Raw genomic sequence first — 288358 nt, forward strand, 5'->3', positions numbered from 1 at the left:
GTGCTTCAGTGGAGTGTTACAGTCCTTACAGTTTCTTACTTGTTAAACTAAAGCTGTCCAATAAATGTAGTGGAGTAGAAAGTACAAGTATTTCCGTCTGAAATGTAGGACTGGATGTACAAAGCAGCATAAAATGGAAATACTCAAGTAAAATACAAGTGCCTCAAAACTGTAAAACTGTACTTAAGTAAAGTACTTAGAGTAAATGTTTAATTAATTACCTTCCACCACTGCTAATACAATTACTGAGCCTTCAGCACACATGTATTTTAATACTGTAAAATCACCCAAAAGGGTGAAAGAGAGGAGCTGTCTATTACAGATGCTATTATCAAAAAGGTGAAACACTGACTAAACCACAGACACACACAAGACATGAAATAATAAACTATATGTATTGATCTCAAAACGTATCTCTACAACAACTAATCCTCCACTGTCTCACTGCTCATGACTGAGCACCAGTGTTTGCCAACATTAGAGCATGTATGACATTTTATATTGGTCGTGAAATGACAAGACAACACTGGGCGCACTATCAGCTAGTGTTGATTATATTAGCTAAAGTTGGGACACTAAAATGTAAATAAAAACAATACAATGATTTACAAATTATGTAAACCCACATTTAATTGAAAATAGAACAAAGACAACATATCAAATGTTGAAATGCTGAAATTTAATTGTTTTATGAAAAATATCTGCTCAATTTGAATTTGATGGCAGCAACACAATTTAAGAAAGTTGGGACAGGGGCAACAAAAGACTGGAAAAGTGGTGTAATGCTTAAAAAAAACACCTGGTAAAATATCTCACAACTAGGTAAATTGGCAACAGGTCAGAAGATTGATTGGGAATAAAAAGAGCCTCTCAGAGAGGCAGAGGCTCTGTGCAGTGAAGACGGGGAGAGGTTCACCACTCTGTGAAAGACTGTGGGCAAATAGTGCAGCAACTGAAGGATAATGTTCCTCACTGTTCAGCATCTATGGTTCGAAATATCATTAGAAGATTCAGAGAATCCAGAGAAATGTCTGTAGGCAAAGGGACAAAACCTTTGACCTCCAACAGAACCAGGCTCAGGGTGGGGGGGTCTGCCTCGACCAATTGGGTTTGAGAGGAAAATGAGTGGGTGGGGGGAGGAGAGAGAGAGAGAGAATAACAGTAATAATAACGTAATAACGAGTGTTGTAGTGGCAGATCTGGATCATGCTCCATACATAGGCATACCTGCAGAGTGAGGAGAGGGAGAGGGAGAGAGAGAGAGAGGAGACACACAAACTCTTGGGAGAGAGAAAATACAAAGTGAGATGACTTCACTCTGTCTTTTTAGAATCCAACTGAAATGTCCTTAAGCCAGAATTCATTTCCCCTGAAGCATCTCTGCAGAAGTTTTCTACTCAACTTTCAATAACAAGTAGAAATGCAACAATGTAACAACAGGTCATTACAGCAGCAAGGCTGCTTATCACTTATTATTATGATTATTACAATTGTCATTATAATAATATAAAGAGTCAATCACATTATCATCCGACAGGAAGAAATGTCCACTTAGTGTCACTTAATTATTCAGAAGACACTAGACAGTGCACATTTGGGAGTTTGAGGTTAGATAAAAGTACAGGGTTAAAACTTGTTTAATGCAGCTTCCAGTAATGTCATCGTGACTTTCAAGGAATCAAATAACATGTATGATCACGTTTGGCGAATTATTAAATTGCTCTCTAACTTAGTGAAATTAGGTGTAAAATAAGAAACTTTATTGTGCACAACAGCTGATAATGATCCTTACCAGACCACTGTGAAGCCCAGTGCTGGGGTTAACCACTGTAATTTTGGTATATTTACATGGACAATCCCAGAAGCTTCTAGAGTCAGAGAAAACATTCATTCATTCAAATCAGTCATTTGTGTTTGCTTTGAAGGACATGCTGACTGTCACCGTAACACACAACTGTGTAAGGGTTCCAGTTTTAGCCTTCATCCTCTATCTCTTCTCAAACCAGAGTTCTGGTTGATTCTGGGTTACATCAGCCTCCCCACTCGTGTCCACATAAACTCTGCAGTGGAGCTCACTGATAATGAAAGAGCATTTAGAGAACATGCTGCATTTACTGCTCACTCTGTAAAATTCTGTTCATGGTTGATGTAGGTGACGGACTGAGGTCAACCTATGCTGGAGTGAAATGTTTCTCTCAGGTTGTACAGACGCTGCAGACACAGATCTAGGAGCTTCACTCAGCTTGTTTTGTGTTCCTGAACTGCATCACAAGCTTGCCTGTGATGGAGGGAGGGGAGGAGCTCAGAAAAACCCCAGGTGCTAATGGGTAACACCTGAAGTCATCAACCCTGGGAAGCCTTCCTTGGTCCCAGATCTTCAGGACCTCCTGCTGAGGTGGAGCTTTTCCCCCAGACATGTAACACAAAGATCATCACACTGTACAAGAACGAGGGAGACTGCAGTAACTACCACAGCATCTCTGCTCAGGTCTCCATCAGGTGGAGACACTACAGAAGAAGCAGAGGCCCAGCTCAGTAGCATTAGCATTACTGTGATGTAAAAACAATGTGTTCAGGTAAAGATCCAGTCAAATGAACCAGAATCAACAACTTAGAAACTATGGTTTTATTTAAGAAAGAAAAAAGAGTTACCACGTAGACAACATCCGGACATCTCCTGACTGGACAAATCAAAACAAGACTCATGCTTTCACACAGTGGTGCTGGTCCGCTGGGGGGCACAACAGACACAGTCCAATTTGTACAGACACTATCTCAGGCCCAGTTTCTTCTTCTCCTTCTGTTTCTTGCGAACCACCTCCATGTTGCGGTCCTTCCACATGCTCTTCCTCAGTTTGATGGGACGACTGCCGACATACTTCCCTGGACATAGAGGATAGAGAGGAGTCACAGAAGCTGCATTTAATGTACATGTAAAGACAAACGATGGAAGGAAGAGTCAATCAGTTAACTGTAAAATGTTACAGGTCCACATCAAAGATCATTTTGCAAACAGAAAGCAGGAAGTGATAATGAGAGCAGGTGACAGGTTGAGACTGACCGTTCATCTCTCTCATGGCTCTGACGTAGTCGTTTGGATCTTTGAAGCTGACGAAGCCATAGCCTTTGGTCTTTCCTGTACGTTTGTCCCTCACCACCTGAAAACAACAGTTTGTCAGTATTTCACACACAAACACACACACACAGACACACACAAACACACAGGGCTGTGACTATAACAGCATAACTGTGGTCATGTGATGCCTACCACAGGTTTGAGCTCATTTCTGCAATTGTTTGTATTTCAAGTTTTTGCTGGTGAAGGTTACAGGAGTTCATGTGGTGTGTGATGTTAAACATTACCCAAATACTGCTGTCTGCTGCCTCATGGTTGTAGATGGTTTAGTGAAATTAATTTTTATTGATGCACTGTGATGGGATTTAGCTGAATTAGCAAGTATTGTCTCAAATGATCAGGTCAAACTCTTAGCCTGGATATTATGATGTCATTAATGTAAAACCTAATACATAAACATATGTTATACTCGCCCTGATTCATGAGACAGGTAAGTGAAATGTTGTGGGAGCTGATGATGACGAAAACCACCAGGGTTGTGATTACAGGAGGTGAGCAGAGCAGAAACACAGGAAATCAAACCAACCTTGGCTTTGAGGAAAGATGGGTATCTGCTGAAGGCTCGGGCCAGTATGTCGTCATTCACCTCATTACCAAGATCACCACAGAATATACGGAAGTCATCTGCAACAGGGAGAAAACAGGATTCAGCAGTGTTAGCTTCATCCTGCAGCAGGTCAGCAATGACAAAAAAAACATTAAAACAAACACATCTCATCTTATCGTTTTTAGTTATAGTCTTTTAATCTTGTAAACATTCAGTTGAGCTCAGTGATATCCAACATGTGTAGTGTGAGAACTGCAGTTAGTCAAAATCAAAAACAAAACAGAGTGAGACACTGCAGTGTGCTGACATGTAATTGTTAGTGACTCTAGAAGAACAGTTTATGTTAAATGATGTTTATCAGGGGCCTGAAGCTGTGTGAACTTCTGGCCCCTGCGGCAGTTAGTACCTGACTCCCATTCCAAAAGACTGGGGTCCTCCCAGCTGATCCCGGCTGCAGTTCGGATACACTTCTTCACCTTCTCCACCCTTGCTTTCTTTTTGTCCTCTGACGCACTCTCCACAGGCTGAAACAAACACATGCACATGTCATGTGATTCTTTACTGACATATCATTGGTGAAAAGTGTAACAACATTTTCACAAACAATTATGGAGTAGTTTTGTTTTTCCCTGCAACATTTTTTGATCCACAGAAACTGTCAGTGTGTTGGTCCAGACCAGTTCTGTGACCGGCTACAGCTGCTCCAGGTAACATTAGCCTGAGGCCACAGTGCTTCATCAGGTATGACAGGTGTGTTAGCTGCACATCACAGGAGGAATGAAGCAGCTTCAGAACTGAGCTGAACATTTGAAACAGTGAAATAATAAAACAGACTTTTTGACGTGAAATCATACAGTGGAGGTGCAATTTGCAGCAAACCACCAACTATCACTTATGGCTATATTCATGTGTCCACATACTTTTGGCAACATAGTGCAACATAGTGCACTTTCCATCCTCACTAAATCCTCTCTAAAGCTACAGTAGTTTATGCAGCTTCAGGATCGACAGCAGGAAGTAGACTGCTGCTTACTTGTACCTCAGTGTGGGGGGGCTCGGGCTCAGGCATGCTGGGACCAATGACGGCGCTGCTGTCATCACTCTCCTTCTTGTCCAGTAGACCTGCCGCCATCACTGCTGCCTGCTGCTCCGCAACCCGCGCTGCCAGCTCCTCCTGAAACATCCACATCAGACACATGAACCTGACGCTACAGCAGCAGCCCACACTGTCTCTGATACAGTGTTACACACTGACCCCCCCCCCCACAAAAGTTCTAGTGTTCAGGACTGACTCCTCTGACAGCTCTGACACACTCTGAGAGGTCAGTGAAGATGCTCGTACCATCCTGGCTTGTCTCTGAGCTCTAACATCGACTCTTTTATGACCAACAGGAGCAGGAGGAGCGGAGTACACAGTCGGCGCTGCCTGGATGATCGACTGTGACGGTTTGACGGGAGGCAGGGCTCCCTGTCTCGTGTTCGGAGCTGACACCATTGAGACCATGCCACCAACCTGAGAGAGACGCACCAACAGACACAAGAGTTCAAGATACAGGGGGCATCACAAGAATACTATGTGGAAAATAATCAGCAGTGGTGAGAATTGAAGTTTGCCCCAGTGTCACTGCTCTGTATCAGAACAGTAACTGCTGATAACGTCTCAGTAAGACAGAGTGACAACATTCACATAGACTGATGTGGTGAAAAATGTCCTTCTGCTGCTTTGAGCTCTGACCTGAGGAGCAGCACTCATGTGCTGGATGGGCTGAGAAGCACCCTGAGGTGTCTGGCCCTGCAGGGAAGGAGGGAGCATCATGGGAGGAGGTGGAGGAGGCCGGGGCAGAGGAGGTGCCATTGAAGGACCACGCATCATCGGAAGCCTCTGACCACCTGACAACACAGCATGAGGATGTAAACATCAATGAGGTACCAGAGAAGAGCAAAGGTCATCTGAACAGAGTCGCTAGTTTCCAACGCACTGTGTGAATGAATGAATGAGTCTTTAACCTACGACCTTTGACCTCACCCTTAATCTGTACAAGTCTTGGGCAGTGTGTTGATCCTATAGGTAAGTGAAAGATGATGTTATAGCCAAGAAATAAGACGACGCATAGGAACAAGTAACACTAGGAATATTTTAGAAAAATTATATTGACATTGACTGACATGTTTGATGTGACTTTAGGCTGTTTATCACAGTTCAGACATAATGTTGCACTGACAGTGAAGGACGTTTGATCAGGAATCAAACAGCTTTCTGAATAAATTATGAAATGAACAAACCAACCTGTGTATGTTTATGTGTGTGTGTGTGTGTGTATTATTCAGTCACATCAGAAGAATCTGGCCACATGTAAATGTTCACTGGACAGCACGACCACATACACATACATTCATTCATATAGTTTTAGTGCACATGCATTTGCGCACACACACACACACACACACACACGTATCACTGACATATTAACTAATAACATCATAACATTTCTGCCTAAGCAATTAAAATTGGAAATATTTCTGGTAATGAATAAGCTAGTAAAGAATAAACCTGTAAACTAGTAGTCTACTGGTAACCTTACCTGGTCTCTGCAGGATGTGGGGGACAAAGGCTGGTCTCATCATGGGAGGAGGGGGAGGACGTACTGGAGGAACTGGGAGAGACACACGTGACAGTGAGTGTAAATAAGTGTGTAACTACAGTGTGAACATATGAGGAGCACAGTGTAACAGCCACAAGACATGAGTGTGTATATACAGTAAATTATCATATATGCATCATGGGAGGAGGTGCTATCAGAGGACCACGCATCATCAGCAACCTCTGACCACCTGACAGTGTCAGGATATAAACATCGATATGAACCCATTTTGTGAATAGGAAGCAGCCTCAGACTGTTGGACCTCACTGAAGCCTTTGAGTTATTTTCACTTCTGTATAAATTTGTTTTAAATATGATCAGATCTTCATTTAAAGTTACAATCATGAACAAACACAAATCATCGTGTTGCTCTGGTTCAGTCATTCACAGTGAATCTGAAACAGTGTGTGAACCTTGGAGTCAGGATCAGACCTGGACTCAGACCAGACCAGACTGGAAGTGGTGGGTCAGAGACACTGTGGTTCATAAAGACAAACATCAGCTGATGTGAACCAAGCCTCACAACAATGACCTCAGAGACTGAGGATGAAGAAGAGCTGCTGCTGATGATGAGTTCAGATCTTCATCTGTCCACAATCAAACTGTCTCTAGATGGAGATGGTTCAGGTCTAGAAGAGGACTAAGTCCAGCTGAGAGACTCCAACAGCTCAACACAGAGGATCAGATCTCTGTTCATGAGTCCACATCATGGAGGATGGAGTCCTGTTGCCATCAAGACCACAGAGGAAGCTGCCCACAGGTGGAGCAGGTGGAGGAGCATCAGGATCTGGACCTGGACAGCTCCACATCATGGTTTATCAAGGTCTCTTCAGGATCATGTGAGGGTGTCTGTCCACTTGCTGGAGGTCAGGAGAAGCTGCTGATGACCCTGAACGTCAGGGTAAATCCACCTTCTGGAGTGGGTTAGTGGGACTGAGACCAGACCTCCTGAGAGTCTGTCTGAGCTGAAGCAGCACTGTAAGAGGACTGGACCAGACCTCCTTCTGAACATGGAGCAGGTCTGATCAGATCTGGTTTCAGGTTCAACACTTTTTATATCCAAGGTTCACCGACTGTTTCCAATGAAGGTTTGATGACTGAGTTCAATAAAGACACAAAGATTATAACTGTGTGATATTAGAGCCAAACCCTCGTTTGTCTACGTGTCTCAGAGTTTATGTTCACCTGGTCCAACAAAGGCTGGTGGTGGAGGACCAACAAAACTAGCAGCTCTGGCCTCTAATGTCTGCTGGACCTAGAGAGATGAGAGAGACAGAGAGTGACAGAGATTTAGCTTGAGCTGCTAAAGTCAAGGACCTTTAATTAATAAATATCATCTCAGCCATTAACACAAACAGTTTATTTGTTTCTATAAAGTTATAACTCTACAACAAGAAGTGTGGATATTACATTACAACCCACATACTACTAGAAGAGTACAAACCTGTCTGTAGGTGTTGGTGCCTATGATGGGTCGCACCACTGGAACAGCTGGGACAGCCAGGGCCACAGGTACTGCCTCCATAACAGGTGGGCTTCCTGATACTTGGACTGGGCCACCAAGAACCTCCTGCTCAAAACTGCAGCAAAAAGAGTGTGTGTGTGTATGTATGTATATATATATATATATATATATATAAAATATATATATAAAAATAACAGGGGTATAACGAGCAGTTTTATTTTAGAGTACAGCTGTCACTAATGACTATTTTTCTATTGATTAATCTATTGTCTATTTTATCAATTAGTCGATTAATCTAAACCATTAATTTTCCTCCAGAAAATCTAACTGTCGGTCAGTTGATGTAGAATAATCCCAGATCCTGGTTTAAGCATTCTTATTTTAAAAAGCCTATAATAAAAGATGCTTTGCAGAACTTTGCAGACAACAAAAGCTAAGTGTTAATTCCCTGAGGGATTGAACAGTGAATGGAAGTGAGGGACTCCATATTGCTTATAGTGAATCCACTCAGTAAAGTGGAGCTGTGCAGCGACCCACTTACCACCAAGACCAGCTGCAGAAAATACTACAGAGGCTGGCAAGTCATTTTCTGTTGACTGACAAACACATTAAGAAATGTATTATTTCAGCACTAATTCTACGACATCAAAATGACATTACTCTTAAATTCACAAACTTTTTTTAATGTTCTGTAGATTCTGTGACTACTGAACATAAAACATTTCATGTGTTTGTGTCTTTTTTACCCTTTTATAATAATTCTACTTCTGAATGGCTTCAGTAACATGTAGTGAAACCTTCAGGACCTGATCTGTCCTCCTCCCTTTGGCCCAGCAGCTGCTCAGAGCAGAAGAAGAGGAGTTAAGCAAGCTAAAGTTTAGGCCTCATGTTTAACTTAATATTTTTCCTACAACAAGAAAATGTTCAGAGTCGTGACACAGTCAGTCAGTAAGTAGACAGATGTGGATTCTAATTCAGCTGCAGATCAACCTTCCAGCACAAAGTTAACCCCCGGTGGCTTCTTTCCCAAAATGAATGGTGTCCTACTGACCCTGATGACATAAGAGACTATATTGGGATATTTAGAAAACCTGCCACTCAGATAAAACCTTACATCAGAGTATCAGTGGTGACACACTGACTAAACTGGACTGAAATGAATCATGTTAGTGCAGTCATCACAGGTCATCTACATTCTCCATGTAGATGTGTGTGTTTGTATGTCGTTATTTGTTTGGCAGCTGAACCACGGAGCTCCACTGTTGTGTTGTTTGTGTGGACTCTGGGTGAACAGACCCTTGACAGCAGTTGTACTCACAGAGCCATCTCCGCCTCCATCTCTTTCAGACGCTCCTCTCCTGACTTTAGCGCCATGCTGTGAGACAGAAACACTGATCAGAGACCAGCCAAACAAAGCTCTATCTGGGTCAGGGACAAAAACAGTGTAACAGCTGAATTCGTAGACACACTAGATACAATACCGTCATAGTAAAAGGCTCCACAATTGTCATTGGGCTAAAAAATGAGGCAACATTATAGAGCTGAGCTGATTTAGACTGTGAGGTGACATCAACAGTGGTCTGCAGTTGTTCTTCTAACGGACAATCAACAGGAACTTTCCTTTATCTAACATGTTCACATAGGAACATTATCAGTCACGACACTTACCTTCATCTATCGTAGACTCTTCCGATATGAATGGTTACCTCTCGCTGGCCAAGTTTACCTCACACGCCGTCCTTTTAACCTAAGCTTAGTAACGTTAGCTAGCACACCACAAGCTAGCTAAGCTAGCAGTTAACCTAGCTCTACTGTATCAACCAGCTAACCGCTAACATGAACGCAAACCGCTGTGAAATTCACTTACTGGGTTCAATGCTAACTACCCAGGCCACATACTAAGAATAAACGTGGAGAATTTTTAAATAATTATTCACAAGCTACTGTCCGAGCTGTGTACACATTAGCTTAGCGATAGGCTGTAGCGGTTTTGGTAGCAACACTGGTGGCTCCGACTTCTTCTTCGCAAGTCAACGTCACTGCCGCCTGCTGGACCGGAGCGGAAGGCCAGCGTTCCTCTGAAGTGCTGTTCACCGGTCTCAGTCTCTCTTGACACCACGGCTGACCCCTCAGTCCACGGAGGACAGTGAGCGCTGAAGAGCGGCCGCAGTAGTGACAGGGCAACGTGGCAGATAAAGAGCAATTCTCTTCCAGTCATCGGCTGGATCCTCTGTGCATCTGGGAAAAAAAGAAAAGGACAAACTCACTGAAAAGTCATTCAAGAGTAGGATTTTATTCAGTTATTTATTTATTTCACCATTCCCAAACTTAAACGCACTTCATTGAAATAGTCTGTAGTGACATTTGAGACATTTGTGCCAGCGGACGAATGATCCACAGAGGTCTCCTCTCCATAACAAACAGACCAGACCTATCCATAGCACCAGCCGACCCCGCCGCTGCAGAGATATGTGGATTTTTGAATGGGGATGAGCAGGTGGGAGATGGTGTGGAATGTGACTCAGGGCAGAAACGGCTTCTATTCATACAGTGGGTGAGGGCGAACTGGTGACGTCACCAGGTGAGTATCTTTGCTTAACTGTATTTCCATCCTGATCTCTGCTGCCCCTGGACCCCAGACAGTGGTTCTGTAACTGATTTCAATGTAAACTGTTTAAGATGCCTTCTGATGGGTGGCGGGAGTGTTAGTGCAGACGAAGCTGTTTTTAATGTAGGCTAATTGTGGTGTGACTTATATTTTACTTTGTGACTATAATTTATACAATTTTAATTTTACATTTGTCCATTCACGAACAGCACGGGATCAGGACTCAGTTGAAAACACCACGTTTGTATTGTATATAGAAAGAAATTCTTCTATAAGTGGGACTGAATGAAAACACACCTGGTCTGTTGTTGACCTGGACAGGAGTGAGAACCAAGGGTGTAGGTTTACTTAAGGATGGAGGACATAACTGTCTCTACCAATATTTAATTGAACTCTATGTTTGGAGTGAAGTCATATTAGATAAATCTGGTGTATCCTCCCACAGGCTACGTCTTCCAGACAACTGATTTAGGCGTCACTCCCTTTGGCGGTGATGCCACGAAAATCATTGTAAACTCCACAACCACCATGGCCTTTCCTACAAGAAAAGAAAATACAAAAATAAGATCTGCTAAAGTTCCACTTGGCAGTCGCCCACAGTTTGGGCACAAGTCAACAAGCCAGCATCCAAAGTTGGCTGACCACGATCCTCCTCTCCACCACAGATATCATCTCAGAAGAAACGCTACACCCCAAGACCCTCAGAAGCAAGACCAGATGTGCGTTATGACAACTGCAGACATTTGCCACTTTACTCTTGATAAGCAGGGGTGGTGCAACGTCTGTCCAAAGGGTGTACCAAGATGGAAATGCCAGAAACGCAATGTTTTCCTATGTTTGAATGCAAAGCAGGAATGCTTCACAGTGTATCACCAGAAATAGAGTAGATCTAATGGCAAAAAAATAAAAATAGCTTCAAGTGCTGTTGCACCACTGACCAAATTGCAATTGCCAAAAAAAATGTGTGCTGTTGTACTGCCACAGAGATGAGCAAGTTCAAACAGGGGGTTAGTACAAACAGGTCAGAAATCAGTTATTAAGAGCTGATTTGTTTCTGTGAGAAAAAGAAAAAGAAAAGAAAAGACAGCTACATTTTCCTCTGGGTGGTGCTCATGTTACTGTCAAAATGTCAGAGTTGCTTTAAGAGTGTCCATGGAACAGTCATATGCTCACAGCTTGGACTGCTTGTGAGCATATGCTATACTGCAAACTTCTAAATAACTAGTTAACTAAGCTCTTACATCGTGAAGACCCTGGAGAGACTTGGCCTGATCATGGGCTCCAGCACACTTGGACCCCCTCTAGTTTTTCTCCCAGCCATGACTGAGAGTTGATGGTGCCATCATCTGCTTATTGAACTACATCCACACCCACCTGGACAAGCCAGCGAGCACTGTGAGGGTCATGTTTTTTGACTTCTCTCACCTCCTGGCCTGCTCTGCTGGGTTAGAGGATAACAGAGATGGAGGTGGATCCCCACCAGTGTCCTGGATCATGAACTACCTGACTGCACTTTCAACACTGTGTGTCTGACAGTGTGATCAGCAACACTGGAGCCCTGCAAGGGACAGTCCTGTCTCCCTTCCTCTTCACCCAATACACCATGGACTTCAACTACCAGACAGAGTCATCAGTTTTCTGATGACTCTGCACCAGTGTATGTATCAGAGGTGAGGAGACTGAACACAGGTTTGTGGTGGATAACTTTATCACATGGTGTGAGCAATCTGCAGCTCAATGGGACAAAAACAAAGGAGCTGGTGGTGGACCTGAGGAGGAGCAAGGCACCAGTGACCCCTGTTTCCATCCAGGGGGTCAGTGTGGACACGGTGGAGGCTAAGAACACTGAAGCCCTCTTTAAGAAGGGCCAAAGCCGTCTCTATTTTCTGAGGAGGATGAAGTCCTCCAACATCTGCAGGAAAATACTGAGGATATTTTATGAGTCTGCGGTGTCTGGTTTGCAGTTGTGTGCTGGGGCAGCAGGTTGAGGGTGGCAGACACTAACAGACTCAACAAATTGATCTGTAAGGCCGGTGATGTTGTAGGGATGGAGCTGGACTCGCAGGTGGCAAGTTGTGCTGGTCAAGCACAGGACCAAATTCAGTGTTAGACTAATTCCATCATGATGCACCACAGAGCGCCACTGGAAGGAATGACTTCCTGCGACCATCAAACTTTACAACTTGTCCCTCAGAGTGTCAGACACTCAGAGTCCATAGACTGACCCTTGGACTTATTTCACCCCGGCCAGCAGACCTTAGTCCATAATTTATTTGTGATTTATTTATTTATAATCAGATATAGCTTCAATACTTCTGTTCTCTGTGCAGTTCCAAGTGGAATTATTCTACTGCTGTTTTGACAAGTGCAATTTTAAACTGTGCAATGACACCATATATTGTTGCATTTCTATGTATATATTTCAATAATAGTAGCAGACATCCTTACATATTTCTTTACGTATTTCTTTACATATTTCTATTTTTATTTAAATACCATAGTATAAGACATAGTTTTACATTCTATGTTATATTTTATCTGTATTGTTTTATCTTGATAATCTTATTTCTTATTCTCCATTCTTCGCTGTTACATTTCCATTGTTGAGGGAGCAACTGTAATGTAACTTAATTTCCCCCTGGAGATCAATAATGTGCTCTCATTCTGACCTCTCTGCTCCGGTTGCCAGCATCACCTCTCTCTCTCTCTGTCCTTCTCTCTCTCTCTCTCTGTCCTTCTCTCTCTCTCTCTCTCTCCTTCTCTCTCTCTCTCTCTCTCTCTCTCTCTCTCTCTGTCCTTCTCTCGCTCTCTCTCTCCTTCTCTTGCTCTCTCTCTCTCTCTGTCCTTCTCTCTGTCTCTCTCTTTCTCTCTCTATCCTCTCTCTCCTTCTCTCTCTATCCTCTCTTTCCTTCTCTCTCTCTATCTAGCTCTCTCTTTTTGTCTAAACTTCTCAAACTTACTGCAGATCACACACATAGATGATAAATCAGTATAATTTGAAGTTTAGTTTAAAGTTTAGTTTCCATACACGACTGTGCATGCGTATAATGCTGCAATATCATAACTGATCCCACTGATAACTGAGCTCTTAGTCTATATAACTATAGCTACAAGAGCTGTACTCAAGCTAACTTCAGAGACAACACTCTGCTGCCACCACCAGATGGCAGTTAATTACATGATGAATACAAACATGCATCAGATCCTTTATGGGACAGAAAGCTGTTCTGAGATCAGATGTAAGGAGAGATATCAATTCACTTCCCTATCATTCTGATTTTAGCTTTGAAATTATAATCTGTAACTTTTCCATAATAAAATGTCTAAAAACAACTACCTATTTTAAATATTTTTGGAGTTGTGTTCTTACATTATCCATAATGTTTCCAGCAAGTCTCAAACCTAAAGAAATACACAATTTTATTATTAATGGTGCATTTCATTTGGTTGCCTGTCAATGACTTCACATTCCACATACTCATGAAATGGTGTTGTGGTTGCTTGCCAGAAGCTCAAAATTGACTTGTATCCAGTTTAAAGCCACATTTTTAAGATACATTTTTTACACCTTGGTTGTTTTCAACTATATATTTTTACTGGTTTAAGGATTTTAGTCATCGGACGCCTGGATCTTAAATTATCAGAGAAAAAATACAGGCAGATGTTTGGCACCTCAGCTCCCCTGAGACAACCTGTGTTCGCAAACAGCATTTGCGAATCATTCATTTTAAAGTGCAACTAATTTATTTGTTGTTTCTATAGGTTTTAATCAGCTGGTCCCTTTGTTGTGGAGAGGAAGAGACCTCTGCACATAATTCGGCTGCAGGTAAAAACCTCCTGAGCATCTGACTTTGAACAAATCCAAACAAGGAGACACATCAATGATGGTAAATACAACAACTGCCCTGAGTCCATGCTGTTTCATGTTGTCAGCCAATGCCGTCCTTTGTTTTTGTTTTGATTGAGAGACCCCTGGAGGCAGAACTTACTGACTGCGTGTTTAACTGGTCAAACACTGTTTGTCTTGATTTTCCTGACGCCACTGAGCTGAATACTGAAACTTTAATGTACAAATGGATTTAAGTGAGTTTGACACTTGAAGACTGTTCTTCTATTCATCTCCTGAAAGTGATAAGTTTCTCTGAAATTAAATATATTTATAGATTCTGATTAATTGATACATGATAACATGATGCATCTTAAAACATGTATTTTTTATTTTTTTACCCAGTTTTTTTCTTATCAGAAAGTCAAGTTATTTATTTGTACACATCACATTACTCAATGTGCTTTGTGCCCTAAAATGTCTCCTGAAACTGAAGGCCAAACAGCCTTCGGGACTAAAATGACGACATTCCAAGCCTGGTCTCCAGCCTGTCATTATTAGACTGTTAATACTGATGCATCACTGGATTAACAGCATTTTACTGTTGTGGCTGGTCAAGGAGCTATTTTAATTTTGTGAAACAAGGAAAAAAGGGAACTGCAACACTGGTATGTTATAAACATGTTGATGCTGGATACAAAAATATTATTTTTTACATTAACAAGTAATTTCCTAAAGTTTACTTTTGGTCTTTGATCTGTTTCTGTGTATGGTTTTATTGAGATGTAAGTACAGATCCTGTATCTCAGGAAAGATTCAGCTGACAGCATTAAAAAGTCCTCTTCGTTGAGGAATTGTGGTGGGGTCATTTTGTCCCCACCAATGTTGAAATAAAACCTACATCTTTGTTAAAAATGTCATATTTAATAATTTGGAATAAAGAGAGAGTCAGGTGGGAGTGAAGTGCTGCAGGGGGAGATTATAATTTATACATTTCCAGAAAACAGCAGGTGAGTGTGAGTCACAGCGTAGGGGTGGGGAAAGGGTCTAATCACATCCACATTCTTAATGAGTAAGGTAAAACATGATGTAGCAGTTCAGTATTCATTTGATCTGAGACCAGCAGTTTGTAAACACTGCTGTGTGAGCAGTCTGTTTGTTGTTTCTACTTCACCTGGCCTCAACCGGACAGGTAACAGGACAGACAGACACCATGTGACACTGTTACTAACAGCCAGTACCTTGTGTTAGAGTCACCAACACTCACTCATTTCTCACTTTCTCCCTCAGTAACTCAGTAATTCTGATGATCATTTCTCTAATCTGAGCATTTTCTGTTTAGTAAAGGGAATTTTCTTTTTTCTGCAGAGAAATCTGAAGTCACTGCTCAGGTCTCTGAGAAACTGAGGTGGGCTCCTGGTTATTTGTATCAAACATTAATGTGTGATCTATGTAATCACCTCTCTAATTGCATTTTGGCATCAGCAGTTACCACATAAGGTCCTAGTTAATGCAAATATCAAACAATAATGTTCGTGTGCAAAAGTGACTGACAGCGTTTGTCTGTTTGTGCATCCATAAAGATAAAGTATATCAGATCAGATCAGATCAGTGAGAGCTGAGAAATATGCAAAACAACAACAGATGTGACGACGGCTGCTTCTGCTGAACAGTGACTCACCTGTTGTCAATCAGGAAACAGTGGGCAGGGCTGCAGGGGAGAATTTGAGATCAGTGAAGCAAGAGGGAATTTTCTTTAAGCCGCATGAAGATGCTTTAAAAGGAGAGTATCAGTGTGTTGGAGGAGAAACACCACAGACCAGGACGAGGAGCTGAGACCCAGTACAGAGAGACAGTACAGAGGGCAGGACCATGGCCTGGACTGCTCACCTCACACTTCTGCTTATGATCCTGGAGACAGGACACGCTGCTGCTGAAGCCGACACCAGAGCACTGGCAGCTACAGCCCCAGGAGACATCATCATCGGAGGAATGTTCCCCGTTCATAGGAATGTAGAGAAGAGGAACAACGACTCTTATGCACCTCAGATTCAGCCGTGTATCAGGTGAGATCAATCAAACTGATGTAACACATGATTAACAGCTGATCCTCCTCTGTCAGCAGTCACAGTTTAGTCCCATGAGTCAAAACATCCTGATATTCAGTATCTGTAGTAACAAATAATCAAATAAAAGTAATAACAGCACTATTTAAAAATACCCCATCACAAATCAAAGTTAAAGTCCTGCACTCAACTACAAATGTATCTAAAGTGTAAAAGGAGTAAAATGTTATAGTGTTAACTGTAAAACAAAAATAAAATAAAATAAAACAGTTCAGAACAGAAACAATTAAAATCCAGATTAAACAAATCGTTCTAAGACTCAGTGCATCAGTAACTGATGATACTTTTGTTCATAAGGTAAAAACTATAACTGTCAGATAAATGTAGTGGAGTAAAAAGTATAATATTTCCCCCTGGAAGGTAATGAAAAGACAGAAAGCAGAAAAAATTTTACAAAACAGCATGGGTGATTTTCACTACACAGTTATCAAAGCCAAAAGAATTCATGATAACAATATAATGATAATAATAATGATGATAATTAAAGAAAATAAACTGCTGAGGTTTGAAATGATTTTATTAGTGATTTTATTATTTTTATTAGAAGCTTATATTATGAAATTTAAATAGCCTCTCTGCCTTCCTGTCCCTGTATGTCTCCTATCACATGTACTGTAGTTATTATTGGTGCTGTAGTTATTATTAGTAGTACTGTAGTTATTATTAATTGGTGCTGTAGTTATTATTATTGGTGCTGTAGTTATTATTATTGGTAGCCTACTATAGTTATTATTGGTAGCCTACTATAGTTATTATTGGTGCTGCAGTTATTATTGGTGCTGTAGTTATTATTGGTGCTGTAGTTATTATTATTGGTACTATAGTTATAATTATTGTTGCTGTAGTTATTATTATTGGTATTTTAGTTATTATTGGTACTTTAGTTATTATTGGTGCTGTAGTTATTATTGGTGCTGTAGTTATTATTATTGGTACTATAGTTATAATTATTGTTGCTGTAGTTATTACTGGTACTATAGTTATTATTATTGGTACTTTAGTTATTATTGGTACTTTAGTTATTATTGGTGCTGTAGTTATTATTATTGGTACTATAGTTATTATTATTGGTACTTTAGTTATTATTGGTGCTGTAGTTATTATTATTGGTACTATAGTTATTATTATTGGTATTTTAGTTATTATTGGTACTTTAGTTATTATTGGTGCTGTAGTTATTATTGGTGCTGTAGTTATTATTATTGGTACTTTAGTTATTATTGGTGCTGTAGTTATTATTATTGGTACTATAGTTATTATTATTGGTATTTTAGTTATTATTGGTACTTTAGTTATTATTGGTGCTGTAGTTATTATTGGTGCTGTAGTTATTATTATTGGTACTATAGTTATAATTATTGTTGCTGTAGTTATTACTGGTACTATAGTTATTATTATTGGTACTTAAGTTATTATTGGTACTTTAGTTATTATTGGTACTATAGTTATTATTATTGGTACTTTAGTTATTATTGGTACTTTAGTTATTATTGGTGCTGTAGTTATTATTGGTGCTGTAGTTATTATTGGTGCTGTAGTTATTATTATTGGTACTATAGTTATTATTATTGGTACTTTAGTTATTATTGGTGCTGTAGTTATTATTGGTGCTGTAGTTAGTATTGGTGCTGTAGTTATTATTATTGGTACTATAGTTATTATTATTGGTACTTTAGTTATTATTGGTACTATAGTTATTATTGGTGCTGTAGTTATTATTGGTACTATAGTTATTATTATTGGTACTATAGTTATTATTATTGTTGCTGTAGTTATTATTGGTACTATAGTTATTATTGGTGCTGCAGTTATTATTGATGCTGTAGTTATTATCTGTCCTGTTCACTCAGGTTTAATGAGAAAGCCCTGGCTGCCGTTCTGATGATGATCAACGCTATAGAGGTGATGAATAAATCCCCTCCACTGACAGAGGTGAATGTCACTTTGGGATACCGGATCCTGGACTCCTGCTCTGATGTCAGTACAGCTCTGAGAGCAACTGCAGACTTCATGCAGCAGGTCGACTGCCACGCAAGAAGCAACGCCTCCACCTGTGGACAGCCAATCATGTCTGTTATAGGTGCCTCCAACTCCGAAACATCCATCGCCATCGCCAGGCAACTGACGCTCAGGATGATTCCTCAGGTAAGAGACAGGACCAGGCTGCTGATTCAGCAGGTTTGACACAGAGTTCACTGAAGCACCCAAACAGGTTTACAGCTGCTGCAGCTGATAAATGTCAGACAGATTTATTATGACCATAAACTGTCAGCTGATGCATGATTGACAGTCATTAGAGAACACAGGTGAGGACACTTTCAAGGTGAGGCGCCACAGATGCTGCAGATGCTGCTCTGTCCCACCCATTGAACACCTTCAATCCACAGCCTCATCAGAGCCTCCCCACTGAGAAGGAGAGGAGATAATGTCTGTGCAGAAAGTCTACAGATGTGTCTCCAGCTGGTTTTATGAAGAAAAGTATCTAAATGGTTTAAAAGTCACCAAATCTAGAAGGAAAAGTAACCAACATGGCTCAGTAAGAAACCTTTTTAAAGGGTCTTACAATGTGACAACATTTACATTATTTTGTTTTATTTCAGCAATTTTTTTGCATAGGGCCCCAGCAGACTTTGGAATCACCACTGCTTCCTGATCCCTGGTCCTGAAGTCTCTGGATTTTATAAATGTGTTTTTGGTCAGATGACTGAAATAATGTCTGTGTTTCACACCAGCTAAAGACATTTTCACTACGACATAAAACCTGTCAGTAAATCTCTCAGTTCTGATTCTTGAATCTTTTCCATCTATTAAAAAAGGCCGGTTGCTAACAAGTGTCTAAATGAGACGACTGAGGTTGTCGGGGACATTAAACGTCATCAGTCCAACATGAAAACCGATCTCCTCACCAGTCCACCTTTACAGCCTGGTTGTGTTTCTACTCGCTCTTACAAACTGTTACTGACTTTGTCAGAGGAAAGGTTTTGTAGAAGAGCTCAGAGCTAAATATAACTACAAGTTGAAGTTTAGTGGTGGTGACGGAGAAGTCATGTGACTGTGGTGTAGTTAGTTTATAGCCTAACATGAGCTTTTTACTGCTGCTGATTGTATTTAGGCTTCAAACGTCATAAAGTGGTGTCATTAGTGAAGATTATCCTGCTGAACCAAACCTGTCAGGATCAGAAACTGATGCTGATTTTCTGTAATAATCCTAAAGACAATGGAGAAATCCTATTGGCTGTTTGTGGGGGGAACCAGGTGATGATGACTTCAGGGTTGGTCTACAAAAAATACGTTATCCCTGCAGCGCTCTCTAAATGATGAGGAAAGGAGCTTCGGTGCCTCCTATCTTCTTAACAAATGTATAAAAAAGTCAGAAGTCCATATAACCTACTTATGTCTGAAAATAATTTATTCTGGCTCCTACTCGGTTGCTTATTTCTATGAAGTCATCATTTTAATAGCTCAACTCTTCCTACTCTCTTTCTTCATTTAGGTAATTGAAGTAGCAGTAGCTAACTATCTAGCTTGTTTAATACTCTTCATTACCTTTTGAGTTTCTGAATTAGACTGTGTCAAGTATTTATGGATGAATGCAAATGTTAGCTAGTTTCTAACTTTAGCATTAAGTTACAGTGAGTAGTTAGCTTACTAATGTTAGCTATTTTCTAACTTTAACCTGAAGTTACAGGTTAGCTAATTAATGTTAGCTAGTTTCTAACTTGAGTGTTAAGTTACAATTTAGCTAACTAATGTAAGTTAGTTTCTAACTTTAGCGTTAAGCTACAATTTAGCTAACTAATGTTAGCTAGTTTCTAACTTTATCCGTAATTACAGTTTAGCTAACTAAAGTTAGCTATCTGATGGCACTGAGCACCAGTGCCATCAGATAGTGTCATCAGTCATGAGCAGTGAGACAGTGGAGGATTAGTTGTTGTAGAGATACGTTTTGAGATCAATATAGAGTTTATTATTTCATTTTAATAGTCTTTGTGTGGCTGTGGTTCAAATTAGTCTTTTTGCCTTTTGATATTAACTTCAATAATAGACACCTGATTTGTTTTCACTCAGGAATTCAGGAGTTTTACCTTATTGGTCATTGAACAATATTAAAATCAATACATGCTGAAAGCTTAGTAATTGTATTCGTGGTTGTACATTTACTCTAAGTACTGTGCTTAAGTATAACTTTGAGGTAGCCTACTTGTACTTTACTTTTATGCTATTTTATAATCCCTAACTCGAAGGAAACTCTAAGGACTGTAACACTTCACTGAAGCACCTGCACTGTACTGGGTTCCCTCCCCTTCCCCACCCCCCTGCATTCAGAGCTTTAGTGACTGCTGGATCAGTGACATTCTGAGACCCCCCAATACATCTGAGCCATCATTAGTGTTATTAGCAGCACATGTGCCTTCCCTGCTAAGACATGTCAGAATGTCTGTTTTTATTTGAATGTCCTGTGGCCTCCCTCAGGACAGGCTTCACAGTTTTATCCTCTTTCATGATCTATGATCAGCTTGTCTCAGAGTTTACAGGTCCTGAAAAACAAGTCATTGCAGAAACGCTTCACAATGGTGTTTTAGGAGAAAAATGTAGACTTGAACACTCTTCTACACACTGTGACTGTGACTCAGGCAGACCGCCAGTTAGACTACAAAACCCACAATGCATTCTGACGTATTACAGGTGGAGCAGGAACAAACCTGTGACCAAACAAAACTGTTTGACAGTTTAGCACACAAACATCAGAGCTCAGCAGAGATGAGACTGGATCATTAAGAGCAGATCATCAGGTCAGTTCATCAGGCTGATTCTTCTCCACCTGGTAAAACTGGGCTGAATAAACAGCAGCTTTTTGTGTCCAGTAGTGGACTTCAGACTACTGGACAGCCAATAGCAGAGAGCTGACAGACAAAGGAGGGAGATGTGGTCTGACATGGATCATGTTTGGCACCTTAACCTCTGGACCACCAAGCCCCATGTTTTGATATTTTGATGAACTTTTCCATTCACCTAGAAACATCACATCTTTGTCTTCTGTTCTCCAGATAAGTTATTCATCTACCGCTGTGATTCTGAGTGATAAGACTCGCTATCCTGCCTTCATGAGGACTGTCCCTAATGACGAGCACCAGACAGCTGCCATGGTCCGTCTCCTCTGCAACAACAACTGGAACTGGGTGGGCATCGTTATCACAGATGGAGAGTATGGCCGGTCAGCTCTTGAGCACTTTGAGTCCAAGGCCTCAGAAAATGGGATCTGTGTGGCCTTCAAATCAGTTTTGTCAGATCAGTCTGTGAACAGTCACGCTATCACGCAGGCTGCCAAAACCATCTACAACAATTCCAAGGCGAGGGTCATCGTGTCATTTGCCAGGTCTAATCACATGAGGAACCTTTACCAGGAGCTGAAGGACCAGGCGCTGAGAGAGGGAAAAACTGTGGAGTCAATGAAACGAGTCTGGTTGGCCAGTGACAGTTGGTCCTCCTCCAGCTCTGTGACAGGAAACTTAACTCTGAAGGACATAGGACACGTTGTGGGCTTCACCTTCAAAAATGGAAATTCGTCATCATTCAATGAGTACCTTAGCAGGCTGGAAGCAGCTGGATATCAACGCACAAGGAATAACTCCTTCCTGCAGAAGTTCTACATCCAGCTAAATGCCAGTAAAGACTCCACAGAGGCCGAGCTGGTGTCTGAGGCATTGAAGACCCTCAAAAAACACATTGATGATGACACTGTCCTGGGTCTTGAGATGGCTGTGAGCGCCGTGGCTTATGCTGTGGCATCTGTCTGCAGGAGCACAGACTGCAAAACACCAGGCAAAGTGCAGCCCTGGGAGGTAGTCACACACCTGTGTGTGTGTGTGTGTGTGTGTGTGCGTGCGTGCGTGCGTGCGTGCGTGCGTGCGTGCGTGCTTGTGTGTATGTGTGGTATAAGTAAATTTTAGGCTGAGGATCAGGGTTCAGGTTTACAGGCAGCTAAGATTAGGACTAAGTCTGGATTCAGGTTACATCTGAGGATCAGGTCCTGGCTGTTGAGATCATTGTCACATTAAATATGACACCTTGGTTTACATACCATAAACACATGGTTGGCACAATTGGCAGCCTGTTTCTCACACTGTGGAACTGTTGGTGTTTTTCTATATTAAGACCATATTTCAAACTGTCAGAGGTCCAGGGGGTCCAGAGGGTTTATATTGTAGGAAAACATGGCTGTACAGTCACCCAGAGGTCTCTGTTTCTCTGGCAGGAAGCTGAGCTGAGCTGAAGTGCAACAAACAGGCACAGTCAAACATGAAAGGCTGAGAGTCTCTGAAGAGGCTGTTTGTCCTTGTCATGTGGAAATATTGTGGTTTGATAGACTGATCCAGGGAAGTGAGCTGATCATGATAATAATACCTGATCTGGTCCTGTAGGTACTGAAGGCTCTGAGGACACAGGAGTTTAAACTTGGAGGAAAGAGCTACAAGTTTAACATCAACGGGGACGTCAACCAGGGCTACAACGTGAACTTGTGGAGGTCAGATGGAAGAGAAATCCACTGCCATGAAATTGTGGCTGAGTACGACCTACTCACTAACAACTTCACTCACACCAACCACAGCAGCACCCAGCAGTTCAAGGACCTGAAGGTAGGCCCACACCCTGCTGCCCTTAGGTCATTTTATACACACACACACACACACACACACACACACACACTGCAGTGTGTGTTGACTAACAACATGCAAACTGTTACAGCTGACTGAACAACACTAACAGCATCTCAGTGTAAATACACAGGACATCCAGTCTGAGTCACCTGACAAAGAAAAAGCTGTGAAGGGAACAATAAAAGAAAATACAGAAATAAATCAGGAACAATGGAACAGAGAGTCGAGTGCTCAGAGATCAGGATCTGAGATCATGGTCTGAGATCATGGTTCAAGATTGTGGTTTCTGATCATGGTTTCTACTCTGTGATCATGGTATCTGGTCTGTGATTCTAGTTTCTGGATTCTGATCCTGGTCTGTGCTCTGTGATCATGGTATCTGGTCTCTGATCCTGGTCTCTGGACTCTGATCCTGTTCTGTGCTCTGTGATCATGGTATCTGGTCTCTGATCCTGGTCTCTGGACTCTGATCCTGGTCTCTGTTGTCCTCAGAACATCACGTCTAGATGCTCTAACAGCTGTAAACCTGGAGAGTTCAAGAAGACAGCTGAGGGTCAACACACCTGCTGTTATGAGTGCGCCAAATGTTCTGAGAACCAATACTCTAATGAGACAGGTAAGACACACACACACACTCTCTCTCTCTCTCTCTCTCTCTCTCTCCCTCTCTCTCTCTGGTTAAAAGTCAGATTCACCTGTTGACATGAAGCCCCTCTTCACCTGTCACCAAGGTTTGTGCGCTCTAAGAAACCAGGTGTGGTCACATTCAAGGTGCTGTGAGGAAGCACTGTGATCCAATCACATTGTGACACACAGGAAGTAGTAGGTCTCATGTTTCAGCCACAGTATGAACAGTTTGTCTCCAAACTGATTGATCTGAACAGTGTTTATTGGTTATTGATTCCTGCTGCAACAACCCTGAATCAAACAGCCTGTTCAGTTCTACTCTGAGCTCTCTGGATTGGTTCTCCCTCACTTGCTTGGTCTCTCTTCCTCGTTTGCTCACACGTCATCTCTTCATCTCACCTTTAACAAGTTTTCAGTGTAATTTGCATCAGTGAACATATCTCTGAGCACATCTGTGTAAACAGAGCCGCTGCAGTGTCCCTGCCCAGAGTACCACCAGCCCTTCAGTGTGTGAGGCTTGTGTTGTGCCAGCAGCTTTATACTACACAACAACAAACAGCAGGAGTCACTGGGTGTTACCCCCCCCCAGAGCAGAGACTCTCAGGTCCTGTGGGCAGAGGGCAGGTAGAGCTCCTGAGTTCTGCTGTGGTGGAGAACAACTTCCTGTCCCCAGGTACACCTCCCTTCTCTCTGAATCACCTGAATCTTTAACCAACTGATGTGGCGGTTGCTGTAAGGATGTTCAGGCATCCAGAGGACAGGGTGGTTATATTCAATGACAGAGGTGGTGGAGCTGCTCAGTGACAACAGACAGGAGTTACTACTAAAACACATTTATTATCAACAGCAGGCACCACAATGAAAATGCTCTGCTCTTTTACAGACACATAATAATTCACAATAACACACTGACACAAAAGAAAAGAAAAGTTCATTCTGCTGGTACCCTTTAGAGAAACGGGCCACAAAGTATGAACCAGTGTGAACTTGTTCGCTGCTCTTGTCTTCATGTGACTCTAATGACCCCCACATGAAGTCATGTGACCCTCACAACTGAAATGTGACCTCACAGCCTCCATCTGACATCAGGATGAGAATGACCCATAAAGGTCTGAAAGCCTTAGAATCTTCTGAAACAATAAGTCCAGTAAATCCAGTCTCTGACTCCTCACCGGTCCAGTTATGACCAGTTGACCCAGAACCAGGTTTGCTGAACAACCAGGTCAGGGTTGGAATTCTATGTGCAGTAGGATCAGGTCTTTGTGAGCTGGTGTGTTAATGTGTACCTGTGCTCCCTCCTCCCTCAGACATGGACCAGTGTCTGAGCTGCAACACAAGCAAAGAGTGGTCTGCAAACGGCAGCTCCAGCTGCACCCCCAAAACCACAAGTTACTTCTCCTGGCACGATGGCTTCGCTGTGGTGCTCCTGGCCTTCGCTGCCCTGGGCATTGTCCTGGTTCTGATGGTGTCGGCTCTGTTCTTGCACCAGCGTGACACTCCGGTAGTGAAGGCTGCTGGGGGGCCCCTGAGCCAGGTCATCCTCTTCTCTCTGGTCATCAGCTACATCAGTGCCATTCTGTTTGTGGGCCGGCCCAACTCTTTCCAGTGTAAGGCTCGACAGGTGCTGTTTGGCATCAGCTTTACTGTGTGTGTCTCCTGCATCTTGGTCAAGACCCTAAAGATCCTGTTGGCCTTCCAGTTCAACCCTGAGCTGCAGGAGGTTCTGCGGAGGCTCTACCAGCCGTATGTCATTGTCAGCATCATCGTGGCCTTGCAGGTAGTTACCTGCATCTGCTGGCTGGTCCTCGGAAGCCCATCTGAAGACATTGTCTCGCAGCCCAGGATTCTGCTGGAGCAATGTCACGAGGGCTCAAACGTGGCCTTTGGGGTGATGTTGGGCTACATAGCCGTCCTAGCTTTTGTGTGTTTTGTCTGCGCCTTCAAAGGACGCAGACTTCCACAACACTACAACGAGGCAAAGTTCATCACCTTCAGCATGCTGCTCTACCTCATCTCCTGGCTGCTCTTTATCCCTGTCCACGTCACCACTCCAGGAGTGTACCGGTCGGCAGTGGAGATGGTCGTCATCCTCATCTCTAACTACGGCATCCTCAGCTGCCATTTCTTCCCAAAGTGCTACACAATCCTCTTTAAGAAGGAAAAAAACACAGAGAGTGCATTCAGGAAGAAACTCTACGAGTATTCCTACAAAACCAGCGACCCTGTCTCTGTGTCTGGATGTTCAGGGTCAGAGCAACAGTCCAGCTGTCAGCAGGTCACCATCAGTGCTCTGTCCCTCTCTGTGCCTGCAGATCATCCTCTCAAACCTGCTGTTGTGACAGACTGCAGAGACACAACCAGCTGCACAAGTCTGCACAGAGGCTCAGAGACACGGCACCGCCTCAGGAGAAGCACTAGCATGTGACTGACGTTAGAAATATTCACTCTAAAGATTTTACATTTGAAGATCTGAGGTGAGAGGTCAGAGGTATTTATAACCTGAGGATGCTCTGTGAGGACTGGATTCCTGTAAATTGTTTGTCATGTCAGCAGACATCAGTGCCAACACAGACATGAGAGTCTGCAGACTGTTACAGCTGATAGAGTTTGTCTGTGGACTCCACCTGATCACCCTGAGCCTTCAGGACCGTCACAGTGAAGTCGGGTGTAGCTGTGGTCAGCTGCCATCCTGGGACATTTTCTACAGCACTGAGGGTGTCTGACCACAGCTGCCATCCAGCACCAGTCATGTCTGTGTTCAGTTAGTCAGTTATTTGACCCTGCAGTAAGTAAAGACTGAGAACACATGGAAGAACACGTTACAGAGCCTAAACATTAATGTGAAATGTTAACATTTCATGAAAACAATTCCAACTGAAGTTATAATATGTAACTTTTCCACATTGAAATGTCTAAGATTGTTTCATTTGGTCTCCTGTCAGCGACATCATATCCTGTACACATTATGGTTCCTCTTGATGTTTTTCAATAAAAAAAAGTATTACGGCTGCTCCCTAGAAGCTCAAAATTGACTTTTATCCTGTTTTTACATTTTACACTGTTACAGACCTGGCTCCCGGTTTGTAACAAAAGAGTAGCTGAAGGTTGAGAGAAATAACTTTTTAAAATGTGGGATCAGTGGTGTAGTGCATGTATAAATGAGAGAAAGTATGTGGGAAAATGAAGAAAAAATAAATGTAGCTAATGGGGATGGTGTCCTGGATGTTTGGCAGTTGGAAGAGAGAAAGAAGCTCCAGGCAAGCAGCTCTTTCACCTTTGGCCACTCCCTCTCAGGATGCAGCCAACCATCTTGGACAGGCTTCCTCACTCAGGCACTCCTGGAAACAACCAACAGAAATAACATAGTACAGAGACCATCACACCCCCTCCCATAAAGAGAAGGACACACAAACAAACAAAATAGAAAACATGTAATACACAAAATGTAAGGACATTTTAATAACTTCTGTCTGTTACATAATGATCCGATTGCCCTTAAAACCACCTGCTCTACCCACTCAACAACTTTGGTATCTTGAAGCAAATTAAGAGGAGGAGACAAACAGGTTACCGGAAGAAATGAACCATTATATAGACCTTTACTGAGGCAGTGCACATGACAGAGCATCAGCCACAACATTCTCAGAACCTTTTATATGGCGAATGTTTAAGCTTAACACTTGAAGAAATAGACCACCAGACTTTTGACATTTTCAAAAGCACACTGACACTGAGGGGACCAATCACACATGACCTTGGAACTCAACAGGGAAGTAAGACGTGCAAGTACAGTGGAGAAATTTCTACAAAACCCTCTGTAGTACCCCACCAACAATGCATAAGTTAGTTCTTAGTGGTCGGAGGTGGAAATTGATCATTACCAAGAACTTTTGCTCTACCGGGGCGAACTTGACCCTGGCCATCCACCCTCCCCAGATAAGTGAAAGTAACTTGGGCAAACTCACATTTCCCAGAAGTGGTCATGTTCACACACGACTAAGTGAAAACCTGGTGTTGAATTCTGTGTTGGGATTTGTGGAATTTTGTGTTGGGATTTTGGGGATAACTTTGTGTTTAATATACATTTGTGGTAATTGAATTGTGCTTGTGTTTGTGTATTTCTTCATGGGGGGGGGGGGGGGGGGGGGGGGGGGGTACAGGGTACATCCTTTGTGAGGTTGGGTTAAAATGAAATAATAAAGATAACAAACTAAAGTAACTATAGACACACTGACTATTGACAAAGACCTACTATCCTAAATGCCAAGGGGGAGACCTGGCTGGCAGCCCTTTAAAAAAAAAAAAAGAAAACTGAACCGAAAACATATAAAATTAACAAAGCTCTAAACCCCAAACTGTCACAACATCACTGTGAAGAGATAAATACTACCAAAGTTGGACGTGGGCAGTGGGCCATCACAGTCATTTAGCAAATGCTCAAAAGGTTGGCCAACTGCTGGAATGAGATTCAAAGGAATGTCCTGAAATGTCCTTTTTTAGTTTTAGTCATTTAGCAGACGCTTTTATGGACGCTTTTATCCAAAGCGACTTACAGAAGGGGGGATAGGGCCGCTCGGAGCATTATACAGATAATTGTGGAACTTGTCAGTGATTGCCCATTTTAAAGCCAGGAATTCTAGCTCCCCTGCGTGGAGGTGGTAGTTATTTTCAGCTGCTGTTAATGTGCGAGAGCCATAGGTAATAACTCTAAGCTTGCCATCTTTTTGATACAATACCACTCCCAGACCTTGGTGTGATGCATTAGTGTGTACAATGAATGGCTGAATGAAATCAGGGAAACCTAGCACTGGTGGATGCAGCAAGCAGTCAGTTAGCTGTTCAAGCACCTGTTGGTGCTGGTCTGTCCACATGATGGGCTTGTTTGAGGGCACAAAATGGCTCACTTTCTTTACCTTTGTATTTGTTTTTGTGTTGTTGTCAGGAGCTTCCTTTGAGTCTGCTTTCAGGAGCTCGTACAGACAGCTAGCTTTCCATGAAAATTCTTTGATGTACTGCCTGTAGTAGGTGAGTAGACCAAGCATTTTTCTGAATTGGCCCACAGTCTGAGGTCAGGTGTCTTTTAGTGCTATAAACAGCTTCAAAGGATCACCTTTACTGCCTTCTGCAGACATTATTCTGCCCAGATAGTGCACCTCTGGTTTAAACTTGGCTTGAGTTTAATGCCGTACTCTCTGAGACATTGCAGCACTTTTTGTACATTGCTCACATGGTTGTCAAAGGTTTTGCTGAAGACCAGTGTGTCATCGAGATAAGGGATGCAAATGTTATCTCGAAGCCCTTCCAAACATTCTTCCATATAACACTGGAAGGTTGCAGGGGCATTCATTTCTTCACTAAACTCATAACCAGTAGTCCAGGTCCCATCTCAAACCATCCTCAGACAACATCACTCCTCAGAGGACTCCTTCACCAAGAGCCAGCCAGAAATCCTCATTGCCTTCCTCTTACTGCCGACTTGTTCTCGACATGCCTCCACCATCATTCATTCAGGGGCCAAATGGAATGCAAATCCACTCATATAACCCCAATGGTGTAACAAATGCTGTCAATGGTCTGCCTTCTTCCGCCATTAATCCTTGGTGGTAAGCTTTTCCCTGATCAAGGAGAGAAAATCAGGATTTACCACCTAGACTGTCCATAATATCCAAGGGATAGGCTGGCAGTCAGGAATGGTCTTTCTGTTGAGGTCTCTGTAATCAAAGCACAAACGGAGGCTGTCCTCTTTTTTTCTAACGCACACAACAGAAGAAGAGTATGAGGATTTTGACTTCCTGACCCAGCCCTGTGCTATTAGATCATGGAGGTAACCCTTCATTTCCTGGTACAAAGGGCTAGGTACTGATATGTATGTGCATTTGACTGGCTCAGTGTCTTTGAGGGAAATGGTCTTCTACAACTTATCAATACGGCCAATATTGCTGTCTGACCTTGAGAAGGAATGACACTCTTCCTTTAGCATCTGTTTCACTACCTGTCTGATTCTCACTAAGGTGACTTAAATCTACAGGTGGATCCCACTGTTCACTGGTATTACCTGTGTGTTTCATGCTGGTGTGACTTACTGTGACTGGGGTTGTCACTTCCTAAAAAATCTGGGTGGGCAAAACTGTCAAACAAACAGTTTGTACTGTGCCAATTACAGTACGCCCTGGCAAAACAATGTCATGGTCAGTGGGGTTAGAAAAATCAATGGTGATGATTGGGAATACACCTTTCCTGACTTTGACAAGTATGTCATAAAACTCAAGACTGTTTGGCCACTGTGGGTTCAGGTCTGACTGAAACAGCATTGTCATGTCCTCTTTAACGGGCTGTGCGGCTACACAACAGTTAATTCAAATGCTGATGGGTTTTAGAACTACAACCTCCTCTTTCTGTGTTTTCACTGCATATTCATATTAATGCTCTGCATTAACTGCCTGTATAAAAGCTTTTACCTTGTTTCTTTTGAGACTTCAGAAAGCCTTCCTCACTAGGTTGTATTGTTAAAGTCTTTTCAGTCTTTATCAGGATATGTGTCAGAGTTCTGCATGGACCTTAGCCTGCTCCCCAGTTTTTTTATCCTTGTATCTTCTTTCTGTGTGTCTCCCCCTCCCTTGTGTATGTGTATATGTGTGTGTCTGCACTCCCTCTCTCTCCAAGCAGGAGCATGGCTACAGCACTGGTAGCCTGACACACCTGCAGCTCATCGCTCAGTCAAGCCTACTGAAAAGCTCTGGTTGCTCAATCACTCTCTGCCAGATTGTTCTGCTTCCCAATGTGGTAACGCTCCAGGCCTCTGAAACTCTTGAAATCTCTGATACTTTTGGATATATCATTTGTTGTGATTTTTGTCCCTACCTGATTCTCCATCTCATTCCAGAAACTATCTTCTATTATTACACCTGCTTGTTAGTATAAGAATCTGCTCTGGGGTCCAAGCCTGAAATTAGTACAAATCGTAACAATATGCTCAATAACACTGAAGTTAATGATGGGGTGAGACAGGTGCTGGCCTTTCATTACAAGAACTGGAATGATCAGTTCTTCTGCTTGGTCAATGTCAGAAGCTAGATTAGATTTGGCTTCAACCCATCCCAAGTATGGCATTTCTGTCCCGTTTGCAAATCATCAGGTGAAACAAGAAGCTCTGAAACATCTCTCAGTTGTGCAGGTGGTAAATATTCCTCTTTCCATCAATCATCAATTACTGAAACCTGAGATCCTGTGTCTCATAGAGCTTGCAGGTGGTGGCCGTTCAGGTGACATTCAACAAGTTACTGCCTTCCCACCAGTGAGGTGTCACTGTGAGGTTGGCTAACATGGGCTGGGGTGGTGGAATGTTAGTGTTTTTCTCTTTACAGGAGACCTTCTCACTGGCATTTCTCTTAGGTTCAGTCCAGTTTTGTTTTTGACATGCTCTGGAGCAAGAAAATGTCTCTTTACAGGATGAGCATTGATTTAGTTTATCAGGTGAGCCTGCACGGCATGGGGCTGTGACTGAAACCTTGTCTGCTGTAGAGTCTCCTTAATTGGAGTTTCTCTTCAACATCTGTTATTCACTCACCTGATATGTCCAGAAAGTCACAAACTCTGAGCAAACTGTCTTTCATCAGGGTGTGTGGCACTCTTATTACCTCATCTTGTCACTCTACCAAAGCAGTTGCCATGTTGACATGCCTGGAGAAACTTTTACTGTAAAGGATGTAATTCTGAACTGCATGGCCTTTAATGTCGCTCATTATCTCTGGCTGGCCTCAGATAACATGCGCCACCAGCTTTCAGCTCTCCTTGCACAGCAACACCGTCCTCACTGCCAACTGCCTCGGTTATACTGTGGGGGATTTAGCTGCCTCAGAATTCAGCTGCCAGTTTTGGTCAATAGACATCTGAAGAGCAATCCCAGCAGTGCCACCAAAATGTTACACCCGTCAGGAAAATGGGTAGAAAAACAGTAAAAAACATGCACAAAGATGGAGTTTCCACAGCAAGCGTTTCATTTCAACAACACAAGCTAGCACTAATTTTTTCCCACCTGGCCCGGGCAGAAACAAACAGCAACACAGATCCAAGACTTTTAAAATAAGACTTCTTTTTGGATCACACATAATACTGTATGGTGGTATTAACTTTTAATTCTCAAGAATGAGATAAACAATGAATACATTACTGACTTTTTAACATTTTAGCATTTTAACACCTTTTTTAACAGAATGACTTTCTACTGTTATTAAACAGAGTTTAATCACACCTCATGAATTATTTCTCATTTCTCATGACCACAATACCTTGTTACTCTTGTTAGACTATGTATTCATTGTATGTTTTTAAACTTGTAACAGACTATTACTATTACTACTCTTTTTTTTTTTTTAGATATTTTTTTGGGCTTTTTGTGCCTTTATTTGATAGGACAGTAGAGATTGACAGGAAAGGGGCAGAGAGAGGGGATGACATGCAGGAAAGAGTTGGGCCAGTTGGGAGTCAAACCGGAGACTCACCTGCGAAGAGCATTTGCACTCATGTGGTATGCGCCCTAACCATTCAGCTATTGGGTTGCCCCTACTATACTACTCTTTTAACTTCACGTCACATTATCAGAGAAAACACCCAGGAAAATGTTAGACAGCTCGGGTCCCATCTATTCATGGATGTCCATGCATCCACTCTAAGATGCCATGTGTCTGCTGAGGAGCGTTGGCAAATCAGTGATTTTTAAAGTGAAACTTCTTTATTCAGTGTTTCTTCTAATCCCCTGAGGGATCAGCAGGGTACGTTTGAAAGATTTATTGAAAAGATTGATGAAGGTTGTTCTTGTGGTTCTTCGAGAGAACGAAGGAGAGGAAACCAGGAAAATAGGGTGGGGGGTGGGGCACAGAATACGAGAGTGAAAGAGGAAAGAGGGTTAATTTGGTATTTATGAGATTGCCAGAAGAGGTGCGGTTTAGGTATGGCCCTGCTCCTGAAACTTCGCTAGATAAACTTCAATTCAAAAATAGCAAGGACTGTAAACAGGGTACATTTGAAAGGTTCATTGAAGAATTGATGAAGGTTGTTCTTGTGGTTTCTTTCTTGATTTTGGATGTGGTGTGGGGAGACATCATGGGGAATCCATTGTAGCACCCTGGCAACAGCCAACTCCCCAAAACATCCATTTACTTAAAATTTTCTTGGGTGGCTCTGAGATCTTTAAGGTTCGAATGGATGTAGTGATGATATGCATGGGAGGACCATCAACTCATGATTTGAATGAAATGTTCTGGAACGCCATTGCGGGAAGCTGAAGTGGCAGCTCCAATTTTGAAAGATTGTCAGGAGTAATGAACAGGAGATATGCCAGACAAGTAAAGTAGGTCACAGAATTGGTGGAGGAACCAGAATTGAGGGATGACTTGTCCAGATTTGGAGATGAAAAGAAGATCCATTGCTGTTGATGGTGGAGGCATGTCGAGAGCAAGTCGGCAGTAAGAGGAAGGCAAATGAGGATTTCTGGCTGGCTCTTGGTGAAGGAGTCCTCTAAGGAGTGATGTTGGCTGAGGATGGTTTGAGATGGGACCTGGACTACTGGTTATGAGTTTAGTGAAGAAAGTGACGCTGCAAAGATACATTTTAATGGTATGTGTTATAATCGCCATTATGGAATGGGCATTGGTAACGAAACAAGTCAGGGATATGGACAATGGAGGAGACAGAGCCAGCTAGGGTTGCTTGCATCCTGGATGGCATTTGGACCACAGAGAGTGGGGTAATGGACACAGAGGCAGGGATGTTGGCTGGATCAGATAACATGTAGTGATGGAAACTTTAGAGTTGGTCATCCTGATTCTATCCAGAAAAGATTGTCATCCAATGGGGATTAGGAAACAAAGTCCAAGCTCTGGATGAGGTGAGTAGATGGATTATTTAACTCACATGGTTTAGCTTTGTTGATTGAGTTTCGTTCTTGGGTCTGGTCCAAAAAGAGAGCAAAAGAGGAGAAGAGGGTTAAGTTGGTATTTATGAGTTTGCTGGAATAGGTGTGGTCCTGCTCCTGAAACTTTGCTAGCTTCAATAAAACCAGTAAAGAATGACAGAGAGAAGGGGAATGGCATGCAGTCCTGGCTAACATTTGCCTACTTGGAGGATTAGCTCTTACATGGTGGGCATCCTAACCACTTGGCTAATGGATCACCTCTCTAATAGATTTAATCATTTGGACCATTTGTTATGGAGAGGAGGACTTCTCTGTGGGCAATTCAGCTGCCTGTAAAAACATCCTGAACATCTGGTTCATAGGTTATCAAACAAACAAGGATGAGGAGTCTCAGGTCCATTTAAGCCATTCCAAGACGACCTGTGTCTGCTGAAAAGCAGGGTTTCAACCAGTTTTAATCCCCTGGTCCATTTGTTATCGAGAGGAGGACACCTCTGCAGATTAATTTGGTTCATCATCTGGTTAGCAGTTAGTTAGATTAGCTCCTGACCCTTCCCTGATGTCCTGTGTTCACCGCACAGCGTGGGCAAAAACCTCACTTAATAGGTGAAACTGATTTCAGTGCTTTTAACAGTTATAATAACTGCGTCTGTTTATTGCGGAGAGGAAGAGATCTCTGTAGATAATTAAGCTCCAGGGAAAAACCTCCTGAACCACTGAAACTGATAACATACAAACTGGGAGAAGCTTACAGCAATGGTGGTGAAGACAACAAATCCCATGAGCCCACGCTATTTCATGACATCACCCAATGCCAGCTTTTGTTACTATTTTGATTGAGAGACCCCTAGAGGCAGAAGTTACATACTATGCGTTTAACATTATGACATCTGGGAATCAACACTTCATTTAATCAGGTAAATATAACAGTACATTAAAAAGAAAATGAAAATAAATACAATTGAATAAATGGAAAGACAAAGAAATCCCAAAGCTCTCTCACATATTTTCTAGTAACTGATTTAAAACATAAAGGTCTAAGTGAAGATGAAGTGAAGATTTAAATTACATCACTCCACAGCTGCTGTTAAAAAGAATATTCCCACTGACAAACTGAGCACTGACACACACAAATTTTAACCACAATTTGTTCCATAAAAATACAGTCAAACATTTTTACAAAATATGAAATGCACCATCGACTCATTTAAGATCTGTGCTATGAAATGAATCAGGGGCCTCCTTACATGGGAGGAAGATACTTCCTGGAGTGACATGGAACAACTCAATACTATTTAAAATACTCTGTCACACTCCATCACAGCTGTACTGAATGGGTTACAGGATGATGGTAAATGTATAAAGTGTGGTGCTGCTGAAGGAGCTCTGCTCCATCTGCTGTGGAGCTGCATCAAAATTAAAGAACACTACACACTACACTACACTAACACTAACACTACAGCAGCAGCACTAGTACAAACACTCACACCTCAAACATTTACATAACATCAGCAGAGTTCCCTCAGAGAATAAAAGTATCTTTTTCTCATTGTCAGTAGTCACAAAGAAGGTCATTATGAACACCTGGATTTCCTCAAACACACCAACACAGACAGAGTGGAGCACTGAAGCAACAGAAATCATGAAGGTGGAAAAGGTAGCTTTCAGAATAATGAGCCAGAATATGATGTAATGTGTGCTGCAGTGCAAAGGAACCAGCTTTGCAATATAATCAATATAAAGGAGGAGGGAAGCAGGAAAAGAGGAGAGACCACCATTTTCGTTTTATTTTAATATTTGTATTGCTGTTGCTGTTATGATTTTATTTTCTCTTATGATGAAGAGAAGACTGGAGACGGTTGCAACTCTTGTTGCATTTCTCTCACTTACTCAGAGACTATTTGGACCAGACCAACCAAACCTTCATATATTAAACTTACATCAGTCTGCTAATTACCCATATCATTTAAAGATGATTATATATGAGATATCATTCACAATATTTATTTGAATGGAAGAATCCAGATGTTGCAACTGACCTAAACTCTGAGAACAGTTGCAACATAGATCAGAAACAGTTGCATCACATTTAATTTCAGGACAGTTTGACAAAAATACAGCTAATGACAAATAATACTGTCACCTGTTTGTTCAATTATTACTAATATTATGTAACTTTTGTCTTTTCTGTTTGTATTTTGTGAACTAATAAAGAGAAAAAAGTAATGTCTGTGTTCATACATCTGTAACAAACAAGGGCATAGTATTAGAGATGTGTTTCCACTAATATTTAAATTACCTTGTTTGCACTATGTTTGGGGTGAAGTTATGTTATATTATTCCTATCATTCCTACGGCTACGTCTCCAAGACAACTGATTTGGGCATGGTAGCATTTGACTGAGCACTTGAAAGGGCAGGGACTATCTCGATTCTCACGTCATGTACAAATATCATACTTGACTGTAGACAGGAGGAGGTGAGAACTGATTAGTGTGCTGTCAGTTATCAGTGCTGTCAGTCCAAACAGCACAATAGTATTTCAGATGACTCCCTGTCCTCTGTTGCCTGAACTGCACTGCACACTTATTTCATTTTGTACTTCATAGATATCTTGCCACCAAAGCAGCCACAGTGATTTAAAATGAAAAATATGCAATCACTAGTTACCTAACATCACCAGCCTTACATTATTCAATCATTATGCATCAGTAATTTAGCAGCATTTTACTGTTGTAGCTGGTCAAGGCGGAGCCAGTTTTAAATGTGAAATCAAAAAGGGGAACATCAACATTGGAAGGACAACTGACTATAAACATGTTGAATGGATGAATAAATGCAACAATATTGTTTGTTTGTTTTTCTCTATTTCCTGTTAACAGGTAATTTCCTAAAGTTTACTTTCTTTAAGCTTTTGATCTGTCACTGTTTATAGTTTTTATTTAAATGTAAATACAGATTTTATATGTTAATATAGAGGGAGGGGTTGTTGTGTCCCTAACAATGTTGAGACCAAACCTTTGCCCTTGGTGACAGAGGCTGTGAAACATTGCTCTGTGTGATGGTGATGATGCTGTCATGTAGGAATGAGGAAGATCTGGCCACATTCTAGACTAACAGTCAGTGGTAGGTTTACGAAGGCCACAGCAGTTTTAAAGGATCAGTCCTCCAACAAACAAACACATGTTCTTATCTAACTTTGGACACAGGTTCAATTATATGAGACTGCTGAGATAAATGCCTCTGACATGTCTTCTCTTCCTCCAGCCTCCACCACCCTAACACCATGATGGTCAGAGGAACTTTTTCTCTGCTGCTCATAATATTGAATCTTTAGTTGATGCTCTTTCAGTTGTTGATTTATTTCCTTTAAGTTTGACTTTTTATTTATTCTTCTTTCTTTTTTCATTTTTATTTTGTATCTCAGTTTCTTTTCTGTCTTTCTTGGTGATTCAGATCTTTGTGTTTTACTTGGTTGTACTGTAAATGAGGTCTCTCCCTCAGTGTGTTTCACAGTTTAAATAAGGGTTGAATTAATGAAAATAAATTCAGCTTCAACAAGCCATAAAACAGTGTTCAGTCTGGAGAATCCACAGAAGCATAAAGAGTATTTCTCTGGTTATTAGTAGTTTATAGCAGGGATTAATATCACTCATGTTGTGGGGACTTTACTTCCTTTTGAGGCAAAAACTAATGTAAAAGTGTTATGGTGAAGAACTGGTTTAAGGTTTAGAGGGTTCATGCAAGTCTCCAGGAAATCAATGCAAGTTCATGTAATGTCCTCTGAAGTCAAGGAAATACAACTGTGGGTGTGTTTGTGGGTGTGTGTGTGTGTGTGTGATGATGTGTTCAATTTACCTTGGAAGTTGGATGTTGGAACTAAGAATGTTCAACATATTCCAGGAAAAGTCAGAAGCTTGTTTTTGTTTTCTTATGTCATTGTTAATGTTAACAATACCAGTCACAATGTTATGCAACAGGTGTTATTATGTGCAAACAAACACCGTAGCGACATGTCCACAGATAGAGGTTCTGTGTGTATGACTGGTTAATGAGACAGAAATAAGACAGAGATGCTAAGAAATAGTTTATTAATACAGCTGTCACTAATGTTGATGCACAGAGTAGCCATCATAGTAACCTGAAATCAAAGAGGTCTATGAGCAGCGCTGGTTATACATACTGGGGGTTGGCAGGGGGATGAACTTTTATGTCAATTTTAAAATGCAAGACCTTCCACAAGATAAACCGACCCCTTCTTCAATATACCAAAATGCAGTACAACTCATTTCACTAGTAAACATGACCAGGTTAAAGCCACAGACTGCAAATAAAGATGGGCGTAGCCTCCATTACATCAACAACAGGTTTCTGGAGAGCAGTTTTGAAGCACAGAGTGAGCAGCTGCATCGTTGCCAACTTGCCAGTGGCTGACTCCGCCTAAATCCCATCTTAACCATTCAAAGAAGTGAGGCATGGTTAGAGCCGAGACTTCAGTGCATGACGATTTGTGGTATGCATATGCTCACCCACCTGTCACTCAAAGCGGGCACACCCTGAATCATTATAACTTTAGTCCTTAATATAATGTAAACAGGTGAGTTCTATAAAATTCAGCCCATACAGTTGTCATGAAGGAGGAAATTAGCTCTGGAGATCAGAACAGTTTTTGTACCAGGCTGTAAACATGTTTATTTCTGCTGTAAAGTTGGACATTATAACATAAGAGTCTATAGGGACTGACTCACTGCTGGAGCCAGACTCTAGTGGTCAGTAGAGGAACTGCAGCTTTTAGCTCTTCATTGTTGATGTTTGGTCAAAACCTCGTATAAGCCTTTGACAGGACCACACATGGTCAATGTGGGAAACTGAGGACATATATGAAAACTGTTGTTGAACTGTAAACAACGGACATAATTCTGTCCTATTATCAACCAGCCTAGTGTCAACTGATTTCAGTCTAGTATCAGCTGGTTTCAGTCTAGTGTCAGCACAGTACTGTCCACAGGAAATACAATGCAGTCTCTTAGAAGGACAGAGATACAGCTGACTGTTACAGGGTTACAAACCATCTATCTCCTGAAAGAAGAGACTCTTTTTCATCTTAAAGTAAAAAGAAATAGAGTAGAGTTTGTTCAATTCAGTAAAAGTTGGTCTGGTACGACAAGTAGCTCATGGTGGCTAATGCTAGCTAGTTTTAGCAAGCTTAAGATAACTATTGCTCAACAGCAAATAGCACTGAGTCAGTTACTTATGCTTGAAGCTTTTCCGTCTGTTAAAAAAGGCCGGTTGCTAACAAGTCTTCACACATGCAAATGAACCACATTGGTCTGAATGACGTTTCGTCATCTTCCGGTGGAAATAAGCGCCAATTTGAACTTTCACAATGGAGCGACACATTCGCACACTGTTTCTTGCGCTGGTCCTTGCTTTTTATATCGTCAATATTACCCATTCTGGCAAAATATCCAGTCCCGGAATGAGTCGCGGCTGCAGCTGGAGAACAATCTTCGGATGTACTGGATCCGTGTCATTTCAGGGAGAGGAGACGCGCTATTTTCACCAATGCTGTCCTGCTGATGATGAAACAAGCACCTTTCCGAAGACCCACAGGGTAGGCTATCGTCTGTAGCCTGACAAGCCAGCCAGCTTTTACTGTAGAATCTGTTCTGCTGTAGGTTAATACAGGGCAATCTGAATTTCCCACTGACAGAATGCTGACAGAGCTGGAGCACGATGCCGCTGTTTACAGGACATTATAATGATCACATTGTGTAGATGCTCACATCATTATCTTTATAGTTATAGTTATTAAAATAGTTACTATTCTTAGTGTGGGCAGCCTTTTACATTATATCCAGTGTAGACACACCCCACTTTTCAATGAAAAAATGTGCGTATTATACACCGGTTTTAACAGTAGCCTATGTTGTAATAACACAGGAATGGGTTTAAATGTGTAACGGGAAATTTTGGTATAACTCATGTGTGCCTATTCAAAACTGTGTAACCAATGACTGTGTGGATAGTTCTAATGAAGTTTTTGAACCTAACCTTCGTACATCCTTTATGGTTGTGTGAAAGATCTCTGTGTGAACTGATGAAGAACACATGTAGACAATATATGTGGATGTTGTGATAAGAGTGTTGTTCATACATTGCGTTGGGGGAGAGGCAAGCAGGTGAAGACTCAGCACAGAGACAATCCCGTGAGAGAGAGTATCGTATTCTGTCTTTTTCCCATGAGAGAGAGTATCGTATTTTGTCTTTGTGGAATGTGTTTTTGGAACTATAAGACTGTGGCCCTGGGTAACATCTTCAGCCCACTCACTCACTGACTGTACTGCTGTTCGGTTGTGTTTGTGTGACTCCATTCATGAATGTTTATTAAACTCAAGAAAGACAGCTGACGTGTGAAGATCTTCTTTTTCAATTATTGAACAAGGTAAAACATTTTTGCCACCACAAATGTTTTGTTGTTAAACAATAATAATAATAATAATAAATAACATGTACAATAAATAATAAATAACAATAATCAAATGCAGAGGCTGTAATTCAATATGTTAATGAGTAGTTACATGTGGCCTGGAGTGAAAATCAGTTTGACTGGCCTAGACTGTTTGAGACATTAAAAATTAAATGATCAATATCCAGCTGTATTGTCTACCTATCCTGTGTATTATTTAACCTACTTCATTTATTAGCTAGGCATACTCCATCTGAATTATTAGGCCACAATGTTAGCATCATTGTAGAAAAATAGAGCTGTGCGCCGGTAAAACACAACACAGCTGATCAACTAACAGCACACTATGGAAAAAAACACACACAAAAAAACACTCGCAGCCTTGCAAGCGGAGCAGTGCAGAGCAGATTTGGTTTAACTGAGTGGCTTAGGAATCACCAAATGATTTACTTTAACGAATTTTGTTAGTTTATTTTATGAAGATTTGTAAAATATCACTTTTATGAGGATCACAGTCAGAAAAAAAATTACACATAGCCTAATTATGTTAGTAGCAGCTGCATCAGAACAATATCCGTGCAGCACGCAAATTAAGCTTTAGCCTATAACCTATTCATTTATGGACATAAATTGTGTTATTTTGCCTTAATAATAATGAACAAAAGCGGGAAAAATGACTCACCATCCTCAACATCTGGGTCAGATGTGCGGGACACGTCGGATGAGGCGGTAGGTGACAAAGGCCTCTGATCAGCATGACGGTCTTCATTCTCCACCACATCCACTGGATCGACTACTGGCTTTGTTCCTAATATTTGGTCGACTTGGTCGAACCAAATGAATTTTTCCTTCTCTTTCCCGCTACTTCCCGTTTTCATGAGTGCGTCTCGGACCTGGATGTATTTCTGGCGAAGCTTCTTCACCTTTATCCGGCATTGCTCCGTTAACCTGTCATATCCTCATTCCCTCAGCTGTTTGCTAAAAATAGCAAAGATTTCGCTGTTCTTATGCGTCGATGATAGCTGTTCATTTATGTGTTCATCTGCCCAGATGTTGAGGAGGGCTTGAACCTCTGGGTTAGCCCACGTTTGGCCACGGTTGGCTGTGCGCGGCATGTTTACTCCTTCCTTCCTCCCGTGATGCATTTCGAATAGTTCGTTTAGACCTGAGTTGGTCCAGGTTCGCGTTCTCACCAGAGGAACCGCACCAGAAGTTGGCATTTGGTGCAGAATCAAGCAGACCGAGACCACCTCTTTTTGGAGGTCTCAGTCCGCTTGATTTAGTGCGCAGCCGAGTGCAATTGAAACGAATCGAACTAAGAGCTTTTGGTTCGAATGGACTGTTTAGTGCGCACCAACTGCTGTTGGTGTGAAAGCACCCTAAATGTCGTCAGACTAACATGAAAACCGACTACTCGCTCTTACAAACTGTTACTGACTTTGTCAGAGGAAAGGTTTTGTAGAAGAGCTCAGAGCTAAATATAACTACAAGTTGAAGTTTAGTGGTGGTGACGGAGAAGTCATGTGACCATGGTGCAGTTGGTTTATAGCCTGACATGAGCTTTTTACTGCTGCTGATTGTATTGAGGGGCAGCATGGTGGCGCAGTGGTTAGCGCTGTCGCCCCACAGCAAGGGTTTGACCCCTGGGCCTGGGGCCTTTCTGTGTGGAGTTTGCATGTTCTCCCTGTGTCTGCGTGGGTCATCTCTGGGTACTTCAGCTTCCTCCCACAGTCCAAAGACATGCACTTTAGGTCAACTGGTGACTCTAAATTGCTCATAGGTGTGTGAGTGAGTGTCTGTGTGGTTGTTTGTCTCTATGTGTCAGTCCTGCGATGGACTGGCAACCTGTCCAGGGTTGCCCAATGTCAGCTGGGATTGGCTCCCCCCACCCCAACCCAGTTCGGATAAGTGTTATAGATAATGGATGGATGATTGTATTTAGGCTTCAAACATCATAAAGTGGTGTCATTAGTGAAGATTAGTGAACCTGTCAGGATCAGAAACTGTTGCTGATTTTCTCTAATCATCCAAAACACAACACAATGGAGAAATCCTATTGGCTGTTTGTGGAGGGAACCCTGCAACTCTGTATTAGGAAACCCCAAGACCTGATCTGGACCTGTTTTGTGTCTTTTAACTCTTCACTTCATACAGGTGCTTAGAGCCAGGGGCCCATGACCTCTTTGGCCCCAGGGCCTGTGTGTGGTAGACCTGTTCACTAATCCATCCAAGGTTATAACCAGCAGACTTTATTTAAGTAACACACTGACATGGAGGCTTTAATCATATGACAGAAAACAACATTTCTCCTCTGCTGCACAGTTCTTTATTACAAATTTATAAATGCTTTATTAACATTAAGTTATCATTCATTAGTGGATGAGTTAATAACCATTATTAAGTATCAGCCCTTTATAAAAAGTGTTGCATCAGAAATTGATACCAAAACCATGAAAACAGGAATGTTTGTCAGTATAAAAGAATTATGTCAAATAAATAATGTTGTAAATAAAAACAATAAGTTATTGAACATAATTGTGTCTTTTAAGAGGACAAGAATGTTCACATGTAGACTGTGAATGTTTAATACATGAATATAAATATATATATAGTTTTGAGTCCTGGTCTCTCTGCACATGATGAGCCAATGAAAACCTGTCAGACTGTTGACTGTGATCATGTCCCCCAGTGTCACACAGAATGGATTACTGTGGAGTTTCACATCACTTATATCCCATTACAGTGTGGACTGGAGTTCACATTCCTCTCAGCTGAGACCAGGTCTCCAGTTTCTCCTGTTCTGCCTGCAGCCTTTAAATCAGGATCATAATGATCCTGGAGCCTTTGTGGGACTACTTTCTCTTCCTTATCGACCCAGCCTCTTAACAGAACAAGGATACTGACACAGTGAGGAGGATTTTGGTGGCGCTGCTGTCTCCTCCCACCTTCCTATTTGATGTTGCTGAACCGGACAGACAGGTTCAGAGCTGGAGACTTTCAGACTGAAACCCGATGATGAGCAGCACCAGGCTGTTTACCTTCCCAATAATCTGTTATATAATGGTTTAGTATCGTCTGTGCCAGCATGATGACACATGATCAGCTGTCTGTTCACACATGTGGCAGCAGAGTCAATAACAGATAAAACTCATTTTACTAAGAAAACAAACTCAGATCAGGTCTCACAGCCGTTTGTCGAGCTGTCAAAGCATCAAACTGTGACACAACCAGGACAACAGGATCCTAACTCAAAGTGTCTGGATTCAAGTACATAACCAAAAATATGAAGACATTACCTCCTGCTTCCTGCCTCTGTAGTGGGTATACACTCACCAGCCACTTTATTAGGTACATCTTGCTAGCACAGGGTCCCTTTTTGCCTTCAGAACTGCCTTAATTCTTCGTGGCATAGATTCCTCAAGGTGCCGGAAACATTCCTCATGGATTTTGGTCCATATTGACATGATAGCATCACACAGTTGCTTCAGATTTGTCGGCTGCACATCCATGATTCGAAACTCCCATTCCACCACATCTTAAAGGTGCTCTATTGGATTGAGATCTGCTGACTGTGGAGGCCATTTGAGTACAGTGAACTCATTGTCATATTTAAGAAACCAGTTTGAGATGATTTGAGCTTTGTGACATGGTGCGTTATCTTGCTGGAAGCAGCATCAGAAGATGGTACACTGTGGTCATAAAGGGATGGGCATGGTCAGCAACAATACTCAGGTAGGCTGTGGAGTGTAAATGATGCTTAGTTGGTACCAAAATATCCCCCACTCCATTACACCACCACCTGCCTGAAGCCTTGGTACAAGGCAGGATGGATCCATGCTTTCATGTTGTTGACCAATGACCCTAGAATCCGAATGTTGCAACAGAAATCGAGACTCATCAGACCAGGCAACGTTTTTCCAGTCTTCTATTGTCCAGTTTTGTTTATCCTGTTCTTAGCTGACAGGAGTGGCCCCCGGTGTGGTCTTCTACTGCTGTAGCACATCTTCTTCAAGGTTCAATGTGTTGTGCGTTCAAAAATGCTCTTCTGCAAACCTTGGTTGTAACGAGTGGTTCCTTCCTATCAGCTCAAAGCAGTCTGGCCATTCTCCTCTGACCTCTGGCATCAACAAGGCATTTTCTCCCAGAGAACTCACACTCACTCTATATTCTTTTGTTTTTGGACCATTCTCTGTAAAGCCTAGAGATGGTTGTGAGAGAAAATCCCAGTAGATCAGCATTTTGTGAAATACTCAGACCAGCCCGTCTGACACCAACAACCATGCCACGTTCAAAGTCACTTTAATCACCTTTGTTCCCCATCCTGATGCTCGGTTTGAACTTCAGCAGGTCGTCTTGACCATGTCTACATTCTGGGTGATTAGATATTTGCCTAATAAAGTGGCCAATGAGTGTATATACAGAGTATAAAGTATACAGAGTAATGCACTTATATCATGTTATGCACAATATGCACGTTCATGACGTTTACTGTTATTATTCTATTTAGATGTTAACAGAAAGGGGGGATTAACTATGTGATGTCACTTCAGTTATGTAGCCTCTAGGGGGAGCTCTAGGTCTGTGTCAGGGTCATTAAATACACTGACTTCAGACCAGAACAGTTGCTGTTGTTTTAACTAACTGTATGGAGGCATGCAGACTCTGAACGGTCTGGCAGAAGAAACCAGCCTGTATCCATCACTGAGCAAACAGCATCCATCAGTCCATGAACTGATTGTGTCTGGTCAATGTGTGAAACTGAAGTTGTAGATGACTGTAAACAATTTAGTTAGAAGAGACACAATATCTCTGTCACAGAGCAGAGCCTCTGTTTGGGATTCTCTGCTATGGAGAGTAGCTAAGGTTTGTCCAGACACTCTCTGGATCTGTCACTAGAAGCTTTTTGATAAAAAGTCTCTAGATCTAACAATCAAGTCTCTAAGTTGTCAACACTGCTGCTGTGAATGCTCACTAATAGAAACAGTTTGTGCCAATTCATTTTTAAAGAATAACAGACAATGAGGAAACGCCAACACTCAGCTGGCCGACCAATGGTGAAAGACTCAGTCACGTGGCATTTGACTGACCAATGGTTTGGTCACTCAACTCTATCATTTAGTCAGTCAGACTCATTCACTCACCTAGGCCCTGTTCAGACCTGGTATTAACATCTGTCTTGGGTGATCACAAGTGGACAGCTCTACAGGTGTGGACACACCCAAGACACATTCAGGACGCATTTGAAATATAATCACTCATACCCAAGTGACAGCCTACTGTGATGTCACCCACTGGTTTGTGAGCTGCCATTCTAAAGCCTTCAATTTGTCTGTTGCTATCGTGGTTTTTTGAAACCAGTAGAAACTATATTTGGAGGAGAGGGTGGAGCTGAGGAGAAAGGGGCGGATCTGACCTGCCCTGTACTCTATCCTGATTGTCAGGTACAGTCTGTCAATCACATGGTAGCTCTGCCCTAATGCATCCCCTGCTTTATGGTCTATTTTCCTCTAAATGGAGCATAATTTAAAAAATGAACATCATATTGTATTGGCACGGTGGTGCAGAGGTCAGTGCTGTGGCCTCACAGCAAGAAGATTCTGGGTTCAAACCCCAGGTCTGGGGCCTTTCTGTGTGGAGTTTGCATGTTCTCCTGTGTCTGTGTGGGTTCCCTCCGGGTACACTGGCTTCCTCCCACATGTACATTAGCTTGCCTAATTGCCTATAGGTGTGAGTGTGTTTGGTTGTTTGACTCAATACAATCAGACTTCTTTTTACCACCAGTGGAGTCGCCCCCTGATGCTCATTAGAGAGAATGAAGCTTTAAGGCTCTTCAGCATTGGCTTCACTGTTCAGACCCAGAGTCTACGTCCAGGTTTATATAAAGCTCAGACCACATTCAGAGGTGGCCACAATCTTTTAGCAGATCCATAATGCACCAAAAATATTTCACAATTTCTAATGGATAAAACTTTATTTCACTGTAGAGCTGTGAGCAGGGCGGTCACTCAACCCCACCGTACCGCTCTTTCATTCTCACTCACTCACACACACGCACACACAAGCACACTGACAATGGACCGGGTATCAGATCAGATAAAAACAACAATGCTTACCTGTTTACTTGAATATAAAGTTGGGAAGTGAGATCTGACCACTTGTGATCAGATCCAGGTCTGAACAGGGTCAAAGCCACTCACTTAAAACATATCTAAAAATATGTGTCTACAAACATGGCTGCAGCAGCTGTGTTTGTGTGTTTGAAAGCAGGTTCAACTAACTGTGACTCAGTGAACTGACTAAACTATAAAACCGGCACTGTCCTCAAACTGTACTGAACCTGAGGACTTTATCCTTCTGCTCCACTTATCTGACAGCTTTAGTTCATAGTTACTCTGCTGTGGTTTGAATGACCAATAGTAGAACTGAAATAATTATTGATAAAAATGAACTGATATATGATGAAACATGATAACATGATAAACATGCTCCCAGCTTCTCAAATCTGACAGTTTGTTGCTTTGTCTTTACTTTATTTTAATGATTTTCTTTTTCAAAATTCATTTTGTGTGGAAATATTAAATGCCATTTTAATTTTCAAATTGTTAGAAAATTTCATTATCATTTGGCCTGTGACTCGAATATTTCTTCAATCCATGATGTGACATTTTCTGGGTCATTTTGGACGTGCGTATCCTTCAGTAAGTCCTCCCTCCTTCATTCCCGCTCTCTGACACTTGATGGCACTGTTGTCTTGTTTGTGAATTTCTCTTGATTTCTCCAATAAAGTTGGTGTGAAAAAGATCTGCTGTTGCCGTGTGTGCTCTTTTACACCCAAACAACGGATATGAGAGGAATTTCACACTGAAGCTGATGGACAAGCACTGAATAAAGGAGAAATACATACAGTTTTACTCCCACAGGTTCAGACTGCAGTAGTTCCCCCACATCAAAATGTACACAGATGACTACACCTGTATCAGACCACAAAGTCATCTCAATGATCACTATCATCCAAGTGCAACACCTGGACACTGATGACAGTGGCCAGTTAGAGGAAGAACTGATGGAGGGAAACATCTTGTTTGTATCAATGATGCAGAAACACAAGAGCAGATGTGAATACTGCTGATGAATCTGCTCTGAGTCTGACACCAGTGACAAAAGGGACCATTGGCAGTGATCATTATCCAATTTCACTTTCAAGACAACAGAGCAGCAGTGGTGAGCATACAGTGAAAATAACTAAGATGGCATCTGCCAGGCAGCGTCTCATGGCATAAAGTAAACATGACATGTCTAGAAAGGTAACCAGCCACTCCAATCCTGTCATGTCATAGACTGCTGTAAATGAAGTGAAAATAAAAATGGACTATGTGAGTGAAAGAAACATGAGTAAAAGACTTTATAAACCCCTCTTTATATGAAGGAGAAACTGATACAGGGAAACAACATGCAAGTGAAGCATCCTATGTGCCCACTCAGCCAAAGTTAGCAAACACTAGGCCCTTTATTGAAGCTGAAGGGGAACGCTACTGCTTCTAAGACTGTGGACGACCCCACACACTAGCCCAAGCTTATGACATTGCCCACTGCAATGAAACCACAAAGTGGGCAGCATCATCAGCCTCATGCATTCAGGGGCACACAACATGCCAGAGTCGAGGCCTCCTGCTGCTGTGGTCAGCCATCAGCTACAAACCAAAATCCCCTGAGCCTCATCCTACATCAACCCCACGGAAAAGCAATAGGGACATTAAGTGGGAGGAAATTTGCTATCATAACTGCTCTGGAATTAGTCACAAGAAGAGAAATTGCATTTTGCCTAGAAAAACAACTAGAATTCAAGCACCAACAGTCATCCATGAGAGCCCAGAGTCTACTGTGATTTACTTTAAAGAGCACGAATAAGAAATAAGCATTCATATGCTGTGTATGAACTAAACATCTGTGCTGTTCTGGACAGTGGGCATGGAAAAGTGTGTTGCCTCTGCAGAACTATAACGCCCTTCACCCAGATCACCCAGTCAGCCATTGACTGTAAAGACTCTGCTGGGTGTTGGGCCTGCCAATGTTCCTGTGGTTGGGGAGGCCCAGGTTCCTGTCCAAATCAACCGCCGGTAAGTGAATGTACATTTCCTAATTGCTGACATCTCTGGCGACTAGGCCATCCTAGACCATCCATTCCTCAGCCAAGCCCAAACTGCGAGGATGAAGAGCAGAAGAGGAGCATCAGAGAAGCATTTCTGAAGATCAGAGTGAACTTCCTGAGGAGAATGAAGCAGGAGGAGCTGGCTGACTGTCAACATAAATTATCATCTCTTAACATGCCATTTTCCTTGGGGTCCAGAAGCATCAGTTGAGGATTTTATTGTTGGTAAATTGTTCCAGCTGGAATTAATTTCATTCCATTGTTGTTGTTGTTGTCCTCTACCAGGCCAATTAAAGAGCTCAGGTGCACTGGTATCACTGATGAGGCTGTAAAAGTTTGATGCCCCACCTTTATAAGGCAAAATAAATTTTGAAATTTTGAATATCAGTGATCGGGTTAGGGCCGGATCTTAGAACTGAAAGGGGGCAATGTCTAAGTTGGAGATATTTCCAGAAGTCTATTTGACAGATTATACTATTGTATCAGGTATTCAAACTACACCATGTGACCATCTTCATATAGGTCTCCCAAATGCAGGATTCCTGCTTTAGCCTGCTGACACCGGCAGATTGGTTTTCTTGCTATTCTCATTTTAGAATTAAACCATACTTTTTGCAATGCAAGTATTGCCAGGTGCTGTGACAGCCAGCTTGTATCCTTCACTTGCTGAAAAATATTTTAGTCATTATGTAAAAGATTAATAATAACATAGACATTGTATTTGTAGTACATGGTTATGACCAGAATTGTTGTTAAAAACTGAAAGTGTGTTTTCTGTGAACTCACCTTCACTTTGTTTGTAAGTCCCCAAGGTCCAAGGACTCTGCTGCGGCTTTCAGAACAGCTGTTCTGTTGGCGCTGTTATGAAAATAAAGATGGAGCTGGTTCAAATGGTCCCTGAAGGTAGGTAGTAATCAAATCAAGACATGCAATATCCAATTCATGTTCAGGCCTTTGAGCAACTTTTAAAAACAAAATCACGCAACAAACAAAAATCATTTGACTTGTGGGGAACAAGTTCTTACCAGTCATTGCAGCAGTGCCGTCCGTTCCTAACCCACACAGCTTTTGGGTTGGAACTTGCTTTTTGTGCAGCACTTCCTTTACAGGTGTCATGATGGTAGCAGCCTTCCCATCAGTGACATTCACCAGGTCTAGGAACTGGCTTAAGAGCTGCCCTTCATTGTCCATATGTAACGGTTGTGGGTCAGGTATAGACAAAGATGGCTCGAGGATTGTTTTCCTGCATTTATTTGCTCCTGTAGAAGACAACAAAACACATGTAGTTGTATTCTGGACTTTTTCTGCACCTCCATTCCTAAACAGGAAAAATAACAATTTACATGAGGAAATGAATGCTAAAAAGGCTGAAGTCTCTGCCGCGCTACCTGGGTTATGTGACGCAGACAGCCCACTGTAATACAAATGGTGCCAACAAAGTTTTGTGAAAACATCTACCAAACTTACATTTACGGTTAAAACAACACAAAACAGCTATGCAACAACAACAACGAGAAAAACATGATTATACTGGACACATCTTTATTGATTAAAATTACCACCTAACTAATTGAAGGAACTTTACCTTGTTCCAGTAAGGCATGTGACTTCACACTTTGTTTGCGGTGTTCTGTTGCCTTAAACTTGTCTAAGTAATCAACTCTGTAGAGTTGGTGGCCTGTCTCAATGAATGGCTGCTTGGAGCCTCCTCTCTTTGGTGCCTGCTTATGTCGCCGACATTAGTGGCAGAACATTCCTGTAGAGACAGACAGATGAAAGTGTCATTGTTGGTCATGGTTAATACAATATTACATTGAAGAGCACAGAATTGCATGTTATTGTGTAATAAGAAAAGATAAGATAAGATAAACTTTATTGTCCCAAAGGAAATTTGTTTTGGGCTAAAAATGCAGAATACAGCTGCATAATACAACAAGCATGACAATCAGAGGACACAACAAACAACCAAAACAGCCACGACACATTCAAACAACCAAAATCCTAATTGTGGTCGTAGTGATATGCTTTCACAGTGTACACAATTGGAGTCGTGTATTGCAGATTGTATATTGCTCAACTTGTACTGCAAATGGGTCAGGCTTGTTAAAACACAATAAGATAAATAAAACTACATTAAAACAATGAATAAGACCAATAAAAAGGGATTCTAAAAAATCTAAAAACAATAACAGTAAATAAAATGAAATTCAAGATAGAAGCTAAAACTAAAGTGATGCCTGCGGGTCAAGCTGAGGGATGCTATGACTGTGGCTGCTTCTTTAGAAGTGTAATGGATGACAGGATGAATGAGAGTTTGTAGCGGTTGCTTATCTGCTGGCTCTAGACTGTTCTCCTGATGGTAAGAGTTCATATTCTTGATAGAGGATGTGTGTTGCGTCATTGATGATCAGGTGTGCCTGTTTTATTACTTTTCCATTGTAGATGGATTGAAGCGATGGCTGACGTTTGTGTCCAGTGATGTCCAATAACGCTGAGTACTCTCCATGATGTGGTAGAGCTATGAGCAGGACCTTGTCTTGTCCCAGCCTGAGAGCCTGTGCTTAGTTTTGTTTTTATGGCAGCTCTCCTCTTCTCCTCCACTCTCCTCTCTTTCTGCCCTCTCTCCTGTTAAACTCTTCTGCTTCACTCTGGTCTCCTCCACTCACCTCCATTACTCTTGCCTGTCTGCTTCTGTCACCTGTCTAATTATGTATTTCCCTCACTATTCCCTAATTACAAATATTTGATCAAGCAACCAGTAATAACATTAAAATATTGTAGTAACCACCACTAACAGTAAATAGCTTGTTGTAAAACCAGGAGGTGTAGCCTAGCTTTCCCTTCAAAAACTTAATCAGCCCCCCCAATCTTAATCTTAAAATTAACTTACCTGGTTGTTATATTCATCATCAGGTGTCTTCTTGGAGAAATATTTTAAGTCATCTGAAACTGAAATCAGGAGTAATAGCTATAAACATCATTGGTGATGATTAGGCCAATTATACTGATTAAACTAACATTATGACTCTGAGTTTGCTAACACTGACATTAAAGGAGAATTCTGGAACAGGACAGTTTGAACATAAAGCTAACTCGATACTGCACGTTTGTTTTTTTGTTTTTTTTTTATCATAGTGTCCCTAATGAAAGAAGACAACTTCAAGACTCTCTATTCCAATGAGCTATTGGCCATAAAGCATGTTGTTAACAGAAAAACTGCTGGCAAAAAATTAACATAACAACTCATTGTAAATGGTCAGTAACTGTAAACAAGTGGACACTATCTACATAAAATAAGGTATTCCATAGACTATATAACTATCAGTTCTGAAATTAGTGCTTTTCCGTGTAATTTAACACAACTTATTCACTTAATCATCACTACTTCCATGACTACATCTGTAGATTACTTCAATTTCTTACCTTTTTAGTGTTTTCCAGATGTAGGCTTTTAACTGCGAGTTGTCTCTTCAGGACTGATGATGTGACAGGTTGAGCATTGTCCAACCAGAACAAACCCAACAAGGAAATGTTTCTGGTGGATAAACTAGCTGCAGAAATATGCGTCATGGAGTAAAACGGGAGGGGTCCTAATAACTTCTGATTAGTGTTGCTGTTTATTGTCAAACTGTGATTTCAGTGCAGGCCAGTGGGGGAAGATTTTCAGAGGTTTGAATAGCTAGGCTGTTTCTATCTGCATGAGGTTGCACTCACCGGTCTGAGAGGGGCGGTGGTCTCATCAACCCGTGTTTGAAAGGAGTGGAAGTTGAGGAGTCTTTCTAATAACTAAAAAAAACAAAACACAATTCTCGGCCATTACAGACAAGAAAAATACTATCAAACAACATCTGCTCACAACTACAGTGCAGACATTTCCAAACATGTAGGCTACACGGATTACGGATGACATACAAGGCAACGTTATGTGTAAAAACAAAGTTAGCTACACTATCTACTAAAATAGCTGATGTTGCTAATATCTAATGTCGGATTTGGTTAATACATAAAACACACGTTGGTCTATATTGAAACAGCTGAAGCTACCTACATTAGTATAACACTGCCCCTTCCCAAAACCAAACACACCAGAAATACAGGCATCATCGCGTCGCTTTTTAGCTTGTGTGACCCGGAGCGCCCCGGACACACGGACAGTGGAACAGACAGGTGGGTCAGCCGTGTTCTCTGTTAAACATCAACTTTTATGTTTTATCTTTTGTCACTTTTGGATAAAATGGAAAAACAGAGAAAATTTCAGTGAAACATTTCTAAATGAGCTCCCCCTTTAACCCATAAATAACACACAGAGCGAGCTGAGTGCTTCAGGTGCTTTTATTCTGAAAATAAGAAATCTCAGATTACAAACAGATTCTTTATGATTACATGACATCAAGTGGAGAATGCAAGTTTTCTTTACTCAGTAGTGTTTATTCATTGTTTTGATTTAGTGGGGATGTAAATGTGAAGTCTGTGCATTAACACAGTCCTCAGTGTGATTCCTCCTGCTGCAGCAGGTTTGTTCTGAGCATGTGTGACGGAAGCAGCAGATTCACTCAGGGCAGTCTTCAGTCTGACGTCTCCTCTCAGCTGTTTCCTGTCCACAGCTGCACAGGTCTAAGAATTCTTCTGTGGTACCTTGATGGTCACCTGACAACAGACAGACACAAGGCGCAGGCTCAAGATTTAACATGGAAAGAATTTTTCACCAGCAGAGACGTCCTGATGACGGGTTTTCCTTCCTGATACTGATCCTGTTCGTGAATCCCAGGAAATCTTTTTTTTTTTTTAAATCTAATATGACTGTCAGTCATGAAAAAATAAATACTGAAATGAGTAACACTTCCTTACACTAGTGCCACTGCTCCAAATTAAAGCCTTGCATACTGTACTCTGTGCTTTTTTACTGGTGGGACTTTTCAGTGTTGTTGAGATTTTGTTAACAGCTAACTTTACAGTATTTACAGGAAATCAATTACACACAGCTCAACTGCTCACAGCAGTGAACAAGAACTGATTTCTGTTAAGGTACCATGTTGTTCCTGGTGCCTTGTGTCTTTTCCTTCTCCTGCCTCCCCTCTAGCTCCACCCAGGCTGTTGACAATCAAGCCTCCATAAGGTGCACCTGGCCAGTGAAGCTTTAAAAGCTCTGATGCAAACATCAGGAGACAGAGGTCTAGCATGGGAACTGCTGTTTTGCTGCTTCTCAGGGTTTTGGTCTGAATTTAAATGAATTTATCTTAAAACAGCAACATAACAACATGTGACACAGTGACGGAGTGTGAACACTTTCTGAATGAACTGTGTGTGTGCGTGTGTGTATATTTGTAGTTCTCACCGTTTTGACCTCTGTGTAGTTGTCCAGACCGTACTCTCCCAGCTCTCTGCCGTTACCTGAGGCCTTGTAACCTCCAAACGGAGCCTGAGCACCAAACACGTCATAGCAGTTGATCCTACACACACACACACACACACACACAAGCGCGCACACAAGCGCGCACACACACACACACACACACACACACACACACACAATTAATAATAAATCCACATACTGTCGGAAAATCTTTAGGTCACAGACTTTATCTTTAAATATTTTTAAATTTTATTCAGTTTTATTTGTTGAGAACCAAATCATAATGTAACATAGGCTCTTTACAGGGTCAGGTCAAGATGTTACAATATTATAGAGACAGTATGATCTCTCCTCCTGACAGTGGTGCCGAAAAACATCTGTCTGACACTCAGCAGCTGCAGATGTTGCAACAGACCACCTCCTCTTATCCAGCTGTGTGATTGCACCACAGCAGCCTGCAGCAGAGTGACTCCTTCATCTGATCTGGAATTCAGTTTTTCAGATGTAAATGTAAAACTGTGCCTCAGGTCACACAAACCTGAGACCTGAGCAGTGACAGTAAAACCCATAAACAATTGTGGGAATATTCCTGAGAGCCTCCAGGTGAAGACGACCTCTCACCAGACTGTGCCGGCACGCAGCCCGTTGGAGACGTAGTTGGCCTTATCAATGTCCTTGGTGAACACAGCGGCAGCTAGACCATATTTAGTGTCATTGGCTCTCGTCACCACCTCCTCCAGGGATTTAAACTTCAGGATCTGCATCACTGGACCAAAGATCTGCAGGAGAGAACATGATAGACAAGAAAACAATCTATGAATAATCAATATAAGACTTGTGAACAAACATGTTCATTAAAAGGACCATTCAAATCTATTTTAATTGTATAGCACCAATTCATAACAGATGTTATCTCAAGGCACTTGGTCTCCACCTTCTCTTTATAATATTATTTACTGATACAACAAGAGCCCACCACCTAGAGCAGGTCAACCTGCAACTCCACCACTAGACAACACTACATCCTTCACACTGGTCCCTCAACAAACAACAAACATCTTTACTTTCCCTCCTCCACCTGTCACAGGTCACACATGAAACAAACAAGACAGACAAAAAAAAAACAAAAACAAAACATCACACAACATCGTCAGAGGAAACTCACATCTGGTCTGTAAGGATTAGATTAGTTAAGATTAAATTAGACTAGATGTACCCTTGTTGATCTCCCATAGAGGAAATTCAAATCGACACAGATGCACAAAACAGTATCAGCGCAAGAAGAATTAAATTAAGACTGAAACAGAATCTAAGATGAATATGATAAAAATAGAAATACCATGTACACAGCTGGACTGAGGTGACCTCAGGATGTTAAGAGCTTTTGTTGAGAGAAGGAAAGTTTCGGCAGAGATTCTGAACTACCACTAAATAATTGATAGATTACTGATGGAGTGAACACACGGTTCTCTTGAGTGACAACACAACTGACGACAACATGACATCGGAGCTCGTTTTAATTAAATTTTAGGAACTCCCTCCTAAAATTCACATGTCTCTCTTCCTACTTTTAGGACAAGGAGTACAAGTGTTTTACAGCGTCCTTCATTATTCACTGAGAAGATGTGTGCAGACAGTCTACAGATGTGTCTCCAGCTGCTTTTATTATTTTTTCCAGGTTTTTATGCCTTTATTTATAGGTACAGTGAGAGAGAGAGAGACAGGAAAGTTGAGGGGAGAGAGAGAGGGGATGACATGCAGTAGAGGGCCATGGGTCAGATTCAAACCCTGGGCCACTGCAGTTAGGACCAAACCTTAATGGTACGCACTCTACCAGGTGGGCCACCGAGGCGCCCCTCTAGCTGCTTGTATGAAGAAAAGTATCTAAAGAGTTTAAACAGTCCCCAAATGTACAGAGAAAATCAGAGTTACCAACATGGCTCAGTAGTAAACCCCCTTAAAGATGCTTCATGTGTTGATGAGCATTAATTTTACAAGATTTTTCATGTTCTTTGTGTGCATAATTTGAAAATTCTACTCATGTGAACATTTGGAATAAATAAATGTTTAGGTTTTCATTGATGTCAAATTATTTATTACATAATAGTGATGAACTCTGATTGGAGGGGCCCAACAAACACTATACCTTGCAGTTTTCTGCGTAATGATGACACAGTAAATTAATTCATAAAAAGGAAACATAATGATAATATATTTATAACCACCTGTATTTCACTTTATTTCTGTGTTTGATTTCTTTCTATTTTGAAATGTTTCAGCTTCAGTCGTGTCCTACCTCCTCCCTGGCGATGGTCATGTTGTCCTGGACGTCTCCAAACACCGTGGGCTGGATGAAGTATCCTCTGTCTGCAGCCACTCCTCCTCCACACATCAGCTTGGCTCCCTCTCTCTTCCCGCTGCTGATGTAGCCCAGAATCTTGTTGAACTGCTCCTGGTCTACCTGGACAGGCATCACACAGGGAGCAGCGTCCACTGTGAGTGTGAGTGCTTCTCTCTCTACAGGAGTCCAACACTGAATATTCTCCTCGACACCTTTTATGTTTTGCGATAGTTTTTATATCAACAATGAATGAAATGATGTCAAAAAAACTGTTTGTAGTGAAATGAGGAATCTTCCCTTGAGTTTTATGAAACTTTTGTCATCTTTTAGCTCATGACAGGTGTGTACAAACATATATGAGTGTACATAGATAAACATTTTTCTCCTTTGTTTCTGTTTTTCTTGCTTTAAAGGTTCTGTAAACAAGACTTTAAACATTAATACAGCAATAAACAAATATTTTCCATGAACGGATACTGCGGATAAATCCACGGCTGAACTCAGCCTTTCCCAGTCGCACTGCAGTTGGATCCTGTTCGGACAGTGGACCATCAAAACCACAAAGTTTTTAAAAGTTTACGCCAGCTCCATCAGTGTCTTTGGATGTTTTGACGAACCACCGGCTGACCAGGATTTGAGTGAGCTGTACCCATGTCCAGTAGGCCTGTGCTCTGTTCTCATCTCTTTCTTTGTCTGAGCCTTTTTAGATGAAAAAGTGGAGCGGTTTTTCAGTGGAGGAAATTCTGGAAGGTCGCTTTCACCTGAATGCTGCGTACTGCACTGTCAGCTCACATGTGGATGGATCCTGGGTGTTTAAATGTGGGGAAGGCCGAGAGTTTAACAGGAGGGGCTAAAACACATGATCATCCCACTATCTCAGAGCAGTTACCAAAACAGAGAACAGAGAAACACAGATTACAATACACTATGTCTGTGCTGATGGACGATGTTGTGTGTGGGAGCTGCACTGTGATTAAATAGACTGGAGGAGATCGACAGACAGAACATGTTTAAAATCTTGTTTACAGAACCTTTAAATGTTTTTTCTTTGTTTATCCCTAAATGCAAAAATCAATAAAATATTATTGAGCAACCAGGAGCAACATTGATCCAGTTGCTCCTGGTCATGATATAAACAACAGTTTTATAACAGAGTTACGATGTGTGAAGAGACATAAAAGAGTTCACTTCAGTAAGGGTATGCATGATGTTGTTGATAGTGTGTGCGCGTGTGTGTGGTTGAGCGTGTATTACCTGAGGTCCCTGCTCGGTCTTTAAGTCAAAGGGGTTTCCCACCACTCGTCTCTTAGCTCGCTCCACGCTCCGCTCCACAAACTCGTCATAGATGTCAGCCTGGACGTAGGTCCGAGAGCCGGCGCAGCAGCACTGACCCTGGTTGAAAAACAGAGCGAAGTGCGACTGTTCCACAGCATCTTCCACTGAAAGAGGGAGGGACAGAGACAGTGAGCACATTCTCCATCTCTAAACAATACTCAGTGACGTCAGTCTGTGACAGATTAACTGGCAGCAGGTGAAAGTGTACGTGTGACAGGACACTGATAACTGTCAGGTGTGTTTACAGGTGCAGCACAGCACATTTTCAACCACACACAGTAGTGTAGGGACACAGCCACACCCTCTACATGAAGTGAGAGGCAACATGTTGCTGCAGGAACTCTGTTCAATCAATAATCATTTATGTGAAGTAAATGTTCCTCCATAGACATAAACCTGCTCAATAACTGAGAGGTTGAGAGGAAATTTGACATTAACAGTGGTTTTAACGAGTTTCTGCAGATCTGATCTAAGCTGAGACTTCCGTGCATGACAGTTTATTGCAAGCATACGCTCCCACCTGTCACTCAAAGAGGCCACACCCTCAATTATACATAACTGTTAAGTCTTAACAAAATGTAATAAAATGTATGTATTTGAAGGATGTGGCCCTGAATTGAGACACAGCTGAGGCCCCACAGTGAACCAGCTTTTTAAGGGGCCAGTATACAGGTAATACAGCAGCAGGTTGCAGACAGAGAACATACTGTTGGCGTCAGACAGGATGATGTTCGGGCTCTTCCCTCCCAGCTCTAGAGTGACCTTCTTCAGGTTACTGCTGCCTGATGCCTGCTGGATGAGATGACCCACCTGATAGACAGAGACAGAGGAGGTGACTCCTTCACTTCAGATGGAGTTAAGTTAGTAAAATACTGCTACAGCTTATTTAAGAGGGAGAGTTAGAAACCAGACATTATTCTGTAGAGAAGCATCATGGAGGGCTGCAGTTAGTCTGGATGTTATTATTGTCTAATATGGCCAATAGTCAGTTTTTCTGTGTTTGTTTGTATAATCTAATCCAAAAATTGGCAAAGAGGTGGGGCTTCTTTTAATGTTGATCTCCATCAGAAGATATATTTGTGGTTTTAAGAACCAAAAACCTCAGTGTAGTTTTACATCTCCTCTCTCAGGCTTCTTTCTGGAGCTCTAGTAACAACAGGTCAGTCAACCAATCAGAGGCTCTGAGTCTCTGAGCTCTGAGGCTCTCTTCTGATTGGCTGACTGTTTTCTGAGTGATCCAATAAAAATATAGCAGATTTCAGGAAAACACGCAGAGAAACCAAATCCTGCAAGGTTGGATGGTGGGTCCCGATGGGTGGGGCTTGGGGCATGGCTGAGGGTGGTGACTGCTTTGTTGTGACATCACAAAGTTCCAGAAGTCCTGACGGCTGGTTTTAAGGCTCAGTTTCTGAATACAGGCTGTGTGCATTTCTCTGTGGACTGAGGCTTTGATACTTTCACAGTATTAATATAGAACCTAGAGCTGCTTTATAATCAGAAACACATGGACTGAACTGAATGTGGACTCTGGCCTGTGCAGGTTGTTGCATCAGTTATCAGTGACTCTGATCTCTGAACAGTCAACAGTTCAAAGACAAATGATGTAGTGAATGTATCTACAGTCCACTTACAATCACTGAGCCATGACTCCATGAGGTCTGAGGGCCTGTAATCAGACTTGACATTAACCAGGTTACTACAGGTCATGTCAACATACTGACTGACACACACTCAGTATCCTCCTGTACAGTTACTATTATGTGTAACAGCAGTGATGTTGTGTTGATGTGATTACTGTTGGTTTGACTGTGAGGACGTGTGTAACTGCGAGGTGCTGACTCCTGCAGAGGAAGTTTGCAGGATGTGCACATAGTTATTTTAGAAAACAATCACTGTAACACATCGAGTACGAAGCCAGAGTCAAACAGAAAACCACATCTGTCTGTTGCATGAGAACAACCACAGGTGGGCACAGACCATGATGCTATAACCACAATTGCAGAGTGTTTCTCTTACCTGTTCCCCAACATAATCTCCAGACCCCTCTCACCTCCCCTTTCTATATGAAAGTAAACCTTAAATTAAAGCTGAGACTTTACTTTAGTGTCATCTCTATTATTCTGTTTCAAACTTAAGAGATGGTAACTTTAAGGTCTGCATCAGTCTCCTCACATTTTCCAGACCAGGTCAACATGGACTGACCTCAGAGGACACAGTGTCTGTCTGTATGACCTGACCCCTGATTCTCCACCAGCAGCTACACAGCGACATGTCTGACGGACTGTATGCAAAATGACCAGTGGTGTAAGTATGAGTGTGTTTCTGCTGTGTATCGTTGTTCAGGTGTCCCTGAACACATCAGTGAACCTCTGTCACACAGTTTGTGTTAATGTGTGTAACTTCCAGGAGATGAAGCATTAACCTCCATCTGAACTCTTCAGCTCCAGTCTGTCAGTGTCTTACCTCTGTGGACCCAGTGAATGCCACCTTGTCCACATCCATGTGCTTCGCTATGGCAGCACCAGCTGACGGCCCCATGCCGGGCAGGATGTTCACGACACCTTCAGGGAACCCCACCTGAAAACACAACCACGTCAATTATTCATCTTTATTTTGTATCACATATATAAGATAAGATAAGACACATCTCCCCTCCCTCACACCCACCCGCCATGGCCTCTGACCTCTGAGCTGTCAATCTTTAGATAGAAACAATAATGACACTTAACCAAATAATGACAATAAATATTTTTACCTTCAGATATAAAAAGTAAATGAAAAAGAAAAGATGCTGTTAATATTCCTTTATGATCATTTTAAATGTTCTGCTATGGTCACATTAACTGATGGAGTGAAGAGTCAGTGGTACCTCTTTAATGAGACTGGCCACATAGAGCGCTGTGAGCGGAGTCTGCTCTGCTACTTTCATCACCACCGTGTTACCGGTCGCCAGAGCTGGGCCGAGCTTCCAGGCCTGCATCAACAGAGGGAAGTTCCACTGTGGAGAGGAGGCGGGAGGAGGGGGAGAGAGGAGAGAGGAGACAGGAGGAGGGGGAGGGGGAGAAAGGAGAGAGGAGGAGTAAAGTCCTGCTCACGTTACATTTATCATCCTCTAATATTCTCTGTTTCACATTGACCTCTGTTGAAGCCTTTGTGAGGAACAAACTCAAGCATTTCCTGTTTGTCTGCTCTCCAGCTGCTGATTCACAGAGGGCAGAGGTCAGAGGTCAGAGGTCACCTCTGTACAGCTTTGAGCAGATGTGCTCAGTCGTCCAATAGAAACACTGCTCCACCATGTCTGGAAAGTTACTATTACAGCCTTTTACTGCAGCTCCTCCAATGACCACTAGAGTCTGGCTCCAGCAGTGAGTCAGTCCCCATAGACTCCCATGTTCAAATGTCCAACTTTACAGCAGAAATAAACATGTTTACAGCCTGGTGCAAAAACTGTTCTGGTCTCTAGAGATAATTTCCTCCTTCATGACAACTGTACGGGCTGAATTTTATAGAACTCACCTGTTTACATTTTATTAAGGACTAAAGTTATGATTATTTGAGGGTGTGGCCTCTTTGAGTGACAGGTGGGTGAGTGTATGCTTGATACAAACTGGTATTGACCTAAGTCTCAGCTCCACACATGCCCCACCTCTTTGCCCATATTTGGATTAGCTGGGAGTGGAGTCAAGCACTGCGAAGATGGTGACAGTGGAGCAGCTCACTCTGTACTTGACAGACCCCCACCCACATGTGTTTTAACCCAGGACTGTCTTCAGTCTGAAGTGAATGACTTCACAGACATGATTAAAGGTTTCTGTTGTGTCAGAGATCATGAGCTCAGCGAGTTTCTCTCTCCTCCTGTCTCATGCTCACTCTTCTATCTTTGAACTGGACCGTTTCCCAGACCCTCGGGTTTAGAATGACATGACTTTAAATGACCCCTCCTCTCCTCTTCCATCTGTGCTCCAGTGTGTTACACACAACAAGAAGCCACCACAATTAAATCTCGATTTTCTTCCGTGTTCTGGACGTTTTACGATTCTAAATCGATTTTGTTCTGCCTACATGAAGTCAAGAGAAAACATTGCTCCCATTCCATCGGATGCTTTTGTCTCAGTTCTTGGAATAGGTTTGTTGTGCTGCCACTTTTTGTTTTAACAGCACTTTTACAAACTCTGCACAGCAAGGTGGTCTGTTCCAGGTCAGACCTTGCAAAACCAAACCATGTCCATATGACTGAAGTAACATGACTACCTTCTTTCGGTATTATTTCGTCGTCTTTTGCAGCTGCCATGGCTCACGCCCACGTTTGTTTACCCAGGGGACCTCTGACACAAAGGTGTGTCTGGTAAAAATTGCAACCCTACACACTGTGGTGACTCCAGGGAACTACTCGTGCTGGCTCATAAGTGACAGAGGAAGCATTAATCTCAATTCTGAAATTAAAGCTTAAAAATTAAAGACATTTTCTAATCACACTGAAGTCGTCTTTCTCTCACATTGTGTCCATAAGTGTTTAAATCTGTGTCAGTGAGATTTTCTCCTTCACTAAGATCATCCGTCCACCTGACAGGTGTGACATATCAAGACCTGAATACATGGATCAGAAAATGAGTCAGTATCTGGTGTGATCACCATCTGCCTCATGCAGTGCGACACACGTGCTTTGCACAGAGTAGATCAGGTTGTTGATTGTTGGACAGCTCCTCTTCAGTGGCTGTGTGAAGCTGCTGGATTTTGGCAGGAAGGGGATCATAGTGTCACTCACACAGATCCAGAGCCTCCCTGAGTGTCCAGCTCAGGTCACGCCTGAGCATTCATCATGCTGTGTAAGCAGATCTGGATCTGGATCACACCTGTCAGGTGGATGGATGATCTTGACCAAATAAATGTGCTCATTAACATAAATTTAACAATGAACAAAATCTAACAGAAATTAGCCTCTGTGAGTTTTTATTTTATTATTTTATTTATTTTAAACTAAAACTTTTATTTTCTTTTTGAAAAATGGGAGTTAAGTAAAAGTGTTTGTTTCTGTTCAGTGAACATCACAACAGTCCAGTGCAGACTCAGGCCCTGCTCAGACCTGGTATTAACATGTTGTCTTCAGTGATCCAATCACAGGTGGTCAGCTCTAAGTTCATCTGGTCACACCTGCTTTAACAGGCTTCTCCACATGCATCTCCAGTGACCACCTGTGATCAGATCACTGAAGACAACATGTTAATACCTGGTCTGAACAGGGCCGAACTGCAGACTGAGCAGCAGACCAGAAAAACAGGTGAGTCTGTTCTCTTGTCAGACACTTTAATATTTGTAACTTTCTTTAGTCTGACTGCAGCTTTGCGGTGGTTCAGCTTCTGTCTCTCTCTCTCTGTTTATGTGATAACACTTTATGAAATTTCATCTGTGTTAGGCAGCAAAGACCAGTAATCCTCAGTACATGTAAATATTCCTCAAGATGCAAAATTAACAAACACATTTTATCTTTGTCTCCCCACCCCCACTCCCTCCCACCCCTCTCACCGGTATGATCTGTCCACACACTCCAATGGGTTCATGTCTGGTGTAGCAGAAATAATCTCCATCGATGGGGATGGTCTTTCCCTCCCATTTGTCAGCCCAGCCTGCGTAGTACCTGAACACAACACAGCTGCTTTAAACACATGTCAGTACAACAGCTACAGGTCATTCAGACAGGATCAGACCCGTCACTGTGTCACATGTCATGTTGAAGTTTTAAGATAATATCTTTTAAATGAATTTCTCCCTCATCAGTCTGCTCTCAATACTCCAAGATGACAAAGTGAAAACACTGACATAAGTATTCAGACACTTTACTATGACACTACAGGTTCCTCCAGTTCTGTGGATCATCTCTGAGATGTTTCTACACCTTGACTGGAGTCACCTGAGGTAAATCTAGAGCTGGACCTGGACTAAGGCTTCAAGCTTACATTACTTCACACGGAAAAATCTAGTAACTAAAGCTACTTGAAAAAGTCAAAATTATAACAAAATAAACAAAAAAAAGTCACATGGCAGAAAAAAAAATGCCACTCAGTTGAGTTTATTGTAAAAAAAAATTTAAAAAGTAAAAAAAAAGTTCTGGAAAGTCACATTTGGTTTTGTAGCCGTGTCATAATTCAGAGACAGACAGACTGTGACACAGCGACAGTGACAACGAAGGAAGGTGGATCCTTCGTGGACCAACATATCCCAGGATTCATTGTGCACCAGTGATAAAAGCAAACAGCACAGACAGAGTCTGAGGATCACACTGTTAAATGTCAGTATTATGTTTCAGCTCAGTTCAACAGTAACAGTACAACTGTTAAAACCAAGGACCTTAAAACCTCGAGTTACTGTGAAGAAAAGTGATATGTTGTCCAGGTTGCTAGGCAACAGGAGCTGCGCTTTGGGACAAAATGGTAAGGGAGGGCACAGCTGGTGACACAAAGTAAAAATCCTCTGTAGACCCGGCCGTCTAGTTTCAGTTCGGCCTTCATGGTCTATGACGGCTATGAAGGGCCACACCTTTGTAGACCGGGTCCTCTTGCGGCCCCTGAGGTGGTGCTGCTTCAGGAGGGTCATGGTGACTCTTTATGGTGTTGCGGCTGTGTGACCACGGAGCAACACCTTTTTGCACATGAACTACACAAAGATCAGGTGTGTGTGGGGGCGGCCCGAGAGCGGAGTGGTTAGGGCGCGTACCACATGAGCAGGATGAAAGAGAGAAGCAATGGTAAAAATAAAAAAATATATATTTCTTTCCTTTTATGGCCCAAAAATTACAAAAAAAAAAATACTTAACTTCTTGAATCACTGTGAACATATGAATGTAGCTGAACTACCAGCACGTTACTGGAGAATATAGTTAAACTACTGGTTTAATGACATTAGTTGAGTAGTTCACCACTCCCCAACACTGCTGGTCAAAGAGGAGACCAAGAACCTGACTGAGCTACAGACATCCTGGGTTGAGAATAAGAAACTTCCAGAGGAAGTCTAGTTTCCTCCCAACATGACACCAAAACACAACAAAGCTTTAAAATACCATTAAACTGTGTTGAGTGTTTGTTACCTGAGACACTTCACCACGTTGGGCAGATCCACGGAGTAGGCAACAGCGTACGGCTTCCCATTGTCCAGGGTCTCCAGCTCCTGTGGCAGCAACACAACATCGGTTTACATGTGATTTACAGGACAACAATACTTCATGATACGATGTGTTTCCAAATATAAGAAGCAGTAGAACAGACATGTCTTCATCAGAAGTTTTATCTGAGCATCAAAAGTGAAACAGGCGGAGCAACGACATCACACAACTAAAGACCTGATTGGTTGTGTTCAGACTTTTAGTGATGACTCACAGCAAGGTAAGCAGCATCCCTCTCTATGGCATCGGCCAATCGGTTGAGTAACAGGCCACGATGAGAGGCGTCCATCCGTCGCCATGGTGACCCCAGCCTGAAGGCATTGCGTGCTGCTTTCACTGCCTTGTCTACATCTGCCTGGAGACACGAATTCCAAAACATGGTTAATGTGAAAGTGTGTCCCTGAAAAGGTTAAAGAAATTTACCAAGAGTCAAAACATCAAACTGTTTCAAAACTATAAATCACTTCTGCTGATTCAAGTCAACATCCATCAATAATCAGTGTGTTACCCGCTGACCCTGAACACATCAGCTCGTCACTCTGTCAGTGAGTCTGTTCCTGCTGCTTCTCTAAACTGATCTGAATCTACTGCAGTAACACACTGACTGTACATGACCACCTCACACAACCCCACATCACATGACCACAACTATCACTTCAACCTTCTGACCTCTGAAACAGACCCCTCTCTGCTGCAGGACCAAACTCACTCAACACCAACCTTTCTCAAAGACTGGTTCGTGGTCCACCAGGGGTCGCTTATGGACCACTGGTGGTCCACTAGTAAATTAGGTAAAATATCATGTTTTAAAATTAGTGTTGCCCAAACTGTCTGACTGACCACAGAGCCAGTGGTGAGGAGTGTATATGTGTTGTTTTCAATATTAAATGAACTCAAATGTAAATTCAACCATTATTTGACTTGTCTGTTTTACAGTGTTGTTGTTTTCACTGTAACCGACTGTTTTGTGACACTCTCGATTCTCGTAACTTCACCAGTTTATAGTTTATGTTTTATGATTTACATCAAAAATGATCAGTGTGACATTTGAGAGGAAATGTGGATGAAGCTAAGAGTTAGCCTGCCGTGGGACTGAGCTAAATTTCACCAGTTATCAGCCTGTTAACTATAAAACAACAGACCAGATCATGGACCGGAGGATTAAGACTGGATCAGTTAAAGAAAATCAAGTGAAACCTCTCACACAACAGGACCATGTGAAGTTTTACTAGTAATCTAGTGACCACAACTGAGACTCAGAGTGTTTGATGAGATCCAGCCAGTGTTCATATATGTGTGATCATTCTGATGTCGCATAAATAACAGCAGTATGTAAAGCTGATAATTAAAATCTGTACAGGAAGGAGCCAAGTGGTTAGGGCCCGTACCACTCCAGTGCAAGTGGTCAGAGCAGAGTCCTCGGGTCAACGCCCGGCCTGTCAGGTTTTTTTACTGAGAGTCATTCCCCTCCTCCAAGACCCTTTAGGGTTGGGGATGTTTGTGGAGGTGGTCCATGAGTTTTAATTCAGCAGTTAAATGGTCCTACCCAGTTCACCCACTTTACTTCCAGCTTAATGTTATCATCCAGTGCCAGTAAATGACCCCCACCCCCCCTCACCTCATCAGCCTCTGCAACTTGACAGATAACTTCCCCGGTTGCTGGGTTGATGGTGGGGAAGGTTTTCCCGCTCGTTGCATCCCGCCACTCATTGTTGATGAACAGCTGGAAAATAAAAAATTAAAGAGAAAATTTACACCAAGACAAACAGTTGATTCACTGCGACAGATCTCTTCTCTTGTAACTGCTCCTCTTACAAGAGATGAGTCAATTTTAAAAAATCAATAAGACATCACATCTGTTTCTGTATCTGTTTCCTCTTCTGTCTGTTTCCCCTCGCAGATCCATAAAGTTTTATCTTTTTGTAACTGTCAGCCTGGCCTGTTGACACATGCATGGTAACATACAGTCAGAGGTAACTGACAGGAGATCCAGGTGAACTGGCCCTTTACGCTTCATGTGTGCACACAAAATCCTTCAGCTGGAAAACGAATAAAACTTCTGACACCATCAGTTAAGTTTTCTCCTCTGTCCAATCAGCAGTCAGAAACTTAAATCCGTAGGTAAAGAGGAAGAGCAGGTGTACTGTCTCTCTCATTACCACTCAGGTGCATTCAGACCTAAACCGTTCTCGTGGTGTGGACGTCACATGACCTCACCCACCTGTGGAGATCACAGTGGAGGATCCACATCTCTGTAGACCAGAGCCTCTGGATCCTCTGTATGTGACTGTGGACGACTGTTGTTGCTGACTCAGTGTGATCACGTCCTGCAGTCACATCCTCAGTCACCTGAGGAAGAGCTGCTCTTCTCTTTTTCTTACACATCACAGTCAGACTCTCTTTAATGACTGTGCCATAGATCTAAATGCAGATGTCACTTTAGTCTCTGTTACTATTGAAACTCCAGACAGTTGAGCGTCTGTGACTGAAGCTCCAACACGGACCCCTCTTTAAAGTCACTCTTCCTCTTGACAGAATCTGAATGAGCTTGTCAGCATTTTTACACCTGCCACACAGCATGACGGGATGTTAACTGTGTCATTCCACCTGTACTCTCTGTATTCAGGTTTTTCCTTTAATCTGTCACCTGCCTGTAAAAAGACCCTTGTTCATTATCCCATTAAGAATCACGAGGACTCACTGTTAATGATTATGTAACCTCAGCCCACCACGTGAAACTTATCTCTTCCTGGTGAGGATTTCACAACAGGACTCCGGATTCCTCTCTGCACAGAGACTCCCTGTTACCTTTCTAGAGTGACCTCCCTGCGCAGTGTGCTGCAGGCTGCTCTAACTGAGCAGCTGCACCTCGTTTCAACAACGGGAACCAAAGCAAATCAGAGCAAACCTCCAGCAGACGGGCGCAGTTACTTGCTGGCAGCAGTGACACCCTCTGTCACAGCGGTCTGTCCACGCACTTGTTGATTACGCAGTTGGCCGGTGTCCAACATCATGTCATGCACCTCAGATTTTCACGGCTAACTGTTGCTCTACCTTGTTGTAGTGGACCTCGGGCTGGGTGCTGGGTGCTGGGATGGCGGCAGCAGAGTAGTGACACACCGACAGTCGACTCAGTCCGGGCAGGGCCCGGGAAAACACGGTCCGGAGCATGACGCCTCTTCCAGCACAGACTCACTGCAAGTGAACTCCAGGCCGCGGCTCGACGGACTGCCGGGGTCGGCAGTGCTGGACCTCCAGCCCCGCCCACACTCTTGCGTCATCAACCTACGTCGAAAGACATGCGTGCAAACAGTTTTTTTTCAATGTTTCTTTAGTTAAATAAAGGCGTCTCCATTTACAACAACGGGGACGTTTTGTACCAAAAATGTTATTTTCTTTTGACTTTGCCAAATTAAGTTGGTCAAAAAAAAGGGGGGGTCGAAAAGCTAAAGGGTCAAGTGCTTCGAATCGTTGAAGCAGGAGATTTCTACTGTTTTCTACTGGGAACAGCAAGATTTACCAGAAAACCAGTTATCATGTTAAAATCTTTCAGACTTTCAGATACCAATATTAATATCGATCCATCCATTAAATTCGGTGCTGCTTTGCAGGCTGCTACATAAAAGGCCCTGATTCATTCAAACATGCTGACGTTTATGCTGATGTCTCATCCACTGTGACAAGCAGGGAAATGCTATCATCCATAACTTCAGTAGGCGACTAGGAAACAAACACTATGCTCTTAATCATTAATTTTTTTTCATAAATCAGCTATGAAACAGCGAAATGTTCAGACGAATCTTTTTCACTGTATTTACAATATATATGAGAAAACAGTTATAATATATGATTCATAAAATTAAAAAAATACAAACATTTTTCATATATTGACTTTTGCAGTGTCAGGATTTTTTCCTGGTCTGACTTGAGATGAATTTATCAAACCAGTCAAAATAATTCATTGTTGACATTTGGGTTTTATTGTGGTAGAGAACTTTTAGTCTTCAGACCCAGTTTTATTGTCCAAAACCAAAGAATAAACACTTACATTCAAACAGCTCTGTGTCAGTGGTGTTTTACTGAAAAGTTAGAGCCTACCCTAGAGCAGTGGAAAATTTAAAGGTTCAGGCTGAATGATTTAATTTGTTAAGTTATTATTTATTAGAATTGGTGAAATAATGTTATATATAAATAAAGGACCTTTTTTTGAACTGAGTTAACTTTCTTTCAACAGGGTTTCATGATTACACAGCTCAAAACGTATGTCATGAATCACTTATCACACATCAGTCCACAGATATGACTGTGTACAGTATAAACATGCACTGACAGGAAGGTGAGTGTTTCCTGAGCCTGACATGTTACACACCTGGGCTGCTGTGTTCATATGTGGGCTGAGCTCAACTCATATTTACCTGGATTTTTTTGTCTCTGGAGGAAAGTTTCCTGCTCAAGTCTTGGTTCATTGATGAGAAGAGCTGCTGTGATTGGCTTTATTGACACGTCCTGTAGCTCCACCTTCTGCTGTCACATGTGTCCGATCAATAAGGAAATTTAATCTCTGATTAATGAGAGACTTATCGTTATATGGTCTGGTACTATTATCTGAAGAGGAAGGAATATCCAGATCTGTATATATTGCTTTGTCACTTGATGTTCCACTGAATGTTATTAAGGACATAGAAAAGGTGCTTTACAACTTCATTTGGAGGAATAAGTCTCACTATTTAAAAAAGAAGTACTGTGTGACACCAAAGGTTTTAGATTTTAGCTATCTCAATAATTCATTTAACATTAGGTGGATTATAAAATATTTAAAAACAAGAAGAGCATTTTTAAATATTTTATCCAATAATCTATTTGATCCAGTTGGTGATATCAATTTTCTACTAAACTGTGAATCCTCTGTTGATAAAATCCACATTGAATTGGCAGAATTTCATCAACAAGCACCGACAGCTTAGTTATTAGCTTCAAAACATAACTTTTGGCCTCATAGATGCCTCATATGGAACAATAAAGACATCTGGTATAAAAATAAGACTATCAAGAGAAATACAGGGGTGCTCTCAGTCATGTTGTAGTAAATCTCCAGGTAAATGCAAGTTGCTCTTGAAGTTGAAATGGTTATCATAGCCGAAAGGAAGCTGCTGAGCTTACTTCAGGCACGCTCACACAGAGCCAAGGACAAACTTAAAATGCCTTTATTGTGTTAGGGCATATCAGAGTAAAAGATATAACAAAAAAATCACAAAAAGGGGGAATCAAAACACAGACCAGTTTCGACCACCACAAGGTCCTCCTCAGGGCGTGGTTAGAAAAAGTGAACCAGAGTCGTGATTCCTTTGAGGGGGTGAGCCAGTTTACAAGAAAGGTCTGACATTCTTTTCCTCAGTAAGACCTGGATACAGGTGAAGGCCGTTTCTAGTCTCTCTTTTAGTCTCACACACCAACGTCTCAGCTGCAGGACCCGGAGCCCTTGACGTGTGGCGTACAAACTATCCATCGGCTGGGGACTCTTGATGAGGGCCCCTGCCGGTAGGCAGCACAGCACAGCATGGTGCTCTGACCTTGTAGGGAGCCCCGGGACGTTTCATGGTGGCCTGGGGGTTGCTTTGGCCTGTGCCAAAGCACAGGCTTCAAGTTAGTCCTCCATTCTGAGGCCTTGCTGACTTGTGGCTGTCTGCAGGTCCTCAGCATCCAAAGCTCCTCACAGCAACAGAGCACACACTCTGACAAAAATAACAGTCACACTGCCTGACTGGTGAGACAGCAACACCATTGTTTATCTGTTGTGTAGCTTCATCTGCACTGCTGCCTTTACAATCTAATATCCAATAAAAGTGCCGCTGTCTCTCTCACACTCACACTCACACTCACACTCACACACACAGCTCTAAAATTGTTCTACAATAAGCACGACAAGAAGCAGAGATGATACACAGACAGACTGATGTGTTTATTTCATGGTGAAGATATAAAAACTGATCATTCATCTGATTGTCAGACTTTGTGCTGATAGTTAAGTTTAAACAAAATACAACACACAAGTGTTAAAGGATAAATCTGGAGTTCTTTTATATTTGTCTCATTGTCAACAAATTAAAGAGCAATTCTGACTTTCTTTGGCAAATCATAAGCTAAATGAGGTACTCAACTGTTCAACTGCCAATCATCACAATAGAGGAAAACATAACTATCACCATGGTAAAGTCCTGTATCGTGGTCTCATAAATAGCTGATAAGTCTTATGATTTAAAATCTATGAGTCAAACTGAAATCAGTTTGTGTGCATGAAAACATGTTTTAACACAGAGCTGTTTGAACACAGGGAGCTCTGCAGCACTGAGCAACAAGACGCATCAGGCTCAAGGTCAACTTTTGATTATGATCAATTCATTGTTGGTTTTCATGGGATTTGTTTACAATAAGAAAAAAACAGTATCATCAGCTTTATCCTTTAAGAAGTGATGAGTGCTTCCATCAGAGGGAGGGAACCAGCTGCATGTATTTTTCCTATAGATGTAAAGCAGGACAGTGTGTGTGTTTGTGTGTTCAGTTTGAGGCTGACCACCACATCAGGGCTGCTTCATTACACAGAATGCACAGTGGCATCATCAGCAGTAAGGGCTCAGTCACTGGAGCCGTTTCCTCCTCAGTATTGGAGCAGAAATTAGCTGCTGTTTTGTTATTAGCAGCATGAAGGAAATACAAGCTACAATAAATCTGAGTCTGAGGACTTTAACAGTCACTAATTCAATAACGAAACTTTCTGCATACATGTCTTTCATTACAGATCGATTTGCCTGTGAACTATAACAACCTCTGGACTCTGTGGTAACTGTCATATCAACGACTGAAGGACTCACTGTGTTTATCATTGGTCTATCATTGATTCATGAAGGTTTCTATCAGTGATCATAGACTCATCAATCTTATTTGGGTAAAGGGTGAATCTCAGTGAGTCAGCATCATTGACTGACCTCACCAGTCTCCCACCATGTGAACGTCCAGTGTCTGTGTTAAAGGCCTGTTTTCATGTCTGACCTCAGTCCTCAGGAGAGTCGCAGTGGAGGTGAGAGCCGTGTCCAGTCAGAGTCGAGAACAGAGGGGATTTCTGGGGGGTAACAGTAGTTAGTGTTCCAGTACTCAGGGAGTGTCAGGGGCCTGGTTGCTAGGTTACCCAGAGGGCAGATCCCCTGCAGAGTCACTCTCATCAGAGCCCCTCGCTGTGCCAACATCCTGCAGGCCGACCAGCGACATGTCCAGCTGAACCTCCTCCTCGTCTGACTGCACCAGAGGTTCATCACTCTCCTCGCTGGCCACCTCCTCCTCTGGCTGCCATACTGCGTCCTGCTTGGGTGGCTGGTCTTTTGTGGGAGGGGCTTGGTTCGTTTGGCTTCTCAAAGACTCAGAAGAGCAGGACTCCAGGTCTGGACCTGTTAAAGAAGACAGCTCTAATTTCACTGAGGCCCAGGCCATACCTCCTACCAGTGCTGCTGCTGCTGCTGCTGCTGCTGCTGCTGCCCTGTCCTTCTGCAATCACTGCCTTTGATTATGGCCATCAATAATCAAATGTTTGATTTCATTTTATTATACATTTAATTTATATTCAGTTTAGAGACTAACTGATCCTGCCATAGTTGAAGCCCAGAGAGAAGATTTGTTCTGCTGAGTGGCCGATGTTCACAGCCAAAGATCTTGTAGCTAAAGAGCCAGAGAGGTGGTCAGTTAAACAGAAACATGCTAACGTTACTTCATGTGAACACACACATTAGCCACAGCTACTGGAGAAATCAGCCAGGAAGGTGATCGATGCAGCTTTATAAACTTTGGCATCATAAAATATCTGAGCAGCTGCTGTTTGTCTTCTTCAGGCTGTGGAGGACCTGGAGGAATTGAGGTTACCTGAGGTCAGTGATGATCCATGACTCATGTCATCACCAGAAGAGTTCAGGAAGTCGTCCAGAGCCTCCTCGTCTGATACGTTAGTCACCGTCATCTCATCCAGAACACACACATCAGCTCCTGTTGGCTCTACACACACGCACACATGCATGCACGCACGCATGCACGCACGCACGCACGCACGCACGCACGCACACACACACACACACACACACAGACAGATATTTATAGGCTGTAGGAATCAGATGACAAACATGGCTCCTCCTGGCTGTAGACAGGTGTGTCCCACATGTGAAAAATGTAACCATGATGCCCACTTATCTAAATACTGCTTTGGGGCAGTATTTAGAGCTGAGTGTATGCCACAATTCACCAGGGTTTCTGCACAACATGAGTCCAGCTGTCAGCTAACGCTAACGCTGATTTAACCCAGAGGCAGGAAGTTACTGACCTCACAACAGAAACACCAGATGTCTGATGACCTTTAAACAGCAGCGATGAAGAAGATCAGAGTCACTAACCACACATAACATGTTTCGGACTCCTTCAGGATTTTCTTGACGAGGGGAGTTTACACTGACATCACTAGCGTAAACCTCATCACTTCAAATCTACTTTTATCAGGGGTTTTCATCCTACAACCTTTTTTTTAATAAAACCCCACTAAACTCTATTAATAAAAGTAATCACCTCGTACGCTCTTCAGTCAGGAGATCTGTTCAGTCCGTGGAACTTTAACTTCTCGTAAACGTCTGTTTCCCCTGATGATGTGGGGAGTAATATTTACAGCAGGTGAGACGAACCTGCTGTAAATGATAGAGCCTCACCTCTGTGCAGCAGGTATCCAGTGGACAGGTACTGCTCCAAGTCCTGGTTGAAGGCTTCCTCGTAGACTTTCTGCCGTTCTCTCAGTTTCTGCTGCCTGGTCTGCTCCAGCTCTGCCACCTTCTGAGCATGCTCAGAGCTCAGCTCCGCTGCGAAGAAGAAGACACGTTACTTCAGCGCTCGCTCTGAGCACGACAGTGATTCACATCACACCATCAACAGCAGCATCAGGCTGCATGTCTGCTGCTCACTCAACACTGAGATGAACAGATTTACAGTGGTGTGACTGAAGGTGGAAACTGCTGTGGTGATGTGGGTGTTGGAAAACAAACACTGTGTGTTCACTTTGTCTCATGTTACATTTTGACTGAACCATTTGATACAAAGTCAGAGAGAAATTACTGTAGGAGCTATTTGTGAAGTTAGTCTTAGTTGTAAGTTTAATTTGCTAATTATGAGTAATCTTGTATGATTAACTTAAGTGTTTGTTTTATTTATATTCGATTTTTTACTTATATTATTTGTTTAGGATATGTAGATTTGCATGGTTAGTATTTTGGTTTATTTATTTTTTGGTAAATGGATCACACTGCACTTGAGGTTATTTGGGTAGGTAGGCACCTTGAGTACCAGCATGCACCTGGGTGGGCCTATGGTTTTTTACCAGACAAAGGAGGCAGCAGGAGCCATGATTTCCTTTGTTCTTTTGTTTGTTTTATTATTTTGAAATAAATCATCACAAAACGCAAGGATTGAGTTTGGACATTCATCTTCTTTTGCCTGCGTTAAACCACATTCCTATGGTGCATCAGTGGCCTTTTGATTTTGGTTGGTTTAAAGATTAATTCGTTTTTTTTTTTTATGGACAAATGGCCACTACAATTACAGAACAGGTTCATAGTCTTCCACAGCACTGTAATAAGCATAATGCAATATGCTGATTCTAGAGTCGCTGGGGCCTTGGGCAAAAAATTGCCAGGGTCCCCTCCAAACAGGATTCATCACCAATATGTAATAAATAATCAATAAAATGTTTGAAATATAAACATTTTTTAAACATAAAGAACAATAAAAACCAAAATAAATAACTCAACAACGTAAATGTTGTCACATCATAAATAACCCACATTGTAAGACCCTTTAAAAAGGTTTCTTACTGAGCCATGTTGGTTACTTTTCCTTCTAGATTTGGTGACTTTTAAACCATTTAGATACTTTTCTTCGTAAAACCAGCTGGAGACACATCTGTAGACTTTCTGCACAGACGTTATCTCCTCTCCTTCTCAGTGGGGAGGCTCTGATGAGGCTGTGGACTGATGGTGTTCAGAGGGTGGGACAGAGCAGCAGCACATTCAGTCGACCAATCACAAGCCAGACAGAGGTGTCAATGAGCTGTGAATGGATGTACTGAACAACCAAGTGTTTTTATTCTGAATGACTTAACTTTACTGTCTAAGTTTCATTTCGTTAACAACAGTAAATTAATCCATGTTTTCATGACAGTGGCACAGTCTGAGCAACAGCCTGAGTGAAATAGCATTTTAATATTAGAGTGTGAGATTTAGACGAACTGCTTGAAAAATTGCTCATCATGTAGTTAGTTACAGTCAGTTTAGTTTCATTGAACTATATTTAGATTTTAAATAAAATTTGTGTGTGTGTGTGTAACTTTACTGAAAATATTTGGCGACACTGCCTCTGAGAAGATGTTGCCTGTTGACAAACTGAAACTGTGTCTCTGGTAAAAAGGCAGTGATGTGGTCGGTACTGTACAGCTCACCTTCCAGCGCCTCCAACTCCTTCCTGTCACAAGACAAATATCAGACCCATTAAAACACATCATCATCATGCTTCTCTGACTTAAGAAAAAACACAGAAGGTCATGTCCCCTGTGGGAGGAAGGAGAGAAGGAGCGAATGTTACACTCTGACAGTGAGACACATAGTGAGAGCAAATTTGATTTGTTTCAAGATCATTTCCAGGACAATAATAATGAGAGAGATTTTCTACCTTTTTCTTTACTAAAATAAAAGAAAGTTAACTTGAGTTTTGTATAAGAGCATTATAAAGTTAATGAATTATGACTTGAAACAAAACATCTGACTAAACAGTCGATGGCAGCTTCACTGATTCGCACTGTTTCTGCACTGTGTGAAGACACAAGACACAAGAATTGAGGATCAATAATAAACTCTACTCAAACATCTGCTGTCATGTCTCACATTTAAAACTTGAAAACATAATTCAGTGTTAGTGAAGAAGAAGTTTCATCTCGTACCTCTTCTTCTTCTTATAAGCCTCCAGCTGGTTCATATGATGCTGTTTGAGCGTCTGTTGTTCACACTGACAGCACAGAGTCTCCAGGTACACCAGCCTGCTCTCCATCTCCTCAAAGTCTCCCTCCAAATGAGCTGGATGGATGGATGGACGGACGGACGGACACACACACACACACATACATACACACAATTATTGAATTATTGATTATAATTAAACTCTTTCCAACTGTCCATACGTTCAAATTGAGTTTAACACTATCACCCAACATTTTCACTGAACTGAAAGAAAACACCCACTTCACTCAGTGACTGGTCGGCTTTATGGGGGGTGAGGAAGAAGAAGAGCTTGAACTTCTCTCTCTAACTCAACTGTTTCTGTCACTTTTCATGTGAACGATATTAGTGCATCTTTATCTCCATATTTAAACACTCAGCTGCCTTACAGCTACAGTGTAGCACAGTGAGCCCTGCAGGTGCACTTGTGCGTGGGAAAATATTCCAAATGAAGCAAACATTTAAACACATATTGGATTGTATCACTTTAAAGGTACCCTGCCCAAAAGCCCAGTTGGCTCTGATTAGTTCGATATTTTTTGGGCCTGCCCCACCAGGTCCACCCGCTCCTCTGTGTTCTTCTGAACCATATCAACAAAAACTGAAATAACCAGAATTACCACCTTGCAGCTGTATCCCTCTGCCTGTTGGACTAGCATCAGGTCACATTCCTGTTTTGTGAACGTCTGTGCCAAATGTGAAGAAATTCCCTCCTTCTACCTGACAGCCAGTGGTGCAGTTCAAACACATAGGGGTGTTTGCTTTGAACGTACATTTAAAAGCACATTTAAAAGCACATTGCATAGTGACAAAAAGTTGTGGTGTGATGACGACTCTGTGGTGGACTGTGTGGTGGTTGTGTGCTGTGTGTGTTGGGCTCCAGCTCTGCCTTCGTGTCCTTGTCCATCCATGACTGAAGAATTAATAAAGCTACACCATCTGTTACTGTTGGTGCTGCTGCCCGGCCTCATTAGACAGACAGAAACGTACCTATGTTAGCAGTGATGGCATCCAGCTCACTGATGAAGGCTGGCAGGCTCTGCAGTTGTTCCTGTAGCTGAGTCAGAGCTGTTCTTCTTCTCTCCCAGTGAGCTGACAGCATCACTATGTCTCCATCTACTGCCTGACACACACACACACACACACACACACACACACACACACACACACACACACACACACACACACACACACACACACACACAGAGAAGTGGAAGTCATACAGAGCAGATAGAGCAACTGCAGCAACACAAACTCACTGTTCAGTCATGTGCTATCAGTTTAACCCCCTGGTTTCCACCTGCCAATGAGAGTGAGTCTTCTTCTTGTGAAGCAGCTACAGTTTTCTATATCGCCAGGACTTCTGGAACTTTGTGATGTCACAACAAAACAGTCACTGCCCTCAGCCATTCCCCAAGCCCCACCCACCTGGACCCACCATCCAACCTGGCAGGATTTGGTTTCTCTGAGTGTTTACCTGAAATCTGCTATATTTTTATTGGATCACTCAGAAGAAGAGGCTCAGATCCTCTCTTCTGATTGGCTGACTGACCTGTTGTTACTAGCGCTCCAGAGAGAAGCGAAGAGAGGAGATGTAAAACTACACTGAGATGGTTTTTGGTTTTTAAAACCACAAATATATGGGGCACCTCGGTGGCTCACCTGGTAGAGTGTGTACCATTAACTGCAGTGGCCTGGGGTTCAAGTCCAACCTGCAGCCCTTTGCTGCATGTCATCCCTTCTCTCTCTCCCTGACTCTCCTGACACTCTCTCACTGTACCTATCTAATAAAAGGTGCTAAAAAGGCCAAAAAAAAAAAAAAAACCTCAAAAAACAACACAAACATATCTTCTGATGGAGATCAACACTTCGGATAAAACACTGGAGAAGTTAAAACATGGATCTTTAATATTTGAGTCTAAATCCAAGTGTCTCCATCACTTCACTGTGGAACATCTGACTGTGGTGTTGCTGAAAATATCATGAACACAGGTACACCGCCCACCCCAGTATCATTGATGGTGTCTGACAGTGCTGGTCCTACCTCTGCAGCCTGAGCACAGTCTTTAGTTCTTTTATGGAGCAGAAACCAGTTCTCCTCATACCTACAGAGACAAAGTTCACAGACATAAATAAACCTTTTACATCCTTATACATCAGAGCTGTTTGGAAACTGACTGTGTGTTTGTGTGTGCAGAGACCTGCTGAGGATTTCCAGTCCAGCGCTGAAATGAGGAAGACTCTCTTCAAACCTGGACAACAAACAGGAGAATCACTCATTGTTCCTGGAGCCGCTGTTGATAATTAGGAGTGTGACCTCTTCTGAACAATGTGAGCACTGATACAGTTCAGAAGGAGTCACAACTTTGCAACTGATGCAGCGGAGACATAGTCAGGGAAACTTTTTAAACACAGGTGGTACCCCCCCACTCCCAGAGGTTAGTAAACCATGGAGGCAGCTGCTGAGTGTTGAGCCCAGATGGTCACAGCAGCAGTGAATGAAGCCGTCAGGCTCAAGGACACGTGAGAATGAACACCCAGAATGCACCTGCTCTGGTCACCAAAACAAAAGGTTCAGGTGGAGAGCAGATGAGATTTCATTTTGTTTGAAAAAACCTTTAAAGGAGCTATATGTAAGTTTTTACTATCGCTACGTAGATAAGATCAGCATTAACAGCTGTTTTCAAGAAACGTTGCGAGTTCAGCATCAACTAACTAGTGATAGCTTTATATCACAATCAACACACACAGTTTTCTGCTAACCTGGTTCTTCTCTTGATTTTGGTGTCTCTTGATTTGTCTCCAAGGGTCTTTAAGCTGCAGGGATGGAAGGAGGAGAGAGAAGTTGTCAGCTCAGCAACAACTTAGAACAAGTGCAACAAAGCCTTTTCACACCAAATTAAAACACACTGTATACCAATGCACTGGTGGATGGACGGTTATGCAACGCTTCTACTAAAAGTGCTTTACAATATGCCTCTCACTCATTCAACCGCACACACATATGACAGTGAGCCTCTATGGCCTGGCCATCAGGAGGGAGTGGAGTTTGATATGTTGCTCAAGGACAGTTGACATGTAGACAGGAGGAGCTGGGGATTGAAAACACACAGTGTGTTTGCACATTGGCAGGACTGGGTTTGGATGGATGGAATATATTCCTAACAGCAGGCTGTTGTATAAACATCTGGAGCAGCTGGTTTGTGCCTTTGGATCCACACAGTGAGCAAGGAGTAAATGAGTAAATGTCATCAGTGTCAGTGAGCCAATAAACATGCAGCATGCTTGGACCAATATCTAACCAGCTATCTTCCAGTTTTTGGAGGGAAAACAGAGAGTATTATCAGACTGACCTTGTACTGGGTTGATCAGATATTAAGCTAGCAGATAAAAAATGAGTGGCAAAATAAGGTGCAAATGTGTACTGTATCTGTTGTTGTATTATTTGTATTGTATTGTTGTTATTTTTTGACATTAAGAAGCAATCACAACCACGCCCGCTCAGGAGGCAGAAAGTGTATTCCATTTCATACCACTGGTGCTGCTTGTAATGCACCATCTTTGTTATAGAGCATCTTTGGTTAAACTCTAACATTTGTTCTGTAGTGTCTATTATAATTTCCTTTTTGTTAAAATCAATTTGATACAATTGGCACTGAAAAAAGTATTGTTAAGAATCTGTATTGAAGTCAAGGTTTCGGTTATCAGCTCAGTTGTCGAACATTTTTGATAGCAGCTGTTTCAGGCACTTCCCAGACAGCACAATAAATCCGGCTCATACTTGGGCCACATGCTTGTACTCTTCTGGCCCAGTATACACCTGGTTCCACTGCTTGAATATGGCCTATGACTGTGAGATGCTACTTTCACATCTGGACCAATTCTCCTGCACACACTGACAATCCTCTGTCTGTCAGTCAGGAGCGGAGGACAACAGCTGGACCCTGCCCAGATGTGGAAATGTATGGGCCAGACTCGGGCCGAGGACGCAGGTGTATGTTGGGCCAGAAGTTTCCTTTCCTTATCTCAGTCATGTGAGCATCAGGACACTGTTGTAAGGAGTCCTGTTGTAAGGAGTCCTGAGCCTTCACAAAGATGACACAGACAGAAAATGATCTTTAATCCACAGATGAATTCGTCTCTAAATGTCACCTGTGGTGGCTGACAGGACAGAGATGGACGGAGCGGCGGGTTCGTGTACCCTCCGTCCTCCATTATCAGCCTGATGAAAAACACCTCATCACATGATCGTCAGCTGAAAGCAATGAGCAGGAACTGAGAGGACCGAGCCGGACTGAGGGCTGTTAGCTTTAGCCGCTGTAGCTAGTGTTTCATTATTACATGGACGTGTTATGCTACATGACGAGATCTGACACACACATTGAAGCTAACTGTGCAGGTGTGTGAGGTGGGCGCTTAGCCACAGCCGACTATCGCTAGCTAAAGCAGCGGTTAATAAGTGTGAACGGCGTCGGACTGAAGACCCACCCGGTTGTGAAGTCCTGCTGGACCATGTGGAGTCTTTCTCTGAAGTTTTCGAACATGGTTGCTCTCAGTGTCGGGGCTTCCTCATCCAGGACACCAGCTTTCAGCGACTATCAACAACTGTTTCACTCCACGGCTGTTTGCTCTGTTACCCTACTGGTCTGTGCTCAAAGTCTGGGCCTCGTTTTGCCCTGAACTAGACTCCCAGGCAGACCAGCAGCCCTCCACACAGACTCCTCCTCCGAGCCCGGTCACCCGGGCGGCCCCTCCACAGCGGGCTCGGCACACGGTGTAGGCCACAGAGGGCGGGGTTGTGTCAGCTTCACGCAGCCTGAACGCGTCTGCCTGACAGGAGGAGCTCAGGGTACTAATAACAAGGGTTATCTTCTTTTCTTTTTCTTCTTCTTCTTCTTCAGCAGATTAGAAACGTTTGATGTACTGTGCGCTACCGCTCTCCTCTGGCTCTGTTAGTGTTGTATAACATGTATTTGGACACACTTTGCCAAGACGTGTCACATTTTGTGTTTCATTTATTTGTTTGAGGAAACAAAGTCCTGACGCTTAACTGTCCACTGGTCCTGTCGTCCACAGTGAGTCTGGACAGAAAACCATCATTTAAAACTGTTTTTAAGAAGATCTTTAAAGGTCCATATTTTAACTTGCTGTGTTGATCTCCATCAGAAGATATATTTGTGGTTTTAAGAACCAAAAACCATCTCAGTGTAGTTTTACATCTCCTCTCTCAGGCTTCTCTCTGGAGCTCTAGTAACAACAGGTCAGTCAGCCAATCAGAAGAGAGGATCTGAGTCTGTTTTCTGGCCGAGAAGCATCAATGATGATGATTCATATAAATGTCATTATTATCTGTAGTCCTCTTTCACTGCTCACTAAAGAGTGGTGTTCGTTTAGAGTGAAATCATTTTAATTCAAACACAGCATCAATAGAAAATTATCAACTGTAAGCTTCAATATAGGACAGGCTATGTGTGATGTCATCAGACTGAGCGGGAAAAGAGGATTTTAAAGGACCAGTTCAACATTTTTGACAAAAATGAATGTTAATATGAGCAGAGTGTAAAGACATGAATGGAAACCACTAGAAGAACTGCAACGTTTACACTATTACACTAACAAACTTCAAGCTAAAGGGTAACAAAAGGCAGTAACTGTATGTTAAGAGTTAGCGTTAGCATTTTCAGGACGGCATTGTTTTCACTCAGCACTTGTGCGGTGTTTGCAAATAACCCCAGTTTAAATGAGGTAAACACACCTGGCAGATAAATATACAAAGGGATTTTATTGCAAATTCAAATCATTGAAATCATTCACATTTATAGATACTTTTTACAGTTAGCTTAGATGTTGCTGCACAAATATTTGTCATTATACTCATCTTACCAAAAAGCCATGAATACATATTTGACAGAGATATAACAAAACAACAAATGCAATAACACTTTCAAGTTGAATTAGATAACAAAAAAAATCATACAGTCAAGAATAAAGGCATGGAATCATTGATGTGATGAGAATCCACAGCTGTCAAGAAAGTAGATGAGAAACTGGAGACTTTGTGATCATGAAGTCAAACAAATGAAGCTAGTGTGAGGTCCTCAATGTGAACGGACATGTTCATGTTTTTCAAATGGACTTGAAACCACTGACTTTGTGTCCCTGATGAAAAGCAGCACAGCCAACTGTCTGCAATGATGAAGACAGACTACAGCTACACAACATCACAGTTAGCTCTGCAACACACCTACTCTTTCAAAACACCAGTCAGGAGGAAGAAACACATCTGTTCAGTTTGAAAAGGAAGCATTGTTTTAATATTTCGTGTTTTATGATACCTACAACAAAGCTGCTGTTTTTGGCACATGACTGCATTAGTTTCATGTCATAATAACTGTAGTCAATAATTCATTTTATGCATTGGTTTCCAACCTGTGGGCTGGGACGCACTGGTGAACTACGAAGGTATTGCAAGTGTGCTGACAAATCATTTGCAACATAGTGCAACTTTGGTGAAAAAAGACAGTAGTTTAAAAAAAAAAAATACAAATAATGTTTCTCTGTTTTAAAACGAATGATCTTTAAAAACATTAATAATGTTACTGCTTTACTTGTTTCATTGTTGTTCCACTGTGATAAGCCGATGATATGAACCGGATAGGTCTGGCCAGACGCCTTTGTTGCCTGACCATATTGTATACTCATTTGCTATCTCAGTCCAATTGCGTGCAAAAAGATTAGATCCATGGCAACAACTGGAGAATCAAAGCAGGTAGCTGGTTAGCAACAGCAAGAATTAAAAGAAAGAGTCAAGAGACAGATGGTGAATCGACAAGTGATCTCTCCCCCGTCAAACAAAAAAAATATTTTATTCGTTAAGATAAAAAGTGCTTTGGGAGGCCATTATTTGGCCTCTGTAATGTTACGAGGCCGGATGTGGGCCACCAACATTTTAAAGATTTTCAAGCGGGCCATGAGTTGGAAAAGATTGCGAACTGCTGGGTTCATGTTAACTAACATTAACAATTAATGTCAGGACATGTTTTATTAAAGTTCAGAATATGAAATTGATTCATGCCTTTATTCATAGCTTAGTTTAACATGTTGGCCTTAAGTTAAGACAATCACCAGTGATTTAGACTGATAAAATATATCATAGCAACAGAGTATAAATAACTCATTTACAATTAAAGCCCCTGTGTGTGGAAATATCGGGATTACAGCAACTTAAAATACAGTGTCCACTGCTGTCCCCACAGCCGTCTTCTGAGTCACCAAAGTCAGTATTTCTTTTTTTTTTTAAAACACATCAGGTCTTTACAATGAGGAAATGTGCAATATTAATTAAGGTGTTAACTCATTTTATTTAATACATACATACAGTTTTACGACTCTTCTCCCAAACCTCCCAAAAATAAGATGATGAGCACGCTAATAGCACCTGATAGCACCTGATGTGATCCTAGAACCTTCTGACATTTCAGGAAAATCAACAATATCAAGGGGTTTTATACAGTCATTTATCATGTAACGGCCATTTTAACAGTGAAGGTCAAAGCACACGTGTTAATTTAATGTCTGCTGTCCAGCCGCCTCACAAAACACACATCCTTCTGTATCTACAAATGTATCATAGTCAACACATGGCCCCACCTCTTCTGAAAGGATGAGTTTTTTTCTCTTGTGAAGCATAAATAAAACACTACTGCAGACTGAGGTGCAGACAGTACGGACATAAAGACTTCAGCAGTAAGGAAAATGAATAAATAAAAACAGCAGATTTGTTCTGGTGTACTTCACCTGTAACCTACCGGAAAACAAATTCTGTCAATTAAACAGACCAGGCCAATAGACTGGTAGGTCTGTCTGATAAATACATAGGCTGTTGGGCTGGTGACTGTGCAGCTGGTTTTACACAACTGGTTCTGGTGGCCATAGCGGAGGTCAGGGTCGGTGTGGTAAGAGTAAATGGATGTTTCCATTGTTGACTTCTTAAAGGATGTGTGCAAATTTTTCAAGTCAGTCTCATATGAGCAGGGAAAGAGGCTATGCTTGCTAAGATCATTCCTCCTGTTTAAACTGAAGAACCTTTATTAATCTGAATTCAATGCAAGTGATAAAAACATCCACGCTCTGTACAAAGACAGAAGTTTAGATGACTGTCCTGTAACAAATGAGCCCACAGGTCGACAGCAGGTTATTATGACCCATAGGTTTTGTTGCTAGGCGACATCTAGTGGTCATAGTAATGAAGACAGGAGCAAAGCAGTGCGGTGATGTAGTTTACAGAGCGACAAAGTCCATGTCAGGAGGAGGTTGTGGTGGATGGATGGGTCAACAAAACACAGGAATATAACACAGGAGAGCCGTGTTCGATTCCCATGTGAAAGTAGCAGTTTATGTTTCTGTTATTCATGAGCGTTCGCTGTTATTATTGTAACCATGACAACAAAGATCGTCTAATGTTGAGGAAGTACTTATTTTAACCCAAATCACCATCTTTTCTTTGACATAACCATGCCATGACTGTTAGTACAGTTATCATGGCAATGAAGGTAGGTACAACGCTCTCGGAACAGTCTGCTTAGGTTTGTTATTTAAAGTTTATTGTTGTAACCATGACGACCAAGATCCAGTTTGCCTGCTGCCCTAGGGGCGCTATTTCAGGAGAAAAGTTAACATGAAGCTTCAGCAGTCTGACTTAGACACAGCTATTCTGCACAGAACTTTGGATTTTGTTCTCCATCACTTACACTAAAGTCAATTTAGGAAAGGACAGTGTGAACAGTCGATTACCGCAAATAAAACCTGTTTCTATGTTCATATAAGCATTTGATTATTGTTTTTTAAGACAGACTTGAACAAATTTGAACCTATCCATTAATTTTTGTGAGAAGTTCAGGTGAGAAACCTTTATACAACCTTGAACAGATTATTCCTGTTTAACTTAAGTGGCAGTAGGTAGGTTGATTCTACTGACTGTAACCTGACTGCCAGAGACTGCCAAAAAGCACCGGAGCAAAGGCATGTAGCCGACAGCTTTCTCTAGGTGAGCTACTGAAAACTGTTCAGCAGACTGACCCAAGTTAATGTATGTGCTTTGATAAAAACCAGTGTCTTCTCCTTGTAAGTATAATAATACAAAAATATGAAGCTACTGCTTCAGATAGAGCAGGGAAGCATCAGAAATCACTATAAATTCCACTATACAACATGTCAGTGTCTTCTAATGATTTACTTGACTTTATTTAAAATGAGGCTAACCCTAACCCGAACCCACAACCACTGACAGATGTTGAGAACAAGCCATGGTCACTACGTCACTATCCAACCAGCCAACCATCGTTATGCAGTTCCTATTATCAACAGTATCCAATGTCGTTTTGTCCTCGAGATGAATTCTCAGTGTAGTGACGGTGAATCTGTGAACCTTTCAGATGAAGCTCAGCTGTTCATTAGCGCTTCAAAAGGATTCTAGGGCTGGTCCTGGTCTTGATAGCTGAGGTAGTAGACTTGGTCTGGGTAAGGCCCTTTGTCGAGCCCTTGGAAGTGCTAGAATAGCTACTGACAGGTATACTGTCCTTAGTAGTGTCCTCAGTGGTACCATTAGAAGAGTCTTTTGCAGCACCTTTGGAATTATGGGTAGAGTAACTGCTGGCTGGTGAAGTACACTTGGTAATGTCCTTGCTCGTACCTTTGTTAGTTCCCTTATCTGTGTACTTGGCAGAATAACTGCCTGGTGGGTAAGTGTGTACGTCTGTAGATGTCACTGAGTTGATAGCAGCTTTAGTTACTGTAGTCCTAGCAGTAGCAGTTCTGGCAACAGTCCTGGAATCAGCAGGTCTGGTAACTGGCTTGGGGATTGTTGATGAATTGGGTTGATTTCTCTGGAGCCTTTTGTCTCTCACGTGTCTGCATATGACCTCGCTGACAGGGCTGAGGTCATAGTCTGTGATGACGTTGGTGAAGCTGACCCTTTCTTGAGAGGGCTCCAGGGCAGTGAGGCTCGCCAAACTCACCTTCCCAACATTGACCTTGTCCTGTAGATCTTGACTGATACAACTACTGCTCTCAAGTCTCATCTCTCCAACATGGTCACATCCGTCTCGTCTAAGTTCTTCAATGTGGCTTCCAGTGGGTTTACCCATATGGCTAACGTACTCCTCTCTAACATCATCACCACTGGCCTGCTCCTGTCGGATCTCACCAATATGGCAGTGACTCTCCAGTGAGAAATCACCATTGTTGTAGTGCAGTGCTTTGCTCCTCTTTGATGAGTTGTTGTCCAGAGGACCTCGGTTCTGAGGGGCTGGGCTGGTGTCTGGTGGGAGGCCTCTCCTCCTCCTGGACAACCTCAGGACCCCAGGGTTCTCGTTTAGCTGTCTGATGGCTGAGCCATTAGTCAATGGTATTTGAGCTGGAGTCCTGCCCGAATTTCTCCCTGAGTTCTGGAGACCGCTGAGGGTCTTGGGGTTGCTATAGTAGTTAGAGACTGTTCGGTGGTGGAGAGGAAGGTGCTGATTGCGAGGCAGCTGGTGGTTGCTATGCCGGGAGAGGTGTTTATTGTTGGTTTCCTGGGGTCTGCTTTGGGGATGGCCTCTTGTTTTACAGGTATTGCTAGGCTTTGTGCAGGGCCTGGAGGATCGTCTGCTGCCAACCGCTGCATTCGGCTTTAAGGAAGGGACTGACCTGACACAGGAGGTTCTTTGTTGAGCCAGTCCAGTCACCATGGCAACCTGCAACAGAAAGAGATAATGACAGCTCATATCACAGCCTGGGAATGATTATATTAACAGAAAACAGTTATGCACACAACTCAACCAATCGATGACCTCTTGTTCTTTAGAGGCCCAGTGAAATGATTTATATTTTATGATTCATGAGAGAGACAGGTTTCGTTTGAGCACGCAAAGGCAAGCATGACAACTCTTCTTCATTACTGCCCATCAGAACTCAGAATACCATCAGAAACCCCTCCACCTACACTTTTCCAACGTCCAACTGAGGGGACCTGTGTCCAACCTTTTCTCTTACTTTCTCAAACCAGTAATCTGAGATATAGAACCATGTCATGATTGGTCAGCTGTGCAGAGGTGAGGTAGGAGCTGGGGTTTGAACTTCCCTTTCTACCTCCAACTATTTCTGTCACTTTTCATGTGACCAACTCAGTGCAAACCCAGGAATGTCTGAAAGGGGAGACTGTCTGAAAATGTGAAAGGCGGCTCTTTGCTTTTGCCTTCAAGTATGGCTGTTCGTAACAACTATAAACACATTGATTTCCAAAAACATTTTCTATATCCATGATGCATATTTCTTCTGCTGTTTTTGCACTTCCTATTAACAGCAGTTGGAAGTTAACATACCAACAACAAATGTGCTAGTAAAAGTGATATAGCTTTATTAAAACCAGAAAACAGAATTAAACTCATAATTAAATGGCCAACAATCATTAAACAGGTGTTAAGAAGCTACAGAGATTAAATACCCTAACACTTCTTATACAATCAGCAGCAGAAAAAAAGCATCACCAGGGAAAACAATAAACAGGGCTCTATTTCAATCACACAAACACAACAATCAGTGAGAAAGAAGTGCATCTTAGGCAAACAGACTGTGTGGGTGTTTCCACACCACCTGCTGTTTTGGTTTATGTATATGCAGAAATTCTTTCTCAAATTATACTGTAGTTGTTTGAGCTGAACTGAATCTGATTCCTCACATTTATCACAGATAACACTGACTCTTCCCAGATGACTGACGCCTTCAGAGGCCCACTGATCAATAAGACTGCAGCAGGGTTCTAGCAGAGTGACCACTGGTCACTTATCTGTTTGCCATTATAGGGCCAGGATTCAGAGTAATCACTTAGTCTTCAGAGGATGTTATAGTCACATGACTTGCATAATTGATTTAGGAACAAAATCTGAGATCAGATTTATAAACTTTATAATAAAAATGTTACTAAATTTGACACAAATCTAAAGATGATCAAATTATTAAAATCAAATACTGGACTAAATCAACTCAGGATGCTGCAGCAGAGGGGAGAACCTTTATTACCCTTCTCTAGAAGTGTGTCATTTTGCTCAATGTAACCTCACACTTTAGTGTTGACTTGGAGCGACTGGGTCACAGCAACCCAGGCAACCTACTGAAAAAATAATATAGAGGCAATCCTAATATCCACTAAAAAAAACACACTGATGGTATTTTGGTAAAAGTAAATTTCTATAAAATGCCGTGTTGACTGCAGCCAACACACACACACACACACACACACACACACACACTTGTACTTCCATCTTTGTGCCTAACGCTGACCCTGACCCTAACCTTAACCTAAACCTAACTCTAAAACCAAGTCTTAACCCTCAAAATGTGATTTGAAGGTGTCTCAAAAAGTGAGGACCGGCCAAAATGTCCTCACTTTCCCAAAACACACACACACACACACACACAATGTAGAGTGGGTACAGTTTCTGTTCATGTAACACAGCACAAACAAACACAACAGGATGTTGCTGTGCAACACATGATTGTTGACATCCTCCTCTGAGGACGAAGCTGCAACCTAACACTGAGTGCTGCACTGTGCAGGACAAGGTTTATTAAAATGCAGTTCATTCTGCTTTATTTGCCACACTCTGCTCTTCAAATTGTTCACATTAACAATATTAATGTTTCTGAGCTTTGAGAGTGAGTGATTAGCAGCTGCAAGTGTGACAGGGATTATAAAACATGAGCTTCTTAGGCAAACCTACTGTAGTGTGCACAATCTGAGTCACTCAGCGGAGGTTGTAATAGTTAAGGTAGATAGCCTTTATTAACCTACGGTGAAGTATAATAAAGCTAATCTTAGCCCAGAATGCTGACAACTTTAATTTTCCTCCTCCACTGTCCCGTTTAGTTTTTACTGTGGATACTCTGTAGTCTTACACTTGTAATCAATAAGATAAATACAGCGTAACAACATGTGTATCAGTGTTAAATTCAGTCTTCATAATACTGATGATACAAGCAGAAAGATTTCAGACAGAAAAGCAACTAGAAAGGATTATCAGACCTTGTTACTCCTCCTGACCTGTAGGGAGAGCTGGCGAGGTCTCAGGAGGTGTCTCTCTGCTCCCTCCTTCTTGTCCTCCTCCATCCTCTCTCTCCTCCTCCTCCTCCTCTGCTGTTCCTCTTCTCTCCCCTCTCTCTCCCTCCTGCCCTGTGCTCGGGCAGTTAGAGGGCAGAAAGAGGTGACTGCTGCAGAGCCTCCAGGCCTCCCTCTCAAAGACCGAGAGTCCCGTTGCACTGTGGGACGCAGGTACAAAGACACACAGGTGGATATTTATTTACAGCTCCTCACAGACAGATACACAGACATGTCCATAGATGAGTACCTGTTGTTCTACTGAATATGCTCATGTTCTTTCCTTCAGCTGCAGTCCTGTGATTGGTGGAAAGACAGGAAGTAAGATGCCGAGTGTCAGCTGGCTCCTTCTCTCGTCCACTTGCTAAGAATGCCATGTTGCTAGGCAACGCTGCTGAGCCTGAAGTGAAAGAGCAAATACCTTTAGTAATTTTGGGGAGTGTGTGTGTGTGTGTGTGTGTGTGTGTGTGGGTGGTTGGGTGGTTGGGTGGGTGGGTAGGGGGGGCTACATTAAACTTAACTCAAGCCACTGTTTCTCTTTGGGATGACACCTCACTGCTTTCCTTTACTTCACTTACTGTCTCCAGGCAACACCGCCGAATAAACTAGTGTCAGAAAAACTTTATTGATCCCCACAGGGAAACTGCTGTGTTACAGCTGCACACACAGGTAGGAGAGAGGAAGTAAATCTTTTAAAAAGTTAAAAAGTAACAAGACACATGGAGGGTGATCATACACAACAAAAGGTTAAATGTTAATTTAATTTTTTCGCCATTGTTGGTCATTTTAACATGGGGATCGACTCACTTTTGGAGCTAGCCTGTAGTGGTCATTAGAGGAACTGTAGTTCAGTGTTGGCTTCACTTTTTAGCCCCGGAGGTTGTTGCTTGAATTTAATGTGCCAGAATTAAATCCCCCTTCAGTACCATGGATAGCTCCACTTGGCCAAAAAATCTATTTGTAAACTTCAATATTTAATAGAAAACGATCTCAAAATGAACAGACAGTTAATGTCTGTTTCTGATTTTATTGTTATTTAGACTATAGACTGTTCTGTGATTGGACTGGTCATCAGGAGTACCAGTAGAAATCCTGGTGGACCAGTCAAAAAATCAGAAACACCAGCAACCAGAAAAGAGAGAAGCTGTACAACAATAAAAGCCCTGTTAAGAAATAAAGGGTTTCTGTCCACTGAAATGATGAGGGCTTTTAATATGAAACAGTTACAAGGAGTGTTGAGTTTGTATTAATGTGTAATGAAGTAACTTTAACACAGCAAACAGGAGTGGATCAAAACAAGGGATTGTACTAAATTACATAATAAAATGTATACATATCAAACAGAGGGAGTTAAAATAAGCAGAGGCAGAATCTCCAGGCCTCTTAACGTTAGCATACAGTAGGTCCATGATCCTGGCTTCTCTGGCAGTGCGTCCACAATCTGAGTGACAGTGGGGAGAATCTCGTCTGGTTGAAGTCCCAGAGATCATGAAGAGAGCTCTGGAGTCTGGGGTCTCACAGTAACAGGGTGGTTGATGACACACATGGTTGCTAGGTTAGCAATGGAAAGCTATGGAAAGTAGCTAAGGTTTGTCCAAAACATCACCAGTTTTCTTGCTGGTGCTTTTGGTTCCTCTGTAAACACCCCTTGATGATGTAATAGAAAGGTTTTCACCAAATCATTTAGAAGGAGCAACAATTAATGGGAAAAGTCTAACACTCAGCTGACCAATGGTGAAACGTCATCACAAATTCAACTCATTCACTCACTCACTCACTCACAGATGTAGGGGCCACATCCTTCAGAGGCTGCCTTTGAAACCGATTGTGTTACGGCGGCGCAACTAGACTGTCCTGTTTCAAAGCCTCCTTCACATGTGGCCAAGAAGTGCATCCTTCTTTGTAGACCGCGTCCTCCGAAGGATGTTGCCCCTGAACTGGGACACAGCTAAAATCAATACTACCACCTCTTGGGTATAATCAGTGTCTGAGCCTGCAGCTTACCTCTCAAACAGAGGAAAGACAAGAAGTCCTCAGTCTTGGGTCGACGTCTGGTCAGACAGGTGACGACGGCCAGGTTGTGGCTGTGGTTATTCCGTGCTGATGTCATCAACACTGGTGGTCCTGGAGAGCTGGGAGGGGACTGGGCAAACTTCCTCTGTGCTTGCAGCCTTGGTCTGCGTTCGCACGCACGCACGCACGCACGCACGCACGCACGCACGCGCACGCACACACACACACACACACACACACACACACACACATCAGCGTGATCGTAGCTGGTCTCTCTTTGTCGTTCCTGTACTGACTGAGTTACCTGAGCAGGTGAGGATGATTGCATTTACTGCTCAGCTTGATTTACCTTTGTCATCTAATCACTCCATCAACGCATTTATCCTTTTACTGAATACCGCCAGAGTAAGCACCTGTTCACATCAGACACTAGACATTAGTCCCTACAGCTTATTCTGGTTTCTCAGCACCATGACATGATGTTCACATGTGCAAACCCACAACCAAAACACCAAAAAACCCACAATGACGTCAATGTAAACAGCAGAATAATAAGTAAATCAAAGTTTGATTATATTAATATCACTGTTTAAAGCAGATCAGGTTTAAGGGCCAGTTCTGGGGCTCAGTACACCTTTTCTCCCCGGTCATGCACACAGGTAAAACACACGTGGGCAGCTGACCTCTTGCTGGTGGGGTCGTCCTTGTCCCGGTGAATGCTGGCAGGGCGGCGCTGTGGAGGGCGGGTCTGTAAAGGCCAGCTCCAACTGGGACTGGCTGACAGGAGGGACTGACAGCGTCTGATGCCGTTAACCAGGGAGCCTGAGGAGGACACACACAACTTTACATGAAGCAGTGTCACTCCCGACAGCGTCAGACAAATCACAGCATGTGACACATGTCAGCTGCAGCTGTGAAGGTTTATTAAACACAAGCAGTCAGAGGAGCAGACGAGTCAGAAACAAACATATCTGGAGGAGAAGACAAAGGTGAAAAGTGAAAAGAATTAAAACCTCCATCACAGCTCACAGACCCACTTCATGCTTCAACTTCAGTCACTGTAGTTGTACACACACAGTTTTCCTGTGCAGTGAGTGAAGCTCCAGCTCCACTCGGTGTCAGTTCAACCTCCAGATAAAGTGCTTCAATCATCTGTTTCCTTCCTGTCTGATCGTCTGACTGTTCCCACATCTCAACTATGAACTTAGAGAGAAGGATCTTTTTATTTCTGATGGAGCACGGACTGACAGCTGTGACTGAGGCTTCGTCCACACTGATGTTCACTTTAAAACTAAGATAATCTCCAGCCACACTAACACACCTGAGAGAGGTTCAACAGTAACAGTACAACTGTTAAAACCAAGGTGATGGTACTGACCGCTGAGGCTTGTGGGAGTGTGTGACCTCAGAGTCCGGACTGGGGCCAGCGTCCTCAGCAGCGGCTGTGTGTGCCCAGGTGTGCAGGTGTTTTTCACTGAGTGTCTGCGCTGAGCACCGTGTGTGTGTTTTTCAGTGTCTGTGTGTTTGGAGTTCGGCAGCGATGCTGTGTTGTGTGTTTTATGTGAACGTAGAGTCCTGGTCGACACAGAGCTCTTCTGGAGCGTGTGGCTATTATCTTGAGTGTCTGTTTGCTGTGTGTTGTGTGTTGTTTTCCCTGTACACGCTTTTGACTGTGTGTGTGTGCTGTGCAGTGTGTAGGTACATTTACTTTTTGGAGTGTGTGAGTCCTGAGACAAGTTGTTTTTTTGCCCTTTGTTGGTGCGTTCATAACGATGTGTGTGTTCTGAAATGTGCACATTTTGTGAACTGTGTGTGTTTTTCTGTGTGTGTGTGTTTGGCGGTCTGTCTGTGACTCTTTGTTGTGACGTGTGTGCACTCTGTCTTGTGCGTGCATTCTTCTGTGTGTGTGTGTTAGGTATGTGTGCCTTTCGCGGAGTGTGTAGGAGTGTGTTTTTCGACATGCGTTTGTGTGCGCGTGTGTGTATGTGTGAGTGTTTATGCGTGGCACGGTGTGTGTCTCTGAATTCCCTGAGGGAGAGGAACAGAACTTTGCGGACCAGACGTTCTTCACACCACGGCATCCCGTCACTGATGTCCTGCACAGTCACAGACACAGATGCTGTCAGCTGACCATGACATCACATCAACTCCATCAAACTATAATAAACATATAATACATATATTATCATACATCCATGCAAGTGCATCCCGGCTGGTTCATCACTTCTTAGCGTCCCCTGGAAACACTTCTATTGTGTTGTGAGTATTTACAGCTCATTTTTGTCATATTGTTGAACATGTTTATTCAATTTGTACATTTCACAGCGTTGAGCTCTCATGGCCACCGTAGTCCTCACTTTTTTTTTGACATTTGCAATCACTGTGTGGACTCCAGTGTCTCACTGTATGTTTCATCTGTCCTCAACACATCACACTATGATAGAAAAACACACACACACTGGTCTGGTGTGTGTGAGCTGAACACAGTCATCTTTGACAAAAAACAGTGTCAATGTAAGAAGAAAGGAAGCATTTACACATCTGGCTGCAGCTGTTTAGTGAGGTCACATTGTCTCTGTGCAGCCTGAGCAGGTGAGGAAACTCTGCAGTGTAAAACTGTCAGAGATGCATCCCCGAAAAACTGTGATCTATGCTTCTTATGAATTCAGATCAGCGTGTAGAGATTCATTTGTGATTTAAAATGAACTGTTTCTTTTGTTTGCTATGAAAAATCCTGAGTTGAAAATGTGACAGTGAATCCAGCACAGACAGGCAGGAAGTTGCACTTACATATTTCTTCTTGATGATGTTCCGTTTGGGTCGGTCTGTACTCATCTTGCCCAGCAGACACTGAAGGGCACATGAATCACAGAAGCCTCTTTTCCTTGACCTTTGACCCCCTGTGTTTTCTCTACAGGTGTAGAAATTCCACCACTCTGTCCTGCAAAAGAGGAAATGTAATGTAACAATAACAACAATAATAATACAAATAAGCCCTTTTCCCCTTGTTATTTCCCTGTTATTGTGACCTGATATGATCATAAAAAAAGACACCAATAATTTCTAAATGAAAACATGCAGCCAAACACAGGGGCGGACTCTGTTGTGTGTTGTTACATTCATGTTATTCAGGCTGGTTAAAAGAAATTAAATCCTGAACCATGTTTCAGTTTTTACAGGCTCTGGACATTTCTAATTGTAAATCTTAAAAATAAAATCTGCATAAATAAAAAATGATCAATGTTCTATCTGGTGAGAGATGTGATGCTTCCTACAAACTGAAAAGAAGAATCATCACAAGCCTCACTGAGGAAACAACAGTAAATGGACTGTACTTATATAGCGACCACTCAAAGTGCTTTACAATGGAAAATTCATTCACCCATTCACACACACTCACTCAAAGTTGATGTGATTGAACCAAACTCCCGCTGCTGGCAGTTTGCTCAGTCGTTGTGAGACGTGGCTGAAAGCTCTGGACAAAGTCAGTAAATGGACCAACATTAGCTAACCTGAACTAGCTGCCAGTTTGTTTCCTTGCTTTCCTTTGTTTCCTTTTCATTCAGTAAAAGCAGAATTGCAAACATCTGAGAAATTGGGCTTATTTTGTTAAATTAAAAAAAAGACTTTTGCATACTTCATACCTCAAACTGAGGTGTTGTTTAGTATCAGTGAAGTCAGTAGATTAATCAAATTAATTAAACTGATTTTCAATTGGAAATACAAACATTAGTTATGAGAATATTTCTCAGCTCTAGTGTTTTGATCCATGCACATTTCACTGAATCATTAAATCCTGAGTATAACTGCATTTTCCAGCATCTGAGGCCTGGACTCCTCCATGGTCTCCATGCTCCTGCACCAACCTACACACAGTCATTAAGCTCCTCCACCTTCACAGTGGGAGATGCCCTGCACAACCAGCCTTGCTCAAGGGCACTAAGATGGAAACTGAGGATATGGGGCAGCAGTAACAATCTGTGATGATAAGGTATCAGAAAGAATCAAAGACATTTCAGGTAAACGTCTGCAGCACGGCTGCAACAGTGCTGCAGCTTAAAGAAGATGGGAGCAGCTTGTTCTCTGTTGGTTCACTGCTTCATGGTGACAACAGACCTCAGTCTGCTCTGAGCACCTGTCAGTGTGACAGTGGAGAGGTCAGTACACACAGCGGACAGGTGAGCTCCAGTCATGTCACAGACAGCTGATGTAAAACAATGAGTGTCCGTCCACCTGCAGCAGGATCACCGGCCTGCAGCCGCTCATAAACACTGAAACCAGCCTGTGTCAGTACGCGGTGTGCCGGTGCCGGTGGACGACAGCCAGCTGCATGTCTCTGCACACCGACCAGACTCCACCGCGGTCACCTCCGCTCTCATCTGATCAGTTACACCGAGAACATATGAAGCGACAATAATCGATCACCCACCTCCAGCAGGATTACCGGCCTACATCCCGAGCACAGCGACAACCTGAGGGAACGGACCCACACACACACACACACACACACACACACACATCCTCCAACACACCCTCCTCACGCAACGCGTCACATTAGAGGACCCCCCCGGCTCCGGTGAACCGTTATTCACCTTACGGAGCCGCTGGGCTCGGTGTACGGGAGTCGGCCCCGGCGCAGCTCCTCGGCGCTGCAGGCTGCACCACTGCGGTCACGTGGGCCGCCGTTTCCGAACCAAGGCCGGCCCCGGTTATATGTCGGTGCGCCCGTACTGCTGTAACTACGGCCGGTTAGCGGCTCCTATTCCGCTCATTGTGCGTCTGCAGCATCGGCCGAGGTCCGAGTCTCTGACCTTTTCCACATTTCGTCGTTCGTCACCCCTCGATCCGGGACTGACCCCGAAACCAGTCCGCTTTCTAACCAGGATCACTGCAGTTGACGGTTAGATTGTCCTGCGCCTCTATTCCTGAAATTAAGGTACAGGTGCCGTGAGCAGCCAAAAAGCTCGAATGCTAAATCACACACAGACGTCTATACATGTTGTACATTTTGTAAACATGATTAAGAGACAATCTCTCGGCTGTCTGATGAGTATGAAATATTCCAAAAGATTTGGAGAGATCTATACGCTTTTTCGAGGCTGCTCTACTCCTTTAACCTTAAAACTATTATTTATTACTATGTTGAATATCTGCTAAACTTCACTATTCTAAATGCTATTTTTTTTATCCACAGACTGAAATTAGTCAAAAATGTCTAATAATTTTCCTAATTTTCCTCTTTTTTCCTCATTTTCACCTTTTCACTTCTTCACTGCCTTTTTTTTATTTTATTTACTTATTTTTCCTCTCTTTCTTTTTCTCCTTGTTTCTTTTTTATATTCGCCTTTTGTATGTATGTCATTTTTAGGTTTTATGTGCTGTTGTCACCTGAATTACTGTTCTGAAAGTAAAAAACAAAACAAAACAAAAAAACGACAGCACACATGTTTTTGTGGGGACAGACAGGAGCCCTGACTCTGAGGACACAGAGCACAAGGTGGAATATAAGGTTAAAGCAGATCAGGTGAACAGATGAATGAGGAGGTCATTAAATCACCCTAAAGTCTGATCTGATGGACAGGGAGCTAGTGAAGATAAACTGGTATCGTGGTCACATTTTCTGGATTTAGTTAAAATTCTTGCTGCAGCATCTGAACCAACTGAAGAGTTTAACTACGAGCACCTGACCAGAAAACATCACAATAATCAAGTCTGAATGAAACCAAGGTGTGAATCGGGATTTGTTTGGTCTCTGTCTTTAATGTGCTCATCGAAGGAGAGGGTAGGTTCAAATGTGACACCCAGATTGTCAGCCTCTGAGAAATCACACAGTTGACGAGTGGCTGTAACTTGGTCAAACTGGTGTCTATGTGGAATCAATGACCAGTATCTGAATTTAGCAGCAGGAAATTTTGAGGCATTTTTAACAGCAGACAGACAGACCTTTCACTTTCTGAGAAGAGTGGTCTGCCTCTATAGACACATAAAGCTGAGCATCATCAGCGAAACTTCAGAAATGAATCCCATACTGCAAATGATTTGACAAAGAAGTGAAATATATAGAGAGAGCAGAGGGACAGGAACAGAGTATTCAGAGGATGTTCTGATGAATGTCTTGATTTAAATTTTGAATTTTTCACTAAGGCTTGCGTTTGGGGTTTTCACATGATTCCAGAGAGAGAAAGAGAGAAAGTCAACATACATGCTGTCAGGATCATCAGCCTCTCTGAGTTCATTTAGCAACAGGTGACTGAGGAAAATAACCGGTCACAGCAGTGACAAATGAAGGTCCTTATCTCTTTACCTGCTGCATGAGTCCAATCAGCAGGCAGCAGGTGTGATAATGACGCGGAGACTTGAGGAAACCACACTCTCCACTGGCCGCCACTTGGACTCCAGCTCCCGCTGCTGTCGCTCACATTATGCTGCTGTTGGCGTGGCTTCTATGGACGTTGCTCCGCGGTACTCTGGGGGGTCCGGTTCAGGGCGCAGCACCATGGGAAGGAATACATCCGGTATCCACGAAGCAGGACAGGGGTCCGCCCCCCTCCTTCTTACACCTGCCCGTGTTCCAGCAGGCGCCGGGGCCGCTGGTGGCCCGGGAGCTCTTTCGGCCGGTCCCCCACCGGCGGCCGCTCCCCGCCGGGCTCACCGCGCTGCTGTTCCCGCCGGCGGGACAGTTCCCGCCGGCGGGACAGCAGCAGGCAGTCCGGGAGATGGGGGCAGGCGCAGTGGAGGTATGGTGCGGATACGATAAAATCTCAGTGCGCGTGGACCGCTTCCGGCTGCGTGGCTGGAGCATGCCCGCCACGCTCCGACTGGGCACGTGCGAGGCCAGCAGGGTGACCCGCCGCCACGTGTACTTCCACCGAGGACTGACGGAGTGCGGCGGAGAGGCTCAGGTGGGACACGCACACACCGACTCCCGCACTTCCTGTCCGGCCGTGATGGACCACCAGTCCACCATCAGCAGACAAGAGGGTTGATGTCTAGAAACTGAAACATGGGTCATGTGAAAGTTGTAACCTACAGATATAGGCTACAGAAACTGATATGATTCAGTAAGTTAGCATCACCCTGGTTTCCTCCACAAACAGCCAATGGGATAGTAACAGTTTATAAGAGCAGGGGAATAAACACAATGAGGCTGTAAAGGTGGACTGGTGAGTATAGATGTGGAGTGATGCTGTGTAACATCCCCAACAACCCCTGTACTCTCCTTTAGACACAGCCTATGGTTAAAAACCTTGACATATTTTATGTCAGAGGACAAAACATGAAAATGTCTTAAGCCTGTGCTAAACGCAGACGTTATTTCAGTCATCAACTAAAAACAGTTCAAACAACCAGAGACTTTGGGGTTAGTAAAGAGGAAGGGCTAAAATGCTAACTAATTTCTGGTTTTTAGGACTCATTCCTGCAGCTCTCCAAGTTGGCCTGATGTTAGACTGCTTGCAGCATCAACTAAATTGCTTTGATCATATTGAGTCAGAGTTTTTTAAGATCTGTTAATATTTTCTTTTACGTTATATTTGTGGCAATATCAGAATGCTCAAAGATGACATTTAATGAAAACTTAAAGATGCTACAAGTAAGTTTTTGTTATTGCTACATAGCTAATGTTAGCATTAATGGCTGTTTATTTACCAGTCCAGAAGTTACAAGTTCAGCATCAAACTTCATTTCTTTACTTACTAACAGCTGTCTCCAGAGGTGGAAAGCAACAGTGATGTTAACTTTTGATTTGCTTCTATTTCTATCACCTCATTTCATCTTCATTCATGCTAACCAGTTAGCCCCAGCTCCACCTGTTTTAACATACTACTTTGTGATAGTGAATCACTGGAGCTCAGTTCAACGTGAGAGGATGAAGCAGTAGCTGCTCAGAGGGCGTATTATAACCTCTTGTCTTGTAAACACAACAATGGCTGCAGCTTTTGACAAACGACCACCACCAGCTCCTGGTAAGAAACCACATTCGGCAGCAGAGAAAACTTACATATAGCACCTTAGTCTTTGCAGTATGCGGCTGCTGCATTCTTTGTTATTTTTCAGGCAATAAAAAGCCAGACAGTGGAAGCCAGCTCGATCCCAACAGTTTAAAATTTAGATGGATTAGAAAATGTCTTCATATTAAAAATGTCTAATTCCTGTCTCTCAGGTTGTTGGTGGTCAGCTGGTGTATACCTATTCACTGTGTTATACTCCACCTCCACAAGGCTACGTCATCAGAGTTGCACCTCTAAACCTTCCCATCCACTGCCGTTACAACAGGTAATTAATAACACCTCCCATCCACTGTCTGTCAGGCTTTTCAGCAGCATTTACCTAAGTATGCTTTCTTCAGAATCAGACAGAGGTCTGCCATCATTCAGACTGTACGTAAATGTGTGTCAGGAGATGAGAAGGTTTCTTTCTTTTGTTCTGATGTGACAGAAAGAACAATGCAACCAACTCAGCTGATAATACTTGCTCAGGTCCATTATTTTCACCTAGATGATGAATCAGTGTTTTGTGTGTAGGTGTGATTTATTATTTTTTTCTCATCATTGTTGTTTATTCTTTCCCCTTTAATCTGTATCATGGATAACATTATAGATATTATTATAAAGAGCAGGAGACTCTGAGGGCATTTCCATGTAGTGACATGAAGCACGTCAGGTAGAAACTATGAGATATTTCTGTCATTTCACTGATAGTGAGTTCAGTGAACTTCAGTGGCCTCCCCTGCCTCTTCTCACCTGGATCCAGTCGAACACCTTTGGGATGTGGTAAAACAGGAGATTGCCAGCATGAATGTGATGTAGTCAAGTCAACATGGAGCAGAGTCTCAGAGGAAAGTTTCCAACATCTGTGGATCCATGACATGAAGAATTGAGGCTGTTTGAGAGCAAAGGAGGAACCACTCAGTGTTAGTGTCCTAATAAAGTGCTCAGTCAGTATTTACACAAAGAGAAACCTTAAACTAACAAAGGTTACCCCGGAGCTGTGAAATCCAGCTGAAAGATAATTCGGCTGTGATGCCGTCATCTGAGATGGAAGCTGCTTCAGATCACGGTTCAGGAGAAGGGATGAGTTGTCTCTCTAAAAACATGTTTACTTGAGTATTCTCCCCTCAGATCTTCCATCTCTCCTAACTCCTCCTACAGCAGTATTTTTCAGACAATTTCAGACCAAGGACCATTGGTCAGAACCTTTAAAATAAGACACACAGACCAGCAAACATTCCCAAAACCAATTGTGGTGAACATGTGTGGAAGAATGTCAGCTGGGACAGAATTTTAAATATCAACAATGATAATAAATCCATGTTGTAAAGTGCTTTACACAAAGCAGCAGAATAACACATGCAGGTCATATAAGGCAACAGAGTTAAACAAGCAAATCAGAAATACAAGGAAAGTGTCTTACAGTGACAATAAAGCAGAGGCAGTGTCGCCAGCAGGAGGGCGATCAGTAAAAATTAATAAAACCATAAAAATAACTGAGACAATAACAACGGAATCAAATACAATTTCACCAGTAACAATGCAAACTGATAAAATCTATGAAGGCGAGAAAATTCTACCTATCTATTCAATAAAATTAAGTAAAATTAGGAAAAGCTCCATGATAAAAAATATATTTTAAGAGATTTAAAAAGTCAAGTCGTTGCACCTTGTCAGTTGTATCAGAGGTTTTTTCTCTGAACTGATCCGGTCTTAATCCCCCCGGTCCATGATCTGGTCTGTTGTTTTATAGTTAACAGGCTGATAACTGGTGAAATTTAGCTCAGTCCCATGGCAGGCTAACTCTTAGTTTCATCCACATTTCCTTTCAAATTTCACACTGATTATTTTTGATGTAAATCATAAAACATAAACTGTAAACTGGTGAAGCTATGAGAGTTGACAGTGTCACAAAACAGTTGCTTATAGTGAAACAACACCGTAAAACAGACAACAGCAGCCTAGTCTAGAGGATATAAGACTTTTATATGAACTTTTCTAAGTCACAAAATGAGAGGAAGGGTTTTATTTTGGTGACAGCATGAAGCTGAAATAAAATCTACTCAGAGACCACAAGAGGTCGCTTGTGGACCATTGATGGTCCATGGACCACTTCTTGAGACAGGCGGGTCTGAAGTTATATGTTATGGGTGTGAAGGTGTTCATGAAACAGCTGGATCTTATCAGTCTTTTGATTTGATATTGATTGTGCTCTTTACATGTTCATTTATTTCATTGCACCTCTTTTAACCACTGAGCAGGAACAGATATTTAATCCATGTGTATTAAGTTGATTTGGTTTTTGTTCTGTTGGTTCAGTCTTTCTGAAGTCATTTATTGCCCCTGCTGATCTGCTGTATTGACGTAGCATCTCTGTATCTCAAGCACAAATGTCCAGTAAGTGTGTTGAAGAAACTTCCATTTGACTCAGGCTTTACTTCCGTCATGTGAAAACCCTTCTTTCTGCCTCAGGTTTCATTACTCGTACCAAGTTGGCTTCAGACCTCAGGTTCAGCACACAACCTTTATGAAGACCGTCAGGAGTAAACTGAGCTTCAGCCTCACTGTCTGCAATGGTAACACACCAGCTATATCTGAGACAAGCTTCTGTTTCACTGCCATTTGTTCCAGACGACGAGTCAACTGTGAACATCTGAGATGATCTGTGTAAAACTGGCTTCATGAGCCTGAATCCCGACATTGTTTTTTAATTGATCTAAAACACTGAGGTCTGTCTGTGTCATCTGTGTGGGTACAAGGTGAACACATCCCTGTAGGCGGTCTGCCACTGACATCATTAGACATTGATATTTGGTTGAATAAAGGTTGTGACGTCATGAGACAAGAATTCATTGTCAGGAAAGTGACTAACAATAACGGCAGTTTGACAAAAAAGACTGACAACAGCTGCCAATTATTAATTTATTGGTTCGAAGTTGTGGTGTTAAACGGAGGTGGAGGATGTGAGTCACATGACTTGACTTAGTGAGGCTTAAGTCACAAATCTGAGGACTTGAGACCTGCTGGACCAATAAAAGATGGGACTTGACTTTGACTTGGTTTCATGACTTTGACTTGAGACAGATGACTTAGTTTGTTGTCACGTTGATGTTTGGTGCTGCTGGGTTGAATCCAGGCTGTTGTACAGTAAAATCCTCCAATGTAGTTTGCTTGTATACATTAAATACAAATGCATTCACTTTGTGTCCTTTAATGTGTGTTTGTGTGTTAACAGCCCAGTGGGAACCCCTCCCTCCAGGCCACTGGTTCTTTTTAGGGGAGCCAGTGCATTTTGTGGCCCAGACGAGAGTTCTCTTGGCTGGGGAGAGGCTTTATGTGGACTCCTGCTACACCACAAGCTCCACAGACCCGAACAGCACACCCAGAGTGGATATTATCACTAACTATGGGTGTGTCTCTTGTAAGAACAATTTCATACAAATTTTGCCAGTTTGTCACTTTTCATGTCTTAAGAGTTTTCACTCAGATTTAATTTTTTTATTTATTTTTTTTTTATTTCAGCTGTATGACAGACAGCAAGAGGGAGGGCAGCAGCTCCAGGTTCCTGTCAACAGGGGGCAGTGTGCTTAAATTTTCTGTGGATGCCTTTCTCTTCAGAGCAGTTTCACAAGTAAGATCAAAATCATTTTCATATCTGACAAAAACCTCAAGGGCCATGCACACCACGAGGTCCAGATTTTACACTTCTGTGTTTTATTTGAAGTGTTGAAATCTATAAGAAGATATATTTGAGGTTTTAGGAACGTAAGTACGTCTCCTCTCTTCTTCTCTACTTCTCCCTGGAGCTCTAGTAACAACAGGTTAGTGAGCCAATCAGAAGAGAGGCTCAGAACAAGACCCTGAGATACTTCAACTCCTTCACCTGGGACAGTACCTCACCCTCAAACTGGAGGGAGCAGTCCATTGTTTGCCAGTTTAGAACCACCACTCCAGTCTGCCACTCCACAGGTACTGTACCTGTATTCCACGTGACATTGAAGAGGTGTGTGAGCCATGACAGACCAACAATATCTAAAGCCTTCAGCATCTCAGGGCATATCTGATCTACACCAGGTACCTTGCCACCAAGGACCTTCTTAACTACCTCAGCAACCTCTGCCAGGGCTATGGTTGAGACTTTCCCTGAGTCTTCCGACTCTGCCTCCTCCATGGAGGACATTTCAGTCGGGTTAAGGAGTCCTCAAAGTATTCCTTCCACTGCCCAATGACATCTCCAGTCCGGGAGAGTAGGTCTCCCCATCAGAATACAGCCTGGGTCAAACCCTGCTTCCTTTTCCTGAGTCACCGGACAGTTTGCCAGAATTTCCTTGAGGCCAAACGAAAGTCATCCTCCATAGCCTCCCTGAATTCCCCCCACACCCGAGTTTTTGCTTCTGCATCGACTGAGCCTGCAGCCCTTCTGGCCATCTGGTACCCCTCTGCTGCTTCTGGAGACCTCCTTATTCAGCTTGCTAACCTCCCTCACCTCTGATGTCCACCAGCAGGCACCGAGAACCTTGGGGCAATAGCTCCCAGCTGCCACTTCTGCAATGGAGGTTTTCAACATGGCCCACTCAAACTCCATGTCCCCAAACTCCCCCAGGGTGCATGAGAAATTCTTTCTACACGTTTGGGTTTACCAGCTGTCAAGCAGCCTTCCCCGCCATATGATCCAACTCACCACAAAGGTAGTGATCAGTTGACAGTTCTGCCCCTCTCTTTACTCGAGTGTCCAAAATGTATGGCTGCTGATCTGATGACATGATCACAAAGTCGGTCATTGATCTTTTGGCCTAAGGTGCTCTGGTACCAAGTACACTTATGAACTACCTTATGTTTGAATGTGGTGTTTATGGCCAAACTAATACTAGCACAGAAGTCCAATAACATAGAACTATAGAGTCCTAAGGTGGAACCCCTTCTAGGACACCAATCAGAGACTCCAAGAAGGCCTGATGCTTTAGCTGCTGTTTGGTGCATAGGCACACACAACAGTCAGAGCCTTCCCCTCAGCAACCCTCAGTTGCAGATTGGCGACCCGCTTGTGTGCCGAGGAAAATACCTCACACAACATCTGCAACACTCCAACAAAATTTCACCCAACCCCAAATTCTGTCACTATTTATTCATGCATTTGATTTCATATTATTGATTTAAAAATGATTCCATTAAATTCATATATTTTTGTCACATTTAGTGTTTGATAACACATGAGTTTATACACTCAGCAGTGGATCATGGCTGCTGGTCTGCTGCTTGTGTCTGTGTGCAGGTGCTGTACCTCCACTGTTCGATGTCAGTCGGACTCTCTGCTTCCTCCACTGCAAAGTCCTGCAACTATAACAAGGCTGCTGGCAGGTAAGAAACCAGAGCTACTGAATCAGCCTTCTCTCCAGAAGTTTAACAAAGCCGGTATAAGGAGAAAGACAAGATTATAAAGTCAGATGAAAAGGAATAAAGATTTAAAACGAAAGACTTGATACTTACATTTTGAATGAGCAGATCTGGTACATCTGCACAACCATGGATGGGGGGGGGCAGGCATCCTCCTGTGAGAAACAAGCCCATTGGTCATCTGTCAGCAGGTTATTAAGACCCATAGTTAGGTTTTGTTGTTAGGCGACATCTAGTGGTCGTAGGCCTTTTGTAGAAAGGCTAAGAGCAAAATCAAACTTCAAGTTGAAGTTTAGTGGTGGTGACGGTGCAGTCATGTGACTGTGGTGTAGTTAGTTTATAGCCTAACATGAGCTTTTTACTGCTGCTGATTGTATTTAGGCTTCAAACGTCATAAAGTGGTGTCATTAGTGAAGATTATCCTGCTGAACCAAACCTGTCAGGATCAGAAACTGTTGCTGATTTTCTGTAATAATCCAAAAGACAATGGAGAAATCCTATTGGCTGTTTGTGGATGGAACCAGGTTGATAATAACTTAAGAGTTGGTCTACAAAAATAAATCACTACTCTGTTTTCTCTTGCGTGTAGGTGGGAGGAGCTGGAAGCCCCACCCTCAGTCTGCTCCTGCTGTGACTCCATGTGCACAGACACACAGGCCTGTAAGTTCTTCTCTAAAGCACAGCAGATGGTAACTGAGAAATAAACATATGACAATAACAATAAATTATAAGAGTAACCCTGGTTATATACCACAAATACAATTACATGCTTTATCTTTGACAATGATAAGATCACAGTGCAGGCAGTTCTGTAATGTATTGATATTGATACTGACATTTGCATTTTTTTCTCTTGCACTGTTCACTTTGCTGCTGTAATACTGCAAATTTCCCCATTGTAAGACTAATAAAGACTACCATGATCTTAATCTTAACACAGAATCTGCTCCAACCATCTCCAGTCTATGCATCGATTTACAGGAAGACTCTGGCTTTAAATGAGACTTCTCATCACTGTCTCTTTTCTCCTCAGCTGTCAGGAACACTGTGAGCAGTCCAGGCTGGATCATTGGCCAGAAGGATGAGTGGAAACCCAGGATGAGGGCGATGTCTTTTCAAGCAGAGGAGGGAAGAGAGTGGCCAGATCAGGAGGAGAACAGGGAAGAAAGACTAGATGAGCACTTTAAAAAAGTCCTGACTTCTCCACCAGAGGTAGAGCTCGACCACGAGGAGGAAAAAGAAGAGTCTGATCCTGAGAAGCCGTCAGTGCTCCCTGCTGAGAGAGAGGAGAGCAGGCGCACTGCTGCAATCAGCCCGCAGGGACAGAAGGAGGAAGAGGTGGGGGAGGAGGTGGCTGTTGAGAAGGCAGACAGCCAGGTGAGAGATGACATCATCGTGTCAAACCAGACCAGACCCGGGGGAAATGAGACTGCTGGGGCTGGGGAGGCGGCACCTGGAACCAAAAGTGGTTTATCCAGAGACAACAGTAGAACCAATGCGTCCTCCATGGTCACTACAGTAAACTCCAGTTTTATTGATGATGATTATTCACATCATCACGGTTCTGCTGAAAATATTTCCACAGCTGTAATCCCCATGGTTCATCTCTGTCCTGGTGGTGATGAGATGAGCTGCAGTGACACTGATGGTGGTAGTAACACTGCTACACATAGTCCTGCTGTTAGTCCAGAGACCTTCACCTCTAATGTTGGAGCTACATCTGGTACCAGTAGATCTGGCTCTGCTCAGGATTCAAGTGTCCACGTGGCTCAGTTTGACAGCAGACTGGAGACATTAGCTGGGACATGGTCTTCCACCAGTACCTCTGAATTTGACCCTCCTGGTTTTCTTGATTTCAGAAAGTCAGGACGGAGCCGGCTGGAGTCTGAGGAGCTGGACCTGCTCCTGAGATCAGAAACGCTCACGTCTGTTCATAAATCAGTGGACACCAAGTCTGACAGGATGCCAGGGCAAGCAGATGATGATGGCGATATGCTTCATAGTCTACAGATCAGAGGGTTAGAATCAGACCAGTCCGCTCAACCAGCTGGGCTCCAGGACCTGGTCTCTGTAGAGGAGTCTGGTTCTGACTCTGGAGATGAAGAAGATGAAGCTCTTCACCTGAGTCCGTTTACTGGAGCAATGAAGACAGAGTCAGAAGGACAGGGAGTCTCTGGAACCATCACGATGCCTCACAGTGTCAGACCTGGTTCTGTAGGTTCAGAGCATCATGACCCCCCCATTCATTCTGCTCTGGTGATAGTTACCTCCACCCTGCAGGGGTCACAGAGCAGCCAGGTGGCTGACAGTGAGTGGGCTGAGGTGGTGCCAGGATGGGGCGTGCAGAGGTGGGATTTGTGGTAAAGCAGCTGCCTGAAGTGGAGCTGAGCCATCAGCTGACAGAGGACTTCTCTGGAACAACAGGATCGGTCTTGGAGAGTTGATGTTCCCACAAATATCTAATCTAATTCAACAGCCCCCCAATAAATTCAGTTTTAATGAATCTCATCAAAGTCCATTTTTGTTGCCTTCTGCTTACAAATGACAAAATATTAGAAACACCTTTCTCTGTGATCCAGAACGACATCGCCACAAACCAGAGGTTAGAAAACTCGAGTGTGACCCTCTTTTGGCTGGTTGTGTTGGGTTTCACCAGGTCGTACAAGTGTTCAGTTCTTCTGGTATTTTAAAGAGGATGAGGGGCAGACATGGCTTACTGTGGGGCCATGACCTGAATTCATGCAAGCAGCATCAGAGGGAGGAAGTGAGGCCGTTTCAGTCTCAACTGATTAAAACTACGTTAACAAACCCTGGATCCTACTTGAAATATTAGAAACTTTAAATCTCAAGGATCACAAACAGCTGTAGAGCCTTCAAATAAAAACCTTGACCCAGGGCAGACTCAGGGAAAATCTGGTCTGGACTGGAGAACCTGGTGTTCACTTGCTGTATTCATGTTGACATGCTGCTGAACAATAAATTCCTCTGACCTCGAACCTGCCTGTGCCCTTTTTTCATTAATAATATGGTTCAAATTATGACACAATTTACAGACATGGAGAAAGCTTCTACTCAAGTTAATGTATTCACATAGCAGCCTAATGAATGTCTGTGACTGCTGGTTAAAGGTATCAGAGCACTGACAGTATCTTCTTGGTCAATACTGAATCACTGTGTGTGTGAGGATCCAACAGAAACATAAGGGTCTGTATGGTTGTGTATGTCTCCAGCTTTGAGGTGGGTCATGGATGGAACTGCTGGGAGCAGTTACAACTTTCAGTTTGTGTGTATAAGAAAAGTTCTGCATCGCTGTTGCACATCAGAAACTTTTCCTCTGTTCTGTGCAAAACTGCTGCAGCTTGGTAAAACTTCAAGAGGCAACTTTAAAGTCCTATGGGATGGAGGTCTGGGGTCTGTCTCATAAAGCAGGATTACCATATCCTCTGCAGGATAGGGCCCAAAGCAAGGTTAAAACACACACACACACACACACACACACACACACACACACACACACACACACACACACACACACACACACACACACACTTCCATCTTTGTGAGGACACTCATTGACATAATGCATTCCCCTAGCCCCTTACCCTAACCTTAACCATCACACGAGTGCCTAACCCTAACCTTAACCTAAACCGTATTTTCCGCACTATAGGGCGCACTGGATTATAAGGCGAACTGTCAATGAATGGTCTATTTTCGAACTTTTTTCATATATAAAGCGCACCGGACTAGAAGGCGCATTAAGCGAAACAAAACAGTCAGATAAGTCAGTCAAACTGTATTAAACGCGTTCACAATAACTCTCAACCTTGTTCAGTTGTAACACGTAAAAAAAAACACAGTCTGATACCACTAAATCAAACGTTAGCGTATTCACAATAACTCCTTATAGGTCCTTATACACACACACTGTAATATTATGGTGAAGCACAGTATGTATTACTCCGCGACGCTCCTGACTACGATACCCGTAATGCTGCAAGCGGTGCGGCTTTGTAGTTTACCAAAGTCGTACTAGAACATTTTGACAGAGCGCCGTGAGCGCCGTGTACCACACAAAATCGCTTCGAGGTCAGTAAACACAACCAGAATTAATCCATATATAAGGCGCTCCGGATTATAAGGCGCACTGTCGTTTTTTGAGAAAATTAAAGGCTTTTAAGTGCGCCTTATAGTCCGGAAAATACGGTAATTCTAACCATAACCCTCAAAATGTGATTTGAAGGTGTCTCAAAAAGTGAGGACCAGCCAAAATGTCCTCACTTTCCCAAAAAATCCTCACTCTGTTAGTAAAATACTTTTTTTGGTCCTTACTATGTAGCAAGTACAAGTACACACACACACACACACACACACACACACACACACACACACAGATTTTAGCTCAGCTTTTAAACACAGTCTATAACGTCTGCCTCCAGGGGTCTCTCAGTCAAAACAATAACTAAAGACTGTGTTGGGTAACATCATGACATACAGTGCATCCAGAAAGTATTCACAGCGCTTCACTTTTTCCACATTTTGTTATGTTACTTATTCCAAAATGGATTAAATTCATTTTTTACCTCAAAATTCTACACAAAATACCCCATAATGACAAAGTGAAAAAAGTTTGCTTGAAACTTTTGCAAAGTCATTAAAAAATAAACAAAAATATAACATGTACATAAGTATTCACAGCCTTTACTCAATACTTTGTTGAAGCCCCTTTGGCAGCACTTACAGCCTCAAGTCTTTTTGAGTATGATGCTACAAGCTTGGCACACCTATTTTTGGGCAGTTTCTCCCATTCTTCTTTGCAGAACCTCTCAAGCTCCATCAGGTTGGATGGGGAGCGTCGGTGCACAGCCGTTTTCAGATCTCTCCAGAGATGTTCAATCAGGTTCAAGTCTGGGCTCTGGATGGGCCACTCGAGGACATTCACAGAGTTGTCCTGAAGCCACTCCTTTGTTATCTTGGCTGTGTGCTTGGGGTCGTTGTCCTGTTGGAAGATGAACCTTCGCCCCAGTCCGAGGTCCAGAGCGCTCTGGAGCAGGTTATCATCAAGGATGTCTCTGTACATCGCTGCATTCATCTTTCACTCGACCCTGACTAGTCTCCCAGTTCCTGCTGACGAAAAACATCCCCACAGCATGATGCTGCCACCACCATGCCTCACTGTAGGGATGGTATTGGCCAGGTGATGAGCGGTGCCTGCTTTCCTCCAGACATGACGCTTGGCATTCAGGCCAAAGAGTTCAATCTTTGTTTCATCAGACCAGAGAATTTTGTTTCTCATGATCTGAGAGTCCTTCAGGTGCCTTTTGGCAAACTCCAGGTGGGCTGTCATGTGCCTTTTACTGAGGAGTGGCTTCTGTCTGGCCACTCTACCATATAGGCCTGATTGGTGGAGTGCTGCAGAAATGGTTGTCCTTCTGGAAGGTTCTCCTCTTTCCACAGAGCAACTGTGGAGCACTGTCAGAGTGACCATAGGGTTCTTGGTCACCTCCCTGACTAAGGCCCTTCTGCCGGATCGCTCAAATTGGCCGGGCGGCCAGCTCTAGGAAGAGTCCTGGTGGTTCCAAACTTCTTCCATTTACAGATGATGGAGGCCACTGTGCTAATTGAGACCTTCAATACTGCAGAAATGTTTCTGTACCCTTCCCCAGATCTGTGCCTCGATACAATCCTGTCTCAGAGGTCTAAAGACAATTCCTTGAACTTCATGGCTTGTTTTGTGCTCTGACATGCACTGTCAACTATGGGACCTTATATAGACAGGTGTGTGCCTTTCCAAATCATGTCCAGTCAACTGAATTTACCACAGGTGGACATCAATCAAGTTGTAGAAACATCTGAAGGATGATCAATGGAAACAGGATGCACCTGAGCTCAATTTTGAGTGTCATTGCAAAGGCTGTGAATACTTATGTGCATATGATGTTTTTTGGTTTTTATTTTTAATAAATTTGCAAAAATTTCAAGCAAACTTTTCTCACTTTGTCATTATGGGGTGTTGTGTGTAGAATGTTGAGGTAAAAAATGAATTAAATCTATTTTGGAATAAGGCTGTAACATAACAAAATTGAGTTTTTTGCCTGGAGCTGAATAATCTGCAGAGGTCTCCTCCTCTCCACAGACGTCTGATGATTGAAATCCTTCATCCGGTTAAAATATATAGTGAAAAAAGACCAAGGTGTGAAAAAAATGGATCTTAAATGTGGCTGAAAACAGGAGAAAAGTCAATTTTGACCCTGTGGAAAGTAACTGCAACACTTTTCTTAAATCTTTATTGAATAACATTCAGGGGAACCACTACATAACACAAAAAAATATATATAACAAAGCTCTAGTTGTTTTAATGAAGAAAAGTTACACATCACAACTTGATTTTTGTTTTTTTTCTCTCACATTGTTAACACGTGATTAAAAAGCAGTGATTTTACTCTGTTCCTCACTAACTAACAACATTTTGATTCATGTTCTGTGTTTGACTGATAACCAGTGAGCTCTATTGTCACCTCTAATCTTATGAAGTGTGACTGTTCCTATGTGTCTAACCTGCTACGTCAGTATTCATCAGGTAAAAGACAATAGGTTTATTAAAATATAGGTGTAAAAAACTACAAACCAATTATCACAAATCATAAACAAATCAGTCAACTGTGAGGTACTGTAAAAGAAAAAGTCAGTTAACTGTAAAACAAGTTCATACTGTATTTTCCATGAACAGCATCAAACTGTACATTTTAGTGTCAGTAAAAGTGTTAATTTTCCACCAATATAACCGAAACTCTGCTTCCAGCTGTTTCCTGTTGTGTTCCAGACTCTGCTGACAGGTCAGGGCCATGGACAGCTCTTCTTCATGTGTGTGAACTCTGCTCTGGACCTGGAGTCAGAAGTGACCACACTGATTCATGTGATGGTTTCAGCTCCACGGTGCATGTTGTCATGGTTGTGTGTGACAGAATACTGTGGTGCAACATATTCTTACAGAGAGAGTGTGTAGCCCGACAACATTCCGGGATATTGGCTGATTATTGATTTTCAGGTGAGACCTAACTTGTGATTTTCACCGTTGTTTTGTGATTGACTCTGAGGTTTTTATTATTAAGGATGAGAAACTCAGTAACGGGATGATAAAGTCTGTTTTTATGAAAAGAAGCTTTTATCATTGAGAAGCCTTCAATGCTGCAGCGGCGCTTTATTTTCCTGTCACCAGATACCGCTGGAGGCCGCCACCGGATGACGTCACCTTTGTAAAACTCAAACACCTCCTGGACTGAAGGGTCTCCCGCCGGGAGCGGTGGCGCGCACCTGTAATCCCAGTTTCCGGGAGGCTGAGGCTGGTGGATCGTTTGAGCTCAGGGGTTCTGAGCTGCAGCGGGCTATGTAGATGGGGTGTCCGCACTAAGCGCGGTATGGATATGGCGCTCCTGGGGGAGCCCGGGACCACCAGGTCTCCTAAGGAGGGGTGCACCGGCCCAGGTCGGAGACGGAGCAGGTCAAAGCCCCCGTGCCGCTCAGTAGTGGGATCGCGCCCGTGAATAGACGCTGTGGTGCAGCCTGAGTAACACAGCGGGACCCAGGCTTTTTACACTGTCCACTGGTCAACAAACAAGAGGGACAACACACCCCCCGAACACCACGTCTTCACACCGTCCATCAGCTCCATCACTGTTCCTGTTTCTTCTTGTTTCCATGGAAACCCTCAGAAATCAGAGCCGTGTGTTGGTCCTACACCGCCTCCACCTGGAGGAGAGGAGCCATGACAACCACAATCAACCACACAACCATACACACACACACACACACACACACGCCCCATGACCATCCGTGACTGAATAACGCTGGTGGAGAGAACAGAAACTTCAGACCATTGTTCACTTCTCTGAGTTCATCAGGATCACAAGCATTTAACTTTGACATTTATCTTTTTGTAAAGTTGATGTTCTTAGTGTGTGTGTGTGTGTGTGTGTATTTGTGTGTGATAGCTGCACTTTTATTGGATGTTAGGTTGTAAAGGCGGTGATGTAGAAGAAGCTGAGGCTGCTTCAGAGCTACACAACAGATAAACGGTGGTGCTGCTGTCTCAGCAGGCAGGGCTTTTAGAATTGAAAGAAACACCTTCATCAACACTTCCACATCATTAATAAACCTCACAGATCAGTAATAAGACATTTAGGAGCAGTTGAAATGGTTGCTCCTCCCACCTTCAAAGGTCAGTTTGAGGGTTCAGACTTGGTTTAAAGGTCGCTGTTAGAATCTTGTTTAGGTTAGGATTAGGGTTACTGGGTTATGGGTTTACAGTGAGGTTAGGAGGTTAGGAGGTCATTTTCCTTGCAGTACTAGTATAATTCAAGCAACAACTTATTATCAACTATCAAAATGAACAATATATTATTTACATCTTTAGTAGTTAAGTCGTTCTTCGTGCAGATCTACATCAAGATGGTGAACAGGGCACGTTATGGTTTTGTGCCTCTGTAGACAGCAAATGATTATTGGTGTTACTCCTATCCTGACAGAAATATCCAAATCAAGCAAAGCTAGTGCTAACAGTGTTAGCAGTTTGAGCACAAGACGTCCACTGAATGAAAGTCCAACTAAGCTCCCACAAGCTGAGAAGATGGCAACATAACCTGAGGCCTATTTGCTGGTGTTTGAGTCGGCACAAGAAGTCTGAATAACAAAGAGGAATCACTGGATCAAATCCAAAATGAAAGCGCTGGAAGAAAAGACCTGGAGAAAGAAAATGCCCAACTAAAAGAAAGAGTAGTAGGTACAAAGATACAAACGCTGCTGGAAGTTGAGAATCTCAGGCCTCAAAGAACAAGAAGGAGAAAACATGAGATAAAAATGTGCTTTAAACAAAAACTTAGCTGGTATCTGAAACGCTGTCAAGTGTGTCTACCTTTATGAAATCGTTCATTTACTCGACTCTATAGTTCTGAGTCTGGTGAGACTTCATACTACATTATATCCTAAAAGGGCTAAATGGTGACGTAGTGGTCAGTGATACAGTGTTCTTGTCCGTCTGGATTTGGATGGTGACACAATGAGAGGTGTTGATGTGTTGTGAAAAGACAAAGTCTTGGTAAAATACAGTCAAACATTATCTGCTGGTTATTCAAATGCAAGTATTCAGTACTTGATGACTCTTATTATTTTGGGCCCCTGTCACTGGGGTACCACTAACAGGTTGATTGATTTGGTTTGTAATTAAGTCAGTCATGCTGTGAGCTGACTCTCCACCAGTAACCAACCTATTCTTGTTGTCCCAGACATGCAGGATGCAAGACGCATCTCTCAGATGCACTAGGATGCATCCTCAGTGATGTTCCTGGGGTCATAGGGGGTTTCCGGTCCTGCAACATCAGACCCCTTGCACAGCTGACCCAGCTGGGGTTGATCAGGTCCCGACTTGCATCCCAGCAGCAACGATCGACGGGCTTGCCCTCTCCATCCAAAGCCACCTGGTGGCTCTCTCTGCAGCTTCAGTGATGGATCATATGGCTCCCTTCTCTGCTGCTCTGGAGATCCCTACCCCAGTCAGAGCTTTACAGAGTGCAACTTAGCACATTTGTTTTGAAAATGTGTTATGATGATGTGAATCATATACTTTGACCTTAAAAGATCTCAGTCCTTCTTCTGCTCTGCAGTCTCTGTGAGCTTGGTGTAGCAGTGTATGTTCTCCACCAGAACAGAGCAGGAAATGCTGTCACCAGCTGCAGACAGTGGAGATACAGTGCGCCCACGGGACGACAAGGCTGCAGGACGAGCCAGGGCGAGCTGGTTAGCAGCGACAAAACGTTGAATCAAAACACTTACATACAGCACCTCAAAGAAATAACAGTGCTGACAGCACGAATAGTCCCTGTGAACTACGCAAAAAGTGTGACTGGTTGTGACACATTTTGTACACAGAAGCAACATTGTGCTTGAAAAGTTCTAGAAACGTCACTATGGCGAAAAGACACAGATACAACTTCCAGTCAGGACTTTCACAATAAAAATAGGATGTAAATCATGATTCTGTTTGCGATTTTACCCAAAAAGATGATTTGGAGGTCAGATACTTGAAGTTCCATCTGATTCAATTACATTTGGATTTCAGATTTAATGTTGTCCAAAAAAAAATGAGGCCACCCTCACTGTACTTATTCATTAACACTGTTTTTTTACATAATTAGTGCAGTTTTTCCAAACTCAAATAAAATTTAGTCTATGGTTTTAAAAGTATGATTATCAAGCAAACGGTGCAGCATAACCCTTCAGTCTTTAATGGTAAAATCCTACCTCCTACGCCATGATTCAATTTCTTTTTATTTATTTCAAGGGGTTTAAGTTATTTGGAAATCTCTGAGACTCATTCTCCAATCTCCACTGTCTTTAGAGCTTTTATTGTTGTTCTGCATGCACCAGGTTGCCAGATGGTCAAACCACAGTCAAGCCCCTGTACACAAAGTGCACATTACATATACCACTACAGACATATATTTTTCAATGTATCCTGCATTTTAGACAAAAAAATGTATATGACTGGAATGAAATGATGAATGAACATTCACATAAAAGTATTTATGTAAACCATTGTGTCTCACTGAAGCACACGTGTCTGTGTGTGTGTGTCCTATGTATAGTTGTTGGGCATTCGGTTGTGCATTGTACATACATTATTTCTAAGAAAAGTCACCTTGTTGTCTAAGATGGTGAAGACAAATTAAAAAAACACTACTGTGGTGCAGAAACATTGCCAATAGCAGATTGAGTCATTCTTGTTAATGAAACTGTTAAATGAATCAAATACTTGCAGAGCATGTATGTATTATTTAATGAATTTATTTTATTGATTAAGTATTGTGGGGAAACCAGAGCACCTGGTGAAAACCCACAAGAAAATACGGGAAATTTAGAGTGGCCAGTTAACCTAACCTGCATGTCTTTGGAAAGTGGGAGGAAACCAGAGCACCTGGAGGAAACCCACGAAGGCATGAGGAGAACATGCAGACTCCACACAGAAAGAGCCCTCTCTTACTGTGAGGCAACAGTGCTAACCACTGCACCTTCATGCCCCCCCGTGTGTGTTTCTGGGAAGGGTGAAAGGGGGGCCTATCACCCTTCCCAGAAACACACTTGTAAACCCCTTTCCACACCGTACACAGGCAACACCCCTCCATAGTGTTTATGGAAGGGTGTTGCTTGTGTAGGGTGCTCCCTGTGAATGGTTGTACGGTGTGTTAATATGTTCCCCGGCTGAATCTTGATGAGCTCTTTGTGGTGTTGGTGCGGCCTGTGGGGGGCGCCGTCTGAGGCGGCTGTGGCTTAAACTGAGTCTGGCTATTTGTGAACTGAACCTTTCCAGAGATGGGTGGTAAGCGAAGATGCTTTACTCTGTGTTCAGATCCATGCATCACTGTACTAGCAGATCTCTGTGTGAGTGGTGATCTCTTGGTAGCCTCAGTGCAGCCTGTGGTGAGCCCAGTCTGAGGTGGCTGTGGCTTAAACTGAGTCTGGCTATGTGTGAACTGAACCTTTCCAGAGATGGGTGGTAAGCTGCTTGGGTGCTTTGTTCTGTGTTCAGACCCCTGCTCCGCTGTACTAGACGAACTCTGTGTGTGCAGCGACCTCTTGGTAGCCTCAGTGCAGCCTCTCATGAGTGGGGTCTGAGGCGGCTGTGGCTTAAACTGAGTCTGGCTGTGTGTGAACTGAACCTTTCCAGAGATGGGTGGTAAGCGAAGATGCTTTACTCTGTTTTCAGATCCATGCATCACTGTACTAGCAGATCTCTGTGTGAGTGGTGATCTCTTGGTAGCCTCAGTACAGCCTCTCATGAGTGGGGTCTGAGGTGGCTGTGGCTTCAACTGAGACTGGCTATGTGAAAGCTCATCCTTTCCAGAGATGGGTGGTAAGCGTAGATTCTTTGCTCTGTGTTCAGACCCCTGCTCCACTGTACTAGTCGATCTCTGACTGTGTGACGAGCTCTTGGTAGCTTCAGTACAGCCTGTGGTGAGTGGGGTCTTAGGCGGCTGCGGCTTAAACTGAGTCTGGCTGTGTGTGAACTGAACCTTTCTAGAGATGGGTGGTAAGCTTGGGTGCTTTGTCCTGTGTTCAGACCCCTGCTCCACTGCACTAGACGATCTCAGACTGTGTGACGAGCTCTTGGTAGCCTCAGTGCAGCCTGCGGTGAGTGGGGTCTGAGCTGGCTGTGGTTTAAACTGAGTCTGGCTGTGTGTGAACTGAACCTTTCTAGAGATGGGTGGTAAGCTTGGGTGCTTTGTCCTGTGTTCAGACCCCTGCTCCACTGTACTAGACGATCTCCGACTGTGTGACAAGCTCTTGGTAGCCTCAGTGCAGCCTGCGGTGAGTGGGGTCTGAGCCGGCTGTGGCTTGGGGTGATTTGGATGAGCCCTTTCATAGATGAAATCCTTTGGTGGACATGGTGGGGGGGCACTGGGTTTGAGCACAAGTCGTCCGTAATTGGATCTAGTCCATTTCAAATATGGGGGTGCTGTCTGAGGAGAGCTTTGTTTAGGGTCAGTGCCACCTCTAATTAGCGTGGTCTGACTAGAGTGTAACCTGGACTGGGTCTGGCTATGTGTGATCTGAACTTTTTCAGAGATGGGTGGAAAACATCCATGCTTTTTTGTGTCTTCAGATCCCTGCTCGTCCGCATCGCTGTCTTCCTCCTGTAAACTGACGCCCATGTCTATGTCGTTGGCAATTTTATCTAATTTAGCAAGGGCACGTTCTGACAACTTGCGCGTCGCTTTGACTTTGGCATAAAATTCAGCATGAGTTCTTATTGGTGGAAACTCCTGCTGAACTGCGGTTGCCTCGTCAATTCTCTCAAAGAGGTCTTGAAAATTAGGTAGTGGTGATATAGGTGGCGATGGTGGTGGAGACTCAAGGAAAGGCATTTCAGTGATTCCTGTGTCTGCTGTGCGGGGTCTTTCTGCCTGTTCCTGGTCAGCATTCTCCTCAGGGCAGAATGGTGTAGAATCCCATTGGTCTCTCCCGAAGACGCCAATGCAGCTGCCTGTGTCCGTCCATAGCCGGACATTGTTGTCCAGACCTGCAGTAATTATGTTTTTACAAGTGGGATCCGATATAACACTCACCACCCCTTTACTGTGAGCTTGCCAGGAGCCCAACAGTGGAGGTGGACACAGTGATACCTGCCTCCCATTTGTATTCTCAAATGGTCCTTTGTCTGCCTGTGTTTTAATCCCAAATCGCTGAATGTCCCACAGATAAATCCTTCCGGTATTGTCCCCCGTCAATAGTATCTGTTCACTGACATCGGTTGACATGGTGGTAATGACTGCACCTTCATCATTCACAGCCCTGAACTTTCCTATCAAACCTCCCTTGCTAATAACAGACCAGGCATAGATGTAGCCATCTGCAGAGGTCAGCAGTGTGGCTGTGCCAAGAGAGACCACCCTGGTCCTCAGACATTTAATAAGAGGACTGGTACACACAGTAGTCTTTGCCCCTGTCAGACATGTCGATTTTTTATGTAGAGGAATTCTTTCAGCATCTATGATATTTTTTGGCTTCTTCAGATCAGCAGGGATCCCAGTCCGTCCTTGAGCACGTTTGTCTGGCCAGTTTGTTCGTGGGCTCACGCTGCCATTAATCCAGTAGAGGACCTTGGCAGTGTCGGCATCCCAGATTACGATATTTCCATTGCTGGAGGCAGTAATCAGTGTGTTTTCATGTACATCCAAGGAGGAAACGTCATCTAAATATTTGTGCTCCAAAAATCGGTGCGCATCTCCCTCCATATCTAGGTCAAAAATGATCTTGGAATTCCTTGCTGACACAAACATCCTATTGTTTATGCAGACAATAGCTGTCACCTCCCTTGGCACAGTCACAGGAAGAACAGCAAGCTCCGTTCCACTGTTAAAGTTCCACAGTCTCACTTTCCCATCCTGGGAAACTGTGATCAGTCTGCGCTGCGCTTCATCAAATGACATGGCAGTGAGCCCCATGTGCTTATCCCGGCTGACCTTGAACTGCATGACGGTCTTTCCTGTTAAGATATCCCACACTCTCACCACACCATTCTGGCAAACAGAGATGACCTGTTTGAAAATGCTGTGATAGAGTGCAGAACACACAGGCTTGTCATGGGATGTTAGCATGTTTTGGAAAATATCAGTTCCTCTGCCAATACATTTTCCTATATTTGAATTTGCAAAGATTAACTCATTGTTATGTGTGTTATAACACACACTGGAGATTGGGGCCCGTCCCATACCACTCACCTGGAAACTTTGCCTACACATCCAGCCTTCTTCTGACCAGACGCGTGCATTCATGTCTGCAGATAAACTGACAAATATTTTGTCACTATGATTAAACATAATGTGGGTGATAGCTTTGGCATGTCCTTTTAACACAAGTTTGCAGCGTGTGGTGTTGTGGGGCACCCACAGCCGCAGTAAGCCATCTGTACCCCCAGTAATGAGACGTTCAGTCGAAGTGGAGTATTCAACGCACGTGAAAAAGTCCTGATCTCCCTTGCTCTGAAAGAGTTTTAGGGCTTTGATTTTTGATTTGGCCTTAGTGAGTTGACCTTGTGGCCTGTGGAGGGCAGCAAGGGCCATAGTCCTGGATGAACTTCCACAGATGGCGAATGAGGCAATCGATGGAAAGTATCGGATCTGATCGCATATATCATTAAAGAGGGGAACTCTGAAACATAGACAGTCTTCAGAGGGGTTCTTTAACAGATCAGAAACATAAACTCTTGTATAGTTGTTCGCAAAGGTTTCCCCGCACGATGGATTGAAGAGGCCATATTTGCATACATTCTTGGAAATAAAAACATACAAATCGCCTTTTGTATCACCAAAGGAAAAAACTGCTTGAGTGCCATTGGACCAGTAGTTCATGGCATTTACTATGGTGTCCTCTACGATTAAAGAGTTAGTGACTACAAACATGTCAGGGAACTCATTGCAATTATAGAATGACAGTTCCCTGTCAGTAGTGGAGATAGCCACCTGTTTGAGTTCTTCCAGGTACACCATGTCAGTAACATGCATTTTCTTGTTGTGAGCAAGAGGTTGGTTTGACTTGTTCAGTGGAATTGTGACGATGGTGCCAAAGCTTTCAGTCCAGAAGTTGAAGATACCATCTGAGCTAATGGAGAGGTATTGACCTTTCTGGTAAGCCCTGGTTTGTGTTCTCGAAGCATTCGAACTATGATCAGGTTCCTTGCCATCCCCGAAGGGACGGAATAACAGACGAACGATTTCTTTGTGGTGATCCACAGGTATAATTTTGAAAGGTAAGGGAAAGGGTTGATTTTTAAAATCTAAACGATCTGATGCTGTCTTTCTATCCAACAGGAAGTTTAGGAGCTCACCAATGTCCACAGTTTCGTCACAGTTTGCATCAATCTGCATGTGGAGGACCTCAAGCTCGTCCTTATTCACAGAACCATAAAACTGCTTCATTGCTACACTAAATTCCTCCATGTCCAGCCCTCCAGAGCCATCAGCATCAGCCTCTTCAAATATCCTCACAATCTCTGGAATATCTTCAGCAGAAAACATTTTATTTCCGCTTATGGGTTCAGTTCTGCTCTCCATAGAGACCTTCCTAAATTGGTCTTCCACGATGTCTGTGTGTTTCTCCATTATTACGCCTATGCGTTGTCAAAATGTTGTCAAAACGTTGTCAAAACGATTTAACCAGTTACGATTTAAATCAGTTTGTTTGTATCACAAACTCTGGAAACGTGTTCCTGGAACGCAGAATGTTTGTTGCTTTGCGCTGTCTAACAGTTTCTTGCACTAGTGTGATTCTAGTTTGCATGCAGTTTTAGAATAATGCCAACATTCTCTAGGTGATTAAAGCCACAGAATATGATGACATCACACATCAAAGCCAGAGGAAATGATGTCATGGGTCAAGCTGCAAATGATCTCATTTCAAAAGAAAACATGGTTACCATGGTAACAGGAAGTCTAGTCTGACAAGCCCAGAGTTTGAATATCTGCTTTCTTTTCTACATGGATTGTGTTCTGAAAAGTGCAGCTGAATAGCACAAATCTGTCAGAAAGAGTAAAGGTTAATGTAAAGATGAAGTCACTGCTTTTAACTTGGTTTCTGAGTTGGAATAAAGTCATGCAAAACAGAAATAGACTTCAAACAAAAGTTTTGAAATGTTGTTGTGGTGTCATGCAGTACATTTAACATAGTTTCTCTTCAATAACATATTTGAGGACAAATTTGGTGCACAATACCATCTACCCTCTCCACAACATCTAGCAAATGATGAATAATTAGAGGTGCTGGTTCGCAGAATTTGCTACCTTTGGACAGAGCCAGTCTTAATGCCATCTTTATGCTAAACTAAGCAGCTGCTGATTGTAGCTTCATAGTTAACAGTCACACATGCTGGTAGGCGTAAGCGATCTGATGAACTTTTATCGCGGACAACCTTACTTTGGCATATGATCTACATTTTGGATCAATAGTACAGATTGCAGATTGTTCTCAAAACTTGGAAACTGGTTCCAGAAGATCATTTATTGTGTTCTTGTTTACATATATAGAATCAGAATTTTACCTTTCCTGTGATGATATGTTGTTATCCTTATTCATTTTTAAAATGAAATAAAAAATGAGTGTATTTATAGTTTCTCTAAGTATTCTGATTCTCTGAAATTGTCTGTTTAATTACTTTCTATATTTGCCATGCTGTTTATCAGTTATTGGCCATTACTTGCCATTACTTTCCTAGTTTGTTTTTGAGAAAATTGTTTACAATGCATTATTATTAATTTCCCAGGGGGGCTGGTTTGTTGTGTGTAACATGAGCGTCCTCCACTGGGCCCCTGCAGACTTGAGTGAGATGCAAACTGTTTTTACCAGTTTGATGTAGACTTTCGTTTTGGTGAGTTGACTTGTGATAAGCTCTGCTAAAATACTTTAATAAGTTTGTTTTATTTGTAAGTGTGAGTATAAGTGTTATTTCTGCAAGTGGTGTATTCAAGAGGGTTTTCAAATTCAATGAAATGCTTTTGAGATGAAATTGGGTTGCTGTAGTGTAATTTGTTTAACTCACTACATTATCTGTGACCTTGCTAGCTTCATTGTAATGAAACTGCTGACCAACAATCCCTTTCCTGTTGCAGTAGCGGTTTGTGGAGCTTATTACTACAGAATGTAAATCTGTTGTTTTCAGAATAAATTACTAGTTGGTGCTTTCAACAGTGACAATTGTACCTGATTCATCAGACAACACGAGAGAGAATACACAACTACGACACTGAGATTCCTGTCCTAATCCTGTGAAGAATTTTAACAAACCCACAACAGCTTTTGACAACAAGTCAACACTAAATGTGAACATGCATACATTGCAGCACGTAAACACACATTCATGTAACACTGCAATTATCAATAACCATCATGAACTGTAGGGTACAGTAGGCTAGCTGTATGGTAGCGATTGCTAGCCAGGCTTACTGAAGTTGCTCACGTCACACTTGACAACAAAATGATTATTTTATGTCCTCTTGGCTCTTATTTTGAATTTTTTATGCTTCACTTCCTCTTCCTGTCTGTCCACCATTTTACTATTTTTGCCAAATGAAAAAATGAATTTGCAAAAACCATAAACTGGACCGTTTCATGAATTTGGTTTTGTTGCTTTTATTAGGACACAAAAAACTAATAGATCCCGTGATTTCATTTTTGTTTCTGGTTCAGAATCAAAAATCAAATCAAACCACATAAATTCTGTTTTAAGTTTCAAACTAAATAATGATTAAACAAATTACCAAAAAAACGAAAACAGACAATTTCTGATTGACGAGAAAAAAGTCATAATATTTTGAGAAAAAAAGTAACATCATGACATGAACAATTTTTAGAATTATTACAAGCAACCAGTCAAACGGGTGAAAGCACAGTCACTTGCAAACTGAGCTGTTTCTGTCGTGCGTCAGTCAACAGGTAACTTTACTTTACCATCTTACCATTAAATGTTTGATTAATGCAGTTTAGCTTGTTGAGCAACACAGGTTTACAGTTTCGGTCCTGATTATTTCACGTTACATCCAAATACATGAACTAAATCGTGCTTATTTGTGGCGGCTAACATCAACATTAGATATTAGTCTATTACAGTTACATCAAATATATGACATATGTGAGACATGAGCTCAGGCTACAGTCAATGTTTGTAGTCATTGTTTGACAAAATGACCCGAACCATGATTCTGCAGGTGATGTGTGAGTTATGCTAGTTTGTTGAAAAACGTCTCCATTCACACAACATTTTTGTTGAAAGGCTCTTTTGCCATGGCCCATTTCTATACAGGCTGACAGATGTTTAGTATGTCTCTCTGTCTCCCTCCCTCAGGCCAGGGAGCCTCAGAAGCAGATTTATTTTTATCAGAAGCCCAAGCAAACAGAGGACGGGAGGAAAGGAGCAGACAAGGTAAGATACTGTAAGACAGAGCCCAGAGAGCTGGCCCGTGTTGTCTCGTTTTAACTTGATTGTCAGGCACTAATTTTCTTTGTTTTGAGTATGCTTCTTGGCAGGAGTGCAGAATTACCTAGAAACTAATATCAAACTGAATTATATTTCTCCCCACCTGTCCTGTCTCCAGTGGTGGCAGGCACCTGCTACAAAGTGCCAAAAGAAGAAGAGGAGACGCTGCATTGAGATTGTTATAGGTAGGCATCAAGGATAGGTCTACTGGTCACGTGATTATGACACAGATTATCACACTTGACAACAAAATGATTATTTTATGTCCTCTTGGCTCTTATTTTGAATTTTTTTACGCTTCACTTCCTCTTCCTGTCTGTCCACCATTTTACTATTTTTGCCAAATGAAAAAATGAATTTGCAAAAACCATAAACTGGACCGTTTCTTGAATTTGGTTTTGTTGCTTTTGTTAGGACACAAAAAAAGAATAGATCACATTTTTGTTTAGAATCAAAAATCAAATCAAACCACATAAATTCTGTTTTTGGTTTCAAACTAAATAATGATTAAACGAATTGCCAAAAACCAAAAGGAGACCAGTTTTTTTTCTTTTTTTTCTTTCTTCTGACACCAAAAACGTTTCTTCTGTTTTGGTTTTAAAACAAATAACAGACTTACGTATTTTTCGTTTTTAAATTACCAAAGAATTACAGATGCGATTATACTCAGACCATAAGTCATAATTTTGACAATAAAATCATAATATTTTTTAAAAAGTCATAATATTGGAAATATGGAAATACAGATCTGAATTTTATGAGAAAAAAGACATAATATTTTGAGAAAAAAGTAATATTATGAGAAAAAAAAGATGATATTTCGAGAAAAAAAGTATTATAAGAACAAAGTCGTTATATTAGGAGAATTAAAAAAGTAACATTTCAAGAAAAAAAACAAAAAAACAATTTTTAGAATTATTACAAGCAACCAGTCAAAGGGGTGAAAGCACAGTCACTTACAAACTGGGCTGTTTCTGTCGTGCGTCAGTCAACAGGTAACACACAGATTATGACACAGATTATGACTGATCATTCTGTCTTCTCGTCACCGAAATAAATATTGAATCAATTTTTCCCAAGCCACAGATCTTCTGAACATTCTGACATCAAAATGTCATTTTTCAGGGGGGCGCTAGTGAGCACGGATCCATCATTTCCACCTGAAGGAGAAGATACTACAACTGGCCCGCCAGCAGTTTCCTCTGTGCTACAATGGTCAAGCGGTGATGTTCTTGTTCGATTTCATTTGTTCTTCCTGTCTTTGTTATTATTCAACCAGGGCATTATGTTTGTACACTGCTACAATGCAAAATCCTTTTGTATCCTAGTATACCTACCCCAGGTGGTGGCATCACCTTTACTAGTTGGAATGTGCGTGGGCTGGGTCATGTGCTCAAGCGAGCTAAGGTGTTTTCTCACTTAAAATCTCTCTCTGCTGATATAGTGTATTTGCAAGAAACGCATATTAGACCCACAAAGGAAAAGTTACTTAGATGTAGCTGGGCCAATCAGATTTTTCAGTCCACGTTTTCCAGTAAAGCCCGGGGAGTGGCAATTTTGATCCGTAAGACTGTTCCTTTCAGGCGTGTTTCTACTGTGAGGGATCCAAATGGCCGGTTTATTTTGGTAATTGGCTACATTTACTCATTTCATGTCACGCTCCTTAATGTATATGGTCCAAACTTTGATGATCCGGCTTTTTTCCGTAAGATATTTGGCTCGCTGCCTGACCTCTCAGATACACATTTAATTATAGGTGGTGACTTTAACTGTGTGCTTGATAGTCGTTTGGATAGGTCGGCCCAGTCAAAACATTCGTCTACCTCCTCCATGGTTTTGAATGACTTAATGTTTTCTATGAATCTAGTTGATATCTGGAGGCTTGGGCATCCTACAGATAGAGATTATTCTTTTTTCTCACAAATGCACAATTCCTTTTCAAGAATAGATTATTTTTTAATTGACTCCAAATTGATGTCAAATGTGACTGCTTCAAGATATCATAATATTTTAATTTCTGACCACTCCCCAACCTCATTGGTCCTTGATCTTAATCATAAAAAACAGCAGTTTACCTGGTGTCTCCACCCATCATTGTTTTCCGATGTAAAATTCTGTCAATATATTTCTGCTAAAATCTCAGATTTTCTGGAGAGTAATGACAATTCGGAAGTCACAGACTCCACTCTATGGGAAACTTTTAAAGCTGTCATTCGGGGTCACGTAATCTCTTTTGAATCTTCTCTGAAAAAGGGAAGGCGGAAGCGACTGTCAGAAATTGAAATTGAATTATCGCAGTTGGAACTTGCCTATAGGACTTCTTCCACCCCTTCGACCTTACGAAATATTCTTAAACTTAAATATGAATATAACACTATCCTATCTAGTCAGGTATGCAATCAATTGTTTAAGATCAGGCAGAAACACTTTGAGTTGGGGGATAAGCCCCATAAATTACGGGCCCGACAGTTAAAAGGTTTGCGAGCCAGTAGAGCTATCCACAAGATTAAATCAAAGACTGGAGAACTAGTTATTGATCCTAAATGTATAAACGATCATTTCAGGGAATTTTATGCTGAGTTGTACATGTCAAAAGCGAAAGGGAATGTTTCTGATTGGCTGGGGCGTCTAAGACTCCCTAAATTAAGTGAAGCTGCTTGTGATGCTTTGAATTCTGACATTACCACTCAAGAGATTCTGGATGCGATAAAATCATTTCCCAATGGCAAGGCCGTGGGCCCAGATGGTTTCGGGATTGAACTGTATAAAAAATATTCTCTGAAGATTGCTCCCCTTCTTTTGAGGATGTTCAATCATTCATTTGAAACTCAGAAGTTTCCGCCCACATTATACGAAGCCAATATCTCATTATTATTAAAAGAAGGTAGGGATGAAACTGAGCCTTTGTCTTTTCGTCCTATCGCACTACTGAACTCAGACATGAAAATTTTTACCAAATTATTAGCAAATAGGTTAAACAAACACATATCATCCATCATTCACACTGATCAAACTGGCTTTGTCCCTAATAGATTTTCCTTTTTTAATGTCAGAAGATTGATGAATATTATGTATCATAAGTATAGTAAGGGCTCGAGGGTGGCTGCCCTCTGCCTAGATGCGGAAAAGGCATTCGATCAAGTGGAATGGGCATATATGATAAAGGCTTTGGAGAAGTTCGGATTTGGCAGTCAATTTGTATCATGGATCACAATGTTATATGCTCATCCATCTTCCTCCATTCTCACAAACCAAGAAAGATCAGTGCCATTCCAATTACACCGCGGGACACGCCAGGGCTGCCCCCTCAGCCCACTGCTTTTTGCCATTGCTATTGAGCCTCTTGCCTTCAGTATCAGGAATCACCCTTCTATTGAACCCGTCCGGTTGGGTAATGTGGACCACCATATTTCCCTATATGCGGACGATGTTGTTCTTTTCATATCACAACCAGAGAAATCAGTTCCTGTTTTGCTGGATCTTATTAGAACATTTGGAGAAGTTTCGGGATACTCAATTAACTGGCAGAAGAGTGAATTCATGTCATTGGGCGCGGATCTTAACATTGACTTTTTGCATAATCTCCCGTTTAAAATTACAGACAGGCTGAAGTATCTTGGGGTAGTTTTGCCAAAAGACCCTAAACTAATTTTTAAGCTGAACTTTCTTTTAACAGTTGGAGGATAAAGGGTTTGGTTACTCTGAAAGATCTGTATATTAATAAACATTTTGCCACATTTGCTCAGCTACAAAACAAGTTTTCTCTTCCCACAACACATTTTTTCCGATATTTGCAGATTAGGAATTATGTCCGTCAATGTGTGCCTAACTTCGAGTCTCTTCCAGAAGATAAAATTATTTATAAGCTTCTGTTGGGCCCACCTGAATCTAGAAAATTGGTCTCTGCCTTTGTAAATATATTCTTTGAACAAACGGTTTGTGCCTCATACTCTTTGAAGAACTCCTGGGAGGAGGAGCTGGAAATGCAGATAGGAGATGATGTTTGAAAGGAGGGTCTTGGTAGGACCCGATCTTGCTCTATTAACACCAGGCACCAGTTAATCCAATTTAAGGTGATGCACAGGCTTCATTATTCAAAAACTAAACTGCACAGAATCTTTCCCACCATTTCTCCACTATGTGACCGATGTAAATCTGCAGAGGGCTCTCTGACTCACCTCTTTTGGTCATGTCCGAAACTGTATAATTTTTGGCGTAACATATTTAAGTGGTTTTCTGACATGTACAGCTGTGTGTTCGAACCTGACCCAATGATTGCATTGTTTGGGGTTTCTCCTTCTCTACTTAAACATAGAGTTTCAGTGCAAAGCACAATTATGTATGGAATGGTGATTGCAAAGAAAATGATTTTAAAACTCTGGAAGTCAGATACTGTGCCTCAGTTTAAGCTCTGGTTAGGTGAGCTCACTGGTATATTGCATATGGAGAAGGTTCGATATACTATGATGGACAGTCTTCATAAATTTTCAGAAATATGGCAGCCATTTCTGACTCACCTTGATAAATATAACACTGATCTTGACCAGCAAGGGAGTTCATAGGGTGCCATCCACCTTTACCATCTTTGTTTTGTATTTTTGTTAAGATTCTAATGTCAGTGATGCAGCAGTGTACTTAATTATTGTTTTTAAATATGCCCTGTGTTTTGTTTTTGTTTGCTTTTTGTTGTTGTTGTTTGTTTGTTTGTTTTGTTTTGTTTTTTTTTTTTGTGTTCTGTTTTGCTTGCTGTCTTTTTTCTGTAACTTATCTTATACAAAATTCTAATAAAAATATATAAAAAAAAAAAATGTCATTTTTCAGACAATTAACTTTATTGGAGACTGTCTCTGTCTCAGAAATATACTCTCGCAAGATCTCGCAACACAGATCTCTTCTCTGTCGGTTCTGCTCTGGTTTCACTGCTGCAGACGTGGCTTTCCAATGGCAGAAGTTTCGAGAAGTTATACATGAAACCATGAATTAAAAGTTAAAACATGAATAAAACGTAAACTTAAAAAAAAAACAAAAAACTTAAATGTACTTTTTTGCTCAATAATACCATGATTGTTACTATGATTTGACTGTTTTTGGAGGGAAAACAGAGAGTAGGATTAGACTGAAGTGATCTTGTACTGGGTTGACCACACATTAAGCTAGTGGATAAAATACATACAAAATACATAATACTGTAAGGCAACGATCACTAGCCAATCAGAGGCAGAATAGGGCAGGTCATGTCAGCTCTGTGGTAGGATTCATAAATTTGCATCCTGCTGCTGGAGCATAGATAGCTAGTCGAAGGAATGGTGCAAAAACACTTTCTAGTTTTTTTGGCAAACCACCAACTAAAAGGAGCACAGCTGAAGTCCAGCCTGCTCAGGAAGCAGTTGTCCCGCCGGCGACAGCACCAGCCGCAGTAACCGCGCCACCACCGCCGTCACTGAGGAGCCTGCTGCTACCAGGTGTCCAGCTAAGAATGACTTGGCAGCATTTGTGGAGCCTTTCCTGCCATCCAACTTCAATTTTCCTTCCAGACGCTTTGGGAAATAAACTTTCAGCCATGCATGTACACTAACTTGGTTTGCTAAATGGAAGTGGCTTCATTAGTGTGTAGTGTTTTGAGATCTGACTGATGAAGACAGTTGCTGGCCTGCAGCTCAAGGTAAGATATTTGGTTTATTATAAGCTGCCGCCGAGCAGTTCAATCGTCAGTTGTCAATAACTTTTAAAATCACACTGATACCTTTGGTGAAAAATGTGCATATTTGGATATGTTCTTGTGTGCTGTGCGCAATGGGTCGTTGGACACGTGTATTGCAATGTAATGGCATTATTGTGAGCTATTATTGTGCAATAGCATTTGTATTACTGATTTTCTGTTTTACAGACATGGCTGCTGCTGCTGCTGCTGCTGCTGCTGCTGTTTTGGTCTGTGTTGTAGTAGATTCGTTGTAGGCTTATGTTGAATTTGTATGGAGGGACACACAATATGGAGTTTTATAAAATAAGCTCCTCCCATTACAGCAGCCCCAACATAAAACGTCTTCCTGCAGCCCTGTCTGTCACCTGGGTTTACTAAATTGAAAGTGTCCTGTTCAGTTAACTCTGCAGGTCCATGATGGCAGAGAAATTGTCAGATATTGTGACTTTCTTGAAAGGTTGAAGAAACAATCAGTTTGACTGATGGTACTGTTCTGAATAAATGATGAACCTGTCACTCAGTCAGTGTCCTTGTAACTCTGATAGGATCTCTGATAGGATCTTTTAAAGTTTCATTGTCTTGGCCATTATTAGTAACCAAATTATTCTGGGTAGCACTTGATAGCCATTCTTGACTGAGACAGAATGCATGTTAATTTTCTTTACAGCAATTTATGCATGTCCCTTTTTACTGTCGTTTAGCCCCTCTTTGAAAAAAAACCCCAACTAACTTCTTAACTGCTGGTGTGTTAAAATGTGTTACTACTGATGTCACATCTCATGCCTGTTTATCTTATTATTAGCTTCTTCAGCTAAAGCTATCTTCCTGATAGGTAGAAGAAATGAGCAGCATGGAAGTGTTAGTGATCATCCATCCATCCATCCATCCATTTTCTATACTGGGTCGCGGGGGCTAGTGATCATTACTGGCCTATTTAGTTTGATTGCCTATACATTTTTTTCTTGGCCCTGCAATAAGCAGTGTCACACCTCCGTTTGAGTCCAAGATGCTTTTGTTTTTATTGCTCCATCATTTTACCAGATGAAAAATTATGAATATCTTGTCCATCATTTATACTAATTTCATGGAGGAATGGCCTTGTTGTGTTTTTGGAACAATTGAGATTTTGGATAGAGGTTAGAGTAAATGACACGTTCATATGGTGCTTGTGTACACAGTATTTATAAAGGTGGGCCTGCCAAAGGGTCTTTTAGGACTGAGGTGTCATTGTGGAATCCTACAGAAAACAAGTGCACATTGTCAAGAGCTATTTACATATTTTCAAGTATCTCATTTCGTAATGCTGAATACAGCTCTACAGCACTATGTGCATCCACAGGAGGGCTCCAACCATTTTCACCTTGTAGAAGAATGCAGAGCTCAAAACCAGTCTCATCACAGGGATACTGTCCTTTAGGGGAGCACTCCTCCTTGCAAACAGCAACCTCCTCGGGGAGAACAGACCTGAGTTTGTCCTCTGCAGCTCCATAGAGAACATGAGATGATCCTCTAGCTGCTGTACTTACACAGGAGTAATAATCAGAACTTCAACAGCAGATCATTTAACCTACATTATCTAGGACCAAGGACTATTGTAACACAGACAAACTGCACAGAAGGTCTGTTTAACAAATACAATTATATTGCTTCATGAAAGTGGCTCTGAGGCTTCTTCTTCTTTAATTATGTGAATCAAAAATGTAAAATGAGATCACTAGATTTCAGTGATCTAATTTTCCATAATAATTCAGGAACAACTGAGGAACAATTATGTTAATATTTTTTGTAAAGGCAGACAAACCTAAAAACCTGTCACTGAATCATAAGAAACTTTCAGAGTGACATAAAAAAAATGTTGTTTTTACCTCTTTTGGGGGGGTTCAAGCCTTAATCAGGGGGGTCAGATCCACCTAATTATCCAGTAATTCAAAACTTTGGTTTTGATTTGATTTATATTTTTTTGTGTCTGGCTAATCAGTCTGATTGTCCAAATAATGAATAATAAAAACTGAAAACTGCAGGTCAGGTTCAGTCTATGAATAGTGTAATTAAGATGTGCAATTTAGTTTTAGATTTAAACATTTTTAGAAAAAAGGAAAATTTAAAAAATTGAAAAGTTGAGAAATCTTTTATTCCTGTTAATAACATGAAAGGTAACATCTGACTGTGTGGTTTGTTGACGACAACAAGCTCGGTAAAGTGATCAGAAAATGGCTGACATGCCCAAGGAAAGAACGAGTCCAGACTTGCCTCCTTTGACCAATGTGGGAGTGGATTACTTTGGACCCAGTGAGGTCAAGAGAGGACATGCTATGGTCAAAAGATATGGAGTAATCTTTATTGCATGGCTTGCAGAGCTGTACATTTGGAGATTGCTGATTGCTTACTCTCTGAACACTGACTCCTGTATTAATGCCATAAGAAGATTCATGTGTCGCAGAGGCCAAGTGTGTCATTTGAGGTCAGACAATGGTTTTTTGTAGGAGCAGAGCGAGACTTTAGAGAGGCCCGGGCTGCTCTAGATCACAGCAAGACTCAAAGTGCTCTCCTGCAAAAGGGGATGGATTGGACCTTTAACCCCCCTGCTGCCTCCCATCACGGCGGTGTATGGGAGGGACTCATCAGAGTGGTCCGAAAGTTGAATCTCCAGGTGAAAACAAAGCTCGACAAGTGGTTTCACCATGAGGAGGAGTGTTTTTTTCTTGTTTGAGCACTGGCCAGTACGACAAATAACACATTAAATAGTTCTTATTGGTGAATATTTATATTTCAGAAAGCTGAAGCACCTGAAGCCAAATCATCATTACGTCAGCCACTATCCAGAGCTCATAATCCACTTCAGACCACTTATTCATTTGTGGACATTAAGATTTGAGAGCAAGCACACTTACTTCAAAAAGTGTGCAAAACGTCATCATTTTAAAAACTTGTGCTGAACTCTTGCAGAGAGGCATCAGCTCCTCCAGGCGAATCTTAATCAAGCTGTGATTTTGCTGCATGACACAACTGTGAAAGGCACAAAATACAAAAAAAAACCCCAACAAAAACATGCTGGTTGTTGTAGATGAGAGTTGTGAGGCCTGCTGCTTGGAAAGCACCACTGTTACCTGTCATTATTATTGATAACACCATTACCGACACAGCTGTTCCTGGTCTCTCTCTCTCTCTTCTCTCCTCTCTCCTCCCCCCACCCCCTCTTTCTATCTCCTCCTAAACCCAACCGGTCGAGGCAGACGGCCCCCACCCTGAGCCCGGTTCTGTTGGAGGTTTCTTCCTGTTAAAGGGAGTTTTTCCTCCCCCCTGTTGCCAAGTGTTTGCTCTTTGTGGGAACTGTTGGGTTTTTCTCTGTAACAAAGTAAGGTCTTGACCTTACCCTGTAAAGTGCCTTGAGATAATGTATATTATGATTTGGCGCTATACAAATAAAATTGAATTGAATTGAATTGAAAGATTCAGCGGTGAATAATAGCACTGAACACCGTAAGGCTCTGTTTCTCCATGACGTAGGTGTTTATGGCTTCACCCCAGCTCAGAGAGGCTACTGTTGTGTTCAACAGGATGACCTAGGTGATTATTACCTTTTACCAGAGTATGCATTCAGGTCTTCACCTGCTGCACCACGGCAGATGGTGAGACAGACGAGATGAGGAAGTACGAGCTAAGCCAAAATGATCACAGTGTCTCATGGTTTGCAAAAAAAAACAAAAACATTGTCAATACCCAAACAGTTTTGCTGATCAACTTGACAACGGTCAGCGTTTAGGAAGGAGATACACATCACTCCTAATCCAGGTTAAAAAAATCTGATCAAACACCTGAACAGCACCAGCAGATTGCGACAGCATCATTCATCCAGCCATGGAGAAAAGTGAGAAGAGGACCCACTGACATGTATGGCTGCACCAGATTCCAGCACAGCCTCCCACCAGAGGAGACTGGATGGTATAAATGGGACTGAGAGAGCAAAGGTAAAGCAGCAAAACCATGTGGCCACACCTGTTCACCCAGAAAAGACTGTTCTCACTTTGAGTCTCTCACTGATGTCCCTGTGTTCTGTGCACATGAGCTTGTAATGGAGGAGTATGGTACAGCCACTGTGGAACTCTTCAACACTGAACCCACCAGTGCAGGAGTCAGTGAAATTCTGTGTGGGTGAAGATGTGGTGCTGTAATTTTGTTTTGATGGATTCTCAGAATCTATTATAGGACTAATCCTTTTTGGCCACTCACCACAATTAATTTCAAACATGGACTAAAAAAGCCATACATTTGAGAGAGGTTTCAGGTGAGACTGTGTGAGGCTGCACTCAGTCCTGGGTGGTCAGCCTTGAGGGCCACATCATATGTGAGGGGGTCCCGCTGACATTCAAGTGGTTGGCTAGTTCATGGACGACAGTATTTTGAATAGGCTGCATTCCGTTTTGTTTGGCAATGCTGTGAACGCACCCTTAAGTCACATGACAAGCTGCAGGTTGGATGATTTAAACTCTGAAGAATGTGAGTTACATTGTCCTTTAAAGGTCTGTAAGTCATCGTTGCCTGCTAACTGAGATTTTATCAGGTTTACAGATGAACTTGTTTTAAACTGTTGCATGATGGGTAGGCATGTTTGGTTCCGGTGCTTGCTAGCTTGTTTAGCTTGTGGCTAAAGGTTTAAGGTTTGTGATTCAAATGGAACAAAGGTTTCAGATGTGTTGGTTCATTGCTGAGATCATAAATGTGTCTCAGGAGGTTTAAGTACCATATCACATTAATACACAAGTCCAGCTCTGCAGATTAATGGATCATAGCTTGATGGATGTTCCAGTTCCTCCATCTTCACGTCATTATCAGTCATTATACAACATGCCTGTCCTTGCTGGATGCTGCATCCTGCTCTGCCCTACTGTCATGTTGTTGTCAGTCTGCATGTCTAACTGCCTACAACTGAGAAGTCGTTGTGCTCAGTAATGAGCATCTAAGTCCATCGTTTGAATTTTTAAATGAAGTAAATGATGTGAATACTCGTCAATCACAGACACAAGAGACGGTTATGATGCTGAAACACTTTTAATGATCATTGGAGCAGAGTGAAGAGCACTGTACAGGTTGCTGCATGAACAGTGTATGTGGGAGGGAAAGAGGAGGATGAAACTAAGTGTTACTATGATCCAACCACAGTTACAACAGACAAGTTAAAGTCTTCATTTGTTTCACAAAAACTGGTGATTCTGTGATACATAGAAAAAAATGTGTAATTTTATTTTGGATACTAAGATACTAAGTCATTTTCTGATTGGCTGACAGTGAAAAACAATCACAACACATCTGGATATATTCTCCCTAAAAAATGGACTTAAATCAGAGAAGATGCATGCAGACATTTTTTGTGGTTCTATCATTTTTTCCCATGATTGACGACGATCACGGGAAGCTTGCTGACACAAGCCCACTCTCCCTTCACCACTCCACATTTGCTGTGCCACTTGCAGGGTCTTTTCGAACAGGTCACCGTCCCTGCATGACACAAGCAGAGCTGCTGACAGCCAGAGTCGGCGTAGAATGTCTTTCTAGGCTCCCTGTACTGACCGTTGTAGTGGCAGCCGCACGAAGCCAGCAGATCACAGCGACCCTAGAACCAAGAGTCATAAGTCAGGATGCATTTTTGTCAACATGAGCTTTTGTTTGAATTAATCAAAACTTAATTAATTAACATTGTTGTGTTGACCTCTCAGTCACATGGTTAGCATGTGTCAGTGTGTCACATGAGTCAACTGAGCAGCCAGATCGCAACAGACACACAACAGTGTTTCAAGAGTTTAGTTCAAAACAGAGAAAATATGCTACTAATTTTGTTCCATAGCTCAATAGATAAAACAGTAACTGATCATTTTAACACATAAGAGAAAACAAACAAGGTATTGTGTGAATTATTTTGTTAGCCTCTCATGGTCTGATAATAATTTACCTGTTCTGTTCATAATGAAAAAAAAATGCTTATTTTGACTCAGGGTAGATTCTATGTTCTACACAAAACAAAACTCAACAACTATATATAACCATTATATATATAAATCCATCAGAATGAAGAGGTGCTCTGCTTTGGAGAACATGACCGTATGAAGTTTTGTTCCCAAGCACAATGAAGGAGGTTCGGATAAAAAACAACGCATGGACAAAGGCGTCTGACATCATCAAGTGAGCTCAAGAGGTGTAATCATGACTTGAGTCATAGCATTTAAAACACTATTCTGAACAAACTTGCTAGCATCAGGTCATCTGCCTCAGATCGCCCACGGACTTCAACAACTTTGTGCTCTGTAAGGTGCTGAGCCTGTAGGGGCCTCAGGATCCAGCTCTCCTGAGCATTTTGTTGTATTAAATACAGTTAACAATGTGACCAAGGCTACATCCACACTACCACGTTTTAAAATGAAAACTCCATATCAGAAATGATCTGTGTCCATACTAACACATCTGAAAACGCATACATGTGTGACCATTCACAGACACTGAGCATGCAGGAAGCAGATTGTCTACTCTCAGCAGCTGCTAGAAAAGACAACAAGGTCAGTAACACTTGTGATTCATGTTTTCACCAACGGTAGCCGAGGCTGATAAGAGCCAATTTCCAAAGGTCTCTGTTTTTGTCTGTCCAGACTACAACACAACCCTGGAGTTTTAGATTAAAACGGGTCCAGCAGCGTTTCTGAAACTCCGGAGTAGTACGGACGGGAGGTGAAAACGCAGCCTAAAGACGCAGGATTCACTGCTGTTGAAGTTACTGAACAACAGGTGATCAGGTGGACTGACTCAGGACATCTCTAAATAAAAGAATTGCTTAAATAGCACTGGAGAACAATTTGAAAAAAAAATTCTGTTGAGTTAGATTTTTATGCTGATTACAACTAAAATTGGCATGCTGATTCCAAAATTGCAGTCAGTTTTTTTCTAGCACGTCAAGTTTTTTCTCCACAGCTTACCCTCCAGATAAGCAAAGTTCCACTGATCAGCTGTAGTAAGACTTGCCAGCTGATTACGATTGGACTCATCAACAGCTACGTGGCAACTCGTTTGTGCAGTCACAATGAGACAGTGCGGTGAGAGGAGTGTGCAGCTCCCAATAGGTCAGTACCAATGTTCCCTCTAATGTTTCATGTGTCTGGGCACACACAAGCTCCCTGAGCACACTGAGGACCATTGTGAGCAACATCAGAGGTGCCCGCTGTGGCCACACACCAGTATCACACCTGATCAACACCTGGGATCATAGCAAGTTAGATGGCTTATTAAAAGAATCAAATTACAGCAGCAATTTCCATTCGTTTACTTTTAATATAAGTGATTTGGCCCACTTAAAATGAAATGCACTGTTGTTAGCTAGCTAACTTGCACGGCGCCACGGCGCGTATGGGAAGGGCACCTACGCAAGCAATGTCAATGCTGTGATTGGCTGCGTAGCGTAAATGAACCGTATCGTATCATTGGCTGGACATCTGTCACTCACTGTGTTACACTGCAAAAAGTTACAGAAAAAAAATGTTATTGCTCTAATTAATTCACAGTTTATGTTGAATTTTATTTTATGCGCTGTCAGACCTAACTCAACAAAAATTGTGTTCCCCAGTGTAGTAGCAGGAGTAAAGCTCATGTTAGCTGAGGAGGATTACCTGATTCATCAGGTAACCTTGGTGACACACACAGCCCTCACTGGGTGGAGCTTTACACTGAACAGGTGCAGACAGAGAGTTGCAGCTGACAGGACAACCAGGAGCAGAGACACTGTACACACTGTTGGCTGGACACTGCATCCCTGAGAGACACACACACACACACACACACACACACACACACACACACACACACACACACACACAGAATATTAGATTACACACAGAAATACAACTTGATAATAGTGAAATATGATGTTGGCACAGTGACTCAGGAGGAGAGGAAGTGAGCAGGGTCTGAGCGTCTCCACCTCCTGTACGACTCTTGGCCTTGACTGCAGCCATCTGAACATGGTCACTTACTACAAACTGGCTCTTTTCTTTTTAATGTTTGGAAATTCAGCAACTTGCTGGAAACCAGTCAACATACTGTTTAAAAGTAAAGTCACATGCAGCATAAAGCTCTGGGTAGATAACAAGTGGCCTCCTCTGTCTTCACTGTGCGATGTTCAGTTAATCATCTGAATCTGTTCTACTTAATTAATACATGTTATTTTTGCTGGGGAAATAACAAGAACCAGAGCAAGTCTGACCCGACGTAATGGATATAAAGTTGTAGAGGTGTATTATGTAAAAATGTGATGGGTGTATGTGTGTGTATGTGAGTTTGCATGGGGAGAGTGAAGAATAAAGTATAGTAATGAAACCTGAATATAAGTGTAGAAAAAAATGTAATATAGAACTAGATAATATAATTAATAATTAATAATTATATAATAATTCTTTATATCATTTAGTGTTTATCCAATTGAGTGATGCTGTTACAACCATTATATACAATGTGATATATAGTATATAATATGTATTATTTATATAATTTTTTACAATTATCCTAAATATACCATTAAATAGTATAATATATACTATTATATTACTTAATATTTTTTTATTTATATAATAACATTATGTTATAATACGACAATAATAAACCCCCCAAACACACATCTTGTGCCATGTTTTAATTAAGTCCGTCAATGAAAACTAAACTGTCTCCATGACAACTGAGCAGACTGCATCTACAGAGGAAGGCCATGTTGTTGAAAGCCTGGGTTTTCAGGAGTTAGAGGTTGTTTGTGTTGTAGAGAACGATCTGTTACTTACAGCAGAACTTCTCTGTCCTCCATGGCTTCACACGGCCGCCATTTCTCTGACACTCCTCCACGTAGTCACTGATGATGTCACAGGCTGATTCCTGTTTCCCGTTATTCAGCACCATGTCGTAGATACAGTCTTCTCGGTACAGCTTGGACTCTGCTCGGGCCACACAGTCGGCCAGCGGCCCGTCCTTTGCCGTGATGACGTTGCAGGCTGATGTGTAGCTGGGCGGTGTGAAGTCAGGGGGGAAGGGCTTAGCACAGTCCTTACCTGGCAGCAGAAAACCATCGACAGCACCAGATTGTACATTACACAGACACGTTTGATGTTACACACAAATTACTGTAAGTGCTTAAACAGCATGTACTGTACATGTAATTTTACCCACAGCAGATGCTGCTGGGTTTAAAGTTTAAATAGCAGGTGATTCACTGACACTGAGTTAGAAACGACTGAAACATCTGATATTTGATCTTCAGCAGTACAAACTTCAACCAGTCCAACAGTGACCCCTGTGTTGACATTGCTCTGCTAATAATAAAAAACATCTAATAATTGTGATGAGTATGATGTGTATTTGCAGACTGCTCTTTCAGCTTATAACCAATCCAGACATTGGTTACATTGTAATGCAGCTTCAAACTGTCCTGTTTAGTAAAGCTTATAGTTAGGGCTGGCTCGGGTATGTCCTGGCCCATCCCTTAGTTATGCTGCTATAGAGCTAGACTGCTGGGGAATTCCCATGATTCACTGGGCGCTCTCTCTCTATTTCTGTCTCTCTCTCTCTCTCGATGACCTCATGCCATTAACTTTGTATTTTTTTTCTCTCCCGTAGTTTGTGCTTCTCCTCTCTCTCCCTCTCTCTGTCCTCATTCTGCAGGTCTCTCTGCCTCTGGAGCAGCAGGATCCAGATCCACCACTACTCATCTTTACTGTTAACCACTGTTACCTGTCATTATTATTGATAACACCATTACCTACACAGCTGTTCCTGGTCTCTCTCTCTCTCTTTTCTCCTCTCTCCTTCCGCCACCCCCCCTTTTTTCCTCCTAAACCCAACCGGTCGAGGCAGACGGCCGCCCACCCTGAGCCCGGTTCTGTTGGAGGTTTCTTCCTGTTAAAAGGGAGTTTTTCCTCCCCCCTGTCGCCAAGCGCTTGCTCTTTGTGGGAACTGTTGGGTTTTTCTCTGTAACAAAGTAAGGTCTTGACCTTACCCTGTAAAGTGCCTTGAGATAATGTATATTATGATTTGGCGCTATACAAATAAAATTGAATTGAATTGAATTGAATAGTCTCAGCCTCAGTTTATTGTGTGATATTAATAAATCAGATGTGACGAACCTGTTTCATGCTGTTTGTGATGAAAGGTGCTGCCGTGTAGGAATTACATGAGGTCACCAGCAAGCTGTATCCTGCTTTACCTAAGGTTGTGTTTGTGTGTTTGTGTGTTGTTGTTGTTGTAATTCACTGACACAGGCTTGACATAGATGGCCGAGGAGGAAATGCATGGTTCTGAAATTGTTTGATGCTGCAGCTTCGAGACTTGTTTCATGTTTATGGATCACTGATTATTGATTGATGAGCAGGAAAATCCAATGTGTCTGTTTAGAAATAAAACTAGAAAACAACAAAGTGGACTGCAACAGCAGGGCCAGCCCCAAAACCTCAAATGTCTGACTGACTGATCATATTTCCACCACTAGTCAGCTTTATGTCTCCTCACAGAGTTGTAGTTTCTGGATCCATCAGGTTCTTTCAGGGTGTGTTCAGAGCCGCAGTGTTAATAACTCAGCTCATTAGCTCTAGCTCTAGAGACTTGTTTCCAAAAAGACTGGATATAAACCTGGTCCTGGTCTGGACCATGTCTGGATGCCGACCGGGGGCTCAGGTCTACACCTCTTGTTCCAGGGGGAGCTTCAATACACTGAGCCCCGCTTTCATGACAGCAAATGAACTACTGTGATTACATGAATCATTATTACTAAAGGAGAGAGAGAGAGAGAGAGAGAGAGAGAGAGAGAAGTCATCACTAACGAGGCTCTGTACTAAAATCCAGCTGTGACCAGTTCTAGAGATCAAACAGAGGAGTCAGACATAAAGAGCTGCCTCTGATAAAAGTCTGTTACATTCTGGAGTCCAGGTCAATGAAGTGTTGTGGATCCAGACACAGACAGAGAGACAATAAGAACGATAGCCTGTGTATACTGGGCGCTCCAGTAGCTCTCCTGGTAAAGAGCATGACTTTTGGGCTTAGTCCTCGCCACTGCGGCGGCTTGGATTCGAGTCTGGCCTGTGGCCCTTTGCTGCGTATCATCCTCATTCTCTCACTATGACTGTAATAAAGGCAAAAGCCTTAAAAAATAACTTAAAATAAGAAAGACACTGTGTCTCTTTTAACTTTCTCTCTGATCATTTTACAGTTAATCAGCCTAACACAGCTCAGTCTTTAACTGATGTGTTTGGTGATTTTGTCAGACCACGTTGTGGTTATAAAATCAGGATTTGATTATAGGCGGTCCAGACTTACTGGGTTTTGATGTAGTCTTGTTTATATTTTATTGTAAATGTTTTTTGTAAAAATGTTCTATTTTTATTCAACCCCCCTGACCTGCAGTACTCACTTTGCTTTATCTTCTTTATATTTCTTCTTCTTCTATGTTTATCGTCATGAAAACCGTCTGGGCAACAAACCTGATTCTGATTCTGATCAGTGACGTTGTGACGTTCATGTAAAGTGACTCAGGTGTTAATGTAGATGTGAGCCCGACATGTAAAACTGACATCACATGTATGTAACAGGTGTGTGAGATGAAGATGAGTAGCTCTTCATCAGCTGCTCACACTCATGAGAGCAGCCCTCCACGTTGGCCAGCCACTGGCTGACCCCAAACTCGTTGCCGTCAGACGTCAGCTTCCCACTGGGCAGCTTCAGATCATCAGCGGGGTTACTGTTGAAGTTCCCACAGAGACCACAGGTCACATCATGGTAAGTGGTGGCCAGCTCCACCCTCACTGCGCTCGCAAAGTCAAAGGAGACCTTTAATGATGTGGGATATAAAGGAGAAGTCACATACATGAGTTATACACCAACACAGTGAATGACTTTTCTGCCATGTGTTCGTCGTAGTTTAGCTTAGCATATTTTAGCTTAGCACAGGGAAATTATCCTCCAAAGCTTTGGCATTGTGTGCATGTGTGCACATTTAACACGGGTTCATGTGGCTAAATGAGCAGTTAACTCATTATACATCAGAGCCGTTTGCTGAACAACAGCAGCTGTAGATTTTTTTAAGAAATCAAAAACAGTTAAATGCTGAGATCCAACCTGAGCCTCAGGTGTAAACACTGAGGCCTGTTCCACACTTCAAACAGATATTTCATGGTCAGGACTTCACTTTAAATGTTAAAGGTTTGTATTTTACTCTTTGTTGATATCCATAAGAAGATATATGTGTGGTTTTAAGAACCCAAAACCAAAAACAGACGTTCTTAGTACTTAATACGTAATACAATAATCCAATAAAAATATAGCAGATTTCAGGTAAACACTCAGAGAAACCAAATCCTGCAAGGTTGGATGGTGGGTCCAGGTGGGCGGGGCTTTGGGCATTGCTGAGGGCAGTTACTGCTTTGTTGTGACATCACAAAGTTCCAGATGTCCTGACGGCTGGTTTTAAGGCTCAGTTTCTGAATACAGGCTGTGTGCATTTCTCTGTGGACTGAGGCTTTGATACTTTCACAGTATTAATATAGAACCTAGACCTGCTTTAGAATCACAAACACATGGACATCTACCTTTAGACTGGATGGACCTTTAAACATCGCTGAGGTTTAGGTCAGCTTATTCATCTCTACAGAAATTTAATTTTCCAGGCATCAGATTCATGTGTTATGGGACATTTATTTAAATAGCAGCAAGAAATCCAATGTGAAAATAAACATCCCTATGTGACCACTGGAGGCTCTGTTGCACTTAATTGTAAGAGGGGATCATATAATATCCAGCAGGAACAGGAGGGATGATCACAGCAAACATGACCTGCTTCACTTTTCACAGACAGCAGGCTGTTTGAGGAGAATCTCCCTCGTCACCTACAACTGGCTCGTTCACACAGTCACATAGTTTGCTTTCAACAGGAGTATTACAGAAATGTTACAAGGTCCAACCTATAAGACTGAGGAGGAGCTCAGGATGTGTGGTTTTAACTGTTGGAAAGGCAGGAGGTCAGGGAGGAACTTGACTGAACTGCAGGAGGGATTTTCCTCTTGAGTGGCAAAGACTGAAAACACTTATCAAAAAGGTAAATATCAGGTCCAGGTTCAGACCCAGGCTGATGTGAGAGGTCTGAGAAGGGATGTCTATTAATGTGGTGTGGTCTTAATTATAAATACTGAATAATTGTGCATGTGTGATTGTGTGTGTCTGTACCTTCAGAAAGTGTGTCTCGATGACAGCCAGTCTGTGTCTGCGATAAACCTGGACCAGGGACTGATTGTTTGAAACTGGCAGGGAGTTTTTCACCCCGTTCACCTGTGGAACACACACACACACACGCACAGGTCGTTTTGGTTGTGTTTTTAAACCAGGGCTTGGAGTGTTAATGGTGAACCTGTGTCAACCAGCCTGAGTGAGTCTTATCAAACACACTGCTTTTAGGGAAGTTGCCCTTATATGGGATATGATGTCATGCAATCTGGCGGGAATCCTTAGATTCATCTCTCTACACCGAGAAGCTGGTCACAAACACTGATACACACTGAGAAAAATACAGACTCACTGTTGTAAAGCTACAATAAGACACAAGTTACAATGAATATAATGCCATAGTCCAGAAATATAACAACACATGAAACATCATGAGTAACGTCGGGAAGAATCGTCATATGGATGTGAAGTGAGTGTTTGCTCCAGGTCGGTGTGCGGATGTGATAAACTCTTTAACTCTGAGCCTGATGATGTTTCTGTATCAGTGTGTTTTTATCACGGACATGACCTCATTGATGTGATGTGAAAATGAGTGATAGAAAACAGATTGTGCAAGTGTTACCTTTTTTTTGTGTAGCTACACTACATTGGGCCATCCCTAGTACAGGGCTGTGTGTGTGTGTGTATGTGTGTGTGCGTGTCTCACCAGCACGCTGCCTGGATAATCCACGGACAGTGTGTATGTGACACCATAGACTTTAACAGTCACCACTTTAGCATACGACACTCTTCTGTTGCCACGGTTGTTGTTCTCCAAGCTGACCTTCAATCACCAACAGAAGAAGAAGAGGGAGGGTAGAGAGGAGGAGAGGGGACGAGAGGACGGGATGGAGGAGGACAGAGGAGGATGAACGTGACAAATAAAACATATGATTCACTCAGGATCCATTTGTTGTTTGACACAGACACAGGCCTGACTCAGGGAGGTGTATCAGTGGAGGAGAACAAGTATCAGTAACACAAAGAAAACATGATCCAGCTTCACTGAAGTAACAGAACAAAAGTATCATCAAAGGTATCAAAAACAAAGCAAAGAATTATTATAGTGACAGTAAGAGAGCTCCGTGTCCTGACTGACAGGTCACTGTGCTGATTTCAGCCCTGGTCATGAGCTGAAATCACGTGTCAGTGATTCTCATCCAAACAAACATGTAGTTATGGTTTTCAGTGACTGTGTTGATTCTATCAGTGTAACATGGCTGTACAGTGGACATGGTGTCTGGATGAGAGCTGCTCTTCTCCCCCGCTCACCTCAAAGTGCTGCAGACCTTTAGTTTTTCCACACACACTGGCCAGGTTGTAGACACAGTTGCCCTGGAAGTCGAACTTGCGCCCGTCGAAGGTGGTGAAGTGCGGGTCTCCGCGTGCAGAGCAGGTTTTAAAGCTGATTGGGAAACAGTCTCTGACACCGTCCACAATGCTGCAGGCCTCTCCAGTTTTACACTTAGTCTGCTCACACTTCACCTTTTGAGTCGCTGCGACACACACACACCTCTGCTCGCACCGTGAGTCAGCCCAGAACTCCTCACCTGGCAGGTAATAATGGCCGTCGTAGTCACAGCCACAGCCCTTCACCTTGTGGACACACCTGAGGAAAAACAGCAAGAACCGCTAAACAACAAACTCTCAGTCGGGATGAAAACTGCTGCTGCTCGGGTGTGTCAGGACTCCTTCAAAATAAAACACATCACTGCTTCAGATCTGTGCATGCTTTGCTGGACATCTTAGGACGGAGAGCTGTCGGCCTGTGTACTGACCAGCTGGGACCGGACTGAGCTACAGCAGCTTTCTGACCCATGGACCTTCTCGTCCTCACTTGGTCTTGGTGTCATGGACTCTTGTTTCTGACCTTAGTCCACTTGTGGACATAACTGACATTCAATAACTGTACAGACTGACATGCATATGTGCACTGTATTTCATTTTGTGCATTTGTTTTTGTTTTGTGGGTGTGTTGTGAATAAGAAAAATTTCATAAATAAATAATTAAATAACTAAAAAAAAAAAAAAAACAAAAAAAAAACAATGTCACACAACCACACCTATCTCAACATAGTGCTGTTCACAGGAATATTACAGATGAACAGTCACAGCCAGAAAAGACTGTTGGAGGTGATTAAGAACCACAGAGGCACAGTGAGCAAAGTTATAATAATACCTGTTTGCAAGGAGGTGAAAAGAAAACTGGACCCAGTGACATTTATTATATGAATGACAGAGGTTTAAAGACATGGGTGAAACCGTTGTACTAACTCTTTTCCACTGCGCACGTATCCATCGTCACAGACACAGCCCTCCACACAGGCCTTATGGCACACCTCTGGCTGCGGGCCACAGCTGGCTGGACAGGCTGAGCCACACACCTTGTAGTGGCTGTGGGGGGGACACTCAACAGCTGGAGGCAAAACAAGAGTGAGGGACAGGTGAGACCAGAGAGAGAGGACAGGACCGGTCTGCTGTACAGACTCTAATGAACCTCTGTCTCAGAGTAGACGAGAACTGTCCTCTCAGGTGTAAGTGACAGTGTAAGGTAATGAGCTGAACGTACGTGTGTGGAAACTAAACCTGCACATGAAGTGTTCAGAGGCAGCAGTAGAAAGAAAATGAGTAAATTACACAGATTTGTCATCTCTTAGCAGCGTAGCTGTGAACGTAGCAGTGTAATGTTTGTTGACTTTAAGCTACGACTAAGACTGAAGTTCCTGTGTCTCTGAGCTTCAGCTACAGTCCAGACGAGGAACCAGGAAGATTAACAACACTGAGGTGGGAAAATACAGGATTCTACATTGTCTCTGTGTCAGTGAATGGTAAATATGTTGAAGATTAACAGAGAAGAGATTTTAGGATATTTTTCCTCTTTACTGCACATTGGATCAGTTTAGTGTCAGTTCAGAAGAATAATCCTAAAACTTGTTCAGACAGAAGGAGAAAGGTGAGGATGTCCAGACAGAGAGCAGAGGATGGAGGAGAGAGACAGACAGCACAACACCATGAGACAGGACAGGACCTGGACGCCCGGTGGGGGATGAAGGCTCTGTAAGAATCACAGCACACCACAGATCTACATTATGTAACTCACGGCAGTCAATCAGATGTCTCCATGGTGGCATGGACACTCCAGCTTCCTGGCACTCTGCCAGGTAACTGCTCAGGGCTTCACACAACACCTCGTGCCGTCCTTCGTTGATGCAGACATCATACAAACAGTCTGACACAAACTCTGCGACTGGCAATCGGCTGTGGCAGGCGGCGAATGGCCCCTTCTTATCGCTCAGGATCCCACAGAACTTTGGACCAGTGTACCTGGGGAGGGACAGAGGAGATGATTACTGTCAGATCATATACAAATATATCTGATAACTGGGCATCTGTTTTTAACACCCGTGTCGGTCGGTCGGTCCACCACGTTTGTCCTGAACATCTCACCAGCTACAGGAGAGCTCATTCAGACCTGAGGCTGAATCCCTCTGACTGTGGTGACCCCCACACCTTCCCTCTGATACACCTGTCACCAGGTCTGGGGTTCAGAGTGAAATGTGCTCTTACAGGGATGAGGCACCTTACAACACACACTTGGTTTAAGTGTAGAAGCCCCTGTCTAAACCCCCAGCCACCCTCCTCCCTCCCAACTCAGTTCCCTTTAGGAAACTTGACAGTGAAATAGTAGCATCAGTGATTGACCTGTTACCACCCCAGAATCTCCACTAGTCCACCTGTGTCTCCAGACAAGTGAATTAAGCAAAAGCCGTCACTCAGAGCCGGAGCCTGACCTCGCTCCACGGGGGTCCAGTTTATCTGTGACCCTGCAGCTGAGGAAGGGGAAGATCTGCTGGTCCAGAGAACATGAGGATGAGTCTCAGCAGTCAGAGCAGACATCCCACCATGCCTCCCACCCATTCATTACACCAGTGAAGGTTGGTACCCTCTCCCCCCAAACACAGGTAGAGGCTCTGATGCAGGGTGAGACTGGGACTGCTCTGCTGGACCGGACAACCAGCACATTGAAGATGATCATATCACGGAACGAGGCTCAGGTGTGACCTTAGCTTCCAAAACCTTCCAGAGCACAGGGGACGATTTCTTTAGAGGGGGAGTAACATGAGGCTGTGGTTAGAAAAGCCAGGGGTGATACCTACTATCACTCCAGGACATAGTGCAGCATGTTACATTTCATTTCCATTAGTCTGGGCCTGTGATTTGTTTTAGTGCTAATTAGCAAATGTTAGCTAGCATGCTAAAGTAGAAGCTAAGTTAAAATTTAATTTTGTTTTTTGCCACAAACTCGTCCTTCAAAAACCACATTCATCGTATAATCCTCTAAATTATGTTTCATAATCAGTTAAACTCAACCTGAACGTTACCTTTGACGGTCCTCATCAGAGCACTTAGGACACACCCCCTCACAGTGATGGTAGCAGAACGGGTCACCGTCGGGGATGCTCCACGTCCCCGCCCACTGCGTCACATTAACAGCTTTGCTGCCTCCGGCCGTCGTCAGCTCATCCTCCTTGTTGCCGTTGTAGTTTCCGCAGAGACCGCCGACACTACCATAGTAACTGCTGCTGATGGACACCATGACAAGTGTGGACCAATCAAAAGTGACCGCAACGCCAATATCACTCTCCAGTGTTCCTCTTATTCCAGACTGTGTTATGGAGATGCTGCCTTGTTCCAGAATGAGGGGGAGTTCTGTCCTAATGCCATCCACCTAAAAGGGGGGGGGGGGGGGGGTGATTCAGAGCTAATTTCATCCACAAAAGAAGAACTTAAACAAAATTTGGAGCTGTTAGGAATATTGTCCCTGAATGTAAATGTCAATAAAACTTGTAAACAGCGATGACGCTGCATGTTATTTGAATGTGTCAGATTCAGATTTGATCAACACCTCTCAGCTCCAGGTAAATCTCTGTAAACACAGGTAGCTCAGGTGAGATGGAGCCCTCAGACTGCTGCAGGGGGTTATCTATCTACAGGACAGGTTGGTTTAACAGATATATTTCTATTTTAAATTGTGGTTTCTTTATACATAGTTTGACTGTCTGACCTCTTGTGCAGCTGCACTTGGTTCTTACAACATAAATTTCATCAGAATTTGTGTCAGTGAAGGGACTGAATCAGATTTTCAGTGTAACTAAGAACTGTGTGCAGTGCCACCCACCAGCACGATGCCTCTGTCATTACTGGGGACGGTTATCCGATGGCCCAACATCGCCACAGTGACTGAGCGCACAAAGGAGCCATCAGAGTTCCCACGCAGCTCATTCTTGGTGGTCACAGTTACCTCTGGCAGGGACGGATCAACACCTGAGCAGGTCACAATAATTCATTATACTACAGAACAACGGTGTGTCAGCTGTTTGACAACTGCATGGCATGTGTGTGTGTGTGTGTGTGAGATGCAGCTTTTCACTGAACAAACTGAGTTGTTTACATCTTGTAGCCCACTCCTGTTGTTTGTACCAGTTTGTACAAGTTTGTACAAGTTCTTCATCTCCTCATGCAGAGGTTTAATTTTACTTGTCCAGGTTTTGACACATCTGCACATGAGATTTATGTTTTCACAAAACCACAGTGGAGTCTGGCAGACTTTTATTGATGCTGCTCCTGCAGTGATTGTTCCAGCTGCTTGTAGGTCTGAGTGTAAAGTCAACACTAGCTGCTATGTGGCATCTATTTACTCTCCAGTTTGATGAGCTGTTCAGTCTGGACGTGTGACTCAGTGAAAGATTTAAAGGTCGCTGAACTTCTTTACTTTGGCAGCACAAAAGTCAGGATCAGTTACTACATAAACAGCATCAATTCCATTTGTAAATGTAATATATGATATATAATGAATTTCCGTATATGTCATATATGTACATATAAAATAAAAAAATATGTAAGAATTATATATGAAACCCACAACAAATTGCATAAATTTCATACATCTAACCCATACAAATATGTATCTTATATTGTAGACATATGTTACATAAATATAAATCCATCCCAAAGCCTGTTAATATATTTTGATATTATAAACAGTAGAGTCCAGTCTGAGTCTTTCCCAGAATGTAAGTGTTTAACATTAATGAGAAATGACTTCTGACTGTAATAAAGTGACTTTTGAAGGGAGCAGTCTACAGTGTTGTTGGAACCATGACTACAGCTCTGAGAAGGTGGAAAATCTCAACTCCATGTTGTAACTAACCTGTACGGAGCAGCCTGTGTTGATAGTTTGTAAGTGACAGCGTGACTCCCTCCCTACGTTCTGACTAAGCTGCTGAAAAGTGAACTTCACTTAAATCAACAGCAGCGTCTCTCTCTGTCCCTGTTAGTCCAGAGGACTCTACCGAATCCAAACTTCTGACCCACAGACAGATACCTGTCTGTCAGGTAACTACAAACCTGTGGTGTTCATGAGGACGTAGGTGCAGGTTCCCTGGAATGGGTAGCGCCACCCGTCAAATGTGCTGTAGTGTGGGTCACCGAAGGTCCAGCACAAGGCCGTAGAGACAGGAACACACACTCCTTTTCCGTCTGACACCAGACAGCTCTCCTTTACCCTGCACTCAACCTCAGCACAGGGGTCTGGAACACACACACACGCGCGCACACACACGCGCGCACACACACACGCGCGCGCGCACACGCACGCACGCACGCACGCACACACACACACACACACACACACACGGGTATCAGTTGTCACACTGTACTGACAAAACCTGGAGTGCACATCTACATCACTGAAACATTGTGAGACGTCAGAAATAACAGAACATCCAGTGTTTCCCACACATCGATTCATCTGTGTCGGCTCCACAACATCAACATCGAAACATCGAAACATACCGCCACACGTTGATTCTCTAGGGCAGTAAATTACATGATGAGTGGAAACAGGCATCAGATCCTTTTCTTTTCTAAGATCAGATGTGAGGGAAGATGTCACTTCACTTCAATGTCGTTCTAACTGGACCAGCACTGCCTGGCTTGCTGCTCCTGACACTGGCCCCACCAGGGATTCTGGGCCCCATGAAATGATATCACACTGGGCCCCACCACCACAGACCACACTGAAAACATAACACTGAGCAGACATGACTGAACCGTTCTGGACACAGTGTGATTCACTGTTTGATGCCAGACTGTAGAAATACACTAAAGGCCTCTGTTACAGTTTAAATGTCATTGTAATGGAAATGTTAATTATATCATCATCAGCATCATGTAATCACTGTGAATCTCCTGTCAGTATATGAGTCACTGATGTTAGAGGAGCTGAAGGAGCCTGTTTCCCTGTGGATGAAGCTGACAGGTGAACTGACTCCACCCACTGACTCCACCCACCTGTCACCTTCCTCTGAGACAAACAGGTGACAGACTGTCACCTCCAGAGCAGAGGCTCTGTGGATGTTTATTTCTTGCCATAATCAAAAAAAGGGAAAAAAAAGAAGAAATTATTGGTTTCAGTGCCCCTGAGAAAGACCCCCATCAGCTAGGGCCACAAACAGAATCTGAATCTGTGAGAAACACAATGCAGTTCTGCTTCACACACACACACACACACACACACACACACACACAGTTTTAACAAGGTAACATGTACAGATCTCAGTCACTGCACCACCTTTATTGTAGCAGCCAAGTAGTCCATCCTTGTTGCGACACTCCTCCTCCTTCTTGCAGCTGTTGGACTTGCAGCTGAACCGTCCGGACTTGCAGGCACAGCGCTCTGAACAGTCCTCCACTAACACGGATACACCCGACTGAAAGTTACAACACAGGTAGAATGTTTTTTTCATTATTTCAGACATGATTACAGTGGTGAGCTGCACGTTGTATGACATTATGTAATTATACCAGTAATGAGACTGTTATGTGTGACTGACTCTCTGCTACTGTTGGTCCAGTAACGACTAACAACCAGACTACACAGTAGTTGACTATCATGGACATAATAAGCATTATGATGAAGAAGGTGATGATGATGATCATGATTACTACCTTATAATACTGTCCATCCACTACACAGCCACATTTCTCCACGGGGACACAGCGGTCTCCATCAGCCATGAGGCCGTCGTCACACTGGCAGCCCTCCTGGCACATGGGACAGGGCCCCGACCGCTCCAGGGAGAAGCAGGTGGAGGAGCAGGAGGAGGAGCACAGCTCATAGTGGCTTCCTGATGCACACGTCACAGCTGCAGGGACAGAGAGGGCAAGAGACTCAGCACTGAGAGGGGCTATGGCAGCTTTTCTGATCACAAGTTGGTGGTTTTAATTTGAGATGTATCAGTCTGGTGTGACTGCAGCACTAACGCCAACAGTCTGGACCTGTGAAATCAGTTCAGTGCTGTTATGTCTAATTTGTTAATGTTTTTTTCTGATTTGTTCTGTGTTTGTTAAAGTGTTGGGTCCGGTGTTGTTGTGCTTCACATCTCAGGGCCACTGGACTGAAGTGTGTGTGGGGGGTTGAACACATCTAAACAACAGCGTCAGACTTACGACAGAAGTCGTCCCTCCTCCATTTGCTGATCTTGGCTCCAGCCAGTTGACAGGCGGTGACATAATTCTGGATGTGACGACACAGGATGCGTTTGTCTCCTTTGTGTGAGGACACCTCGCTGGAAACAAACTGTCATTTTATTACAGGAAACAACACAAACCCTCTGAACACAGACTCATTTCTGTAATGACGACATAAACTCTGATTATGATGGAAACTAAAAGAGAACTTGTCACAGAGTTTTTCTTAAGAGGCCACTGAACTCAAACTGCTGTCATGTCATATATGTGCTATTCTATGTTTTATACTGGATTTTAATATGTGGTGAGCTTGTAAAATACATGAAATAATAATAATAATAACAATAATAGTAATAATGATAGCAGTAACAGTATATCAAAGTTATGGGACCCCATTGTGTTCAATGTCAAATAAAAAACAAATACACAATGTAATGATGTGTGTAACATAAACAAATTATGTAAATACATCAATGAAACAATAATTTGATAAATAAATACATTTAAGAAATGATTCAACCTTTTCTTGTTATTGTGATACATGATTTCTTCATTCTTATTGTCATAACGGGTTTTTTAAAATATATTTTAGGCAGTTTATTTGTAAGATAATTTCCTTTTTATTTCTTTAACAGTGAAGAGGAAGTCACTTTATCGACTGTGAGGAGTGTTTACACCACAACCTGACTGATCACCTGTCTAATCACCTGACTGATAACCTGACTGATCATCGGTCTAATCACCTGTCTAGTCACCTGACTGATAACCTGTCTAATCAACTGACTGATCATTGGTCTAATCACCTGTCTAATCACCTGACGGATCACCTGACTGGTCACCTGTCTAATCACCTGACTGATCACTTGTCTAATCACCTGACTGATAATCCGTCTAATCACCTGCCTGATAACCTGACTGATCATTGGTCTAATCACCTGTCTAATCACCTGACTGATCGCCTGACTGATCGCCTGACTGGTCACCTGTCTAATCACCTGTCTGATCACCTGACTGGTCACCTGTCTGATCACCTGACTGATCATCCATCTAATCACCTGACTGATCATCCGTCTGATCACCTGACTGATCACCTGACTGATCATCTTATCTCTTCCCTCTTTAACTTTCTGTTGTTATGTTCCCTTTTCTGTTGCTTTTGCTTCAGTTGTCAAAACACTTTGTGAACTCTGTTTTTCATTATTATTATTGTTATTACTCTATAGATATCCTGCAGATATAGACATGGATAATGAATCTGACATTGAAGGTGTGTTCAGATATCTCCTTGCCTGACACAAGCATCGTAGTCGGGTGTTGGAGGCACTGTTGAATGGCACCCTGCAAATGGACCCTGCTTGGCTTTGATGATGTCACAGGCCTTTTTGGCATCTGGGTCCTTGTCTGGCCCTTTCCCGGGGCAGGGATGGCTACCACATCCTGTCTCACAGGAAGCGTTGCCCGTCTTTACGACCCAAGCTGCTGCCACATCTTCCAGCTTCTTGCCAGCTGATGCCGGGTCATCAGACTCTTGACCATTGTAATTGCCACAGAGACCACGTGGTGAGCTGCGATAGGTGGATGGAATTTGCAAGAACACGCCAGCCACAGTGTCATAGGTCAGCTTTAGGTCAAAGTCAGTTTCAATGATGATGTTGATGCCATTTTGATGGACTCCCACTTTTCCTTCAGCCAGTGACGCAGGAAGGGAGACTCTGATGTCATCGACCTGACGCACAGAGGAGAGTGGAAACACAAAGTGTTTTCAGATGAGCTACAGCCACATTAGCTCTGCTGCTGTGTCCAGTACTGACGGCCAGAGCACTAATCCCCCTACAAACAACTCATCAGCAGCCACTGATCTGTCTCAGTGGTGAGAATGAGAGTGATGCTCATGTGTACTGACAAAAGAGATCAGGCACATTAACAGCATTTTATTTATAGTTCTAATGTGTTTTGTTGAAAACAATGATCGTCCTCACACCTGCCTGAGACAAATACATCAGTCTTACCTTGACCTCCCAGACGACCCCGGTCTCCATAGTGATTTCCATGTCATAAACCAAGAGCTCCACACTGCGGTAGACGATACCAGTCTTATCAGTTTGCTGCTTCACCAGCACAGTGAAGGGTGTGACCGCTCCCTCCTCCTTCACCTCTGCCAATGTGAACTGACAGTTTCCCCACAGAGGATATGCCTGGGGGGTTGGAGACATCAAAACTTCAACTGTGACTGTCTCAAAACAGAAAACCTCACGGAGAATCAAAGTTCTTCCACGTCTGCATTTAGGTATGAATGTGATGGACTGTGAGAACCAGGGTGGTGGGAACATTACAGACAGCTGTATGTTCCACACTAACGTGGATCACAGCATGAAGGCAACAGATGAATCTCACAGTGATAAATTGTACGTTTGAGAGCAACTTTATCACATTCAACCCAACAAGAAACCAAAGAAAATGCAGACATAGACTGTCTAGATCTGTCTCACTAGATTTTGAAATTGTAAAGCCTGAGAATTTCTACCACAGATTTTTGTTTTGCATTAAATTATGTATCTGAATTTTCTGGGGATGCCAAGGTTAAGTAGTCGATTCTCTAATCAAACGAACATCCAGCCAATCAAGTTACGCTCCAATGGTCATGTGATGTGAAGGCTGGCTGTTGGTTTGATTAGCTCGTCCTCAGCATCCCAGATGTTGAATCTGAATTTGTGAACATTGAAAAATGAGGTATTGAAAAAAAATCACAATTGAATTCACAGCTAATTCAGATAAAAAATTTCAATGCAAAAAAATCTATGCTAGAAATTCACTTTTTCACAATTCAATTTCAAAATATAGTGAGACAGGTTTGGTTTCATAACTGTGGCCAACAAGCTGGCTAATATTACATGTTACATGTTAGAGCTCAGAGCCAAATCAAACTACAGGTTGAAGTTTAATGGTGGTGAAGGTGAAGTCATGTGACTGTGGTGTAGTTAGTTTATAGCCTAACATGAGCTTTTTACTGCTGCTGATTGTATTTAGGCTTCAAACATCATAAAGTGGTGTCATTAGTGAAGATTATCCTGCTGAACCAAACCTGTCAGGATCAGAAACTGTTGTTTGTCACAGATGGTCCAGGTCTGGTCCTGATCAGTCTAAAAGCTCACATGTCACTGAGCTGCTCATTGACCTACACCCCACATTTTAATTTAACACTGTGTGAACTACTGTTCTGTACTGAATATAGATCATAACACAAATATAAAATGTATCTATAAAATTCAATAATAAAATATTACTGAAAAAGATGAAGTTCATCTTGAAACAGACTCTGTCTTTGTTAGATGTTATCCTGGATCATATGTTTACTTTACCTGTCCATCAAAGGACTGGACTGCTCTGACCCCACTCACAGAACAGGAAGCAACACCTCTGGGAGCACAGGAGGCGGAGCCATCTTTCACAACACACTTCTCATGGACTGAACACTGGAACTTATGGTTACACTGTACGTCACCTTCTGAACAGACACAGCGACTGTTACAGGACTTTCCTTGGTAGAACACCTGAGGAGAGAGCAGGAGAAACACCAGCAGTGACATCATTACCTGCACAGGTACAGGTGGCATTAGATGAACTGTCACTGCTGCAAGTACCTGTTTATTCAGATAGTACTGTCCTTCGTACTGACAGCCACACTCTGCCAGAGGCACACACTTTTCATCACTCAGCACGAACCCGTCGTTGCACACACAGCCTTCTGTGCAGGGGGCGCTGTCATCACAGCCCTCAGGGGGGGCGAGACCACTGCAGGTCACCTGGCAGGGGCGGGCGCACACCTCATAGTGACTGTTGGCACCACATGATGGAGCTGGGAGACACACACACATAAAATCAGTCAGATAACACAGAGTGACAATGGTCCTCATACACATCTTAAACTTGTCTGTGAGGTCCAGTTTATCATCAGTGACATAACAACTCATCGGCCGACAACATTCAAGTTCAAACTTGTAACTGTTCCTCCTTAAAATGTCTAAAATCAACCAGACCTCTGTTCTACATGTTGTTGAGTTGTGTTCTTACAGCATCACTAAAGTTTCCATCAATTCTCAAACAGAGAAATCTGTGATTGTATTCATGGTAACGTTCCGTTAGACTTTCAGTGAAGGTGTTACATGGATGAATGAACAGTGCAGTCCTCAGTATTCACTCAGTGTGTGTGTGTGTGTGTGTATGTGTGTGTGTGTGTGTGTGTGTGTGTGTGCGTGCGTGCATGTCTTACGACAGAGCTCTTTGCTTCTCCACCTCTCCACTTTAGCTCCCGCTTCTTGACAAGAAGTGCTGAAAGCTGATAGGCTGTTGCATAGGGCAGAGGTGTGGCCTTGGTACATGCACAAATCAAACACACAGTCTTTGAGGAAGGGGTTGAGGTCCAGTTTACTGTGACAGTGTCTGTACGTGCAAAGAGAGGACAGAGACAGAGTGGTCACAGTGAGGACACAGTCTGATCAGAGAGACTGCACATGTTTAACAACCCCTCAGTTTTTTGACTGATCATTGATCATTTAAACATCTGACCTCATCTAGCACTTTTAAAATGTGTCACATTCATATTTTCTTACTAAGCATTTACCCCCCCCCCCCCCCCCCCCCGTGACAGCTGAAGAACATACCTGAACGGCCCTTTCTTGTCAGCTATGATACCACAGTAGCTCCTCTGTTGGTAACGCACCAGCAGAGCAGGCTCACACTCAGGACATTTACCACCAGGACAGTCACTGGTGCAGCTGGGGGCTCCTCCTTCCTGCGTTCAATGACATTTATATGGAAAACCATGAAAATATGCAGAGGTTTTTTAGTTCAATAAATTATTTTTTATTTAATTTAAAAATATATATTTTTAATTTTTATATTTAATAATTTTGCTACAATGACTTATGATTGTTTTTTATTCCTGATGAAACTTTATATTTGTTTTACTCCATTAGATTAACAGCCACAGACTTATGTAAGATACTGAGAGGGTGAGAAAAGACGGAGCTAAAGTTGAGCTATGGTGCTTTAGCATACAGCTAACTCATTACTAACACTGCTACAGTCCGCTAACTACTGATTAAAGCACATTAGAGACAACTCAATGGTCAGTTTATAATTTCTCTCAGTATAATACCACAGGGACTGTCAGTCTGTCATCTTATCAAAGCTCTGATACAGAACAGCTTTGTTAAATGTTAACCCTTCAATGTAAATGTTGTAAATGCTGTTTAGCAACCCATCCCATCTAATTCATTAATTTAATTCAACTAAGCACTCAGCTCCCTGGTGCTCCTCAAACCCTCTGTCTATAACAATGTTCTGGCGACGACCTGATAGCCGAGTGGTTATTGCATAGGCAAGTCGCCAGTTCGACTTCCAACTGTCCCGACTCTTTGCTGCATGTCATTCCCCCTCTCCCTGTCCCCTCATTTCCTGTTACTCTACACTGGCCTATCCAATAAATGCATAAAATGCCCCAAAATAACTAAATGTTCTGGTGAAGAATTGTGTTTATATTGTTTTTTCTGTAAGAAGTGGAAAAGGTCACTGGTTAAGTTCTTCCCAGTGAGACCTCACGATGGTGCTTTGGTCTCACTGGTACTAAATACAGACACAATGGTGGAGAAGTTAATGTATCACGTTATGTAACACGACGCAGTAACACACCTGGGTGTCACATATATTGCAGAGCAGCATTTTCTTTGACATTGGGGAATTTTGACAACAATAGCAAACAAAGATAAATAATGATGATATGAGCTCTGAATGGGCCAAAGTCAAGTACGACCTTGTTGTGTCTTCTTTGAAAATCTCAGATGTTGTGGCCATAACTGGAGAAAAGAAACTAGGTGCCACGACCTCCAAAAGCTGATGGAAGCTCTAAGTCTGTAGTTTGTCCAGAAAGAGAACTGTTCAACAACAACAACAAAGAACCTCAATTTAAAAGATACTAAAACGATTTCTCTGACTCAGAAATCTCATGTGAGCTTCAGCTGGACATAAGGATTTATTTTCACATAGAACAAAAGGACAGTGGATTTTGTTCCTCATCATTTACCATGACATTAGAAATTAACCTGTTTGTCGCCACTATAGACAGGAGGAACAATTATTTTAATTATAATTGTTTTAAAATAGACTTGAACTGAACATGTCAGTGAATGCTTCAACAGAGCTCCAGACTTATTAAATTCAGACAAATTCAATATTCAATGTGCTGTATAGAGCATAAGAAGCTATAGACCATAGACCTGGATGGAGTATGAGCTTGTTTTGCATTTCTATATACTTTAGTGGATTTTCCAGGTCAATTTCAGGTTTGTTCAAAATTCTGGGTCTTTCTCTTCAGACCCACGAAGACCTCCTTTCTCAACTAACACATACCTTCCAGCTGTGTCCGAAGGCATTAATGTGCACAGCCTGGGTGCCATCACGTTTCAGTAAGTCATCACCGGGTTTTCCATTGTAATTTCCACACAAGCCTGACAAAGAAAACAAGAAACCACAGCAGTTACAGAAAAACTGTTCAGTTACCTTCCTCCAGCTTTTTGGAAGCATGAAAATAATTGGAATCATGGACAGGGGTTGAGCTCATGATACTCTGAATCCTTCTAACATACAGTGGCTTCAGAGAGCATTCAGATCCCTTCCGATTTGGACTTTATTGTGTCCATCCAACCATTTTCTTCTGCTTATTTGGGGTCTGGTTGTGGTGGAAGGAGGTTAAGCACGGTATTCCAGATGTCAACATTATTCCGCCTCCGCCTAGGGGATCCCAAGGTGTTCCCACACCTGATGGGATCTCTAATCCCTCCAGCAAACTCTGAATCTACCCTGGGGTTTCCTCCCAGTTGGACATGCCTGGAAACTGCTAAACAATATCCCCAGTTGAGATCAGCACTTTTCCTCTCAAGCTGAACACAACTTTAGCGAAGTCCTTAAACAATTTGCCAGAACTTTCTTGAGGCCAACCAAAAGTCCTTCTCTGTAGCCTCAACAAATCCCTCCCACACCAGGGTTTTTGCTTCTGCGACTACTGAAGCTGCAGTGCTTCTGACCTCCCAATATCTGTCTGCTGCTTCAGGATACCCCTGGGCCAACTAAGTCCAAAAGGGTTCCTTCATTGCTGGTGTCCACCTGCGGGTTCTCAAAATCTGACCACAGCTGCCTCAACACTGAAGGCTTTGGACATGGACCACTTGGGTTACATATCCTCAACCTCTCTCAGGATGAATGAGGAATTCTTCTGGACCGGGACCTCTGCTGGAGAGTCCTAGTCCTCAATGGGTTTGCCAGATCTGTCCACCGAGATCAGTGGACAGCTGTTTATAACACATGGAGCTATCAACTTTATGGCTGACAATAAATTGCATTTCGTACACTTAACTTACCAGTTGTGGCAGAAGAGTATGAACTGGGCAAAGTCAAGCTGACGTAGCTGTTCCAGTTGAACCTGAGTGTCAAACCAAAAGATGTTGTCACAGTGCCAAAGTAGCCACGCCGGAACAGGGAGAGCTTGCCATCAGCCGTGGAGTAAGGCAGGTTCACAAACTGACTGTTTACCTGGATGGGGTGGGGTGGGGATGGGAGGGGGTTATTATCAAGAATTGCCTTCTATAGAGACAGAAACACAGTGTACCAGCTTGAGCCACTGTTTATATATTTATCTGCAGACTGATCTTACCAGTATTTTCCAGGGCCTGGAGCGACTCATGCTGATGGTGAAACCAAATATGTTAAGTGAGACAGACTTGGTGAAGGACACGGCCTTGTTACGGCCTCTGTTCTCATTCTGGACCAGCACCTGGAACGGGACCAGGCTCGAGTCTTTTCCCTTGGTGTACTGAGACAGGACATAGGTACAAGTGCCCTGGAAATCAAACCGGCGGTTGTCAAAGCTGCGGTAGTGGGGGTCTCCGCTGCCCTGGCACGTTTCATAGGATGTTGGGTAGCAGTCCCTGATCCCCTTCTTCAGGCCACAGTGCTCATTCTTCTTACAGGCATACGACTTGCACTTCACCAGGAGAACATAACAGAACAGGACAGGACAGGACAGGACAGGACAGGACAGGACAGGACAGGACAGGACAGGACAGGACAAAACAGAACAGGACAGGACAGAACATCAGATGAAAACAAGAACAGAATAAAATCAAAATAAATAATGATCAATAAACACTTGTTAATGGCAACTTGTGTCTTTTTATTTTGTTTACACTTTATTTTTGAGGTGCCTGTCTCAATAACTGTATGTAATAATGTATTTCATAATTAATAATGAATGCATCTGGGGCGTTCCACTGTCTTTTTATAGTTAATACTAGGTTTTTCCTCTTTCCACGAAAATATAGAAAACACTGATCTTGTCAGAGCAAGTTTGTTGTACATACAAAGACAATAAAACCGTTAACCATGAGAGAATATTGTTCACAATCTCAACTCTGCTCCATGAGGATAAAGTAAGGCTGGACCATATAATTATTAATACTGAATTTACAGGAGCTTAGTCACAGCCAAACCATCTGAACCATGCACCTGGAGCAGCGACTGGACTTTAACTTTGACAGAGCAAATGTGATATGGACACGCCCCAAATGCACCTGCACCTTGTGCTTCAGACCGTGAGCTTTGGATCGTTAAAACATAGCTCAGTATTTCAGGCTGTGTGTGCACACCCACAAACATGATGGCTGAGTGCACATAACATTCTGAAATATCACACACACACACACACACACACACACACACACACACACACACACACACACACACACACACACACACACACACACACACACACGAACACACACACACCAACCTTGGTTTTCCCATTATGGCATTTACACTTGAGGGTGCAGGTGTTATCACCCCAGAAAGTGGAGGCTGATGGGTAATATCTGCCCTGATGCTGACATCCACAGGAAGATTTGGGCACACATCTGAAACACACACACACAAAGAGACACACAGACACAGTTATTTAACATCCATATCATACAAATGACACAGAAACTGTGTTTGTCTTTGTTTGTTATGCTAATTAGCAGCTCCTCCATTGATGGTGTGGTGGCTGCGAAGCTACAGTCATGTGATCAGCTGCAGATTACTGCCAGTGCATCAAACGTTAATAATGGTAGCAGTAGGCTGGCAACAATCACAGCCTCAGCCATCACTGCAGTCATAGCTGTAGCCATAGCTAGCTGTGGTCAGTAGCTGTGGCTACAGTTAGAGTCCTGTTGGAGCACCAACAGTATGATACACTCCGGCAGCTGGGTGTACGCCTCTGGGTGTAACTGGTGTTCCACTTAGACCTTGACCCTGTATGTGTTGCACCTGGGTGTAACTTTTACGTCTGGTTGAGTCAGTTGAGTGTTTTCACAGCAGCAGCAGCATCATTGCAGTGTTACCTGTCTCCACTGAGAACCAGTCCTTTGTTACACTGGCATCCCTCCACACAGGGCTCATTACACTGCTTCGCACTGTCCAGGGACATACAGGAGGCAGGGCAGGCTGTGCCACATGCCTCATAGTGGCTACCTGCAGGACAGGAGGGGACTGGGGGGGGGGGGGGGGGGTCATGATCAGTATTGGTAGTTCTTTGTTCCTAAGCCAATACAAAAACACCATGAAATTATTAAATAATATCAATATCTTTGTATATTTATTAACCAGATGTGACAGATCTAAAGCTGTACATAAAAAACATGGTTATGCCATGGTTACACATCTCCACATCGCCTGAATGTTTTACAAAAAAAGTCAATGTGATTGGTTGTCTCCAGGTTGTCCCTCCTGCACATCAGAGGACATTTACATAAACCTTGAACCTTTCCAAACTTCTCCAGGCCGCGCTGCTGCAAGACCCTCAGGTGTTGGCTCACGATCCAAAAGAAGGGAACAGCAGGGTTATTACATCAGTGATGTTTTGATGAAGGCCCGCTTTAAGTAGCTTACGGAGCCTTCATCAATGGGAAGGACAGGTGAAAAATCCTCAGGAGGACCTTCAACAAACCATGCACTCTCTGAGACAGAATCTTCTCCACCCAAAAGACCGTACACACAAACATGAGCAGAGAAACAGATGGTCTGGTCCCCACAGAGTCCTGATCTCCACATGGATCAGTCTGGGATCACATGAAGAAACAGAGGACAGTTGGTGTGTTTTCCATTAACCTGCTTAATGCGGAAATTGGAGGTGGAGCTGCCCTGACTTTACCTGCAGCTTTCTGCTAACATATACTGTCAGAACACACTGCGGTGAAACCAGAGGTTTATGGCTTATTATAAGTTATAGAATTTACAGTGTTCAAAGGGAGAGGATTTAGAGACTTAGAGACTTACAACATTTGGTAATCATTCTCCACTGAGGGTTGACCTTCACACCCTCTGTCAGACACACGTCATAGTAGTTCTTCAGGCTGTCACAGAGAACCTGTCGTGCACCTGGACAAACACACAGACACACAAACACGTTATTACTGACTCTAACATCTCATCCTCATCCTCCTCACATCCTGAGACATCAGAGAAATGTGTTGCAACCAGCACACCTATGACACAGTCACAGTTTTCTCAATGAGGTGAAACAGAGACAGAGTGAAACGGAAACAGTGAAACAGTGAACACTGAACATGAACATGAAAGTTAACATCCTTTAAATGCAGCTCCATTACTAGAGTCTCAGTATAAATCCTCCTGGTCTACAATAATTGCTTTATCTCGATTTTTATAAAATCAGATTCATCGGCCAGCCCTAAGTTATTGTCTTACCTTTGTTGACACAGACGTCATAGACACAATTGTCCAGGTACATGCCGGGATGAACCTTCTTGTGGCAGGCTGAAAATGGTCCATCTGCCTTGGTCAGAACCCCACACAGTCTGGGCTGGCGGAAGTGGTTCTGCTGCTGTGGTGAACAGTATGGGCAGCGACCGCCACAGTTATCATGACAGAACAGATCAGGATCCTTCAGCTTCCACTGCTTGATCATCTTCAGCACTACAGCGATACGGGAGCCTGCAAGAGACCAAAAGCAAAGTGATGTTTAAATTGAAAACTTGAGATGAGTTGACTTTGAAGTTATTTTAACATAGCTGGAGAAAGAAGTGTGGCGAATGTGGAGAATTTAATTATTAAGAGAAGTTATTATTTATTGCAGCAGTGTTCCTTGCTGTCAGTCTTGGCTTCACGGCCACCTCCGTCTCTTCTTGTTTCTACATTCTGCTGTCTTCTGCTGCACTCTACATGGTTACATTCAGTTCCTCAAGTGTGTTGGTGATCTTCTTATTAGCTCTGCCTCTGTTTGTGTTTAGGATTACACAGGAACTACTGAACTGATTTGGACCAAACTTGGTGGAGAGATGTTGCGTGGGTCCATTTCATTTTAGATGCAGATCCAGGAATTTCACTTTCCTCAACACTGTGAGATAAGACACTTTTCCACATTTTCATCTATATTAGATGGAAGTATGCGCTCTACTGAGTGCCATTCTAGTTAGAAGAGTTTTTAGACCACTTCAAGGTTAAAGTTACTGATTGCCAGCACAAAATAATGACTCATTTCTTCTTCAGATACATGAACAGTGTTTGGTGTGTGTCTGCCTGCCACGGTATGACAAGAGCTGGTCTGAATCAGGGCCAAATGTTGTACAAAACCACTATAACTTGTAACATACTGGAGTACACTGGAGAGTTGACGCCCCGGCTGCTTGAATGGCAAAGTGACCACAAATCTTTGAAATGAAATGAATTAAATGATTTGAATCTAGTGATGTGTCATTTCTGGATGGAGTTTTGTTTTGGGAGCACCGGGCAACTTCTCCTGCTGTTCACCTGTGACGTCCTATCCTCACCTCCTGGTGTAGGCAGGTCATCTTTTCTGTCTCCATTGTAGTTTCCACAGAGGCCGCCCAGGTGATCATAGTATGAGGATGGCACTGTGATGTACAGCCTCGTGTTCCAGTCATATTTTACAGTCAGGCCAAAGTCAGTTCTGAGGACAGCGTATGATCCACTCTGCCTTACAGTGACCCGGCCGGCCGACAGGCTGACAGGCAAGTACTGAAGTTCTCCATTCACCTGTAGGTGACAGCAGAACAATGATTAGAACAGACTGTAACACTAAATATGAGCAGTGATGGAAACTGTAAACATACTGCAGTAAAAGGTCAGCTGTGAGAAAACTGTATGGAGAACCAGAAGTCATCTTATTAGCATCAGCAGCTTCATTCATCTTCATTCACCAGCAGTGTGGCTACTAGCTGGTTAGCATGTCCAGTCGTATTGATTCTGGTGTATAGCATGGCTGCTATAACGTGTCAGTCTTGACTGTGTCCTACAACCAGTATCTGCCTCATCTTCTCTTCCAAAAGTCAGCCAGCTGTGACACAGGTCTGACCTTCTGCTGGAACATCTGGCTCGATGGTAACATCTGGTTCTACTGTAGCCTCTGGCTGTGCTGCAACATCTGGCTGTGCTGCGCACTGAGGATAATCCTGGACCTTTAACTGGTGATTAGCTACAGCTGAAGTGAGCTTGTCAAACTGTCCTTGACTCAGCTTCTACTGTTCTGAGATCAGTTATGATATGATGCAGCATGACATGCAGATGTGTGTGGAAACTAAACTTTAGTTTAGAAAATGACGTCCAGAGTCTTTTCTTCTTAAGTGTTAAGAGCAGCAGAAGTAATTTACACTGTGATTTATCATCTCTGTGCAATGAGGTAAGTTTGAGACAGAATACTGTTCCACAAGAACAAGTCAGTATGTAGAGAGGGAGAGAGAGAGAGAGACTGACACCGGAGCAGAGAGTTAGCTCGTTAGTTAGCAGTTAGCAGCGTAGCTGTGAATGTAGCACTGTAATGTTTGTTCACTTTAGGCTGTTTGTCAGTAAATAAAAGCCACGACTCCTCAAGACTGACGTTCCTGTGTCTCTGAGCTTCAGCTACAGTCCAGGCGATGAGCCAGGAAGAGGCAGGAATATACCGGATTCTACATTTTCATTGGAGTTTGTCATTAAACAGGTTTCTATTGCAGTTGTGCACAAAATAGAAGCAACTTAGAAACTTGGACAAAATACAGTTGTGAATGTTCTGTGTTTCCACTGACTGATGTTATGTGAATAAAGCTGTTTTCTCCTCTCACTATGTTCCAGTGAAACATGACGTCAGATTTCCAGCAGTCTACCTCTCATGGATCTGGCTCCCTGCAGCCTGATGTGGGAGGGGTCACTACTTGAATGCGAAAAATGATGTTTCCATTGCAATTTTGTGAGATATTGCTTCTTCAAATTTTCTGGAAAACCAGCTCATGCATTTTTGCAACATTTAAGACAATTTCCATAACAAATTTTTTTGTTCGCAATTCCAAATTGTGCATTATGCAGGTTAATGGAAACACGACTATTGTCAATCAATGGTAAATATGTTGAAGATACCATAGAAGTGATTTTTAGATATTGGTCTTCTTTTTTTCGTCATTTTTTGTTTACTGCACATTTGATCAGTTTAGTGTCAGTTCAGAAGAATAACCATAAACTTGTTCAGACAGAAGGAGAAAGGTGAAGACAGAGACAGAGAGCAGAGGATGGAGGAGAGAGACTTTCAGCTCAGGAAAAACAGACAGCACAAACCCATGAGACAGGACAGGACCTGACTTTAAGAGTTTGATTTGCAGCTGTCATGAAAACGTTTGTTTCAGTCTGGTCCATATTTAGCTTTAAGTCTTTTATACCAGTCATCTTAAAAAAGGTTAATCACGTCTAAAGTGACTCTGATGTATGCAGGGTTTGGTGGTATCTCCACACAAAGCATTTCCAAAAACTATGACACAATAAATGACAACCAAAGTTGGTGCAGTAATCCCAGCAAATGATACAATTTGAGGGGCCAGTACGACGCCCGACGTGACTCACAGGGGTAGCTAGCTGAACTTGCACTAGTGCCTGCTAGCATGTTTACTGCCAGCCAACCACTATTGGCTGAGAAACCTGTGACAGTGTGATCTTAGACTGAGCAGAAGTAAACCCGGGAGTTCCTGTTGACTGAAAACCTCCAGCCCTGAACACGGTGGGATTCAGAACTGTGCAGTTCATGTTTTCAAAATAATACAGAATAAAATATAGATATTATTTCATGTATTGAAGGAATCCTTAAGTGTCGTTTTCAAAATCTGACTAAATAAAAGTTATTTTCCTGAAGAGTCATTTTAATATTATTTAAGGGAGGACTGTTACAAGTCTGTATATAGTTTCTTGCACTTGTTTTCATATTTGAATGTTTTCCATTGATTATTACATCCAATGCATGTGACAGCAGCAGAGTGGAGAGCAGATGAGGGAATCTGGTACCTGCACTCGTCCTCTGTGGCTGCTGATGACAATCGTCTGCTTCTGAACACTGACAGTTACGGTCCTCACATATGAAACTCGACGGTTACCACGGTGGTTGTTCTTGGTCGTCACAGTGAAAGGCACCAGGTCAGATGCCGTCTTTACAACGCTGGTCATAATATAAGTGCAGGAACCCTGGAAAACATGTAATTAGTCAACTCATTATCAAGATGTTTGACACATCATCTCATAGGAAACAGTGAGGTTTAGTTCTAGTTCTAGGCTGATAGCAAACTGATAACAAACATCCCTCCCTCACACTTCTGTGAAGACGATTACTTTTAAACCTGTTGCAGCTCTGAACAGGCAGAAAAAGTCTGAATGTACGGTAAACTTCATATTATTTTGGTTGATTCACCTGTTTTCACCATATTTTCCCTGTGCTACATTTGCCTGTTCCTTCATTGTTACATCATTGTGTCTGTAGTAGGCGTTTGTTGTGCTGTTGTTGTGTTGCTGTTTGATAGTAGTGTGTACTAATAAATGGTTGAAGTACTGAGTCGTTGCCTTTGTTTTCTGTAACTTTCAGTCACTGTATTTATCTGATTCTTGTTCCACCTTAGTTCAAGTTAATCCTCCTGAAGTTAATTTGTGTGTTATAGACATTTGACTGATCACTAAGAGAAACAGTTCATTGATGTTATTGTGCTGACTCTGACATTATTATTAATTAAAATGGCTCCACATGATAATTCTGATTTACGCCATAGTTCAGCAGATTTAATTCATTTTCACTACAGAGCCTGATTCATTTCGGTTCTGTTGGTGAGTTGAGAAGTAAAACAACAGTGGAGAGAGAAAGATGGCTGAACATTTTGTCAGGATCTATGTTAGCATGAGGATGTCTCAGCTCGGTGTGTCCCTGTTGGCCCCTACACACTATATCATCTCCATGGGATGGCTGCTGATGACTGGCCAACCTACCTGGAAGTCATAGCGCCGGCCGTCAAATGTCAGGTAGTGGGGGTCACCTGTGGCGTGGCAGGTTGCTGTGGAAACATGGACGCACGCTCCTTTCACGCAACGTTGCTTTACTCGACATTTCACGTGTTCGCAGGGATCCGGGGGGGGTGTAGGCGGAGAGGCACCTATAGGAAATACAAACACATACTTGTATGTATAGAAGTAGCACCACTGAAGATACATTTTATTGTGTGTTTTTGTTTGTGTGTGTGTGTGTGTGTGTGTACCTTCTGAACAAACGCCAGCAGTTCCATATCCGTGTCTGTGTTTCCCTCCGTAGACGTAGACTGCCATGCGGGCGTCACCGGTCACTGTCACATGATTCTGCTTCGTCCCCACGTTTACATTAGACCACACCCAGCGATTATCTGACAGGGAGCCTCTCCAGTTGGGTGACTGGCAATGTCCCTTATAACACACCTTCACACTGCTTGACCCCTGCCTCTCTGATATAATAGCAACAATATCTTCCAACCCGCCCAATGTGTCCGCCGCCCAGTCAGTGCCAAGCTTGTAGGAAGGGGTCAGTGTGATTAGAAAAGGGTCATGCGGTTTATTGTTGCTGAGAAGCATCACCATTACTTTCTTGTTGCTCTTGACAACCGGTCGATGTTTGGAGGTCACTAACCACTCGGTGCTGTCTCCAGCTCTCTTCAGAATCTTTTGCCTGTGAATGGGACATATTCACTTGGTTAGATTCAACTTTAGACGAACTGAAGAAAATATATTTTGATCGTTTTGTTTGCACTACATAGTCACATAATGACTGATGATGGGGATATAACATATTGACATATTGACTTGCATCTTATACGGTAGTAAGATGGAACATATTGAAATGAAATTACTGAATTTTCTTTACTAGTGGATAGAGTTTTCTCATTTGTCATGGAGTTGGCCAAACTATGGACTTTTTATCAACAGGCAGCCACATGTGTGGAGGAGCTCATAACCATCACCAGCAACTGAGTAAACTCCATCCACTGATGAAGGCCACCTGATGTGGTTAAAAGATCCAGAAACGTTATAGTAAGTGGCCCTTGTGCAGAGGCAATTTTTTAAATTTTTTTAGTCAAAGTGTTTTTTTTTAAATTGAACTGAATTGTGTTAATCAAACACCAACATTTTCACCAAATCAATTTTTTTTTTTTTTAGATAGCACCAAATCACAACAGAAGCTATTTCAAGGTACTTTTCATACAGAGCAGGTCTACACTTTACTCTCTACAAGTGCGACTTGAAACAGATCATAGAGCAGCTTCTACCAGTCATGTTGACGACTCTTACTAATTATATGATCCACATTACTCAGATTTTGGTGGCCTCCCTGCCAAGAACCAGGTGCTGTTCTAAAGGCAAATACTGATCTGATTAGGCTTTTTTCTCTTTTTTGCTCTTTGGATGAAGCTAATTTATAAATAAAACTGTACATGGCATTATTTTTGAAAGCATCCTCACTTTATGTTGAGAGCCTAACACTTTTGCACAGTATTATGTATCCAATATATAGCAGAAAATACAGAAGGATTTGTATTTTTTAACTGTAAAAAAGTATTCCCAAATGTGTGGTGGCCCGTAAGGACAAAACACATCCAAAAGCAAAAGCAAAACATTAAGAAAAAGCCAAATCCATAAATGCTAAAACATGCAAAAGGGAAAACACAAAAATTGTTCAATGTCATTCTTTTTAAAAAGAAAAACGTCTTCTATTTCAATTTTAATATTTGTACTTTTTTTTATGAAAACAGGGACTGGGAGATACATAGCATTAGGATTAATATATCCAGCATGTGCATCAATTTTAAGTGTCACCTTGGAAACTCCTTTTGTGTTGTAAGAAAGTTGTGTGGTGTGCAGATTTTTACATAGTGACTGGTTTGCAGGGTGTGTCTTTATGCCCATGTGCTGTCAGTTTGATGAGCACGTGTTTTATTTATTTACAGCAGGTTTCTCTTTGAATGCTGCCTGTTAAAGTGCTGAGAAGGTTTTTTTTTAAAGCTGCAGTTTGAAAATAGATGTTTCAGGCATGTGTTGTACTGAGGTATTTAGACGGTATTTAGATTGTGTTAGATGTGTGTTAGATGGATAGATGGATGCATAGGTAGACAGACTGGCAGACAAAGAGACAGACCATGATAGCCTTGTCTTTTGCTACAACAGTATATTATAAATTCAGATTTAACTCAACTCTTTGACTTTGTGATGGCCCAGGAGCATTTCCACCTTGGTGTTGTCTTCAGCAGCAACTATCTTTGCCCAGCTTTTGGCCTTCGAGGACAATGGCGTGGGTACCAGGTATTCTTTACCTAGGCTTGCCACAGGAGGGAGCTGTTCATACACATGTTCACACGTACGTACTAACACCAGACACTGGTGGCCCGCTAAGACGGCTACAGGCTTCTGGGATTGAACACGTGTGCCTGTGAGACTGTTTGGACTTTGTAAAAGGTAGGATGCGTAGGGTGCCAGGTCGATGGTCACTGGTTTCCCTCTCAGCCAACGATACCCTTTTTTTAGCCTCAAATTAGTACGAGGTGTGATGGTGATCTTGTTGTGGCTATTGCCGTTGACAATAGCCAATAGCTTGTCACTTTTTCCTGAAGGTGTATACACAAAGTACTCTGTGCCCAGCTCTTCTTTTGGGAAAACCACCGAGCCATCTCCTGTGGCGAAGCGAAGGTTGAAGGCGAGAACCGAGATTTTAGCACTGGATGAGATTCGAACAGCTGAGTCTGCAGTCGTAAACTGTCGCCGCAGCTCGCATCCAGGTGGCAGAGAAACCCGATGGCTTTCGCCTGCAGAGAGTTTCAGCTGCTTGGAGAAACGTACTGAGTCTACCTGCGGATAAACATGGACGGATTTGTTAAACATTCATAAGTTACATTAACACACACTGCACATTGACTTGACAATTTAATGCATAAGCAAACAGTTCACCCACAGTCACTTTAGCCTCATCCCTAACATTAACAGTGCAGAGACAAAATGCTATTTTTAAAGTCCTTTAAAAATTGGGAATCAGATCAGTCTTGATAATCTAACATGTGCAAAATGTTAATAACAATGTGAGTGGAGCACTGCACTGCTCCTGATTTCTGAGGATCATCCAGAGCGGCCTTTCTCAGGAGTGGTCCATGGGCCACCAAAGTAATTTAAGTTTAGTGTTTCTCCATGGTCAGTCAGACCACAGCCTGGTAGTGAGGAATGTATATGTATTGTTTTCAATATTAAATGAACTCAAATGTAAATTCAACCATTATTTGACTTGTCTGTTTTACAGTGTTGTTGTTTTCACTGTAACCGACTGTTTTGTGACACTCTCGATTCTCGTAACTTCACCAGTTTATAGTTTGTGTTTTATGATTTACATCAAAAATGATCAGTGTGACATTTGAGAGGAAATGTGGATGAAGCTAAGAGTTAGCCTGCCGTGGGACTGAGCTAAATTTCACCAGTTATCAGCCTGTTAACTATAAAACAACAGACCAGATCATGGACCGGAGGATTAAGACTGGGCACAAAAGGCAGGTGTGGATGTAATCACCATGACTGAGACTCATATGTGTTTGATGATTCTGACGCTATATAAATAGCACTACTTGTTGTGGGGCAGTGAGTGAAGCGCAGGGGTGGCCAACAATTTATGTTCAAGTTGGAAAAGTTTAGAGTTTGAGAAATTGCACAGGCAATAGTCTGTTAAGTTTGATAAAATAGTCAGGAGATTACCCTACATTGGTGAGAGTGGACACAGCCTACATATAACTTAACTGTAGCTGTTGTCAATAATACCAAAGGCTTCCCAGATAGCAAAATAAAACAAGTGGGCCCAACATATGCCTCGGTCCTTGGCCCGAGTCTGGCCCATTTATTTCTACATCTGGGCAGAGTCTGGCTGTTATCCTCCTTTTTTGGATTTTTTTTAGTAATGTGTGATGAGTTAATTTCTCTTTTTATTTCTCTGCTCAGCCTAAACTGCAAACTGAACTTTTGCATCTGGTTTGATTTCACAGTGACTGTCTCACTTGCTCAGCTGGTCTGAGGTCAGGAGACTAACCAGTCAAGGACATCCCACTGCTGGGGTCATAAAAACTTCTTGGCAGCAGTGGCTGTATGTTTAGGATCATCATACTCTTGCAGTGTCCTTAATTATATTTAAAATTGTAATGAATCCTGTGATAGGTTGGGCCATGAAGGATCCATCTGTTGGAGCCTTTGTTGCCCAGGAAAAGAAGGACGCATTTCTCAGTCGCAATTAAAGGAACCTTCAAAATGGGATGGACTAGTTGCTGTGATGCAGTCGGTCTTTAGCTGGAGCTGCTGAAGGATGAGACCCTGAATTGCAATAAAAAGATTCTGGTATTGTGCAAAGGTACACCTGAACCTCTGTGGCCGCTCCACTGAAGTCCACCTGGATAAACCGCCACTCGACTGTGGGGATGGAAAAGCACTGCCTTCACCAAAGAAAAAAAAATTAGGCCTAATGTCGTAACTATGACTTGTGTCTCTCGTGAGTGTGAGGTCAGGATCTCATAATTACAAGGAACCTATTCTGCAACTTGTTATGTGTATGACAACATTACAAAGGCATCCCTGTTACTTGTGGAGCAGCTAAACCAGCCATTCATCTGAAATGCATCTAAACTATTTATGAGTCTGTCTAAGTACCATGTGTGGACAAGCAAGAACATATCGTGTTGCTCCCTCTCATTTACGTACAAACATGATCCTCACCTGTATGTGAACACTGGCTGGAGAGCCCTGAGCAGTCAGAACCAATTGGAGACTACGGCCTTTTGTATAACCTGGACTGCTGTTGGGAAGAAATGTTGTGATGAACTCCTTTCCTGTAGAACAACCATGACACACTGGAGAAGAGAAGAGAAGAGAAGATATTTTACAAAATAAAATAATCCATGACAACTTATTATAATAATTACTGCAAATATACAGTTGTAATACCTGCCAAGAGTGCAGCAGCCAAACAGATCAGAAGACCCTTTATTTCCATAGCTGATAGAGAAACAGATATACAACGGTCAAAATTCATTTTAAACCAACATACATGTTAACTAATGATGCATGCCCTGTCGAAAGTGTTAATCATGATGTGTGTTGCATGTTCTCCAAACATTAAATGACATGTTTTCACAGTTTTACAATATTACAGCACACACAACTATAAAAATAGTGTTTTACACAGGTGGAGAGTAGACCTGGTGTCATGAAGTACTCCGATTTTTCTGTCGCTGTGTGCATGCGTGTAGTTATTCACAGTCTGTCCAAACTTTTGTGTTGATTCAACTTTGTGCTCATTAGTAGTGGAAGTAGTATGTATGGTGCTGTTGAATTGTATTATCTTTTACTGACAGGCAGTGGTAGAAGTAGGCTGGTACCAACCAGTACGCAGGACCCAAATGTCTTTATTATACCAGCACTTCTCACAAGCTGCTGGGCACTCTTTTTCTGTTCTCTCAATTTCAGGTTCTGGGCAATTCATATTGACCCTACATGAACTGCATTACCCAGAGGGCACTACGTGACTCACATGTTCACCTCTTTACGAATCAAGTTAATCCTAGCAGACAGTGTCTGTGCCTATTCAAAGTTCTCTGATGCTAGTTTAATGAACCAGAGCGTGTCCACAGGGATCATGGAGTGTCTGATAATAAGAGACTGTCACTAACTCTACTGCAGATCTAAAGCCTGATACATTTATATTGTGAACACCAGCAATAGACTTATTCACTGTAGAAACATACTGGCCGATGCACAGGTGAGGATTGGCACTTTTTTTTCCACTTTAAGAACTGCTGACAGGTTATTTCTATAATATTTACTGTAGTCTCATAGATTTAGATGTGTCTGGGATGCTGATTGTAAAGTGGTGCAGACTGAAATTAACGGCAACATTTTGTCTCATTTAGTTCCAAATAATGTAGAAAAAAGTGCTTTAAGAAATGGTAAATGTTAAATCTAAATGTTAAATGTTAAATCTAAATGTAGGTTTAAACGAAATATTTAGCTAATATGCTCGATCCTGTGCTATCTTTGTGTTACAAATTTGGTCTTAGGACTTTCAAAAATCCCACCACTTTTTTTTTCTTCAATGTGATGGACAAAATATAAGAACACACCTAGCAATGTTAAAACTACTGCAACATCAAAATGACTGTAAGGTTCAATTAACACCTGTCCTGAACAATTTCAACAAAGATGAACATGAACCCTCAGACTGGAGCTGAGACTGCAGTAACAGCCTCACAGTCTCTCTCGTAGGACCTCATGCTGTTGACAAGGCGGAATCCTCAAACATGTTTTAACGCTGCTGCTCAAGCAGGATCAGAAACACCGGCTGGAACTGGCAGAGACATGAGTTCAAAGGATGATCACATTATCTGAAACGTCTTTTAGCAAAAAAAAGCTAAAGTAGGCCTCAAGTTTTCTTTTTGTCATTAGTGTTGTTTTATCAGTCCAGTTTATCTGGCTTGTTGCTGTGTGACACCAGCAATGTTACTGTAGCTTCATAAATCCAGTTATCTTGACTGACTATACATTATCACGATTTGTAGTTAATCCACAATCACTGCTAACGCCACTGTCCTGCCCTGTCAGATCTTTAAAAGGAAATCTTTTTAAAGAGAAAGCAGGAAGAATTGCAGGATATAAGAAAAAGATTTTCAGGAAAAGTTGAAGGTGAAACTCATCCAGGGGAAGCCTTGGAGTCAGTGGAAAGATAAACCAGTAAGATCTCATTTACACCTTCAAAAAAAAGTGTCTGCCACACTGACACAATTTGAAAACACACAACTGAAACCTGCTGTTCTAAAGATGTGACAGATTATTTTAATGCAGGGACAAAAACTAAAAAACAACTATACAACATCTACACCTCTTAAAGGTTAAGGTTCAGTTGTTGACATCTGTAACTAAATGTTACTGAAGTTAGGAATGGTGATTTTTCTTCTAAAGGACAAACAGTTTAAATAATCAAATCACCCAGTCAGTTTTGTTATTCTGTCATATTTCAAACACTGATCTGTACTTAAGACATAAAGACTGTTTGTTTGTAAGATAGAGACTGACTGCTGCGTCTGTCCATTCGTAAGGCCTCATTATTCACCATTCAGCATTTTGTCTCGTCAGTATAAATAAATAAAAATGTCTTTCAATAATGTTTTTGACTTGTTTGAAATCCCAGACATTTTTCAGTTTTCTAATTATTTGTATTTTCTGTGCTATGAGTACAGACAGGTAGCAGTAGTAGCACTGACAGTAACACAACCATAGGTGACTGATGACAGTTAGCAGCTCAACCACAAAGTGAAACAAACACATGCACTAAAGTTACAAAATGTTTTCTGCTGCACACTGCTACGTCAAGAGCAGCGTGTATTGGTACAGAAACTTCTGCACTGGCTAAAAGGTACTGCAATTTAATACATGCCAGATCTGCACATCCATAACATACATTTTGAATTTCCCCAAGGGATCAATAAAATATCTGTCTATCTTTATCCAGCAATCCAAACATCCTAAAACATATCACAAAAAGTCCAAAGCTGAAGAAAACCCATTTAAATCATTCTCAGAGTCAGATTATCAGATAGCAGCAAACTGTACTATCATAATAATGGATAAGAGAGTTTTATAGAAAGTAGTTACAGAAATAGTTGTCTCCGTTACTTCATGTAATTTAATTATTTACACTTACACACTTCAGGATTCTTATGAAATGAGCCAAGATTCAGCGTCATAATGATAGTTTCCCAACCACCACAAGTATCACCAGAGGCATTATACTGTACCTGCAGCTGACCATGGAGGCTGCCTCAGGAGCAGGCTGGATGGAGGGACTCTTATACCAGTGAGAGTGTTTGGGAGAGACAGAGAAAAGACAACATGCTTGAGATCAGTTCTGGTTGAATGAAAAGCATATTGAGTATTGGTGTGTTTATGTTTGTTGGTGGATTAGCAGTGAACAGGGGAAAGGTGGGGACCTGGCATTAATATGTTTAACAGGACAGTCACGCAGACAACAATCTGTCAAAGAACAGAGCCAGGGTTTGAATAATTGATGAATCCTTATCTTACTTACGTGTAACTGTAAATACTACAATATATTTCCTATATTCATATCAGACATTTCCTCTGTCTGCCTCACTCCATCAGTGGCCCTTGTCCTCAAGTCTCTGCTCCTGTGCATCAAGCAAATTGAGACACTGTAGGTAAAACTGTCTCCTCTTGGTTTATTAGGGGGGTAGGGTGACAGAAACTCTGCCCACAAAATGCCAATGCAACAGTTGGTGTTTTGTGCCGCCTCTGCACATGTGACACTGAACTCGTTCACTTAAACACATGATTAAATTCAGAGTGACGTGTAGATAAAGTGATAAAATCAAGAGTCCATGATAAGTTTAAATCAAAAACCAACAAATGTGTTTTCTTGACCAGTACAGTTAGACCCTGCCTTAGAAACAGCATTAAGAGTTAGATAAGAGAAGATAAGATGTACCTTTATTTATACCCCTGTAGAGGGATTCAAATTGACACAGCAGCACAGAAGAGTATCAGTGCAAAGGGAAAATGTAATAAGAAATAAAATAAGATTTAAATTTAAAATAAATATTATAAATATTATATACATTAATAAGATCAAATAGAAATGCTGTGTACAATACCATTATACGGTATGATGTAGATCAGTGTTGTATACATGTGCAATATAACAATAAATTGTCCCAATTCTATTGTAATAAATATACAGTATGCATGGCAGTCTTTCCTGACATTTTTGGTTTGAGTCTTAGACTGTGAGTGCTGTGGCGGTCTGATGGCTGATGGCACACAGAAGCCACCCAAGCGCTTTGAGGTCCGTGGCTGGATGAGTCTGTGGCTGAACGTGCTCCTGGCCTTCAGTTTTCCTCTCATCCTCTGTCACTGCCTCCACACTGTCCAGCTCCATCCTCACCACAGGGCTGGTTCAGCTTGTTAGCACCACAGCTCCCTGTGCCTCCTCCCCAGCACACTACAGCAAAGAAGGTGATATTGCCCACGACAGACTGATAAATTATCTGTAGCTTAGTGCACACATTGAAGGACCTGAGCCTCCTCAGAAAGAACAGATTGCTCTGTCCCGTGCTGTAGAGGGTCTCAGTGTTATCCGACCAGTGCAGTTTGTTGTTGAGCATATTGCATATCCATGTGACTCAACATGTGATTTTATTAGTTAGTTCTTAGCATGATTGTGATGCATTTGTGAAAAAAATTGTCATATTGTTTCCTCAAATAAAATCAGGAGTCAATATTGGGTCTCCAATAAAACTCCCCAAATACAGGCCGTGGAAAAAACAAGGGTGGTTCCTGTCATATGACGTGCATGTTAGGTAAGCATAATGTCCATTTCTACTGCATTCATTTCATAAATTCAACAATATAACCATGCTTTGTATAGCACTATGTGGTTCTTCATTCATTCTGATCCACTTTGCTTTGTCCTCCTTTAATCCTGTACAGCTGTTGTTGCACATATTATGCCTGCAAATGACCTACCTGCAGCTGAGCTAAATAAAGGCGCTGGCCACTATTTGAGGAAACACAGGATTTGTCTTCTAACACCAGCATGAACTCTTATTGTACCTCAGTCTCATGTCTTCTGTCTGTTGGCCAAGTCTTCACTTCACTGTTAAAGGTAGAATTTATTGTTACATAATATATAGACAACTTATCTCCTAATAATGAAATGACTTAAGTCATTAAGCTCCTCAGTCATGGTCTGCAGGCTTTTGACCTGTTGTGCAATCTCAAACCTTATTACTGTATTTACCAGAACAACAGACATTTTTTGTGACTCCACTTCCTTAAGTTTATCGCTTGTGTCTGTTTTTGCTGTTCCTCAGTCTCTGGCCCTGTCTGAGGTCCCTCAGTTCATTAGTTTGTTCATGCTTTGTTATCTTTACACCTCATGGTGTCACCAAGCAACGTGGCATGAGACGGCTGCCTTTAAAACCAACATGTGCTAAAGGTGGAGATGGGTAAGCCCACAGCTTGTGTACACAAGGACCTTCATGCTAATCCACTGGTATACTTTATATAATAGTGTGAACTGCCTGTGATGTGTGCATTACATGCATGAATGGAGGAGTCCAGACCTGTCCAAAGGATGTGGTGTCACGGTGGAAGGAATTTTCTCTGAACTTACTTGAGTGAAGTGATAAAGACAACAAACTTTTCAGTAGAACTGACTTCAGGGACTGAAGAAGTCTTACAACAAATATCAGCAGATCTACACACACGTCTTGTGCTGTCAAACTCATACTGATACAGGTGGGTCGGTCAGGCCCCTCCTGTGCAGACAGACCGACTGACAGAGGAGCCTTTATGTTAACAACCAAGATGGCTGCAGCTGAGGTGGAGAGGTCTCTTTTAAATTTTATATATTGCACATTTTCTCTAAAAGAGGGACAAACAGCTGCTCTCACAACATTTGTTCCCATACACAAATATAATATATGACATATATGTCCCTGTGTTCCATATGTGTTGCGTCTGGAGACACTTTGGTCTGTGACCGTTGAAAATGCTCCCCTAGAAACCCTAAAACAAAAGGACATGTTCCACACCCATATGCTGATGCTAATTGTCCCTACAGTTATCTGGCAGTTATTGATCACTGATCATATAGTCTTTCAAAAGGCTGATCATTTTCCATATGACAGACGTAGACATATCCTTCATCTTCTTCATTCTCAAACTCACTTCATTCTTCTTATGTCACAATTTGAACACAGCGCTGTGCTCCACAGATTCAGCGTGGCTCACTGGAGTAGAACAGAAAGTCTTTGTGCTCTGAGCTGAAACTAGTTCTCAGGTGAGCTGGGTCATTCTCTGGCTGGTGGTCTGCTCCGGTTCAACATCCCACTGGTCACAGAAAGAAGTTGTCACAACTCAAAGCACAAGGACCCAGTAGAGCTGCTCTCCACTGGAGACTTATCAATACAGACTGATTAAAAAGCTTCTGGTCTGCAGGACAGGAGAACAGGAGACTAGCAGCATGAAAGTGCAGCTGACAGATCTGCAGAAATGATGTGATGCAGTCATATCGACGTGGAGCGGAGTCTCAGAGGAAGGTTTCAACAGATCCAGGACATGAAGAACTGAGGAGCTTCGCAAAATCTGTTCTTTGTGAAATAATTTAATCAAGTTGTGTTTGTTTGTGGACAGAGAAAAATCATCATCTATTAACAGATCATCATATCCCTATGTGAGTGAAGGTCGTCACAGCCGCTGTTCAGTCCTCACAAGTCCTTTCCCAGATTGTGTATCTCATCCAGGACAAAGTCCATGTCCTCCCTGCTGACCTGAGGACTGATGACCACCATCCTGAAAAAGTTGGCTTTGTCACAGTGGGTCTGGTAACCGATCATCATGCTGCCCTTCTTCATCATGCGCTCTTTCACCATTGGGGCCACCTGCAGAACGAAGGAGGAGGTAATGACTCACTACTGTCTCGTACAGCATTCATACAGGGGGGGCAAAGAGGGATGAAGCAGTTTTATTTGTCCTGGTAAATATTAAAGAGGAGTGTTGGATTCAAACAGCACATTTTCTCAAAATAACCTTAATTACTATGAGTGCATATGTCTTTAGTTCATCTCAGCAGATCTGACAACAGTAAAATGTTTAATGAGTGATGTCATTCTTCCATGTTATTGTCATTCTCTTTATAATGTTAAAGGTTTTCTTTTGCACTGTTGTTAAAAGTTTTTTTTGCTTTTTTTCCACTGATGTTGTCTCTTCATGTCTTGTTTTTCTCAATGTGCACAGTTTGTCTTGTACTGGTTGTGTGTTTTTTGTGTATTTTGTGTGCTTTTTTAATATCTACTCGATGTGCTCTTTAAATTGCCCACTGGGAATAAATAAAGTTTGTTCAACTGAATTGAATTACTCACAGTGTGGAGTTTTTTCCACAGCTCAGGGCTGACTGGAAGCTTCCTCAGACTTGGTGGAAAATACCAGAAGCAGACATTTGCATATTCAGGCTGTATACAGAAAAACAGAGTTCAAAAATGGCATCTAATCCAGGCATGACTGATCACATAACTATATGAATTTAGGGATGAGCAGAAAAATTAGCCAGTATGTGAAATTCACTGGTTTTGTAAAAAAACTGTGGATGAATTTTCAAAGACTCACCTCCATCACGAGCTGGAAACCTTCTCTCTTCTTGATCTCATGTGCCAGGTACCTGCAACAAGCACATTTAAGAAGAAAATAGGCAGTGCATCTTTTTTTAACCCATGCTCTAACATTACGGAGCACCCTGCCGAGAGCAATAAGAGATGGAGGCTCTGTGAATGCCTTTAAACCACAGCTGAAACCTTGTTTATTTAACTGGACTTTTAATTAATTCTCTCACATTCTCTCCGTTTTTATTTTCACTGACACTTTATCTTATACTGTCTTTGTATTGTCTAATTTCATCGTCCTTCTATTCACCCTTATTGTATGGTACTATTTCATGTTTTTATTGTAAAGCACTGTGAGCTACATCTCTTGTATGAAAAGTGCTGTATAAATGAAGTTTATTATTTATCATTTTTTAACATCATTATTGAACTTTAGAACATCACATTAGTTACTAGTTCCAGTTAGTGTATGTACTCTTCCTTCTCAGACCGGACTTATTATTCATGAACAACATTCATACTCTGTCTGTTTAACTCTGGGATTTCAGACTTAATTCATCTGTGAATGAATTACACTGTGAGTAATTTTTTAGTATTTTTTAGTATTTTTAGAAAGTGAAGATGTTAGCTGCACTGCTGCTACAGGGTACCCTTCCACCCACCTACACATTCCCATAATGGGCTTGTTTTACTATTGTCTTAGGGTCTGACAACCAGGAACATACAGTACAGTACATTTGTGGGGTCTGACAACTTTGTGGGGACCAAAATGCTGGAGCCCACAACTATGAATGGCTGTTAGAGGAGAAGGTCACTTGGTTTGTAGGTTAGAATGAAGTATTCGTGTGTGTGTGTGTGTGTGTGTGTGCAAAAATTAGCCCAAATGAGTCAGTTTCATACAGCTTATTCTCTTGAGAACCATGTTGCATCACTTACACACATGCAGTATATTACAGTTTAATTATACCAGTATAAGAAGAATAAGGACTGCTACACATTACAGCCAGCATTTACTTTGTGATCACTTTGAAAAAGAGGTGAACAACAGATAACTTTAATTGACTGTCCTCACACTGTGTAACTGTGAATACAGTGGACCAAGTGTGTGTTTCCTCAGACTAACCTGGCTATGGCAAGGGCTCTGTCCACCCTCTGCTCCAGCTCTTTGGTTCCCAAAGCTTTCCACATGAGCCAGAACTTGAAGGCGTCCGGCTTCCTGCTGCACTGGACGGACTTGTCTCCGGTGTCATAGCTGACATCATAGAACTTATCCTGCTGGAAGAGGTAGGAGGCCCGAGCAGAGTGGCAGCGCTGGAGGAGACTCTGAGGAAGCACAGTGACCAGGGTGAACACAGGGTGCACAGTAGTGTGGAGGATAGAGCTCACACACATCCTGGATTCACACACACACACACACACACACACACACACACACACACACACACACACACACACACACACACATACACACACACACGAGTCAGACAGAGTGAGTTTGCCTTACTGTTTTGTCTCTGACCAGGAAAGCAGAGCACTGCAGACACGCCATCAACATCTTGTGAGGGTTCCAGGCCACAGAGTTGGCTCTTATCAGACACACAGAGACAGAGACACAGTCAGTCAACAGCCAGTATTCACAGGTCACACTGAACTACGACATAGATACACCAGCACCACTTTTTAAAACATCATGCGGCTGTGACTGCTGATTTTTATTAGCTGTATTTAACCTGCATTGGACAGAAGCTATGTACCATTGTACCTGAGTGTAATGTCAATAAAGATCATCCTGAGATGGGATAGAGGACATTAGATCAAAGATTCATTCCACTATCAACTGCAATCTTTATTTTAAAGGAAATTATGATTATGATTATGATTATGATTATTATTGTAGCATGGCTGTGAAATGCTGCTTTGAGCAGACTGTTTACCTGTGGAGACCCTTCAACAGCTGTTTATGTTTCTTAGACATCAGAGCTGCTCCTCCCCAACAGGCCTGAGGAGACCAGGACACAAAACAAGTGTTTGTACTGATAGTTAAATAAAATTATTATGAATGAAAGAATGAATGGAGGAATGAATAAATGGATGGATGGATGGATGAATGAATGAACTCACGTCCACATGCAGCCACAGGTTGTACTTCTCACAGATGTTAGCGATTTCCTCAATGGGATCAAAAGCTCCAAGCACTGTAGTCCCTGCGGTGGCGTTTACCATGATGGGAACTGCACCCTGAACACACACACACACACACACACAGACAGACAGACACACACACACACACACACACACACACACACACACACACACACACACACAGACACACACACACACACACATACACACACACACACACACAATGCAATGTTTCATGAAAGTCATGAAACAAAGACTCTTTTCAAATCAGGTGATGTCAGGTGATGACACACAATATCATGTGATGTCAGATAATAAGGCCTCCTTTCTCACCTCTCTTTTCGCTCTCTTTATTTGCTCCTCCAGAGCTGAAGGAATCATCTTACCTCTGACAAACACAAAAAATAATGAATGATTCATAAATGCACTCAGTGTCTGAGTCAGGTTAGTAAATGAGCTCCAGCTCTGTGGTTCAGTACAGGTGAAGGAGTCATGTCATGTCCACAGAAATACCTTGATACCAAAACCAGGATTATAAAGTGTGTAGGAGAAGCAGTTCACCTCTTATCAGCCGACACCATGTACACATTCTTAGTGCCGATGCCCAGTAAAGCTGCTGCTTTGGAAATGGAGTAATGACACTGAAAGAGATTAAACAAGAGCATGACTGAGCAGGAGTTCATATTCAAACACAACCAGTCCTCCAACCTGAACAACCAACAGCCCTCTGATTATAATAACAGTAATAATGTTAATATATTGCACCTTACATACAAGAACTGCAAAACAACAATAAAATTACATGCATTAAGTGCATCACATGAAAATACATAAAAGGATGTAGAATGAAATAGAATAGAATAGAACAAAATAAATGAAATAAATACATCATTAAAATACATTAAGAATGGATATATAGAAATCATAAAATCAGTAAGACATCAGTACATATAACAGCATTTAAAAGGAATGTTAAGCAGTGCTTGAGTGTGAAGCAAAGTGCACAGTTTCAGAGCTAGTTGAAGGCTGAGGTGAAGAGATAAGTTTTAACCTTTCTTTTAAAAATACTTAGTGAGCGGCTTCTCTGATATCTACAGGTAATATGCTCCATTGCTTTGAACCATAACTGACAAAGGCTGCTCCCTGCTGCTGGGAACCTTCAATAATCCAGCAGTAGATGATCTCACTGCTCTTGAGGTCTATAGTTAACAAGGGAGTTGGCTCTGTAGTTTGGTACTCGCTCATTAAGGCTTTTGTATCTAGGGAGGAGGAGCTTAAAGTCAATTCTAAATGTACATGGTTAGGCACATGGACTGTACTGAGAGTGCGTACCCACCTTCGTTGACATGGTTACTATAATAACAGTCATGGCTTGGTTAGGTTCAGGAAAAGATGGTGATTTGGGTTAAAATAAGTACTTCCTCAACATTAGACGATCTTTAATAATAACAACGAACGGTCATGAATATTAGAAACAAAATAAACTGCTACTGTCACATGGGAATCGAACCCTTGTCATACCCTGTGTTATATTCCTGTGTTTTGTTGACCCATCCATCCACCCCAACCTCCTCCTGACGGGGACTTTGTAATTCTATAAACTACGTCACCGCACTTTTCCCTTTGCTCCTGTCATCATAATACGACCATAAGATGTCACCTAGCAACAAAACCCAACTATGAGTCATAATAACCTGTTGACCTATGGGCTCATTTTTTACAGGAGGATAATCACCCACAGTAGATTTTATTTCTGCTCACCACACGAATAATGATAATAATATGAATAATTGGTGTAAAACTGTAAAGGTCTTAAAGGTTTCTGAGTGAAGAGTACTTCATGAGATATGGTGACGGATTTCATCTATAAAAACCTTCAATTTTCAGCTGTTTAAGAGGAGGAGTGCAGGTGAAGGAGCGATGCAGCTCAGACAAGCTATAGCCAGAAAACAGTTTAATCCAATAAAATCTGCAAAATATAAAGTGATTTTTCATTCAAATGAAATTAACCTGTGTAAAGTAGTGTCCTGTCCTTGATATGTGTAACTCTATGATAATTAAAAATGCACTCTTAAATAATAGGTCTAACAATATTCAAATTTTCTTACTGTCAATAAATCCCAAATCATCAGAACTGTGTGTGTACCACACCCTGATATATCTGATTCCTCTGAGCCATAAATCTCTTTTTTTAGCTTTATTTTGACTCACTCCCACACACACCATCCTATTTCCTCTTAATATTTGCTAAAAACTATGATACCCAGCTGTTTTAAGAAATTACTCAGCCTTTATAATTATGAGTGACTTTTTAATATTTTCATCTTCTGTAGAAAGAAATGGGCTTGGACCTGAGAGCCACAGACAGGCTGAGGAAGTCAAACATAGTTTTTTTTTTTTTGTTTGTTTTTTTTACAGGTTTTCTTGAGAATAACAACAATTAAAAACATTTCCAGCCTCGTCAAGTTTGATGAAACCTACTTCCTGTGATGTTAACAAGACCAGTCGTGGAGCAGCAAACAGGCCGACTTCTTTAATGTCTGGGCAGTAACGGTACCTGGCTAAGTTCACAGCATACATGTTGGACATCGAGCCACCTGGAAGGCAAACAACCCATAGGTGTCATGTGTTATGATCTGTCCAATAGGATCAATGAGGAAACAGAAGTAATAATGCTAGGCACTGTTGGTGACCTGGGTTAAAGATTCCATCTCCTCCTTCCTCCCAGCCGATCATCTCTATCATCTTCCTCAGCACAGCATCCTCCATCAGGGTGAAGACTGGAGCCACCTCATATGTGTACCTGAGGGAAACCAGTTATGTGCAGTATGTCATGATTTCAGACTGGTCTAACAGTCACTGACTGACAGTATTACAGTGGGCTGTGTGACTCACAGACTGGTCTTGACTGCCTCAGTGATGAAGCTTGCCACCATGGAGTAGGGTTCCAGCCCAGCATATAGCTGGTTGTAAAAATGAGGATGGGCTACAGAGATGATTCAGAAAAGATGCATGTTAGTGTATCAGCTGCTCTATTAAAACAACAAAACACAACAAAAATACAGCCAGCACGTTTCTCTCTTCAAGTTTTAACATTTTGTTAAAAAAACAACTGCCCATTGAAGTGATCTGAGTATTAACTACAGACTCAGTTATGCACCTGCTGTCAGTCCTCAGTCTTCTTTATTCCTTTCACTGATGACATCATACCTTAGCTACTACTAGAAATTAGATTTTTAAGCTGGTATTACTCTAAGACAGACTTATAATATCCAGTTCTATGCAGATGATACAATCTTGTATGCACATGTCGGGGTCACAATCTGCTTTCACTGTAATCTTCTGGTTAGGCACAGTCTGACGTTCAAACCTTGTATGAAAAAACTGGTGTTGAGTCTGAAGATATTAAATCTTTTATCCTCATGCTGCTCGTTTCACCCTTAAACAACTTGATGCATCTTAATATTTTTATAACCAATACAATTACTCCAATACAGATTTACAGTATCCATTTTTATGCAGATTATACAATCCTGTATGCACATGACTCAAGCCATGTCTCCATCACAGTCTGCCTTTAACATCTCTGCAGAACCTCAAACTTTTACTGATTCTCAACTATTTTCAAGAATCTATAATTCGATCTTTCATCTTCCACACACATAGTGCTACTGAAACTAAAGCTCTTTAATCTTTGAGTTTAGCATCAGTCTGACTTTTCAACCTTGTGTGACTCGAACATAAGTCTGAAGATGGAAATTATTTTCTTATATCAGAATTTCTCTTGACAACAGGAAAAACTTTCTCCAACCAACCATCATGACTGACTGATTTTTCTACTCTGCTCTACTCTGTGTTTCATTGCATATATCATATGTAAAAATTGCACTTATCACTGAGTAATACATGAAAAAGTAGATCTTTGTTCTTAGTCTCAATTAGACTGCCTGATTAGATAACTGATGAAGGTTCGATCCGGACTTACCGGTCTTGACGCTGTATTTGATGGCGTCTCTGCAGCGCTGCAGGATCTTGGACTCAGACTCTCCACTGTCTCCCAGCTCAAGGTCCAACAGCTCCTTCAGCTGCTCGGGGGAACGCCACTCACAGACCTGGTCAGCATGGACATACAGCTCACTGTCAGTCAACTGTAGCGGCACTACCCCTAATATATGTACCTGAAGCTTATTGGTTAGAAATCCACATTAAACTGAGACACACAGATTTCAGAAGTGTATAAGATGAGACTTTTACCTTTTCTCTGACATTAGTGGCTTTTTTCACTGCATCATCCATAATCAGCTCCATGGCTCGGTGAACAAAGCTCTCCGTCCCGTGTACGTCCGCAGTGGAACTGTTCAGAACAAAATCCTCTATGATGCCTGGAGAACATTTCACATGAGGCCGTGGATCTGCCACATTGTTCCTGCTTTCACAGGAATTCACCCCTGCAAATGGAAAAATAATGAATTACTTTCTGTAATCAAAAGTTATAAGTGCACCCACATGGCCCTCTGAGCACATTAGATTAAATGAAATGAAATTGATTTAATAAATTATTATTATCATTAACAACAATAACAACAACAATAATTATAGGTATAATTTTATTTTATATTTAATGACATTTTATTTTATTTTATTTTATATTTTAATAAAATACTATATAGTATTGTATAATATATTGGAATTTTGTTGTCTATGAGGTAAATATATAAATCAGTTATCTGATATTTATTTAAACACAAAACACAATGAACTGACTTGTAATAAAATAAATAAAATAATCTATACAAGTAACATTTCAGCTCTATTAGATATAAAATTCAAGGGGGTTATGGATACAACAGATATTGGAGGATGTTTGAAAAAAAAAAATCATATTTATAACATCACCAGTATTCCATCAATATTCCTCTACAGACTCATCTTATGCATAAAATAACATAATAAACATGTTTAATAAACTTTCTGCAGAGGTTTTCTATGATGTGTTACATTGATATATAATGTGCATCAATTATTCCATTACCAGTTATGTACTGAAATAAACTTTGCTAATATGTTGTAAGAAGGTTGTGTTGTATTGTTGTGTTGTTCCTCATGAAAAAAATAAAGATGCAGAATTTGTCAATCTGTGCAAATTACTTAAATGAAAAACACATCAAGTACCATCAAACACCTGTGATATCATGATAAATGTCTATAATTTTTTTTTTTTTTTTAACATTTTAAATTAGCCTAGTCCAGTAAAGTTTGAACTCCCCCTGCAACACTCACCATTCAGTTGTCTCTCTGTGGTTGATGCCATGTCTGAGCTTTGCTGCTTAGTCTCTGCAGTTTATTACACACTTACAATAATGTGTGTATTTATACACAGACAAGACTGGACTGTCCTCATGTCATGGAAATTCCCAGAAATGTTCAGCAACCAGGAACATCTGCACCACAAAATAAAGTTGCCTAACAGTACTGACAGTATCTCTCTTTTCTAGCTTATTTCATTATATAATTTCAGTTTTTTCTGTATTTTCAGTAAAGATTATCATCAAATTAAATTTGGCAATTATACAGTTTCAGAAGAAAGAGTCCTGAAATTAACCTGTGATTAATTAAAGGGAAAAATATTGAGTATTATTGTCAGTATTTCTGCAGACATGTGACCTTCATCAAAGTACAAAACTAACAAAGTAAAAAGTAGATTATGATTTGTACAAAACAATGTGTGTTATTTTTTTATATTCAAATAATTTGTTTTTATTTGTTTGTTATAATTTCCTGTCAACTACTAGTCAAATAAATCAAAGGTACACTCTACTTTACTGACATTTGTTAATAAATAAATAAAGGTTGTGCAACTGATTTTCAGTCAGCTGGGAGTCGCTGTGCCACAGGACCACTGAACATTGTCCTCTTGCTCTATAGTGGAAAATTACTCAATCTGCTCTTAGCTGTCAACTAGTCACTATGGAAAAGTACAGAAGCTCTCCAATTCAGTCACGTGGACAGTTTATTGAGAGGAGAGAAGAGTGAGTCCAGGTGATGTAGGTCTCAGGCGCACTCTGTTTCAGTCCTACAGGGGAGGCTAGAGCCAGATGGATGCTGGGATGTATGAGCAGCTGCAGCAGCGATGATGATGATGTTTGCAGTCACTGTTGGAGCAGCAGGTAAAACCCCCGAACCCCCAAACCACCGAACCCCAAACCCAAACAAGGCACAGCATGACAGTGACCAGGCTGCCTGACTGCACACTGGGCCGGATTAACCTGCTTGGGGTCAGTTAGTTTGTGGTCATTCAGTGATTCCCATACATTTGTTTATCTGTGGCCGCCCACTTCAATACTGACAACATGTCACTCACAGTCACATTGGCTATGGAGACGTCTCCAGAGGAATCCATATCAGAGTTATAGATGTTTCTGTCTGGACCAAAGCAGTGAATGGACCAACATCCCTGAAGTCATGCTGTAGGCATGGCTAAAATACAGGACCAGCCCTCATTTCATTTCATATAGTATTTTACCACAGAATAATTGGTGCACAGTGAACCTGGGGCCTCCAGGGCCCCTGAAGCTCTGGGTCTCTGAGGCAGTTGTTTCTGCACACAGCTCAGCTTTGGTTGTGCAGATCACAGTTTGTTGCCTGTGACAGTGTATGTGCTGCTGAAATGTCTTGACTCAGCTTTATCACCAAAACCAGTGAAGTGAAAGATTTTGATCTGAAATTTTACTTAATGACAGGCAGATTTTGTTCACACCTGTCCCACATTTGATTTTCTTCTCAACCCCTAACCTTTATTACACAGTTGATTTGGGAAAATAAAATCATTAAATAATAGTAAAGTCCATGTCCCAGTCCTGAGCTTATGCAACGTGAGGCACTGATGTGAAAAAAATCCAGCAGTTCCTGCACCGTGAGCCTCATGCTGCTGCAGACCCACCAGCTTTCTGGATCCAATCCTCCTGCTGTTCATCTCCAGGAAACCACGGCTCAGACTTTCGAGATAAGATCAGAGATAAGGTGTCAGTGACATGGGTTTCAATTGAAAAGATAAACTGATTTATCATGTTAATTATTAATTGGGAGCACTGGCAGCTCATGCAAAGACGGCATGTACTGTAAGAGCCCTCCCACCCCCTCAACCCCCCCACACAGGAGCAGGACTGAAAGATGTAGCTGTGATCTGAGTCTGTTTGTGGTTATTTTGTGTGTCCTCCTGGTGATTTTGTATCTTGTCTGGTCATTCTGCATATATTTGCTGTCATTTTGTCTCTTTTTGTGTTTTCATTGTGGTTGTTCTGCATCTATCTACATTTGTGTTGAGCCTCTTTCAGTGATATTTTGCAGGTAAAGACCGAGGCCCTGGGACTGTGGCCTTTGCCCGGTCAATTATCCATTTTACTGCAGATTTCACCTACATGAAGCTGATGATACTCCTGTACTTTACACATAGGATTTTCATTGCAAGACATTTACTTGAATGACAACAAACTTGATTTTATAATTTTTATGTTGTTGTATTGGTGCATTTTCTAAAATAAAAAATCTGACAAAACTCATCACATAAATAGGAGTTTTGTTATTTGCATTAGGACCTTGTAAATAAAATATTATTTTAATGATGCTACATTAATAATTTCATAAAATCCTATTGAAAATGTCATAACTCCCACTTAATGTAAGTGTTCTAATCAGAAACAGCCCAGATTGAACTCAGTATATTTCCTCTCTGTGTGTTGGTGTTTGTCTCTTTATCCTCCTGACATTTATCTCATTAATCCTTATCTCTGTGGATGACTCAGTCCTTTGACTCAGGCTATCAGGCCTCTGATTCCTTTAAAGCCAGAAACTTAGAGAGTGACAGAGTTAATGGAAGATGTTTCAGACACAAAGTGTCCTGATGATGTTCAGACTGACTACAGGGTCGTCCATTAGTCACCCTGACTCTGGAGTTCAGAGAGGAGGGGGGCACAGGATGAACAGACGGATCATCTGGGAGGGTTTAGTTCTCTCGCTCTGATGTCCTCTTTCATTCAACTCCACAGTTCTGCAGATATAACAACAAATTACACAGCTAATATTACTACAAACCAGAATGATACTGTAGTTTTTCTGCAGCAGCAGGATTTGGTATTTGAATGGATATAAAAACAGCAACATCATTTTAAGGTGAGTTACACATCTTCGAAGGAGCATTACTTCAGTGAAAATGAATAATATGGAGACTTGAGACTAAAATGTTGCTCTTAAGCTTCCAAATATCACATTTTAAAGTATTGTTGTTGTTGAATTGTTGAATTGTTTTATTTTTCACTGATCAGGGACTCTGTGAACTTTCACATAATAAAAATCTTTTCACATGATGACTGTGACCAGTGTTACCTGAAATAAAATCCTAAGAAAACAACTTTAAACCTGTTTTTATTTTAGTTTAGTTTTTTAGTTTTTGGGGGGAGCTAAACAAGCTGAGTACACATCTGACATATGAAGCTTGGCTAAAGAATATGAATATGGCTAAAGTGTGAGTGACATCAGCATCCATCTGAAGTCATCTTTGTGTCATCTGATAAATCCAAGTCCAGTATTTTAGCTCTGTGTTTGGTCTCCTCCAGCTCCTGAGGGAAACATCTGGCTGTTTAGCTGCTGAATGCTTCACTGCGTTCACCAGCTGTTCCGACTGAGTCTGTCAGAGACAGAGGGTTTGTAGGAAACAGCTGCCTGCTGGAAATCAAAGACAGCAGCAGGATGGTCAATACATAAGATCCTTTCACACCACAAATATTTATTTGGTTCATTACTTACGTAGAAAATACTGATTAGAGCAGCTCCTGCAGAGCCTTTATGAGATACCAGTATATTCCATACTAACAGATTTTCCTTCAACTCTCCAACAGGACTCACAACAACAGACCCTCCCTGCTGTCAGATATCCACCTCCACCATGACCATCCTGGGTGGTGGCTTTGATGACCACACTCTAAGAAAGGATTCAGGAGGTTAGTTAGTAGTTAGTATGACTAAACATGAGCTTTTTCAACATAAAAAATACAATTTGTTACATGTCCATTATTTTTATTAAGTTGATAACTTATTTCAAGAAGTTGATCAAAATTAAAAATGAAGAAAGTTGTCTTAACTCAAAAATATATTGATTTTGGATAAGCATTTCTGCCTTCACTTAACAAAGAAAAGAATTAAGTTAATGAAACTTAATATTGTATTATAATATTAAGTTAGTGCAGCTTCCTATCACGTGTGCCAGCAGAGAACGTGACCAACGGCCATTTTCTGCTGCCAGACTGCACCAGCAACAGAGGGAGAGACCACAAGGAGTGAAGGTCAGGGGGTTGGATTAACTTTACTTGGTGAGTAAATATTTTTTTATTGTCTTTATTGTATGTGCAACAGCAAGTAACTATCAGCGCTCAGTCCAGTCACACAACACTAAAAGTGAAATGTCTGCAGCATGCTTTGTCCTCAGCTTTTAGCCAGCTAGCCAATGTAAAAATATGTTTATGTTAAAAGTTGGTTAATTAAAAGAAAATAATATTCTCCACATGCAGTGTGCAAATGTAGGCTGAGAGCCAACACCACATCAAATAAGTTACAGCCCCTGAAAATAAAATTAAGGGACTCCGCAAAATGATCAGTTTCTGTTTTTGGCTCCAGAAAATCAGTGTTCAAAATGAAAAAAAATTGCAGTGTTTTCAAACCTTGAGTATTGCAAAGAATATTCATCTCTTTTATATATATTTTGAACAGTTAATATTTTCTGCAAATACAATCAGAGAAACTTGTGATTTGGCAGTGATCTCTTAAATTTTTTTCTGTAGGATAGTAATAAGCTATTTATTTTGATCACATTTGATTTTAACTGTATTTTTTCTTCTTGTTTTTCAGAGACGGGAGAACTGGTCGCAACATCTGGTTAGGAAAGCAACATTTCCCAACAACGGTTAGCAACAGATAGCAACATTTAAACATTGAGAAACATCATATAGACAACAAGTTATTACTACAGGACTACTGCTACCTAAAATTTAAGTTCAAATAGACAGAACTTACATTTACATCACATCTGTACATTTTGTGAAGTTGTGCTGTATACACTTTATTCTGTACAAGTTCAGTACATTTATTACATAACGCACAAACCAGCTTCATTAAGGAAGAACCCTGTTCAGATAGCAGGCAGTGACAGTGTTGATTGCAATAAATCGATATTGAAGTTGCTTACAATAAATGTGCTTTGACAGTAAAACTGGAATTGCATTGTCTAATTTCTTCTGACTTAAGTGAAATAAGTTAGTTGTACTCAATAAAATTGGGGTAACAATTTGCATGGACAATTTTTCTGCGTAGAAAGAAAGTAAAATAAAGGAGTTATAGCAACTTAAATAGAGTAAGTTGACCACTTATTAACACTAATACTTTGGTATAAAAATTGAGTTGGTTCAACATGATTAAGCTTGTAGAGGACAAAACAAATCAAGTTGGTTGTACTGGACTAATTGAGTTAGTCCAGCTACAAAAGTCTCATGGGAACTACTCAATAATGTCTTAGTTGGAATTACTTAAAAAGATAAATGCAAATTGTTACAACAATTTTTTTTAAGTTGAGCCAGTGTCATTTTTATTAGAGTGCAGTTCTTCAGCAGTGAGGACAGTTATGACCATGTCTTCACAGACACACAGACCACCACAGTCAAAGGTTTTTACTTCCAGTGTACTCAGCAGCTCCATGGACCAGACCTCCTACATCTGAACCTCAATGCTTCACAACAGGTTCTTGTCAATGTGGGGGGTGTCCGGTACATCTTCCCGCGGAGCACCGTGGAGGATTTCCCTCAGAGCCGTCTGAGCCATCTGAGCCGTCTGTGCTTCTGCACCATGCTGAAGGTGATCGCTGCTAATTTTGTTCCACAGCTCAACAGATAAAACAGTAAGTGATCATTTTAACACATAAGAGAAAACAAACTAAGTTATTGTGGGAATTATTTTGTTAGCCTCTCATGGTCTGATAATATATTTACCTGTTCTGTTCATCATAAGCAATAAACTTCATAAATTGTCCTTATTTTGACTCAAGGTAGTTTCTATGTTCCACACAAACCAAAACTCAATTGCTGTTCTTTGATAAATATTAAATAAATAATGTTAGAATATTACTGTCCAAAAAAAAAAAACAAAAACAAAAAAAAAAACCTGTATAAATAATACTACAGTTGTAAATGATGCAAATTTTCAGAATACTACACGAACTGAGACAAAAAAACAAAAATTATTTAATCTATTTTCAATCTGTTGCAATCGTCCCTGATCCATGCTGCAAGTGTCACCAGGGTTGGGGTCAGTTGCAACATCTGAATTCTTCTATTCAAATAAAATAGTCTAAAATAGTCTTTCCCTGGTTCAGATTCCTTCACTGTGCTTCAGGAGGTTTTTTACCAGCAGCTGAATTATCTGCAGAGGTCTCTTCCTCTCCACAACAAACAGACCAGTGGATTAAAGCCTGTAGAAACAACAAATAGAGCAGTTTCACTTTAAAATGAATGATTTGCCAATGCTTTTTTGCAGACACAGGTTGTCTCATGGGAGCTGAAGTGCCAAACATTTCTCTGATAATTTAAGATCCAGATGTCCAACGACTAAAATCCTTAAACCAGTAAAAATATTTAGTTGAAAACATGTTCAAAAAAAAAAAACAAAATTTAAAAATGTGGCTTTAAACTGGAAACAAGTCAATTTGAGCTTCTGGAAGACAACCACAAAACCATGGCATGAGAATAGGGGATATGACATCATTGACAGTTTCTTAATATTAAAATTGTGTATTAGTATGAGACTTGCTGGAAACATTTTGGATAGTGAAGAACACAATTCCAAAAAAATATGAAATAGGTCTAGTTGTTTTTAGACATTTTAATGTGGAAAAGATGGTTCAGAGCGGGTGTCCTCTTTGTTTAAGTGTCCTCCTTTATGCAACATGGCATAAAGAAGGGAAGTCCATACAGTCACCACTCCAGTTACCACTGAAGTAAACAAGAAATGTATTAAGGATAACTTAACATAAGAAAACTAGAACATAGTGGGTCAGTAATCTGGAGGGAAGTGAGGCTGCTGGGTGTCAGGAAAAAGGTGTTCACCTAAACTACCTCTAACTGCCAGGAAATCAGGAAGAACCTGAAAAGAAGCAGAGACAGGTCAGAACAAATACTGTCCTGCTGCCCAGGGTCTGGGTTTCTTAACCCTGAGATAAGGGAAACTCTGGGTTTTCTGTTCCAGAAATTCAGATCACTTTAACTATGAGTCAGTTACCATGGTAATTTATGTGAAGCTGCCTGTCTCTGCTTCCTGTCTCACTTTAAGAAGTTCTGACACGTTGTCATTTCTTCATTCATACTGTCTACAGCATCATAGCAAATCTACACTTAAAGAATCGTCACTAGCACTTATTGCTGCGCTAACACTTCTTATCGCACTTAACCTTGATTGTTCCCCTTTCTGTAAGTCGCTTTGGATAAAAGCGTCTGCTAAATGACTAAATGTAAATGTAAATGTAATCATCACCATTTCATCGATAAACATCTTCATCTTCTGCTGCAGCAGAACTTTGTCTCCATCAGGTCACTGCTGAATAAATATATTTAATCATTTAATCTAACAACAGTAATTTCCAGAATAATATCCATTACAGAAATAAAAATCTGCTAAATAATAACAACAACAACAACAACAACAACAACAACAACAACAACAACAACAACAACAACAATAATAATAATGTGATGAATAATAATAGTAATAAATAGTCTGAACTTGCAGACTTTCACAGCTAGTGTTGTTTTATTTAAAGATAAATGTTCTTTAACATCACACATGAATCTTTCTGGCTCCACTGGATTAAAATGGAGGCTCTGTTCTTCATTTACCTGTTACCATGGTGAATCGTTGAATTGGCGCTCCATTACGCATCACCTGAACTTCTGTCATACAGCTGAGGAAGCTGCAGTGCACCTACATGTATGTGAGCCCTTTATGGTTCCAGTAAATCATTCAGGGAGAATGTAGCTCCTGTCAGGCTGCAGGGACTGTGGGAGGACAACCGAGCCCATCCTACACAGAGACCTGATCCAGTCCTACACAGAGACCTGATCCAGTCCTACACAGAGACTTGATCCAGTCCAACAAAGAGACCTGAGCCAGTCCTACACAGAGACCTGATCCAGTCCAACAAAGAGACCTGACCAAGTCCTACACAGAGACCTGATCCAGTCCTACACAGAGACCTGATCCAGTCCAACAAAGAGACCTGACCAAGTCCTACACAGAGACCTGATCCAGTCCCACACCGAGACCTGACCAAGTCCTACACAGAGACCTGAGCCAGTCCTACACAGAGACCTGAGCCAGTCCAACAAAGAGACCTGGCCAAGTCCTACACAGAGACCTGATCCAGTCCCACACCGAGACCTGAGCCAGTCCAACACCGAGACCTGAGCCAGCCCCACACCGAGACCTGAGCCAGTCCCACACCGAGACCTGAGCCAGTCCAACACCGAGACCTGATCCAGTCCAACACCGAGACCTGAGCCAGTCCCACACCAAGACCTGAGCCAGTCCAACACCGAGACCTGAGCCAGTCCAACACCGAGACCTGATCCAGTCCAACACCGAGACCTGAGCCAGTCCCACACCAAGACCTGAGCCAGTCCAACACCGAGACCTGATCCAGTCCAACACCGAGACCTGAGCCAGTCCCACACCAAGACCTGAGCCAGTCCAACACCGAGACCGGGCAGTGAGAGCTCCTGAGTGAGCGCAGCAGAGTCCTCCACTGAGGCCTGTGACAGAGAAACAGAGGAGCTCACTCTGGACTCTGGACGTTTGCCCAGGAGGAGAGTCAGCGATACCAGGAACAAGACCAGAGACCAGGACTGAGGGTTTAAGATGGAAACAACAAGAGAGAGCCAGAGAGGAGGGGACTGTGTGTGACTGTGTGTGTGTGTGTGTGTATGTTTCAGCACATGTGATGTGGTACCGTCTGTTCCCTGTTCTCCTACCAGAGGCACTCCATGGGTCCAGTCTGTCATTACAGCTCTCTGGTACAAATTCTGGTCTGCAGAGGAATGTCTCTCTCACACACACACACACACACACAGATCCTGACTGCTGTAGTATCAACCCTGTGCCACAGTGAAATTCTTCCGAATTCACCTGTACTCATTTTATTAAAGACATTTGAGGCTCAGGAGGTAAAGCACACACACGCAGGTATTTCACCTGGAGAACTGGGCTGTTAGAGGTGGGGATATAACATCTGCTCAACTCCTGGTTCTGAAAACGATCATAAAGCTGAATAAGACACAACTGTGTCCAGCTGCAGAGTGAAACTGAGGAGGGTCCTACATGTGCAAGGCAGAGCTGCAGACTGAGACTCGACTTCACACTGTGTGACAACAGCATCAGTGCAGGTGTGTACCACACTGTGTGAGATGTGTCTAATAAAGTCTGTGTCAGATTGTGTGATGAATGCATGTCATCAACTTAAACTTTGAAAATGCAGCAAAGTCATAAAGAAACTTTGTCCCTTTGCTGACTCTGTGTGAGGATGGTACATACTAATACAAAATCAGTGGAAACAAGTCCTGTTAAAACCTCTTCCAGATGGATGCTACAGATGCAATAATCTGATCAAGGGTAAATATTTACACTCATCCTCACACTGGGAAGGTGATTTCTCAAAGATGACATCATGTTCTACTTCACATGTAATCTACATGAGCAAATGTCCAGTGGGTTATCCTGTGTTGTAAAAACAACACTTTCATTAAAACAGATAATAAGTGAACACAAAAGCCGCATCAGGAGAAATGACAGAGATATTAACCAATCACAGTACAGTTTAATGATGACATCTCACCATTTAGGTTCCTGGGTATTGAAAATGTGACTTTACCTGAGAGAAGTGGCAACACTGATGGAAGAAAAATGTACTGCACATTCACTTTACAGGCGTTATCCCTTAAAGGACTGAACGATGAGATCCCACAGCTGATATGATGACACGTGTTTGTAAGTAATCTTGTAAACAGATGTGAGTATATGTGGGGATGCCTGTTTGGTATTTTTAACATGTATGTATAGTGTCGAACAGAATATAACATGACAGAGTAAAAAGAAATCACTGTCGATGACTGAAAAACACTCCCACAGGAGATTGTCACACACCTGGGCACAAAAAGAGGGGAGGAGCATCATCTATTTAAGATCATGGTTATAAGAACTGTTAAAAATTACTTCTGATGAAGGTCTAAAGGGACTGAAGTGTTACAATGATTAAGAGCAGTGCGTGGCCGGAAAGGAGGAGGACAGGAGGAAGAAGACAATAGATGGACTGGGGTGAGGAGAGAGGGAAAGGAAACTAAAAAGGAGGGAGAAGTAAGCTGAGCTGAGGACTGAGGAGACAAATGAAGAGCAGAGGAACAACAGGAGAACAGAGGGTCAGGGGAACACCAATCAGATTTCACCACCATCTCTATCAGTGGTGCTTATCACGCCGTCCCCCGGGCTGCACTGGGCCACTCTGACCGTGTCATGGTCCACCTGATTCCCACATACAGGCAGAAACTAAAACTGTGTAAACCTGCTGTGAGGACATCGAAGCAGTGGAGCAGTGAAGCCATAGAGGATCTGCGGCATGTTTGGACTGCACTAACTGGGAGGTGTTCAGGACTGCTTCCAACAGTCTGGATGAGTTCACAGAGGCTGTGATGTCATACATCAGCTTCTGTGAGGACTGCTGTATCCCATCATGCACCAGGGTGAGTTATAACAATGACAAACCCTGGTTCACAGCTAAGCTCAGTCAGCTCAGGAGGCAAAAGGAGGAAGCTTTCAGGAGTGGGGACAGGGACAGGTTTAAAGAGTCCAAGTACAGGTTTAGCAAGGCGGTGAGAGAAGCTAAACGTCTGTACTCTGAGAAACTTCAGCTCCAGTTCTCAGCCAATGACTCTGCTTCTGTCTGGAAAGGGCTCAGAAAGATCACAAACTACAAACCTAAACCCCCCCACTCCATTAACGACTTCCGTCTGGCCAACGATCTGAATGAGTTCTACTGCCGCTTTGAAAGACAGTGGGACAAGCCTGACACTAACCTCCACATCAGAGCCACATCAGAACCCCCCTCCTCCCCTACCAAAGGAACGTCTCTCTCTATCCTGGAGAGAGATGTCAACAGGCTTTTTAAGAAGCAGAACCCCCGCAAAGCAGCCGGTCCTGACTCTGTCTCTCCATCATCCCTGAAGCACTGTGCTGATCAGTTGTCTCCAGTGTTCACGGACATCTTCAACACCTCACTGGAGACCTGCCACGTGCCAGCCTGCTTCAAATCCTCCACCACCATCCCTGTCCCCAAAAAACCAAGGCCCACAGGTCTAAATGACTACAGACCCATTGCCCCGACCTCTGTGGTCATGAAATCATTTGAGCGCCTTGTCCTGTCCCATCTCAAATCCATCACTGACCCACTCCTGGACCCCCTGCAGTTCGCCTACAGAGCCAACAGGTCTGTAGATGACGCCGTCAACATGGCTCTCCACTTCATCCTCCAGCACCTGGACTCCTCAGGGACCTATGCCAGGATCCTGTTTGTGGACTTCAGCTCTGCCTTCAACACCATCATCCCGGCTCTGCTGCAGGACAAGCTCTCCCAGCTGAGCGTGCCTGACTCCACCTGCAGGTGGATCACCGACTGGACAGGAGGCAGCACGTGAAGCTAGGAAAGCACGTGTCTGACTCCCAGACCATCAGCACTGGATCCCCACAAGGCTGCGTTCTTTCTCCTCTGCTCTTCTCCCTGTACACCAACACCTGCACCTCCAGCCATCAGTCTGTCAAGCTCCTGAAGTTTGCAGACGACACCACTCTCATTGGACTCATCTCTGATGGCGATGAGTCTGCCTACAGGTGGGAGACTGAGCGTCTGGTGACCTGGTGCAGGCAGAACAACCTAGAGCTAAACGCTCTGAAGACAGTGGAAATGATAGTGGACTTCAGGAAGAGCCCAGCCCCACCCACCCCCATCACCCTGTGCGACTCCCCCGTGGCTACCGTGGAGCATCTCCGCTTTTTGGGAACCACCATCACACAGGATCTCAAATGGGAGCTGAACATCAGCTCCCTCATCAAAAAAGCTCAGCAGAGGATGTATTTTCTGAGGCAGTTGAAGAAGTTCAACCTGCCAAGGACTATGATGGTGAACTTCTACACCTCCATCATTGAGTCCATCCTCACCTCCTCCATCACCATCTGGTACGCTGCTGCCACGGAGAGGGACAATAACAGACTGCAGCGTATCATCCACTCTGCTGAGAAGGTGATTGGCTGCAATCTTCCGTCCCTCCAGGACCTGTACACCTCAAGGACTCTGAGGCGTGCAGGGAAGATTGTAGCTGACTCCTCCCACCCTGGACACAAACTCTTTGAGACACTCCCCTCTGGCAGGAGGCTGCGGTCCTTCAGGACCAAAACCTCTCGCCACAAAAATAGCTTCTTCCCATCTGCTATCAGCCTTATCAACAAGGCTAGAGAGCCCCACTGTTGCTGATCAATTGCACCAATCACCAGAAAAAATTCCTCGTATGTGAAAACATAATTGGCAATAAAACTGATTCTGATTCTGATTCTGATTCTGATTCTGATCAGCCAATCATCATCTCTTCTGATGTCAGCTGTCATTTCAGTGCGTACTGCTGCGAACCCTCCTCTTCACCTCCAGGCTTCACACCCAGCTCATCACACACACACACACACACACACACACACACACACACACACACAGGGCTGTTAACAATTCACCACCTGAAATCAAAGTAACTCCAGATATAAAGTCTTTTACAACAAAATTTAAATGCTGCTGAAAACAAATCAGAGCTGTTCCCATTTCTGTAATTGTATCGTATCCATTGTTAGTCTTTTGTTGCTTGTGGTGTCATCGCTGTCTCTTCTTAAACTTTAGATCACAAGCAAAGAATTTCAATAATGTATTTTACTCCACTTATATATCTGTATAGTGTATTATATTGCTTCAATGACGGTTAAAATTTACTGTTTTGGTTGAATTGTTCATGTAAAAGCTCGACTGGGGAACTGAGAAATAGCAGCAACTATAAACACATTACTGTCATGCTCTGCTCTGGAAACTATGTTAAATTGCATTGTCGCTATCAGGTGAACAAATAAATAGAAAATAAATAAATAAATCAGAGTTCACATCACATTCAGTCCTCACACTGTCATCTTGTGGTAGTGGTCATTAGAGGAACTGCAGCTTTCGGCTTCAGTTGTCAGACCTGGAGGTTGATGCTTGCCAAAAATAAAAATGTGTCTTGTGAGGTCTCAGGGATCTTGACCTTTGACCTTTGATCAAACTCTAATCAGTTCATCTCTGAGTCCAAGTGAAGCAAATTTAAAGAAATTCCCTCAAAGTGTTACTAAGATATCAGATTTACAAGAACATACTAACATAATAAAAATGGAATAATGCTGAAATGTGGTTTAATCTCAAACTACGTCATCACTTAGCCAGCCTGCTACAATATCATTTCAAACAAAGATGTCTGCAGGATCTTTGATCATTAACTGGATCAAAAAGAGACTGGAAGAGCAGAACCTCAGGAAATGGAAATATCTTTAATTCATAAAGGATTTACAATATTTTACATTTGAGAAACTGTATATAAAGCAGGGTAAAAGACCTCTGACGCCTCCTCAGTTTCCTGTAGCTGCAGACAGAAAACACAGACAACGTTTTAAAAAAATACATCTCTGTTATGTCTTTAATCTCAAAGCTAAGTAGAAGGATTCATTTCCCTTTTTGGCTGATGTGTCTCTTATGTACAGTGACGTCACTATGTACACTGTGCTTGTTTATCTGGCAAACAAGGTTTAAGTATAGCTGGTTAAAAACAACACAAGCATACACATTTTCCTTTACACACACACACACACACACACACACACACACACACACACACACACACACACACACACACACACACACACACACAAACACTCCTATAGTTTCCTGCTGGTGAGGGTGGAGGCCACAGCATCATTAGTGTTAAGGCAACATCTCTGTTCAAACTTTGGCTCAACGTTGGACACACAAAGGCACTTTACAGCGAAAGCTTTCATAACACGTCAGGATACATGAAGACATCACACTGACACACACCTGTAATGCTTAGGTATCAAAGGGTAAAGTGCACATTAAATGTCTTTGGTTTAATAGTAACTGAGAGAGTGACCTGTCTGTCTCATCTCACTTCCTCTTTGGAAGCTTCCAGTTAACTTGTCAGTCTTCTCAGCAGATTAAGGCAACTGGTTATTATTTTAGAAGCGGTGAAGTCTTGAGGCATCACCCCCAGTTTCTGTTTGCTGGGTCTGAATTAGATGTGACACTGTGGCTCAAAGTCCTGCAAGAGCTCAGCTCCTGAATATCACGTTGGGGTAGAATAAGTGTCCCTGTTAAAAGATCTCCACGAGGACGTCGAGCCTCGTCTCACTTCTCGTCGCTCACAGAGCAGTCCACGGCGATGATCTCCTGTATCTCTGTGATTTTCACCTCCTTCTCCGGGATCTCCACCTCCACTGGGATCTTCAGCTCCTCTGGGATTTTCTCTGCCGACGAGCTGCGGCTGGACAGTTTGTCCATCTCGTCCTCCATCTCTGAGATGCGTTCGGCGACGCAGTGCGCGGTGAGCCGGGCCTCGGGGTCATGGTCCCAGCATTCCTTTATGGTGGCGCAGATCACCGCCACGCCCTGTGAGGACAGGAAGAGAGAAGCAACATGAGACTCTGACGTCACAGTGTCAGGACCGACAGAGAGTGATGGTGAAGGCCACAGCGTCTGTCCTCCATCTTTAATAACACTTTTAAAAAGAAAAGACCAAAATTACAGTGTGTGCATATTAATGAGTTAATTTTAAAAGGATGTTTTAGCCTCTTTTCGCTCTTTGTTTTGGTCTGATAAACACTGGTGACCATGGTGGAGCATTAGAGACCAAATCAGGTCTGGTGGACAGAAACACAGCTCTAATGCTAATGCTGCTCTCTGCTGGACGTGTAAAGAGGCAACTGTTTGCCAACTTATCTACCATCCAAACCTTACCAGGTATGACATGTGGGTGTTCAGCTTGTTCTGGCCAAAAAATTAGTTACTGCAGCTTTAATTAATAAAAAGGTTTGGTAAAAAAAAAGTCAAAAACATTGTTCTCTTGTCCTCTGAAAACACAAGTTATCAGATCACAGTTTTCTCTGTTGGTGTACAGCTTTAGTTTTTTCACACAAATTTATAAATAACCATGGATGTGTGTGTGTATGTGTGCGTGTGTGTGTGTGTGATGATCCCTCCAGCATGTGCACAGTACAGGTGTGTCTGACCTGGTGCCTGAGCCAGGTGTCAGGGATCTCAGGTCTGCCTCGGTCTCTCAGCACGTTGTCCTTCATGCTCTCCACACAGGGGTGCTCTCGCACTTTAGAGCCGTACGCCGGCTCGTAGTCCTTCACCTCTGCAAACACAAACACAAACACACACAGGTCAGCAGCCTGTTTCACTTGCCCTCAGGCAGGTACATGGAAACAGCAACGTGTACAAGAGTCCACTTTAGTCTCAGGACAAAAACATGAAGAGGAAGACAGAGTGAGACAGGTGTCCTGTGGAGGTAATGTGATGAGAAAGTGTAAAAGCTTCCTTGTCTGATGTCACTCCCTCTGACCACTGAGCTGTCAGCTCTGTGAACTGGCACTGAGGATGCTGACAGAGTAAGAAAAAGTTTTAATGACGTCTCCATGGGAAGGAAAAGGCACTTGAATGATGATCATTTCTAAAAACAACAAATCAGCTTCCGCTAACAAGCCATTACTCACAGCCTCGGAGTGCAGAACACCAAACTCACAATCTGTCTTTTTTTCATTCTTTTTTTCACAACGAGCAGAGAAAATGAGAGAGTACAAATTCAAAACCATGAAAAATGAAAAACAAAGTTCTGGGACTAGGTCCAGACCTCATGAAACCGAACTCACAACAGCTGCAGTCGGTCTCTGGCTCTCAGGATCTCACAGTTGCTGTGAAATGAGACACTCGCTGCTGCAGAGTCATCTTCGTTTAGTCTGAGCCAGGAAATCATCCACAAATATTTCACAAAAATTCACTTTGATGCACCTGATCTTGTTCTTACATTTAACAACTTCTGCACCTTATTTTTCGACAACCTGGCAATATTATTTATTATTTTTTTTATGTGTGTTATATTTGGCAGCATCTCAGTTTTTCTCTGGACTTGTTCACTGAGATGAAATGTTTAATATCCACTTTCAAGACAAATGATCGCTGCAGCACGAGAGGCCTCCTCTGACAGTAACGAGCGGTCCAGTCCTTCCACCTGTGCTCTCAGCATGTGACGGAAGAGTTTTACTGACATGTGAACTGATAAACAACAGGTAGTTTTTTCCTGATCGTTGAAACAGGAGAAAACAATCTCAAAATTAAAGTTGAGCACCTCGGGGTCGCAGGGAGGAGGCCACTTGACGCAGTGACGATGCATTATGCTCCTGTATATCAGGTTTAGACCAAACCATGACAAATTCAAGTACTCATTAGTATAAACATGCGTGCTGAGGTTGAGGTTTTGCACATCCTAAAGGCCTCAAAAATGTGTTTGTAAAATGAAAAAAATTGCTGCGCGAAATCCTAAATGGCTGACTTCCTGTCCACTGAAACCAATGTAGAAAATATGGATTATATCCTTTATGATGAGACCAATCATCTCAGTGAATTTGATGAACATCTGAGGACTTTTCTCCCAGCATGGACGCTAGGAGCCCGAAATTTCGAGCCTCCTGAGGCCCTCATTCTTCCAGCAGAATAATAATCATACTCAAAAACAGTAGGTTCCTCTGTGGTCGGGCCCTAACAAGGTACATGTGGTAGTTTACTATCTGCAGTGTTACCTCCAAGGCTCATCATTAGCTAACGACATTAGATTATGGAGCTAACATGTAGCTTTAGCCTCAGTGTATTAGCAGGATATCATGTATGTAGTGATCATGTGCATATTTGAGAGGGGATTTCTTTTTAAATTGAGTCAATGTGAAACATTTAAGGTTCAGTTAGAAACTTTTCATGGAGGTAAAGTTAGCTTAATTAGCCAGTTACCAAAAGCTGATAAAATCTGTTAGCTCCACTCTTATTGTAAACTGCATATGTGTCGTGTGAGTAGGTGAAGTTTGATAATGGCAGCAACTAAATGGGGGCGGGGCTTAGTAAGTGGTATGTATCAATACAAAACCACTTGACAAATTCCACCTGTGGATGAAGACTATGTGGCATGATCAAAAGTTCCAAAACAGATACTAAATGGACCTTTTGTTGAGATTGTTTTCTCTTCTCCATGATCTGCCTGTGCCACTGTCACTGTCATGTCTCAATATCAGTTTAAATACTTGATAATGTTTGTGTTAATTAGCAGGACAGCATGATGAAATCTGGAAGTAGTTTCATATAAACCAGGTCCCTGTCGGCTCTGCCACTGTGTCCTCAAACACAGGAAGTGGGAAGGCTGGAGTGGAGTCCCCGGACAGGAAGTTGGAAGGCTGGGATCGAGGCTGTGTGCAGAGGAGCTGACTCTACAGGCCTGCACTTCCTGTTTTTGACATGTGGAACTTCCCCCCTTTTTTTAGTGTTTTAAAACAGGGCCTGGCTGGGCCCAGCCCATTCCCCTGGAGCTTATTCATGCCAGGGCTGGTTTTGTGCTCAGGTCTCTGCTGTTTAGACCTGGAACAGCGCAGTTGGTGGAAATACCACACACCTCCCTAGACACAGCTGAGCCACAGAGCAGGCGGGTTTAAAATGAGAAAGCTGAACAGAAATAAAAAGAGGTGACGCACTTTTTAAACATCAAGCCTGAGAGGAACAGGTCTCACTTCATGCTCTGATGTGCTCTTCATTCTCTGATTCTCTTCATTGGGATGATATGTGGGACAGACAAATACTGCAGTCTGTATGTGAGGTGCGGCCTGCTCTCCTTCTCTTGACATTTGAAAGCTATGAGAAGAATTTCATCTGTGGTTTGAGAACAGATTTCACTAGAGACTGCAACCAGAGCCTCAGCCTCACGTTTCCCTCTCTGTCTGGGGCCCGTAGTTAAAACCCTGGTATATCCAATCTAAGGGGCGGAAAGCAGTTTACGACAGTTTCCTTTTCAGATTATCTGTCTGAAACCTTTGTGGCCTGGAGGTTGGCACAAGCCTCTGTGGCTGGCTGCACTGTCTGGGATTTACTATCTGAGGAGAAACACAGCTCCATCTTTGGCGCTCAGGAGACTCAACAGGCGTATAGCATGACCTTGATCCCACATTGATGCAGGGCAAACTACATCACAAGACATAAACATGCATGGCCCCTAATAAACCACACATCTCCGCCCATCTCCAGAGAAAGTTGTGGGCTGAATCCCTGCGGCAGGTTTGCGGCAAGCACATTAGGGAGCTGGGAAAATTAAGAGTCACTACCACAGGTGGAATTTTGACAGAGCTTAAGGAGGCTAAAATGAGAGTGGGAAATGCCTTTGCTGCAAGCAGGTGAATCTAGATCCATGCATGTCTGAGCATGAACATTACTCACTACAGTTGCTGCATCAGTGACTCCACCACTCCCATTTATCTTGAAAGACACTTGGTAAACAGTCGGTTATCAAACTCATCTGCATGTTTGTCTGTTCTGTTCTCATGGTTCCTGAAAAAGTCTGTCAGACTGACACAGTGAGCTCTGAAGTCTGGACATGTGTCAGGAGACTGTCAGGGTGGATCAGGCATCATAAAGAGTCTTTCAAAGGTCGTCCGTGTCAGAGCTGAGCCTGAGATGTGGATCAAGTGTTTTGTTGCATTGGTGCATTTTGGATGTGAGATGTACGTTGTGCTGTTGTGCTGAGCTGCATGTCTGCATGTGAAGAGTGAACACAGTGCACAGAAATGTGTGTTACCAATAATAAAAATGTGAACGGTAACAGAAATGTAAAAGGTAGAATTTGTAGTTTTGTAGGGGTTCAGTAACTTTATGCAGATGTCTGTGTAGTCCCTCATCGAGCTGACTGTCACTGTCACTGTGACGGCTTGACTGCAGCTGCTGCATGTGACTATTGTTCACCAAGAAGTAGAATATAACTACTACTAAAACCACAAGTTTCTGTTTTTATATTTTGTGCAGATCAAACTAATTAGTTACATGTTCATTAGTTGGTCTATTTTTCCCTGCTAACCGAATCATCTTCCAGCAAATAATAATAGGAACTATACTTTTTGCCCTTTGTCTCTCTTCTTTGCCCTGGCAGGGTATAACCATCAGCTGTTGCCAGTGGCTGTCTCTCTTCGTGGACCACAAGGCTTCTGCACAGGAAACCCTCGGTCCTGCTCTGTGACCCTGTGTCACCCTCAGCTCACACAGAACATGCAGGACCTGCCGCGCCCTGCAGGCTAATTCAGGACATGTCAATAAAACGCTCAGAGACAGACAGAGAGAAGGTACTATAACTGACCACAACAACAGCACCAGTGCAGGGAGGTATTTCTGTCCCCTGTTGTTGGAGGGGAGACAGAGGAAACACACACAGTCCCAGACTGAGACACAGAAACAGGCTACATGAGTGTGTCTGTCTCTACCTCTGAAGTAAACACACAGACAAACACACGCATACTGGAATGTGACTGTCTCCTTCTAAATATCTCAGACTGTCTTGAAGAGCCAACTACAGAAGGAGGAGACAACCTGCTGTCAGACCGGAGGGACCAGAGATGTCTGTGTGTGTGTGTGTGTGTCTGTTTGTAACTTTTATCTTTGAGTTTTAAAAGACTGAGGACATTTTTAGAATGTGAGGATGTTCTGTTTAGTCCAGTCGTTGTTTCAGGGTTTTTTGGATTTGTTTTTTGACTTAAAGAGAGGTTTGGATTTTTTGTGTTTAATGTCAGATTTGATCGACTGTATCATTCAACACTGACACAGACGTACGCCATCAAATTAACATTAATGACAACCAGTGAGCAGCAACAGGAAAACAATTCATACATACATTTCTGACTCTTGGTGGGAAGGGACCACAGGAGAATTGATTCACAACTCCTGTGTATGCTGTGACATTTCATTTCAGTTGAACTTTAAGATACAATCATTAGCATGTGTGACTAACTAGCTTAGGCAATTATACAGTACAGTACAGAACAGTACAGTTTTTCCATGAGCAGCAAATCGGGTGGTAAGTCAGTCAGGAGACTGAGAACATGGAGAAAAGTCTTCAGTGTTGTTCTCAATGAGGAAATACTCCAGTTCTGATGTCACTGATGCTGTAGCAGCATCTATGCTAACCTCCTCAGGAGCCACGGTTGTTAACGAACACTGATTGGTCAGAACCACTGTGGTTTGGCCACAGTGTCTGGCTAGATGGATTCAATCCAGCTTCCTCTCAAGGCTAATTAGGTTGGTTAAGTTAAAAAAAATCAACCAATCAGTAAGCTTAGGCTCACAGTAGCAGCTCTTTGGTGAAGTTTGCACTGCAGGAATCCCAGTCAAACCTATAACTGAGACAGCATCACATTATAAAACACATCGGTTAGTCTTCAAACTAAACCCTTTTATATGGCCTGATCTCACATCATGCCAACAATAGGACAAACTACTTCCTCACCCAACACAAGAACAATATTGTTGCATAATCTCCATGTTTCAGTGGGTCAGTGGACGTTGAGGTCGGAGAACTGACAGGGTCTGAATTTGGCTCATAACTGCAGCACAAACATGTGTTTGAGTGTGTAGCATCCAGACAGATGGTAGAAAACTGACTGACCCCGACAACAATGATACAGGCTGTGCAGACACACAGACACACACTTCATTCTGAGGATGACGCACGTCTTGACTCTAATCTTCCTCTTCTTGTGAAGACATTTAAAGGGGTTGTATGTTTTCTCCGCCAATTGTTATAATAAGTTATAACACGTCCTCTGAGCAGCTACAGTGACTCAGTATCAGAAAGTGAAGTGGAGCTTGCTGGGTAGCATTTCTCTTCACCTCTGAAAACAACAGCTCTTAATGCTAATGTTTGCTATGTAGCAATAGCACATATAGCTCCTTTAAGATTCGTGAGCATGGACGCTTGCACACACACATACACAAACACACACACACACACACACACACACACAGCCAGCTGACACAGGTACAGTGTCCAGCCCAGATCTCTCACTGATTTCCTGCCCAAAGAAGGGCATCAGCAGAGTCCAGATCTCCTCCCTCACATACAAGACATTCCTGAGATTCCAGCTGCAGACCTGGAGCTGAGGTCGAGGTGCAGTCCGACAGACAGGACAACCAGCCCCCCCGCTGACACAAAAACCCTTACTCACTACACAGCAACAGACGGTGGCCTGAACCTACTGTCTGCACTATGTAGGTCACACACACACACAGCAGGTACTCTGTTGGTACATGCAGGCAGTGGGTGCATATGAACATGTGCAGTCTCATACATTAGAGCAGAGAATAGACTAAAATTCTGAGAGGAAAATACTCCTTCAAATTAGTGGAGGAGGAAATATTCTCATGACAACAGGATCCTGACAAACTGATGTAACCCACACTATGTATTTCTGTATCTTTCATACAGAGCTGTCTGTGATCTACTTCCCTCTGGACAGGGTGATTTTAGTCAGAGCTGCGCAACTAACTGAAAAAGTACCAAAACCAACATTTAGATCCTCTTGCCTCTTCATCTTAATACTTTCACGAACTGTCCCTTTAAAAAAAAAAACTCCCTCAGACACCTGCTTCTCCTCCTGATCAGGTTCATTAATCATAATTGAGGTGAAGGTTTGAAATCATCATCATATTGATTTGAAGTCATATCACACAGCTCTGTTCTCATGTTTGGTGTAACTAAAACATCAACATGTTTTTCCCTTTAAGATTCATCTTAATTCTTCTGTTGTCCATCAATGACTTAAACTGATTAATGATTTCTTTTGGCAGAAATACGTCAAGTAGAGTTATTTCTTACAGTCCAGTAGTCATCAGGTTAATTTAAACTGAATAGACATAAACCAAATGTAAACCAATATTATTTCTAAAAGCAAAATAAAATAACATGACATGAATATGAAAAAAGTTTTTTCTAGTTTGCACAATATATATAATATCTTGTGGATGGATGGGGGCTCTGAAGGCTCTGGGAAATATTTCTTGAAGATGTTTCATGTGTTGAAATGAAGGAGTTATTTTTTCCAAAATGAAGAACATCAACAGTTGTGACACACACAGCCTCCACTGCTACATGTGAAACACACACACACACACACACACACACACACACACACACACACTGTCACTGTATGAATAAAACATCCAACACACAGAACTCTACCGTCACAGTCTGTCAGTTTATCTGCTGAGCGTCATGTCGAGTCAATGCAGTGTTGACACATCACGTGTTACATGACTTCCTGAAACCGGTAATTACTGAATATGTGTGTGTTTGTGGTGTGTGTGGGCGCTCTGACCTCCTATAGCTTCACACCTCGATGTCATCTCCCACAGCACCAGGGCCATGGAGTAAATGTCGGTCTGTTTGAAGGACTCAATGTTCTCCAGGTTGAGTCGGGCCTCCAGCACCTCGGGAGCCATGTAACGTGCTGTACCCACCTGCAGAGACAGGAGACAGGAGACAGGGTCAACACAGGCCACTGCAGCACAACACCACCACTAACACAATAAAAACCACACCAGTCACAGTGTGATGTTCACTTTCTTCCATTGTCTGGTTTGTGTTGTTTTAACAATCAGCTGATTGGCTCAGTGACAATCAGCTGACTCAGCTGGATTAGTTCAAGATAGAAGATGACACTTGTGACACGTTTCCGTTTCTTTTTATTCAACTGTGTGATGAGTGGAAACAAGTTACAGCTGAGCTAAAACTTCTAAAGTGACTCCATGACACTTCCCATGTTGCAGTGTGGTTGTCTCCTTCACACAAGCTCCTTGTAAAAGCTTGATGGAGTGAAAGGTGGGGAAAAAAATCACTTTTTCTAAACCCCTGTAAAGTCTTGGTTACCAAGTCTGTAGTTGTTACAACCCTGCAGGTGTCTCTGTGTAAGGGAAACAACATCAGCCGGTGTATCAAAACCTTGTATTGTCCAAGAAGCCAGAGATGTAACATAAAGGTCACAGAGAGGCTGACATATCACAACAAATCCTCGCCTGACTGTACTGATCTGTCTTTTAGCTAAAACACAGAGGGTCGTCACCCATAACCTAGTGATGTCTAACAAAGGAGGACTGAGTGTGGTGCAAGAAAACAAGGAGTGTGAAAATAAAATCACTACACCCACTGCCCACAAAAAGAAATCCCTGTATAAAGGACCATGAGCCTCAGTCCAGTCAATGCTAGTTAATGCCACATCGAGTTAACAGTCTGAGCAAAACATAACAATTCACATATACTGAGTTGACTAAGAATCTAGAGGCACAGAGGCGGACTCCTCAGATTAAGTCACAGCCGCCCCGGGCGTCTGCACAACAGGACTTTTAACAGGCCCAAGGATTGGCATGAAGGGCACAAAAGAGGAGAAGGAGGGTTCAGCCACAAACGGGGAAAGACCACCTCCAGCGCAGGGGAGTGGGTGACACAACAGAATTACCAGCACAACAGCAAGACACAACACAAAACAACAGTCACCTATAAGTCACAGGTCAAAATAAACAGGTTCCAACTCAAGTCCCAATGTAACACCAATAACTTCCAAATCAGGACCAAGAAGTCCAAAATCCAAATCTATCACATTACCTTATTAGTTATCTTTGTAAAATATAGCTGAAATTAAATCTAATGCTCCTCACCGAACCCATTTTTTTCGTTTTGTGGATGTCCGTGTGTTACACACAGGAGTTATAATTATGAGCAGCTGGAGGTTTCAAGCTTCCCTCTCTAAACGGACACATCCTGACGACCTAACCGTCACCATTTTACTACCGACTGAAAAAAAAAGACAGCGGGTGAAAATCTGCATGTGTGCGTTTGTGTGCACAGGTGTGGGCTGTTAGCTTTCACCTGCAGCTGCTGCATTTCTAACCAGTGAATCATAAATCATAGAAAACAAGTCATCAGGTCTCCCTGACAGCCTGGGAACGAGCTGAGAGCCGCTCTGCGTGTCACAACAACGCCTTCATCTCATCCTCTACCCTCTGATTGTGAGTCTGTCTGTCAGATTTGTTCTGTCAGCACAGAGGTGTGCGCTGTGACAACACACAAAGATGAATTGGATAGATGGAAAGAGCCAAAACAAATATGTCCAAATGATATCTCAACAAAACCCAAAGCAAAGCTGTTGTAACACAGGGATTTAAACAGAGATTAACCACGACAGCAGATAATAATAAACCCTCCAGCTGACTGTACTGAGGGATGGAACCACTGTGAGCCCAGGGCAGAGCTGACATATTAACCATTTGTGTAAAAATTTTGCCATAATTGCTGTGTGAAGTCTTGAATAATGGCTAAAAAGGTGTTTTGTGAGGTCCCACTGACCTTGACCTTTGATCTTTGGCCATCAAAATCTAATCAGTTCATCCTTGAGTCCTAATGAATGTTTGTGCCAAATTTGAAGAAGCTCCTTCAAGGTGTTACTGAAACATCGTGTCCACGAGAATGAGACGGTACAGACAACCTAAAAACAATATGCCTCTAGCTCATAAAAATGATTGAGAGGTTGACCTCTGACCTGTCCACTGTTGGCAAGGTCGTCCACAGACAGGCTGCTGTCCAGACACAGTCCCAGGCCAAAGTCACACAGGCAGCACGTCAGGTCGTTCTTCATCAGGATGTTGGAGCTCTTCAGGTCACGGTGGACAATCGGCACCTTCAGGCACAACACAGGTACGGTTCTCAGTTTTCAGAATAAAAGCGTTGAAGTAGACAATTAAAGGAAAAACATGAAACAACTTGCAAACAAATAAGGATAATAATGAACATTTTACAATGAAAAATATGTTCCACAAGCATATTGTCATTTACTTTACATCCTGGAGGCTCAGTGAGGTTTCCTTTTTCAACACCCTCAGAACTAAACTGTTAACTTGTTATACAAGTTACTGAAAACTGATGGCTGAGTTTTACCATTAAATTTGCTGTTGATGTTTTTATCTGTAACCCCTACTTTTTTTGGAGTCTCCCTGACCTTTCCCATATCACCCCCCTCAGGCCAAAATATCAGCTGTGCACACAAGTCATTTTAAAATCAGCAGCTAGAACAATGAGATCTGCTGAAGACAAGAATAGATTCATGCTCCTGTGGTGAAGTTCAGGATGATCCTTCTTCTTTCAGCCCCACTACTGCTCAAGCTCAAGCTCAAGTGAGGCAATCATGCAGTCTAAATTATTTTAAGCACTTCAATTAAAAGTATATAAAATATGTAATAATAAAACAAAATAAAAACATTAAAATGATTAAATAATACATAAATGTAAAAAAAAGAACAATATGTCAATAAAACAGTTTAAAATGAAGGAAGCTCTGAAGCGTGAATCAGTGGCAGGACACACACATATTCACACTGTCCTACCTTAGGGCGTCCACAGGGGAGGCGGTCACTGTGGAGGTGGGCGACTCCTCGAGCCAGAGAGCTGCCCAGCACCTGCAGCTCCTCCCAGCTGATCACATGACGTGTCAGGTACTCCTGCAGGGCATTGATTATCAGTAGCATTATGAAAGGGCAGAATGACTGGAAAGTTTTCAGTAGATTCATACTGGAACTTATGAGTGAAAAAATCGACTCAGACTGTCCCACCTGACAGTGGTGGTCTCACCTGTAGGTTTCCCCTGGGGTGGAAGGCAGTGATGAGCCAGTACTGCTTCTCCACCTTCCTCTCCTCAGCTGTCAGGAAGTGGAGGACGTTCTCGTGCCGGAGGTCTGTGTTGGAGAAGATGTCCTTCTCGTTCTTCCAGGAAGCATACTCCTCGTAGGGGAAAATCTTCACGGCCACAGTCTCAAACTGATCTGAGGTGGTCTGCTTCAGCTTGGCCTTGTATACCTGAGCGAAGCGACCTTTGCCCACCTGGGAGAGGATCAACAGGTATCATTTCAGTTAGAAAGGCAAAGTGCAGAACAGGCCCTCCAAACAACTTTAAAACACTATGTTTGTTTACCAGCAGATCCAGCTCTATAGGCAGCGGCTCAGTGTTGTGGTTCAGGTTGTTGGCGTGGGTGGAGCTGCTGTCTGACCTGTCGTCATCCATCATGATGGCACAGGCGTCGCTGCAGTCCAGCCCGCCGGCCCTCGGCTTACGCTTCTTAATGCTGCTCTCCCATTCTTGGTTGAGCATGCGTTGCTGGTGGGCTCGGTACCAGTAGAACATTCCCGCAACCACGACCCCCATCGCCAGCAGGGGCAGCAGGCTCACCAGGATCACAGACACCAGCTGATTGTCCAGAGTTGGATCCACAACTGGAAAAGAAGACAGATGAGGGAATAAATAAAAAGGTGTAGAGTATGAGCAGCAACCAACACTGAAAAGCGAATGATGTTGGATTACACACAAGATTTAGAATAAACTGGATCAACCCACAGCTTTTACAACAGGCTAGATCTGAATTTAGCTGCTACCAGATTAAGAAATTCCCCCATCTATGAGCTGAACAGCATGAGGTTCTTGGTGACATTAAGACTGCCTGTGAACTGAATCATAAAAGTCTGCTATGAAAAGGTTCATCATGTAGCATGTGCTGATTGTGGTGAATGCTGACAACATGAGTCATGATTGTTTGCTCCCATGCCATTTTTGTAGCTAGCAGTGCTAAACGCTTGAATAGGTGGGGTTTTCCCAGCTTAGTTGAGCCTGAGGCTGAAGCTAACGTGGGCAGATGTAGTGGTTTTTTGTAAACGCCAACGTGGGGACAAAACACGTTTGAAGAATAGGAGTAACAGTCATTTTGGGACTTTCAGAAGGCTACTAATGCAAACTTTGCGTTCCATGTGGCTGCTGTCATGTAGCCTTCCACCTTGGAAAACTGTAGATAGTGCAATGCAGTATCTTAGCTGAGGTTGGTTCAAGTTAAGCAAAGAAGTATAACATTGGTCTAAATCTAAGTATTGTTGGTAAATTAGTAGGTGAAGAGAACTTAAACACAAGAACTCTGTTCCTATAATACTTATCATTGATTTGGAGACACTTGATTACTGGTATCAACAAGTTTAGTTTAAAGGTCCACACAGTCTAAAGGAGGATGTCCATGTGTTTTTGATTCTAAAGCAGGTCTAGGTTCTATATTAATACTGTGAAAGTATCAAAGCCTCAGTCCACAGAGAAATGCACACAGCCTGTATTCAGAAACTGAGCCTTAAAACCAGCCGTCAGGACTTCTGGAACTTTGTGATGTCACAACAAAGCAGTCACCACCGTCAGAAATGCCACAAGCCCCGCCCACCTAGACCCACTATCCAACCTCGCAAGATTTGTTTTCTCTGAGTGTTTACCTGAAATCTGCTATATTTTTATTGGATCACTCAGAAAACCGTCCATCAATCAGAAGAGAGACTCAGATCCTCTCTTCTGATTGGCTGACTGACCTGTTGTTACTAGAGCTCCAGAGAGAAGCCTGAGAGAGGAGATGTAAAACTACACTGAGATGGTTTTTGGTCCTTCAAAGCACAAATATATCTTATGATGGAGATCAACACTTCAAATAAAACACTGCAGAAGAGTAAAATATGGAGCTTTAATACTACAGCAGCAAGTGAGCAGCTACTTTCAGAAATACAACAGAAGAGAAGGTGTGTTTCTGTTTACAGTGTAACCAAACAAACTCGGGCTATTCTGCTAAAGAAGTCAGTCAGTAATTGGCCTTTTACCGTCATGCCATGGGCCACCACCATCTGATTTCATGCTGCACGTGTTGTGGTTCATTGAGAAGTTGAAGGTGTACACAAAGGAATGTGTGGTTTGTGTTTGCTGTAACTTAATATGGCTCAGATACAGAGTGAGAGTAAAGTGAGGCTGACATCAGTGAGATAAAATGCTAACAATGGTTTACATGCTTCATCACTTCCTCTGAATCCCTCTGCTTACATGTGAAGACAATCTGAATCCAAACAATGAAAACAATTTTATCGTTGTTTTTTAATCCAAATAGTGTCTGGATTCCATTTTTTGCCTGTTTCATCCAGCCCCATAAAAATTCTTTGGATACATTTCTCCTCTTTGGAAAGAAGAAACCTAGCATTTCCACAGAAAAGGGATGGAAGTGAAGTCCAGTCTTTGGAAGACACACAACCTAATGTGTGTGTTTTGGGTGCTGCATGCAGGAGCAGCACACTGCAATTTCCTCCCACTACTCATACAGTAATAGTCCAACACAGACGAGCCCACCACAGCAAAGTCACTCTTGAAGCCTGTGCTGTGAAAATCCCTGCTCCACTGAGTGCAGTAAATCACGTCCTTTCCATCATAACAATGACTTTAAATACAGTATATTTATAAATGTGGGTCTGTATCTGTTTGTAATCTTCGTAGAGAGCTGACTCTGTACTCAGTCAGTAGGCCTACAGTGGACACTCCCAATAGCGTGAGCAGCCTTTACAGCTTTATGAGCTATAGCATTAACTACCTCCTCTGACTCTGACTGCCAGCCAGGACAGAGCGGCAGCCAACCCTCAGTGCTCCAGAGGCAGGGAGAAAACAGTCGGGAGTCTGTCTGCCTCGGCCCCGGTTGGCATGTCCTGGTCTGCTCTAGCGGGGCACCTTTTCAAAGAGTGTCTCACTCTCAGGGGAACCATACCCTCCTGAGCGAAGCTGCCACATCGACAGGCTGGAGGCGCTCACACCAAGAACTGACCACTGAAGAAGTCGCACCACCCTGCATCTATTTCAATTTCAGATTTTCCACATACATAGTGCTCATGGCTGAGCACTATGGTCCTAAAAATGTATAAAAGGTCATCACTTATATCTGACATAGGGTTATATGGCAAGTCAAAACTATGATTGATAGTGTAACTTAAATAAATAAAAGGGAATGTAAAAAACAAAAATAAACAAAAGAAAGTTTTAGTTGATACAATAAATTAAATTTGAGTTTGTTTTACTCTTCTACTCATCTTTCACTACATGACAACTTCGTACTGGTCCTCGATTTTATTTCATTTTTCTGCCTGCCTCATGTTAAAACATGTATCTATTTTGAAAATATCAGAAATGAGATGTAAGCTGTAGCAAAAGTATTTTACCAGCAAGCCAATGCTAATGTTAGCTAATGCTTCTTAGAAGTCTTTAGTTAATTTGATAATATGGAGACACTAAAAAAAAAAAACCAAAAACAAATCTACAAACACAGTACAGTAACACAATGTCCTACATTTATTTCCATTGTGGTTCTTGATAGAGATAAACACACATGCACTTGAAAATAAAGATAATGTTATGGAGATATAAGCATGGTGTTAGTGAACCACAAATTAGTGTTAACTAGCTAACTTCCTTAGCAGTAGCTTGCTAGTTAAAATGCTTTAGCTACTAGCTGTTACATGACTTTATGATGTGTTGTGTCTGCAGTACAGTATGATTAATTTCTGCTGTAGTTTTATTTCAAAAGTTAGCTGCAGCTAGGTTTCTGGTGCTCAGTGTGTAACGATACTAGTGACGTCAGTGAAGCTACCTAGCCGCCATTTTGATTCGTCTGATATTCCTTTACTACAGTTTGTCAGGATTTGAGGATACACAAGTAAAAAAAAGAAATGTCTGTAGCAACTTTATTTGTGGCTTGATTGATATGTTGATGCTGCAGAACAGTTAGAGGCTTAATTTACGATGACACCATGAAGCAGCAAAGACTGAACTCCTGTGTTAACTGAACATTAAAGACTACCTTTGTCATGCCAGTACTTGCTGTAAGCTTAAATGCATACCGTGATATTTGTAGCTATTTCGAACCTGTGCTGAAAGCAACAACTGTCATATGATTACACAGCCTTATTCACTGTAAAGTATGTCTGATTCATCTGCTTTAAACTCTCTTAAAAGAAGTGAAAGCCTTTGAATTCATCATGTACTGGGGTGCTGTGTGATCATGCATAGGGATGAATAATATCTTCATTTTATGGTTGATTTTGTCATATTTTAGTAGTAAATCTTACTGGAATTGCTTTGGGCAGAGCTGCAATGAGTCAAAAAGTACTGAATACAAACACAATGATTTTTAGTAAAGTGGGTTATGAAATAATAAAGACTTTCAGACAAACACAATTCTCACATTCCATGTGTCTGTAGATGTGTGTATGCTTTAAGGGTTTTAACATTATCCAGAGGTTTTGGAGGTTTTAGGTTTATTTCCTTGCTGTCTCTCTGCTATGACTGGAGTGTTTGAGTGTGTGTATTCGAGGTAAAACACAGCCAAGACAAACTGGTAATGGGACTCATGTTGCCTTTTCCAATCAGGATGCCAGAGTGTTCTCATGCAGGGTTCGATGAGGTTTGACACATCATTTGGACTAATAAAGAGATCCTTGCCTCTGGCTTATAGTTACTCATGTCATCAGTGTGTGTGTGTGTGTGTGTGTGTGTGTGTGTGTGTGTGTGTGTGTGTGTGTGTGTGTGTGTGTGTGTGTGTATGCGTGTAATTCAGGATTTCTCTGACTCATGCCCTTGATGCTCGAACCAGTTTCTAATTACTTGGATCTTCACTGTGCTCTGTGAATAACAAAGTTGTTAGTTGGGTATTAAACAGGAACTATTTTCCTCGGAAAATGACACAGCCAGACGTGAGTTCATGTTTGAAACAGGTGATGGGTGGATAGATGTAAGCCATTATAAACACTGAGAAGGCTGAACTCCATGTCCAACAGGCTACACAGAGCCAGTTTGTCTGCTGTGCCAGCAAAACACTTCTAATGAGGCTTCACATATCATTATTCATGTTGACTGAATGAACATTTCCATTCAAACCAGTACATATTTTATGGTCTGATATTTGGTCACATCATGGAAAAATTAAGGATGTCCATCAATCTAGTAAAATCAGACATGAAATGAATAAAACCTGAAGTACTAGCTACTTAAAAATGCTCTGATAAACTAACAGTATGCTGCCTAAACAGGTAGACAGGACGGCTGGTGAACACAGAGGAGCTGACAAGGCTGTTAGTTTGTTTTCTCAGGAGTTGGTGCACTGATAAAAATTGTGAACTGTCTAAACAAGTGAAATAATTCTAGTACAGCAATTATTTTCTTTCATGATACAAAGATTTGGCAAAAATACTTATAAATGTTTCTACAGAATTCTTGAAACATTTAAAAAACAAATTTAAATCAGAAACAGGTTGAAATAATTCCATAGCATTGGCAGTGGGACTTTTTGGTAACTACTTAACAAAAGAGTTATACATAAGTTATACATTTCTGTTGCCATGGCGCCGCGGATGGCTGCCTCGGTGTTTTGGTGCGCATTTTTTTTGCCTTATTTTCTTTATAAATCCAGTTTTCTGCTTTGGTTTCCGGAGCTCTTTCACCAGAGAAGAGCTCATTAATATCAGAGAAACAACTCCAGTGGATTTTTTTCCTACTTTTCTCGACTCATCTGTGGGATTATTGGACATTTTGGTCAGAGGTCACTGACCGTTGCTCTCGCAGTGAAACGCCGGAGAGGAAAACGTGCCGGTGCGCTTGCGCGTCTCCGCCGGCGCGGACTCCGCACACCGCTCCCAGGTATCTTTCTCTCCAAGGTGCGTTCACTGCCCAACAAACTGGATGAACTTCAGCTACTGGTGCAGAAGAACAGAGACTTTTCCTCATCTTCCGTCCTGTGCTTCACGGAGACGTGGCTGTGTGGATCGATTCCGGACTCTGCGCTGGAGCTGGCCGGCTTCCAGCTCTTCAGAGCGGATCGCGACACAGAGCTGTCCGGCAAAACGAAGGGTGGAGGAATCTGCTTTTATGCAAACAGTGGCTGGTGCAGAGACGTGACAGTGATCCTGCAGCACTGTCCTCCTGACCTGGAGACTTTCATCATAAACTGCAGGCCCTTCTACTCCCCCCGTGAGTTCACCTCAATCATCCTGGTCGGTGTTTACATCCCACCACAGGCCACAGCAGATACTGTGTGTGGAGCGGACCAACCCGGACTCCTTAGTTATTGTCCTTGGTGACTTTAACAAAGGTGACCTCAGCCACGAACTGCCCAAATATAGACAGTTTGTTAATTGCCCGACCAGAGAGGGGAACACTCTGGACCACTGTTACACCACAATCAGTGGTGCTTATCACGCCGTCCCCCGGGCTGCACTGGGCCACTCTGACCATGTGATGGTCCACCTGATTCCCACATACAGGCAGAAACTAAAACTGTGTAAACCTGTTGCGAGGACATCAAAGCAGTGGTGCAGTGAAGCCATAGAGGATCTGCGGGCATGTTTGGACTGCACTGACTGGGAGGTGTTCAGGACTGCTTCCAACAGTCTGGATGAGTTCACAGAGGCTGTGATGTCATACATCAGCTTCTGTGAGGACTGCTGTATCCCATCATGCACCAGGGTGAGTTATAACAATGACAAACCCTGGTTCACAGCTAAGCTCAGTCAGCTCAGGAGGCAAAAGGAGGAAGCTTTCAGGAGTGGGGACAGGGACAGGTTTAAAGAGTCCAAGTACAGGTTTAGCAAAGCGGTGAGAGAAGCTAAACGACTGTACTCTGAGAAACTTCAGCTCCAGTTCTCAGCCAATGACTCTGCTTCTGTCTGGAAAGGGCTCAGAAAGATCACAAACTACAAACCTAAACCCCCCCACTCCATTAATGACTTCCGTCTGGCCAACGATCTGAATGAGTTCTACTGCCGCTTTGAAAGACAATGGGACAAGCCTGACACTAACCTCCACATCAGAGCCACATCAGAACCCCCCTCCTCCCCTACCAAAGGAACATCTCTCTCTATCCTGGAGAGAGATGTCAACAGGCTTTTTAAGAAGCAGAACCCCCGCAAAGCAGCCGGTCCTGACTCTGTCTCTCCATCATCCCTGAAGCACTGTGCTGATCAGTTGTCTCCAGTGTTCACAGACATCTTCAACACCTCACTGGAGACCTGCCACGTGCCAGCCTGCTTCAAATCCTCCACCATCATCCCTGTCCCCAAAAAACCAAGGCCCACAGGTCTAAATGACTACAGACCCATTGCCCTGACCTCTGTGGTCATGAAATCATTTGAGCGCCTTGTCCTGTCCCATCTCAAATCCATCACTGACCCACTCCTGGACCCCCTGCAGTTCGCCTACAGAGCCAACAGGTCTGTAGACGACGCCGTCAACATGGCTCTCCACTTCATCCTCCAGCACCTGGACTCCTCAGGGACCTATGCCAGGATCCTGTTTGTGGACTTCAGCTCTGCCTTCAACACCATCATCCCGGCTCTGCTGCAGGACAAGCTCTCCCAGCTGAGCGTGCCTGACTCCACCTGCAGGTGGATCACCGACTTCCTGTCTGACAGGAGGCAGCACGTGAAGCTAGGAAAGCACGTGTCTGACTCCCAGACCATCAGCACTGGATCCCCGCAAGGCTGCGTTCTTTCTCCTCTGCTCTTCTCCCTGTACACCAACACCTGCACCTCCAGCCATCAGTCTGTCAAGCTCCTGAAGTTTGCAGACGACACCACTCTCATTGGACTCATCTCTGATGGCGATGAGTCTGCCTACAGGTGGGAAACTGACCGTCTGGTGACCTGGTGCAGGCAGAACAACCTAGAGCTAAACGCTCTGAAGACAGTGGAAATGATAGTGGACTTCAGGAAGAGCCCAGCCCCACCCACCCCCATCACCCTGTGTGACTCCCCCGTGGCTACCGTGGAGCATTTTCGCTTCTTGGGAACCACCATCACACAGGATCTCAAATGGGAGCTAAACATCAGCTCCCTCATCAAAAAAGCTCAGCAGAGGATGTATTTCCTGAGGCAATTGAAGAAGTTCAACCTGCCAAGGACTATGATGGTGAACTTCTACACCTCCATCATTGAGTCCATCCTCACCTCCTCCATCACCATCTGGTACGCTGCTGGCACGGAGAGGGACAATAACAGACTGCAGCGTATCATCCACTCTGCTGAGAAGGTGATTGGCTGCAATCTTCCGTCCCTCCAGGACCTGTACACCTCAAGGACTCTGAGGCGTGCAGGGAAGATTGTAGCTGACTCCTCCCACCCTGGACACAAACTCTTTGAGACACTCCCCTCTGGCAGGAGGCTGCGGTCCTTCAGGACCAAAACCTCTCGCCACAAAAATAGCTTCTTCCCATCTGCTATTAGCCTTATCAACAAGGCTGGAGAGCCCCACTGTTGCTGATCAATTGCACCAATCACCAGAAAAAATTCCTTGTATGTGAAAACATACTTGGCAATAAAACTGATTCTGATTCTGATTCTGATACCTTATTATGTATTAATTAGGAGTTAACTATGCACTTATTAACAGTCACTTGTGCTTTTTGCAGCACTCCCATCTAGAACGAGCACTACATGCAGTCAAAGTAAATACAAAGCAAATACAATATTTTAGCTGTGAAGCACAAAAACACACTTTCAGACAGGTCTTTTGAAAAAATCTTTTTACTCATCACTTTCACATTTCATTCTGAGGAGATTATATAAAACCTCAATGATTACATTCACAAAGAAACAGTGCAATAGTAACATAAACACAACATATTTAAGCTGTGAAACACAAAAAACCTTTAAGACCTTTTAAAACCTTTCTTTACTTTTCTCACTTTCAAATTTCACTTTTTGAAAATGTGATATAAACTTCATCAATCACATTAACATCACATTTAGATGAGACTAACTTTAGAGCTCAACTTACTAGACTCATTTTTCCTTTTCCAAAAAAAAATTCAAATATTCATCTTCCCAGCATGCAACAGTTTCCCTGACTTCTTAACATACTAACATAGAAGAAAGGATCTTATTTTCCATTGAATCACCTTAAAACTTTCCTGTGGTGAACTAACTATCTAATGCTAACCAACATTCAGCAGCCCTCACATAGCTGCAACACTGTCCCAGCTTGCTTGCACATAGTCAGGTCACTTTTGCCATTTACCTGCAAGTTCATGAAGTTACACACCAGCACATCTATGGTTTGTCATAGCATTACATATAGTATGGTATGATTTGCAAGCCAAAAAACTTTTATTGCTCTATTTGTAGTTCAAACTTTTCCATGTTAATCAACTTCAGGTGAACTAATGTCACATGCGTTACCATGGAAATTACAGTTCAGTAAACACAAAATAGCCATTAAGATTCAATTCTTAGTTTAAATGATTAACATAAGCTACCTGTTGGAACACAGCTCTGTATGTTTGTTTTTTTTCCTTTCTCTTGTTTCGCTTCTTCCTCTTGCCATTGTCTGAGGGTGAGTCGGTAGAGGGTGAGTAACTTGACTCAGGGAACCCACACCGATTAGAAGCTGACTCAACAGAGGCCTCAGGCGATGATTCATCATTTCCTACGCTGGTGTTTCTTAATGCTGTATAAAGCCAACACAATGAAACATTGGCCACAATAGACAATTAGGATTAACTGACAATTAGGACAGGTTAAAATAAGCCTTTCGGCAGTTTACACATGGACTGTGCAAAAGGGGATGCAGGTCACTAGCAAAGTATAATTACACCATACTCTGTATTGGTGAAAAACAGTAATTATTCACTTACATTGAGACAGTTGCTCTCTTAGGAAATCTCTCTCCTTGGTTAGCTCTTTGATCATGTCTTCCTGACATGCTAGTTTTTGTTTGGCCAACTCCAGATCATGTTTCAGCTTTTGCAAACTGGCTGTGGCTCTGGCTTTGGGGGGCATTTGGGCAGCACCTGTGTTTAGCACAGACGTAACAATTCAGGATAAATATAATCTGTATCATGGATGATGCCTTCCAGGGGGGCAGGAGGGGTGTTTACAGATGGCTCTAAAACACAGATGGACATCATAACACACACCAAGTCACAGAGAGTTAACACTTGGTGACATCAGATGGAAATACAGGCTAAAATACAGGGACATGACATAGCCAACGGCTAGCTTTGTGGCTAATGGTTCTGCACATATGTGGATAATCCATTGGCTGCTTCAGGCTGTTGCACTGATAAGTCAAGGCGTCCACAAGCCTGGCCTGTAAACAAATACATGTGAAAGTGGGAGCTGCAGTTTCTCTGGATAAAAAACACTTGAACATTTCTCAACAAATTTCAATTAATCGTTTTTATTTTCAAAGGTTTATGATCTACATGTCGTACAAAAAGAAAAGCTTTGTCTTCTTACTAACTTTACCGAACTTACTAAAGTTAGTTAGCAAACGCCTAGCTAGCTAGCTAGGCAATTGCCTACTAACTAAGGTTAGTTAGCAAATGCCTAGCTAGCTAGCACCAGCTGAATTTACTATAGCGTTAGAGTCTACATTGTACTTACCAGCAGAGTGTCACAAAGCTTCCTCTTGCCAACAGTTTTTTTCCAGGCTCGGTTCGGGTTTAAACCCGGCTCAGGGTTAAGGATGCTGACATGTTTGCTTCCTTAATTTTGAATGCAGCGTGTTTGTCACACAATGTGCGTCATTAACGTGTGTGTTAAGCCATTACCTGTTTACATGGACCAAACTTCTGGTTTTACTATTTGCCATCAAAATAAAAGCTCTTAAATTAAGTTTCTGAAATTCAGTGCACAAACATACGTATCATCCAACCAGGGGCTACTAGTTCACTTCTAATTTAAACTTGTTATGTAAATACATATGCAGATTGGGTACAAAAGAGATTAGAACAGACATGAGGACGAAGGGATTCCAAGTCCAGCTTTATTCATCCATAGCTGCCAAAACTGAACATTTAAGAGTCATTCCGGAGCAGCAAGTGGCAGTAATGCACCTTTAAGACTTAAACTAAAAAGAAGAAACAGAGGAAGTGACTTTACCAGGATGGCACCACAAACCAAACTCCAACCCTAGTACTTCCTCCTTGGGCTAATGTCAGGTAGCCTGTAAGTGATAGCTGACTGACCATGCTCATACCTGCATTATTTTGATTTAGAAACAGGCCCTTTTCACAGCTGTGAAATAATCCTATAAGCTATTTGATGCATGAGTTTAAAGTAATTGAAGGTGGACTGGTCTATCCTGCAAAGCTAACAGTTACTGATACTCAGTGCACAAACTGCATCAATAACATGTTTGCCGGTTAATAATTTGACCAGTTAAACAATACTGTGTGCTTTTCTTAAAACTGTGGAAACGAGCACTGCAACGAGTGACCAAGACTGTGAAATCGATTAGGGACAATTATTTCTCGGAAAATACGCTAAATGCTAAATTATGTATAATTACAGGGAAAACTCTGTTCTATAGATTTACACAAGCCCTATGTCTCGGACAGGTGGACATGATGTAGTACCACAACCCTCTCCAAGATGGCCAAAAAGTGCAAAGGTCTGTTGAAGGGCTGCTGTTAAAACAAGATGACGAGGACTACAGCTCATTGGTGGACGACGGGAGTTCTTTTCCACCATAAAAGAAAGGTATGTGAAGTTGCAGTAATGCTCTTAATTGTTTGTGGTGCTAAGAGAGTGACTGGTAGAATTCAGTAAAAGTGGAAAGTACTTTCAGGTACTTTTATGTCTGCAGGTACGTGAAGTATCCTCATATTGATTGCTTTTGGTTTCATTTCTAATCGAATAATGCATTTGTAATTCTAGTAATGAACTAATAATAATGATCAAAAAACATGTCAATTATTTGCCTTAATTAATTGAATTCTCTCAAAAGTGCAAATAATTTGAAAGAATCTGGTGATATATATTAAGCCCTTAATATAAAGCGTTACCAAATTTTGTATTGTTTTGTTTACTCTCTGTAGACCAAAGCAAAGCTAAAAGGAGAAACAAGAAAGCTGACACCAAACGCACACTAATATTGTCTACTGGATGTGTAAACAGGCAACCTTTGACTAATACATTCTATATATCTGAACTCTATAAAGTCACAGTACGTTAGATGTTGTGCTTTCATCTTATTAAGACTTAATTAAAACTCCTCTTTATCTCTACTCAGAACACAAATATGGTTTAACATCAATAAAGTTGTTTACCATCTTCCCCCTCCTAAACGTATATAAATAACCTGCCTTTATCCAGGCTGGTATCATATTATGGTGGAGCCAGCCACAGGGAGGCTGGTAACACTGACTAAAACTGAATCTTATACTCACTATTTACTTGCTATGGTAACAGCACAGCCTTTACAACCCAGACCGCTTCATAAACAGGGCTCACATCTCTCCAGGTCCCCTTTCCCTCCCTCCAACATCTCTTCACCGCTCTGTCTCTGTCTGTCTCTCCATCTACTTCCTCATCCCACTGCAATGCTCATCTGCTCTGTCTTTTTACATTACACTCCTCTTCTTCTTTCCCTCTTGTTGCTACAACTTAAAATGAGCCTGCTGAAGTCACTTCTCCATGAATCGGCCTGCTGTGTGAGGGAACGACTGATACACTCACTGACGGCGAGCCAAGATTCCACAGTTAAGGAGGAACTGTAAAATATAAGAATAAAAAACAGATCTTGGAAGATGTACAGAGCTACTTTTTCCTTTAACGCTCCACATCCGTCTTCCTCTCCTCTTCCTCTTTGAAGGCTGCAGAGAGCGTTTGAAAAAAAGTGGTAAACAAAATCAACGTTGTGAACATGGATTTAAGACCATTTACACCAAGATTTCCAGGAAAAACAGATTTTAATCTGCACCTTAAAGTCATGGAGTTATATGCACAGTGGTCACATGTCTGACACTGTCTGCTTCCCTCCTCTTCCTGTTCGGAGGCTGCATCTGTTATTTTCATCAATTTTTCCCTTTTCATTTTTTAACTCTTCTTTATCATCATCAAAATAAAACACACCCCCTTGGCATCAAAACTACCCATCTCATGTCTGAGGAACACTTCATTCATCATGAGGGACGCCAAAATAAGCCATGAAGTGACGTGGAGGAGCTCAGGCAACGTCTGTGCAAAAACACAGACTGCATGAAGGAATCCATGTCAGTAATGAATTAGTTCTACCTTCGCCTCATTCCTCACATAGCACGTAAAACCCACTTTCACCATAGCACAGCTGGAAATACAGCACTGAGACAAATAGCATGTTGCTGCGACAGGCAGTATTTACTATCAGTGCCTCCCCTCACACTGAAACTGGTTCACAAGCTCCAAAACACATGTGCAACTGACACTGCCTGAGATGCGGCGTTAGTCCACTGCAAATCATCTTTACAGGATCTTGATTAGGAACGTCTGCTGTGTCACAGAGGTCCAGGTCCAGAGAGGGATCTTCTCTGATGAGGTTTTATGGTCTTGGCACAAAGACTGGGAAAGTGTAGGACGTCAAAATGAGGATTCAAGAGAAGAAAACAGCACTGATCCGGTTAGATTTGAAAATGTGTCAGATGGGTTCTGTCCAGTGTCATATTTTAACAGTAAAACATGCTGTCAATGCTGAAGAGTCAGAGAGTATAAACTCACACCACAGCAACACAATCTTAAAAACTGTTTATCCTAATAACAAAATGTTTAGAACGTGATAAGGTGGGGTCTGACAGAATAGGTCAAATATTCTCTGTTGTGTGTACGGCTGGGTTTTGAACTTCGATACTTTTATGGACTTAACAAATTTGTTTGATACGATCGAGGATCAAAAATGCCTCATCATTTGACACCTAAGGAGTAAATGAATAAATCTCATCAGCATCAGTGAGCTAATAAGAATGCAGCATGCTTGGAACAAGATCTAATAATGCTGGCGATTGGCTGTTTAGTCACATGAACAGGTTTTGAGTGAGTAAGGAGACCGAGCTTAAAAATAAGTTAAACTAACATTTGTAGAGTAATGGTGTGTTTTTCTTTTTGTTACTTTTGTTAATTTGATAAAATTGGTATTGAGAAAAGCATCAATAAGAATCAGTATCAAAGTCAAGGCTTTGGTATCAGTATCAGTACCGATATCGAACAAAACAGGTAAACACTACTTTATTTTTTATTTACACATGCAACACATACATACCAACATTAACCTCTAACTTGGCATCGCGTTTTTGTCCACCTGCCCAGTGAAGCCCAGTCTAATATACATACTTGTCACTAACTTTGAGTGTTTACCTGAAATCTGCTATATTTTTATTGGATCACTCAGAAAAGTCAGCCAATCAGAAGAGAGACTGAGATCCTCTCTTCTTCTTAATGACCTACTTACTAGAGCTCCAGAGAGAAGCCTGAGAGAGGAGATGTAAAACTACACTGAGATGGTTTTTGGTTCTTAAACCCACAAATATATCTTCTGATGGAGATCAACACTTCAGATAAAACACTGGAGAAGTTAAAACATGGAGTTTTAAAGCTTCAGTTTGTTACCACCTCAGGTCAAACTGTATGTGGCATTAACCCTGCATGATCGATGAGCAGTGACACTGGTTGACAGCTTAAACACTGTGCTCTCTACAATCATTTTATCTGTAAAGTGGACACAGCTGTCTAACCCACTTTGAGCAGCTGATACAGAGACAGAGACAACAAGCTCACATTTCCCTAAACACTGAACCTCTGACAAACTTCTCACGGAGTTGTCCATCAAAAACGGCTGTGGGATCACAGCATTAACTCCCTCGCAGTGAAATTTTCAGCACATTAGGATGCACAAAGACACTCACACACACCAGAACCCGCCACTCTCATGCAATAAACCACATGCACGAACACTATTACGAGCACGTCATAAGAATGTAATGCTGGGGAGCAACAATGTGAGGCATTCGTAGAGGAATAAGCTGTGGCAGCGGTCCAATAAACAAACGAGGACTTCCTGCTGCTTGTATCCTCAATGGGAGGAAGGAATCACAGCCCTTATCCTAAGGGCTCTCTCTCTCTCTCTCTCTCTCTCTCTGTGTGTGTGTGTGTGTGTGAGACTCGGTTTAGTCCCCAGGCTTCCCTGCTACAGTACGTCTTTATTGTCATTATCCAGAGTGGTTCTGTTCCATGGTAATAAATCATTGTAAAGATCAATAACAGGAAGAACAGAGCGCAGCATCAGCCACAGAGCAGCAGTTAAATTCCAGCTTGTTTATAAACTGTGTGCAGTGAATGGAAAAACCTGCCTGGTCATGCATATTTAAATTATAGCTAATTCACTGCCCACAGAATAAATGGTGATAGCTGAAGCCATGCTAACAAGGTTGTGTTCAATTTGTTACACAAACCCACCAAATACTCATCACACACAGATTCTTTGAAAGAGGAGAAGCAGAAGACACCAATGATGAAGGGCGGCAAAGGAATAAGAGTGACGTGTCTGTGGTTATAGCAGTTATAGCTGAAAACTATTGTATAGTTTGTTAATGAAGAGCTGTTTATGCATGAACATATGTTTATGATTTGAATAAATTAAAAGCTGAAGTGTTGACAAATCTGGAGGCTGTCTTCTTGAAAGAAACGACCCCATAGGTTGTCTGTGCAGCAGCTGATTACCACCCAGAGCTCCTGTTTATTGTTAGGTGACCCCTAGTGTCTCTATTAATTATGACAGGTGCACAGGAGGAGGTCAGGTGATGCAGTATAACGACTGACGAAGTCCACATTTGGGTGAGGTGGGGGTGGGTGAACTTGGACTTTCAAACAGGTGACCACTGTTTGTTTCAATAATCATTGTTGGTTCTTTTATCCGTGATCATTCCTCTAGGTAACCGTGGCAATAAAGGTCCCCTAATCTTAAGAAAGTACAGTGGAAGCAAATCATTGTGTGTTTATTAAAGTTACCATGACAACAAAGGTCTAGTGTCCGCTGGTACACCCCTATGGGTCATTTCCGAGGGTGGGGGCAAGTGACCTAATTGTAAATGGATAAAGTTTTTTTTTTTGCTCATTAGTCTGAACTCAATGATCCGTGATGACACAGTGAAAATGTGACAAGTTAAAAGAGAAATAGAATTTAAAAAAAAAAGAAAAAAAGAAATTTAAAATTCTTTGAGTGTAAGGATGAAAAGATCTGTGTGGTGATGAGAAATAATTCATGAGAAGTGTATAAAAATGGTTTAATAACCAGTAGAGACTCATATTCTGTTAAAAAAAGTGTTAAAACATCAGTTATTTATTCATTGTTTATCTCAATCTTGATGGTTAAAAGTTGAGCTGTGTTTTATTTGTATTATCCATGATCCACAAAGAGGTCTTATTTTGAAAGTCTGGGTTCTATTGTTTTGTTTCCGCCCATGGGCGTAGCAGGAAAATATCACTAGCTTCTGTTGTTGGAATAACATGCTTGCTGTGGAAACGTCACTGCAGTGAATATTTTAACTATTTTTCTCCTTGTTTTTCTGATGAGTATAACAAACACTTGTTTTTACAAAGTTCTGCTCATTTATTGAAAACCACAAACTGAAATCTCTTTTTTACTGAAATCTTCAGACTCTTTACTGTGGCTTCAAACTGTGGTCAGGAGCTTCCTGTTTGCTTTGCTGGAGTTCACCTAACTGTACTTAGTTTAGAAAGACACACACCTGTGTATATACAGTCCTCTCTGTAGACCTGAGGACCTGAGGACCTGTGTTAGTATCACCTACTCCTGTGGCCCAGTCTGACCTTAACCTTTATTATTTCAGTTAATATTTTTATTACTACATAAAGTTGTGTTTAATTAGATTAACACAAGCTAACAGTACAGGTTAGGTTGTTTCTCTTTATTTATTCAGTCTGACGTTGAACTCATGTTAGCCAGTTTTCGATCATTAGTGAGCAACCAACCCAACACAAAAGTTGAGGCAGTAGATATTAAGAGCAGTAACCTTCACATTGTTCACAACAATATTTCTGAGTGGACGTACAGAAGCCAGTGTCGCTGTGTTAATCTGTAGCTACATAGGACTCCAGACCTAAACCTCTGAACAAGTATATGTAGGTGGTGATTCAGGGTCTGGAACCAAGCTGGGGTCAGGGTGTAATGTGCCAAAGGATTCCTGGTTGTTTTCTGTCTCTTCAGGTTATAATGAAACCACCATGTGCTGTCCGCTCTGTGAACTGCGCCTGATGCAACCTGGGAAGTGTCACTGATTTCAGTTACGGCCGGATCCCACCTGAGAGTTCATCCAGTTGAAGGATGGTCTGTTTCAACACTTGGCCTCCCACACCATTTTCAGAGCAGCAGATAAAATGTCACAGTTCAGTGGGCAGGAAGAGGAGGACTCAGATCTGCTCTAATCATACGGTAACATAAGAGGAGAATAAAATAGCTGCCTTATAACAGCAGACTGACTTTACCTCAGTGTCACCACAGCGGTGTTCTGTCCTCAGGCCTGCTCGCCATGTGCTGGAGATGTTTCTGATTTCAGTTAAACACAGACAGGAAACCATATGTCTGAGCTCTCCAGCGTGGCTGGCCTACAACGACACACACATGCACGTGCACACGCATACACATTTACAGGCTGAGACAGCCAGTGTCTCCTCTCAGCACTGTAAGAGGCAGCAGCTGAGTGCATGGCGTCCAACGGACCCAGCTGAGTGACTGTAACCACACCGAGGATTCCCCCAAACGCTGTTTACGTGTGACGCAAACACCGCCTTTCCACTTCCTGTTTGTGATGTGATGGTGCATTCTTTAGTCATTCCACAAGACAGTAGCGACCAGAATGAAACCCCCCCGACAAAAAACAAAAAAACACCCACAGCTTCTGAAATGCATGTGAGCAGCTTTACATGTGAGTGTACACACAAGGAGAGAAAGTCAGAGGCGGCGGAGGAAGAGGAGGAGGAGGAGGAGGAGGAGGAGGAGGAAGGGAGAGAAAACGATAACAAACAGGACTAACGACACTTTGACAAATAAAGAAAGTAGTAGCAGTAACCAACACCTTAATCAGCAGAGAGTAGACACATGGGTTAGTCATTTACAGCTGAAATATGAGGAAGCTGAGCAGGTGTGTGGTCCTGCTATGTAAATGTACATACATATGTAAAAGTGTTTGGCTGACTGAACAGATAACACACAGATTTCCTCCTGTTCAGGCAGAATCATCAGATACACTCAGACACTCAAAACAAATGTGTATTAATCCACAGCTAAAACTAGTCTCCAACAAATGCAGGAGTTTTAGGACATTACTGAGCTTTAAAAAAAAAAAAAAAAAAAAAAAATATATATATATATATATATATATATATTGATATAATATTTGACTATTTTGTTGATGGGTTTCACACACACACATATACATACATATAATATATACACACAGATGTATCTTTTGAGTTAGGTCAGTGGACAGCGACACACTTTAAGAAAGAATGCTTTTTCAGGTTAAGCTCGGGACTCGTGTTTGTTGTTTGTGTTTGTTGATATTCAATTCTGCTGTGTGTGAATAAACGCAGCTATGCAGCTGCAGAAACCGTCTATAGACAGGTTAGGAAATCCATAAGCGATACAATAACAGAATATTTGACTATTTTGTTGATGGGTTTCAAACACTTCCTGTAATAAAACATCTAAAAACTGAAATCTCTCTGGACCCTGATCTAACTTGTGTCAGTTTAATGTCCTTGATGTGAGAAAGTTTAATCCTGCTTTAAAGCAGTGTTCATGGATTTTTTTCTTTCACCCACACATTCAGCAGACATGGAGCCACATTAGTTGTGATGTGTTGTGTGTTTGTGTCCCCTGACGGATCCCTCTCTCTTAGCTCTGTTTTTGGTCTCCTCCACCTCCTGAGGGAAACATCTGGCTCTGTTCACCAGCTGCTCTGACTGACTCTGATTTCATTTCATTTTTTTGAGTTTTAAGACATTGACTAAAACTTCTAATATTATCTGTTCGAACTGTGCCTGGTGGTTAAGTAGTTACAACTGTCGCCTCACAGCAAGAAGGTTCTGGGTGTGAACCTGTTCTCCCTGTGGGGGTTGTCTCCAGCTGCCTCAAGTGGGATGATTCCTTTGATTGGTGTGAATGTGAATGTTGTGTCTGTGAGACAGCCCTGCGACCTATCCAGGTGTACCAGTGTACCAGTGTACCAGTGTCAGCTGGGACTGGCTCCAGCTGCCTGTGACCCTCATGGATAGTGGTGTGGACAGTGGTGTGGTTATGGCCGGTCTGGATTCATGGGCAGAAATGTCTCTTTTATGCATTAAATAGAAATGTGTCTGGATGCTGTGTGCAGTGCATGTGGTGATAGGTGCAGCTTTAACCTGATGGGTTTATGAACTCACTGGGGGAGAATATCAGCTTGTCGTTACACTCTTCCTCGTCAGTGCAGGAGCAGAAGTGAGCCATCCCACTCGTTGTGTTCTTCTCCTTCATCACACAGGTGGAGGTGTTGTAGTCATCCAGCATAACGCCATACAGAGGCTTGGATGGGTTGTGGCAGAGAGTTTCTATAGAGAAGCCCGTCTCATTCTTCCTCCTACAACACAGAGACGCATCATCAGTGTTTGCCTGCAGACGTATGATCTCGTAAATCATATTTGAAGAGATGATTTGCTGCTCGTAGGTACCTACCAGATAGCGACACAGACCTCGCTGCTCTTCATGCAGATGGATGTGATGGAGCAGTTGGACATGCAGGTCCCTGTCCCGCTACACGAGGACTGCTCCACATCACAGAACTTACACAGCTGATTAATAGGGAAGAAGGCGGGCATACCTGCAGAGCACACACACAAGAGTATCCATCTGGTTGGCTTCACACTGAACACAGTCACTTTACAGCTCCTGAAATCCTCACTCTGGCCTCAGGCGGGAAAATGAAGCAGAAATACATTCACTGACTGATCTGAGAGTTGAGACTGTGCCATGGTACAAAAGTACTGGTCTTCAGTCCACAGCACAATCTGTCTGTAATTACTGTTCAGATTTCCATGTAATTTGTGGATATCCAGACTGATGCTGCTGGTGATGCCCTGACTTCAGGCTGGATTCATCACCACAATCACATTCTCATTTGAGCCACTGTTAATCTTCAAACATTGGTTTGAAGATTTACGTTTTTGGCACAAAAATCAAGAGTCAAGTCTTTTTGTCTGATTCAAATCCAGGACTCAGGTTCTCCAGCTCTGGTATCCAAGTTGTAATTGGTTGGCAGCTTCATGTAACTTGTTCAACAAATCTGTGAGAATCTCCCTAAACTACACACTGTGCAACACACAGCAGGTCGGGACCATAAACAGCCGTCAACACAGATGACCACAACCTGGGCTTCACTGCATGTCCCTGGACCAACCACCTCAATGTGCTGGACGGGACCTAAGGAAACCATCAAGTCAGACAAAAATAGGCCAAGACCGCAGTAAACCACCGAGACAGGCAGCCACAGCTGAATCAATAGGCAGCTGTGCCAAGCTACAACCATTTCTTACATCAGACCACTTCAGACACATAAACCAAAACCTCATGGAGTCTGCAGCAGGGATTTCCTGAAGGTGCTGATCTGATGTGAATGCTGTGGATTTTCTGGAAGTTAGAGATGAACTGACAAAACTGTGAAATGTGAAATCAGACCTGACAACCTCTCCAAAAACATGACTAATGTGGATCATTCATAACATCATAAGGCAATGACACGTCGTAGATGACAGAAGAATTCAGACGTCTTCATTTCTGCTCCAGAATAAAGGGATAAGCAGTCCTGGGATACCCTCACATTGTTTGATACCATCGCTGCGGCTGGCAGGACGGTATAGTTTGCGGTGCAGTCGGTCGCGTGCTGCCTGGGCCGGCGGCGTAATCAGTAAAATCTTCTCCCTGTGATTCTCCTTGGCATGACTGGAGCTGCCTTCGCCTCACTGATCTCCCTCTGCACTGTGACCTGTTCAGACATGCCTCTTCTGCTCCGTGATCTTAGGAGAGGCTGTGTAAAAAAACAAAACAGCTAATCCACATAAACCTGAGTTAATCTGAAGTTTACAGAGCTTAAAAATTCTTATACACCACTTCTCTGAATCTAGAAAGAGACTTGAAGGTGTCTCCATGTGGCTTTTGTGTCCAAATAAATCCTGACTTGCTGGGTGGGATGTGTGCTCTTTGTACACTGTGCAGGTGTTGTGGTGCAGCAGGGTGGCTTCTGCTGGGAGGTCTGAGCCTCCATGTCGCCAAGAATCTGCCCCTGGTTGGGCTGGATATCAGGGACAGGTTCTGGATCAAGTCCTGACAACACCAGGGCTCAGAGCTGCTGACTAGCTTCTTTAGCTCAGTGCAGTAATTCACTGAAGGTTTCTGTCTTCAGTCTTTCTGAAGACGTGAAATGTGCTGAGTTGTACCGACTGCAGCACCAGCGATCCTGATTTAAACTCTGTGATTGGCTCAGGTCATTAACCTGTTAGCATCCTGGCACTGTTCTGCTGCAGGGCTGGATCTCATCAGGGAGGGTGTCATCAGGCTGTTTCATCTGATATCAACATCTTCACTGTTTCTGTGGCAGGTGGAGCCTGACAGGACGTGAAAAGTCTCAATTATACAGTTTCTAGTATTGACAGGGGAATAATTAGGGAACTTATGCTAACATGAGCAGCACTGTGATCCATGGAATATCAAATTTTAATAGTTTCACTTACTTATGAAACATTTATGTTGATGAATTGTCTTGAGGCAAACAGTTATACAGTTTGATATGATAAAAAAACACAACTCCAAACTGCAACCAGCTGATTTTATTGACAGGATGAATCATTGCAGGTCTACAGCAGCAGTCAGTGGTGTGTGGATCAGATGTTCAGTAGTCAAGACAAGTACAAGGACAACCACTCACAGTCTGAGAGGACCTTTATACTGAAAGGTGTCTGAGCTGTACACTTAGATGACTATAATTGGATGATACTGGTCAGCTGGTTGCCAAACAGCATGACTGTGAAGCATGAATGAAGCAGCTGATGCTGCTGCAAGCAAGACTCCATTGACTGAATCATCTGAGATGAGATCCCTTCATTACTGAACTGTTATAAACAGCTGAGATAAACATCTGGCTCAGAGATGAGGGTAAAGTCCGCACTCAGACTTCTTTGGACTTAAGAGACTTCTCCACAGAGGACGTCTGATGTGACAGATACCGACTTCACCGGGATGAAAGGAGCTCTTGCAAACAACAACAACAACAACAGCCCTCACACGCCTGAAATCCAAGACGTAGACAAAACAGCTGCATGCAGTGCAGTCTGTGCTATCGTTAAATCAGCTGACACGGCAGCACGTCTGCAGCCCTGAGCTGAGACCCCGACCAGAGGAGGACTTCAGGTTTAACACGCATGAATTCTCATCAGCCCCACCTTTATATGGGTGTGTGTGTTTGTGTGTGTGGGTGTGTACTGGGTTATTCATTGAACATGAAGCGCAGCTGCAGGAATACACTTTCAAAACCCATCCTGTGACACTGAGTGTGAATAAAACAACCACACAACCACTAATCAAACCTGCGCCTGTGTTAACAGTGTGAGCAGCCGCACAGCCTGCGACTCTCGGCAGAAAACAGACAGCAACAACATCTGTTAATGTCGTATTAACATCATACCTGTAACATAAACTGACACCATCCACCACAGTTTCAGTGTCCAGGCTGAATCTGAACGTGACTCAGACATGAAAAAAAGACTTTTTTTTTTAACCATTTTAGCAGCTGCATGTGGAGACAGTGGAGGCTCTGAACGAGGGGAAATAAGGTTCATAATGAACTCAAACATTTGATTATTGATGACCAATATCACACTCCTTGCTGCTGACTGCAGGAAGCAGCTCACCGCTCTTCCAGTGCCGGAGCAGCCTGACATGCTGGTTACACAAACAGCAGAGCTGGACTCTGTTGTTCTCTGTCACTGTAATGCTGAAAGTGTGTCCCAGATGTAACTTACTGATTAACTGTTTGATTGTAGGTCAGTTGTGGCTAAAGTTCACCACAGGGCAGGGTGAATGTAGGAACTGTTTGTTGGTGAACAGCTGCACACAGACCTGATGTCCCACCTGACACAAGACAAACAGACCTGCAGGTGCATGAAGGTGCATGAAGGTGCATGAAGGTGCATGAAGACAGAAGTACATAGTGAGGTAGGTCTTTGAAAACAGAGGGATCCTGCTCGACTGAACTGACTCTGACAACTTGTTTCACCACTGACGGATTTCTTTTTTACATTTCTGTTTATGTGAAGTTTTAGAAAACAAAACTCAACAAGTTACTGTCATTGGTGTTAATGTAGTTTAACTTTAGAGACAGCTGGGCTAGCTGTTTCCCCATGCTTCAAGGCTTTATGCTAAGCTAGACTAATCATGTCCTAACAGCTGTGTTCTTATTGCACAGACATGTGAGTTGTATCTTCTCATATCATTCACAGAAAGGAAACAAAAGTGCACGTTTCCCAAAATGTTCATAAAGCCTTCCTTTAATGTGTCACTGTTTTCAGAGGCAGGATTCAGGATTCGTTAGGTTCACACACTGTAACTGGGTCCATGATAAAATAACAGTGCTGGTCTCAGTTAGCAGCTGCAGCTTTACTTGACTCTGCAGGTCCAGCACATTGAGCCCGTGCAGAAAGTCAAACAGTGCAGAAGGTGTATGGTGGTATGTGGATCATTGTACCAGCTGCTGAAGCACTTTGACTTGCTCCTTTGTTACTGCTGCCCTGTCTCCTGATGCTGGTCTGAGTCTGTGAGCCACAGTGTGAAAACACCAGTGACCTGAGTGCGTCACAGGAAAGTGTGGACTGTCATTAACTGCTCTCTTCATGGCTCCTGAAGGGGCTGTAACGGAAATATGAGATTTCTCCTTCTCCTCCTGTTACTGCAGGAGGGAAATCGCGCTACTGTCACTGCCTCTGTCTGACAAAACAGACCAGTGCATAATACTGATTAACTTTTTAGCAGGGAGAAGGTGAAGAGATGTGTCTAGACTGAGATTAAGATGAATCATGCTGCAATAAAATCCTCGAAACCAGTGGTTTAGAGGATTGGCTGACAAATCATTTGCAAAACTGTACAATTTAGGTGAAAAGATGTGATTATGTTTTAAAAATAAAAATATAAATGATGTTTAAAATGTTTGAAAACGTATTTCATTGTTTTTTTAAGGCCTATCACTATAATAAGCCAATGATAGGACCTTTTATTTTGCTGCTGGCCAGACCACATCATACACTCCGTCTGACTGTGCCCCAAAAATTTCACACCTAAAGCAGAAACTGGAGAATCAAAATGGATAGCTGGTTAACAACAGGAAGAGTTAAAAGTAAAGAGTTGAGAGACAGATGGTGAATCGACAAGTGATAATATTTGGCCTCTGTATTGTTACGGGGTCGGGTGTGGGCCGACAACATTTTTGCAAATTTCAAGTGGGACATGAGCTGGAAAACGTTGGCAACCACTGGTCTAAATAAGAAAAAAAGCTGTCTCCTGAAGAAAATATAAGCTACAGACAAGCTCACTATTTACTGAATGTAGGTTCATATTAAATGACATGAGGGTGGAATCAATGTTCCCAACGAACTCACTGCAAGAAAAAGCTTATTTTCTGAAAATGTCAAACTGAGCTCGGGGTATTGGATCTAAACCTTCAGGTGGTAAAGGATTTTAAATAAATACCCATCATCCCGCCCTCTACCCTGATCTAAATAACCATAAACCTGCTTACTGAAGCACAAATACATACTCCTCTCTTCCCCTTTCCCTCTTTTTCCACCACTGAGGATGTGAGCTCACGGTGGACAGACAGGAAACCTGACTGCAATTCATCACCAACATACAGGAAGGACTGCTCCAAACTGCTCAGATCTGAGTGGAAAAAGTGAAAAATCTTCACAGCGGGTAGACATAAAATAAAAAATCAAGATCTGACACTGAGTTTTCCGAAGGTTTAAACAGTAGCATGAGTTTTAAAATGACGGTTTAAAAAGCACAGATCCAGTGTGAGGCTGAGGTCCCTTCACATCTAAGACCCCTGAAACAGATGACACTTCTCTGGAGCGATGCTTCTTCCTGGTCACTGAAATGAAGGGAGACAACTGGCAAGAGGCAGCTCGGGGCCACATAACTGCCCCAGCAGGAGGCTCGGCTCGCTCTCCGCTCCTGAAAGTTATCCTCCCACTTCTCTAACGCTGTCTTAATCCACCTCTCTCCATCCTGACCCTAATCCTCTCATGCCTCCCGTCTTCATCTCCCTCCTTCAGCTTTCTCAGGTTCCCTCTCTCCCCCTGCCACCTCCGCCTCCATCCCTCCTTCGTCTCTCTGACCCAGAGACCCAGCGAAGCGAGTTGAGAGCTTGAGGGAATGTCGACTAATATGGTGAAAAATCAAGGAGGAACACTTCAGAGGGGTTAAAGTGACTGACCCCTACTCTTCTCTGAGACACTGTAAAGTCAGTGTAAACACAGTAGGAATCAGGGCTTTGCTGGGCTGCACAGGGCCCACACACACACACACACACACACACTACTCCTCAAACTAAGAGGGGGTCATCACCATACTGTCGTCCACTGGAACCTCAAATATAAACACAGAGATATGATAAAGTCAGTGACAGATGAAGATAAAGTTCTGCCACTGTTCTCCCCCTCAGCCCTGACCTCTGATTGCCATCTTCAAAATAGCTTTTGCTCCGACACTGTCTTGGCTCAGCACAAGGATCAGGAAGTGCACGAGCACACGGCGGCCTCTGCCCCGACCCGATGAAGATTCCCTGGAAAGGAAGGATGAAGGAGCCTTCCTGTGACAGAGAACAACAGAGTCCAGCTCTGCTGTTTGTGTAACCAGCATGTCAGGCTGCTCCGGCACTGGAAGAGTGGTGAGCTGCTTCCTGCAGTCAGCAGCAAGGAGTGTGTGTGTGTTTGTGTGTGTGTGTGTGTGTGTTAATGTGCCCTGGTGTGTGAGGGGGGGGGCTTGTATGTCTTTTTGTGCCTACATGAGTGTCGGTGTGTGTGTGTCTATTTGTGACACATACAATGCAGCACGACCACACAGTCTTTCTGGTATGTGGGATTTCCAGGTTCAAAATAGGCCCCACCGTGGGAGGAGGGCAGGAACAAACAGAAGGGAGAGGGGCAGAAGAAGAAGAAGAAGGAGACGAGGGACAACACAGCCAAGGCAGCTTTTTGTAATCATCTGAATGTGCCCGTCTATCAACAAATGTGGGGGACTTCCTGTGGTTTACTGACATGGGAGGTGTCACAGTATGACACGTGGAAAGAGGCCAAGTCTCTTTAACTGCCACTGTTCACACATGGAGTGAAAGCTTGAGCACATCATCCCAAAAACACCACAATCATGTAGGAACTGATCTGTACAACTTATGCTGTGCAGCCAAATGTTGATCAAAATGTGTGTAAGCCATAAAAACATAAAGTCTCAGTTTGAATATTTCACCTAGCTTCAATAAATACTTGGTACAAGCCAAATACAAGTGTAATGTCTCACAGAGTCAGATAAGAAGAATTTTCCAGCTTTAAAGCTCGATATTTAAACTTCTCCAGTGTTTTATCTGAAGTGTTGAACCATCAGAAGATATATTTGTGGTTTTAAGAACTAAAAACCATCTCAGTGTAGTTTTACATCTCCTCTCTCAGGCTTTTCTCTGGAGCTCCAGTAACAACAGGTCAGTCAGCCAATCAGAAGAGAGGATCTGAGCCTCTCTTCTGATTGGCTGACTGTTTTCTGAGTGATCCAATAAAAATATAGCAGATTTCAGGTAAACACTCAGAGAAAACAAATCCTGCAAGGTTGTATGGTGGGTCCAGGTGGGCGGGGCTTGCGGCATGGCCGAGGGTGGTGACTGTTTTGTTGTGACATCACAAAGTTCCAGAAGTCCTGACGGCTGGTTTTAAGGCTCAGTTTCTGAATACAGGCTGTGTGCATTTCTCTGTGGACTGAGGCTCTGATACTTTCACAGTATTAATATAGAACCTAGACCTGCTTTAGAATCACAAACACATGGACATCTACCTTTAGACTATATGGAGCTTTAAAGGGATAATACTGCAATATAGCTCTGCACTTCTCCCTGTACACCAACACCTGCACCTCCAGCCATCAGTCTGTCAAGCTCCTGAAGTTTGCAGACGACACCACTCTCATTGGACTCATCTCTGATGGCGATGAGTCTGCCTACAGGTGGGAGACTGAGCGTCTGGTGACCTGGTGCAGGCAGAACAACCTAGAGCTAAACGCTCTGAAGACAGTGGAAATGATAGTGGACTTCAGGAAGAGCCCAGCCCCACCCACCCCCATCACCCTGTGTGACTCCCCCGTGGCTACCGTGGAGCATTTTCGCTTCTTGGGAACCACCATCACACAGGATCTCAAATGGGAGCTAAACATCAGCTCCCTCATCAAAAAAGCTCAGCAGAGGATGTATTTCCTGAGGCAATTGAAGAAGTTCAACCTGCCAAGGACTATGATGGTGAACTTCTACACCTCCATCATTGAGTCCATCCTCACCTCCTCCATCACCATCTGGTACGCTGCTGGCACGGAGAGGGACAATAACAGACTGCAGCGTATCATCCACTCCGCTGAGAAGGTGATTGGCTGCAATCTTCCGTCCCTCCAGGACCTGTACGCCTCAAGGACTCTGAGGCGTGCAGGGAAGATTGTAGCTGACTCCTCCCACCCTGGACACAAACTCTTTGAGACACTCCCCTCTGGCAGGAGGCTGCGGTCCTTCAGGACCAAAACCTCTCGCCACAAAAATAGCTTCTTCCCATCTGCTATTAGCCTCATCAACAAGGCTAGAGAGCCCCACTGTTGCTGATCATTTGCACCAATCACCAGAAAAAATTCCTTGTATGTGAAAACATACTTGGCAATAAAACTGATTCTGATTCTGATTCTGATTCTGACTTTGATAAAGTTGGGGGACTCACAAGAGACAATTTAAAGATCAATTTAAAAATCACCAGACATATTTTGACTTTAAGTCTCTGAGTCCAGGAGCAAAACCACTACATCCTACAAGCCCCATTATGCAACCTAAGAGCATTTTTCATTTGAAATCCAGTCTGATAAATGCCCACATCTTTCATAGTCACAGTGGTTTTCTGTTCTGTTCGTCTTAAACCCTAATGACATCATCAGTTCAAAGGTTAAGAGACAGTTGCTGCAGGAGAACATATGAAACCCAAGTGAGGATATCAAAGCTTGATTTTCACGTTTAGACAGACTATAAACTATAACTTTATCAGACCATCACACCAAATAGCTCGGCAGAAGTTCAGTAAAACCATGACTGTGGAAAATCTTTTTCCTGCAGTGAAAGTTTATCTCATAGTGGAAAAATCTTTCTAATCTACTCTACGTGGAAACACACATGTGCTGTTTGAGACAGGCCGCTGATGTAAGAGCGGCCCGCAGTGAGGAGCATAGCTGGGCCGTGTCTCAGTCCGCTCCATGAGTCACCTGTTGCGCCTCACGGCTCCTCTCTCTCCGGAGAGCCGTGCGTAACGCGCTGCACGGAACACGTCCCACACCAGTGAAACCACAGTCTGAGTCTGGGTGAAATGCGTGGACATTTGTGAGGATACCGTGAGGTCGTGGCAGTGAACACACGGTGCTGTTAAAGTTGAGGATATGTGCAACTCACCGGCATTCCCGGGCTCCAGCAGCAGCAGAGTGAAGGCGAAGACGGATAAAGCTCCGCGCAAAGATAAAGAGCAGCGCTGTGCTTCCATGTTCCCGCGTCCTCTGTCCACACACTGTCATTCACATTAAAGGTGAAGGTGAAGAGAGTCCAGAGGAGGAGTCTGGTCTGGTGTGCACTCGGTGCCGCTCCACTCCGCTCAGCAGCTGGAGACTGACTGCTGAACCATCCATACACACACACACTCGGTATGTACACACACTCTGCTGTGACAGGAAACCGGAGGAGGGAGGGAGGGAGGACTCTCTCTCTCTCTCTCTCTCTCTCTCCACTGTGCGTGTGTGTGTGTGTGTGTGTGTGTGTGCGTGTGTGTGTGTGTGTGTGTGTGTGTGTGTGTAATTACCTATCCAAATAGTGGAAATCGGGACAGTAAACAGCTCTGTACACAGTTACATAAACTCAGGGCCATGAGATGTTACCAGGCGGGTTCCTGTAATATTCAGCACCTCCACTGGTTTTCACTGAGGTGCAGACTTACAGAGACACAGAGACACAGACAGCTGAGGGCAACCTTTCAAATACACGTTAGAATAATCTCATTTAAAATATACAAAGTGACTAAAACAGCCACACTAGTCTCTTATTAGAGAGAAGTTTTGGACCTGTTTTATATCCAGTAAACTCTGAAGATGTTATTGATAAGAGTATGATGAACAGTTTCTGAAAGAGACAACACATTATAAAGTTCACAGACAGTCACCACTGACAACAATCAGCTCGTGTCCTCATCAAGATATCGACAGACTAAAGGGGGAGAAACATGACTGAATTCAAAAATGTACAGATGATAGGTGCTTTATTGGCTGATTGCAGGATTTTTACTGTCAAGCTTATTTAAATTTGACTGCTTTTAGGTTTCTGAATAAAAAATGGAAGACTTTATTTTCTTTACCTGAATCTTGTTACAGAAGGAGAAACCAGAAGCATTTCGTGTGCAGAAACAAGACTGACCTACAGCTCTGAGAGGCTCAGCTGGAGCATTCAGCTAAATGCTAACACTGGTGTGGCAACATGCTGACAATAACAATGCTAACATGGTGATGTTTTATAAATGAGATTTAAACACCCTGCATCCATGTAATGTCAGAATAATCTTTTAAAAAGTAGTGTCAGACTGGGAAAATTCACGTAAATGCATAAATGAATAACATTTTTTGCTAACATTTAATTTGTAATATATCAGGTTGTAACTGTCAGTTGCTGACCATGTAGAGTGACCTAGATTAATCAGAAATGTTATTAGCAGTTACTCTGATAATAAGTGATAAAGCTTTTGACCAGTAAATTGATCAGTAAACTAAGCAGCTTATTAATGGAGGACATGAACAAAGCCATACTGAGCAGACAATCATGACACAAAAGCAAAGGTTCTGCACCGTAGATGGAAAAGTACCTGAAGATAAGACTGTGGATGTACAAAGTTACTGTCTCACTCTGTAATGACAACAAATCTGCTTTAACGGTGCTTTAAAACCTTATAAGAGAGCGTTTATATCACAGACTGTTTCTAAACCTGGACGTAGACTCTGGGTCTGAACAGTGAAGCCAATGCTGAAGAGTCTTAAAGCTTCATTCTCTCTAATGAGCATCAGGGGGCGACTCCACTGGTGGTAAAAAGAAGTCTGATTGTATTGAAGTCTATGTGAAAAAGTCTCTACTTCTCACTTGATTTATTCTATATATAATTTCTGGACAAAGTGGCAGCCCTGATAAGTAACACGAATACTGGAAACAGCTATCAATATGTTTTAACACTCTAAACAATAAAATATAACACAACTTTTTATTGTCCATGTTGTTTCCACATTTCAACTTAAAATCACATGACCACACCGAGGTCGGAAGAACGAGTCAAGAGGAGCACGTGAATGCAGCATCAGCCTCGTGATTAAACGGCCCAGTTCTCAATATTTGTTTCCTGGAAACACTGGTTAAAATAAAATCTTCAAAATATAATATAGTTAAAGGCAATTTAAATTAAAAACTCGACATGAAGCTCAACAAAAATTATACATTAACGATAAAGGTAACATTCACTACAGGGCTGCTCAGCTTTAATGTTCTCTATGTGATATTTTTATTAAATATGTGATTAACTGTGTGAAAGTTTTGAAATTAGCTGCTTCATTAGCTGTGCTTTGGTGGCTGCACAGGAACGCAGCCCGGTGGCAGCGATGACGAGGCCGAAGCCTGTCTGCCTGGTCATGTGACACAGCAGGTCTGGACACGCCGCTCTCTACCAACACTGGATCTGAGCCACACACTCTCCAGAGTCTCACAGCCCCTGTCGACCCCTTTCCTCTCAAGTCCTCTGGAGTCCAGCTCCTTCAGCCAAAGGTCAGGGTCCAGCTCATCAGAGCTCTGTTTGTTTTTGGGTCCCTCATGACAGCCGTAGTAGGACATATTTTATAGCCTGGGACCACAAAGAAGCTGATTTTGGATTCATGTCTAAAATATGAATCTTTTTTTAATAAGTAGGGATTTGAAGGGATTTTCTGGGGTTCAGGACCTGGGTCGTCCTCTGGTATTAAAATAGTCTTCAACTGAGTTCTCAACAACTTTATTGTTATATTCTGTGTAATTATTCTGTGATCAGACATTTTCACTAACTACTATTATTAACTGCTACCAATCAATGAATCCACAGTAGGTTCGTCATTTGTGTCCCCTGCAGTCTGTAGTGTACCTGTTTGTACAGCGTTACCTTGTGTAAGTAAGACCAGAAATACACTCACCACACTTACTGCCAAGATCTGAGGTTGTAAGAGTTTCAGCTTTCCAACAGATCCCCCAGGGCATCATAAAAACATCATCATCATCATCATCATCATCAGACAGATTAAACCTTACCATCCAGTTCTCCTCTTTCATTTTTATCCTCAGCAGCTGCAATTATCAAACACTGGCTGCATCATCAGCTCAGCCAACCTGTTCGTTGAAGCACTATTATCATTGCTCTGAATAATTCAAACCTCATTCCATCAAATCGGAATCTGTGTGTTGTAAGTAAGTTTTCCCAACTTAGTCAGTGTGTTGCTGCCACTGAAAACGGTAAAACGTCAGTTAGAAGCTGAGTCCCTTTCACCGTCCTGGTGTGGCTGCACATTTTGTCATATAAACTCAGGTCTCAATTAGACGCCCAGTTGTTTGGATGTGTTGTCATGAAAGTGAACGCTGCTCATGCAAATAAAGGTTTAAATAACTATGGTAAACTTCAGCTGTCAACTTTTCTGAGGTTGGCTACTGTGTTTTATTTGGGTCTCTCGCTCCCTCTCTCTCATTGGCCTAGATGCATTGTCTCTCAGAACTAGATCAAATGAATGATTAGTAATATGTTATGTGATAGCTTGGTAATATTTATACAAGTTATGTTCATACTGGTTTAATTGATCAGTCTGATGGTATTTCCCATCTTTGCGGTGCACAAGTCTTGTGCACTAGGAATTAAAGGCCTGAAGCAAATATAGAATAGAATTCAGTGACAAAGCAAATACAAGTTATTAACTGAAGTTTCCCAGTAGTTATATAAAGTTCTGTGGGTTCAAACACTTTCTGCTCCACAGATTGAGTAATGAGTTTGTGATTCAGGTTTCTAAAGAAATCCAAATTAACCTCTATTATCTTAAACACTTCCTTGGCAGTGGAGGTAAACAACAGTAACAGAACATCATACTCATTCAGAGCATGTTAATCCTGTGTGTGGGCATAACTGCAGATCAGAATCAAAGTCATTAAGTTATGATCCACAACCTAATGGGTGTTGACAGTGAACAGTTTTGGTAATAACATCTAATTTTTACATCTAAGTTCTTCTAATTGTTAAGAAAACCTGTAAATGACCCAAACTAACGCTGCATTCGTCCCTGATTCAAGAAGTCTTCACTTTCCTTTGGTTCCTTTAAAACTGCTCACAAACACTGAACATAGTCACAAAGGGTCCAAAACCTAAAAGCTCCTAAAACAGATGTCAACCAGGAGGAAAGTGGAGTTTCAAGGGACTGTGTTTTATTTTTGTTGTTTGTTTTTTCTGTGGTGACTATTTTCTGCAGCAGGATGGTGTGTGTGTGTGTGTGTGTGTGTGTGTGTGTGTGTGTGTGTGTGTGTGTTCATGTGGATGGAGGAACATGTTAGTCAGTGTTTCTGACTGATGCCTTTTATTTTTTGGAAACAATAGAGCTCTGCAGCTCAGAGGAGAACAATATATTAATCACACACACACAGTCTCACTGAAACTCTCTTTGCAGTTTTCTGGTAGTTTTGTAGTTTTAATTGCTGAGCTCCATGTGAACACACACAGAAAACTTAGGAAAGTCTTGTTCAAGAACCACTGAGTACATTGCACATTATTCCAGTCTGTCAGACTCACAGCTGCGTCTCAGCCATGAGGATGAAGAAATACACAATCTATAGCAGAGGGGAAAAATCCAAATGCCATCACAGACAACCACACCTAATATGCATTACATTAGTACTTCACAGACCACTAAATCTGCTGACCAATGTAATTTATGGTAACAGCTGGTGGACGGACGCTGCAACGCTACATCAGAACTCTGTGGTCAGTGAATCTGAGACAGACATTTTTTGTCCGTGTATCAGCTGGGGTCATTAAACTGTTTGGATGAGATCATACGTGTTACGGGACGTGTTTAGGGTCCAGATTAATTGGTTGTTGCTCGCAAATTGATCCCAAAGAGGCAGAGTCATGTGTAGGATGTGTCAGTAGCTGTGTCCCAAGTCAGGGGCTGCATCCTGGAAGTCGCCAAAGACTGAACCAGTCTGGTCCATGGAGGATTTACTCTTTGCATCACCAGCTGTGCCCTTTACTGTAATGTTGCAAATGCGGCTCCTGTCGCCTAGCAACCTTGACAACACATAACTTTTTTTCACAGTAACTTGAGGTTTTCAGATCTGTGGTTTTAACAGTTGTACAGTTACTGTTGAACTGAGCTGAAACACAACACTGACATTTAACAGTGTGATCCTCAGACTCTGTCTGTGCTGTTTGTTTTCAGTATCAAAGAATGTTGGGATATGTTGGGCCATGAAGGATCCACCTGTTGGATCCCTTGTTGCCCAGGACAACAAGGCTGCATTTCTCAGCCTTGACGGGGGAATGGGACAGTCTAGTCACGCCGCTGTGACACAAACGGTCCTAAAATGCAGCCCTTAAAGGATGTGGTCTCTGAATTGGGACGCAACTAGTGTGTGTGTGCTAATGTGTGTGTGTGTGCTTTAGTCATTTCATTTTACATCTTTCATTTTACATCTCTAACAAGCCCAGAGAGCTCTGTATATTGTTAGTATGCCAGTAAACACCTACCGGCTGACTTCGTTAGACCTCACCTCACAACATGTAGTCAGTGCTAGTCATGTCCTTGCTATGTGTGATGTGTGATGGTTAACATCCTCAAGTTCTCTGGACCATTGTGTGAGGCAGTCTCTGCCAGGGGAGTTTCACAATAATGGAAACTTGGAAACAGATGGGATAGGCTTTCTGCTGTCATCTTGGCTCAGTGAGCTATTAAAAGAATATTTTATTTTGATTCATGTGGTATCTGTTTTGCTTCTTTGGACCCCGGAGACATATAAACAGATACACCATGTTCTGAGTTCCTGGCACTGCAGCAAAAATCATCCATGTAGTCCACTGAAGCTCATTTGCTCCACTGCTGCAAACTCATTCCTCTTTATTCAATCCTGTGTTCTCCATTGTCTTTAGGATTATTACAGAAAATCAGCATCAGTTTCTGATCCTGACAGGTTTGGTTCAGCAGGATAATCTTCACTAATGACACCACTTTATGACGTTTGAAGCCTAAATACAATCAGCAGCAGTAAAAAGCTCATGTTAGGCTATAAACTAACTACACTACAGTCACATGACTTCTCCGTCACCACCACTAAACTTCAACTTGTAGTTATATTTAGCTCTGAGCTCTTCTACAAAACCTTTCCTCTGACAAAGTCAGTAACAGTTTGTAAGAGCGAGTAGAAAAACAACCAGGCTGTAAAGGTGGACTGGTGAGGAGATCGGTTTTCATGTTGGACTGATGACGTTTAATGTCCCCGACAACCTCAGTCGTCTCATTTAGACACTTGTTAGCAACCGGCCTTTTTTAATAGATGGAAAAGATTCAAGAAATCAGAGCAGGGGATTTACTGATGGATTTTATGTCAGAGAATAAAACCTGAAAATGTCTTGAGCTGCTGTTAAACACAGACCTGATTTCAGTCATCAAACAGAAACACAGAGACTTAAGGACAAGGGAACAGGAAGTGATAAAATGCAACTCATTTCTGGGTTTTAGGTCTCATTCCTGGACTACTCTTTAGTGGCATGTTTGGATCATCTTAGTTTATTTCAATTTGCCAATTTGCCAATAGTGTGATAATCTAGAACATCAACAGAAAAGAACTGAACAAATAGCTCAAAGTCTGTTGCACTGTTGCAAATATCCAAAGCGCCTGTCAAACTCCAGCACAGGATTGCTGAGAATGTGCATGTACCTGGATACCTTCGCTTCCATCACGCCCACCTTCCTGAATGTGGAGACGAGAGAAAAAGAGAAGAACAGAAAAAACGCAGGCATGCAAAAGCTGAGGGGGGAACACCGGCCAGGAGTAAATTAAAATATGATTATTTTACATAAATAAAGAAATATTTGTTAAAGTTCGATAACAAAAATACAAAAGGCTCCACAACTGGATGCATATCTTTAAAACAATATTAAAATACACTCTATACTTCAGATGAGCAATATTTTATGATCATCAGTCCATGTGTGTTTTAAAGGTGACATCATGAGAGGATGCTGCTTTGAAGCCGATGGCCAGAGGGATTTCCCAGTAAAGGCAGAGCAGTGTGAATATGTTCGGGTTGATCCGACTGATTAAAGAATGATGAATATTAATTAATGATTATTATATTATAATTAACTGCAAAAGAGCTGGAAGAGCACAGCTGCAGAATTCAGCTTCTTAGGATGTGTTCAACCTCTTCATTTATCACCATAAGCTCAGACATGTGGAGTTAAGATACAACCTAAAGTGTTTTCATTAAGGTCTTCTGTGCAACAGCCTCACTGACTAAGTGATTCCTTAAGTATGAGATCAAGATAAGGAGCAAACCTTAAACACTTCACATTTTAAGGACACCTTAAGGAGAAGACTTAAGGGTGTTTTGTGCAACAGTTTTTAATTTAAGGAAATGTTAAGTTTGATTTTAAGAAAATCTTAACTTAAGGTGTTTTATGCAACTTGGCCCCAGGTTCTTTCATTTTTCTTTGTTTTCAGGCCACGTGCAGTTTTATATTACAGAGCATACAGGAAACATCTCACTACAGACGTGAAACTACCCTTTGCTCTCCTGTTTGTGTGAGAGTTTTGTTTCTGACCACAATCATGGTGCATTGTGGGGTTTTTTAGATTTAATATTTTCTTGGTTTCATAGGGGAACTTCCTGGTTCCGGACTTTATTTCAACACAGCCAACTAACTCCTGTGTAAAGCAGTCAGGTGACACTGAGCCCACAGCGACACAACACAGTGGACACTGAGCAACAACTCACATTAGCTTTAATGATAAAGTCTCCTTTTTATCTAATGTACAGACATGACCGCCACATCTCGTCCTGCACCTCAGCTTCATGAACCAGCCACCAGACAGACAAACACTCACCAGGGAGGAGTGCACCTCTAACGTCAGGTTTCAGGTTAGAAAACTGCAGCACATTAACCAGCGTGTAAATGTAGCTGCTAATGTCACCAGGGTCTCTGATGTTGGTTTGGTTTTTACTCATCTGTACAACAACACACACCCCTCCAGCTGTCAGTCAAACACAGGCACCGACACACTCCTGAGCCAGCTGAGAGGTAAGAATAAAACTATACATTTACAAAAACACTGACATCATTTTAGATTCAGTTAAACTTTAATCAGCTGCCACAGGCCACACTCACTTGTATCAGCTGTATCTGCCCCTGGATGAGATGTGTGAATGGGTGCATGTGGTGGGTATTGTAAAGTGCTTTTTGTGGTTGAAAAACATGAGTGCAGTCCATTTACACATATGATGACCAAATCATTTACATCACTGTCTGAACAGCTCACGATCAGCAAATGGATTTAATGGTAGTTTAACTTTCAAATGAATGCTAACATCACATACTGTATCTACTATCATGAAATCCTGTGGTTGTTTGGTTCACACCAGTGTTGGTCTGATGAACTGTAATAAACAGGCCAGTGCAGCAGAGTTTGTTTTAGGTGCCCTGACCCAGTCCAGACCACAACCAGTTTAGAAACTACCTGGAACTGGTTCACCAGACCCCTACTGGTTCACCAGGTACCAGAGCATCAAGGACAAATTATTTACAATCATCCTCCTGTAGTTTGAGTGACAACTGAAGACACACACACAAGGAGCGTGCAGAGGTGTTAGAGTGTGTGTGTGTGTGTGTGTGTGTGTGTGTGTGTGTGTGTGTGCAAGAAGTGGAAGTGTGGAAACGTGACATGTGTCAGTGATTACTGTGTGGTGTGAAGTGTGTGGCACATGTAAAGTCCCTATTTGCGCTACACAAAGTACACAGTAACCCACACATCTGCTGCCAAAACACACACACACACACACACACACACACACACACACACACACACACACACACACACACTTGTTACACATCACTGAAGCGTCTGAGTCAGAGCTGCCCACTTTCTTTCGGTATCAACACACTTGCATTCCTATAGGCTGTAATCACTTGTCACCATGACGACCTGCTCGTAAGCAGTGACTTTCTGACCCTTGTTTTAGAACCACATCTGTTTGCAGCTAATGCTAAAGAACCAGTCGATCCTTATAAAACATGGACTGAAGTCTGAGCTTCACTACTAACAGAGTGAGGACATTTTGGGAAAGTGAGGACATTTTGGCCGGTCCTCACTTTTTGAGACACCTTCAAATCACATTTTGAGGGTTAAGACTTGGTTTTAGAGTTATGGTTAGAATTAGGTTTAGGTTAAGGTTAGGGTTAGGCACTCAGTTGTGATGGTTAAGGTTAGGGTAAGGGGCTAGGGAATGCATTATGTCAGTGAGTGTCCTCACAAAGATAGAAGTACAAGTATGTGTGTGTGTGTGTGTGTGTGTGTGTGTGTGTGTGTGTGATACGGTTGTGAGGTTAGGTTTCTGTGTAAATTCTTTCAGTCATGTCCACAGCTGTTGTCAACATTCCATACTGGAGTCACACACACACACACATCAGATCAACAAGACCAGGTCAAAACCCAGTAAGTCTGGACCGCCTACAATCAAATCCTGATTTTATAACCACAACGTGGTCTGACAAAATCACCAAACACATCAGTTACAGACTGAGCTGTGTTCAGCTGATTTACTGTCAAATGTAAACTGCTGTTGTGATCCAGACACAAAAGAAAACTTTGGTGCAGTGACCAACAGTGTTAACTAGGTTACAGCTAGCTAAACTAGCTGACTGTGCTTTGCAGCAAGATATCAGCTTAATGCGTCCATGGTAAAAAATAGCAAGAGCAGTTCTACTGAACTTATCAGTGTGATGATGCAGGGTTTGTTGGAAGATTCTTCACAATATTTGCAGTGGTTGATTTTGGCTTTGTTGGTCTGGAAACAGATTCAATATGAATTCAAATACAACTTCTCAGACAACTATGTGATGTGTAATATATGTTTTATTGATAATATCATTTGGAATAATTAGCTTGTTATATCGTATAGATACGACTCATGTTTCACACAGGAAACAGAGTTCTGTGTTTTGTTAAGCCATCCATCCACCCCACCCTCCTCCTCCTCTCCTTCTCTTCACCCTGTGTCCTTTATCTTCATTCTGTTATAACCCTGGCCAGATATTGGCTGTAATTCATGCACGAGGTGATCACAGGCAGCAGATGATGATCAACACACATCACACCGTTGGTGCAGACATGAAGTAAAAAAAAAAAAACAAAACAAAGAAAAGCAAATCATCACATTTGAGCTAGAAGCTGGACAGCAGACCTTCAACTGATTCATAAATGACTTAGCTAACTATTAATATAAATTGTTGGTCGTCTTCTTTTAGGACCCCAGAGCGGATTCAGACGCAGACTCAGATGCAGATGGTGTGATTCAATAAAACTCCTTTTATTGGCTAATGCCACAGAGAGTATGAGTCCTTCAGGGGGATGGGAGTTGGGGGAGAGATGGTTCCAGTGAGGGTGAGGTGGTGTATAGAGGTGGATTTTGGGGGTGAAGCTTCAGCAGGGGTTGCAGGTGGAAATTCAGGCAGAAAGAGACACAGGTGGATCAAACAAGGTTTTTCTTCACTAAAAAAACTTGAGGAGGCCTGGAGTGTTACCACGGAGCGAGCAGAAACAATCTGGTGAAAAGTGGATGAACAGCCGTGGTTTTTGTACTGAGCTTGATGAATGATGAGATGCAAGTGTGCCAGGTAGACAGTGCTGCGCCCCACCCCTGCTGAAGAGCACATACACACACACACACACACACACACACACACACAAACACACAAAGGGGAGGAGGCAGACAGGGAAAAACAAACACAGGAGGCATTGGGGAAAACTTGAGGTCACAGTGTGGCTGTGACAGGTGGAGGTAGGGGTGTTCTAGTGGAGGTGTGCAGGGTCATGTGGAGTGGATCTTTACTCAAACAGCGGCTATGATTAAATTCAAAATGGAAACATTTTACCAGTTTGAACAAATAGTTTTTTTGGTTTTTTTTTATCTTAAAATGGTTAATTCTCTACAGCCTTAGCTGCCGGCTCGTGCTCTCTTTGTTGCATGTTGTTGCATGTTCCCCACCAGCTAGCTCTGATCAGCAGAACAGCACAAGACGCACAAGAACAAACAAAACATTTGTTCTGTTTTTACATAAGAACGCGACTCCACAGGGTCCTTTAAGATTCATTCATCTGATTCATGTGGGAACAATAAATAGAGACGAACAATTCATGCAGGGTGGTCAGTGTTCATGTTAGAAAGATTTATTATGGTGATGCTAATCCACCAAACACATCAGTTAAAACTGTAACACAATCAGCTGTGTCGAACTCTTACTCAAATAATTGTGTGGTCAGTTTTCACTTGACCAGTATTAACTCATGATAAACGTGAATGGTCAGATATAAATAAGGTATATAAACAATGATTTTTAAAGTAAAAAAAATAACAAAACACAAGACTGAAGCATCAAAATGGAGAGCTGGCTAGCAACAGGACAAATTAAAGAATGAATTATTGGATTGTCATCATTAAAATAAGAAGTGCTCTGAGAAGGCATTCTTTGGCCTCCGTATTATTACAAGTTCAGATGTGGGCTGCCAACATTTTTGAGATTTTCCAGTGGGCTGTGAGTTGTTAAAGGTTGGAAACCTCTGTCCTAGATCATGCTTCAATGTTTTGCTGCTTTATTGTCTTTTATTGGTACTGGTTGATAAAAATTCAAGAAGAAAAAGTCAACATGTTACAAACAAGCCATTAAAAAGGTTTCTCACACCAAAATAAGCTCTGATTGATATGAATGTTGAGGTTTAACTTACTGCCAGTGCTAACTTCCAGTACCTCTCTCTTCCACTATGAATCTACATTTCATGTGAAGAACTAAATAAAAAATGAGATCAGAAGAGAACATATATCTGACATCTACAGATAGTTTTTTCTCTGTGTGTCATTGAGTCTTTTTACAGACAAGTCCAAACATGCCTCATGTCAGAGTCTCTGGACTGTGCAGGAAACAGGAGGCTGCTGAAGGAATTTAGCTCAACGCTAACAGACACAGAGAAGTCAACAGGCTCAGCGTCACTTCTCTGTGTTGTTATTCTAACTCAAAGGGATCTGGTAATAAGACTCTACAACTCCACCAGCATTTCCTACACACACACACACACACACACACACACACGTAATTGTGTCACTCTTTAATTTACACATCCCGAGGTGATTAGTACGACACATGGGGTTTCGGAAATGGGCTCGTATAAAAACCCCACTCTCTCTCTCTCTCTCTCTCTCTCTCTATCTCTCTCTCTCTCACACGCACACACACACACACACACACACACATTCTCAGCACTAATTGAGCACAGCAGTTTGCAGCGTGTTGAAAAGCGTCCAGTGTGTGGCCGTCCACCTGTTGTCTTGTGGATTGAGGGGAAGCTAATGTTGTAGCACAGTTTGGCTTTAGGCTGAAATGTTCATTAAACAATCAGAACACACAGAGGAGGAAATGAATAATTACATACAGATCTATGTCTAAATGGGAAAGGGTCAGTGGTTATTTTATGTAAGACAGCACAACAATAACAGCTCATTACCGTCCAACAATGACTCTTATAACTTCCAGCTGACATTCAACGCTTGCTTTTCACCGGCCTCTCTTACCATGTTTTGAGTCTCTGTCCATTGTTCATGTCGTGGCTTTGAGTCCAGAAAGAAACCATTCTCCAGAAGAATGTGGAGGTCATTCATTTCACATTGGCACAGTGGAAACTCAAGACTCTGTCATTGTATCTTCACTCAGCAGTTCTTAAAGGCTTTGGGAAGTACCCTTTACCCCCACCCCTAATTCATCATCCGCTTCAATTCCATTTCCAGCATTCCTGCTCATGAAGTCATAAAAACCAGGGGGTCAGGGGTTTATCCTCGTGGGAGCATTACGCTGCTCTGCAAACCTCACACTCATCTGCATATTTAATGAATATATATCTTGTGTGTGTAGTTGTTGTTTTTTTCTTCTGGAAGATTCAAGAGTAAAAGACCATAAACCGTCCACAATGAAAAGGGTTTATCCTCTGGGGAGCATGAATGTGCTGATAAATGCTGCAGCACTTTACCTATATGATGATATTTCACCTGTAGTGTTTGACAGGTACCATGTATGATTAGATGGGGAAGAAGACTAAGGCCAGAGACACACTGGATGTGTTGCGTGTGTGTGGCGGCTGTGAAGCCCATGTTTTTGATCAGAGCGGACACAGGCAGCTGTGCTGTGTGATCTAGAGATCCAGCAACTTGCCTATTTTTCACACGTGACTCTAGCATCAAAAACAGACACAGAAAAGACCTGATGATGTCATTTTGACAAGCAAATGACACAAAACTGACTCCTCCCACTAAAATCTCTATGTCTAAACTGAATCTGAACATAGACATGAAAAAACATAAGTATATTCTATAAGCATTATAGCAGCTGCATGTGGAGACTGTGGCGTTTTAGTGACATTTTCTGTCAAAAATAACTCAGAAATTTATTAAAATTAAGAGAAATCCAACAATCAAGTATCCAGTAAACTCTATGTAGACAGATAGAGCTGCAGTAGCAGTGATGCAGCAGACACACAGCCGGTGTGAACACACACATGTATTTCTTACACAGCAGATCAGCAACAGCAGCAGCAATGCACACGCCACCTCTTTGGCAAGTTTGTCTACAAAATAAAAATGGAAGAAAGTTAATTTTTTTCTGCAATTCTATAGTTCAAACAATTGTGACCTTTTATTAAAAAAGTTCTGACAGGAAATTCTGAAGGTTCTGTTACTTGCTTCACGGACCTCTGAAATAGCGGACATGAGAAGTGTATGAAAAAATAACACCAGTTCAATAAATCAGTCAAACGTATAACATGTGACTGGGCCACAGAGCCACATGTGAACAGACATAAAGTAAATTTAAGTTGCATTTTTATCAATCAGTTTCTTAAATTAGCCTCTGATCTACATGATATATATTATTGGTCAATTTGCAGTGATCGTGGTCGGTGGTGATGTTATACAACCTTCATCCAGTAAATAGTTGATTCACTGAAACCAAAATGATTTTTTTTGTGTGTAGAAAAATTCCCAGTTTACTTTATCAAATGTCTTTTCTGCACATGGCTGTTGGTGAGTTGGAGTGAGTGGATAATAATAAAAAATAAATAATAAAATAATAAAAAGAGAGACTGTTTTTATTTGTAATGTTGAGGCTTTGCTAATGATTAACTGTAACTATGATCCTTCACTAACCTTGTACAGACAGTAGTTACCGTGAAAACTGTCACTGGACATAAAAAGCGTTTTGCAGAATTGTCTAAAGTTGACATCCTTCTCTGCTGACGGTGTAACAAAGACCACAGCAGCTCATGCTTCAGTGCACAGTCTTAATTGCAATCAGCTAATCTGTCAAAGTGACCGTCACACAGGTTGTATGAGCTCGTCCTGGGATAACGATGTAGCAGAGAAGCATGTGAAAGTCCCTCGGCTGCAGGAGCTGTACGTGTATATGAATATTATCTGACAGACGGAGCCTTAACATCCAGTCACCGGCAGGAAAACACAGAAAACACTGAGGTCAGTGGAACTGTCACACAGCAGGAATGATGCATGATCTGGGAACAGAGGAGGAAGTGGAAACGTGGCATGTGTCAGGTTGAGAGCTATCACACAGACCACCTTATCCCTCCAACACAACACCACTGTCCCGTGGACAAAGGCTGGGGTGGGGGGGGGGGGGGGGCTACTGTGAGAAAGCTGCACAGATCGAAGATCAAGGATGTGACCTCTGACCTCCGACATATCACTTAAAGGAAACTGTGTTACACCAGAAGCTAACAATGCTAACCCCAGTGTATGATATCTGGTGGCTGGTACAGTTCCAGGGACAACACACCCTATCAGACACAGACCCTGACGCACAACATTTGATTCATTTAATTCTCTGGCCCTGCGTGGTGGCAACGTGTGTCTGAGGAGAATGTTTTTCTTAACCCTTTTAAGACCATGGGGATCACCGGTGACACCGCGGCACATGTGTATTTCAAATTACCGTAGCTAGTTTGAATGAGATTTTTGCAATCTCAGAAATGTTCAATCTGCACTTTTTAAGAATTTATAAAAAGAAAGTTGAAGAAAATTCAATTCCGTCTTTGTCCTTTTCTTCTTATAACACACAGTTTTAGGTATTTAATTACATAAGAATGGTAAATACTTGGCAGATTTTGAAAGTTATACTTCTCCTGGAAAAAGGGTGTAAATTATTTACACGTAGGGCATTTTTTGACACAATTATTGACAAAAATAGACAAAAAAGACCAGGCGTTTCAATAAGTATATCTATTATTATGGTGCTAAAAGGGTTAACAGCTGCTATCAACTGCAGGAGAATGTGACAGACAGGAAGAAGAAGAAGAAGAAACGAACAATAGGCAGCATATTTCTAAAAATACAGTTATCTGGTGAAGTTTCCTGAAAATAAAAAGCTCTTTACAGCTTATCTGAACCGTAGCAGATGTCTGAGAAGTGATCCAGGGATGACAGAGTCATTGTTGATGGTATCTATCAGAATTTACAGTGGTGACAGAATTACAGGAACTGATGAGTGAGTGTCAGGATGACTGACAGTAAAAGATAATCCTGGTTAAATAGTCATCATCCCTGTCTGTAATTACAGTCAGGTCCATAAGTATTTGGACAGTGACACATTTTTTAAAACTTCCACCACAGTAGATTTAAATGTGATTTAAGTTCTGTCTGTCAGCTTTAATTCAAGGTGTTTAACACAAACATTACATTAACTGACACTGCACAAAATAACCCAGAATCCAGAGATGTAGGTGCCCAGATATCTCAAGCTATGACACATATATGATGAAATCTGGACTGGACACGCTGCAATCATGGCATAGTGAGATATCATATCAAAAAATCTCAGATATTATCCAAATTCTTGCAAGAACCTAAAGATGATATCTCTGGATCCTTTGGGTTTTGGGGCAGGGGTGCAATGGACTGACAGCAGTTTATGGCAAAGTGTGCCCTGCTTTCTCCTCATGCCAGGACAAATTAAACAGATAAAAGGTCTGGAGTAGATTACAAAGGCTGAATTCACATCTGGTGATACTGCAAGTGAAGGCTGCTGAAAAAAACAAAGCAAACCTGTCAGACAGATCGCAGAAACTTCATTAGTGCCCAAATCAACAGTGTGGGACATTCTTAAGAAGCAGGATGCACTGACAAGCTCACCAGCACCAAAAGACCTGGAAGACCTCGGAGGACGTCTGAAGTGGATGACGGCAGATTTCCGTACAACAACACACCAACTTCTCCTTTAACTGGACAAACTCAGTAAATTCTTCATTTCATAAGGTTTTAATATGAAGTGAAGTTTGGGATACATGGTGCTGACTCAGCACCATGTATCCCAAACTTCAGTTTTTTTCAGGTTCTTACAGAACACTTCCCCTGAAATGCCCAGTTGTTACTCCCTTATCCCATGTAGTCAGATGGAACCTGTATTCCATTAGTAACCTCAGGCTGCAGATAAAGTGTTTCTCATATCTGCTCTGTGTGTGGTTCTTGCATGAGGCCCAGTTTTAACAAATGAAAATAAAAGCCAAGTTTTTATAAACTGCACATGAGCTGTAACCAGGGCTGGAGAACTCAAGTCTGGGCCCTAAACATGAGCAGTCTCTGTGGGGCCCCTTCCTCTCTTCATCCATATATGTCATGTGTCTTTTGATTTGTTGCAGATGCTTATTCATTTAAATTAAGCTAAAATATTTGCTCCGAGCTGTGTTGACTGACGAGAAAGGGGGCGAGGTGATTACCTGTAATAACCTTAAAGTAATAACTTTCTTTTGAAATAAATTCATCAGAAGCTGTTTGGCCTCAGTTGTTTTCTCTCACCTTTTCCTGGACTTTGTTTTCTTGAGGAAAGACATGACTCACTAGTCGCTCAGCTCCATTAGCTGTCCAGACGCGTGGTGGACTAAACTTGATACAAAGTTCAGACTCTAAACTGATCTATCCAGTCAATTTTAATTTACTCATGAAATTTAAGAAAACTGCAAACAAAAACAAACTTTTCATTCCTCTCCCACTGGAGCCCTAAGTCGTCAGTCCTACTTCTCCCCCCACTACGACGTCCCTGTGATAGCATCATTCATAATTCTCAGAATAGATAGTTGTGCTGTTAAATAATTTCTAGTCCATTTTACTGTAATAATACACACTGATTTATGTTAATAATTCAATTTAATAATAGCAATAGTTTAACAGAAAGAGACTGTCGTGTTAAAAAAAAACCCTATGCAAATGTTATATATATGTACATATATTGAATTTTCATATATGAATTATATATACATATATAATACAAACATATATGTAAAAATTGTATATGAAACCGATGAGAAATTGGAACAATTTCATATATTGATGCATATATACATATATGTATGTTTACTTTTTATGACATACATTACATAAACATCCCAAAGCCTTATGTTGATAATATATATTGACATGTTTAAATTTGAGAAATGAGAAATTAATAAGAAAAACATATGTAAGCATATAGAAATTTTATATGTATGTTTTAATGAACTTGAACAAATAAATGAAATATACATGGTCCCAACATTTTATACCATATCATGGTCATATATCATATATCATTCATAATGTCGATATTTTATAGAGAATTTTAATATATGTTCACATACAAATTTTACTATGGGTGATAATAATATATCCCCTTATAGTTAACATGCAGTATATGGCAACATCAGTGTGGATATAGGGGCATATATGTCACAATTGCCTTTCTGTATAGGCGAGTCCATAGGTCGTCTGTCAGCACGTTATTATGACTCATAGTTAGGTTTTGTTGCTAGGCGACATCTAGTGGTCGCTGTAATTTTGACAGGAGCAAAGTGAAAAGTGCGGTGACGTAGTTTATAGAGCGACAAAGTCCATGTCAGGAGGAGGTTGTGGTGGATGGATGAATATGACACAGGAGAGCGGTGTTTGATTCCCATGTGACAGTAGTAGTTTAGGTTGTTTCTATTATCCATGACCATTCGTTGTTATTATTGTAACCATGACAACAAAGATCCTCTAATGTTGAGGAAGTACTTATTTATACCTTTAATATAGTAACCATGGCAACAAAGGTAGGTATGCCACTCTTGGTACAGTCCATGTGTTTATATTGTAACCATAACAACCAAGGTCCCGGACACCTGCTGGTGTGGGGGCACTATTTCAGGAGACATTGGTATGGGTCGTACCAGAGGGTTGATGGTTGTTACAACTTTGGCATCACTTTTGTATCTTAGGTCATCAGTCATAATAATGCTGTACCCACTGAAGGAACATTCAGGGAAATATTCTTATTTGCCTTCTTGCTGAGAGTTGGGTGAGAAGTTTGACACCACTCTCATGTCTTTATAGTAAATGTGATGCGACGGCAAAGAGCTACACTTGCAACCTCACAGGGACAACAACACTGTTATTTTTCTGTTTCCAGTGTTTAGGCTAAGCTAAGCTAACCTTCTCTTGGCTCTAGCATCGTATTTAGAGGTCAGACATGAGAGTGCTGTTTGTGTATGATTGTGTTTCCTTCGATGTCGAACTGACACAAGTCACAGAACATGGTGACATTGATAAAAATAGGTCAGACAGGACAAGGAGCACAGTAGTCAGACAGTCCTCAAAATGCTGCTAACGATCCCTCATTCAAGAGGAAACTATGAGTGTGTACCAGCACAGCAAGTGATATCGAAGTGGAACCAGGAAGTCAGCCTGTAGACTTGTTTACAACAGACAGTCTGGGTAATAATTTTAATGTCTGCCTTAGTTTTCTCCTCTAAATGAGTTTGGCTGGTCTGTTAACTTGTTTACAACCTGTCTGATTGTGTAACTTGTGTTTCCTCCCACTCCTTCCTATTTTTAACTCATAGCCACATTCCAAGATCTCAGCTATTATTTTGCTGAGCACAGTGTTTTAATAACCCACAGACCTGATGCCCAGGCAGCAACTGACAGTAGTTTTCCTTTAATGTAAAGCTCCATATTTAAACTTCTCCAGTGTTTTATCTGAAGTGTTGAATCATCAGAAGATATATTTGTGGTTTTAAGAACCAAAAACCATCTCAGTGTAGTTTTACACCTCCTCTCTCAGGCTTCTCTGAAGCTCTAGTAACAACAGGTCAGTCAGCCAATCAGAACAGAGGTTTGAGCCTCTCTTCTGATTGGCTGACTGTTTTCTGAGTGATCCAATATAAATATAGCAGATTTCAGGTAAACACTCAGAGAAACCAAATCCTGCAAGGTTGGATGGTGGGTCCAGGTGGGCGGGGCTTGGGTCGTGGCTGAGAGCAGTGACTGCTTTGTTGTGACATCACAAAGTTCCAGAAGTCCTGACGGCTGGTTTTAAGGCTCAGTTTCTGAATACAGGCTGTGTGCATTTCTCTGTGGACTGAGGCTTTGATACTTTCACTGTATTAATATAGAACCTGGACCTGCTTTATGATCACAAACACATGGACATCTACCTTTAGACTGTGTGGAGCTTTACCAGCCACAGATCATTTAAATAGTGTCACAGTGTGAGTATCAAGGCCCTGGTATGGGACCTGTCACCTCAGACCTGTCAGTGTCATAACAGAGCCTCATCCCTGAAACACGATACTGCAAATCCTGTACTTCTCCCATAACTACCAACCTCTCTAATCCTGTAACCTGACCTTTCAGTAACAGATCAGCACCCTGAGTGCGTCATAAACACTTTACAGGATGACAAGGAAGTCTGGATGGAAGGAAGACTGATGTGCAGCACTGAGATCTGGATTTGAGCCTGAGGCGCTCAGACAATCATTTTTAACCCCAAACTTCTACACACCAGCTTTTATTTGTTTGTATTTTCCTCATTTCTCCTCAGCCCTGTGAGTCAGTGCTGTCATCCCACAGTCGTCACTCCCGTTCACTACAGATATTAGTCCCAAATGATTAATAACAGCCTGTATCAGGCAGCTCCTGTCTCTCCAACATATGCAGGAGGCCAGGATTAATCTGAGTATGGGAGCAAATAACAGCTGATAAGAGTGGGTGGAGGAGCATGTGGAGTGTGTGTGTGTGTGTGTGTGTGTGTGTGTGTGTGTGTGTGTGTGTGTACAGGGTTATGTGTGTGTGTGTCAGTGTAGAAGGCGAGCATTTGTTCTTGCAGGAATCACGCGGCCCACGCAAGAATGGAATGTGCCTCTATGTACTGCACATAAGATCATACACACCCACACAGACACACACACACTCTAACACTTTGCGCATTAATAAAACAAAAAGCAATTTACTGGTCATGGTTGCAAATGTGTCATCAGTAAAACACATTAGATGAACATCAAAGAAGAAACAGTGACACAAATGAATCATGTTTGACAGTAAGACGAAAACCTCTAATGTGAATACAATTATCCTTATCTGTGTTTTTTTTTTAAACCATTCACAACAACGCGCTGCCCCGTCAGCGAAGAGAAAAGCGTCTCGACATCATCTCTTTTCAGCTCTTCCTGCATTTCCTCTTCTACTTCATCACTTATCTGGGTTTTCCTGGCACGGACGCAGGAAAGACGGACGTCAGCAACAGCGCGAGGCATTGTTGGGAAAGGCTGCAGGGAGGGCAGGGCCTTTTGGAAAGAGACGGATTAGAAGATTCAGTGCCAAGCACCACATCACTCATAACAAATATGGGGCGAGAGTTTAGAGCTTGGATGCAGAGTGAAGGGATATTATCATTAAGTTTAATGGGGTAAATTTACTGAGGAACTGCACGCTTGTCAAAACAGTTTGCCCTCACTTCAGGGAAGAGGAAGGAAGGGGAGAGAAGGAAAGAAAAGCTGAAGCAGAGGTCAGATTGAAATGATGTCAACTGCATAGTGGAATCTTCTTGTAGTAGTAAACGCTGTGGATGGTTCAGCAGCTCCATAGACTGCCTGTAAAAGCATTTTAAAGTTTTCAAATGTGTCTTGGTTAGTGTTTGCTCAGGCTCTGAACAGGACGAAACCTCTGGGTAGAGGGAGAGAGGGAGCGGGAGGAGGGAGAATAATAACTGCAGCAGCAGGATCCAGTAGGTGGTCTATAGTCACAGATCCCCCACCCCCTGAGGAATTTGTTCTGGTATAAAACAGTAAACACAGTGAGAAGGAAAAATATAAACAATGGTGAGAACAAGCAAGTACTGCAGGTCAGCATCACTAACATACAAATAGAAGAATTTAACAATAAAATAAAATATTTACAATAAAGATGTGAAAAGATATTATATAAAATATAAATATATACAATATGAATATGTACACTGCAAACTGAAGGAGGAGGATTTTAAATTTGATTCTGGATTATCGACGGGGCCAGACAGAGAGGCTAACACAGGAGAATAACACAATAATCCAACCTCAAAGTAACAATATCATTGACGTTTTTTCTTTAAACAGGATTAGTATTAATTTTGTTAAAAACTATGATGAAGAATATTTGTTGACGACTATGATAAAATAAATGTATGTTCACAAATAAAAACTAAATGATGATGTCAACGACGGACGTGGACGTGTTTTAATTCAACAACCTGAGCTGTGGGAGCACACACTAACTCAGGATATCTCATGGTCAGAAGATGATTTAGCCGATTGACCTGTTGCACCACTGACAAACATTTCGTCAAGTCACGTGTCTGTCAGTAATGTTACCTGACGTTACCTGTTCTCTGAAGAAACAGATTTATTCATCTACAATCCACTGAGACAATGAGCAGCAACAAAACAGCTGAGACACACTCCAACATGCAGGCGGCACCAACCTGTATAAGCAGGCAAACTAATGGTGGATATGGAGTTCACATTAACTTCACTTTCAGTCAGCTGTCTTCAGTGTTGCTGTCAGGAGGAGTAACTTAGTAAATTAATGTTGGTCTAGATGGTTGATAATCAAAGATCACAGTGTTGATGTCATCCAACGATATCATGTCTCCTCTCAAACCAAACTCAGTGTTTCAGTGAAGGAGAGAGTGGACAGGTGGCTGCAGAAATGCCACGCTAACAGGAACACCTGTACCAGGTTAGATTAGACAGAGAGAGGGGGAATGGAGCTCTGCTGGGTCGGCTCACACCAGCTACTGGGGGCTGGCTGACTAACTACAGGGTTTCCACTTCACTGAGCCCCACCTCCATTACAGCAAAGAAACTACATTTATTACATGTACCATTGTACAAAATACACACACTTAACATACATAAAACACACTGAGCAGAGAGAGCAGGAGAGGGGGAAACCATCGGTAACTGCTAAGCTAAAGTAACTAGCGGATGTGAATAGCATGTAGCTTAGCAAGAAAGTTGCTAAAAGAGGGAGAGAGCTGTAAAACTGGGCAGTGTACTCATCTTTGTAGCCTTTACAAACTAGTTACAGTTAACTGTACATTAGAACATTGGAATACACTATAAAGCTTAGGTATAATAACAGGTATAATAATTGTTTCTGATTAAAGTTACGCACATACGTCACACAAACACAGAACAGAGACACAATCGGGAAACTTCAATGTGAGGGAGACTCTCTGCTCGACAACCACCCACCGCTCTCCTGCTCCTGAATTTGACTTTTGACACTTGGGAGGCGGGGACAACGGCTGATGTCTCTGCTCATTTGATTGGTCACTTTTAACACCAGACGCTGCACTGGCTGCTGGATGGTACATTATATTGGACCTGGTTAAGACTGGCCCAAGTAAACTGAGTAAACTGGAGAGCTGCGGTTTGTCTGGATAAAAAGTACCATAACATTTACATTTCAGATTTTAAGGGGTTTAAAAAGTCCAAGATGCCTCCTGAACTTCCACCAAGTTCTTCCATAATTAACCATAAACACGTGAAAGTGCTGTGTTACAGGACCATGTACTGTGAGAAAACAAATATAACATGTTGTCAGTGAACTATTTCCAGATCCAGTCAGTATCAGAGACACGCTGGATGTGTGGTGTGTGTGTCACGGCTGCTGTTGCTGATCTGCTGTGGAAAAACACGCGTGTCCACACCGGCTGCATGTCTGCTGCGTCCCTGCTGCTGCAGCTCTGTCTGTCTACATGTTCGATTTCTCTTCATGTTCACTTCATTTCTGATTTATCTTTGACAGAAAATGTCTCTAAAACTCCTCTGTCTCCACATGCAGCTGCTACAATGGTTAATAAAGATATTTATATTTCTTAATGTTTATGATGTTCAGATTCAGTCTAGACAGAGAGACTACAGTGGAAGGAGTCAGTTTTGTGTCATATTACTGGTATGATGTCAAAATGACATCATCAGGCCATAACATTTTCTCTGCGTGAAAAATATGTGAGACACTGAACTTCTAGCTCATGCAATGCAGCTGCGACATGCGTCTCACGTAGGCAGCGTGTTCTTCCTGATCTGTTAACACGGGCGGCAAAATGAAAACCAAGATGTTATCCAGTGTGTCTCCAGCCTCAACAACACCCACTGCCACAGCTATTATTATCATTATTATTATTATTATTGTTGTTGTTGGTCTCTTGGTGCAGTCTTTGAAATGTGCAGATATTTTTCCTGGCAGTCAGTGATGTTGACAGTATAATGACAATGAGTTATCTGTTATCTGTGCTCCATGTGTGAAATGTTTACAGTTATTATTCTAACAATGATCAGAGTTATGATTGTGGTCATTATTTTCGCTTGCATGGTGCAAACTCCGGGATTTTTCATCCTGTTGGAATGTGTCTGATCTTCAGGATATAATCAGTACAATGTTAATCAATACTGACACTGATCATGAGATTAACATCATGTGTTCTTGAGATAGTGTTGGTGCACTCCCCTGTGTGCGCTGTGCTACCTCCTCCTCCTCCTCCCTGGCTGCAGGCTGTGACAGTGTGTGTCTGTGGTGTACCTCAGACATCAGATGTCACGGCTCAACTTTGCCTTTAGAGGTTTGACCTTTCACCTCTGCTGTTCCGAGTCCCTAGACTGTGAGTCCTGATGGGAGGAAAACACAAGACTGATGATGGTCTGCTTTCAGACTTGATTCATGGAGAACAGAGGATGTAATATAGTTTACACACACATGAAAGCGCCTGCACACACTGTTGCAGACTTTAAAGTGTGTGACAAACCTGGCCGAGGCTCCACTTACAGTCCCAGCTGCCTGGTTCCATACGGGGAGAGGAGGCCTGACAGCTGACGGAAGCTATGGAGAATCAAACAGGCGGGTGTGGAGCTGTGAGCACTGCTGTGTGTAGTAAACTTACCGCCATGGTGCAGATAAGTCCCTGTGTTGTCAGACTCAGCTGCAGAGTGTGTGAATGTGTGAATTGTGTAGGCTGCATCTGATAATGTCTCTGTCATTAGTAACCATGGGACCATAAACAAGAGCTAATGATAATGATCAGGTGTCTTTCACATAGACAGACACAGGTGTTACTAATTGAACAACAGCTCCAGTTACGGCAGTGATTCAACAAGTTCAATAACACTACTACTGAAGCAGCTGAATGGCATCCAGCCACCATTCATTGTTTTTATACAGTGTGATGCAACGTGGTGGGGGCCAAGTGTCTGAGAGCACTTTCCCGTTCAAGTCAGAGGGAGGTTCTGGTCAAAGTTTAGTCAGACACAAAATACTTCTGTTAGATAAAGATTGTAGTTTGGGTTAAAGCTCCATGTTTTTCTCTTCTTCTGTGTTTTATCTGAAGTGTTGATCTCCATCAGAAGATATATTTGTGATTTTAAGAACCAAAAACCATCTCAGTGTAGTTTTACATCTCCTCTCTCAGGCTTCTCTCTGGAGCTCCGGTAACAACAGGTCAGTGTTAACGTAAATGTTTCAACGCTGACTGTTACACATGGACATCTACCTTTAGACTGGATGGACCTTTAAACTAAGTACTTACTTAAGATCAGAGAACCTTTGTCATCATGGTAACAACAATACAACCAATAGGAGCATACCAACAGAGTGGATTTATAGAGCAACAGCATTTCCATTGACTTTATAAGGTTTTTTTTTCAGCAGTGATGGACAGTGGAAACACCTTGAGGGAATTTCTTCAAATTTTGCACAAATGTTCACTTGTACACAAGGTCAAAGGTCAAAGGTCATGGCGACCTCACAAAAAACTGTTAGCCATTACACACAGCACCTATGACCAAATTTCATACAAATGGTTAATATTTGATCTGAGTCTGGATGAACAGGGATGTGATCTAAAACTAGTCTGAGTGACGGAAGGATACAACCGTGAGGAAGTGATTCTAGTTGTAAAGTAAGAAGTTGAAATCTATTACATTTTTGATTTAGGAATAACTGTCACAGGATGATAACACCATTATGTTTACAGCATTTGAGCTCCTCACCATTCAGCATCCACACTAATACCGTTAAAAATCAACAGTATCAGTGTTTTTAAATTATTAACAGGGTATTGTTCAGATCTAAATTAGCATCAGAAATGTGTCTGCAGCATAAAAGTCAGCTAACATTGGTGCAGTGGAAACTTTTCAGTCATTGCTGTATATCACAGAATAATTAGAGCCTGTGTTTTATCTGGAGTCCATGTGCAGCATAATGTGATGGTGAGTGTTGAGCAGTGAGTCAGACAGTTACTCATCTAGTCTGGCATCACCAGACCAGTCAGCACAGAGGATGGTCTGAGTTCAATTTCAGCTTCCAAGGAACGTTACCTACGGTCGCAGACCAACCAATCAGAGCGACAAAACATGTGATGTAGCGTTTGTTCAATAACATCAGATTCAACAGACGTCTTCACATCAGTGTCAGCCATCTTGGTTGTTAACGTAAATGCTTCAACACTGCTCCTCTGTCAGTCATCGCATCAAATCTGCTCCATTTTAGGTCAATGGTTGTGATTGGCCAGAGCAGTTTCTGTGTGAATGAGAGGGGGGGCACACAGGGCACCAGCCTGTTACTCACCCAGAGAGGATGTGAGACCTTTGGGCCTCAGCAGAGACTGAAGCTGTGACACGTAACTGCTCCAGAGAGGCCGAGCTCCACATGTGCTCTGCAGCAGCATCAACAAAGACGTGTTTCTCATCTGTTTCTTATGAGTGAACTGTTTGAACGCTTGTGAACATCATGGTGGAGCATTGTGTTGTGTATTAGAACAGTCTGTATTTGTGTTTGTGTGTGTGTGCTGCTGGCAGATGGAGCTTGGTAGAGACAGTGAACTGTGTCTTTTGCTGACTTCCAGTAAAACCTCAGGGTTTGTGTTTCCTGTGTGAGCTGAAAACTCTTCCAAGGAAACTAATATTTAAAAATAGAGCCATCATACCTCTGTGTTCTTTTTCCATCCCTGATTATTCCTGTGTAGCTCCGCTGTCATCCAGAACCTATTCAAACACATCAATGAAACATGATGTTGCACCATGTGAAATGTTCTTTCATTGCCATGAACACACACACCAGTTTATTTTGACTTAATTCTGACTCAGTGTGTTCATCCACAGATGAAAATAGTCCAAAAGATGCTGCTTGAGCAACATTTGCTAAGAACCACAGTGTTAAATCTATTACTCATTTGACAGGAAGTTAAAAATTATGAACAGATGGAATTGATAATTTCACTCTTTTCCTGCAGCCGAGTATCTCTGAGTTATGTTCATGTAAGGGACAGCTGTGGGGGTGGGTGGGGGGCGTTTTTACGCAGGAGACTGGAGTTTGTCTCTATCACTTTGTGTCCATTAATGTTATTTTTTAAGCACAAGTTTTCTTTATCTTCCCCAGACAGGGTTAGTTCCCATGACAATTGGACATTTCAGTGGATTTATTGAAATATAGAGTAACTTCAGCTTCATCCTCTGATGTAAGTTTTATTTGTTAGAGCGTGGTTGGAACTTGGTGTTTTCAAGAAACACAAAAGAAGGAAGGTCCAAAGGAAGCTCAGTGTGTCAGATATGGAAGAGAACACAGCAAGCAACACAAAAAAATATATAATGAAGGGAAAAAAATACAACAAAAAAAGAAAATGTTGGAAACTCCCTCTGAAGTGAAATGTATCTGCCCAAGTTCTTGTGGCTGACGCAGCTTTTGAAAAGTGCTCTATAAATAAAGATTATTATTATTATTATTGTTATTATTATTATTATTAATTATTTTTTATGATCTGTTACAATCTCTGTGGTATAATCACCACAATCATTACATTTACAATTCAACAAGTATGAGCTACATTATATAAAAAGAGGTATAACAATTAAATTCTACAAAACTGAGGGCAGCGTGAGAACCCTCTGCCCCCCACTCCCCACCCCACCCCCACCCCCCACCATCCCAGGGGCTTTTTTCTGGCTGCAGAGGCAGAACTGCGGAGGTTAGGAAATAGATTAAGAGCGGCAGCAGGGAAATCTCAGGGCGGCACCTCGCACAGATCATGTTCTGCTGACTGATCAGACCCTGCTCCTCTGCAGCTCCACCAGTCTGTGCAGCATGCAACAGCCACATCCAGCTTCCACATCTGTACAGTGTGTCTCTGAATGACCTCTCTGCTGTGTCTTTTCTTCTTCTTCGCCTGTCTTAAACTGGTCTTCATCTTTCTTCCCTCAGTTCTTCGCTGAAGGGATCTGGATTTCTGTCTCTCCCTCTCCAGTTGTACTTTTTCTTAGATCAAAACATCTCTTGATTCTCACTTACCACCATGACAGATGAGTGTTTGAGCAGATGTCTCTGTGTGTGTGTGTGTGTGTGAGCTCCTGTCCTGCCAGCTTGAGAAATGAGAGGAAACACTTTACAAGTCATGTGGTTGGACTGTTATAACCTAACTCAGCCTCTACAACTGAAGGACCTCAGGAAAACACAAATCACCTCCAAACATGATCCATCGTTCATCCACAATGTGCGGCAGTGGACGACCCAGCCATACGGTGCACAGTGTGTAGTGATACAGTGGTCAGAAAGGAGAAAGGGCTGCTTGACAGCGAGATGAAGAAATTCAGGATAAAGTGATATAGACTTTTTTCCTTGATCATTTTTTTAAGTGGCTAAAACACATTTTTGCTTTTCTGCAAAATAAATGTCACTTTGCAGGAGACTGTTACTAACAACAGAAACAGTCACACTCAGTTTCATTATTCTGTTTTACACGGCTACAATATTAACATTTCCAGTGGACATATTACAGTAAACTGACGTCTTGTATTGTTCTCATGTGGACAAGGGTTTTGTTGTATTGCCAACACACTGACCTCATCAGCTCTGATCAGTCCACACAACCTGCTGCACGTGTCAAAGCCGAGTTCATGTGTCCACATTCATCAGGCCATAAGACCTGACACCACACCCACCAAGTCCACCTGATACATGAGATTACAAAAGACGATCAGTGTTAACTAGCTCATCTAGACACAACAGCCCCCAATAGAAAAAGAGAGAGAGAGAGAGAGAGAGAGAGAGCAGAGAATAAACCAGATTTCTACTTTGTTCATTTAGCAACACAAAAAAATAAAGAAAATGTTTTTCACCCAACCATGTACTGTACACATTTTATTATTACTATCATTGGGATTAATTACCTTGATTCACAATAATAATCTTTGTGTGTATTTATTAATTATTATTCATTTAATGTATATTAATTTTCTAGTGAATGTTATCATTATCAATCTAATATAAAACTGAATATTACATGAAACTGCTCAAACAGTTGATGAAATACAGGAACAAGCAGCAGAAGTTAAAAGAAAAACAGCTGTAGCTGAAACTCATGAGTTCAGTATAGAGGAGGAGTGGTGAATAATACACAGTTAAAGATGATGCGTGAAATAATCAGCTGACAGCTACTGGGAGGAGGAAGTGCAGGTTTATCTTATGTATATATCTGAAAACAAGGGCTGAGCTCTGAAGACTGGAAAAGTTGAATTAAGACAAACATATAAATACAGACTTTAAAGTTTGAGCTTGATCAGGCTCATGTGACCATATGTCATGATCACATGTTCATATCACAAATAAGAAGCTGATGAATCATGTTTGTAGATCACAAGATGATGTACGTGGGTTGAAACTTATTTTAAGGATGTATTTTTAACATCTGCTCAGACAACAGATAAAAATGAGCCTGTGCATTTCTGTCCTGTTGATCCCTGACAGAGTGAAGCCTGATAAACCTCAGGTCCAGCTGATTCAGACGCTTGTTTTCTCACATACAGCTCCTCTGAGTAACGTCCAGATAAGTTCACAGGACGTGTGAAAATATTATTATTGAGCCTAACTGGAGACCCACACAGTCAGCTGCAGCAGGTACTTTGCCAGAAACAAGGAAAAGATTTAGCAGATTTATATGCAAGGATGTGCAGTGTGAGTACATGTTAGTCAAAATACAGCCAAACTTGGTTTTTGGAAAAAGTGACATTAGTCTATCTGAAGTCACCAGGTCACCATCAAACAACAGCACAGAAAATAATGGACTAAGATACCACGGAACCACTTTACAATAAGACTACACTTATAAGGGATTTATAAATTCAATTAAATTCAATTCAATTTTATTTGTATAGCGCCAAATCATAATATACATTATCTCGAGGCACTTTACAGGGTAAGGTCAAGACCTTACTTTGTTACAGAGAAAAACCCAACAGTAGAGGAGTGGGGGAGTGGGGGGTAGACAGAGAGACCAGGAACAGCTGTATATACTATACGTAATAGTGTTATCAATAATAATAACAGATAACAGGGGTAATAATAGTAATGAGTAATGGTTGATCTGGATCCTGCTGCTCCAGAAACACACAGAGAGAGAGAGAGAGAGAGAGAGAGAGAGAGAGAGAGAGAGAGAGAGAGAGAGAGAGCCCAATGCACCATGGGAATCCCCCAGCAGTCTAGCTCTATAGCAGCATAACTAAGGGATGGGTCAGGACATACCTGAGCCAGCCCTAACTATAAGCTTTACTAAACAGGAGCCTGATCTTAAAGGTAGAGAGGGGGTCTGCCTCCCGAACCCACACTGGGAGCTGGTTCCACAGGAGAGGAGCCTGATAGCTGAAGGCTCTGCCCCCCATTCTACTCTTACAAACTCTGGGAACCACAAGTAGACCTGCATTTAGAGAGCGAAGTGTCCTATTGGGAAAATAGGGAACAATAAGCTCTCCAAGATATGATGGTGCCTGACCATTAATGGCTTTGTAGGTGAGGAGGAGGATTTTAAATTCTATCCTGGATTTTACAGGGAGCCAATGCAGAGAAGCTAACACAGGAGAGATGTGATCTCGTTTCCTAGTTCCTGTCAGTACTCGTGCTGCAGCATTTTGGATCAGCTGGAGGCTTTTTACTGAGTTACTGGAACATCCTGACAATAAAAAGTTACAGTAGTTCAGTCTAGAGGGAACATGAACTAGCTTTTCAGCTTCCTTTAGAGACAGGATGGGTCTGATTCTCAGAATAATGGTCAGGTGGAAGAAGGCTGTCCTAGAGACTTGCTTTATATATGATGTAAAGGACAAGTCCTGGTCAAAAATGGCACTGGAGGCCAAGGTGATGTCATCCAGAGTCAGTATATTATTGAGATGTTTCAAGCCAAGTACAATAACTTCAGTTTTGTCTGAATGTAAGAGTAAAAAATTGCTGCTCATCCAGGTTTTTATGTCCTTAAGACTCACCTGGAGTTTGACACCTGGTTGGTCTCACCTGGCTTCATGGATAAGTACAGCTGGGTGTCATCTGCGTAATAATGGAAATTTATCTGGTGCCTCCTAATAATGTTTCCTAGAGGAAGCATATGTAGAGTGAAGAGTATTGGTCCTCGCACAGAACCTTGTGGAACTCCATGGCTGACTGTAGTGTTGATAGAAGAGTCATTATTAACATGAACAAACTGGAGTCTATCTGACAGATATGACTTAAACCAGCTTAGTGCGGTTCCTTTGATGTCAACCATATGCTCTCGTCTCTGTAATAGAATCTTATGATCGATGGTGTCAAATGCAGCACTAAGATCTAGCAGGACAAGTATAGAGACAACTCTAAATTCTAACTCTAAAACCTGACTGAAAATCTTCAAACAAACCATTCCTGTGCAAATAATCACATAACTGGTTTGCAACGACCTTCTCAAGGATTTTGGAAATAAAGGGGAGGTTGGATAAAGGTCTGTAATTGGCTAAAACATCTGGATCAAGAGTAGGCTTTTTAATTAGAGGTTTAATTACTGTGGCTTTAAAAGCCTGTGGTACATAACCAGTTGATAAAGATAAGTTCATCAGACCTGATGTTTGAGGTGTTGATCAAAGGAAAAACCTCTTTGAACAGCCTTGTTGGAACGGGGCCTAGGAGACAAGTTCTCAGAGAGATCTACAGGGGAGAAGCTCTAAATATAAACCAGTCACTGAACTGGACAGAACATCTGAGTCCCATCATCCATCAACCCATCACCATTTATTAATGAGTTACTATATTTATGTAGAAGGGAGCCTTATAGTAACTAATTAATAAATGATGATGCATTTTACATTTTCCAGTAAGGCTCCCTTTCACCAGTTATAAATGGTAGTAACTCATTCATGAATAGTTGTCTGTGTCTGTGCCAAACTTGAAGATGTTACTGAGACATTGTGTCCATGAGAATATTAAATACAAAAACACAAACAAATATGTCTGTGGCTTTGGCTGTCGTTGGAATAAAATCAACTTTTTTTTTTGATATTATGAAAAACATTGCATATGATGGGAAATATAGCAGTATTGGATATTATCAATATTGGCCAAGGCCTAGCCCCTGGTTGTGTCTGTTGCAGTGAAAAGGTCAATGCAGTGAATCTTCCTACAGGTAAAACAGTCACAGACAGATATAATCACTGACTACTACTTCTTCATATGGAGCTGTGATGCAGAGATGATCATTTTCACAGTTATAGCAATAAAAAAAATTTTTTTTTTTAAATGGGCAAACGGTGAAAATCTAAGAGTGAAAGTGGTGATGTGTTTTTCTGTCGGCATTTTGCCCAGAGTTTCTCACGAAAAGGAAGAGAGGGATGGAGGAGGGACAGTTAGAGTGGAAGCAGAGAGGAAGCACTTGAAATGATTCAACATGGGAAACTGACAGAGGTTTGTGGTTGGAAAACACTGAATGAACTCTGCATAGGACAAAAGAAACATGAAAACCCAGACAGAAGAGACAGGAGGGAAGTAAATATCATTTCATCTGCTGTATGATTGTAATTCTGTTCTCTCACTCCAGTCCTGCCAGATTGGTGCGGAAGGGCCCTCCCAACAGGAAGAGAGAATTTATTTCCCTTGCTGCCCGGTGCTGGTGGTGCTGACTGTGGGTAGTATTTGTTTTGGGTGGGTCATCTCCTCCTAATGAAACCCAGCGGGCTGGAACATCCACGGAGAGGCAGGGATGTTGTCAGCAGCACCGGTTTGGGAGGATTTCTTAAAAATCCCGCTGAAGGAAATGGGCGACAAGTGATCAGTGCACACTCAGACTTAAACACAGAGCTCACAGTCAGCTGTCAGGCTGCACACGTCTCCTTCACTTGTCCTTATATCCCCCACCTGGCTGTGAGTGTAATGATGCATGTAATGATGTGCAAGCAAAGACCTGATTGGTATAAAAACAGGAAATAATTCTTTCAGTTTAGCGTCTTTGTTCCAACATTGTGCTTTGTTGTGTGTTTGTGTGCATGTCAGTGCATCCAAACCTCACACCAGGAACACACCGCATTGCTGAACTGCTGCAGCTCGCTCACATGTGTGTGTGTGTTCCCATCGGCTGTGTGTCTGTGGTGTCACAGCTACTGCAGCTCTGTCTCTCTACATAGAGTTTGCTTATCACATGTTGGTTTTCTTTTCATTATAAGTTAATTTCTCGACAGAGAATGTCTCTAAATGTCACTATATCCAGAGGTGGATTTAGATATGGGCGACATGGGCAGGGCGGCATCTTGTCAGGGCGGCAATTGGCAGCATTTGTTTGTTGGATGAAGGATTTGTCAAAAAATGACAAGGAGATGTTGGTTTTGGGGTTGTACTATGTTTTTTTTCTCAGTTTTCAGTTTGCAGTGTTTGTGTGGGATTGTGTTTTGTGTGTGTGTGTTAAGTTTACTAGATTGAGGTGATGTCTCCTGATGCTGGAGACACACTGGATGTGTGGTGTGTGCGTTGCTGCTGCTGTTGCTGATCTGCTGCAGAAAAACGTGTGTTCACACCAGTTGTGTGTCTGCTGGCATCACTGCAATTGCAGCTCCATCTGTTTACATACAGTTTGCAGGACACTTGAATGTTGGATTTTCTTTTCATTTTTATTTTTGACAGGAAATGTCTGTAAAACTCCACTGTCTCCACATGCATCTGCTAAAATTGTTAAAAGAAGATATTTATATTTTTTTCATGTTCAGATTCAGCCTAGACATAGAGATTGTGGTGGAAGGAGTCAGTTTTGTGTCATATTCCTAGTGTGATGTCAGAATGACATCAACAGGTCTTTTCTCTGTTTTTGCTTCAAGAAAAATAGGTGAGACATGCAGGCAGAGTGTCCACAGCCACCACACACACGACACATCCAGTGTGTCTCCGGCCTGAGTCTCTGAGGGACCTCCTCTCCTTGAGCGCAGCACACCGGCAACGAGTTGGCAATCATCTTTCCACGCAGCGTTTGGCTAATGGACAGACACCCAGAGCAGTCAAGAAAAGAAGCACAGCAGGAGACAACAGGGGTGAAATTGGAACTGGACGTGAGAAGCTTGTTGGCTCTCTGTGGACTTCTTTTTTATGCCCGCTGTGGTGTCAGTGCTTCACCTTTAACTCCCCCCTCCAGAGGTAAAAGATCCAGAACCAGCCTGTTGAACCAGTAACCTGTGCTAGGGCGTTAAACGTCTCCAGTTGGCTGCAGCAACGCAGTCCACATCAACAACCTTACAATTTTCTTACACAGAACTCTGTCTGTCTGTCTGTCTGTCTGTCTGTCTGCCTGCCTGCCTGCCTGTCTGTCTGCCTGTCTGCCTGCCTGCCTGTCTGTCTGTCTGTCTGCCTGCCTGCCTGTCTGTCTGTCTGCCTGCCTGCCTGCCTGTCTGTCTGTCTGCCTGCCTGCCTGTCTGTCTGTCTGTCTGTCTGTCTGTCTGTCTGTCTGTCTGTCTGCCTGCCTGCCTGCCTGTCTGTCTGTCTGCCTGCCTGCCTGTCTGTCTGTCTGCCTGCCTGCCCGTCTGTCTGTCTGTCTGTCTGCCTGTCTGTCTGTCTGGGCATCAGAGAATATAAGATACCTGTGACATATGAAATTTAGAAGTATAGAAGTGTAGAAGTGTATTTGTATATACACTATTTCCTCCCTATTCTTGTTACTTTATTTTGTATTTCGGCCTAGTTGTAGCGTGAGAAGGGGGGGTGGGGGGTTTGCCTGGGGCATCATACAGGCTAGATCCGTCAATGATCTCTAGAACACACAACGGACACGCCTCGCAGCCAGTGTGTTCCCAACCTCGTCCTCATTGTCTCACTTTGAGCCACTGCAGCTGCTGCCGAACGCTGCGCGGTTCATGTTGTGCGTTTCTGTCCTGGGTGGGTTCAAGTAACTTTTGGTCAAGTGTTGCTGTTTGTTCTTGTGTTGCTGATAGTCTGAATTTGTGTGTGTGTGAGTATCATTTATCGTCTACAGTTAATGTGTTTTCTGGAGCACAGTCTCAACTGTGTGAACATATATTTCATCAACTGAAACACAGTTATAAAATGGAATAAACACGATGAGCAGAAGAGGAGATCAGGTCTGAGCTGAGCTGTAGTGTTTGGTCAGTACGTTACAGATGAACCTGAACACACCTACAGAAACACTTGGTCAAAAGAAGAAACAAAGCATATGGACACTCAGACACTACACCTGTATATGTGTATGCACATCTACATGGATATGAATGTGCCGTGATAACAGTTTCCACTCCTGGTCTGTGGTTTTCCACCAGATGTTGGACCTGCTCCCACTCAGACACAGGGATGGGATCAGGATTCAGTGTTCCAGTTGGATGGGGTTGGATGAGGTTGCAGTCTTGGCTCTGTGCATACCAATAAGGCTCTTCTACACCAAATTGGGAAAACCATTTCTTTATGGACCTGGCTTAACGCAGAGGGACAGTCATGTTGAAACAGTACGAGCCAAACACAAACTGCTGCCGCACTTTTGTCCAAAATGCGAGTGTGTGCTGGAGCTTTGAGATTTGTCTTGTTTGGATTTAAATGTCCTTGTCCAAACAATAAAAAACAGCTGCAAACCAAAAGTAGAAAAAGGCTGCAAACCTTTGATGTAACAGCAGAGAGACAGACCAACACAGACCAACACTGATGCACCAAAATGAACAAGTATTAACTCTGAACAAGTATTAACTCTGAAGTGTCATCAACACTTCCAGTGATGATGACTTTACACAACATTCGTGGTTATAATGGCCAGAGTCGTTTGTCCAATTGGATCCATTTAGGGACACATAGCTGCAGCACAAAGGAACCATACCCAACTTGACTAGACGAAATATAATTTGGATCACAAGGAACCCAGAGGACCTGTGAGAGCCCCTAGTTCATGCATTTAAATTGCAAACTCCACACAGAACCCTGAACCTTCTCGCTGTGAGGCGTCAGCGCCAACCACTGCACCACCGTGCTGCTCCACTTCTGATAGGTTTTCAGAAAATACACCAACAGGTCCCATAAAAGTGGTGCTCCTACCTGGTTCCAGTGAAGGTCGGTCTTTGAATTGACATTTCTATTTCTCTGGATCATCTCAGAGATGTTTCTACACCTGGACTGGAGTCCACCTGTGGTAAACACAGCTGATCGGACACACACCTGTCTATATCAGGTCTCACAGGTGATGATACAGATCAGAGCAGAAACCAGGAGGAGGAAAGAGCTGCTGCAGAGCTTAGATCTGGGGAAGGCTTACATTCTGACATGAACAAGTCTGGAACAACCAGGACTCTTCTGGAGCTGGACCTGGACTAACTGAGAAATCAGGGAGAGGGGTCTTGGTCAGAGAGGAGACCAAGAGCCCAATGGTGAGTCTGAGCACCAGAGATCCTGTGTGGAGATGGGAGAAATTAACTGGGTGCTGTACTGGGAGCTGTGGTTGTGGACCCGCTCTGCTCCTCCTGTCTCTACACAGTCAGATCAACAACTTTCTCTGGATCATAACGTCTCTGAGCCTCTCTTGATGTTTCCATGTATGTGGAGTCAGTAACAGTGTTAAACCACGATTCAGATACCAGCACATCAACGTCAGCAGGTGGGCGTGACGACGACCTCATAGGACCAGAGTGGACCGTGCAGCCTGCTCCACTGGGCTGATCTCTCCCTCTTGATCTCTCTCCCAGTTCGTATAACGACCCATTAGGAAAGTCCCGGTTCTCCCAGTGGCCGTGCTGTCAATCCCACTGTGGCTGCTATGTCAAAATCCCGCCAGCCCGCCTGGAGAACAGGGTCTTGATGACTCAAATGTGTCTTTAATTGTCTTGTATTAACTGCTCAGTTTTCTCTGTTTTCTCACTTTTATTTCCTTCATTAAATTTGGCTCCACCTCTTCACTTCACTGTAACTCTAACATTCTTGTCTAATAAATTTTCTACATTGTTTTATTTTCCTCTCTGTTGTGTTTTTAAATGTGACTCTGATACATTTCTTTGCATCAGAGCTACTAAAACTGCTCTGTGTGTCCATAGGGTTATACGTATTGTCTTTCCCATAATGCACTTCAGCACTACTCAGTCAGTCCCTCTGGTCCTGCTCGCAGAGAGCCTCCATATCCTCTGGCAACGAGCCGTGACAATGGTCAGAGGCTCAGTGGAGATCAAACACTTGCTCTAACCAGAAAAGACAAACCAGAGCTCAATTAGCCCTGTGTACACAACCATCAGCTGACTGCAGCCACGCCGAGAGAGAGGGAGACACAACCAGAGAGGATTAACCCCCCCCCCCATACTGAATTATAAGAGTGAGCAGAACATTTCATAGTAGAACTTTATGAATTTGTGATGTTGAGTCTGTCAAAATGTTTTGTGTTTACTGTTCAGACAGAGATACAATCTAATCTGTGCATATAATATAAGATACAGCACTGCTTCTCAAGGTGGGCTCCAGGGACCCACAGGTGTCCATGAGGGGTCCCCAGTAAAAAGGGGAATAATTTATTTTCACTATATTTCCATCCATCAGTAACATGATGACAGAATGAACGTCTTGGTTGTTGGTTTTAAAGGTTTCTGTAATAAAGACATGAGACGGGGTCTGTGGTCTAGTTTATGTGAAAAGGTTTGAGAACCACTGGACTACACCCATGGCCAAGTGTTGGTGTAAACTGGGGAACTTACACAATAGAGCAGCTTCATTGTTGTCTGTCCTTTATGTTGATAGTGGACAAAACAATCAGTGCAATCTGTTTTATAGGAGCATACTGTTAGAGAACGATATGTAAGGTACTGTGTGGTGGCTGCCATCAACAATATCTACATATTTCCCCTTAATTGAGTTTGTGATGGCCACACTTACAGCCACACATTTAAAGCCGGTAACCCCATGCACTGAGATCTCTTTAGTTATTTTCGGTTTTCTTTACACCCATATTGCACATACATGTAAACACATAAAGAAGGACACATAGTTCTTTATTTCATATGACATACTTGTGGTTTACTTCATATTTTAGTTTTTAGTTTAATACACATTGTACATATGTTTAGTTCATTTTCTCTACATTTAACGAGTTTTATAGGGGACGTGTTAATTAGGACTGAACTAAGTATCTGTCAGTATGGGGAGGGATTGGAGTTCTTATATTTGATTATTTACTTATTTAGACCTTAGTTTGATAATAGGGTATTTCTTTTCGTTGTGCAGGGTTATTAGATATTGTTTTAAGCTTGAGACCAACTGTTTGTTTATTTGTTAGTTAAATTGTTAGTTTTTATGTTTTCCCCCTGTGTGCCTTATCTGGGCTGATCAGCCAGTATATATGTTCCCTTGTGTTCTTTGTCTGTACGTCAGTTGAGTTAGGTTGAGCTTGGCTCTAGGTTATTTTGCCTCAGTTAGTTTTGTTACTTTGACCTCTTTTATGGGCGCAGACTGGTTTGGTTTATTTTTTGTAATTTGAAGTTTGTTAATTTGGAGTAAATAAACCTCTTTTTGATAAAATCCCTGTGACTCCTCATCGCTTTACAACTCGGTCCCTCACAGAGTTCATCCGGCTTTTACAGACCTACATTGTTTTCTATTAGTTTTTCTAATCAAGTCAGTTCAACACAAGACTCATGCTTATTTGATGTTTAGTTTGGTTTAGTTTAGTTTAGTTTAGTTTAGTTGTTCTGAAGGGCACAATTTACAGTTAGGACATATATGCAAACATATACGAAGTTATACAAAATATATAACACAAACAAATGGGACATGCAGACTTACACAAAGATAGAAAACACAGAGTTTACAGGACAGTGAGTTACATGGTTCACACGAGCAGACACAAAGTTTTTAAACCAGGTCTTTGAACACATGGGTAGACTGAACCTACAGTCAGAAGGGAGGGGGCATGAAGTGCCGTTAGAGTGGGTGGTCTGGGTCATGTGTGATTGTGAGTGTTGAGGATCAGGGATGAGGTGACACACTCGGATAAGCTGGGAGCGGGCGGGTAGTATCTTTGGACTTAACTCCTCCCACTGAGAGCTGGACACTAGAAATCATCCAATCATGTTTCAACAACAAGATGTAACCTCTCTAAAGAAATATCTGGGTGAATGCAAATATTTATTTAATAAGAAAGTCAGGTCCATGAGAGTCATCTGTCTCAAGTCTAAGTCAAGTCCATCAGTGGTGGTCCAGCAGGTCTCAGATCTGTGACTCAGGTCCTCCACCTGTGGTGTGCAGTACACCACCCTTTTATCACTGTAACTAAAGCTGTGCTCATTCATTGCACTAAAAACAGTTTGTTAACAGTAAATCATTAGAGCATTGACCTTCATCCATCAGTTTTCTGACTGAATTCAGAGCAGCAGGGAACTGATTCACTGTGAGACACACGAAGTCCAGGAGGAACAAGTCTGATCATTTGAGTTTCAGATTCATCTAACCTGCTGTCTTTGGACCGAACATGTCCGATCCCGTTACAGACCAAAGCACCAGATCAGTTTCAAATGCTTATTCAGAGCAATAGAGTGAGAGCTGCACAGCGGTCAGTGTCACTGTTAGTTTCTGTTACAGGTCAGTGCTTCAGCAAATGAAAAAGCTAAGGTGGAGAACACCGACACACACTCCTCTCATATTCTCTCTCCAGCCAAAACCAAATTTGGCAGCAAGTCCACCGAGAACTGCTGCTGTGGTACAACGAGTTTCTGTTGGCATGAACACTGGATGCTTTCTGTGCAGACAAAGTTTCCTCCCTCTCCTGCAAAACATGTTTCCAGGAGTGAGGCTTAACCAGCCACAGCACTGGAGAAGATATAGCATTGGTTTACTCTAGTTTACATCCTGTGTGATTTCTGCATGATGCACAGGTTCTCATTGATGTGCTGAAGCTGTTTTCTGCATGCTGATGTGCTCCAGTTTTCTTTGCACAGCGACACTTAGTCACTGTCCTGTGAGACAGATCCGGTGTTCTTACAAACACACCAACACATGATTTCTCCAGAAGGAATGCCGAGGGAAAAAAAGAGAGCAAGAGACAAAGCAAGATAAAGATGTTTTTCCTGCACAGCAGAACATGGTGGAGTGTAGTAACATACACAGAGTTTATACACAGAGTCATGTCATCGCCAGGCAGTGATTTAAAGAGCGTGATGCTGGAGGGACTGGGTGGCCAAGGGCTCCAGACTTTGGGACGTGACTACACAGAGATGGGTGGGAGCTAATAATTTAATGAATGAATGGGAGATTAATCATTATGGTGTTGGGGTTGGACATGTTTCCATTGATCCATTTGGGTGGAGCGGGTGGTGCTGACACTCTAAACTGAGCATTATATCAATGTTTGAGAAAAATAGGTGCAACTCTTGTTGAGTATGACGAACTCTACATGCAGCGAGTTGTACTGAGTTATTTCCCAAAGTTTTCCTGATGGTGACTTTTCTCCTTCTCTACTTCCCTCCTTCTCTCCTTCTCCCCTTCAAGCCTCACACTGCTCCTACAAGGCTTTTTTAAACACCAGCAGCTCAGCTGCGCTCAGGGAAACACACCAGAGCATCACTGTTCACCAGTTGAGAGATAAAATCATCTCAACCCCTCAAACAGAAGAAAAAAACTCAGTTTACTGTGAGGTGCTGTAGATGCATCAGGAAAGTTTCCACTTCAGAACAAATGAGCTTTCATCAGTTTGATTGTGTGGACTCATCCTGCAGTTTTGTCGTATCTAAGTAAAATCTTATATCATGTAAACTTCCCTTTGCTTCCTTTTCATGTTTCACACATTCAGCCAAGATGTTCTGATATTTCCATTGTTTCAGATTCTTTTGGTAAACCTCTCTGCTGTCACACTTTCACATGAGCCCATTCAGATGGGATGCAACGTATGTCTCCTACTCCCTTTAAGAACAGATCAGATGTACATGCAAATTCTGTGATTACAGCGTTTATAAGACATGTGATCGATGAAATGCCTTGTGATTCACAAAAAAATCGTGTCAGGAAGGCAAAATGCATTATGGGAAATGTATTTCATTTGTTTTTATCCTGCCAAAAAGTTTTTAAATTTTCGGTTTGAACGTGACCTGAGCAAGGGGGGTGATGCTGGAGCAGATTACAGCAGTTAGCTGCATGAAAACAACTAAAACAATCACTTAGAAGATTCAGACTCTGACTTCAACCTGTTAAGATGCTAACCAGCTAGCCTATGGCTCAGGGTGAGAGAGGAGGAGGAAGATCGGTGAGTGAGAGCCTGGGTCAACGCTAGAGGTAAAGATTCACCTAATGCAATGCGTCCACTAAAACCTTTATTTCTGAGCCTCTGAAGCTATGACTTATTGTAAATCATTGCCTTTACCCAAATGTAAAGGCAACAGTTTCTCCAAAAAATGTATAAACCTTAAGAAAGTTGAAGTGAAAAGAGAATGTTGACAAATGTGTTTGTTTTTCCAGTCAAATTTCCAAGGCAAAACCAATTATTTATTATAAAAGTCAAAGGTTTAAGCTCTCAAATGGTTTTTAATTTCATGTTTTTATCTGTTGAAGGTTTGTTTTCACACAGTGCTCAGGTTGTAGAACGTTGTTGTAGAGGACGCCTCAATAATTTGTCCATTTCTAATTGTGATGTAATTGTGAATAATCCATCTGAACTTAGCTGTTACATTATTACAGACACAATTTCACACAGATATTTACAGATATTTTCTTTACCCCTACCAGCGATTTGATTAATTAACTCTCAAAACATCCATGAAGTTTTTACGTTTTTACCGGCCTGTCAGTCTCTTCTTCTTTCCCTTGTCCTGTGCACGCACACCAATGCCCCAAGTCACTTTGTTTGTTTTCCATCTACAGAGGGCTGTGCAGGAAGACCGGATTGTTTTTGGATTTGTTGTTACCTGATCACTGAGATAAGCTCATATTTATCTCAGTGTTTCTCCAGTCAACTGTCTCTTCCACCAATTTCCAGTATTTGTGAATGGCAGCATCATGACTGTGACTGTGTGACTCACTTCCTGGCTAACAAGACCTGACCTGTGAATAAGACGAAGCTGGAGCTGTTGAAACGTGTGTTTTCTGTTTTGATGGAGGCACACAGACCAGCAGTGTTACAGTATCAGCTGGATGAGGCTCAGCACGTCTCTGAGACACAGACACATCTGAACTGGTTGTTTGTTCTAACACTCAGGCCATGTTTATGTTCTACTGACAAGTGACTTCTGGGTAATTCTGATCATAATAGCTGCTGGACACATCCCCCTAAATGGGCAGGAGTTGAACCACTGCTGACCCTCTTCAGAAGGAGGAGGAGGGTTTCTTCCTAATGTGTTTGATTTTAAAAGTTTACTGTTAACCAGACTTTAACGTCAATGAGACCTCAGCCAAACAGGAAACGCTTCTTTAAGTCACTTCGCAATCATTTTAGGAGAAACCAACAACGATTCATTTTGTTCTTGAAGAGGATGTTAACGTCATTGTTTTATAAAACAGAGCGGCATCACTCTATGATGAACCTAAAGAGAACGAACAGCTGGATCTGCAGCTGCCCCTCATCTTCACGGAGCTTGAGGATGAGTCTCAGGTCACTGTTCATCAGTCCGGTCCTCCACTGACCTGGTTCCCTCTCACCGCTCTCACGACCTCGTCTTCACACTGTTCACCACAGACACACGCAGTGAGAGCAGCAGTGCTGGTGGAGACCAAACCCAGAGCTAACAGAGCGGGAACACTGGACTTTATCATACTAATAAATGTTTTAGCACAGTCTGATGAGAATAGAGATTTTCTTTACATGGCCCAGCAGTCAGCCAGAACAGTCAGTTTATATTTTAGAGCAAAGTGTAATTTACAGTGGGACAGTGCAGCTTCTTACTGTGGAGACATAAATGATGGTACACATATACATTAACTTGATATTTGAAGGGTACTTGAGTATTTACATTTTATGCTACCTCAACATTTCGGAGTGAAATACTGAGCTTTGCTTATTTAGCACCCTCTGACCTGACAAATAAAGATTTTATACATAAAATAACAGATAAGCTCAGCCATGTATTTTTGACATAGACCCACCCAGCTGCAGATAAAATGGTAAGTTTAGCTCAACTTCATTAGCTTCAGCATTAAACTAGTTTTTACAGGTGAACACCTAAGTTATATGATGTGAGAATGAATCAAAGTGTTTTGAATAAAGTTTTTACTTACAAAAGTGTATTTTTACATTGTGGTACTGCCACTGTGATTTTACGTCTGGTAAAGGATCTGAATACTTTTTCAAATCACACACACTCTCATGCACTCACACACACTAACACACACTCATACACACTCTCATACTAACACACACTCACACTCAAACAGAGCATGTAACAGTAGTAATGTGCAGATACTGGAAACTATTAGCAGATGTAGCTTTGAGTACATCACACACACACATACACACACACACACACACACACACACACACACACAGACATACACTCTCAGTCCTGGAATCAGAATCCCCAGAGGACCAATGATTCCCAGACATGATTTAAATTCTCAGGTTTTCTGGGAAAGTGTTGAGAATCTGGAGTTTTTACGGGACCCACCAACACGTAGACTCTGCTGGATTCTGGCTCGGGGTGGACTTAAAGGGGGGGATGGAGGGGGGCTGGGGGTGGGGGTTGGTGGGGTGGGAGTCTACACCTGAGGAGTTCAGACTAATTAATAACTGACAACCACACACACCAGTTTCCTGCTGCGTTCTGTACATGAACACCCAGCTGTGTGTAGACTGCGAGATGTGTTGTGGCTTTACTCATCCTCCTGTCATCATCCAGCTCCCCACGTGTCTCACACAGCCGCCTCTGTCTCCTCTTCACACAAGCACACAAACCACCAACACCTCTTCAGTCTGCTCTCAGCCCATTATTAAAGGCGGGACCTCGACGGCGTTGTGGTCGTCTCTTCAGTTCCAGTGCAGTTCAGCTGTCTGCAGCGGAGCATCAGCAGCTGGATCATGTGTTGACATGAGGCATAGACAAGTCTGATTGTTCAGCTCCCTGTTTACAGGATATCATATCATTATCCAGGTTTATGATTTATACAGAAAGTTGTTACAACTGTTTGAGTTTTTAAAAAAGTGGTTAAATTACAAAAATGAGTGGTTAAAGTGACATCTTGAAGATTTTCTGTCTGTTAGGTCAGTGGTTCTCAACATGGAGGTCTTGACCCCCAAGGGTGTCGCCGATGTTTGTGGAGAAAAGAAAAAGAAACAATAAAATAAAAGGGGAATGGCTTTTACAACACATCACCTGCACCCGTGATGGTCAGATTTGAGTTTGTTTTTGAAAGTTAAAGTGTTTGTGCACATGCGTTTATGTGCATCTGAAGGTGGATCACCTGGAAGTCCATCACCTGAGAAACACAAGGAGCCGGTGCAGGTTCCAGCAAGCTTCCAAAACATCAACCTGATAAGTCTGTATATTGACAGACTGACCGCCTTTATTATTCTGGGGGGTGGGGGGTGGCTTGAACAGAACCACTGTGTAAAGTCACTATCTGTCACTGAATGAAACAACCATGTGGTGACTGAGCCTGTTTCTGGTCGATGCTCGCTCTGACCTACAGAGTGAGAGCAACATGACACAGACTCTGCAGTTCACTCAACGGCCACTCATGGAACTAATGACAGTGGTTTGGTGAATGTTACATACAGAACCTTTAATTTAGTCACATTAACAGTAGTGAGCTGTTTTTCTACTCAGTACCTGGACAGTGTGACTAAATGCTGCAATGCTAGATTTGATTTTTCTCTTGATTTTCTCCTCTGGGTTTCTTCATCTTCACTTCTATGTCCTCTGGTTCAGGAGAGCAGAGAGAACAGGGCCAGGAGCTGCTGGTGGATTCCTCTGGACCACCGAAGGTCACACCAGGCTTTGGAGAGCTGCTCAGTGGGGTGGGATCTGGTCTGGTGCTGGTCTCTCTGATCCATTTTGTGTCTGAGGCTCTTACATTCATTGACTGTTATTGATGTTTCAGTGTAAAGGAGAGTCTATAATTGTGCCTCTTTTCTGTTGTCCATCCTACAGTGTCACTCAGCTTCACTCTCCACATGGTGTCAACTTTTCCATCATGGAGGTCCAAAACATTCTGGTTCCTCATGGTGGAAACAAGGGAGAACTTAGAACCTGGACCTTCCAGGTCCCAAGCTCCAGGTTTCGGCTCATTAAATCCATGTGGTGGAAAAGGCCTAAAAGAAACAGTAACTGGTAGTATGTGTGTGTGTGTGTGTGTGTGTGTGTGTGTGTGTGTGCGTGTGTGTTGCAGTTGCAGCTATAAACCAGCTTGTTTGGTTTATTTCCTTTCTCTTCTTCTTCTCCAGGTTTGGGTCTGTTCAGAACCTCCAGTTAAAGTTTCCTGGGTCAGATTACTTCCTGATCCTCTGCCAGCCTGTGTTAGAGCTGCAGCGGAGCAGCAAGCATAAAGACATTGCTTCTCTCTTCTTTGGTTCTATACTGACGTCTGTGTTCAGACCAGCAGAGCACCAAGCTTGACTCTAATCCGTGGAGCCCCTTCACTCCTGGACACTTTGATGTCAAACCCCGCCCCCCTCTGTTGCCCCTCGGCCTTCTCTGTTGCCCATTCGCCTCTGCTCTCCTCCTATCTCACCCTGCTCTCTGTCAGTCTCCTCACATCTCTGTTTAGACCTGTTGTTGGGTCTGTCCCCATGGCAACCAATCTGGGCCCTCAGACCAACGTCTCGGCTCGCAAACATATCTGGGGAGAAAGAGTGGAAATGAAGAGAGAGAGAGAGAGAGAAAAGAGAGCAGATCCAAATAACTCTCCAGACATGGCAGCGAAAAATACATCTGTCTGGGAAAAAGTCGTCCAGCTCTCCAGCTTTAATTATCTTTTAAGACACACGTGGGGGAAGTGGAGGAGTCCAAACTGTAGGGACAAGGAGAGAGGACGGAAGACTCATGCTGCAAATTCCTCTGACTCTTCTTCTTCTTATTCACAGCGGACAAACAAGAATAAACAGAAACACACACCAAGAAGAAGAAATGATTAACAGAGATGTAGGGAGGGCGAGAGAGAGAGTGTGTGAGAGAGACAAAAATAATAAGGATCTCGTTACAATATCATCCTCCACCAGCTAAAGATGAGAGAGGCCTTAAATGAACCTGCTGTGGAGAGCAGCATGTGTTTGCCAGAGAGTGGCGGAGGCCTCCACCCTGGACCAGACCAGCACTGAGATCATTGTTGTTCCACAGCCCTCACTGGGCTTCAGCAGCGGGGCTCCACTGTGGTGGGTCCATGCTGCAGCTTTACAGAGTTTTCCAAAGTCGTGATACAGGTCATTAGATTAAAAAAGGTCACCTGACAGCGGCTGATGATGTCATACTGGGTTGGTTTGAGAGGCACAGGAACAGTGGACTGTCTAGTGATGGTTTTGTAGCTTATAGTGGAATGTGCCACCGGGACACAACTGAGGTCCATGACTGTAGGACATTCATAGTACAAATGGATATGTGGTGTAGCACAGTGAAGTGAGAGCAGTCCCTCTGGTGTGCACCCTGACTGACAGGTACACAGAGAGGGCAGGTAGAGACACACACAAGTCCCCAACCCACAGAGATTTGTCCCTGTATCACTGATGGCCAGTGTGACTATGAAGGGTTTTGTTGTACGTCGTCAGTTGGATTGAATATCAACAGATGATAAAAATCTGTATAACATCCTTTTTACACCAAAATTACCAGGTTTATAAAACCTAGGTAAGGTAAGGTAAACCTGTTTTTAAAAAAGCTGATTATCTCCTTTTACACTGCCAGATGAGCTTTCCTTTCTGTTGGACTGAGGACACACAACTGCAGGGAGCAATGTCATCATGCAGTTACAGAGCGCACGCACAGACACAGGGGAGAAAGAGTGAGCTGTTAGCTGCTGTACAGAGTCTCGTTTCTGGGTTGGAGCTCCTGTCAGTGTCGGAGCCTCTATGTGAGACACTTTGATCAATGATGGTTCGGTGTGTGTTGTTGAAACTTATTTCAGGGCTGCAGCTCACTTCTTCCTCCCTGAATGCAGTGTAGCCACCATGTCTCTGGTGTAACAGCACAGTGGTGGGCAGGTGACAGCTGTATTTACAGCTCTGAAAGAAGGAAAATTAATGTGTTCACCTGGGTGTTGTGTTTACATCACTGCTGATCAGAGCCAGAGCCAATAAATACCTGTGACTACTGCAGAGTCAATTCACAGAGTCATTTCACACTTCTGTTCTGAAACTCTGGGGGAGTGTGGACGGCAGGATTAAACATAACAAAGAGTTTTAAAACTAAAAAGTAGTCATGTGACAGAGCCTCAGTCATATGAAAGTGTATGGATCCTTCACAGTGATTTTGATTATTTCAATACTTTAAATTTTAAAACCAGTTTTAGCTCAGCTGTTTTCAAACTGACAGTCACTGAGTTGTGCTCTGCTCTGAGCCGCTGCAGCATGAGGATAATGTCAAAAACAACCGTTGTAGGTTCAGTCCTGTTCTGGTTTCCTGGCTTTCATTACAGTGGAGGAATTCTGCCTTGGGTGAGTGTCTTGCAGTGCCTCACATGAATGAACACACACACACACACACACACACACACACACACACACACACACAGACTCACACAGGGCTCATCCTGTTTCTCGTCCACAACACAACAGTGGTCTGACCGTTGTTGAAACTAATGACATCACTCACACTGCAGCAGATTCCCTGATGCTGAATTGTGTTGTCGTTGTTTGAAGTTGTGGTGTGATGAGAACTACATGTGTGCTTCATGTTTTGATCCTGGACCTTCTCTTATCCTGGTGTGACTGAAACACAACACTGTTTTCATCACATGAAGATCCACCCACAGTGTTCCCCCAGCCCACTTCATGTCCTCTGACTCTTAACTACTGAGCAGCCGGGGCAGAGGAGGACGTTCCATCAGCTGCTTTCACTCAGCTGCATTACTCAGTCTGAGGTGGGGGTGAGATGACAGAAGAGGGACTGGTTCAAATCCCTGGATTAGCCCGGAAACATTAGGGTGGAGGATGTCAGTGCACCCCCCCCCCCCCCCCCACACACACACACACACACACCAGTTTAAGGTTACTCTGTAAAAGTCCTCTGCTATGATTCATATTTAGTTGAACATGTTTTCACATAAAAACTGGTCTGAAGCTCATCTACTGTGACTTCCTGATGGAGAAACCTGGATCAGGCCTTGGCCCCGCCCACCACCTGCTGGCTCCAGGTGTCCAGGTGAAAGAGCAGAGAGGATGAAGATGTTAGAGGAGGAAACATCAGAGACTCAGCCTCATGTTGGAGCCTCAGTCAGACCCAGACTCAGATGAGGAGTCTGTTGAGACCAGAATCAGAGACTAGCAGACGGATCAGAACAGTTAGCATAGTTAGCATCTTTTAATTGTTTATGTTGCTTGTTAGCTTGTAACTGGCAGTGGCTGACACAGTGTTAGTGGTTCTGCTCATGCTAACTCTGGCTCTCTGTGCTGAGGTTTTAGGTGTATTTAGCCCCGCCCCCCCGTCCCCACAAGTTCACAGGATTGGTTCCTTAGGTTCTATGACGTATGAATCCCTGACTGTCTGAATGTGTTTTTATGAGACTGTCATTGGTTCACTGCAGTTCAAGGTGGAAACATTCAGTCATGGTGTTGACTGATTATTTATTATACTCTATTATATAAAAACATCATTAGTGTCAGGACTTGTTAATCATTTCAAATTATCTTGATCAGCAGATAAAGTTGGATGCAGATGTGAAGGCTGTTACACATCTGCATCAAGCTTGGAAATACAAATATTTGTTTTTCAACCCTTTTGATCACAGTCATCACCCTGATCTCCTCTGACAGGCCTGAGCCTGAATCAGCAGAAGAGATACTGCTCCAGCGCTACAGAGGTACAAGCATGTGTCTATTTGTATAAATATTTATTTCCTTAAAGGAACTGCAGTATGAGGCCTGTAGAAGCAGGTTTACAGGTCTGAACCAGTTGTGTGGTAACAGCCGTTGCAGTGATGAGGAATCTGGACATTGTTAAACAAGACTGAGTCCAGTAAAGACTGTATCTGAGGCCTAAGTGTCCACAGCAGGGACCGTGTATTTTAAAAGGTTAAATTTCCATTTTCGCTGAGCGCCTCAAGGACTTCTTGTCCATACTGGACTGAATTTGACTTTCAAAGGTCATTCTTGACCTTGTGACCTCAGAGTCTGTTAGCAGCTCAGGGGATTTTCAACCAGAGGTCGACATTTTAAACAGTTCAGTGGAGGACGAAGATTCAGATCCTTCATTGACAGAGAAGATGAACGCTGGATGAAAAGCAGAGATCCCACTGAAGTGTTATAAAGACAACCCTCATTATGCCGCCTTCAGTAATTTACACTGAACCAAACAAAGCCAACATGGTGTGTGTGTGTGTGTGTGTGTGTATGTGTGTGTGTGTGTACTTATACTTGCTACATAGT

General features: G+C 42.4%; 10 protein-coding genes and 5 long non-coding RNA genes across 25 annotated transcripts; 5 read left to right on the forward strand and 10 right to left on the reverse strand.

The window, feature by feature from the left end:
- Positions 1-2611: 2611 nt before the first annotated feature.
- On the reverse strand, positions 2612-9810 carry rbm42 (RNA binding motif protein 42). 4 transcript variants are annotated; one of them, XM_071469542.1, is made up of 13 exons: positions 9459-9798; positions 9109-9165; positions 7770-7905; positions 7511-7580; positions 6266-6337; positions 5710-5745; positions 5419-5573; positions 5026-5196; positions 4717-4857; positions 4090-4207; positions 3663-3760; positions 3062-3158; positions 2612-2883 (listed from the first exon to the last, which is right to left on the reverse strand). In XM_071469542.1, the coding sequence occupies exons 2-13, from the start codon at positions 9162-9164 to the stop codon at positions 2771-2773; spliced, it is 1263 nt and encodes a 420-aa protein (XP_071325643.1). In that variant the 5' UTR covers position 9165; positions 9459-9798; the 3' UTR covers positions 2612-2770. The 4 variants fall into 4 exon arrangements, with proteins under 4 accessions (XP_071325643.1, XP_071325644.1, XP_071325646.1 ...); XM_071469543.1 differs by having other exon boundaries at positions 4723-4857; positions 9459-9795; XM_071469545.1 differs by lacking the exon at positions 5710-5745 and having other exon boundaries at positions 4723-4857; positions 9459-9810.
- A 6096-nt stretch (positions 9811-15906) lies between these two features.
- Positions 15907-26664, forward strand: LOC139613149 (G-protein coupled receptor family C group 6 member A-like). Its single transcript, XM_071469534.1, has 6 exons — positions 15907-16290; positions 18201-18495; positions 21399-22193; positions 22773-22988; positions 23502-23625; positions 24944-26664. Exons 1-6 carry the CDS (start codon positions 16097-16099, stop codon positions 26059-26061), a joined length of 2742 nt encoding a protein of 913 aa, XP_071325635.1. The 5' UTR covers positions 15907-16096; the 3' UTR covers positions 26062-26664.
- Positions 26665-44327: 17663 nt separating this feature from the next.
- Positions 44328-49528, reverse strand: LOC139612606 (uncharacterized). Its single transcript, XR_011686600.1, has 3 exons — positions 49192-49528; positions 48953-49024; positions 44328-48217 (listed from the first exon to the last, which is right to left on the reverse strand). It is a non-coding gene; the product is annotated as an uncharacterized lncRNA (long non-coding RNA).
- A 2952-nt stretch (positions 49529-52480) lies between these two features.
- LOC139612605 (aldehyde dehydrogenase, mitochondrial-like) lies at positions 52481-67594 on the reverse strand. Its single transcript, XM_071468305.1, has 13 exons — positions 67406-67594; positions 65970-66074; positions 64566-64706; positions 64277-64356; positions 62719-62830; positions 60065-60193; positions 59659-59772; positions 57903-58005; positions 57115-57299; positions 55816-55980; positions 54141-54298; positions 53502-53616; positions 52481-52813 (listed from the first exon to the last, which is right to left on the reverse strand). The coding sequence occupies exons 1-13, from the start codon at positions 67520-67522 to the stop codon at positions 52781-52783; spliced, it is 1557 nt and encodes a 518-aa protein (XP_071324406.1). The 5' UTR covers positions 67523-67594; the 3' UTR covers positions 52481-52780.
- Positions 67595-70286: 2692 nt separating this feature from the next.
- On the reverse strand, positions 70287-80162 carry dtnbp1a (dystrobrevin binding protein 1a). Its single transcript, XM_071468306.1, has 10 exons — positions 79906-80162; positions 78181-78234; positions 77619-77669; positions 77462-77522; positions 76408-76540; positions 75363-75495; positions 74865-74887; positions 73087-73233; positions 72260-72388; positions 70287-71790 (listed from the first exon to the last, which is right to left on the reverse strand). Exons 1-10 carry the CDS (start codon positions 79959-79961, stop codon positions 71531-71533), a joined length of 1047 nt encoding a protein of 348 aa, XP_071324407.1. The 5' UTR covers positions 79962-80162; the 3' UTR covers positions 70287-71530.
- Positions 80163-81180: 1018 nt separating this feature from the next.
- Positions 81181-97005, reverse strand: LOC139612610 (mucin-4-like). Of its 5 annotated transcripts, none has more exons than XM_071468310.1 (8): positions 96867-97005; positions 93353-93503; positions 91941-92658; positions 91246-91384; positions 90554-90726; positions 88800-88949; positions 88478-88710; positions 81181-86150 (listed from the first exon to the last, which is right to left on the reverse strand). In XM_071468310.1, exons 2-8 carry the CDS (start codon positions 93395-93397, stop codon positions 84870-84872), a joined length of 2739 nt encoding a protein of 912 aa, XP_071324411.1. In that variant the 5' UTR covers positions 93398-93503; positions 96867-97005; the 3' UTR covers positions 81181-84869. The 5 variants fall into 5 exon arrangements, with proteins under 5 accessions (XP_071324411.1, XP_071324412.1, XP_071324415.1 ...); XM_071468311.1 differs by lacking the exon at positions 96867-97005 and adding an exon at positions 95155-95306; XM_071468314.1 differs by lacking the exon at positions 96867-97005 and adding an exon at positions 94992-95148.
- LOC139612611 (zona pellucida sperm-binding protein 3-like) lies at positions 96982-106937 on the forward strand. Of its 2 annotated transcripts, XM_071468316.1 has the most exons (9): positions 96982-97464; positions 98724-98836; positions 101023-101126; positions 101786-101960; positions 102073-102181; positions 103823-103908; positions 104534-104604; positions 104978-105321; positions 105804-105957. In XM_071468316.1, exons 1-9 carry the CDS (start codon positions 96985-96987, stop codon positions 105831-105833), a joined length of 1512 nt encoding a protein of 503 aa, XP_071324417.1. In that variant the 5' UTR covers positions 96982-96984; the 3' UTR covers positions 105834-105957. The 2 variants fall into 2 exon arrangements, with proteins under 2 accessions (XP_071324417.1, XP_071324416.1); XM_071468315.1 differs by having other exon boundaries at positions 104978-106937.
- A 4316-nt stretch (positions 106938-111253) lies between these two features.
- Positions 111254-121642, reverse strand: LOC139613632 (WD repeat-containing protein on Y chromosome-like). Its single transcript, XM_071470435.1, has one exon. It carries the CDS (start codon positions 119595-119597, stop codon positions 115182-115184), a length of 4416 nt encoding a protein of 1471 aa, XP_071326536.1. The 5' UTR covers positions 119598-121642; the 3' UTR covers positions 111254-115181.
- Positions 121643-133417: 11775 nt separating this feature from the next.
- LOC139612608 (IgGFc-binding protein-like) lies at positions 133418-173209 on the reverse strand. Its single transcript, XM_071468307.1, has 36 exons — positions 173147-173209; positions 170301-170351; positions 170073-170206; positions 167530-168179; positions 165569-166008; positions 165303-165466; positions 164337-164513; positions 161843-162068; positions 160761-161006; positions 160332-160433; positions 159398-159545; positions 158809-158929; positions 157675-158004; positions 157382-157553; positions 156375-156472; positions 154628-154758; positions 154237-154406; positions 153608-153822; positions 153326-153517; positions 151976-152161; positions 151256-151692; positions 149946-150064; positions 149445-149641; positions 149068-149206; positions 147843-148025; positions 146614-146759; positions 145817-146163; positions 144535-144758; positions 143709-143850; positions 142707-143043; positions 142102-142218; positions 141399-141500; positions 139811-140006; positions 136976-137239; positions 135815-135957; positions 133418-133776 (listed from the first exon to the last, which is right to left on the reverse strand). The coding sequence occupies exons 2-36, from the start codon at positions 170347-170349 to the stop codon at positions 133543-133545; spliced, it is 7278 nt and encodes a 2425-aa protein (XP_071324408.1). The 5' UTR covers positions 170350-170351; positions 173147-173209; the 3' UTR covers positions 133418-133542.
- On the forward strand, positions 134233-134941 carry LOC139612615 (uncharacterized). Its single transcript, XR_011686601.1, has 3 exons — positions 134233-134342; positions 134654-134713; positions 134804-134941. It is a non-coding gene; the product is annotated as an uncharacterized lncRNA (long non-coding RNA).
- A 3305-nt stretch (positions 173210-176514) lies between the features above and the next one.
- LOC139612613 (acidic amino acid decarboxylase GADL1-like) lies at positions 176515-185101 on the reverse strand. Its single transcript, XM_071468320.1, has 15 exons — positions 184949-185101; positions 183923-184116; positions 183654-183780; positions 182564-182654; positions 182362-182471; positions 182150-182265; positions 180230-180309; positions 180002-180056; positions 179648-179764; positions 179461-179525; positions 179031-179112; positions 178650-178849; positions 177534-177585; positions 177290-177379; positions 176515-176809 (listed from the first exon to the last, which is right to left on the reverse strand). Exons 1-15 carry the CDS (start codon positions 184977-184979, stop codon positions 176636-176638), a joined length of 1584 nt encoding a protein of 527 aa, XP_071324421.1. The 5' UTR covers positions 184980-185101; the 3' UTR covers positions 176515-176635.
- Positions 185102-187549: 2448 nt separating this feature from the next.
- On the forward strand, positions 187550-189929 carry LOC139613334 (uncharacterized). Of its 2 annotated transcripts, none has more exons than XR_011686727.1 (5): positions 187550-187837; positions 188281-188416; positions 188563-188664; positions 188931-189033; positions 189569-189929. It is a non-coding gene; the product is annotated as an uncharacterized lncRNA (long non-coding RNA). The 2 variants fall into 2 exon arrangements; XR_011686728.1 differs by having other exon boundaries at positions 188934-189033.
- An 8413-nt stretch (positions 189930-198342) lies between these two features.
- Positions 198343-239593, reverse strand: LOC139612881 (TGF-beta receptor type-2-like). 2 transcript variants are annotated; one of them, XR_011686659.1, is made up of 11 exons: positions 239352-239593; positions 230306-230450; positions 230017-230210; positions 210917-211215; positions 210577-210825; positions 210333-210446; positions 209492-209629; positions 207275-207416; positions 200114-200241; positions 198692-199493; positions 198343-198659 (listed from the first exon to the last, which is right to left on the reverse strand). XR_011686659.1 is itself a non-coding variant. In XM_071469014.1 (10 exons), the coding sequence occupies exons 1-10, from the start codon at positions 239437-239439 to the stop codon at positions 199233-199235; spliced, it is 1758 nt and encodes a 585-aa protein (XP_071325115.1). In that variant the 5' UTR covers positions 239440-239593; the 3' UTR covers positions 198343-199232. The 2 variants fall into 2 exon arrangements, 1 of the variants encoding a protein (XP_071325115.1); XM_071469014.1 differs by having other exon boundaries at positions 198343-199493.
- On the forward strand, positions 239458-241192 carry LOC139612882 (uncharacterized). The gene is made up of 2 exons (XR_011686660.1): positions 239458-239596; positions 240317-241192. It is a non-coding gene; the product is annotated as an uncharacterized lncRNA (long non-coding RNA).
- An 18464-nt stretch (positions 241193-259656) lies between these two features.
- On the reverse strand, positions 259657-263640 carry LOC139612983 (uncharacterized). Its single transcript, XR_011686666.1, has 3 exons — positions 263519-263640; positions 263161-263246; positions 259657-259883 (listed from the first exon to the last, which is right to left on the reverse strand). It is a non-coding gene; the product is annotated as an uncharacterized lncRNA (long non-coding RNA).
- Positions 263641-288358: the final 24718 nt, after the last annotated feature.

This window comes from Trachinotus anak, unplaced genomic scaffold (assembly GCF_046630095.1).
Source record: "Trachinotus anak isolate AG129_WGS33_773 ecotype Australia unplaced genomic scaffold, CSIRO_AGI_Tana_v1 ptg000032l, whole genome shotgun sequence".
NCBI lineage: Eukaryota > Metazoa > Chordata > Actinopteri > Carangiformes > Carangidae > Trachinotus > Trachinotus anak.

What these genes read in the sequence shown, in the direction of transcription:
- rbm42 (XM_071469542.1), bottom strand. Translation starts at nt 9,164, where the DNA reads ATGGCGCTAAAGTCAGGAGAGGAGCGTCTGAAAGAGATGGAGGCGGAG. An exon ending in GCACCAACACCTACAGACAG is followed by an intron (nt 7,581 to 7,769) that starts GTTTGTACTCTT and finishes TCATCTCTCTAG; the next exon opens with GTCCAGCAGACATTAGAGGC. An exon ending in ACATGAGTGCTGCTCCTCAG is followed by an intron (nt 5,197 to 5,418) that starts GTCAGAGCTCAA and finishes CGTCTCTCTCAG; the next exon opens with GTTGGTGGCATGGTCTCAAT.
- LOC139613149 (XM_071469534.1), top strand. Translation starts at nt 16,097, where the DNA reads ATGGCCTGGACTGCTCACCTCACACTTCTGCTTATGATCCTGGAGACA. An exon ending in GCAAAGTGCAGCCCTGGGAG is followed by an intron (nt 22,194 to 22,772) that starts GTAGTCACACAC and finishes CTGGTCCTGTAG; the next exon opens with GTACTGAAGGCTCTGAGGAC. An exon ending in AGCAGTTCAAGGACCTGAAG is followed by an intron (nt 22,989 to 23,501) that starts GTAGGCCCACAC and finishes TGTTGTCCTCAG; the next exon opens with AACATCACGTCTAGATGCTC.
- LOC139612605 (XM_071468305.1), bottom strand. Translation starts at nt 67,522, where the DNA reads ATGCTCCGGACCGTGTTTTCCCGGGCCCTGCCCGGACTGAGTCGACTG. An exon ending in CATTCACTGGGTCCACAGAG is followed by an intron (nt 58,006 to 59,658) that starts GTAAGACACTGA and finishes TCTGTCTATCAG; the next exon opens with GTGGGTCATCTCATCCAGCA. An exon ending in CATCCTGTCTGACGCCAACA is followed by an intron (nt 57,300 to 57,902) that starts GTATGTTCTCTG and finishes TCCCTCTTTCAG; the next exon opens with TGGAAGATGCTGTGGAACAG.
- dtnbp1a (XM_071468306.1), bottom strand. Translation starts at nt 79,961, where the DNA reads ATGTTCGAAAACTTCAGAGAAAGACTCCACATGGTCCAGCAGGACTTC. An exon ending in TGCCATCACTGCTAACATAG is followed by an intron (nt 75,496 to 76,407) that starts GTACGTTTCTGT and finishes CCATCCATCCAG; the next exon opens with CTCATTTGGAGGGAGACTTT. An exon ending in GGAGTTGGAGGCGCTGGAAG is followed by an intron (nt 73,234 to 74,864) that starts GTGAGCTGTACA and finishes TCTTCTTCGCAG; the next exon opens with CGGAGCTGAGCTCTGAGCAT.
- LOC139612610 (XM_071468308.1), bottom strand. Translation starts at nt 94,066, where the DNA reads ATGTTGGTCCATTTACTGACTTTGTCCAGAGCTTTCAGCCACGTCTCA. An exon ending in CATATTCAGTAGAACAACAG is followed by an intron (nt 88,711 to 88,799) that starts GTACTCATCTAT and finishes TGCGTCCCACAG; the next exon opens with TGCAACGGGACTCTCGGTCT. An exon ending in AGGTCAGGAGGAGTAACAAG is followed by an intron (nt 86,151 to 88,477) that starts GTCTGATAATCC and finishes TTTCTGTTGCAG; the next exon opens with GTTGCCATGGTGACTGGACT.
- LOC139612611 (XM_071468315.1), top strand. Translation starts at nt 96,985, where the DNA reads ATGCTGCTGTTGGCGTGGCTTCTATGGACGTTGCTCCGCGGTACTCTG. An exon ending in GATATTATCACTAACTATGG is followed by an intron (nt 101,961 to 102,072) that starts GTGTGTCTCTTG and finishes TTTTTATTTCAG; the next exon opens with CTGTATGACAGACAGCAAGA. An exon ending in GTGCACAGACACACAGGCCT is followed by an intron (nt 104,605 to 104,977) that starts GTAAGTTCTTCT and finishes TTTTCTCCTCAG; the next exon opens with CTGTCAGGAACACTGTGAGC.
- LOC139613632 (XM_071470435.1), bottom strand. Translation starts at nt 119,597, where the DNA reads ATGGAGAAACACACAGACATCGTGGAAGACCAATTTAGGAAGGTCTCT.
- LOC139612608 (XM_071468307.1), bottom strand. Translation starts at nt 170,349, where the DNA reads ATGGAAATAAAGGGTCTTCTGATCTGTTTGGCTGCTGCACTCTTGGCA. An exon ending in ACTTGGCTGCTACAATAAAG is followed by an intron (nt 148,026 to 149,067) that starts GTGGTGCAGTGA and finishes TGTGTGTTCCAG; the next exon opens with ACCCCTGTGCTGAGGTTGAG. An exon ending in AAGGTTACCTGATGAATCAG is followed by an intron (nt 133,777 to 135,814) that starts GTAATCCTCCTC and finishes TCTTGGTTCTAG; the next exon opens with GGTCGCTGTGATCTGCTGGC.
- LOC139612613 (XM_071468320.1), bottom strand. Translation starts at nt 184,979, where the DNA reads ATGGCATCAACCACAGAGAGACAACTGAATG. An exon ending in ACCTGTGGCTGCATGTGGAC is followed by an intron (nt 179,526 to 179,647) that starts GTGAGTTCATTC and finishes TGGTCTCCTCAG; the next exon opens with GCCTGTTGGGGAGGAGCAGC. An exon ending in TCCTGGTCAGAGACAAAACA is followed by an intron (nt 178,850 to 179,030) that starts GTAAGGCAAACT and finishes GTGCTTCCTCAG; the next exon opens with AGTCTCCTCCAGCGCTGCCA.
- LOC139612881 (XM_071469014.1), bottom strand. Translation starts at nt 239,439, where the DNA reads ATGGAAGCACAGCGCTGCTCTTTATCTTTGCGCGGAGCTTTATCCGTC. An exon ending in CTATAGAGCTGGATCTGCTG is followed by an intron (nt 210,826 to 210,916) that starts GTAAACAAACAT and finishes ATCCTCTCCCAG; the next exon opens with GTGGGCAAAGGTCGCTTCGC. An exon ending in ACACCTGGCTCAGGCACCAG is followed by an intron (nt 199,494 to 200,113) that starts GTCAGACACACC and finishes CTGTCCTCACAG; the next exon opens with GGCGTGGCGGTGATCTGCGC.